We start from the raw sequence: 213004 nt of genomic DNA on the forward strand, positions 1-213004 counted from the left end.
CACACTTCTCCTCACCTTCCTCTCCCAGCTGGTCATAGATCACCCTCTTCTTGGAGTCACTGAGGACCTCGTAGGCTTCTGCAATCTCCTTGAACTTCTCCTCTGCATTGGGATCCTTGTTCTTGTCAGGGTGGAAGCGGAGCGCCATGCGTCTGTAGGCCTTCTTGATCTCCTCCTCATTGGAACCCTTGGGTATGCCCAGGGCCTTGTAGTAGTCCTTCCCCATCACTATGCAGGCACACACTCTCCGGACTGGGACGACTGGGAAAACTGGGACCCCCTGACTGACTCAGGGCACACTCACTGATGGGGAGACGATACTTGATTAGAGTCCTGACCTGTATTACTCGTAGATAGTTGATTAACAGTATCTACTCAGCTATACCAGTGGTTATCAAACATTTCCATGTCAAGGACCCCCAAATTAATTAATTTGGATTATGTCGCAGACATCCATCAGAAAACATTTTGTGCCAGAGACCCCCATACAAGATTTGTGTCTTTAATTTTTTCCCCCAAATACTAGCGTATAATTACTGAAAATAGCAGATCTATAAGCTCAAAATGCTTTGTGAACTTGTCATTTTTTTTTACAAGCCAATGTATATAAGGCTCAAGTTGCTTAACTGGTATTGATGCTATATTTTGCTGGGAACCCTCCGGGACCGTCACCCCACTTTGAGAACCACTGGGCTATACACGTTGCATTCTGATTGAGGCTATCACCATTTGGTATGAGAAATAGCTCTCCTCTTGGGACAAGCGAGCCCTGCAGTGGGTAGCGCACCGTGGGGATTTCACTTCCCTCCCTGCAGGACTTGCACTACTAGGAGCAAAGCTAAAAGGATTTGAAAGACCCCCTTCATCATCCTAGCAATGGACTGGTATGTGCCGTTATGTTCATGCAAACACCTGTGCTGTCATAAAGCCCCTACAGAGACACAGAGGTTTAGTAGCCTTTGGGGACTGACAGTATTCATAATAAGAGCCCATTTGGATACATTTTACACTCTTGGGGTTAAAATTAACATTGAGGATTTTACTGTGCACAGGCTAGGCACATGCACACAGCCCAGGGATTTTAACAATAAGCTGGACAGTGATGCACGTTATGTGGGAGACAAAGGCATATTAATTCAAGTGGGGACCACTTTAGAGGAATCTAGTCAGCCATTTCTTCTAGCTGTTGCTACAGTATAGGAATATTACGTTACTATGCTACTGTTATAGTAAAAAAAAAAGGAAAATGGTCAGTGATGGAATTCCCATCACCTGATTAGGCTAGCAAAAGGCTTCTACACATTCTGGTTTGTTCATTCATAGTAGGCACACACATGTTTAAACTCCTCGGTCCTCAATTCTAATTTTAAATGGACTAATTTTAGTAATGGTTAAGCAGAAGCCCTGCTGTTCAAACAAGCAATGTGCCGTACAGTTGAGACAGACAAGCTGAATGTTGAAAATGCCTGTAGGCTCTCCTATCGTCAGCCACAACACACCGCAATGCATGCTGTTGAAAATCGAACCCAGTTGGCAAACACTGAAACACAAAAGGCGACCGAAAAAATACAAGGATCCAACGTGTGTCACGTGTCAGATCGATAAAATTATGATAGCCTGAGCCTGACACAAATATATGTAACCAATTAGTAACCAGAGAGGGATATAATAACCTTCTCTTCTTCTCAATAGGCATGGATTATGGAACACAAACACAACCACAAAATACTGCTGATAGCAACCATACATACATGTTTTGACATGGACATTGCAGGCAGGCAAGGAAAACACTCAATCAGTCTATTGCGCTAATTGTCTACAGCTAGTTTACGGAATGTATATAGGCTACAGGAGATACAAATTAAACATGATGGAATAAATATCATCAATCGTACCAGAATGGTGATGTATAAACGAGGAGTGTCAGAGAGCAGCATGGTCCGTACTGTCACAACGGCATGGTCCGGGTCTCTGCCTCACACAACACCTGCACCGGAGCCTTATTAAATGACGTCACGAAGCCGGGCACATCACCGGCTCTGAAATAGCGGATGATCAAACACTGACGTTTTACTAACCCGGGAATAAACTCTAACACCTCAGACTGCGACAACGGTGACAGCCCTGGCCTGGCCTGCAGACACACATTTTACTTATAAGCAATAATTACATTTTGGTCCCCACAGCTGCACTACAGCTCAAATTCAACAGTTAGCCTATTTTTCCTCTGTTACCTGTCCGGCGGATAAACTGTCGTGTTTAGAATACGGTAGCCTACCGAGCTTTCTTGTCTCCAGATCGCACCGATGTTTGCTGGCCTGGTCCGACTGCAATGTAGTGAGAAAAATACCCACCCTCCCTCAGCCTGTCTCCACTCCACACCCAGCCAGGGCAACAACCAGCTCCACTCTCCAGTCTCCTCCTCAAGTTCCTCAACGCAAAAAGTTTGCAGAATGTTGGATGGATAAAGTAGCCCACTCGTTAAGTAAAGTCGTGGATTAATATTTTTGATCTATCTGACCGATCATCAACTCATTTCCTTCGCAGCTCCGACTGGACGTCTGGACTCATGGACTGGTTGTTGTTGTCAGTTATACGGACGGTTCGCTCTGAGAAAAACAGACATATTTGGAGAGAGGGACTGGGAGAGAGAACAAGAGGTGGGGGGAGCAAGAGAGAGAGGGAGAGAGAGCGTTCTAGCCAGGACTGAGTTTGATAGCCCTACTCCACAGAACAAATAGTAGTTACTGTGTGTGTGTGTGTGTGTGTGTGTGTGTGTGTGTGTGTGCGCGCGCTAGAGAGTGAGTGAGAGTGAGAGAAGTAGGTATACAGGCACTGGGCAGCATACCTGATTGAGGATGTGTCAGACTCCTCAATAGACACCCACTTTTCTTGCACCTCTTCACCATTACAGGGGAGAGGAATGACTCAAAATTAAGCATTTCTGTTTTTTCTCCATTCTCACTCACTCTCTCTCTCGCGAACACGCACGCACACGCACACACACACACACACACACACACACACACACACACACACACACACACACACACACACACACACACACACACACACACACACACACACACACACACACACACACACACACACACACAAATCACATTAATAAGCTACAGGTAAACTAAAGTAGCACACTCACACTGGTGTATTGTTGGCCGCCTTCACAACTCTATCAGATATCTCTGGACAATGTCGGAGAGTGGGGACATTCCCTTGTGTCCAGCTGAGTATGTCTTTTGGCAACGTTGGGATTTGTGGTAAGTGCAGCTGTCTCATAGGAACAGCTGCTATTCAAACAGGAACATCCCTCACTCAGGCCAAGCCGCTCTGACAGATACTGTAGTACTACTACTGTATGGGAACAAGTATAAAAACCTATAAAAACCCAAGAATCCCACAAACAGGTAAACTGGATAACGTGGCATGTATTGGCGTTAATCTCTATTCATTAATAATACTTGATCACTATACGTGCACCTGACTAATTAGACTCGTATTTGTTCAGAGAGCTGGACTATGTAGCATGCAATGACACGTCATGGGTATTTTGAGTGAGATGCATGTTAATGTCAACACACAGCCACAGGACACCATCTGGTTGTGGGAGCAGGGGGCTTTGTTTGTTGTTTGATTTGTCTTCATCCTAATTGCCAATGATGATCAGTGTGAGACAGTGGGAGTTGAGTTGCTTCACGTGCTGCACTGGAACGCTCCAGGAACCATTTCTGACCCACTGCTGGTTTCCATGACAACAGGAGAACCTGCCAGACAGCAAGTCTGCTGTGCCCTTTTATCTGCCGTGACGGCCAGGCAACCCCATCGCCAGCCCTGTGCATCTGGCTGGCAAGTGTGTATATCAGGGGATGTGTGAGGATATTGTCCGTTAGGCAAATGATCATAAGATAAGTGATAAAGTAATAACATCAGGTGTCATGTAGAAGCAGAAAGGATAATCTGAATATAGGCTACTGTATGTGCAGTGTCTGTCAACTGGCCTTCCACATTGGTTATATTAATACAGTGCAACAGCAAGTATAAATCAATGTACCATTAAAAAAAAAGCACAAACATAATCTGGTACAGTGTGTCTGTGTCAGCCAATGCCTGCACTGCAAAACGCAAGAACAGGAGGCAGAGTTCATCGTGGGGGACAAACAACAGACGGGCTTCACAGAGTCCACCTGCAGGGCATTTAAAAGAGTGAGGAGGAGGAGGAAGAGATGACAGCCTGCACTATCTGTGTCTCACACAGCTTCAGAAAAAACACTGCGTCCTCCATCGCCTCGCTCAGTGCTACACTTGCTGTAACCATAGTGACCATTGTTGCTGGCCGAGTCACTGCGCTCCCAGACAGACCGAGTGGCAGACGAGGACACATGCACACGCGCGCCAACGTGCACACACCTACAAATGCAGACCTGCACTCAAAGGATCCTCCTCACCTCGGTTGTCCTTCAAACTGTTTTCATTGTTGTCTGTAGTCCAAGTCCATCATTCTCTGACACCCCCCCCCCCCCCCCCCCCTTAACTTAACCAAGTAAACTTACTCTAACTTCAAAATCCATATCCCTAGAACTACCGTTAAACCCTAAAAAAACCTCATAATTTGTTAACATAACTCTAAGTGACCCTTTTCCTCACTTATTTCTCAAATTTTTACTACCCATGTGAGGGAATATCAAAGGTGAGCCAGAAAATAACAGACAGGAGAATGGGACTAGCAGGACACTGCCAAAGACATCAAGAACTGCCAGCCAGCAAATTGGTGCTGTGGGAACCAACACACGGGCATCGATCACGAGGACGTCCCACACTAACATATGTGGATGTACTCAAGAACGACGCAGGAGCGCAAAGTACCAACGAACTGGCCAGATGTATGGAGAACCGGGACGACTGGAAGCGACGATGGACGGCTCGTCTGAGGACGACCTAGAGAGATGTGGATAATTCTCTCTCCATTTCCTGTCAGTCTGATCAAATCAGACCCGTCTGAAGTGAGTGGTGCTGTACTGTACTGTACAAGCCCTCCTCCCTGGCCTGTGTGTGTCTGTGTCTGTGCAACAGTGACACTTGGTGGTGAACAAACGCTATAACTCTATGTTCATGCTTGGACAGACAGACCCAGGGACCCAGAGACACACATAGCTGTCTATAGGAGTGGTTGCACCACTCAAACAATCATGGTCCACTACATAACATATACAGTAAAAATGCCCGTTAATCGGTAGCGGTGTACACCTACCGTAACACCGCTACAAACCTTTACTGGCCGTGTGTTTCGGTTTAGAGTAAAAACAGCTGCAATACCGCTGGGTGACTGCTGCACCACTCAGTTCACACAGGTGTGTTTTTTGAGTGGTGTAAACCACTCCTACAACTGGCTTTTGTGTGCAGAAAAAATGAGCATGGTTGCTATGTTCAAAATAATTTCTGACGTAATTAAATCACACCCGGGTGAACTGGATGACCGTATCAACCGTGCTCATTTTCTCTGCACAAAAAAAGCCAGTTGTGAAATCACATCCGGGTGTGATTTCATTACGTCAGATCAGAGCTGATCAGGCTATATAATACCTTATTACGTCAGACCACAGCTGATCATGCTATATAAAACCTTACACCACTCAGTTCACACGGGTGTGATTTTTTCACACACCGGCTGTGGCTCAGGAGGTAGAGCAGGTCGTCCAATGATCCATGGGTCGGCGGTTCGAATCCCGGCTCCTCCTGTCTACATGTCGAAGTGTCCTTGGGCAAGACACTGAACCCCAAATTGCTCCCGATGTGCTGGTTGGTACCTTGCATGGCTTCCGCCGCAATCGGTGTATGAATGTGTGTGTGAATGGGTGAATGTAATGCACAATCTATGTAAAGCGCCTTGGATAAAGGCGCTATATAAAAATGCACCATTTACACGGGTGTGATTTTTTTTTCCTTATACCTGCGGTCCCCAAGGCTACTTTAACATTGGCATCCCAATTTTGGGCATGTCATTATAGGCACAAAAAAACAGAACTGAAAGTTTTTAGTAAATAGTTCATCAACAATCTCACAACACATTGCACCGTATGTTTGTAGGTTTGCTATCGAAGTAATTTAGCATTTGTATGTGGTCAAGTGGCCGCTAAGCAGTTAAATGGGGCACTGACCATATCCCATAATCACTCTCTAGATCTATTCATTATATGCGACTGTGTGTGTGTGTGTGTGCGCGCGCATTTTACATAGCGCCTTTATCCAAGGCGCTTTACATAGATTGTGCATTACATTCATACAATTACATTTCGGCAAGCGACCCCCATCATACAACAAAGTATGCATTAAGCGTTACAGATGTCGTGATTAACCACGACAGAAGACAGTGAGAGTGAGGAGGAGTGAAACTCGGGCCCCTCAGGGCCAAAGCAGAGCAGAGCACCGGCCTTGTTTGGGGTCGGTTGAAGAATCTTATCAGGAATCACAGTCTGTTTAGTGTTGTCTCTACCCTAGGTACATCAGATAAGAGTAGTGCATTAGTAAACCACTGATTAACGTTCTACATGTCTGCGCCTGTCACTCTACATGACTACATGTAGAGTATATGTTCTAATGTGCAATGTACGCACATGGTGTTTTTTTGATTTTTGTACACTGTGTGGATGTAAGTCTGAGAGTTAATACTTACATGAATACAAACACAACACCTTGTGGTGGCAATTACCTCACTGTCATGTACACATCCCAGTGTGAATGTAAATTAGCTTATGACTAAAGGTGCTTGCACACCGGCCGCATTTTTCGGAAATCCGATGGAGAAACGCCGCTTAAAAATCCGAATTCGCGCTCGGTGTGTGGGGACCTTTACTCTGGCCCATTTACATGGATGTGAAAACTAACTGATGTTGATTAATGAGCTTTGTCCCTGTCAAATAAATAAATAAACATTATGTACCAAGGCCACCTCATGCTCAATTTTTAGCTTGTTGTGACATTTTCACCAAAATGTACAAACTAAAACTATATATTTGTATTTTACTGTAGTTTAGTTTGTTTTTGTAAGTAGCCTAAGCCTACTTTTTAAACCTATGTGTTTTTTAGGTTTCTTTCAAACACACACACACACACACACACACACACACACACACACACACACACACACACACACACACACACACACACACACACACACACACACACACACACACACACACACACACACACACACACACACACACACACACACACACACACAGACTGTAGCTTTGTAGTTACCAGTGTGAACATAGCATTAGATGTTGAGTCACCTGCCTGGTGTTCAGGGAGTAATCTGTGACATCCCTTGAGCAGTGGCCCGGGAGGTGGAGCAGTGGTCTTTTTCTCTTTGTAGAAAAGTACAAAGTTTAGTACAGTAAAGTTTAGCACTTCAACTGAAGCGCTAAACTGGTCCTAGACTGGACTGTACCATAAAACTGACTTGATTCTTAGTCAGGTCAGTTTTCTCTGGCAGAATACGTGTGAAAATAAGTATTTTAGTAAGTATTAAGCACAATAGTCAAGAAGTCTGATCTGGTTCATAAATATCAGCAATGAGAGATATCCTTCCTTGGACTGAAATGAATAGTCTGTTCAGTCTGGCACTGTGGACTATCTTCTCAAAGCAGTCCCTGGAGAGACCCATTCCTGGTCACTGAGTCAGGGACAGAAATGCTTATGGCATTAACACAGTCACTCACAACATAGACTTCAGCTGTATGTGATTATCCTTAAGGTTGCACACTGAACAGATTGACAGAGATGGTGCATTTAACAAGAGACTGAGAATGTGACAGCCATCTTGAATAATATGACTTAATGATATGGATGGTTTTATTTTAAAATGTCTCACGCATAGCTTTTAGGGATCAACAAATGCATGGTGTGTTAAAAAGTATTCCAATTCCATTTACAGGCTCAAGTTCATCCCTACTGCTTTATTGATCCGATAGTTTGAGCAATGTTATTAAATTGCACACATTTAAGAGGAACAGCAATGCTGTGGTGCATAACAATACATGTACACAAAATGTACCAGTGCACTCCATGTACCAGTGTACTCTTTCATAATACAAGCTTTTACGCCATACAGAAAGTGACAAAAATCATGTTTTCCAGAAGATTGACATGGAAGACAAATGACATTGAATATCCCTTTGGCAAAAACAACTAAAAGCACTTTTGGCCATAGATACAATTTGTAACTGGCAAATTGCAACCAAACATAGATATTTAATACAGGCAGCATGATATGCAGCTATGCTTATACCAGGTAAATGGTAGAACCTGGCCATTACTACAGAATGTACTGTACGTTGCAACTAAACTAGAATTGGCAATGATTAAGTTCATTACTTCAGCTGTATTTAATTGGGTCAGATCTCCATGAAATTGCTCTTCCAGAATGTTTGTGGACCCCTTCAAGTTCTCCAACTGAATTCTGCATGAAGACTCCTATCCTCAAACCACAACATTTTTTCCAGAAATGAATTATATTATTCATATAGGATTCATATTCAAATAGGCAACAGAAAATAAGCAACAACTTAACAAGGCATAAAACAGAAGTGAGAAAGTGCAGGGAGACAGTCATAAAAACACATTAATAATATAAAACCTATTCTTTGATCTTGGCTACCTCACCGAAGAGCAAAATCTATGATTGAGTGAAAAAAGAAAAAGAAAACTGCATTGCCAATTCAAATCCAAACTCCACCTTCATATTGTGTCATTGGTTTTCAAAGCAGCAGGTGTAATTTGTTAGCCATTGTTCTCACTGTGCTAGCATGCACTGTGTCACTAGCATTTAGAAGTCCCCAGATGATTGGCGGTGATCTCTCAATATCTGGCAACACACAACTTAAGTTCTTGAAGATATAGCTGTCTGTTGGTGGCTAGATATTTACAAAATCCAGACGTAGTGCTGAAAACTGGAATAGTCTCGCTGCGGCATACAATCTTTTCATTGTCATTTTACCTAGCATACTAAACGGTCATTTATCCTTAGCACAACCCTTGTGATAAGTGTCACTTGACAATGACAAATGATATAGTTTCAATTGAAAAACAAGATGAGGTCTAATGACGTCACTGACTTTTTGGAAAATTTAAGTTAAATATTTAAAAATGTATAAAACGTGGGGGAAAAAAAGAAGCAGTGGTATTTCCGCAGCGTGCACAAGACATTTGGTGCTGATCTGTCAAGCAGTTTGCAAGATTATCTGTGGACACAGACAGGTCCCATTTGTAGACTGCTTGCCTCTTACAGAGCCACGCTGTAAAATCTTTTTAGTTGAAAATAAGTGACACATGCCATGACATCCACCCAGGGCCGAGCATTAATGTCAGGGTGTGATCAATCTGGGAATCAATCGGCAAAAAAAGGGGCAAAGAATGGCCCGAATGGCCCGTTCACTCTCCATCAACTCTCCTCTTGCGGTGGTGCCCCTTTGTTTACATACCTAATAACAACAGATCTACACGTCGTAACTGGAGTTGCTGACAGATTCGGCTGCAGAGCTCTGAATCTGTCTTGAGAGATTAAGGTCTGATGCGTCACCAGTGAATTGTGCTCACTCAGCGGATAATGTGGAGGTATTTGAGGTCAGGGTAAAGGAGGTTGGCTAGCAGGGCCAGGAGTCTGGGTCCATCTCTCAGACTGTGTCCTGGGTAGCGGATGAATTGAACAGCCTTGTTCACAGAGTCTTCCAGTTCAGCATACTGCTTACTGCTGGTCATGGCCTCCAATGCTCCCAACACCTCCACACACAAAGAGCATACAAGTTATTAGAACTTAATTACACAAGAAAACGATAAGGGTACAAAAAACACCATGTGATTAACATACTTGCTGTGCCTTAGCAGAGAGCTGCAGGTCACTGTTGGGTTGCAGACGAATCTCAGTCTCTGTTGGCACCTGGACCGAAAGGAACGCTGCCAGACAACGCACCACCACCCTGAACCTACATGTAAAGTATAAATGGGCATGGCATGTGAATAGACCCATATATGAATAGCCAGTTCCATATATGGCTTGTAGCCCTCCATAGTGTCTGTTACTTTACCTATTGGAAACAGGTGACTTCTTTCCAAGGCCTATGGCTCCCAGCAGCCCAGAATTAAGTCTCTCCTCTCCCAGCTGAGAGAGCCTGGTTTGCATTCGCAACAGACCCAACGCTACCCCTGCAACCTCCACCTGGCCTGCCTGGGGCTGTAGCTGCTCCACAGACAGGTTTAGGGCTTTGTGCCACCACAGGAACAGTTTGGCTTCATCACCTGGACCACTGGAGACAGAGCAAACGATTCGAGACAAAACCTTCTATGACAGCACACACAACAAATTTGTATCATAAACATTTCCAAATACAGCCATAGCAGGGAAAGAATGCCAAGGGGTCAGGGATGGTTGTATGAGAAAATACCTGGGAAAGGCCTGACTGGTCCATGAGTTGAGTTGAGCCAGTGTTCTCCTGTCATTGGCTGCTGTGTGTTCTGTGTTGAGACGCTGCAGGATGAAGGCATACAGTGTCAGGAAGCTTCCTCCTAACTGGCTCTCAGACAGGAAGTCATCTGCTGTCAACTCGGGCACCTGTAGGGACACCAGCACAGGACCCCAACCTGCAGACTCCTCCTCTGCTGCACATGTAGAAGAAAGAAAACAAAGACATTGTAGTCGTGTAAAACTAAAGATATCCTAAATTAAAGAACTTTACTTTTAAAATATTGATATTACAGTTGGCAGTAGTTAGTTACCGTGGTTGAAGTAAGCAGTGATGCACGCCTCCATGATGCGCGTCATGTGACGCACCGATGCCAAACAGCAGGAGCAGGCGGTGAGGAGCGGCAGGATGGGGAACCCCCTCCCTTTCCTGTCCAGCCACACGATCACATGTGCTGCGAGGGATTCTCCCGTGGACACGCCCACTCCATTCAGTAACGCCAGGACATCACTGAACAGGCCGCAGAATGCCATGTGCCTCTGCTCCAAACCCCTTTCTACAGGCAGAGAGAGAAGGGGTTGAAAACACCATGGATGGATGCCTGGCTGACAGACAGACAGCTGATGATACATTGATGACGATGAGGAATGTATCATCTCACCAGGTGGGTTGAATGTAATGACACTCTCCAGCAAAGCCTCCAGCTGGTTCTCCAGGTTGCCAATCGTGATGCTGCCTCCCTGCTCCAGAGTGATCAGGGACTGTACACACCAACGCACACATACTCCAGCCTTCAATGTCTCCTCCTGAGACACACACACACACACACACACACACACACACACACACACACACACACACACACACACACACACACACACACACACACACACACACACACACACACACACACACACACACACACACACACACACACACACACACACACACACACACACACACACACACACACACACACACACACACACACACACACACACACACACAGTTATTTAACAGGCACATCTGCCTGGAAGCAGAGTTTGCTTGTTATTATCATTTTAGCTTGCACGGTACACTCTCTCCTTTATGCATGTGCATTTAAAGATTCTTTTGTGTGGCATTTTGAACTTTGCCAAGGCCAACAAGCCAGGAGGCTGATTATGTTTTTGGACCCGTCCTGTGTGTCCCCGTGTGACTGTGTGACTGTGTACAGCTAATCCCGGACACAGCTGGACCGACTGGTGTAAAACCTTTAATGCAGACTCCCAGTAGGACAAGGAAGACACATCACCCCAAATGTTTCAAATTGGCCTCATTGTGGTGCGATAACAAACTGCTGTACCGTTTGGCCAATAACTGTTGAACCCATGTCAACCATTTTGCATTTACTTCAAAAGATTTGTCACGTTATGTACAATAGTAGTATTTAAAAGTACTACTATTGTACATAACGTGACAAAATATCCTGCATTCTTCTATGGAGACAAACAGTATCAATGACATCTACACCCTTGGACTGCTCTGAAATAAGCATCTGCTGGTCAGCTCCATGCAGGGATCCGCCACGGCGCCACCATGTTCGCGGTAGCTGGTATTGTTTTCATAAGCAACCTTTTCTTTGTTGTATTCTATTACTCTTTTCATAAATACAAACAAAACATTGCTGAGCAATTCTGAACATTTCAATGTCCCATGTGTAATGATTATGCATTTGTGGGATGAGCTGCACAGCTGATTATATGTGGGTGATCCCAAGTGAAATGTGCCATATTGTCCTGCCAAAGTCAAGCAATGTATTCTGTTGTGTTGGTATAGAATCAATTGGCACACGATTGGGAGCTTGCTTAGTCGTGCTGTATGTGTTAGAGTAGACTAATAAATGCAACCGTGTTGGCTGACCTGTGACGAATCCTGGTTGAGGAATGGAATGCCACCACACAGCCAACGTGTGACCAGGCTGGTGGCGAGCATGAGGAGTTGGTGTGTGGCTGTATATGGTACTTCCACCTGCTACTGAGGCTCCTGACTATTGTTTGTTTAACCAGAAAAACCTAGGGGCGAACATTCGGCTAAAAAAAAAGTTAAAACCGATCTACAAGCTCACAACGTGTTGCACTGCATTGAGACGCCTTGTGAGCTTGTAGATTTTTCTACAAGATTTTCAGCAAAGATATTTAGTATAGAGGGAAAACAGGAGGGGCCTAGCTTGCCTCCCTGTGGGGTGGCAGTTAACCAAGTATATAGTATTTAAGTGCTTAATAAATAAAATTGCGAATATACTGTTTATTGCTGCTTACCGATTGTTCTTCTGTTGAGCACAGAGGTCGGCAATTTTGGCACATTTGCAGTAATGTGCATTGTAAATGTAGGATCATTACAAATGGGACATCACTAGGTAAAAAGCTAAATGGACGGCTCGGGACAGCCTAGCGGTACGGGCACCTAGGCTGCTAATCTAGCCTGACAGTGTGTCACGGGTTCGACTCCCGATCCCGACGACCTTTGCTGCATGTCACTCCCCATCTCTCTCCCCCATTTTCTGTCTGCTTACTGTAAAGTGTAAACTATAAAATAAAGGCCGAAAAATTGCTTTAAAAAAAAAAACTTTACAATGATATAACAAGATATAGTGCAACAAATACACAAAAACAGAAATATCAAAACCTAAAGCTATACTGTGTAACGATGAATAAAACAAAAGTTTCATTTGATATAATTATTGACTGGCAAAAGTTTCACAACATCCACTCCATGAATTTCACCCCCGAAAGCCTTTTCTAAATAATATTAAATATGTTTTCAATTAAACTGTACATGGGTCACTTTTCCCGGCAAAATTAAGTCATCTGCCAGGGGCGGGGGGAACTCTCAGAAGCTCCACTTCTGCAGATCTGTGTCACTCCTCCCTCCCCTCTCTGACAACTACCAAAGTGATTGCTGTCTTTGATGCAGGATTGACACAACCGCTTTGAACTTCAAAAGGATCAATTAAGAGCTCCTGGGAGCAGTAGGAAGACCTGCAATGGTGGTAGTGACCAGCAGGGGCATTGCCCAGTAAGGCTTAAAGGGGACACTTCACCCTTTTTGCAAACAGAAATATGTTAAAGGAGCATTCAGTGATTTGGGTGATATGGTCCGCCCCGGTAACAAGATGTGCACATACACACACTACAGTGGGGGGACACGCGACAGGCCAACAGCACGCACACCAAGGCCCGCCCCCACTCGATCATGATTGGCGGAACGCCCCTCTCTATCCTGATTGGATGACGGCTGGGCCACCTAGCCAAAAAACGAAACCTACAGTTTTTTTTACCCCAGGGGTTAACTGGGGACAGGGAGGAACTCCTTATGGTCAGCACACTCACACGTAGGGAGGATTATCACAACAAAACAAAAAAAGTAAGTGATATTTGAATTAAGTGAAATCACTGAATATTCCTTTAAAGGTCATCAATGTCACTCTTTTTGACTGACCAATCAAAATCGAAGAAGTGGTGGGACTGAAAAAAATCAACAAACGTGGTAGAGGACACAGGAAACTGTGCACCCGCATACATGTACTACTCCTTCTCCTGACAGTGGGATCTTCATTGAGATCCACAAGGACTCGGATTCATGCATCTATGCTTCAATCTTTATCCATTATTTTGCTCCATGCTTACCATCTTTATCCATTATTTTGCTCAGGCTAATAGTGCACATGATGTGACGTTCAAACCTAACAACCGTTTGGCGCATTCTAAGTTCTCTGGGCACAATATCCACAGTGCTACACAATGAAACAATAAAATAACATAAAATAACATCCAAGATGATCCATTCTCTCTCACCTCATGTGGAGTGCCATGGGCTTGTGGGTGAAGTCCAGCTGCACTGTGCAGTGACTTGAGCAGCAGATGAGGAGCAGAGTCAGTGCTAAGCAGCAGGGAAGGAGGGTAGTGGGTGCCGACGTATCCCAGGATGCCCTGGTAAGAGGAGAGGTCCAGCTGGTACCAGGGCAGGGAGGAGGACTGGACCAACAGGCTGAGTAAAGGGGAATCCTGTTACACGAAAAGGGACAAAAAAAAAAGAAAAAAAAATATGAATAGAGGAATCAAATATTTGTGTTTTCCTTGACACTGAGATGAAAACTTAAGCAGTTTGGACGTACCGGCTGGCTGAGGAGTTTCTCCTCTTTAGTGAGGAAAACTAACATGTAGAGAAGATACACCAACATGGTGTGTGCATCTTTCTGAGTGCCCACACTGGCTAGAGTTGGATAGGCCTGCGTCATAGTGCTGGGCAGGACCTGGAAGCTGTCGTTCAGGACGCTGACCCAGTTGACCTCGCACAGGACCTCTCCAAGGAACAGGAAGCAGCTCTTGGGGCTCCCCCTCTCAACCTTAGGGGAACAGGTTCATGAAGAATGAATAAGAAACAGCAGCACAATGTAAAAACATAGCAAATTACTTCAATTAAATGAAGGAAATGTGACACAGAACAGATTGCTTCCTCTGTATCAGATTGGTTTTCCATTACAATACCATTAGACTATTATTGATAATATCCCTGTGGTCCTTGAGAGGCAAAGGCAAATTTAGAGACAGGTTGCAGAGACTATATTTATGCAGGTCAGGGTCATTATATCAGTTAGTGGCTAAAGGGCAGCGCCGAGGACCAAGGTCTGAAGTTAACAGCTGCATGGCTTGCATGTCTAGGTCCAGTGTTTACATGTTGGGGTCAGGGTTTTCAGGTCAGTGGTCAGAACCAGGGGGCGTGTTGTCATACTTTAAAGAGCTGTTCCATGAGCTGAGTGTCGGGGTGTAGGAATCTCCAGGGAAGGCTGCGGAGGTGAATGTGGTACAGATAGAGCAGGTACTCAGGGGTGCGAGGAGTGGTGCAGCTTTCGCAGTACTGCATCATACACAGCCACAGGGCTCCTCTCTGGCCTGGGAGCAAACGATCTGGTACACACACAAACACAACTGTAAATTCTGTACACGAGGGCAGACTAGAATAGACTCACTTTAGATAATGGAATGTGTGTGTGTGTGTGTGTCACCTCTGAATTTGTGATGTAGTGTGTCAATGAGTTGGGAATAGAGGCCAACCAGACAGCCTGCAGCACTGGCATCAGTTTCCAACCAAGGATAGCAAATTGGGTTACTAAGACATGGGAAGGAACAATCATGTGGTAAGTGAGAGAACTGTAACTGAATAGTGGTATCAAGAGAAAGCAGGAGAAAGCGAAAGAGGAGCCATGATTACCTGGCATCGTCGGTGTGCACTGGTAGGATCCACGGCTTAAATAACTTCACAATCTTACTGTGCAGGTCCTGCAGCACTGTCAGTGAGTTGAGTAGAAAATACATTAACCACTTAAGTCCTATATATATTAGCCATATTGGCTATTTCACCATTTTCTACAAAATGATCCAGTCATTCCCAGACTGGATCACCAGTTTACCTTTCAGAACTTTGCTGCTGCCCACTGGCTCCCTGGCACAGCTGCTGAGGTGCACATTGATTAGACAACCAATCAGATGTTCCCAGAAAGTAACAACCTCACTGATGTACGGGGTCCAGGCAGAGTACAGGCCAAAGGTCCGCAAGTCAGCTTTACTGAGGCGACTCCTTAGAAAGTAATCACTCAGCCAGTCAACGGTCTCCTCTACCTGTTAATGGCCAAAAAAAAGCATTGTCAAGATGCTTGACACCATTATGCTTGTATTATATAAGCCCCTCTAACCAACTGTCAAATATCATTCATATTCATTCTTATGTATACATGTACTTGCAAAAGAAAAAAAAGAAAGAAAAAAAATCAGAGGAAATTCTATTTTAATATACTGAAACTCTGATAAACTGCCAGAGGTAGTCTTAGTTTTAGACATCAGGGCTGGGGGTGGGGTTGGGGTGTTTAGTGTTACATGTGATTCCACATTGGGATTGATTGGATGTTACGTTCTTGTAAAAAATAAAATACCCACCTCCAAGGCTCACACACACTGTTTAAAACAATTACAGGCAAACATTATGGAATATCAAAACCATGTTTGACAGTCAATGTGGGGGGCGAAAACATAATAAACTATGATGTGTTATTTATTATTATGGACATCAATATTAAGCCAGTGACATTGCTTTTGGCTCTTCTTACCTGCTGTGGAGAAAGGCTGACAGGGGATCTGTAGGATGGTGGCCTTGGTGGGGGACTTATGGCAGTGCCTCGGCCGTCAGTAGTGCTGCTTCCTGGTTCAGTCTTGGCCTTCGTGCTCTGGGAGGTAGGTGAGCAGCTCAGAACTCGCAGGGTCACTTTCCAACACTCTGGACTCAGTAACTGGTCTGAGGAGCCTGACAAAGTTTTAAATACATTTGCAAAAAAGAGAACACGTCAAAATACTTAGCTCCAATAAGACACATGACAATCTTTTTTTTTTTGTCAAGTGACATTCCATGGAGAATTATGAGAGTTTAGCTAATTCAGCCCCAAGGACAGTGTCTCAGGGTTTCCTCGGGCAGGTAATAACGGGGACAATATAATATTTCCATGGGCTGTCACAACATTTTAGAGGATGCTTTTATCCAACTCAAATGCATATTTTTAGACTGCCTAAAATATATGGTGTTCTACGTAACTATCCAGGACCTTTACACTCCCCACGTTTTACCTAAAAAACTACTAAAAATACTAAAACACAATATAGATATTTTACCGTAAGCGCACACACACACACACACACACACACACACACTCACTGGTCATAAGCAGACGCAGACAATCACTGTAGTGGTCGGGGAAATGGTGTCGTAAAAGCATGGTCCAGTGTTTTGTGAAAAGGTGAAAGGGCGTGAGGAGGTCAGGCTCAGGGTCCCGGCCACAGACGCACAGTGCACCATGCACCAGCTCCAGCAGACGGGTTCTCTCAGAGAAGGCGGGATGTGCTTCAGTCAGCCAGTGGAACAAGTCAAACTAGAGAACAGAGACACAGCACGAGAGGAGCTGAGACCTTAAAGCTAAATAAAATCTCACAACTAAAAAATGGTGTCCTAATGTGCGATTTGGGAAACAGTGTGAAAGGAGCCCCTTCACACTGTTCTATATACTGCCAGCCAGGTGAAGAAATCACAGATTGCTGCTTTAACATTTGCTTTTATGAAATATCCCAGACCATTAGGATTTTATGGAAGATGCTTCTGCACATATTGATAGTTTGACCATTTCCAATGCTCCAATATTAAAATAATAACCAAAAGTGGCCAATCTACAAGCTCTCAATGCAGTGACGTAGAGTCTGTGGGGGCCGGGGGGCCAGGGCCCCCATGAGGAATTGGACCAGGGATCTCGGCCCCCATGAGGAATTGGACCTGAATATATATATTCTCCTCGGTTCGTCCCGTTTGTGCCGCATCAGGTCGCGCCCGTTTGCGAAATTCTCGTCTTGCATTGACTTTGTATGTAATCGCGCCGCTCTAACCATCCAAGTCTGGCACCTTAACACGTCGGTTTTCCTCACTGTCCGGGGCGGGGGGTGGTGGGGGGTGGACCGCGTTGCCTGTCCCTTGTACACATGCAGATCAGGCATTGAAATGCTAATCTGGGTGCTTAACCTGCCAGGTAGGTAAGGGTATATGCATGCATACAGTACTTACTCTGCTTCTTAGGCTACTTGTTCACAATGAAACCACCACCAGCAAGAACACCCTGGCTGCCAGCCTGCCGTTGAAACCTTCCGCCGTCCCAGCGACAAAACACAGAACCTACCGTGGCGGACAGGACTATAGCCCCTGCCTGGGGGGGCTGCGGGGGGCGGCACGGGCCCCCATGAGGATTATGAAAACTATTCGTCCCTGTCTCAATGCACCTGCGAGCTTGTAGATCGGCTACTTTCGCTGCACAATGTGCTTCCATAGAGCACATGCTGGCTTCTATATGGACTCCAAATGACTGAAATCAGTCGTAGCAACTGAGAACTTGAATCCATGAGACTCTATTATATGAGTATATTACTATTAAGTTATCTGTTAGAAAGGCCCTGGACTATCAGTCCAGAGGCAGATTTTGAAAAAGGCCTTCTAATCCAGAACCCGGAAAAGTACAGAATAAGACTACAAAATACAGGGAGACGTGCATTGCCGGCTTCAGAGATAAAGTAAAGGGGAAGTAACGTGGCTGTGGCAGCTGGTCTAAATGGGTTAAGGACATGTAATTATCACCATTGTGTGACAGAGACTGTAGCACGTGGCTAACATTAGTGAGCAGACTGTAGCATGTGGCTAACCTTAGTGAGCAGCATGAAAATGACATCAGATCTGTCAGAGTGTAGTGATGTCACCACATCCTGGTAGAGGAAGACGATCTGATCGGGCGCCGCGTTGGGAGTGAAAAAGGGGGAAAGGAGATGACACAGACGCCTGTGCTCCAGGATGGTCTTCAGCACACGGCCACACTCTGCGGACGTGCCTTGGATGAACACCTACGGAAGACACACAATTACAGTGACCAAAAAGGCATTCCTATTTTAGGAATGAATATATGTGAAAAGTTTTCACACTTTTCCCACCCCCAAACAATTTCAAAACACTTCAAAAATAGCCGATCTATAAGCTTACAACGCATCACATCGTCACGAGTTGCGAGCTTGGTGGTCAGCAATTTTCGCTCTTCATTGTACATGTCAATTAATTTTTAGTATGCTTTACTGTGGTTCCTTGTTAGTGTTTTTTGGGGCATTTTTAAGCCTTTATTTGATACTGCTCGAGGGGAAAGACAGGACATGTGGAGAGAGAGTAGGGGAATGACATACAGAAAATGGGCCGGGCCGGGAATCGAACTGGGGACTCAATGATGTGCCATAACCACATGGCTATTAGGCCACATTTTGTGTTTGCAAGTTTGTGCATGTGTGTTGTTGTTTACCTGTCCCAGTATCTCCACACAGGAGGTGAGGTACTGGCGTGTCGGTGGGTGTCTCAGTGTGTTGTTGTTTACCTGTCCCAGTATCTCCACACAGGAGGTGAGGTACTGGCGTGTCGGTGGGTGTCTCAGTGTGTCCTCACACACAAACGACACCACCTGGTAGAAGGCAGAGACCCCCACGTTCTGCACGGCAGGGTTCCTCTGTGCCTTGTACTTATTCACCAGAGCCCTGAGCACATGACAACATGCATTTGTACTTATTCACCAGAGCCCTGAGCACATGACAACATGCATTTGTACTGCCATTCCTAGTGAGACACTGTCAGATGAATACATTTAATTTACTTGTGGGGGGTCTCTATATATATATAAGTATTACTGACGTGATAAAGTTCTCTGTGTGCACCGCAGCTTTGGCCAGGCTTTGAGGAGGTGCAGCCATGGCATCTGCCTGAAGCTTCTTGATGTCACTACGCAGAGACAGTATCTGAGCCTGTACTGCTTCCTGTTTGTGGACACTTTCACACTACACACACACACACACACACACACACACACACACACACACACACACACACACACACACACACACACACACACACACACACACACACACACACACACACACACACACACACACACACACACACACACACACACACACACACACACACACAGTAGAATTTACACAAATTAATAATAATGAAGAATACAGAGATTCTGAAATGGTGGAGTGAGAATGTATGTGACCTTACCGTGACAGTGATGCTTGCAGTTCCCTGACAGGGCTGCCCACCCTTTCCTCTACACTCCAGCTTCATGGTGACTTGCTCAGGTTGGTTCTTATAGAGCAGAGGAAGGTTCTCCAGCAGCTCCTGTTCCATTGCCACCTGCTGGGCTTCCCGTGACACTGCAATCCTGACACAAAATAAAAGTCCACACCAATAGAGATTATCCCACACATCCGTGATGGCACATAAAACCTTGTATCAGCTGCTAAGACTCTTACTTGCACAAAAGACTGTGATATTGTGCCTCATTTTGAGTTCTTGTCTTCTTAAATTGATATAGTTTTAATGTTATCCGAGATTTCCCTTTGTTTCTTTCTCTATACTTATGACTATATTATCTGCAATCTTTGGGAGCTTTTATACACATGTGAAACATATGATGTAACAATAAATTTGAAGTTTATGTGTTATCGTGTGTGTGTGTTGTGTGTGTGTGTGTGTGTGTGTGTGTGTGTGTGTGTACCTGGCCCGGTCCTGCAGGGTGCTGAGGTCAGTCTTCAGCAGTTCAGAAGCAGCTTTAGTGTTGGTGAGGCATGTGGGGGGGATGGCAGCCACGGGGGCTTTCTGCGGATGCATGTCCGGAGCGGAGCGAGGCACTGGGTGCTTCAGAAGGTTGGACAGGATACGCTCCTTGGCTGCACACAACGACAGCGAAAATGTGACAGATAAACACATCCGTAGGATTATAGTGGTTAATACATGATGAACTGAGCAAAACTAAACTGTAAAAACTAAAGATTATGATTTAGAGCTATGCATGTCTATTCTGCATGTGCTTACAGAAACAGCTATTGTTCTCACACTAGAAGACAATGAGAACAATTAATACCAACTCCTGATTGGGTCTTCCAGTAGAACAGAAAATGTACAGAGAATTGCTGAGTATACACATTTGAAACAATATTCCCAAAGTAACCTGCTCTCCCATCTCTCTTATACTATACGTACATTTATGATATTGTGGCTGTCGGGCACAAACATTTTATCTCCATATTTTAAAATGTTATGTTTTTTCGTAGTAAGAGTGTCACACCAAAGTATTGAAAATAGCGGCTCTACAAGCGATTTTAAATAGTTTTAAATAAATAATAAAAAAGGAACAGTTTTTCCACCCGACAGCAACAACATGCTAAAAATGCTGAAATGGATGCAGTGACGGTCACCTGCTTTGTTTCATTACAACCATTTTGGCTGGTAAGTGGTAACTATTTAAACACTCACCACGATCACCTAATGGAATTCATTGTTTGCCTATCAATTGTTTTTATTTATCTATTGTTTTTAACCACTTAATCACAAAAAACTTGAACATATTGTAAGATGTAAGACTTTTTGGACACCTACCGGCATTGGGGCTGGTGTAGTCAGTGAATCCAGGGCTCTGGTTCTGGTGGAAGATGGGCTCACTCTGCACCTTCTCCCACAGAGCCAGGACCTCCTTCTCGTCATACTGCACACGCTCCTGGTCCACATACTCCAACCACAGCTCCTACAACATCATAAAACACACAACATGTTGAACATTATCCCCCACAATGTAATCTGACTGTGTCTTGTCTTCTACCATCACCATTCTCGTTGTTGATTATTCAGTGCACATGTATGCACACATACCCTGGTCAACACAAAGAAACAGACATGCACACATACCTGTTGACGCTGCATGACCTTGGCAAGTCTGTGAGGGTCGTACTGCTGAGGGAGAGAGGGAAGGTATACTTCCTGCTTCTGGAGTGTTTCATCGTCCAACCAAACGGCAAACACACTGAATAACCTGAAGGGAAGGAATCACATACCGTCAGCTGCTACAACTAACATCAATGGAGGTGTGGGATTGATAAATAAAGTTTGATAAGTAAAGGAGGTGGGGTGGGTTTAATAAATAAAGGTTTATAACAGTTATAACCAATAACATGATCATTTATTCATTGTAAACAAGGCAAAAGTTTGAAATCATTGTGATATTGTTTGAAGTAATTTCTCCCAGTCCAAGTTTGTATATACAAGTTGTGTGGCATGGCCTACCTGACCAGCTCTGTGTGTAGCTCAGGAGAGGTGAGGTACGACGGCTGGGGGCTCTCATCCCCTGGACTGTGGGGCTCGGAGGAGGGCGTATGCGGTGGTGGCACCCTGAGAGCCTGGCTGGCGGCATGGTGGAAGTCAGACACTTCCTGGAGTCTCTGCCTCAGGTCTCTGAGTAAAGACATCTGGGAGGAGGCCTGGAAGAACCTCCAGCCAATACAACCACCAGCAACCAGCCTGGTGGACAGTATGGATAAAACGATGGCTTACTACTCAGTCTTTGGTCTAGAGAATAAGAATATGTCTACAGGTATGTGTGTCATACCCATAATCAGGGCCTGGCTGTCGGAGGTAGAGCTGCAGGAATCTTTGCCAGACCAGTGGTAGGAGAGGGTGGTCAGGGGGCGTGGCTACAGCCTGACACGCCCAGCGGTACACCTGCAGCCGATGCAGAGACGGAACTACCGGCAACTTCAGCCGCTGCTGTGCCTTCTGGCTCGCAGGCAGACCATTAAGATTAATATTAATATTAACCACACAGTAAAGTGTTTATTTATATATATATATTATAATATAGTTTGCATAACAACATACACAATCAGGACACTGAGGATTTACTGTGCACAGACAATACAACGTAATACATGGTAGTTCAATCATTTTAGCTATTTTTCAAAACTTGTTATTACACCCTCATAAAACAATAAAAATAAACTAAACTAAACTAAACCTAAGCTGAAAACGAATGGAAAATAATGTCTATATACGTGTGTGTGTGTGTGTAATTTGATACCTTCAAGGCCTGGTCTGGAGAGAGGTTGGGCTCTGACAGGAGCTCTTGTTCAACACAGCGTCTGAGCTGAGAGTCGTCCTCAAACATGCCTTCCATGCTCAGCACCAGCCAGGCAAACCAAACCTAGCCAACAGAGACATGACAGGCCTGTTAGGACTGACAACTTCACCTGCTGCCTTAAAAAGTGCAAATGACACCAGCAGCGACATGAATAAACGATATGCGTTGGCGAATATTACATAATTACATATTACTATAATTATAGATTTGGTGATGATCCTTCATACAATTGGTGGATTTTATTCACAGTAAAAAATATATAATAATAATAAATAAATGTATCACTTTATCGCTGCCTAATATTCCCATTCAGTGTGGGTAAATTTATGAGAATTAATCAGACAAAATAAACACTCCCTGTAGGTATGGACCAAAATACTGTGGGTGCTTTGTGAACTCTCACCTCTCCACTCAGGGATTGGCCTTCTATGAAGGAGGGTGTGGCATTTCCAGCAATCCAGCCAACCAGAGATGAGAGCAGACCTCGGTCTCCATGGTAACCTAAAGCATTCTACATAGGGAGCATTGAGAGATACAATAAAATAAATGAATACAATACTTTAGGTACCACTATGTGACAATGTAAGGAAGAGGAGGAAATGGAGGTTCAATCGTGTGTGCCTGTTTGACTCCTAACACCCACCGTTTAACACGCTGCTTGCCATGCCTGCCTGTCAGTCAATCATATTGAATAAGATATTTCCTCAATAATGCTATTTTCTTAATTCCTAACATGCCTGCACCCAATAACCACACTTAAACCCAATATACTTCATTGATTGGTATCCCTCAGGGGTCCCCTACCCTCTTCGCTCCACACCAAATCTCTTTACCACAAATAGCCGATCTACAAGCTGACAACACGTTGAGTGCTGGTAGTTTGTCTATTTTTGGCAAATGTTTGCCAAATGTTTGCCAAATGTTTGATAATTTGTAACATTAGAGCTGATATTATGAATGGTGCTGCTGCTAGCTCAAGCCCTCTAACAGCAGCTAATGGTGCCAGGGTTGATCTCTCCAGGGGGAGCCTATTGTCTTTCTGTACAATTGATGAAGACGAACTCCGAAAAACCATATCTCAGATGACATCATCCTCCTGTTCATTGGACACAATTCCCACCACCTTTCTCAAAGAGGTTTTAGACAGTGTGATTGGAGATATCCTAAAAATTGTAAACAGCTCTCTACAATCAGGCGTCTTTCCAGACTCACTGAAGACGGCTGTAGTTAGGCCCTTACTCAAGAAACACAATCTTGATCCCTCTGTGATGGGTAACTACCGACCCATTTCTAATCTGCCCTTTCTGGGCAAGGTTTTAGAAAAATGCATCTTTCATCAATTGGATGTGTTTCTACAGAACAACAATGTGCATAACAAATTCCAATCTGGCTTTAGGAAAGGCCACAGCACAGAAACAGCACTTGTAAAAGTAATGAATGATCTTAGGGTGTCTGCTGACAAGAAACATGTTTCCGTTCTTTTACTTCTAGATCTAACGGCTGCATTTGACACGATTGACCATTCAATTTTAATACAGCGTCTGGAGCACTGGGTAGGCCTGTCTGGCACGGCCCTGTCCTGGTTTTCCTCCTACCTAACAAACAGAAGCTATTTTGTCAATCTAGCTGAGTTTGACTCAGACAAACACAACATCAGTTCTGGTATTCCACAGGGCTCAATTCTTGGTCCTCTGTTATTCTCCCTGTACATACTGCCATTGGGAGAACTCATTACCAATCACGGAGTCAATTTTCATTTCTATGCTGATGATACCCAACTTTATCTTTCTGTAGATCCAGATGATCTCTGTGCCTTAGACCCGCTGTTGACCTGTCTGTCTAGCATTAAATGCTGGATGAGTGAGAACTTTCTCAAGCTAAATGAGGATAAGACAGAAGTTCTCATAATCGGTTCTAGTGAGCAGAAAGAATCGATAAAAAGCAGACTTGGCAACCTGACTGTAGAAAGTAACAGTACAGTAAAGAACTTGGGGATCACTATTGATTCTGAACTGAATTTTAATTCACACATTAATCATGTTACCAAGATTGCCTTTTTTCATCTTAGAAATATTGCACGAATCAGAGCCTATTTGTCACTGGACGATGCAAAAACGCTAATCCACGCCTTTGTTTTTTCTCGGCTTGATTACTGCAATGCACTTTTTTCTGGATTGCCTAAGAAATCAACTGACAGATTACAACTTGTCCAAAATGCAGCAGCCAAAGTCTTAACTAGAACTAAGATGAGAGAACATATTACTCCAGTCTTGGCCTCATTGCACTGGCTTCCGGTTGTTTTTAGGATTGATTTTAAAATTCTTTTACTTGTTTATAAAGCTCTCAATGGTCTCGCACCTTCCTACCTACATGACTGCCTGCCGAAATATGTCCCAAACCGCCCCCTAAGGTCTTCCACTGCTGGCCTGCTCGCTTTGCCTAAAAAAATGGCAACTAAAAAATACGGGGAAGCAGCTTTTTGCTTCTACGGGCCGACGGCGTGGAACAAACTCCCACTGTACCTTCGACAGGCAGCCTCTGTAGACATTTTTAAAGCTCAGCTCAAGACCCACTTTTACACCCTTGCTTTTAATTGATTTATCTGTCTTTTTAAAAAAAATTATTCATGTCCTCACTGTATTGTTTATGCCCTGCTTTTCTTTTATTTTTTGTGTAAAGCACTTTGAGCTGCATTTCATGTCATGAAAGGTGCTATACAAATAAAGTTTTATTATTATTATTATTATTATTATTATGTCATGGCCAAGATAGGGATGCTATGGTTCATGTGTTTAAAAAAACAACGGGCCCACACGACTCCAGCAGTTATCTACGGTGTGTGTGTGTGTGTGTGTGTTTATGTACCTTATACTGTTGGTACAATAATTTCTGCACACACTCCTCCTGGTGGTGGAAGAAAGCTGCACGGCAGATTTGATCCATGAGGAACAGGACCGTTCTGTCCCGGTACCACAGGCTCTGCTGGGTCACAATCCCAACCCAGAACTCCAGAACTGCTGCAGCACCAACACGGCCAGGTCTGGAACTCTCCACCACGTGGCTCTGGAATTGGAGATTCAAAATACATTGGTCAGACCCACCTTTTTTTTAAAGCTTTAAAACTACAATTCTAGTTATAGACTTACTAAATAGTGTCAGATTCACGTTACCTGTTACATGCAAATACTTAAAACAAATATGTTAAATATAAAATCAGAACTCTGTTCACATAAGAGAAATTTAACTTGGTGCATTGCGGTCACATAGAAGAAATATTATAAAAAATACATACAGTAGATAAGAGAAAAACAAATATATATAATAGGCCTTTAGGGTATAACATTTTTCATATCAGTGTTTAAAGGAAGAAGTAAACGCCAACAGCTTTAGTTTATCTGGTGCATGTTTTTCCGTTTTGAAATTCGGTGCTCGGCACGGATTGTAACACAGTGAAGATTCCTTATTGATTATTCTATGACTTCTGTGTCGGTATCAGTGGAAGCAATGTACAGCTTTAACTGTACATAAAATGCATTAATTTTTATAAAGGGTCTTTGTGGTGCACCTGTATGACACTGTTGAGTAGTCTGACGTTGTCTCCATAGGTTGCCCCAGTGAGGAGTGGCGCCACACGGTGGGTGACCTGCTGCGTCACACCCTGAGGACACACACTGTCATACTGCAAGAACAACTGGACACAGCTCACAAACCTGTGAGGGAGGGACGATGGAAAATTGTTACTTGTGACTAAGCCAGCCATTTCTCTCACAGCCACAGGCCAACGATCAATAGGCTGTAATTAGTTAGGATATTTCTCACTGGGTGTTCTTGAGCAGGTAGAAGCTGTGAGCGTAGGTTGGAGGCAGGATGTTGTCCAGCAGGTGCACAGCAGCTCTCAGGTGGCGAGATTGAATCAGACTCTTCAGCAAACCAACTCCCTCTGTACAGAACTGTTCCAGACTACAACAACACACAATACAATCCACTTTATTTATATAGCACATTTTGCAAACGCAGGGTTACCAAGGGGGGAGAAAAAAATAAAATAAACATTAAACGCTGTAAAAAATAAAAACACAGTAGTCTGTGATACAGACTCCACCTTAATTAAAGTTCTGATGGAATTATTTGGGGCAATAATATAACATACAATCTTTATATAACTCGTGTGTGTGTGTGTGTGTGTGTGTGTGTGTGTGTGTGTGTGTGTGTGTGTGTGTGTGTGTGTACAAACCTGTGTCCCACTGTTGTCATCGCTATGGTCAGGTAGCATCCAATAGGGATGCCTGCTTTCACAGCGCGGAGAACAGGGTGCATGCTAGGAGCATGTGGGAGCTCTGGGGAAGGGCTAGGAGCCGTGCCTGGAGCGGACCAAGCTGCCTGAGGGCTCCGAGTATTGGCATGGAGCTTGAGCCTCAGCAACAGTTGCCATGCCCATTGGCTAAAAGATGCTTCAGGGGACACACCTAAACGGAGGACACTGGCAAGGTAGGACACCTGCGATAAGACATAGAAGGGAAAACTTACATTTTACAAATAGGTATAGTAAAAACAGTTTCTCTCTGTCCAGGACATTTACAGTCATACACAACTTCATATCATCTCGGTTGGTGCCGCATTGTAATTTTCAGGAGTAGAAAGCGTGCAGTTTCTATTAGCTTGGATTCCCCGTCACTGGTGGACAGGTTTCAGAATTGCCCACAGCCCTCCCATGAAACACAGACTGAGTAGAAAATAATTGTGCTATTTTATCATGATCATTAGTGAGGACCAATTATATGAAGATAGGTTGAAAAGCGGTAGTCCTCAATTGGTGCTCAAGTACATACCGGGTGACTATTCCCTACATTTGCACAAAGCTGAGCTGAAATGTCATTCTCCCCTATTCATTTATCTTCTTATGCAGTGATGTTAATCCTTGTATCGTCATACTCTCATATTCTGCCCATCTGTATCCTTTGGGATAAATATGGTTTTATCTGATCTTACCTGTTTGATGCCTTCTGATATGAGGCCACTGTAAGGTTGATCAGTGAGGAACTTCTGATAGGCCTCAGCCACGAGCAGAGCCACCTCACTGTGGAGGGATGAAGGCAAGGCTAGAGAGCCGTCCTACAGAGACAAATACAGGAGGAGAGGTTTTAATAATAACCATAAAACAATTCTTCACTGGAGCTCGTCAGGGAGATGAAAGAGGAAGGACAGTCTTTTGTGCTCCAAACACATTTCAAAAATCTTTATCTGTTGGAACTTTAATCAGTCACTTTTCATTTGAAATGGCTAAAATATCTTGTAAAATCCCAAAACGTGTACAAGCACATCCGTGTGACATTTTGAGATGGTCATACTACCAACCTGAGCATAGCCCCAATTCAGTCCCTCCAGTATGACACAAGCCAACCGGTTCTCCACAGCAGAGAGAGGGTGTTGTAGCAGCCAGGACCCGATTACACGCACCTCCTCTGGACTCGGCTTCCACATGCACAGTGGCAGCTCTTTACATAGGTATAATGCCACCTATTTTACACACACACACACACACACACACACACACACACAGACACAGACACAGACACAGACACAGACACAGACACACACACACACACACACACACACACACACACACACACACACACACACACACACACACACACACACACACACACACGAAACTTTACAATATCACTGTATACCGGAAATGCCACTGTGAACCTTAAAAATCACACCCGTGTGAACTGAGTGGTGTAAGGTCTTATATAGACTGATCAGCTGTGGTCTGACGTAATGTCTGACGTAATGAAATCACACCCGTGTGAACTGGGTGACCATAGCAACCGTGCTCATTTTTTGGTACGAACAGACAGACACGTAAACTAACAAAGCCAGTTGTAGGAGTGGTTTACACCACTCAAAAACAGATAGAATGGCGCTACCTACCATGCCCACTATCTGTATGGTTTCTCTCAGTCTTTCCAGCAGCACAGAGATGATGTATGGATGTGCTGTTGCTATGGCAGCAAGCAATTCACGCCCAACCTTAGAATAGATCTCTCTGGTAGAGACACTGACATAGGACACCTGGGAGAGGAATTGAGAGGTAGGTCCAAAGAAAGAGTTCAGAAGATGTATAGTTTAGGGTGATAATATGTAGGGACTTTTCATTACCGTTTGATTATTTACATCTTCTCCATGTACAATAATGTAATCCATCATCATTAGGATGCTGCCTAAATAAAATGATCACGGCCTATATTTTATTAAGTAATGAAATGTCACATGGGTCTCACATAGATTCCATTCTCCCTCCTGCCTTTCTCCTACCTGGTAGATGAGCAAGGCGATGGTGGTGATGAAGGCGGGGTCAGAGTGCTGAGTGGGAGTGGCCATGTGTGCCAGCGCCGTGAGGAGAGAGATGCCGTCAGAGCTGTTGACCTCACACAGCCAACGCTCAAATCTTTCCTGGTGCTCTGGAACTGAAACATGGAATAGTACAGAATATCAATCAGGTCTAGAACAAGATAATGTCCAATTGATATCAGAGATTAAATTACGGGCTTAACGCATTAAAACCAGGATGTTTGCTATTTAAAAATAGCAGATATACAAGCTCAGCACATCACTTTGTGCCGCTGCGAGCTTGTACAGGTGCTATTTTTGAAAAGATCTTGAAAGTGTGAGAACCACTGATTTAGAGGGCATTTGTAGAATTGGCCAGGTCATAATGGGTTAACAAAGGATTGGAAACTGCTTCAGAAATAGGTTGACTCTCAACCTGGAGGTGTATTCAGACTGGTGACCGGTTAAATGTGGCTTTGAGGTGGTCTGAAAATAGGCAGTTAATCACGTTATATTTTCAGTTACCTCTCAGAGCCTTCAGACAGGCATGCGTGCTATCTGCAGACACAGGTGTTTCTAGTCCGGCCGTCTCGGCACACTGCATGGCGTACAGGACCCTCCACAGCATGGAGCTAGACAGAGTCCCGTAAGGCATCTCAGACATAAACAACCAGATGCCCAACCTGGAAGGGATCACCGCAGAGAATAAATGTGTTGAAATACTTTGGCCCTTGAAAGCACATAGTGTAAATAAATAACTCCGTGGATAAGAACTCGCCTCTTGTTCCTGAGTACATGTAGAACAGCACGGAGAAACAGGTGGTCATATTCCAGCTGTAGCTTGTCCAGAGAAAGGGTGTGGGCGTGGGAGCTGGCTCCTCCAGAATCACTTACACTAACATACTGTGCCCAGTGGTCACTAACGTAACACACTGTCATCCTGAAGGATGATAACAGAGGGGACAATGTAACAATTAAATGATCGTTTATGTACTCTTTGTTGACTCTAGTTTTTAGAGGTATTGCAGTGTAATTAGTTTGTGTTCTAACAGCCTGTGATTTGGTTGTACTGACCGTATAGTGTGTCCTATTCGCTTAACTAGCTGCCGGTATCGAGCCCGGTTGTAGGTCTGAAGGCCAACGGCCAGAAGTTCAATGAGCGAGGAGGCAAAGGCAAACACACGAATCATCTTCTGGCTAGAGCAGGCTTGGGGCTCATAAACACCTGGAACAGGAGATTTGCTTGTTAGCTCGTATACAGAGGTTCAACCGAATGACAAAACAGGAAGACAAGACAGACTCCCTCACCCTGCTTGCTCATCCCCAACATGTGTGAATAAAGCTGCTGGAAGGGGAACTGGGACAGCAAGGATATGAGGTCCTCTTCACAAAGAAGCAACCAGCTGCTGTCTGGATCCTCGTCCTGTACAAAGAAGACACCATTACAGACAGAGGTTTGCAAACATACTGTACTGCATGAGTTAACCCACTTTTCATAGGCTAAAATGTTCAAACATTTACATGTGACAGATGTATACATAGTATCTCTATATAGGGCCTAAGTGGTTAAACCAACAATAAAGATTTTACTGTGTATCACAAACCCAGCGTAAACACCTTGTACCTGCTAGTTTTACTGTTCACAATCAATTAGGACACAAGATGCACTGTCATCTTTACTGTGTAAAACCAGGAAATGCCAACTTGGGAAAGCTGCACTGGGGTTGAAAACCTAATCATGTAAAAAATATATTTTTCATGTCTCTTAGTTACTCTCTCAGTCTAATTTATTTTTTCTTATTGGTGAAGATTATAAAGTTCACAATTTCCGTTGTGTTCGCTGTAGTTCAACTATAATCTTCTTCAAAAGAACAAAGTTGGTGAGAGATGACAAAAGGCAGATATTATCAACTATACACACTGCACTGACGTCTTGTCATTAACAAAATGTCACAGTTTGAAACAGTTTTGTTCATAGAGGTGAAACCATTTATTGTTCATAGAGCTGAAACCATTTACTGTAGCAGATCAACATGGGAGAATAGCTTACTTAAGTGGATACACTTAAGATCAGTGCCACGTGCACAAATGATGTGGCTGTGTGTTCAATGATTATATAAAACCTGTCAAACGACCAATCTGAATATTTGGGGACAGCTCTAAACAAGTTCAGAAAATCAACACTATTAAGCCAATACAAAATCAGCGGATATTACATTGTATTGCGAAGTGCAATACATTAGTTATGTGCTTTTCCTATTTTATTTGATTCCTTATTTGATTACTTACCTCCTCTCCCCCCTCATCCACTAGGGTCCAGTTGCCAGACTCAGGGCCAGAGGCTGTTGAGCTCTGGCCTTCACAAGGCTTCATATGACTCAGGAACTCTGTGCGGTGTCTGGGGGCAGCAGGCCAAAGGTTAGGGATTAAAAGATGATGGGAAAGGGCCTGGGTGAATTGCTACACTCATGAAAGCTTGAACCGATTGCTCACCGTGTATCACATTTTTCACATTCCAGGTGTAGCATTTATAGGGAGGATTAGGATGAAATGTTCATACTCAAAATGCCTATTATTACATTTTGTAAATTCTCTAATCACCTGGCTGGAGACATGAGGATGGCTAGAGCCTGCATGAAGTGCGATACTCCACAGCTGTTCCCCAACACCTTGATCTGAAGTAGAAACCGGAAAAGATTACCGTCTTCGATATTATTATTATTTTTATGTTGTTATTGCATGTATATTTTAATTATGTCTGTCTGTCTTGAATTGTGTGCTGCCATGCCCAGGTCTAACCTGTAGGAACGGTGCAGCCCACTTGCCCACTCCAGCAGGACAGCAGAGGAGGTGGCACAGCAGGTACAGATGCTCCCCTGACCCTCCAGCATGTAGTAGGACTGCCACCTGGGGATTGGCACACAGACATGTCTCAGGAAACACAAGTTACACAACATGATTATAACCATTGGAACGTGTGTGTGTGTGTGTGTGTGTGTGTGTGTGTGTGTGTGTGTGTGTGTGTGTGTGTGTGTGTGTGTGTGTGTGTGTGTACCAGATTTTCCAGCCAGTGATGGACGTCTGTCTGGAACTGTGCATCATCGAGCACTCTCCGTGTGAAGCTGAACAGAACACTGATAGCCTCTTTCAAGGGTTGAAGAGAGCAAGGTTGCGTTTGGCTACTCGAACAATCTGCGCACAACAGAAGCACAAATAACTGTTAGTTCATAAGCAGAGCACTGAAAAACCTTTGTATCTTTGTATGGTGTGGATCTGCAGGAGTCTAGACTTCTGGAAGAGTACGTATGTGTGTGTGCCGTGGTAATCTCACAAACCGCTGCATGGACCAATGTCAATTTATTTTATTCTCCATGTTTTCCAGTGTAAAGTTTCAGATTTATACATGGGTCATAACCAGTTTTGTCAGGCATGTATATAATAATAGTCTCACCATTTAACAGGTGATACAAGTAGGACTCCACCTGGAGGCGGGACAGCAGGGCAGTGTAAGCATGCAGCGCCACCTTCTGGTGAAGCAGTTCAGCGCGGGCATCAAATAGTCTCCGCAACTCGGCCAACACACTTGGACTAAAATCAGCCTGCTGGAATCGATGGTATCCACACACCTTTGACTGGTCTGCGCACACGCCCTGCAGGGGAAGAAATCATGCTGAAAGCAATGCACAAGCATAACACAACAACAGATGGGTATACTACTATACTTTGCTCCACACCTGCAGTGTAAGCTGTTCATCTCTAAAGCTCCAGAGACGGTTTTGGGTGCTCTTGCATTCAGAGGACTGTGTATGGAGCTGCGTGTGTGACTGTGTGAGCTGTCTGCGGCAGCGCCAGTAGTTCTGCAGCAGCTCGGTCAGTTCATGGTTCTCTTGCCGGGCCAGAGCACAGAACTGGACAGCGCACACCTCGGCACCCTCCAGCCACGCTCGAACACCCCCACCCGGCTCCCATACACTCAGCTGCTCCAGCGAGAATGCCTGAAAGGGAAATAAAGGTGGAACAGTTTTCCTTTGGATCATTTTTGCATTGGCAAATGGCAACCACGTAAATGCTTTTCTATAAACGGACAAAATGAAAGCCCCCAGAGTGGCGTCATGTCATAACTTTGATAATTCTGCATTTCCTGTAGGTTACCACGTGTGTTCCAATTTGTGGCATTGGAAACATTATATGGGAGCTGAGGAATATAAACTTAAGTGTGCTCAACACAATAAGCACTTCACATAATGCTGTGGGCATCGTCTACTCTACTCTATACTGCTGTGAGTGTGCCCAACCGAAGGTAATTAAAAAAGTAATCCAAACAATAATTCCCCATTTCACAAGACAGCAGCAGCCGGACACATCATGTGTAAATTACCTGAAGTTCTGGTTCAGTTTTGGGTAATTCTGGGTACAATCTGCTTCTGGAAAGTTCAGCTACTGACTCAAGGGGTTGTAGACTGGGAGGAGACGTCTCCTGCTCAGGAAGAGCCAACACTGCAGGTCCCTGTGTCCTACAGTTCCTCAGAGCTTCCTCTTGGAGTTGCATCAAACCCTCCTCCAGCACAGGGAGAGAGGGGTACAGAGCTGGGGCACTGGGGGCCAGTGGCTTCTCAAGCTGCAGGGTTGAAAGACAAGTCCATGTCTCGTCATCTCTCCCGACCTCAGAGCCCTGTGAAACCACTCTAAGCTCTGCACCCCCTTCAACCTTTTCCTCTGCCTCCTTCGGTTGGACTGCAGCCTGAGATGTTGACAAAGTAGAGGATGCATGTAAAGTCTGTGCCAACGGTGATGTGGATGATGTCTGTGATGCCGAGGAAGCTTGATGCTTCTCAGAGGACAGTGCTGTGGTCTCAGGGGTCTGGGCAGTTTCTGGCTGCTGCTCGTCTGTTCCCTCATATGGCAGACTGAGGGGGACATCGGTGAAACCAGAGCTGGTGAGACTCTCTTCAGACACAGCTGATGGGGTTGAAACTTCTTTGACTTCCTCTGCCTGTTTCTGCTTCCTGGCCTGCTGGAAGCACGCAACAGCATATCAAATTGATTTCCCTTAGGTTAAACAGTAACTCCAATGTTGCACTAGTTTTGAACATGTGAGGCTGAGCACATGAGACGAACAGTGAACAGAATTGGCTAAAAATCACCTGAGACCTCCCGCTACTCTTGGACTTGGTCTTCTTTGGTCTCACAGCCTCCATCTTTTAACGTCTGCTCACGTCACCGCCTCCCAGCTCTCAAGTCATATTCAGCAGGCCTGACACAGTATAACTAGATCAATGTAGAACAGTAGCTAAAGTAAGACACAAATATCATGTTCCTCTCTTTCACAACAGGCCTTTCAACTAAAATGTGCTCGAACAGCTACAAGTTAGGCAGTACCAGGCATGCAGAGTCACTGGTGTAGATAACCAGTTACTGACTGACTAACCAGTTAGTTGACTGTGTTGTCAAGATAAACCTTGCCAATGGCTAAGAGCTACACAAGCCTTGTTATGGGGCCTGCTTGAGGAACCTCGGTAGCAGAAGGGACCAAGGCATTCAGCAAACATGTCTATTATACCTTCTGGATATTCTGTTCCAGTGAAGAAGTCCATATGGAAACTCATTTTTCCTTTCGTTTTCGATTATTCTGACATGGCTACGCTAACACGCTATCGTCACTGTCACTTATGTTGCTGTGCTGTCTGTTTGTTTTTCTATTGCTATTGGATCCCCTACAGCTTGGGCTAACTCTAACTGCCTCACAACAGTTCCATAATATCATTACTCACATTGTCAGAAATATGTTGCAACACATCCAGGGAGCTGAAATTCGACATTGAGGCAGCAGTAAGGCAGCCCCCTAGATCAGCTGTCATTTGTTTTGTTATGTTTTGTTCCTAGAACTCTATCGCAATCTTTGGTCACGTGACTATAACTGTTGCCATGTCTGCATAACAAAATATGCGACTTTTGGCTTGTTTTTCTCAGAGCCATATCTAAGGCCGTGTTTTTTCTGTAAAGTCGCTTGTATTGTATTGTTTTTATATTAAATCAATGCTTCGCAAATATTTTCATATCATTGACCCCCAAATCATTTCATAATTATGTATTTCTCCCCCCTTTCCTAGACATGGTTGCTTATTTCTTACAAAGAATCTGGCAACACTGGTGACTACTCCCTCATTACGGAACGGCAGAAGGGTCATACGTGAGCGAAAGAAAGTCAAGACTTGTACATATAACATAACAGGGTTATTACCTATGGTTATTACTTATATAACTTATTATATGTAAGCGTATTTGATTTTTTTTTTTTTTAAGAAAAAGAGAAGTATCAAAGGACATATTGACATCCAACGCCATATTGGACAATTATTCAGTTAAATGCAGTATTTTGTTTGTGATTGATTGATTGATATATTTATTAACAGTTTGCAGAATTACAGTACATTTCAAGCACAACTCAATACAAAGACTGTTGTTAACTGTGAGTGGACGACCCAATAAAGCATTACACTTGTTTAGAAGAGGGTCCACCATGTTCAAATCATCAAAACATTTAGAGACGTACACAATTACAAATAGACACTTCTATATAGCCAAAGAACAGAACAGGAATTCATCATAAAGGAGGTAAAAAAGGGAAAAGAAACATATACAGTGAGGGGAAAAAGGGGTGGGGGGAGGGGATTCAGATTCTACGGGGGCCAGTTTCGAATTGCAGCGCCGTCCGTAGGTGCCCTTTGAGAGAGGTTTTGAAGGAGTCAAGGGATTCACATGTCTTAATGACTGTTGGTAGGGCGTTCCACATTTTGGTGGCATAGGAGCGGAAATAATTGAGTCCCTTGTTTGTGCCGAATCTGGGTTGCACATGGTTTGTTGCACTCCCTCTGGTGTTGTGGCTGTGGACTTCGTTAACATTAAGGAAGTATTTAGACAGGTACATGGGTATCTTGGTGGTGTAGCGAATCTTGTTGACCAGACCCATTGCAAGATGCTGTACTCTGTCATCGGCCCTAAGCCATTCCAGCCTGTCAAAGTGGGCAGGGGTGAGGTGGGTTTGGGGGGTGAGGCCAAGTAGGAGCCTGACCAGTTTGTTTTGGGAAGTCTGGAGCCACACACACACAAAGTGCAAAAACAGAAGCAGAACAGGGCAGTGCGGCAGGCTATTCTATTGATTTCACCACCAAATAAATCAAAAGCAAGTTTATGTATAACTTGATTATACAAATTCTGACCAATTAGCAATTTATTGGTTTACAATTTCTAACTCTGATCACATACGTACACAGACACGTTGTAGTAAGAAAACAAAACATTTATTTACAATGTAAAATACATTTTCCCTTTAAAACCTCCTTTAAACCCACAGCAGCCTATATGATAATTTATTGATGAGCATGTATCAACAATTTTTTGCCTTTCTTTTTTCTTTTACACTGTTAGGACTAGTATAAGGAGATATGTCAGATTGTTTTTTTCCCCCACTGTTTTACACCTGTAAACAAAACAAATGTGTGATGTGACAGTAAAGTTTATTCCGATTCTGTCACCATGGGTTTATTATTCGATGTTGTTCTTGAGTCATATAGTGAAACCTGGATTACGAACCAGCTATTAACAAAGCAGTCTATCCAGACGCTGGTACCTACAAATGATCACAGAATTGTGCGTAAAATGACATGTCACATTCCCAAGAGATCCTCACATGGTACCCACCAACCCCAAGTATCACATGACTATCCCTGACCAGAACTCTAAACCAGTTTGTGACACACACACACACACACACACACACACACACACACACACACACACACACACACACACACACACACACACACACACACACACACACACACACACACACACACACACACACACACACACACACACACACACACAGGTTGGTCAGTAATAGTTCTGGGTTGTAGGATAAGTTGTGTTCTGGTTGGTGTTCAATCCAAAACAAAACAAAAAACAACACTCCAGTGTCCAGTCCAGTAGCAGTTGGAGGCCTTTGGTCTGACCTTTCTAACACATCCTGTGTCACTCTATTCCGGGTTGATCAAAGGCACATGGGTTTGCTTTGGGCTGGGAGCAGGGCTGTAAGAAGGCAATAGTTTTGGCTTGCCAGAGGTTGGACGGACTGTATGCCTAGTGCTTTCATGGAGGGTTGGCGAGGGACTGCAGGGTGGGGTCACTGTACCCTGGCATGATAATTGCTGGAAAGGATGTTGCTCATAATGGTATATGGGACTCGGAGGTTGACTTAGGTGCGCGTGTGTCTGGTGTATGAATGCCTGGCTCAGAGCCAAGGTGAGGATCTCAGTTTTCTCCTTGTAGAAACGGAGCTCGGTGCCTCGACGGCGGGCCAACACCAGCTCCCTTTGTGCCACATGCAGCTCCTCCCCCAGTCGCCCAGGCCATCTCTGCTCCCGTCCCATCCAGTCCAGAGCCATGCTGCTACGCATGTACTCATCAAGGCCTCGTTGGCAGTAATAGGCAATCACACTCTGGGGAAGAGGAGAAATGGGCAATCACGTTGCAGGGAAAATAAAGTCAAATACTTTGTGAAGGAATATAGCAGTGGTTCTCAAACGTTTTCACTTCAAGGGACCCGTCTGAGAGTATACAAAAGGGTCCATTTGTACATTTTGTACACTCTCAGAGTTACAGACCCGTAAGGGTCAATTTTTGACCACCTTCAAGGCCCTGGGCCCCACTTTGAGAACCACTGGAAATACTGGAATACAGTATTATAATTTGCACTAAGTGGGAGATATTCAGTCTGATGAGCTAATAATATACATCATCATATGTCGGTGTTGTGCGACAAAAGCAATAATTTTTTATTTTTTCAAGACTCTAGAATAGGGATTCTCAAAGTGGGTGCCGTTTCCACATTTTAGTGGCATAGAGCGAAATTAATTGAACCCCTTGTTTGAGTCGAATCTGGGTTGCACGTGGTGAGTTGAACTCCCTCTGGTGTTGTGATTGTGGACTTGGTTAACATTAAGGAAGTATTTTGACAGGTACATGGGTATCTATGTAGCGAATCTTGTAGACCAGGCCCATTGCAAGTTACTGTACTCTGTCGTCAACCCTAATTCATTCCAGCCTATCAAAATGGGCAGGGGTGAGGTGGTGAAGTCCAGAGGTGCCTCAGAATATATATATATTTTTTAGTCTACAGTACATACACCAAGTCTCTTCACCAAAAATAGCCGATCTACAAGCTCACAACGCGTCCCGTTGTGACGAGTTGTGAGCTGGTATCGGCTATTTTTGGTGAATGTTCCCTCCAGAATAGGGATGCTAGGGTTTAAGTGGTTAAATGCCAAGTACAAAAGTCCAATACTTGTCCTAATGGAACCAGCTCAGTGGCCTTATGGTCAGAGTGTTCGCCCTGAGACTGGGAGGTCGGGGTTCAATCAGGATTTAGAAGACATTTTTAGAATCGGCCTCAGGTGTAAATATGTTAAGGGAGTGTTGAATATGGTAACAGTGGTACCTGTCGAGAGCATTGCCTCTCCCTCAGAGCTTTAAGTGTCCCGTTCCAATGCAACAACTGGAATGCGGTCATCATTTCCTACAGAGAAAAAAGGCAAGAGGCAGAGAAGTGGCAGAGAAGTGGGACAAAGATAAATTATATTGAATTTGATTGACAGTTTGACACCATGAGTAATTTGGATTATGAACTCAAACATCCAGGAATTGAGTAATCACTCATATTGTATTTCTTGAAGCCATAACCAGACTGATTACTGTTAGGCCAGACAGAACAGGTAGACCTTTATCTCTGACTTAGAATCCACTGTCTGTCTGACTGAACGAATGGTGTCTGTTGCAGATGATTTATTACAGAGTTGAACAGAGATTAACATAGATTAACCTAATCAGATACAGATGGAACATGTGACATGTTTATTGTCTGAGGTTGAAGTCCTCTGTGTACATCCTACCCAGAGATGGGTAGGATGTTACATTTCATTCCATCACACATTTCATTCCATCAGAGTCAGAGAGACTTCAGACAAAGAGGCTGACTGGTAGTATTTGCATTTGCCATGTCACATGACTCAGTTTCACCAATCAAATGTAGCTGGCTACATTTGATTCACTCCTCACAGAATATCTCCGTGCCAGCAGGTGACATGAGGTTACACACACAGAATGAGTGAACAGACTAAACAATAGGTACATTATGCACTGCTCTTTTTGTATCCATCTCTCTTCTGCCTTAATTTGTTATAATAAAGTTTTTTTTTTCTTTATCTTTATTTTGTAAAAATCTAAATGATTACTTTGCATTGTTTTTTTGTTTTTAAGTGATATGGTTTAGGGTTTAGGTGGGCCATATTAGATTTTTCACATTGGCTATTTGTTGTTGATTTCAATCAGACAAGCATTTATAATATTATATTTTAGGAATCTAAATTATTTTTATACTTTCTTACTCTCAAGTGATTATTTGGATGACTACTTTATTTCTATTTGAGCATAATTTTAAAGTAACAATACTTTCTATAGCACCTACAGTGCTTACTGTGTTCAGCCTGTACAGTAGTAGTAGGATCCTGCCTGTCTGACTCTTTGTTTACCAAACTGTCTGGCACCTACAGCAGTGAGGTTTTTATATTGTGGTGTCAGCAATTCTGTTCCACTGGTTACTCACAAAGCCTGTGTACCTGTCTACCATGAACAATATACAAGCACATGTGCAGGTGTGACCCATGTACTGTAACACACAGGTGCATATATAAGTGGGTCTGGGTACACACACTAGTCACTATAGCATAAATAGGTTACCACACTCGAAGGTATGTACGGATTGTACACGTGGCCATGTGTATGTATAGTGAGGTGCATGTGTCAAGAGAAAGCTAAGATCCACACCCTGTATTGGGCAGGTGCTGAGCGAAAAGTAGAAGACTAAACAAAATGTAAAAACGCTCACACACTGATAGGCTCCATCAAAAAAATGAAAGAATAAATGAAAAATAAATAAAAATATATATATTTATATATATTTATATATATATATATATATATATATATATATAACATTACACCTAAAAATTCTGTTACCATGTGTATATGTCCACACATGATAGTGTTTGTGTGTGTCTGTGCATGCGTGAGTGAGTGAGTGAGTGAGTGGTTGCGTGGGTGAGAGAGAGAGACAGAGAGAGAGAGAGAGAGAGAGAGAGAGAGAGAATTACTTGGAACCTTTTCATCTCGATGTCCTGCTTTCACAGGAATGATAATGATGCCATTTCCTCCAAGTAATAACCCTCCTGCTGCTGGCAAATTATTATTTACATGGAGGTATAAATATGAAAGGTTCATTATGAATGTGATAGAATTTGGCTACACTTAGCTTACTATCTTCTCATATAGTCATTAGTTACCTTAATGTATATACTATAATAATGAATACATTTTTGAAGGGTGCTAGCCCCTCCAACATCTGGCTTTTGAAATGACGTCATATGGCAGCCAAGTCTATGGACTTTTAATGTTTGTTTAGAGCACTTTAAACAAACTTTACCAGGTGCCCCTGACTTCACACAGGTGTGATGTTTGCCATACATCCTACTATAAATGTGAGGCCAGAATCTCTGTTTGTGTGTCCGTTTGTAGTTCACGTAGTTGTTGGTCGGATAGGTGGTTGTCCAGAATCGCAACCACCTACCCAGAACTGCCAATCTGACCACTATGCCCATATGGGCAAAGAAATGGGTATAATTTATTTCCCCTCTAACAAAGTATTTTTAAGTGCATTGAAAGTTCATAGTTAACACACAATTATGCATGATTTGAGAAAGTAGGAGCTGCCTGCAACATAACTCCCATTCTACCTGGAACTGAAGCATAGTCCGACCCATGTAGGAGCTTAGTAGCAGACTGTAGGTTCCTATGCTGGTGTTTGGGTCACACGCGTCTTCTATAGAAGCCTAGAAGCACAGTGAGAGGCAGGAGATATTTTTCATCAGGATCATACATGTCCGTGTTAGCTTTCATAATTACAGCAGGATAACATTCAGTTTAAAGAAATCAGAGCTGAAGCTACGTGTTTGCATTGGCTGACACTCACAGCACTGTCTGTGGAGGCCTGACACAGGCTCTGACTGATAAACTGAGGGGTGATACGTCGCGATGGTAGCTCGTTTACCAGGGAGTTCATCAAAGCCACGCGAGCAGCATCTCTACGGGCCTCTGCCTGAGTCTCACACACCTACACATGGGGAGATGGAGGAATATGAAGGAAGAGATGAAAAGATTGTTATCTCACTCACTTCACAAAACACTGTTTGTGTCTGTTGTTCAGCTTAAGCTCCTGGGTTAAGGTTTGAATCGCCAACTCTACAACAATGTGGGTGACTGCATAAGAGCTGATCATGATATCAGAAATCAATTTATCAATCAGATGAGAACATCAGAGCCAGTCAGGTATAAATTAAAAAACCTTGGAAGAGTGTGTCTCAGATATAGCATATATATATATATATGCATATATATATATATATATATATGAGATATAGCAGATCTACAAGGATCAAGTGAGCTTAATCTGAGTGTTGTTGTGTAAAGACATTTCTTTCAGGAAATTACAAAAGGACACACCTTGTAATTTCCAAAGCAGCTTCCTCCAGGTAGAGTAACATAGCAGACATGGGGCGGCCCAGGGGTAGGGGCAGATTCATACAGCAACAAGCTGTCTGAATGGCCGGCTGAATCCATCACAGAACACTGGGATTCACTGGATGACCCGTTCAGCTGGCCCACCTGTTTCTGCTCCCAGAAGTGATGGAGCATGGACACCACATTCACTGGATAGAAAACAAAGGTTATGGTTGTTTAGCCTAAGATATTGAATATATTGTTGCATGCCTTTAGCTCACCGTATTTTCAGGGAGCGACATGATCATACTATGAAGTATATGAATATCTGAAATTCAAGATGCTACCGTATTTAACTTGCTTACAATCAGTAATGCATTCATCACCACAACAGAAAATGAGGTCTGTTTTGAAAATATTTGAGCCAAACATATGCATACGAGTTCATCTGAGTTTCTTCATAATGGAATGAAGTGCACAGCGCAATTGCAATGACAATGTGTAGAGTATGTGATTAATTAATCTTAATCAGACACAGAGTGCATCAAGGGTATTGTTATGCTGGTGATAAAAGGAATTTGAAGCCTCTTCTCTGACACTATTAGAAGTTAACAGTTTTTTCTACAGAGAACTGCATCTGCTGGCATGTGTGCATGAATGTGTATAAATGTTTATCTATGAAAGTAAAACAATCATTTTTTAAACTATAAAATTAACATTCCCAGACATGGTTTATTTAAGTGGAATTAGGTACTGGTACCACCCCGTCACGAGGCTGCACAGATCAGCATTTCCAGAGTTTCTGACCCTCAAGAAAGATTTAGCAGCTTCCTGTGGCCCTCATAGAAAACTGACTGAAGGTTAGGCTACCCGATTGATGTATTGTAAGGCTCATCTATCGTACATGTTATGTAACAAATCATGTAAGCTATCAGTAGTTTCCCTTTGCTTGTACTGGATAATAATTAACACTTAAAATGAAGATTTTGTCCATTTTGCAGAATATACACTTACGCAAAATAAATTATATATTGGTCACTCAAATCTCGGATAAAATATTTGCAATAGTGCACCTCGTGTTTTTTTTTTTTTTTTTACTTACGGTCTTTGAGGTCAGTGTCAGTCTCCCTCTCTGACAGGTGTGACATCATGTTCTCCAGCATGTAGTCTCTACTCATTCTTCTTCATCCAATTTTCACCCCCAAGTTTCACCAAATACATTCACACCAGCTTTTTCACAGACTTCATCCAGTATAGCTCACACATGCTTTATCAAAGTAAGAGCAGTTGCAGCTTAAACACAACCTTAAAAAAGAGCAGCCTTCATCGTCCACACGGGCGGGAACACCACAAGGAACAAACCTGAAATCCTAATGCCTCTTCACTCTCCCTTTCTCCGCTCCAAAACTCCCTCTCTTTCTCCCCTCCTCCCTTGTGTGAACATCTCCCTAGATTTTCTCCTCTGAAGCAGACCACCTTTGTCACCCACACTGCCAATTAACTCAGAGGGCCCCTCACTCTTTCTACACACAAGTTTGCATGCATATATGCACAGACTCACTCTCTCACACACGCTCAGAGGTCTGGCACTGGAATGCTGTACCCCTCCCCTCAGGCGGTGCAGCTGGCTAATCCCTGAACAGTCAGTTAAAGACATACACAAACTTGCCCAGTTGAGCCACAGAACTTACCCTTTGACAATAACAAGAAAATGTGCACCAAAGCCAAAGTCTGGGTGAAACATTTTTCACACAGAATATCTTCAGCATCCAGACATCTGACCAATGAGATGAGATGATTTGGTGGGGGTGGAATGGAACCATGCTGTTGACTTGAAACGCCTAGTCTGAGGCCATCAGACCCAGGGCCTGAGTTCCATTCAGGCTCCTTGTATGAATGGCTATTGTTCTGGTTTGAATTCCCATTCCCTTACACATTAATGAACTAAACGCTGAGAAAGGAGTGGTCTCTTTGCTCCCCAAGTCCTTCACATTACATGCACTTCATGGTGTATATATCTCAGTGAGGCACGGTAAATTGGTGTGTCTATTTCCTGGCCAACTGGAGCAAACTGCACCTTATGCTGAACACATTGTTGTGTACCATGAGCATGTATGCTCCCACATGCGTTTGTGTCCGTGTGTGTGAGACTCTATTCAGTTCATTGGTTGCCTAGAGGGCGGATGTGGCTATCCATTCAGACACTTGTCTAAATGTTGGGTCACCTTTGAACCAGAGCCTAGTACCGCAGATGAACGCTCTCAAAGGAAGGAACTTGTATTCTTGTTCGAAAATCGTAACTCACATCAATCATCCTGTCAGGTTTAAAATGTATTTATACTTTGTTATCAATGGCTGAAAACAGATTTTCTAAAACGCTTTAGAGAACGATTAAAAGCTTAAAAATCACCTAACCATAAATAGTTTAAGCTTTAGAACGTTAACCATGAACTTGGGACATGCATGTCTTACATGCATTTCCATTTGATTTAGAAAGTAACTATTACAAATTAAACATGTCATATTTCAAAGGCTTTATTATCAATTATGCAACTTGATTAGTATGTCAAATTGTAATTTACAATTTCCACTGCTTTATATACTGAGCATTCATTGAAGGTCAACTGCATACCATACCGACTCTGAATAGTTGCAGAGATTTACACACACTTGACTTTGTCGTCTTCAGCTGTGTCCTTCATTTTGCCTGTTTGCCCAGACTTATAATAGCAGTCTTGTTGGTATATCCTCATTGCAATAGTCCATCATGTGTTGTTTACACCAGATGGGTAGTGAAGGAAAGCAGGCAAAAACACTATTGACAACATTCTTTTGCAGTCCTCTTTATCCCCAGAAGGAGTCGCTATCCAAACTGGACTTGATGTTATCCTGGTTATCTCTCGTAGCGCTGGTCACCAGATTAGCCTCCCCCTTCTGCAGGCGTCTCCTCTGTGCTGCCTTTTGTTGCTTGTTCAGCTGCCTCCGTATCTTCTCGCGCACCACTTCCTACAATATACAATCACAAAATAACTAATTCAAACAAAAATGTATATACTGCACTAGTATCGATGTATATCAGACCAGCAACGACCATAGACAACTGATGCAGTTTAAATGGGGGTTCTCCTGAAAAGTGAGAACGGTGCCAGAGATTAACAGAGGCCAAACAGGTGCCCACACAGGAGATTAAAAACATCTTGAAAGTGTTTCTAGGATAAACACCGGGAATATAGACTTAAAAAAAAGAGAGCACTCAAAGAAAAAAAAAGAAAAGAAAGATAGGAAGCAAAGTTTAAAACAAAGTTCAGTCTATAAAAGCCAACATGTTTCGACCTCTCAGGGTCTTCATCAGGGCAAGAACAGTGCCAGAGATTAGCTGTACACAGACAGACGGATGAACAGAGGGCAAAACCTTCAGCCGGATGGAGACAATTATGTATTAGAATGCCAAGATGCGATGCAACTTCGAGGAAAGAAATATTGGGGTGAATATTGCTCATAAAATAAGTGTTTAGTGCACTGTTTGTGCTTCGTATAACAGCACATTAACGGCGAGAGCAGTACAAGACTGCTGTGGAAACGGTAAAGAAATGGTATTATACACGTTTTCATTCTTATGTTCCCGGAGTTCCATGTACCCGCTTACCCACACAAAAAGGGTTGTAAGCAGGGAACATGCGAGTTTTGGACAAATCTGTAGGCCTCAGAGTGTAAAATGTACAAACCGGTGGTATGGTAGAGCAGCTTGCTACGCTGCCTGTTGTAGCCTCGCTGTCTGTTCTACTCCGTCTGTGTTCTGCAATGTGTAGAAGGCTGTCTGAGTCTCTGCAGGGGAAACACACCATAACAAACATATTGGGTTTATCATGGTACATTTTGTGACAAATAAAATCAATTAATTGTAATGAACTGGATTCTAATGCCACATTTACACCTTAAAATACTATCTGGATATCTTAAATGGAATGATCAAACTTGACCATGTCTTTACACCTGGTGGACTTGAAACTGCGAATGATGTGGACTATGGTCGCATTCACACCTAATACTTCGGTAGACTCGATGGAAGACTAGGGACCACTTTGTGGAAGCTAATGGGGATCCCAATAAAGAATAAAGAAAGAATAATAAAATGACCAGCCTTGAGTAGTGGTTTTGTGTACCTTGTACAGTACAGAGCACCATCAAATGGCCTTCCTCTATTTTTGAGGCGCTAGCCCCTCCTATAATTCAGCTATTAGTGTAGATATTCATCTTACAAACATTAAATTCCCATTGACAATGAAGAGAATTTACATCATGTGGATGAGCAAATTGGCTATTTTTGTCCTACACAAAGATATTAAATTCCCATTGACAATGAATGGAGAATTTACATCATACGTTTCTGAGCAAAGATAAGAGCACCCCTCACTTCACACAGGTGTGATTTTTTATATAGAACAGATCATTACATTACCTGAAGGGTTTGAACTCTTTATTGGAGGTGGACAGTTCTACAAGTTCCGGGCAAACATCATTCGTTTCATTCTCCTCTTTCTGCATCTCTCCCTCGCCATCACTTCCAGCCATTAATACAGTTCCAGTATCATTTTGTTCTTCCTCCCTGGTTTCACATTCTTCTGCCTCATCCGGTTGTTCAGACACGTTCTGAGAGTCTGCCTGAGGATCACTGACTTTCAGCCCTTCCAGCTCCAGCATTGCATGGTTATATTCCTCCATGTTCACATGTTCAATCTGTCCTTCCTCTTCTCCTGCCTCTCTTTCCTCTTCATCGTCATCCTCCTCTTCCTCGGGTCCTGCTGGGTCTAGCAAAGTGGCATCTCTCTCCAGATCTTTAGTGAATCCACTGGCTGAAATCTCCACATCTAGAGAGCAAGACCGCCTACAGGAATATACAATAAATAGTAATATCTGGAGTTATTGGATTGAATTCCACAACACATTTTTGAGTGGTGTAAACCACTCCTACAACTGGCTTTGTTAGTCTGTCTGTGCTCAAAAAATGAGCACGGTTGCTATGGTCACCCAGTTCACACGGGTGTGATTTCATTACGTCAGACCACAGCTGATCAGTCTATATAAGACCTTACACCACTCAGTTCACATGGGTGTGATTTTTTTTAAACAAACTGATAAGACAGAAGACAGTTGAATATAGATGTGAGATACCTGATGTCTTTGAAGGTTGGATAGAGCTCACTCTCATATTGGTATCGTCTCAGAAAGAAATCCCGGACACATTTTACATCTCTGTCAAAGTACCTATGGCAAAGAGATTCAAGAGATCAACGACCTGTTCACAGATACTGTGGGTATGTCTCTCTCAAAGTTATTATAGCAATAACACAGACAATAGTGTATGAGAAAGAGGACTGACCATTCAGCGTTGGTGTGTGAGGTGGACACCATTTGTGGGAAGTCAATCATGGTTGCATGGTCCTGGTCATCCACCATCAGGTTGAACTCATTAAAGTCGCCATGAATCAGCCCATGATTGGCCAGTTTGACTATCAGCTCCATGACTTCATTGTAGAGAGCAGGTGGGTCTTGCAGCTCACGAATCTGACATCTGATAGATATAGAACAGAAATGTCACAAAGATAAAGCAACATTAATAATCTTCATTTATATAGTACTTTTATAAAACAGGTGTTAAAGCACAAGTAACCTTTGGTAGAGGTCTGGGTTATGTACTTACTTTTCCATAAGGTAACTAGTTCAATTGGTGAGATATCTATGTTTTCCTTTCGGACATAAAAGAACACCCTGAATGCATGCTGTACTGGGTTTTATAAAGTTTTTATGTTTGTTTATCTACAGTATCGAAGTCTCTGTGTAATCCAGGTAACTCGAGAACCAGTCGCCCCACCACCGCAGGGGGTGCAGTGCCCGGTCCAGGCTCTGGACAGGGCCCCTGCCCAGGGTCCATATGGAGCTGGCCTGTTCTGACATCATTCTGATGTCTGCGTATACTCTATATTTGGGAATGCCTGACAAGGAACTCCCCAGGCTCAGGTCCCCTGCCCATAGACTCCATATTTGGGCATGCCTGACAAAGAACTCCATATATGGGCATAAAGGGGACATACGAAAAGCGATGAGTAGTATACAAGGAATAAAAGGGACATAGACATAATATCTGGGTGGGGCATGCATTTCCAACTTGCATCGTTCCAAGTAGGCCAGTGCCCAACGGGCACCGCTGTAGAGGCTCCAATGCATAATATCTGGGTGGGGCATGCATTTCCAACTTGCATCCTTTCAAGTAGGCCAGTGCCCAATGGGCACCGCTGTAGAGGCCCCACGGGCACTGCTCTAGTGTGTTCGTCTGCCCACCGAACACGAGAACCTACTTTTCTCTCGTTCCCCGCCAGAAACATGGAACACGTAGTTCTCGTGTTTGTATTGTTTAATCCATGTTTAAGGTCCGATCGTAATCCTAGCTGATGTTGCTACCGCAACAACACTCTGGGACACGTTATTATTTATCCCACCACAGTTCTAGGAAAGCCCTGCTGTGATTGGCCAGTAGTCGTTGTGATTGACAGTTCTCGTTTTTGCGACCAGTCATTAGTCCTACAACTACAACCTATCTCAAACCCTCACCCTAAACCTAACCCCCCATGGGGCAGCACACCTAAACCTAACCTTAACTCATGTCTAACCAATGACTAGTCTAAACTAAGTATGCACCCCCCTAAACCTAACCAGAACGGCCTAACCTCAGTAAAACGATGCCTTCCCGGGAGCCAATCAGACACATGGTGAGGCGGGTCTACCCTAGAACGTTGGTGGGATTCATAATCACGCCTCTGGGACACTCTGGCCGCGGCCATTTTGCATTGTCAGCCCTGTCTTCAGAGGCCTGTATCTCGGAAGGGACATTGAGGGGGCAGATTTGGCCCAGACAAGCATTCAACGGCCTGTAGCAGGCGCTGTGATACTCGCGGTCCACTTTCTCCACCGCCGAGCGAGACAACAACAACCAGTGATGACAACACACACAGATTTTTTTCATAGTAACATGCGATTACGGATATTTTGTTCTTCAAAGTAAGTGTTACGCGCGATAAAACCTTGGCAGTACGATATCGAGTGATTCATTAATGCTGGCGGGTAAAGTATTAAATGAGTGCAAGATATCTCGCCAATTGGACTAGTTACATTATGACAAGGTAAGTACACAACACAAACCACTACCAAAGTGTCCCTGTGCTCTAATAACTGCTTTACAAAGAAATAAGAAAACAAAGGATTCACAGAATATTCAGTAGTTACATTACAATAATACAATCTACTTTCTTATGAATAAGAAAGAAAAACACAAACAGTAATGATAAAGGAAAAATGATAGTGGACTGAAATGGCGTATTACACACAGTGGATATCCATTGATGAGTTCCATCACTACAGCATGTCTGTTATAGTCCACAGGCTTGGGTACTGGAAAGCCACGATCGTACAATGCCTGAGAGAAATATGATATCACAAAGATTACATCATTTTATAAACAAACATTAGGAAGGTATCTTGCACCAAAGTCAGCCAAATGTGTTGTATCATGAATCAATTCATGATATGACACATCTATGATCTATCATAGATACCTTCATGTAGGCATACTCCTTCGTGGCAGAGAGGCGAGAGAGGTAAAGCCAGGACATGTTCTTCCTGTGTTTGTGGTAATCTCTCTTGATCTTCAGATTCCTGAAGGAGGTTCGCCCCAATCTGTGAAGCTTGAGGGCATACTGGTCCCCTTCTGGGCTAGCCACGATATATATATCTACAGGGATGCAGATGTAATCAAATGTGTGTAAACATGTTTTAATATGCATTTTTGGGTGCTGTTATTCAATTTAGCTAATTGACCAAAAATATTTTCTTTTACAGCAATACAGTCTAAGATTGTAATTGTTTGCAAGGAGCAAACTAAATTACATTTATACCTGAATACCTAGCATAATTAACTCTTAGCGCTGTTGGAACATTTATTGGTCAAGTCTTTCACCTCATGACCACTTTATATAAATTCATGAATGTGGCAAATGTTTTGTTCACTTTCCCCAGCTCATTAGGGAACTTGAATCAGTGAATGTCGAATCACATGAAATGTTCTCTAATCAAGCTATAATCATCTAAATGTAATATCTGTGTTTGTGAATTTGTATTTGTACATTCTAGATTTGTTTATTTTGTTTTACCTGACTCTTTCCCCACGCCAATCTGATTGCCAACCGAGAGCAGCACCTCTCTTGAGCAGAAAGTCTTCAGGGCTAGGTAATCATACCCTCCATATACCAGCCTGTAGCCCTGCCCCACTGAAATGAATACAACCCCCATTAGAACTTTCGGCTACATGTACAATATCTACCTTGCTAGATGTGAGATATTTACTTACTTTTGTTTTTCTCATAAGCCACAAGTTTGTGCTTCACTAGCTCTCTGAGGATCTTGTTGCAGCCTCCATGTTTGAGGCTGGCGATAGAGGCCACGAGACTCACTGGGACGATCTCATGGTTCTTCATCCCCATCTCAACCTGCATGAGGAGGAATAGAATAGATCTTTGAACTGAATGCATGTATGTCAAACCTATGTCTTTAAATGTCTTGATGAATTGAACACACAGGACCACAATGGAAAACAAGCCCTTAGGGCTTTTTGTATTATCCTTTTAGCATCATTGTATAATACCACTGTACTAACTGTTAATAAAGTATTCAATCAAAAAACAGCCATCATTGTATAATACCACTGTACTAACTGTGAATAAAGTATTCAATAAATAAAAAAACAATTAACTGTACTACTACCCAAATACAAAAAAGGTATTCAGGTATTCTAGCTACATACACTACATAAAGTAACGTAGCTAGCTACAAAGATGTGCTACTCTGAGACACGAGATACACTGCAGCTCCGTAAATAATTAGCCTGACCAACTCGAGTAAACCTACTGTAATCACTTACCGCTGTGAGAACTCGGAAGTCGTCTCGTGTCAAGTACCTCAGGACTACAACATTTAATTTCCCCATATTTATGCTGGCCTGGTGCAAATCTATTAATCTAATAAACGTGAATGTGGATAATTTTAGGATTTTTCCTTCTTCGTTTTAGTAAACACATGTGCACGGCGGAAGTGAATGACTGAGAGCAAGTGACGAACGAGTTATAAACGGAGGTGACGACACGTCCGTTGATTTCCGTTGCGTGACGTAACATGACGACAGACCTCTAAGGACCACGCAGACCCACATTTGTCTGTACTGAAAAACAAGTCTCATGTAAATAAATAATTCATATATTTTAATCAGTTACTAAAAATGACAGCACACTCAAATGTTAACTTGTCATTTTCTCACAGATATGTTATTAATATTAATTATACACTCCCATTCCATACGATATATCAAGAGATCTTTCTCGTTATGTTGCGATCAAAATAGCATTTTGATCGCAATTTAATTCAATTCAAAGGGCTTTATTGGCATGACAAAATGCAATGCATAGTTGCATACAATGCAAAAGTGGAAAAATACAATCAAAACAAAACCAAATATGGAGAAAACTTACAAAACGATAAGAATTGTGCATTTTGCTGTCACAAATGGTTGGCATAGGTCTGCCTTTCTCAATAGTATATTTGATGATTTTTTTGTATTATTATTATTATTTTTTGCATAGATGTGTATATTTTTATGTCTTTAAATGTTTCGGTGAAAGTTTAATCAACCCTGATGTGACTGTACCTTCCTTGAATCCTTGGACTGTACCTATTCTACAATCTGTTATACTGTTATACATTTTTCAATGAATCAATCAATCAAGACTGTGCTGTGCTCTGTAGTCTGTACCTTTCTCCCTCCGTCTCCGTGCGGTGGCGCTCGTACAGCGGAAAAGGCTGCTAAAGATCCCGTATGTTATTGTAGCTAGCTCCTTTAGCAGGCTGGCTAGCTGCTGTGACGCTGCTACATTCTGCCGCTACCCTCTGCCGCATCGGGGAACTCCGATTAATTCGACCCCCTGTGTGAGAACCGTTCGTCGTAGACGTCTGTAACCGTCGTATATGTATTTATCATGATATAAAGTCACTGAACGGGCCGCTATTTGTAGGAATCGAAGTGAATTTCGGAACCGGTTTGGCGGGACAAGATCGGGCTAACAATACGACGAGCTAAAAGGCTAAAGCGGCTAACCCGCACCACAAAACAGAACCAAGTCGTTTTTACATCACATTAGTAAGGTAGCTATCGCAGCTAGCTTAGCAAGCTACCGCGGCTGTCATGGAAGACAAGACCTTTACTAAAGAACTAGACCAATGGATTGAACAGTTAAACGAGTGTAAGCAGCTAACGGAAAACCAAGTCAGAACACTCTGCGAAAAGGTATGTGGAGCCCGATGTGTAACCAACCATTTTGTTACCGAGATGGAAGGCTTTAATGTGGCCTACATTGTGAAAGGGGGGACGTCTAATTGCTGGAAGGAAGTTAACAGCTATTCCCCACCCCGTTCGAACCATTCGGGGGGTTGCTAATTAATAACGTCCACCAACTATAATCAAAACGTATTTGATGTATTTCACACTTTAAAGCTACACCAAATACACACAGCGTCAACTTTTATGATTTCGGTGCGAGAATTGAGTCTTTTCACCAATGTCCAGAGAGTGAACCGGTCCCATTTTCAGCCTGTCTAATAATAGGCCTGCATTTTGCATTTTCAAGTGTTTTTTTTAAACAACCAAAAAAAGATAAAATCCGAGAGTTAATGCAGTGCACGCCATCGTAACATGAACATACTGACAACCATTTGAATGTTATTTACTAGGTTGTTATGTTGCACCATAACAAACTTGTATGTAGCTTAATCCATCAACCTGAAATCGACACAATGTCGGAGACCATTGTAGCCCATTTCAGTGGTTTGGTTTGTTGGAATCTGTTCTACATGTCCTGCTGCTATTATTGTAGAGTGAGATCTTATTTCCAGCTAGAGCTGTAATTAAGTTATGTGACAGTGACACACAAATGCCATCAGTACACACAACTCGTGAGTTTGTGTTCTCAAAATGAATGTAACTTAAACATAATCGACCAATATCAAAGGTTATATTTTATGTATCAGTTGTGAAGAATTATGTAACATGCTAATGATGCTATTACAACGCCTGTGTCTGTCCCTCCAGGCCAAGGAGATTCTGACCAAGGAATCCAATGTTCAGGAGGTGAGCATTACCCAAGATGGTTTCCCTTCTGTTCTACTTGTGATACCATTATAATTTGTGTAAAATACTTGGATTAATATCTATATTTAGAATAAAATTACTGTTTAGTGATCTTTCATATCTCCTGGCAGATGGATAAACAGGAATGTTAAAGAACAGCTTTACTTATTTTCAGAATGACGTTGTTATAGCCAGCTCCAGGGTCATACATTTTTCTTTCTGCCTTCATCATTGTGCAGCAAAACATGAATCTTTGTACTTCAGGTGAGATGCCCTGTCACTGTGTGTGGGGATGTCCATGGTCAGTTCCATGACCTGATGGAGCTGTTTAAGATCGGAGGAAAGTCTCCTGACACCAACTACCTGTTCATGGGAGACTATGTGGACAGAGGCTACTATTCTGTGGAAACTGTCACACTGCTTGTCACATTAAAGGTACTGTATGCACATTTATTGGCATGGTTTTGAGTGTAGTTCATGAGATATCTGATTAGTAATTTGAACAAAGCAGGGTTTGCTATAGTGAAGTTTAAGGCAATAAAACACTTTTCACTAATATATATTCCATTACATGGAATAGTTTTCTATTTCTTCATGTTGCATGTAGTGTTCTGCATTCTGTTACTGCTGGGGCTAATTTCAGTAATGGATGCTTGTTGAGAAATGTTTCTGTGAAATGTTTGTTACATTGCGTGTCATTATGACTCTTATGACAGACACCACAAAGTCTAATCACCCTTTTTGTTTAGCATATTTGACACACTAAACATCACAGCAAATAAAAACGATATTCTGTGTCTAAAGATGCCCTGAACTGGCACAACACGATATGCTACCTGATTAATACCTTGACTGTATCACAAGGGAGGAGCTGCAGTGTTTTTAACTTGCATTATTTTACAGCTTTATTCTATTTTGAGTCTGTATATATCAATATTGGGTTCATGCGACATTGAATGTGTGTCCAACTATCCAAGATGTCATTGAATAACATGTAGCTACCACTTGCTCCTTAATTGTAAGTCACTCTAGATAAGACTCATTGTAAAAGGTTTATATTTATCTTCATTTTTTTGGCATGAAATGTAAATAGCCCACTCTTTAATTGTAAGCCACGCTGGATAAGACTGTAACATGTTTTGTCTTCATTATTTACAAAGATATGTAAAACAAAATGAGACATTTGCGAAGTGGTTCTGGAAGACTAGTCAGATAATTAAAATTGTGTCTGAATGTGTCACACAAGCAGCTTAATTTACTTGAACAGACTATTGCATCTTACTAAATAGCCTTTTTGCGATTTGGATGTCAGGATGTTGCAGAAGTTATTGTCATATTTGGTGCTACTTGGCACCCATTGTTGGTATCATTGAGCAATAGTGTGTTGCATAACAAACCTGTTTAGTAAATGGGGTAGAATCACACGGACTGCTTTCTGTCCTAACTTGACTTTGAAACATACCACTGCAACAGTTCTACAGCTTGTACAGTTGCTGTTTTGTGCCACGCCATCACACGACAATACTTTGTATGAAATGGGGCTTAAGTAGTTAATCAGACTAATTGATTTAGTCGACTGTAAAAAACTAACTAACTCATTCTTCTGCGTCGGTTTGCCTATATAAAAAATACAACAAATTATCCAAATAGTCGGGGAAAAAAATCTAAAATAATTGATATAATTATTGCTAACAAAGTTTTTGCGAAAGAAGTTGGAAAGGCTATATTATGTGTGCATGTGCACATTTGTATTGAGCACTGTAAATTGATTTGCATGGATGACATGCATTCCTTAACCACTACATACATGCCAAACCTTCATCCAACCCTTTTCTAAAATAGTCAATTGAAAAGCGACAACCAGCAAAATGTTGTCATTGGCAAGTATTTTCATCTTTCTATTCCAGGAGTCTGCCCAAGAATAGAAGTATAAGAATAGACACTCATACAGTGTACAGTCAGAGACGCTCCTCTTATAGGACTTAAAGATGTACTTAAAGATGTAGTTAAAGTGATAATGCCAATTACTGTGCTATATTTTGTAATCAGTTAATAACCTGGCTATTGATGATCCATGGCAAAAAAATTGTTTATAGAATTAAATCGGTAACAATTGTTTTTATTGTCATGCACCTGCAATACAGCGTTTGCAACATTGCAGGTAGTGTGAGGAGCAGAAAATCAAACCATAGAAGTCCTGTGCAATATGACCACACAATATTAAGACCCATGTAGCATGAGTCAACAACTAAAGTTGAAGTAGATCGGTAGGGGAACAGTGCTCGAGTTATGTGAGCTCATTTCATGCATTTATAGATGCGTGAAATGCATGATGCATACTGTTATCTAGTTTATCAAATTAGTGGTGTGCGATATAACTAATAGTACGATTAAAATGTTTCTACAATCAGCGTTTTCTGAGATTGTGATACCAGTGAGTGGATTGCACATTCTATTGGTTGGCTGCAGTTGTATAGCTTATTTTAAACAGCAGTACAATGTGCTACTTGCTAAATGGAACAGATTTACAAGCCTACATTCTTATGCTATATATCTCTTGCAGAGTCCTTTTTCCTCATACACGCATCCAAAGTTCCCTCCCCCTGTTTACGGTGTGGCTCTGCAAGAGTAGTGGCAGTGTAGCACAGCAAGACAACACAATCCAGTTGTTCTGTAAAATATAAATTGATGACGGTAAAATGGATTAACTGGTTTCGATTTTCTGGCTTGGATTTCCCAGAACAATAGTTATATAGCCTGATAATATATTTTGTCTAAGATTTCAGTTTCAACAATATAGATTTTTGGTGACATTACTTTTCCTTTAGCGCCACCCTTGAGCAGGACAACCTAAGGGCCGCAAGCAGAGCTTTAAGACGCTTATTCTTATTTTATTTATATTACAGCAGGGATCTAGTTTGTGTCCATAAGTTACGACCATCACATCTGTTTCTCATAACAATCTGTTTTTCTGCCTGCCAATCCAGGTGCGTTTCCAGGAACGAATCACTATCCTTCGTGGAAATCATGAGTCGCGGCAGATCACACAGGTGTATGGCTTCTATGACGAGTGTCTGAGGAAGTATGGAAATGCCAACGTCTGGAAATACTTCACAGACCTGTTTGACTACCTGCCACTCACGGCCCTAGTAGACGGACAGGTGAGGGATAGAAGAAAAGATATATGTACCTGTTTGTTTATCTGCTCCTTTCTGCCAAACTTCGATAGACTTTTGAGGGTTTGTGTGTCTTGGCATCTGTTTGTCATGTGATCCTGTGTATAACATGTCTCTCTCTTGGTAGATTTTCTGTCTCCATGGAGGCCTGTCTCCCTCCATAGACACTCTGGATCATATACGAGCACTGGACCGCCTGCAAGAGGTCCCACATGAGGTACAGTATTAGTATTTACTACAAATGGGTACAGGCTTTAGTTTAGACATACTATTGGTCCGACTGTCATTAGACCGACAACCTACCTCAAACCCTAACCTAACCCTATCCGCAAGCACGGAGCAGCACATGTTCGACCGCATGTCTGACTGTTGTTTCCACATGTCTTGGTGTGTCTAATCTGCGACTGTGTGTGCATCCCACTACCTACAAATACACAATACGCTAGGGCTGCAAGCAACTATTGATTATTTTCGTAGCCATTATTCCATTGATTACTTTTTTGAATTAATCAAATCATCTTTCAGTAATAATCGATCTACAAGCACACATCGCATTGCAATGTGGTTGGTTGTGAGCGTGTAGATGTGCTTCAAATTGATTAGAAGTGACTAAATTGATTAGTTCAATGAACTGTTACAACACTAGAACACATATTGCCCAAAAGACGTCCCACATGAGGTACAGAATTAGTACCCACCACATAAAGACACAGGCAGAATCCACATGCATGCATGGCATGCACACATTGCCTGCAACAGGTCCCAAATGAGGCAGGTATGTATGGTGAGTGACAGCACTTGAGGACATTTTTAGCTCTGCTGAACAGTGCAGATCCCTGCAATGACTAAAGTAATGTTATAATATAAGTGGACAATCCCCACACACACCATTTCTCATAGCCGGGGAGCCACGGGCCCAAAACCTGTGATGTCATGACATACATTTTATTTGCGTTATGGCCATTTTTGTATACCACATATAACAAATATAACAAATTTCATCATACTTCTAAGTAGCATGTGACATGTCAAACTAGGGGGTTTTCATGATTCTGAATCCATTCCAAGCATTAGTTTTGCACGAAAAACACTCATTGGCCCATTTGGGCAAGTGGATATGGCCGAATCTAGGCCAAAGAGTGTTTTTCGTGCGAAACTAATGCTTGGAATGGATTCAGAATCATGAAAATCCCCTAGTTTGACATGTCACATGCTACTTAAATTATGATAACATTTTGCCTTATATTGGTTGTCTATGGTGGGGGATACAAAAATGGCCATAACTTTTATTCGCGATATTTCCGGCAGAGAAGACCTCTCATTCTGTGGACCTTAATGACCAAATTAATAGAAAAAATACAAATAAAAAGTATGTCATAACGTCACAGGTCCTCTCAAATTTTGGATGGCTGGCTCCCCGGCTATCATGTTTATTTGAGAACGCTGATGCGTTTCGGCAAACAGAGCAGATTAAAGCTGGATGTCATGATTAAACACTGATCCCTTTGTTGATTGAACAAACGGATATGAAAGACTCTTTGACATTTACAGACATATTCTCCCTCCATAGATGCACACAAATTAACCCAATCGGTCGCAATCTGCGTGTGCATCCCGAGACAAACTGCAATCTTTGGGACCTCATAAAACCCTAATCTTTGAATCAAAGAAAGTTAATCCATGGCGCGTTGATACACAGCCTATAATGAGCACGTGGCTCAAATATGGAGGGCTATCACTTCCGGGTCGGGCGGAAGTGGTCTCTTCTGCATTTTCCGCGCATTACACTGGCACTGGCCTCACGATCCCGCCTATAGTAACTGGAGGGAATATGTTAATGTTAATGATACTGATAATCTAAATAAAATACGATAGTGGAGTAAGTGGACCATTGAACAACCTCCTGTTTGTTTTCTAACAATCACTAATCTCTCTCTCTCTCCGCAGGGTCCTATGTGTGACTTGTTGTGGTCAGATCCTGATGACCGTGGTGGTTGGGGCATTTCCCCCCGTGGTGCAGGCTACACCTTTGGCCAGGATATTTCTGAAACCTTCAACCATGCCAACGGCCTAACCCTGGTATCCCGTGCCCACCAGCTTGTCATGGAGGTATGACAGACATCTTTTGTTATTGTGTAGGCATAGGGCTTGATTCTTTCATATCATGAAGGTTGACTCGTCACTTTTCTGGTTCCCTGTTTCTCATGTATACTAATATAGTTTATACAAGAGACCTTGGGATATTGTCCCACTATTTAACTACTTCTACATGTATGAAACAAAGGTGGTTCAATTTACCAAAAACATTTTTGGTTTCCAGTGCTACACACCTATCTACCTATCCTACCTCATTAGGGGAACTGCTATTTTATCTTGTGAACATGGTGACGCCTACCAGTTTCATGTTTGTACAGCACTTGACTTTAATCACTTTGGCAAATTTTCATACTTATAGTAATACTTGAGCCTACTTGAAACTTGACAGAAAAAGACTCGCTCACTGTATAAATAATGAAGGAAAACTCCTTAGACCGAGACTTAAGAAAATAAGCTAAAAATAGCAAATCACTGAATTGATAAAAAGACACGTTTGTACCGTAATATCCCCTACTACTTGAACCCTATCATTACTAATATGGGCATTTCATAATAGATGCATATTCAGCAAAAAGCAGATCTACAAAGATTGCATCGCAACGAGTTGTGAGCTTGTAGATTGACCATTTTTGCCCAAGACATTTGTAGAGTGAAGAAAGGAGGGCACCCTAGGGAACCCGGGCTCAATAGAAGTATGTATGGTTTATGTAGTTAAGTGTTGTATTTTTCATTTTCTGTATTGTACATTTTCTACTAGGGTTATAACTGGGGCCATGATAAGAACGTGGTAACCATCTTCAGTGCTCCTAACTACTGCTATCGCTGTGGCAACCAAGCAGCCATCATGGAACTGGACGATACCCTCAAATACTCGTTGTAAGTAGTGGAGACATTCTAGTCTGTTATGGATGTGTACCTTAGCCATTGTTTATAAACCACTTACCTGAAAGCAGAGTTGAAGTGCTTCATAAAGGCATTGAAACCACAAAGGGGGAGAGATATGGGGAGTGACACATGGCAAAGGACGTCGGGCTCGGGAGTCAAAACTGCAGCACGCCGGCCGGCCGGCTCGGCAGCCCAGGTCCCCAGACGGTTGAGCTAACCGTCGGGGCCCCCATGAACTAATGTTAACTCGTTTATAGATGGTGTTGGTTCCTTTTGTAAAGCCATTTCTCAGTTGTACTTCTGTCCATTAAATAGGCACATTTTCATCACCTTAACCATGTGCTTTTCTTTTCCCACCCATAGCCTTCAGTTTGACCCTGCCCCGCGCCGTGGTGAGCCCCATGTGACCAGACGCACTCCTGACTACTTCCTGTGAATGTCCAAAGCCATCCCTTTCAATCATCCACAAAGCAACACCCACCCTCTCCCCTACTCCTACACTGGGGAAAACAACAATACTGTACCAGGGATAATATAAACCTAAACTGATTGGCCTGATGAACAGATTATTAAAATTAAAAGAAAAAAAGAGAAAGAAATTAAAAAACAAGAACAACAGCGCCCTCTCCAGTTGTGTTTAGAAATATGCTGTCATAATGCTGTGCTTGTGGAGATGAAAAAAAGAAAAACACAAAAAAAAAAACACAAACACACAACGAAATGTTAAAGATTTATTGTTTTAATTCTTTTTTGTTTTAATACATGTTCGAAAATGTTTGACAAATGATAAACTACCAACGTGGACCAAATGTGCCATATTATGATCCTTTACGACATGTACGACTCGCAAGGTTTTTTCCTTTCCTTTTTGTTTTCTTTTCTTTCTTTTTTTCTTAGAACAGCAATATAACTCAACCTACCTGACATCATCACATCACATCTCATTCATGACATATGTGCTTTTTCCGTTGCAAGTTATTACAAAAAGAGAGGATTGCTTAAAGTAGTACAGCTGTTATTTTTAGCTCTCTGGTCTGCAGCTGGCTGTCATCTCAGCAACTACATACTGTAATTTGAATAAGAGACAACGGACGTATGAATAAAATGTCCTATTGACAAACTACTGGGCTGTATTTGACTTTATTTGTATAACTTAGTTTATTGGTACAATGCTGGAACATTATGTACATTAACGTTAAAATTCTACAAACGAAACTTAAAACAGAAATATTAAATTACGGCTTTCATTTTGTCTTTTAAACAAGTTGGCCCTATTATGTGACTGCTCATCTCTCGGATAATAAATGTTTTCCTTTATATTTATCGTGACTCACGTTGTTTTAATTATTTTGGGGGAGGCAATTGGTGTTTTAATGTATGCCTGCCTGGTGTTTATATGGTCATTTCTATTTTAGGAATCCCATTCACAGGGCCCAGAACATGGCCCAGAAGGCTCTGATCCAGCTCTGATCCCATTAGCCGAGAAGATGCAATAGTTCAACACTACTATCGCGAGATTGTGAGCGACGAGACTTGAATTTAGGAATAGCTTCAGCCATCTACTCTGGTTTAGTCAAGCGCCATTTTTTCAAATGCATGTAAACCATGTAAGCAATCGATTCGACTGCTGTTTAAGCTATCCGATGATAGATTTCTAATGGATACACAACTGAGCCATCATTTGATGGTATGTACTTAATATGAACCCCCCAATTCAATGATCGTGACAGTGACGGAGCATATAAATATAGCAACAGTGACTACAAGTCTAGCAAACGTTAGCTAGTTTAGTTTCTATTACTAGCTCTGGTCCATACATAGCTATGGGCAATGGATCAGGGCTAAGCTATTAGGCTACTGCTATCAGTTACAGACAGTAACCAATAATATTTAAATGACTTATAGAGCTTGTAATAAGGAATATACGTGTTATCTTCATTAGGTGCACAAAACAAAGTCCACAGCATGAAGAGGAAATAATCACTGTTGATACTCTGAGCCTCTATGGAGGATGTGGTTCTGTATTACAAGTCTGCCGAAGCTGTTGCTGAGCCTGAGGTGAACAGCTTGTTGGCGAAGACAGAGGCAGCGCTGAAGTCTTTTCCCTGTCGGGTTCCTCCTGTGTTCAGCCCCTGGTTTCCCTCTGCTGGAGACCACTGGTTGCCCATCAGACCTTCCAAACCCGCTCCCATCCTCAGCCCAGGTCAGTGAGTGTTTTGATTAAAAGGTGTAATAAAGCTCGATTGTTTACCAATACCATGTAGCATCTATCTAAGTTTTTTTAGTAACAAAGCTACTATATAATATCATCTGTGTGGAAAGATATTGGGCTGAATCCTTTTAACGGTGTATTTTGAATTATGTATTTCCCCAGATAAGGTCCAGTCATTGGACCTCATTGAAAGACACCATGATTTGACTCCAGTTTTAAACCATGGAAGACAAAGACTATACAAAGACCCCAACACACAGACAAAGATTATACCACGAACACCAGAGAAACTACACAAAATCAAAGAGGTCCTCTTCATTAATGGAAATTCACAAAAGCCTAGCACGCAGACGCCTGTCTCTAGACTGTCATTGGCAAATGATGAACCACAAATTCTCAAAGATGGTGTCAACACCACCGAGGACTTTGGAAGACCAGACGCAAACACACTAACGGAATGTACCAGACCATTGCCTGGACAATTGCAACCAAAGGAACTTGAGGATAGACCCCTTAGCTCAGAGGGAGAGCTCATAAGGTCATGGAGCGTACCTGTATTTGTACAGAGTGGTGTTTTGCCCCAGAGTGCTCATAGTCTCTCCAATCAGTTCTGCAGGGTGGTGGGGTCCCATAGGCTCCACCTGCATCAAAGGGCCAAATTGGTGGTGTCTGAGCACAACTGTGGGGTGGCAGGAGACATAGAACAGGTCAGTTTATTCTAGTTTTCTTTTAATCATATTTATCCTATGGTTTTTTACATTTAGAGTGATGAACAAGACTATAGCGGCCTTCATATCGAACAGAGTTCCTCATAGACTGAGAAATTCTTCTTCCATGTTTGTGTTGCTATGAATGGAAATGTACAGTATATTATATATATATAAGTCATATGTCATTTACATTTATGCCATCAGAGTTGAATTAGCACTGATGATACCGTGTATACTATGTACTGTATGTCCATTTCCCTGGGATGTTCTGGTCAGTCAGGCACAGGCTTAGTCACAGAGTCATGTGTCTTGATGCTCTTGATGACCAGTAGTTTGGGCTATGAATGTGTCATCATATGACATGACAGCTCTCGCTTCACCTCATATTTCCTATTAGTTGCCATGGCATCTATTGTCTAATACAGCACAACTTCCTGAAAAAGAAACTTAGAAAAAGGGGAAGTGTTTGCTTAACTTCCTGACTGCCTACCTTTAATGATTTATATCTCGCTGATCCCCTTACAGTATATGGAGTGATTTACAACTACCAATAATATATTAGCTGTTTCTCGACATGTTTTAAAGTGAAAGAAACTAGCCAATTTATAAAATACATTCAATATCCCAGTGAAATAATGAATACATTAATCATCTATATATTAATACATCTGCTCCTTCTCCCGCTTACTTCTCCCTCTCTGTGTCCTTTCTTTTCTTTGTTTATACTTAGTGACCTGTTTGTGATCTTTTACAGGTATGGAGACAGTTAAGTCGGGCTGTCAGAAGCCGTAAGCTGCCAACATGTAATGCCAACATCCAGAGAGCACATGCTCAGATCTGGGTCTTCTGTGACATTCTCTACTGTGAACACGTAGGGAAATACATCAAAGAGGAATTCAGACTGACTGGGAAAATAACTCTTTCAGTACACAAACTGGGAGACATTTTCAGCTTCTGAGAGACGTACAACACAGCAGCTTGGTCGACTTGTAACATGGGAGGCTCTATTGGTCTTAAAACGCAATGCAAAACCATGCTATTTTATTTTTCTATTTTATTTAATGTACAATGTGAACAAATTTGTTATGGAATTTGTTAATAAATATATATTTTATTGCGTGTAATAAACCAGTGGTTCATAATAACATCTCAATGTTAATCATTATAATGCAAATCTAAGAAGAATGCATCTGAGTGGTGGGAATTATGTACAGAATAAGCAGTCTGGTCTGCAGTGGATCGGCCTATTTCCTGGCAGAGAACTGAAGACTCGGATGACAGTTGAAATTGATGAACATGGGTTCAGTTTGATTTCTTGCAGACTGTTCTTATGCTGAAGGTATGAATAGTTTAGTTCTAGTCAGCTGGTGTGTCCTAGTCCCAGGCCAGTTGTAATGGTTAGAGATGGTGTTCTGGGGTACCAGGTATTCCAGACTACAGATGCTGCAGTAACAAATAACAATGAATACATTATATGCAAATTCTTAGCAAATTGTGTTGCTTTTCATTACCCCATAGGCCTACAACATTTATTGGCTGGGTTGTGAAACTCTAATCTGGGTAAGCTTCATCCGTTGATTCTAGGTCAGCTCACAGGAGACGTCGCAGACAGTACCCGACAGCACCCAGACATGGGGAAGAGAGAAAGGAGGAGGATAGGGGTGGGGGATATTATACACGTGCATTATAGCAAAAAGGAGATGTAGCGGAATAAGAATGATTGGACTAAGGCAAGTTGCAGTGTAGCTATGATGAATTGAACATGGTGGACCCTATTGTAAACAAGTGTAATGCTTTATGGTGTCCACAGTTAAGTTTTGTATTGAGTTGTGCTTGAAATGTACTGTAATTCTCCAATCTGTTAATAAATACTTCAACCAATCAATCAGCTGAAAATAGATCGAGGAGAGTGGAATTAGGAAGGAACATGTTCTGTGATCTTTAAATGTATCCTTAAAATAGGGTGGATCGATTACTGAGTAAAGGGAATGTTATATAATGTGACCCTATTAAACGAATGTGTGATTATTATGTAGTAGGCTATAGCTTGTTCTTACTGCAGTGAGCCTGCAGCAATCACATGGTTTAGAGACTGTTTTAGACATATATATATATATAAACTATATCTATGGTTTTAGACAGTATAAATGTCACTTCATACACACATACACACAGTGTATGTATCCAGAATTCCCCAAGCCAACACTAGGAGTGTACATAATCATTTTTGAAAAGAGATTCTTGAATATGGAAGGACTAAATGGGCATGAATGGATACAGTATAATGCAGTGCCAGTCTTTTGTTGCTGTGCAGAGCGGCTCTCGTCTCTGTCTGTTCTATTCTTTTGACAGCTTTCTTTCTCTGCCTGGCGCATGAAAACTAGGTTACCGGATGTTACGTCACTGAGCGAGCCTGCCTTCTGCCCCGTTGTAATAATCTGTAAAGCAGACGGCCGAGCCACGAGCCCCCTTTTCGCTTTGGAAATAGTCGATCAAATAAAGCATTGTGTCGGACTGTAAAAGAAGAATTGGATATCGCAACTAATCATCGCTTCGTAATGGCATCCGTTGGTTATTGTGCTGAAGAGTTTGACGGTGAATAAATAAGGTGGGTTTTAAAGCTGCTGCTGCCAGCTAAAGCTCGGCATGCATTGTCGTCTGTACTTCCTGGGGCCATTTGGTGTCTGAGCTTGTGCACAGTTTTCGTAATGTCTGACTCAGACTGACACCCCTGGTGGAATTGTCTGCAAGGAGACGTTTTTCCACTAGATTTGACATATTTTTGCAATGTTAGCACAAGGATTCAATTTACGAACCCTTCCTCCACTATTTCAATATAAACTGCCGTTCACAAGCTCATGACTGGCCAGCTAGCGCCAGGGTTCAATGTAATCGCGGACGTGGTCCGCAGCGGAGCCTTACATAATCTAGTTAATAATCCAGTGTTTCTTTTACTGTTTTGGTGCAGGTGGCCCGACGCGCCTACAGATGTGGCCTTTACCGTTGATGCGACTTCTGTACATGAGTGTTCGGAATGTTTTGATTGATAGGCTGTCACCTGGTTTAGAGGGATGACAGGAGTCAGGACACACTGAGTGGAGATGGAGACAGGGGAGACAGACAGCCATGCTCAGTTAGTCTAGTAACTATTTGTTTCCCTATACATCAATCTCAGGCTAAATAATACACATATTTTTATTAACAAAAAAAACCCTGATTATTTTGTTCGTTTATTGTACAGCCATATATATTGATTATTGAATAATAGTATTTGACATATCAAGATGAGCTCAGAGGGTTTTCAGTACAGGGCACTTTATGATTATAAGAAGGAGAGAGAGGAGGACATAGACCTCCATGTAGGGGACGTTCTGCTGGTCAGTAAAGGGGCTCTGCTGGCCCTTGGCTGCACCAATGGAGCAGAGGAGAGGCCCTCGGAGATTGGCTGGCTGCCCGGCTTCAATGAAACCACACAGGTAAAAGATACTGTTTAATTTTTGTTCTATTGTATTTGATCATTGCTTTTAAGCAAAGAGTTAGTAAGAGAAGAGTGGACATCATCGTTTGTCTGATAAAATGCTAATACATCCATGAATAGTGACTAGTTTATACAATACAAGCAACCAGTTTTTGCTCACAAGCATCCTCGACTACTAACACCTGATTTACATGCTGTTGCTCATTGTGTCGCACACCAAAGATAGACAATCTGAATGTACAAGCTCACAACGCATCACAGCGTTTGTAGAGCTGCTATTTTCGGTGTACGACACCGGCGAGATTTACAAGTGTAAATCAAGCTTTACCTTCAGGCCACTGTCTCTGTCAAACAAGAAAGTATAACATGCACTACACAACTGAATACCAAACAACTGTAGATCCTAGCCTATTTTATAATATATCAATATTATTGATTGATGGTATGTATTGTCCTGTGCTGACCAACAGGAGAAGGGAGACTTTCCGGGGACATATGTGGAGTTTGTGGGCAGGAAGAGAATGTCTCCCCCCACTCCTAAGCCCCGTCCACCCAGACCACCATCAGCAGCTTCTGCCAGGGCTGACTCCGAGTCAGAGTATGAATGTGAGTAAACAGAGTATACAATGCAAGTATGCGCCAATACTAACCGAGAGCATACGTTTGCTAATGCTAAACTAGGTCTCTAAGCTAAGGCACCCATTTAGCCTGTCATTAACTTTAACATAATTTGTGTTATTGAGTCTATATACAGTATAAATGCATACAGTACCATACAAGAAGACTTTGAAAAGACTAAAGTCTATTACAGTCTCTCATCTACCTACTAAGACTTTTAAAATAATTTGTGAATACTTTTAGTCTGACACCCCCTCACATCTAAACAATGTGTCATAAGTCACAGAGTTTTTAATCACTGACACATTATAACATTTTGCATAGAGCAGATTTGGAAGCTCCGATGGGAGCAGGATTATGATTTTTTGGGGCCAATATCCATCACCAATCCTTTTCCCTCAGCATTCGCCAATACTAATACAGAGTTAAAAAGGACAAGAAAATGATTACTCTTTTCTTCTATATAGTATTTCTGCTGGCTGTCTCTTCTTAGAAAGGTCTTAGCCATATTATTGTACCCATATGCTGTCATCAAGTTTGGCCATTATGGATCCATTGTAGTTATTTGTCACATGTTCTTAATACTTTTATTGATTAAATATGTACAAAACCTACAGATGTAACCACTTTCACTTAAAAACAATCAGACAAAAAGATAAAAGAATGACTGCTGCATGGAACACCTAATTGGACATCTGCTCAGGGTCCCTTTGGGTTCACACAGATATTTGGCAGACGTTGAGCAGACATCCACCTAGAAGTTTCACACAACAGTCATATTTTGTTGTCCGAGCATACCAGTCCATGAGAAATGTCTATTAATGGGGTTGGTATGCACATAATATCACTGTGTAAATATTAGTCTGGAACTTCGGTGCAGAAGATTTATTTCCAAGGGGCGGCGCCGGTTGCAAACAGATTCCAACGTCACAGCAAAAAAAGCCTCACTTTGAATTGTGGGCTCTGATTGGTCACTCACAACTCTGGGGTGAGCAAAATGTAATTCAAACTGAGGAGTGCCAGACCAATCTCCCCAGAGATTATCTTTTTCCTGTGGCAGATTCGTCTGGTTTCCAGGCTAGAGTACAGAGAACCGGTACCATACAAGAAACGTTACCACCACATCCGATACCTATAGAACCGAATAGGTAACATATTGTATTGGTTCTGGCACCGTTTTAAAAGCACCGATTTGGGACAATAAAATATCTGATCTGATAATATTAAAGATTTTATCGGAATGTCAAGACGATAAAAAGACGACTCAAGACAGCTCAGACTGAGATTTCTGACCACTCACCACTGTGCACCAAACGATTCGATTGAGATGAGGGGAGCGCACCACAACCCCAGCAAAATCCTCATGATTTTGTTTTGACGTTGGAAATTTGTTTGTGACAGTGAAATTGTTGGGATTAGTGTAAAGCCGGCATTAGTTGTTATACAGTTACAGTACATTTGGCAGTACACATTCTTTGTGCAATGAAGTACAAGTTGTGCTTATAGGCATAAAGCCGAGGAGCAAATGCATCCAGGATGCTTTGAAGATCACACTCAAATCCCCTTAAGGTGGTCGGTCAGAAACGCATTTAACCAACCACAGTGCTGCCAAATGGTACATACAGCATCTGTTGCATCCATATATGCAACAGCTACGTGAACATAAATGAATGATTGTTCTCTAATCCACTTTGGAAGAGAGCACCAAAAGCAAGTTATACAGTATACTATAATTATAAGTATACACACAACTGGATTTAAATCTGCAACCTCTAATTGTATAGTAACTATGATTCAGACCCACCCTTGTACCCTTTCCTATTGCCTTTTAAAAGTCGTTGGTGATTCGACGAAATGAAACGCACGCACAAAAAAACACCTCACTCACTGTAAGTTGTGTTGGGTAACTAAACACCACAAATCTTCCATCTGCAGTACGTTAGGTGTTTATTTAACAACGTTCTTGAGCTTTTCATGTGATCTTATTGTTTGATAGTTTCCAGTTGCAGTAGATTGTTGGTTTGTGTTTGAGGGACAGAGTATTTGATGCCAATGCTAAAGAGGAACATTTTGCTTTCTCTCTTTGGCAGTTTTTCTCTTTCTCGTTGTGTCTTTATCTCATTGTCTTTCTTTTGGTCTTGTCTTTCTGCCACTAACTTACACTGTTCACTTGTATGCACGCACCTACCCTGTCATTTATTAACTTGTGTTGCACAAAGAAACAAATATGCAGACGTGTGCATAAACTGGGGCACACAGTTGTGCAAGACTACATACTGCAACTGATTGTTTCTTGACTTTCTGCTGTTTCACACACACACACACACACACACACACACACACACACACACACACACACACACACACACACACACACACACACACACACACACACACAGAAAGTTGTGCTGGTTTTAGTTGTCATCTGACTTCATCATCATTACCATAGAACACAGGAAGGAAATCAGACATATGTACAAATGTTTCCAAACACACAGGACTTATTGTATAGCATTATTACATGAATTGATGTTGATCTAGACTGTTGGTTCTCAAGCAGTTTGAATTTTGCATGATTTTAAACATTTGTGTTCTTTTAATATTCCTCTATAGAGCACCGAAGTCTGACGTCAATATCGGTAGAGGGCGCCAATCCACTGGTTCATGTACTTTTTATTTGCATTGTAATCCCCATAGGGGGATTTTTATTCTGCCTCATATAAGAACTCATATCATCATCCAGGCCGCTGCACTCATATGGATATGAAGAATCAACTGACTGAGAGAAAACACTAATGTCACTGCTACTGAATTAGTTACATTTTCGCTAGAAACAGACTATTATATATGAGTGACTAACGGTCGCAAACAATACAGAGACACCTCCCTGACAATAACGCAGAGACAGCTTGTTTATTTTTGGACCACAACGCTTATATGAAACGATTTTAAGATGACCACATGTTATTCTCCATAGAGAAATTACTTCCGTGAACCAGGGGAATCGAGGGGACGAGCGAGTGACGTCAGGACTTCGGCGCTCTATTGAAACTGTTTCATGTTTACGAAACCTGTCAGAACTTCCTTTTCTGGGGTATCAAGCCCCTGTTTGGAAACTGTTCTAGAGAAGTGTTTTCTGTCTTGTGGTCAACACCAGTGACCACCCCCTTTCCTCTCCTCAACTGAAAAGTTACATTTTCTCCAGAAAACCTTGAACATAGTTTGCAAGACAGTTGATGATAACTAAACAATGATGTACCATATGCACTCCTGTTTCACCAGCAAAATAAGAAATGCCTGCTTAAATTAAATAAAATACACTGTGGTGAGCACAACCCCACAGTATGCATCACATAAGCACACTAATGTGGCTATTGTCCCAGTCCCATTCATAGCGCAAGCACAACGGCTTGTAACATTTAACATTGTGTTGAAATCAAGGTGTTTGTGTGTTATCCAGGCTGTGTGTTACCAGACCTCCCAGAACAGTTTGGTCCTCCAGAGACTGCACCCCCTCTCCTCAACAGACTGATGGAAGCTATTGAGAGCAGAGGTAACAAAGACACATGCATCCTCTCTCTCTCTCTCTTTCGCTCTCTCTCTCACTCTCTTTCTCACTCACTCACTCACGCACACGCACACACACACATTGAGTCACGCTCTACTCTACTCTACCAGTGAGGAATCTTGTTCTCAAAAAAGTCAATCAAAGAACAAGATTCCTTTACAGGATCTCCTCACTGGTCTACAAAAACACCTTGAAGACCTTAACAGGAGCCCTCGTACAAGGTTTCTTCGACTATGCATGCACCTCTTGGTACCACAGCACCTCAAAGGCCCTTAAAACAAGGCTCCAGACCTCCCAAAACAAACTGGTCAGGCTCCTACTTGGCCTCACCCCCCGAACCCACCTCACCCCTGCCCACTTTGACAGGCTGGAATGGCTTAGGGTCGACGACAGAGTACAGCATCTTGCAATGGGTCTGGTCCACAAGATTCGATACACCACCAAGATACCCATGTACCTGTCTAAATACTTCCTTAATGTTAACGAAGTCCACACCCACAACACCAGAGGGAGTGCAACAACAAACCATGTACAACCCAGATTCGGCACAAACAAGGGACTAAATTATTTTCGCTCCTATGCCACCAAAATGTGGAACGCCCTACCAACAGTCATTAAGACATGTGAATCCCTTGACTCCTTCAAAACCGCTCTCAAAGGGCACCTACGGACGGCTGCAATTCGAAACTGGCCCCCGTAAAATCGAACCTCCTTTATGATGAATTCCTGTTCTGTTCTTTGGTGTCTATTTGTACGTCTCTAAATGTTTTGATGAATTGAACAAGGTGGACCCTCTTGTAAACAAGTGTAATGCTTTATTGGGTCATCACCCATAACAATCTATCTGTGCTGAATTCAGGAGTCGAGAGTCCCAGTTTGTACAAGAGCTTCAGTGGAGGAGGACTGGACACCAGACAGCTGGCTGATACAGGTGAGTTCACTATGTGTATGCGTTCAAAACTGTTCATAAATGTATGGGTCATAGTGCCCGGCCGATGCCAGATGTTTGGGTCCGATCCTGATGTTTTGACAGCTATTTTGTAAAGATTCTTTCATGACGACCTTTGCTGCGTGTCTCTCCCCCTCTCTCTCTCCCTCTTTCCTGTCGTTCGTCACTTGTATCTATCAATAAAGGCAGAAAAGACTAAAACAAATCTTAAAAAAATTAAAAATAAATAGACAAATACCTTTTTTTTTTTAAAGACAAAACGGTATGAAGTATGCACAAGCAAACAAGTAAATAAACCACAAACCTACGATAAACGATTATAAAACAAATACAAAAAATAAATTGTGGTATTGGATCGGGACATCCCTATTGAAAAGTATTGGTTCTGGCACTGGCACCGATTTAAAGACATTGATAATATTAAAGATGTATGATTTTATAAAGATTACATGATTTATGACCACTGTAAAGCACCACAACTCCAGCAAAACCCTCATGATAATATTTAGACCTTGGAAATTTGTTTGCGACAGTGAAATACTTTGAAAAGGGGATTAGTGGTAAGGCCGGCATTAGTTACAGTTACAGTACAGTTGGCCGTACCACATAGCGCATTCTTTGTGCAATGAAGTACAAGCTGTGCTCATAGGCATAAAGCCCAGGAGCAAATGCATCCAGGATGCTTTGAAGATCCCACAACTCAAATCCCCCTTCAGGTGGTCAGAAACAGAAACACATTTAACCAACCACAGTACTGCAAAATGTTAAATGCAGCATCTGTTGCATCCATATATGCAACGGCTATGTGAACATAAATGAATGATTGTTCTCAGATCCACCTTGGAAGAGCACCACAAGCAAGATAGATACTATAATTATAAGTGTACACAATGTCATGTTGTGAACTGCTATTTAAAATAAATTAAAGTTAAAATATTGGCAACGATGTAGTAAAAAGAAAGTCAAATTATGGCTAATATATTGGCCACACTGGTCTGGCTCCTAATCCACTTAGGACAACTTTAGTTTTTTCAACCAAGGTTCATGTTTTAGGTTATTAGAGAAAGTAAAAGATGAGTGTTAATTATTTTTCATTTGCTGCTTTCTTTTGTTTTAGGGATTTTAGCTGTTTTTGACAGGGGGGGCGGGGGCATTCGAACATGGGGCTAAATATGTATTTCTTTATAACATTTTATAGCGATTTATTTTTGTATTATTTACTATAGTCCTACTAGACCCCAAGAAATTATATTTGACCACAAAAGATCACGGGATCTACTGAATGTGTCAAACTGACATATTGAGCCTTTGACACACAGTGTGTCTTCCCCCCAGTAGGCTACCTTCACATTCAGTAGATCCTGGGATCTTTTGTGGCCAGATGTAATTTCTTGGGGTCTAGTAGGACTATAGTTGGTTAAATTAAATGGGAATAAAATCCCAGTTTCCCCCCAGCTATTTCAGGAAGCATGTGTCTTCTGCTAACGGACTGAGGTGTGCTTCTTTTCAGACCTGGAGCAGCTGGAATTGGTGTGTCTGTGTGACGGGGTAGTGAGGTTCCTCCAGGAGTTGCCTGGGCCGGTTCTACCCACTGTGCTACAGACAGACATGGTCCACGCCGTGCAAGGTCAGAGCCTCTCACAAGCAAATCAAACTAAACAGAGAAACGTTATAATAATAGTGTAAGAATAGGGCTGTCATTGTCATGATTGCGATCACGATTTAATTGTGTTTTTGGCTTCAAAATGACATTTCTGTTTGGCTTTTAGGCTTCATAAACAAAAAGTCCACAGGGAAGATGTGACAAATAACTTAAATATACAAAAGATAACTGACATATTTATTAACACACTCACTAAAATAGCATATGTACAACCTCACTACGCCTCACTACATGCTGAGAGCTTGTAGGCCTATGTAAGGACAATGTTGAAAAGGGACAATATAAAAAGCAATATACCTTTTCATGCAGAGGTGAGAGACCCAGAGGAGTGTGCCCAGGTGTTGCGGGGTGTAGCCAGCTCCCCAGCTTGCCCTGCCCAGTATGGCCTCACCTTCCTCAGCCTGGCTCGCCACCTGGCTAGGCTCTGTCTTCACAGCTCCAAGAACCAGCTGAGTCCCAAGGGCCTCGCTGAGTGCTTCAGTCCCCTGGTCTTCAAACAGCCTGCCAGGTTAGTGTACACACACACACACACACACAAGGACACAAGTATAACGCACTCTTCATGCAGATGTCTGGGTGAGTGGAAAGGGAGAGGGGGTTACATGTGTGCATGCCATACACACATGCACACACATCTACAGAAATTGTTAAGTGCCTATTAAGTGCTGGGACTAAGGGCCCTTTTTACACCTTGGAATGTTAGCAGTTAAAAAAACTGCTAACAGCATAGCATGATGCCATATTTGTACAAATTGAGCACATCATGAACATTGGACACAGCAACTGTATCATACTCTATAGCACAACGCTGTGAACGAAGCCAACCGCTTCCTTATCGACAGAGCATACAAGTTGAACCGTGTCTAAATAAAGTTAAACAGTCATCTTTCTTTCTGGAAATGTTTACCACTGTCTTGTGGTTTCCTGGAAGTCTCTTTTATCAGCCAAGGCTTCAGAACAAAGCTTTTTGTTTATCGTTTACCATATTTGATACATCACTTGTATAAGGCCCCAAAAGATAAAGTTATGGTCTTATATTTAAAAAAGCAGCATTTGTCTCATATTAGAAAGAAGCACTGGCAGTCGCTTTGAAAAACGGAACAAGCATCTAGAGGTAGCTCTCCACGAAACAGAATACGACTGCCAATACTACAGATTGGCAGTCGAATTAAGTCAGGAGATCAGTCGGCTAGAAGGTGTGGAAAAAAACTTGCTGAATGCATTAATGCAAGGCTTGATGTCTTTTTCAAAAACAACAAGCCTGCTGCTATTCGACGGTTGAAAGCCCGACGCGACAGTCTACCCACTGCCCATTCAACAACACATTTTCGGCAACATACAGACCCTTCCAACACTTACTGCCACCAAAGTCTGTGCGATGGAGAGCTACTTTAACATTGCAGTCTTGTATGAGTTACAATTATATACAATATCTTAATAACTAATATTATATATAGTGTATCTATGTTGGTTAATTGATCAAAATGGTTTGTGCATTTTCTAGACTTATATTACAAACGAATAATATCCAGAAGTAAATGTCTAGTGCTCAGTGCTACTTGCTTAATAATGGATTCTTAGTGGGTTGAAGATGGAGACACAGTTGAAATGGCTATATGGGAAATAGAGACATAAAGAGTTAGGATTTCACTTCTGTCCTAAACCATAGAGGGAGTGAACAGGATAGCAGAAGAAAAGCTTCTAATCTTAATATCTCTCACACAACTGCACAAACACAAATATCTCATACCCAGTTAATCAGTATGTGTGTCTTGTGTCCGTCGTCTTGTGTTGGGTTAACAGCTGTGAGTCAGGTCCGGACCACCTGGTTCAAATTCTGGAGGTTCTTATCACCAGCGAACTCAACATGAACCAGGCTGCACCAGGTAGTGTGTGTGTTTTGAGTGTACACTTTCTACATCCATAGTCTACATCCACCCTCTCACACATATGTCTGAACATAGCCAAATTTGTGCCATTTGACTAGCCTTCGCCTGTGTGTATATGTACTGTACTAAATGTGTACTTATGTCTCTAAACATGTGTCGCTCGCACAATTTTAATCTTTAACTCGGCTAGCTAGATCACCTAAAACCCAAGTGGACCTATTGTTTGTCCGTCCATGTGTTTTTAGTCTTGTATCTCTCGTCAGCAGTTTTGGAAAGTACTATAGGTTTATTAACAGATTTGCATATTATAAAATTGTTGTAGTGCGCCGAATTGTCTCTGACACCACGTATGTCCACATCTCTCTCTAGTACTGCCTCAGGTAGGTATTTTGACACTAGGAAGGAGAGGATTGAGGGAACAGTGACCATTTTAGCTAGATTGAGGAAAGGATTGAGAGAACGGGACAAAAAAAGACACTGCAAAATAGTTGGAACCACCAAGCCAACGGCCATCCACAGGACCAGTTAGTCAGCAAACAGGCCAGCAGCCAGCCAGCCAGCCAGTGAGTCAGTCAGCCAGCCAGTCAGTCAGTCAGACAGCTAGACCAGTGGTTTTCAACCTTTTTCATATCACGGCCCATTATTTATTCTGCATTTGGGCCCAAGACCACCATTTGATGAGATTTATCCTCTCAGACTCAAAACTAAAGAATATTTTTGTTGTCCTTGCATACATTGCACAATTCCATACTGAATTGATGTTGCCATATATGGTATATATGGCACATATGGTACCATAGGAGAGATAACAGGTAAACGTTGATCAAAATAACAATTATTCTACATTCTCTAATTGTGTAGACGTCTTGTAAATTAAGTAATACAGATGTTTAACAATAATGTAACTCTTGAGAGTGTAAAATGAAACCAGTTACAATCTCAAGAGTTAAAGATCATAAGGGTCCATTTGGTTACCAACTCTCCATCATTTAGCTGGGGACCACCTGGAACCTCTTACAGGACCACTGGTGGTCCCTGGACCGCTGGTTGAAAACCACTGAGCTAGGCAGCTTAGCATCTAGTGAGTCAGCCAGACAGCCTAGCATCTAGTGAGTCAGCCAGACAGCCTAGCATCTAGTGAGTCAGCCAGACAGCCTAGCATCCAGTCAGTCAGTTAGACAGCCTAACAGGCATCCAGTCAGACAAGCAGCAAGTGATGGCATATTGGCATATCATGCCAGCTGGTCAGTCTCTGACTGTCATTTTTAGCCTAGCAACCAGCTGGGCGGCCAAGACAATGACATCATCGTTCTGGAGGACATGAAAGATGCAGCAGTGGAGGGCCAGGGTGGGGGGTGTTGCCTTGGTGACATCACCGCTGTCGCAGGATTGGTTGGGTCAGGTAGTGATGTCACACATCTCCAAGCCGTTCCCCTGGGCTTTGAAATGAGGCTCAGTCTGCCTGCAGACAACACAGCAGCAGAGGGGAGACTGAGAGTCAAATGGATTATTAGGGAAGAGAAGAATCTGTGTCCTATTAAACCGTAACGAAGAAAACGCAGGGTGAAGGGAAGCAGTTGACCTATTGTTCTCTAGTATTTTTTTAATTTGTATTCTATCTCTATGACCTTTTCTTCTCTCTAGTATTTTTAAAAATGTATTCTATCACTAGAGATGAACCGTCAGAACGGAACAAAATGTTTTGTTAGCCTTTAGTTGCCTCCACAGGACAGCAGGACAGAGAGTAGCTTGCTTGATTCACAATGGGAGATTAGAAATGTCTCTTGATGTCTGAACTGTCCATTCTACGATCGAGATCGGTGTGACTGCAGCAGGTTAGATTTTGGGGAGAGAGTGAAATATGCATTGAGAGAGAGAGAGAGAGAGAGAGAGAGAGTGTGTGTGTGTGAGTGAGTGAGAGACGGAGAGCGCAGTGCAGAGGACAGGAAAGAAGAGTGTCTACAGCGTAAGCAAGTATACTGTAGGTAAGGTGGAACTGCTTCCTTCTCTGCCCCAGAGTGTGTTGCATCTGTCCAGTGTCCAGCTTAGTGTGTTTTTGGCCGCATGAGCAGAGATGGAAGAGGGCTGCGAGAGATGCGCAGAGAGAGTCGCAGCGATATAAGGGTGGAAAGAAGGACGAGAGCCTAGATTTATTTACCCTCCCCTCTCTGAAGACCTCAAACACACACACACACACACTTATAATGCTGTGGTGGTCGGTGAGGTAAGAGGAGGAGGAGAGATGGAGGGATTGAGGGCAGAGGGCGAGGCCATGCGAGGAACAGAGAGGATCCTATGCTACATACCCATGCAGAGCCCAGGTAGGACTACCTACAGCCAAATATGTTAACAATATTGACTCTTGCACGCAGCATTTACAGCGCAACGTGCATTTCCTAGAAGGCTTCCAGTACAAATTATTATGGTGCTGTGCAGAATCACAGACCTGCAAACTAAGTTACATGTCAGAGGGAATCTTTAATGTGTTTGAAACTGAGAATATTCAATGGGTTAGCAATCCAAAATTGATATCAGATATAATGTAGACACTGTAAGTTGCATGGTTATCTCCAGCAGGCAGATATATTGCATTCATCCATTATCTGTTTATCCGTCCGTGTGTCCACACACATCTCGCAAACTACTAGGCCAATCAGTGTCATAGTTCTTGTGCATGCTTCCGGGAGGCCAAGGAGCTAAATTCCCCATCATCTCCCAAATCGATCAACGGCGACTCTGCCACAAGCCAAGGCCTCATAATTACATTTTTTACATATTTTGCTATTAAGTTAATGAAATAATGCCACCCCAAATATGACGTGAGAGCAAAATGGCCGCTGTGTAAATATACTCGATATGTCATCTATGACATAATGAGTTTTCAGCACGATCACAGCCCCTATTGGCTTCCATTCTAACATTTTAAGTTAACTATTTGAAAAAGTATTAAATATATGCGTACTTAAGCAGCGTGCATACAAAGTTTGCACTTGGTCCAGCGGTTAACTTTATTAGCTCCACAGACAGACAGATGTAGACAGCTTGCCTTGTAGTGTACTGTCACTGTAAAAACAAATAGTTAAAGTTGCATTGTACTTGATAATCTATGGTCAGGTTCATGTTTTAGGTTGTTATTAGAGAAATTACAATATGAGTGTTAATTTGTTTTCATTCAGCGATTTTAGCTATTTTTGACAGGGGCGTGGGGGCATTCGAACATAGGGCTAAATATGTATTTTTTTTACACAATTTTATAGCAATTTATTTTTTTATTACTATAGTCCTACTAGACCTGATCTGGCCACAAAAGATCACAGGATCTACTGAATGTCACCCCTTCACATTCAGTAGATCCTGGGATCCTTTGTGGCCAGATGTAATGTCCTGGGGTCTAGTGTCTACAGATGCATGGTTTTCATATTGTAAATATGGTCGCTAACGTGGTGACTAGCACTTTGACAGCTCACCATCCATAACTTTCAGTTTCAAAAACTGTCATCGTAGCTTGTTTACAACTGAAACGGACTTCCTGTGCTCTGACTTCCTCATCAAAATAAGAGCCACTTGTAATGATTAGTCAACACTAGTTTTATTTCTATGTCTACTTACAGGACGTTAACATCTCATTTGAGTGCCTGTCAGGATTCTCTAAATTCCTGTCTCTCAGCTGTTGGTATGCAAACGTGCATGGCATGCCTTTGATCTACCGTGCAGCAAACATTTTGACAACGCATGTGCACTGGCACACCAGTAATAAGCACCGCTGTCTATTATACACCCAACCTATTGTCCTTGTGAAGTAGTTGTGTTCTTATTGGTTAATATTCTCAAGATTTCTGTCTGTTTAGAGTCTAACCTACTCTGCACTACCCACTGACTCACAAAGTGAATATCGGGCAGCAAAAACCTAACAAATTGCACGTGGATTAACGTCGTCGCTACAGAGGAATTCAGTAAATCGGATTCCAGAGAGGCTATGAATGAGATTAGTGTAGATCCAAAGGGAGGGAAAAATGCGAGGGAAGGGGGTGTTCCAGGACTACCAGGTGATAGACGGCTGATTTATATAGGGATACAATCTACTTGGTTGCCTGTTATCTATTAACTAAACAATCAGAGATGTACGTATATCCCCCCACAGTTTATTGAAGTAGGCTAATCAGTTCATGGGAAAGGAGAGAGGAGATCCGCACACCATTTTAAAAGCTCCCAAAATAATGTATTGACATTTATTGACAGGTATACCTCAGTATACCTAACGAAGGCCCGTGAGTCCGAAACGTTGTATTTTTTTGTCCGCTCTGTTGTCAATAAATTATTTTGGGGCGGCGGTGGCTCAGGGGTAGAGTTTCCGGATGGTAACCGCAAGGTCGCCAGTTCGAACCCGGGCTCCCCCAGAGTTAGTGTCAAAGTGTCCTTGAGCAAGACACTGAACCCCTAATTGCTCCTGATGTGCTAGTTGGTGCCTTGCATGGTTTCCGCTGCCATTGGTGTATGAATGTGTGTGTGTGAATGTGTGAATGTAATGCACAATCTATGTAAAGCGCCTTGGATAAAGGCGCTATATAAATGCACCATTTACCATTTTGGGAGCTTTTAAAACGGTGTGCAGATCTCCTTTCTTAGGTATTCTTTTGGATCCTGCACCCGTTGCAATTTGTGGATGACCATTGCTAATCAGTTCATCACATATTCACACAACATGCACACATTCAACTTTACACACAACATGACATTAGATTAACACCAGAATATAAATTATTAAATTGAATTCTTTGAAGTAGATTTGTTAAGTTACACAGCTTGAATTTACTTTCTAGTAATGTCATGCAGAATACGCCAAAAACACATAGTTCAAGTATCCCTATGATTCTGAATATCTCATATAAAGCATATAAAACCTTTCATTGACTGGCTATGTATGCTAATACAAATACAATTGACACAAGGGAATAAAGTGCAATACATGCTCCGTCCGAAAGTTTTTCGGAAATAGAGGTGAGATAACTTTTAGCTTTTTTTCAGACGTTGTCCGAACTAGTTCGGGTAGGTAGGTAAGCCTTTCCGAGCCAAGAGACCCATAGGGCATGAGCCTATCTCCTGTTTCTGTAGTGTGAGGCAGCCTGATGTACAAGTACACCCCCTGGACATGCCCCTAGAATGTTGCGTTGTCGTGGGGACTTTCCGCCAATCCAAGCCTGTCAAAAAAAAAATCTGAGCATGTATTGACCTTAACAATCCCACAAAACATCATTATACAGAGCTTTGGTTGTCATCTGCTCAGTATTACATGCAGGATACAGACATTGGAGGGTTGAGCATACTTTGCCCTCCTAGTGATGACAACATGCCAGTTGCCACACTACTTTTCCATGATTGCACCATAACGATGCAATGCCATTAATTGATTGAATACTTTTATTAGACAAAAATATACAGGTACAGACTGACTGTACCGTACTGTCAGACATGTAGATATGTAGGCTAAAATACCTGGGGACTTGTTTTCATTGTGCTCCTATGTATTCAATGCATCATCATAGCATAAAAATAACACCGAGGGGCGACTGTGGCTCAAGAGGTAGAGCAGGTCGTCCAATGATCCATGGGTCGGCGGTTCGAATCCCGGCTCCTCCTGTCTACATGTCGAAGTGTCCTTGAGCAAGACACTGAACCCCAAATTGCTCCCGATGTGCTGGTTGGTACCTTGCATGGCTTCCGCCGCAATCGGTGTATGAATGTGTGTGTGAATGGGTGAATGTAATGCATGCGGTGAATGTAATGCATCTATGTAAAGCGCCTTGGATAAAGGCGCTATATAAATGCACCATTTACCATTTTACCAACAATAACAACAAATCGCAATATTGCCAAAATAAAACCCTTCCTCTCACGCCCCGACTTAATCAAAGTCATCCACGCCTTCATCTATTCATGCCTAGACTATTGCAATTCCTGTCTTTCCAAAAAATCAATTCACCGACTACAATTGGTCCAAAATGCAGCAGCCCGCCTCCTAACAGGTGCAAGAAAGTTCGACCATATTACTCCCATCCTCGCCACCCTCCACTGGTTGCCTATCTCTTTTAGAATTCATTTTAACATTCTACCTTTTACTTTCAAGGCTAGGTCCGGCCTTGCTCTGTCCTACCTTTCAGACTTACTTGACCCCTCTGAGCCAGCCCGCGAGTTGAGATCCTCGGGGAAAAGCCCTTAAAACCATAAAAACAGGGTGCAAAAAGACTATTGGCGATCGGGCCTTTGCAATCCGCGCACCCACATTATGGAACGCCCTGCCACTGGAGATCAGGCTTGCCGACTCTGTTCCTCGTTTTAAATCACTCCTGAAGACCCATTTCTACAAAGCTGCTTTTAATCCTTTATCGTTGTGATTTCTTTGTATTTTTCATCTTTTTATATGTTTTTCACTGCCATTATTCTGTGTTTTTGTTGCCGCCTTTGGATGTATATGTTCTATGCTCTTGTTGTTCAGCACTTTGTGACCTTGTTCTTGAAAAGTGCTATATAAATAAAGCTTTATTGTTATTATTAGTAGTAAATAAAAGGAGAAAAATCACACCAGTGTGAGGTGTGGGGCGCTCTCATCATAGTACATCATTCTCCATCCATTGTCTACATATGACGTAAATTCTCCATTTATTGTCAAATAGCATTTAATATTTGTGTTAACAAAAATAGCCGATTTGCTCAGATACACATGACATAAATTCTCCATTCATTGTCAACGGCATTTAATGTTCATGTTAGGACAAGAATCTACACTATAGCTGAATATAGGAGGGGCTAGCGCCCCTCAAAAAGGAAATGTCGACAGTGAATGCCATCCTTTCTATGGGAACAATGAGATGACCTCCCCTTGTGGTCTCCTGAAACAAATTACTTTCCTTGACCAACTGGCACTGATCACCCCAGTAGTTTCTGAAATGACCCCCACACACGGAGAGACAGATATACAGACACACACAGGACGAAAACATAATCTCCCCCTTGCCTTTCTGGCGGACATAATTGGGCTGCTAATTATCACTGCTATATAATATATTTATAGCTCTTCCTTTGCTCAAATTGTTGTTCAATGTCTCCATCTCAGCTCTGCCTCCTAAACCAGCCAAGCCATCTACTCCAGTCCCGAGCATCTTCAACAACAGCATGACCCTGCCGGACTCCGAATGGTACTGGGGAGACATATCCAGGTGACTTTACACACACATACTACAATGAGTGTTAATTATGACAGAAGGCTTTGATTGATCTGAAATGTTTTAGTTTAATTTAGATTTTAGTCTGCTAAATTGACACTGCATTTTGTCTACAAAACGTATTTTGGCAGGCCTTGATGGCGTCGTATTGCCTGATTTTACTCTTGGTTGCGTGCTGAAAATAGCCGATCTGTATATCTACTAACTAGTGCAACCAAACTTGTCTTTTAGTTCTACTGGATCTCATCTCCACTAGTCCCTCACTGACGAAATTGTCAATATATTTAGTCTTAGGCCTGACTCACACGTGCACAACAGATTGTTGTATAGCTGATGCATGAGACTTGTTGTGCATGAGACACAACATTTTTGTTGTTTGAGGGGGGGGGGGGGGGGGGGGCAGTCGAAACACAGCCGAAAGCCCTAAAACACAAATGTTGTGTCAAACCATGTGACTTCCATTGGAAATGCATTGGGGCAAGATGTAAACAAACCCTTTGTTTACATCTAGCATCCAACAATGTTGTATGCTAGATGCGAAGGTGTGAGTGAAGCCGAAGTCATCATAGCTTAGCTTTTATTTAGTTTGTCAGTGAAAATATGGTAGTCGCCGGACATTTTTCGTCATAGTTTTTGTCAACGAAATTAGCACCGAGTCTACAACATACATACAGACACTACAGTAATTCACACAGTCATACAACCTTTTGTCATGGCCTTTGTGATTTGCAGAGAGGAGGTGAATGAAAAGCTGAGAGACACAGCTGACGGTACGTTTCTGGTCCGAGATGCCTCCACCAAGATGCACGGTGACTACACACTCACCCTGAGGTCAGTTCACTTCTTTAGTAACTTTGAATACATGCCATGCTAGAGCTCACTATTCTACAACTCTATTGTTACAACTCACTGTTGCAAGGCGCCATCAGCTCCATAGAGACCAGGATTTAAAATGCATCTTAAGGCCATGCTCCCTTTTGCAAAACTCAAATCAAAACTTTTCTATGAATTAAATTGTCATGTGTTCAATGTCAGTCCCATGTTTATTTGGTAGAACAGCACAGCCTCTAGAGTCAACTTAGTGTTGCGTATAATACGCTCTTAGTATTGGTATAATATGCAATTCACCCATTGAATCTTAACCGTCATTGATGTGCCAGGATACTGCATCAGTACCACGTCTGACCACTACACACAAAGCTGGCAGTGCTGTAACACCAATTTCTACCAGTGCCTGCTCACTGGTGTAGAGCTTTCTCAGGTCATTGTACTATAACCCTGTTATCAGCTTATACAAACTCGCTGTTATAGAACTATCAAGCTTGCCATTTTAGAAGCTTCTGCAAACTCTATATTCTAGAACTATCTATAAGCTCAATGGTGTTTCAGGGTTCAGTAACTGCCACTTCAATGTTCATCTTTTTTGGTACTGTTGTGTGATACAGCAAAACAATACCTTGAAGTTAAAAGGGACAGTTTGAGTTTTCAATGTATAATCGGTATCATTTAATTTTGCATCTTGAGTAGTCCGGATGGATCCAGGGCCATCAGTGTATTATTGTGCATATCTTTGGTGATCAGTGATCACCTGTGTATTTTGAGACCAGATTAATGCATTTGACTTTTAAACTCATCTTCTGTTCTCTACAGGAAAGGAGGCAACAACAAACTGATAAAGATTTTCCACCGGGAGGGGAAATATGGGTTCTCTGACCCTCTGACGTTCAGTTCAGTGGTGGAGCTCATCAACCACTATCGGCATGAGTCTCTGGCCCAGTATAATCCCAAACTGGACGTCAAGCTACTCTACCCTGTGTCCAAGCACCAGCAGGTTGGTGTGGTAGTTTAATTTACATAGCTGATATACGTAGATAGGAATGAAGCCTGTTGAGATATCTTGTGGTCATTGTGTTTGTTAATACATGATGATGAAACTGTGTTTAGGACCAGGTAGTGAAGGAGGACAGTATTGAAGCTGTTGGGAAGAAACTCCATGAGTACCATCTGCAGTACCAGGAGAAGAACCGAGAGTACGACAGACTGTACGAAGAATATACCAGGACCTCACAGGTACATGCAACATTACAACGTTCTAAACTCTCTTTATGTCCCGCCACTGCTGGCCTGCTCGCTTTGCCTAAAAAAATGGCAACTAAAAAATACAGGGAAGCAGCTTTTTGCTTCTACGGGCCGACGGCGTGGAACAAACTCCCACTGTACCTTCGACAGGCAGCCTCTGTAGACATTTTTAAAGCACAGCTCAAGACCCACTTCTACACCCTTGCTTTTAATTGATTTGTTTTTTTAATTTCTTTTGTTATTCATGTCCTCACTGTATTGCATTACTGCTCTTGTTTTTTAATGTTTATCCCTTGCTTTTCTTTTCTTTTTTTCTCTCTTCATTGCTCTGTAAAGCACTTTGAGCTGCATTTCATGTCATGAAAGGTGCTATACAAATAAAGTTTTATTATTATTATTATTATTAAATGGAGAAACGATACAAAAAGGAGAGCTCATTGCAATGGCATGGAAAACACACACGAGCACATACAGCTCAAGCTTTCACAAATAAGAAAATCTATTTGCAACAAGAAATAATATACATGAATATATTCTGTTCTGGAAAAATAACAAATAAGGTGGTACAGTAAGTGAACAATGTGTCTGAATTAATATAAAATATCTAACTTCTGAATCAAACAACTGTCCGGCGTGCTCCTAAAAGCCTGAGTAGACGATAAAATGGCGATAAAATGACCCAAAAGTGAGAAAGTGAGAGCATGCAGCATGTTTATTCCTGTACAAGTAGACTTTCATTGTACAATGTTTATTGCCTCACAGCGCAAACTACAATTACCCATATTACAGGTATAGCTAGCTGTTTGGTAAACATGAACATCACAATGTTTCTATGCAAAGGCTGCTAATTCCTCTGAATTCCTCCCTCTGTTGTGCCTCTGCTCTGCACATTTACCGATCTCTTAATCACCCCCTCCCTCCTTCATCTCTGTCCAACAGGAGATCCAGATGAAGCGAACAGCCATTGAAGCATTTAACGAGACCATAAAGATATTTGAGGAGCAGTGTCAGACACAGGAGCGCTTCAGTAAAGAGTACATTGAGAAGTTCCGCCGGGAGGGCAACGACAAGGAGATCCAGAGGTAGACATTTTAAGCACTAACTCATGACAGGATGTGGTAAAGACTTAACTCTTCAGACTTTAAATGTCTAAATTGTAATTATATTTCGTGAGTTGTGTCTATATCACAGTTAAGAGTTGTTGTTCAGCCTGCTTGACGTGAAGTCGATTATGTCAACTTTTAAACTTAAAACTAAATCTTCCTTACCCTGTCCTCTTTTTCAAAGAATCATGGGTAATTATGACAAGCTGAAGTCACGGATCAGTGAGATTGTGGACAGTAAGCGCCACCTAGAGGTGGACTTAAAGAAGCAGGCATCGGACTACAGAGAGATTGACAAGAAGATGAACAGCATCAAACCTGACCTCATCCAGCTCCGCAAGACCAGAGACCAATACCTGATGTATGACACACACACACACACACACACACACACACACACACACACACACACACACACACACGATAAGGGACTACTACTTGATGTAAGAACACACATGCTGTAAAACAGTAACTGGGGCATGTAATGGGTACGTAATATTCTGAACACAACCACTAGAGGGAGACATCTTCTGTCTGTATGTTAAATACAGACTGGTTTCAATGCATGTCATTGTCTATTCACAGCTGCCTTCAGCCATACATAGCACATGAGCTTAGATCTTTTTTCAGTTAATGTCTTAATATATATTTTTAAATGTTAAGATTTTGTCCAAAGTCATTACAGCATTACCATACTTACATCATCAGTGCACGGTTAATAAGTCATGATGACCCGGCAGTATCTTGCCTTAACTCCCTCTTCATGTACTTTGACTCTACTCAAAGGATGCTTTTATGGTTGCAGAAACAACCAGACCGCTTAACAACATTGAGTTCTATGTTATAAACTGTGTGTGTGTTTGCGTGTCAGGTGGCTGACCCAGAAGGGAGTGAGGCAGAGAAAACTGAACGAATGGCTGGGACTGAAGAACGAGACCACAGAGGAGTGAGTATACTTATACAACAGTCTTCCCTTCAAATGAACCTCGGAAGTTCAGTTGGGAAACTCTACTTGGCATAAGCTGGACCACTCGATAGCGTGCAAACAATCATATCAAACATTTAGCATGGCATCAGACTGCTCTCTGCCGCTGCTTTGTGTTTACTGTCTTGTCTGTCCACAATGCCATTTGAACATCCAATTACCTTCACTCTTAATAAAACTTCTGCTGTATTCTGGAAATGGGTGCAAAGCAGCATGCGCATCTCGACCAATACAAAACATTTGGGGGTGGTACACGGCTGTGAAACCTCATCAATAAAATAGAGACATAGCAAGCAATATTTGATGGTTGGACTGAATGCGTCTGTATGCATATCTGTCTGTTACTGTACCTGTGCCCATGTCGACCAAGCTCTAACAGAGATTTCCCTGTCTTGTCTCCAGTGAGTACAGCATGGTTGAGGATGAAGAGGACCTCCCCCATCATGACGAGCGGTTATGGCGTCTGGGGAACATTAACCGTATCCAGGCTGAGTCTCTGCTCCGAGGAAAGAGAGATGGAACCTTCTTGGTCCGAGACAGCAGCAAGCCTGGCTGCTACGCCTGCTCCGTAGTGTAAGGATCATTGGCTGGTGTCTGTCTGACTCTGTCTGTTGTAATGTTAGAATTGTTTATATACCCATCTGTCTGTCCAGAGTGGTAGAGAGATACTCCCTCTCTCTTAGTAACTGGTATATATATATACACACACATACAAATGGCAGACACGGCAATACTAATTTTGTTCTCTTTCCTCTGCTCTCCAGTGTGGAAGGAGAGGTAAAGCACTGTGTCATCAACAAGACCCACACCGGCTTCGGTTTTGCCGAACCCTACAACCTTTATGGCTCCCTGAAGGAGCTGGTCCTTCACTACCAACACACCTCTCTGGTTCAGCACAACGACTCCCTCAACGTCACTCTGGCCTTCCCTGTCTACGGCCAGCAGAGACGCTGAAGCTTTCTCAAACTTTGTTAACTTTACAGCTGGCGTCCCAATCACATACCACGGAGGTGCCGAGTGTAGTATTATCATTTGTTTTTGTTCTTCATTTCAAGTACTACACCATGTGATTTCCATCTTTCCGATCAAAGGTGTGTGTTTGGTCGGATTAGAAAATGGAAATGCATTCAGCACCTGAGGATATATGACTGGGTGACACCACTCTATAGAGATGAAGGGGAAGGTTATGTTTATTGTCTTCATAGGCCCAAGGCCAGACTATGGTGTTCAAAGACTGAGCTCTCAGCTGATATGGAGATAAAACTGGGTCCTGCTAAACTCTCAGTGGATTTAATTACTTTTCTTTTAAAAGGACATGTTTACCCCCACACCGGTGGTTACACAAAGGCACTTCCTTCCAACAACATCCAGAAACCACAGACTGAAACATCGATAAACTTCCACAGCTGAATTCAGGTATCAGGAATATCATTGGTTACCCGGTCTAGCCCCTTTTACATCCAACAGAGAGAGCTATCCAGGGCCATCCCGCTTTACCACAAGACCACCTCTACATGTCCGTCTGTATGGATCCTGTTGATGCTGAACCTAAAAGCAAATTATGTACGAAGAAGACAATGATGTTAAAGATGAAATGAGGGACAATCGAGTGAAGGAAAAGAGGGACTTTTCTTGACATGCTAAACACTGTGAGTGAAAATGAAATGGGGCGAACTTTAAAAGAGGGTAAAGAAATTGACTGCCACGTATCGTTCACATACAAATAACCCCACTTCACAATTCAGACTCTTTGAAACCACCATCAACACGGCTTGTTTTTAAGTTTTTCCATTTTCATGTTTCATGTTTCCTTGAGTCAATTTCATGCTTTTAAAGCCGTGGTTGTTTATAGTCGGTGAGTTAGCATCCGTGTGTCCGAGTGAGGCAAAAGTTTTGTTTGAAAATTATGTTTGCCAAGCTGGGAAACGTTGTGGAAAATGACATGTAGCTCAACAAACTTTGCGAATGTCTTTTTTTTTTCTCAACTAGATAGTTTGGTAGATCTTTGTCTTTTTGAAGCAGTAAAATCCAATCATCTCATGATTCCCAAATGAGGGGCCCCTTTCCTTCAATTATATTGTCTTATTGACAATGAAAACCCACTCTTATCTTAACCACTTAAGACCTATATACTTCCATCATACAGCAAATGGCGGAAATAGGCCATCTACAATCTCACATGTGAGCTTGTAGATCTGTTATTTTCGCTTGTAGAGCTTAGGAGATCTTAGAAGAAATTCAAAAATCTTCCCATAATCGGGATGCTGCGGTTAAAGTGGATAAATGTTGTTAATGTTATTGTAAAACGTACCACAAACGGACTGATCCCCAAATCGTTCCTTGTAACCTCCTGATGGCTAGCCAAAGTAACAGCACTTGAGCAGACATGCAGCAGAAAGTTGGACTTAACTATGTAACCTAGCCAATGAAAGACATGGAGCATTAAAACTATTCAAGCTATTAAAGGAACGCTGAACATGGGTTCATCAGAAACTGCATCTGATTAACAATCCATGATGATGAGCATTTGGTATGGATTTAAATGCGACTGATGCTGTCATTATTGTTTTAAATGGACATTGATCTTCTGTGCTGTTTTGAATCTTTTTTTTTTTACTCGGGTAATCTTAACCTTCATTGCTTGTCAACCATCATGTTTGCCATTAGCAAAATATGGAAAAAAAGAAGTCACATGGTTTTTAATTCACCATTGTAGCAGTGTACATTGTTAACCATGGTTCATTCATCTTCATTGTGTTTAAAGTCATTCATGTTGATCAGTTAGAGTACTACATTTCTTGCTTATTATAAGCTTTGTTGTATTTGATTTCATTCTGAGGTATTGCGGACATGAATATAGTATGTGAAGATTGTCATTCCACAATGAGATATCTCTTAGGGGATTTACAATAGATCTGGAGGCAAATAATCACTATACTTTCAATAGATGCACACATTGGCTCTTTTTAAGAGCAGTTATGGGTGCTTTTGAAACATTGAGTAATTTCAGGTGGTGCAATTTTTCCAAAATGGACATATAGCATGTTGGAATGAAACGGCTTTAGATATTATGGCCTACACATTCAGGTGCAGTTTCTCAGGCTTAATATTTCTCACCCAAGAATCGTACACCGATATTAGAACCCCAATGAGGGCTAGCCTGAATAGGAGTATTGATTGATTTGGTCCAAATTCATATCCCGGGTGCTGTCCCTTTTTTTACTTTGGATTATTTCTAGTGCAAATGTTTTTGTGATTTACTTTTCTTCTTACAATGCTATGAGAAGGATGCACACACGAACCAAACCCATTTCTCCACAGACACAGTGGAATATGTTGGAGAGCCTGAGCCAGTAGAGTGAATGCGTGTGTGTTCAGCATGGTTTGTGTTTTGACTGTTTGATCTCTGTTTTCATTCCATAGACACTGTATTTTCTGTATCAGAAATCCAGATAGTAGTTCTTTTCTTTTTCTTCTCTGCTTCTAATTGACCCTGTAATGCCAGTATCAACGATGTGATGTCACAAAGGACAATAAAGCACCAAGATCTTGAATATTTCTGCGTTATGGATTTTTTTTTTACATTTGTCTTGGTGTCTGAACATGTAGATGCTTTGGTTTGGAGCTATACCAATTTTCTTAATTTTATTTATATACTATGCATACACATACTGTATGTGGATAATGCACACACTCATGCACAGTAAAATGATGTAGATGTCGATGGTTCAAAAACACAGCTGGTACCTTCTAGTTATTTTCACCCTCTTCTCATCTTCATCTTGCTGCTCTCCACCTATTAGTCTTCTCTTCTCGTATTCGTATAATATACAGTACTAATTGTTTCAGATTTTTCCATTTTTATGTCACTGTTTTTATTCTAATCTCAAGGTGGTGCTTTGACCTTGTTGTAACTATAACCTAAACATATTTACACAACAGGGTGGCAGTCAGTGTTCAGTGTGTAGTTTATAGAATCTATTTTGATCTAAACAAAAGACAATATTCCTGTATGAAGTTTGATATTAGTTTATTTATAAGTACACTTAGGTTGAAGGTCATTGCTTTATATTGCAAATTCCTGTCGATTTTTCTTCAAGGTGGACATAATATTACAAGATAGAACCTGAGTTTCAACATTGGGCCTTGCATAATACGAATGGTTATGACTAGCTTCGAACAAGCATGCAGATAGCAGAGCTTGGTAGTTCCAGTGAGTAGGCCTAATGCTAATGCTGTTTTTTAATCAGAAACCTTCCCCCTCAAAATGTGATACATTCTTGTTGAAAGAAAACAGACAAACATAATGTTACTATTATTACACTTAGTGTTTCTATTACTCGATTCTCCTAAATATTAAGATCTTTCAAACACTAATTCCTGCAGTATAGTCAATTAGCAGTGGCTACCGCACAAAAAGGGACACTCATAAAACAAAGTTTTGTAGTCTGCCAAACTCCCTCTCTTTCAGCATGTGTACTATCCCTATCAATAAAGAAAAAATCACACCCGTGTGAACTGAGTGGTGTAAGGTCTTATATAGACTGATCAGCTGTGGTCTGACGTAATGAAATCACACCCGTGTGAACTGGGTGACCATAGCAACCATGCTCATGTTTTGGTACGAACAGACAGACAGACAGACAGACACGTAAACTAACAAAGCCAGTTGTAGGAGTGGTTTACACCACTCAAAAATACAAAGCAGATTAGACTGTGTACTCTCCTTAAAAAAAAATATATATATATATATATATATGTAGGTGTAGGTCTGAAACAGGAGCCATACCTCGAGACCTAGAACATCAAACACTTGCACCTAACCTCTCCACCACCAAACAATTGCTTACCCTACCCAACACTATTGCTAAGTACGCTTACAACCACTGGGATTCATGTAAATGTGATAAGATACTCTGGGTATGCTTGTATATCAGAGAAAACAACAAACATTGTTGGCGTGGCTACATTGTCGGTGACACTGTCAAAAAGGTCTGCAGTGTTCCCAGTGCTTCTTTGAGGAGGTATGATCATGCCAGCTGCTCCTTGTGCGAAGTCTCCAACCAGAACCCTGGCTAGGTACATGCGACGCTTCCCACTCTTGTCAGGCTTGGCATAGCTACCTGCTGAGTACTTGGGGTCCACAGCGAAGTAAGAGCCATTGCCATACACTGCGGCTGAAGAAATAACAAGAAAGTACCATACATTTATGTTAAATTATTTATATTTTGTATTATTATAACTATACAAATCACACCTGTGTGAAGTGAGGGGCACTGTAATCATCGTACATCATCATCAAGAATGGTGGTCCCTTATTGGCCAAGTGTTCCCACCGACATACCGATTTGCTCAGACAGGCAGAATGCTGCGTCGGCCAGATTCCCGGAAAACTTGCCCCAGCGGCATTCTGCCGCGTGGGTGGAGCTTCATTTCCATCCACCAGCTGTCTAAAAACCCGGAAGAGACGCCGACAGACAGCTTCTTTTGGCCGCGCATGGAAGCTTAGGTGTGCCCAGAGTGAGAGACGGGTGTAAGCACACTTGGACTTCCATGCGCGGCAAAAAGCGCTTGTGGCAGGCGTCTCTTCCTGGTTTTTAGACAGCTGGTGGATGGAAATGAAGCTCCACCCACACGGCAGAATCTGGAGGGTGGAGCTTCATTTCCATCCACCAGCTGTCTAAAAACCAGAAAGAGACGCCTGCCACGAGCGGCTTTTGGCATCTTCGTGACGCACCAGTGTGCCTGCACTGACTGTAAGCACATATGGCCGTCAAGGCGCGGCAAAAGGCCGCTCGTGGCAGGAGTCTTCCTGGTTTTTAGACAGCTGGTGGATAGAAATGAAGCTCCACCCACGCGGCAAAATTCCACGTTGGCCAGAACACGGGAAACGCTCGCCCCCGCGTCAAGTGGAAGCCACGCACAAGCTTCATTTTCCATCCACCAGCTGTCTAAAAACCAGGAAGAGACGCCTGCCGCTTCGTGACGCTACAGTGTGCGTGCACTGACACAAGAAGCCCTATACATTCCCGCCGAAACAGGTGAATAGTGTCCGTGTGCTATAAAAATGTCTACCATTAACTAACAATTATGAGAAATTGAACCTAAATTTGTATCATTGGTGTAGTTGTATGATATTATTTTCAATGTGGCTACTTTCAAAGTAGCCTTGTCTGCAGCCCAGAAGCCTAATGTTATATGTCTCCTTTAATCCAGATGTTGGACCAACAACTGTCTCTGTGAAGGAAAAAGCAGAAAAGTACATCAGTATTGTTTACCATGTGCCCCTGCATAGCTGCGGTTGAAGCCCTGAGAGTTGATGAGATCAATGGACTTGGAGGCTGTTCCATGGAAGAGCAGCATCTCATTGTTCGTATGTTGGTTCTTCTCCTCCAGGCGCTTCTTCATCAGGTGGTAGCTCTGCCACAGTGTCTTGTTTTGGACACGTTCAATCTGTTAACACAATGGCTTTGTCTATATTAGTGTTTCTTAATGGGGGTGGTGCGTGCGTGCGTGCGTGCGTGCGTGCAGTGGGCATTCAGAGAACATAAAGGATTGCTGGGAAGTAATCATTTTGTGCTGAGGTGCTCTGAAGGTGCCAGATTAAATTTCTTTCAGAGTGCATTTCTTTTTTTATTTAGCTGTTGTTTAACAGTCAATAATAATAATAATAATAATAATAATAACTAGAACTGCACTCTGTCGAGTGCCTACTTGCGCACTAGTAGGCCATAAATGGCCTGCTAGTGCGCAAGCAGAGCGTGCAAGTACTGGTATAACTGGCTCTCATGGTGACGTAATAAAGATATGTTTCAGTGTCGGGTGGATTAAAGGAAATGCCTCTATGTACTGTATATATGTATATGTAATTTGTAAGTTGATTAGCGGTATACTGTATACTGACTTGGTCGTAAACTGGGTCGTTTGATGCGTATGTCCCGTAGCAGCATATGACGTGATATACGTGAGATATGTACCAATGCCAGGGTATAACTGGCTCCCAATGGTGACGTAATTAAGATATGTTTCAGTGTCGGTATGTATATGTAATTTGTAAGTTGATTAGCGGTATACTGTGGTTACTTGGGTCGTTTGATGCGTATGTCCCGTAGCAGCATATGACGTGATGAAGATATGTACCAATGCCAGGGTATAACTGGTTTAACTGGCTCCCAATGGTGACGTAATAAAGATATGTTTCAGTGTTGGTATATATATGTAATTTGTAAGTTAATTAGCGGTATACTGTGGTTACTTGGGTCGTTTGATGCGTATGTCCCGTAGCAGCATATGAGGTGATGAAGATATGACGTGATTAAAGGACATGACTCTATGTATATATGTATATGTAATTTGTGAGTTGATTAGTGGTATACTGTGGTTACTCGGGTCGTTTGATGCGTATGTCCCGTGGCAGCGTATGACGTAATGATTACTTGTGCTTGATATGGCAGTGGTGTCAGATTACATACATGTATACATAGGGGCATTACCTTTAATCCACCCGACACTGAAACATATCATCATTACGTCACCATCGACAACCAATTATACCCTGGCATTGGTACATATCTTCATCACGTCATATGCTGGTACGGGACATGCTGCTACGGGACATACGCATCGTAGCACCTGACGAAAAACATTACTTGCACGCTCTGCGTGCACAAGTAATTGCGAACGCAGTGATTGCGAACGCAGTGATTGCGAACGCAGTGAGCATTTACTATGAGACCCAGCAGATCACGTCTGTGTGTCTGTCTGTGTGTCACGCTGTAACACCACCCGCCCACCACCAGAGGGCGCAGCTGTATCACACACAAAAACACACACACACACACACACATGCACGCACGCACACACACACACGCACGCACGCACACACACACACACACAAAAAACTTAACTTAAAAAAAAACTTAACTTAAAAAAAAACTTAACTTAAAAAAAAAACTTAAAAAGGAAAAACGCACACACAAAAAACTTAACTTAAAAAAAAAACTTAACTTAAAAAAAAACTTAACTTAAAAAAAAAACTTAAAAACGAAAAACGCACACACACAAAAAACTTAACTTAAAAAAAAACTTAACTTAAAAAAAAACTTAACTTAAAAAAAAAACTTAAAAAGGAAAAACGCACACACAAAAAACTTAACTTAAAAAAAACTTAACTTAAAAAAAAACTTAACTTAAAAAAAAAACTTAAAAAGGAAAAACGCACACACACACAAAAAACTTAACTTAAAAAAAAACTTAACTTAAAAAAAACCTTAAAAAGTACGTAATTTATTCTAATTGTTGTTATTGCAATTTACGAGCTGCGTTCGCTTCCCGCGTTTGCGCGTCTTACTTGTAATAATACAATGACATCCCTGTCCTATTTTATGGATATAAAATTCTGCATGTAGGTTGGACTAACGGGATGTCGGACTTATGACATCCTGTTAGTCCGACCTACATGGCCGGTTAAGACTGATATGAGGTTAGGGGACTTACATGTCCAGTTAAGACTGAGGCATGACCTGAGGTTAGGGTTAGGATTTGAGATAGTGTTAGTAATGGGTCGGACTAACGGGAGGTCAAAACTCAGAACAATGACATGTTACCGCCTACCTACTTACTTGCCTACCTACTTGCCTGTTGCTCTGCTCTGCCTGCTTACCACCTTTCCCTCCTCATTCCAAATTTGTTTGAATAAACACCCTTGAACTTTAGAACTTTGTATGTCTGCAATTTCTGCATATGGGTCCGCCAGTTCTTGGTACCGTGACACATATTTTGCAAACGTGTTGAATTTGTGTGAGTATTGCAATAACACAGTTTGATGTTTTAATCATTAGTAACATATGATGTGAACATACGCTGCTGATGTTTATGCTGAGTCCAGTCTTTGTGCATTCTCTCTCCACGTCACTGTATTCCTTGGACCCCTGTTTTACAGGAACCATAAGTGGTGAGCCTTTCATGTCTTCCCAATTTGCAGGCGTCTCATCTGCAAAAATGTGTTCAATAGTTTAGTTTAAGTATTGGAATCTGAATGTACCAGTACATGTTTAACAAGAATTGGAATATTATTCATGAAGTCCTGGGCAGCTCATTCTACATAAGTACTGTGCTATTGGATACAAAAATGTGTGTATAAATGGAGAAAGAAACGTGCCCAGAATGGCATCCTGTCATGAGTCAATAACATGGTCATTCTGTGTGTTTTTGTTTTTCTGCCCCAATGCAACCACAACTCTAAGCCCAGGGTGTGAAAACAAGCGTGTTGTTAAGCATTACACAATTTAAACTATTACAATATTATATTTACTTACCTTTCTGCTCTTTACGGATTAATTCAATGTGTCCCTGCCCTTGGATTTTAGTAGCTTTCATTTGCTGCACATCAGCAGTATAGCCTTGGTGGTTAATTTTTATTTTCACGCTTTGCTTGCGAGCTCGTGCGTCCTCAAGGTCATAGTTGGTCAATATGTCGAAGGCTGTTGGCCCAGTGAGCTGGTCTTGGTATTGCCACTTAACCAGTTCACTTGCCATGATGGCTTTCTGTCTGCGGTTTTCTGTCCTCTCTGCATTCCGGATCAGGTCCCTGACAAAATGGCCAACATACTCAATTTAAAGAATATTTAACAAGAAAATACACATTTTCTTTTACAAAATTTAAATTCTAGAAACGTTCTGAGAAAAAGCTGAATTCCAGAGTGATTTGGAGATTGTATAAGAGTACAATTTGTATGTAAATGTAAATAATATTATACAGATCAACATCAGAAAGCAGTTTTTACACTTTCTAAATATCTTCTATTGCTTTGGATGTCAAATGGTCCAAATGTCCAAATGGTCCATTCTTGGTAATGAGTTTGAAACCCTGAAGAAGGCCTGCGTGCCGAAACGTGTTCGTTTCTCTAGGTGGACTGCTGCTGCATGTGATTTCATGAAATAAAGAACCTCAAACTTTATTAAGAGAGTGTGGATATTCTCTTTTTCCATTCTTGGTAATAACATGTTGATATGGGGGAAAATAAAAGGAAATACAGTAGGTGCGGTTCCATTAAGCCTTTGCGAAAAAAGGAAGCGTATGTTCATTAAGTCGAAAAAAGAAAAGCGAATTGTCTGTGTTTCCAGTAAACTGATAAAATGCGCATATGAAATAAGTTCATGAAATATGCAGTAGGTGGCATTGTTTTGCCAGTAAAGTGAGGCTCATGTAAAGTAGTCCTAACCCATGTTCACACCATTGATTTTATGCGCTTTGTGCGTGCTCTCAGTTTAACGGACGGGACCCCATATACTGCGCTGTAATCGCTGTCGGTCAGCTGGTCAGCGGCTGACCGACCGTCAGCCAGTCTACAGCAGCTCGCCAGCGGGCATCTGCTGCTTTCACAGTATTGACGACACCTACAGTCAAAGAACGTACAAAGAACGATTTGTTGTGTAATGCTTGTCTTAATATATTCGGAGCACATGTAGCCTATATGTCACGGGATTCGATTTGGAGCATACTGGTCGTTTAAACTGTAAATTGATTGATTGCAGCTGCAAACAGTTGTGAATAACTTGTTTCATCGGCTATAGCCTAGCCTACACGTTTAGGTTGCTTATCGGAGCGCCCCGATCAACTCGGGAGGATTCAGACTTCATATGGGATCTTTGAACACACTACACAGTTATTAATCGGACAGGTCGGGTAGTAGTATCACTCCCTCTTCCCTCTCTAGCCAGTGGCCACCCTCCCATGCACCGTTCACTCCACTGCCTCCCCATCGTTTTTTTAATTTATTTTCCAACTGTTCAAAAGCGATATAATGCGAGTTCAATGCTTTCTAATTAAAAACCTTTTCCACAAGTGTTTCCATACACTATTTGCCTTTTTTCAAAAATCCGCCATCTTCAAGCGAAAAAGTGTTTTTGCGAAAAATAGACTTATTCGCATTTTGAGGTGTTTCCATCCAGGAGATTTTGCGAAAGAGCCTTAGGGCCCTATTATGCGTGTCTTAAGTACCAGGTCATATTACTTAACTTAAGACCTGGAGGCGTGATCAACGCCATTTGGCTATTCTGAGTGGCCAAACAGCATTGACCACGCCTCCAGGTCTTAAGTTAAGTAATATGACCTGGTACTTAAGACACGCATAATAGGGCCCTTAATGCGCAAAAAAACGGCTTTATGGAAACACACCTAGTGACTGCTTAATGTATTTCCTTTTTTCCCCCCTTGTTTCTTTTCACGCACAGACACACAGACACACAGACACACACACACACACACACACACACACGGTTGGGTGAGGAAGGGGGCACATTCAGACCTAACAAAGTATTTCTAAAAAGGCAAAAATAAATCATGTTCTTTCAAAAACCTTAAAAAAAACACGATTTGTCATGGCTTTTCAAAAAGATAATAATAATAGCAGATCTTGTAGATATGTTGAACAGACAAAGTAGAGCTAAATGGGTTAAATAGGTAAGTGTTGTTCTGACCTTATAGCTGACTCTGCTGAGTGGACGTCCCTGGTAAGCCCCTCCAGCTGAATGCAGGCATCCTCGTCCTTGCTCTGCGCCCTCTCCAGATGGATACTGACGGTCAACTTCCTCTGCATGGCACTGAGCTGGTCCATATCCGCTTTTGATAGATGACTTATGAAGGAGTCAGTGATGGTTCTCTTGTCCTGCTCAGCAACTATCAGCTCCTCAATCTTCTTCTTAGCCAGGCCCAGAGCCTACAGGTGGGGGTTAGGATATACTTATGAAATCACAGGAAGTCAACTGAGATCCTCCTTCACCTTCACACTCACAAGCAGGAGCTGCCCGGTACGATCAGTTGCTAAATGGTCTGCATTTCTATGCAGGCTGCAGTGTTTTTTACCTGGGAGCTTTCAGCACACAGGTGAAATACTGCAGGCTCAAACTCCTCTCGTTCCAACGTCAAGCTGTTGCTGGTGGCACTCTCCTCATTGGGTCCCAGAAAGAACGAAGTAACTTTATCTGACATAAGAGAAAGAACAACATAAGAACTGACATAAGAACAACACATTGTTGTGTTGGCGATCAGTCCAGTGGTTTGCAAGATTAGCTCTGCAAACACAGGCACACAGATCTTTCTAACGCCTTTCTCATATGAACACTGGAAATTTTCCATGTAGATTGATCTCTATAAATTGAGACGTTTGTGTTTTGTTTCGCATATGAGCCATTGATCATGGAAGTTTGTTCAGTGAATATTTACATCTCAAACGCTAATAAAAAGCAGAATGAATAAACTGGTACAGCGGTTTCAGCCAAATTGGACATTGCCAGCATAAAGTCTGTTGCAATCGTACTGAGCCTACATACAGCCCATCCGTTTAAAGTCTGGTAAACGTCCATAATACCGTGACCGTGTGAAAGTGATTTAGGATGCATGTCCACACGTCCTCTCAAATAAAACCGTGGGGTGCCTCAGACGTGTGGACAAGTCTTTAGGTCTTTTTTAATTATATAAAACGGGATCGCTGATCGCTAGCCTTTATTCGGAAAAATTGCCTGGCAAAAAAAAAGTGTTAACCTCAGCTAACCTCCTAGGCTCCAGAGCCTTGCCGTAATAATAACAGATCTTGTGTGACATACCCACGATCTTCGTCAAGATGTTCTTCTCCTCTACATCCTGACCTTCTCTCCTCCTCATGCTGTTGTGGAATTCCTTCGTCATGGCTGGCTGGAACACCAGGATCTTCACACTGTGGACATAACGCTGGTGCTTCTTCCTCACAAACTCCACCACAGCCTCTATCATGGCCTCTGCCACAGCCGTGGGATTGGCACCTCCCTGACCTAATAAAGACACACAGATGGACAAACTAACAAATATGGATGACTGATGAACAGGCAGATCTGACACACTGAACACATTTTGAACAATGAGAGAATCAGGATCCTTGCTAGAGAATTGGTGAATCTAGGCATGCATGTTGAGAAGCCCCAACATTTCAAGTTTGGCTGTGGCCAACTTGACTCTCACAATTATGGATTTCATTTGGACCAAACTGTCACCTGAGCAAAGTTGGATACAGTGATTAACTGCTACATATGAGGTCACAAACTGTCACTAAACAAGGTGTGGAGAGCAGTAATGAATGGAGCAGCAATGCTCACATATTCAACCTCATTCATGAACATTTCATGGTATATTATATTGTATTATAAAATGTGTTTGTTTGTTTTACATCACCATTACATCACCTAATCAACATGAGTTAGACTTTAATATATTAGTGCCCCTCACTTCACACAGGTGTGATTTTTAACTAAAAACAAACATTAAATCTGTATATAGGCGCCCCTCAATAATGTAATTGGAATGCATAATGTGGTAATTATGTCACTCACATCAACGTAACAGTGTTGAGCAATACACAGACCTGTTCCAAGGGCAGGGAAGGCGACGGAGATGAATTTCTGTTCTTCACAGGACTTCAGCACACGGAAGACCACATCTTTGATCTTGCTAGGGTCACTCTGCCCTATGATATGAAGAATGTGTCGACTAGGGAGAAGTCCTGCTGATGTCAGTATCTGGTTATCAGGAGAATTAACTGCAGAAAGGCCGAAAGTTAATGGAAAACACAATGATAAACAGAAGCTATTTTCAGAAAGATATTACATAATTGATAAACACATCTATATACTGTGTCTATATGGATTTACTGTAGATATATTGTATCATTTTACAATGGCATTTCCAGTGTCTGAAACATATGGGTGTACGAGAGCACTGATAAACTACAGTACTTGTATGGTTCACATAATAAACCTGTGTGTGAAGTGAGGGTTGCTCTTATCATCATACATGATATACATCACATTCCGTGCTCAGCCAAATCAAATCATCACAATGTCAATCCAGCCAATTTGCTCCTTCACTTTTGTCTTCAATGTTTGTGTTTACAGAAACACGGAAAGCTCCCTCAAAAATAAAACATCCTCAAATTAAAACATACCAAATGCTGAGCATTCCAACTCCACTTGCAATCCAGCGCCGTCTAAAATGGCCTTGGAAACACCTAGATCAAAATGACAAAATATTGACCTTTTGAAACAAGCAACTAATATTGTGCGACAGAAACTCACCTTCCTCTATTCCTTGATACAAGCCATACATCAAGACAACAACAGTATATTGACTAGAGTAGAATACTGTCTGTATAGTGAGAGAGAGTTAGGGGGAACTCTCTCTCACCATGAGTTTAATGGTTAAAGGTCATAGTCACCTGTTTTGAGGTTGAAATCCTTATTGGAGGAGTTGATGATAACATCACTGGTGTCCTTGGTGATGTCTCCAGACGAGATCTCTAAGTTTAGCTGACCCATCTTCATCTGGTACACGCCGAGAGAGGGGGATGACACCTGGCTGAAGGATGCTGGGACACACACACACACACACACACACACACACACACACACACACACACACACACACACACACACACACACACACACACACACACACACACACACACACACACACACACACACACACACACACACACACACACACACACACACACACACACACACACACACACACACACAGGAGAAGAGAGTCAGGCTTAAGGGTACAGGTTCAATTAGCTGAGAAGAAACCGATTGAGGAGTAGCAATTATTTACCATCAACTAGTGTCAAAGAGCATTTGTGTAAGGCAGTATAACTACAATTGTTCCAATAAATAAATTCATACATGCAAAGAAAACCTTCCAGTGATGAATAGAGGTCAAATGTAGATAGTATTAGCTGAGTGGTTAGACCTCCACCTCTAGGCACAGACCTGTCATGTGTAGGTCCAAAATGTGCTAAACCCTTCAACAAATCCTCATCAACAAAGAAAGAAAAGATATACAAAGTGATATGAAAATAATTGTTTTCAGGTGGAAAATCATACCAGTGGTCTGCTGGGATTGGACAGCAGAGTGAGAGGGTGATGGCCGGTCAAAGGAATGTGCTCCCTGATGATTTCCCTGCTTCTGACCTTTGAACTCCCTGGTAAAACTCTGATAAACAAGAACAGGACAATAATAAAAACTGACACGTTCTGGAAAGGTGGCAATGCTAGAATGGTCATTTCTTTTAAATGACCAGCATACACTGTATATAAAGACAAAACAAGTGTGGGTCCGTCTCATTGTATGATACGTAATGTCTCCATTAGTGTTGATTTCGTCGACTAAAACTAAGACGAAAAATGTTCGTCGACTACCTTTTTTCACTGACAAAGACAGTGAAAACTAAATGAAAACTAAAACTAAGACTAAATATACTGACAATTTCGTCAACAAATAAAAACTAGACTAAAATCTTAGGAAGGGACTAGTCGACAAGAGATCCAGTATAAGTCATTTTACACTTGGTTGCATGCTGAAAATAGCCGATCTACAAGCTCACAACGCGTCACAGTGCGACACGTTGTGAGCTTGTAGATCGGCTATTTTCAGCAAGTGTAAAATCAGTCATTACGACGGCATCAAGGCCCGCCAAAGCACATTTTAGTCGACAAAATCAACTGTACATTTAGTCGACTAAAACTAGACTAACACTAAGAAATTCCAGGTGACTAAAATGTGACTAAAACTAAATTAAAACTATTCAAGAGACTATGACTAAAACTAAAATCAAAACTTGCTGCCAAAAACAACACTGGTCTCCATAGCTCTTGTATACACACATGCATGTTTTTAGTCCACTGTATACTTGTGCAATATGGCAATATGACAATATGCACAGTCAAATTATTAGAATGAATTTGTATTCAATCGATGATTGAATGAAACTGATGTTAAATCAATTTCGATGAATGGCAGTGTTTCATTTTGTTTCCTTTGTTAAATTTGGGCCAATGAAGCCGTTTAAAAAAGAATAATATAAAACTACTTGAACCAAACTTTCTTTGACTTGAGTTGAACTAAAGGCCAAACCCATTAAAACCGGGAAAGCATCTGTGTCATGTTAGATTTTACCGTTGGCTATTCAGAAATAGCAGATATACAAGCTCACAGCGAGCATATACATCTGCTATTTTTGAAAAATCTTAGAACTACTGATTTAGAAGGCCTTTGTAGACTCGGCCTCGGGTCTTAATGGGTTACGTCACGTGTATTGACAAAGCATAAATTAGGCCTATGATGAACTAACTGAATTGAAATGGAACTCACTTCCACAGTCTGTGTGTCACTAGGGTGCAGCACCACAGCCACCTCTCTCAGATACTGGGGGTTTCTGCTCTGGCTGAAGATGTGAATCTCCTCCAGCAGGGTTCTAGACACCAGAGACTTAGGGAAACGCATGTTACCGGTGCCAATCGCTGGGAAAGACACCGACGCCATTCTGAGCCTCTCTGCCTCTTCAAGGCAACATCTGATGATGGATTTCAATTTCTGGAACAAAACGACAGCATAAATATTATTGAATGCAGTTGTAGAATGACAATTTTTGCATACACAGGTTTATGAAAACATATCATAATATTATGATGTTATTTATCATTAAGATTCATATGTAATCTAATCAAAGGAGAAAAGTGGGGAAAATGGTTGATGTAAGCAACTGTAGGAAAGCAAGGTCAGTTATTATTATTATTACCCTTATTCATTTCAAAAGTATTTCAAGTTTACTGAACTGTACAGGAATGAATGGGTAGAATATTGGCATTGTAACTAAATATTTCTTTTGAGGTCACAGGTTATACTGTGTGTATCTTGTGTTCCTTTAATACAGATTTTCTCCTTTTTTTCTTTTCTTTTTTGTGCTTTGGGCATTACTCCAACAATTTATCATTAGGTACAAATAAAGTTTGACTTCATCTGGGATTCTATCCATTAGGTTAACCAATGAATTGGACCCCTAACCCTGAGTGCAAGTTCCCCAGACCTTCTTCCTATAACTACACCATTCACCTCCTCTGCCTGTCCGGCCCCGTTGTCCCAGCCGGGGCAGATGGTATGGAAGACCTTTTGACACTTCAGGCTAAATCCAGCTGTTACAATGACATCAAGAACAGGGGCTGTCATGGCTTCTTGATTGACTGCAGACTGGAGCCTCGGGCCGGCTGTCTCCAAAATCGCTTTGGAAACGGCTCCTAAGTCCAGGTTTAGGTTTTCAGAGATGGTGTTGACAATGACATCAGTCTGGGAACCAAGTGTGATAGAAAATGTTCATCAATAATAAAACGGTGCCGCCATAGTCCCCTCGCCCCCTCCAAACTAACCTCAAGTCACCAGGCTTTCCACCTCCAGTATCACAGCTATTTTATATTTGCACATAATGTCTATAAATCTCTTCTCCGAAAATAGCCGATCTGCAGCCTGTGAGTTTGTAGATGAGCTATTTTCGGAGAACAGATATAAATTCATCCGGATGTCTTACCAATCTGGAAAGACATCCGGATGATCTACATTATTGTTACTATAATGGTGTAGTGTAGAATAGATTAGTATATAGGCTAAATATCTAAGATCGGCAGCACGCAGTCACCGCTGTCTGTCCGTCCCTCTCACAGGCAGGTCTCTCCTGCGCAGTGCACAGCACGCATGGACCTCGTCAAAGTGCTTCGTCTTCTTGGGTGGAAATTAAACATTCTGAAGGTGCTATCCATGCTTCAACTTGCTCTCTAAATTATATTCTTTGCAAGCAAGCAGCCAAAATGTAACGGCAAAGCCTTTGTGTAACTTCAAAACGGCTTTGCATTGAGAGACCCCAGGTAGGATAAACACATCATTTACTGTCCATATTCCTCTATAAACAGCCTGTTCTAATTCCTCTTTTTATACTTTTGTATAGTAGCCTATGTGCAATTTCTCTTGTTAACTAGCTGCAGATTAGGCAAAATGTTTAGCGCTGTCTTTTCATGCACAAGGCAGCAGGTGGAATCAATGAGCAATTATCTGACGTTCAGCGGTGTTGCGCACCAAATATATTCAATCTCCAAAGTCACAATGCATCGTGCCGCGTTGCGAGCTTTAAGATCTGCAAACTACCGGTATATGAATCTCATGATTACAGTATGTATACTTTGTAGCCTACTTCTGGCAGAATAGGGTACTTATGAGAATATTAGTAGGCCTATGTAAAATCATTCAAATTGTATTTGAATGATTTGTAATGAAAAGAAAGAAAAACATCAGCTACAGTTGATTATGCCCAGTAGCCTAAGCCGACTGAATGATTATTAGGCCACAATGCCACATATGCATTTTACAGGCCATGCATAATATAGCCTACACTACTACAGCTTTCTCTGGGTGTCCGGAGCGCCCCGCCGCTCTCGTCTGGACGACATGTGTAATTAACATAACCGCAATGTGGATGCTCGAAACTTTGATGCCGGCTACAAACTTATGCGAGTAACAGCCCAAGCCGTTCTCGTGTGGAAAGGGTCTTATTTGACTACGCCTCACTTATAGAATTTCCACATTCCAGTTTTAGGGTTAGGTAGGTACAAAGTCAGTTGTCAAAAAGGTCCAGTGCACAGGATATATTCTATAATTAAATATGCACACTTACAGCCTGATCCTGGATGTTTCCCTTTCTGAGACAAATCTTCAGTCCTTCTTGTGTGTGTTTGGTTTCAAGGTCTCTTTCATGGTCTAGTCTCCTATACCTGTTACAAATCACAAAAGAACAATGAACCCTAGGGAACCTATTCTGGGCACGTCATTATAGGCGAAACATTTGACAAACATAGGGGCAGATTCGCCATAAATAGCAAATCTACAGTACTGACTACCAAGTCACAACATATAGTGACGTGTTGTGAGCTTGTATGTTGGCTAATTTCAAAGCCCAGAATTGATGTAGAGAGAGAATGCTGCCAGGAAACGAGAATAGTACTTAGTAGTTACTACTACTGTATTTATTACCACGCATATTACTCATAGCAGTAGTGCAATTATAACACTAACGAGAAGTATAGGACAAAGCAGACAAGCCTTTTCTTTACCCTCTGTCTTCCCCACCAAACCGAAGGTGTCCTCTGGGGGTAGGAGCTCCTCTGGGTCCATGCTGGCCCTCTTTCCCTCCAGATGCTCCTTGTTCTCTCCCCCTGCCCCGGTGTCCACTACCTGTCAGATTCCTGGACCCTGATTGTCCTCTGGCTCCCCACTGTCCTTGTCCATGATGCGCACTGGGAGAAGAAATGTGAACAAAAGTAAAAATGTGCTGCAGAACTGTAGTAGCATAGTAGTTATTTTTTCTACCATACATATAGTATTATTTTGAGGATACATTGTTCAGCCTTTTCAAAAAATGTTGCAGCCTCTAAACTTTGTTCAAGACCAAAGCAAAGAAACAAACACATTTTTATTATAATAACATCCTGTTTAATTGCCATTACAACGACAACCAGGCAGTGTGCATGTCCTCCAGAAGATTGTAAATTCATTCACTTTATTTATACCTTGAATATCCAGCTTGTCTGGTGCTTCCCTGTCGCGGTAGAGTCATCTTTGGCTGGAGGTCTATGAACTTATTGTTAACAGCCTTGGCTAGAGCCCTCACAGTCTGGTCATTGTTGTCCGTCAGGTGGATCTCAGTCAGCAAACCGGGATCTTTCTCAGTATTGCAGTATTCCCATACAGCCTGAGCGATAGTTTCAGCACAAAGCTCAAGAGGAAAGCCAAACACCCCAGAACTCACTGCCGGCAAGGCAATAGTAGAGCAGTTAATCAGCACCGCCTGCCTCAAGCTCTCCTGAATGGCCAGGTTTAGCCGTGACACTGCCGTCTTCCTGTCTGAATCAGAGAACCGAGGGCCGACAGCATGAACTACATACTTGCATGGCAGGTTGCATGAATCTGTCACAATGGCATCCCCAGGTCGCAGACGTCCATTCCTGGCAATGTAGTCATCGCAGAGTTTCTGGAGTTGTGGCCCAGCGACCTTGAGCAGCGCCAGAGCTACACCTCCGATGTGCTTCAAGTCCTCGTTGGCAGCATTGACTACAGCATCCACCTTGAAGCTACAGATATCAGTCCGTGAGACTGAGACCAGGAGTCCCGAGGCAGTCTGAACTTCACAGTAGATCGATCCTCCAACCCCGCCTTCATCCTCATAGTTGTCTTCATCTTCATCATCCTCTTCCTTGTCCTGCTGAAGCACCACCACACAGTCAGCGTCTCTGATTAACGTAAGGAACTTGCTCTCTTGAGACAGGAAGTACTTCTTAGCCCCAGGCTTGTCCACTGTGTGTGCATCGGTGAAGAGAGCCGCCACCAAACTTTGTAGGGAGGTCTTGTATTTCTGGACATGGAGACGTGCACCAGAAATGTTGATTCTTGGCCGGCTGGGATCAAAATGGACCCTTACTTCATTTGCCAAAGCAAAACTGGTCCATTCTTGTTTTTTTCTCTCCTGGATGAACAGGACCACAGCATTGGACTTGACGCGGATGGTTTCTTCAACTTGTGAGTAATTTACAATAAATTCCTCTAGGATGCGGGCGACCTCTTTGACTGGGTTGAGGAAGCCGGACACTGTTATTGTGCCTCTTCCTTCTGGGTGGAGATTTATAAGCACCGCTTTCGTCTTTGAGGTGTTGTAGGTTTCCACCAGCTTTAAGTTCAACTCATTCCACTCAGGCATTCTTAGTACCTTCTCATCCTGCACATGCAGAGACTGCATTGAAAACGCAGTCCTCATCTTCCGCTCTGCATCGATCAGAGCATTCTCAGAACTTCCTGTGAGAAGAACCCTGCTTCCGTCCGTGCTGTAAATGGCACAGGTTCCCTGAGATGTGAATAAGTTCTGTGACATTTCCATGGCATCAACTGACTTGAAGAAGTCTAGGAGACATGGGTCCACATCATCCAGGGGTTTCTTACACATTCTGACCTCTCTCTCCAAGATCCAACACTTCACTTTAGAGACCTCTGCTTCAAGGCCCGAAATGGTCAGTTTCTTGGTGGGATCTTGATAGGATAGGTGCAACTCCTGAGAGATATCTGACACCGCTTTTAGCAACCCTTCCTGCTGTAGGATATAGTATTTGGGCGGGCACATGTCCATTGCCTCTGATACGCTGTGTTGCTGCCTCTCTATCTGCCGCACAGCATTGAGGATGATATCCTCTACAGGACCTCGGATCCGGTTCACATCTTCTGCCTGCCCTGCCACAGTCAGCATCCCTTTTGGTGCATCCAACACCAGCACTGCGTCTTCTCTCACTACTGAACGGATATCTTTCTCCATCATCTTCCAAGCAGGGATATTCACTACACAGTCAAAAGCAGTGTATTGACTCAAGAGCTTTCTGAAGGCCTCTGAAGCATTGTTCTTCCACTCATCCACCTGTCTTTCCGTCAGACCCTTTTGCTTCAATAGACTTGGCAGAGGACTGAGCTTTGCCTCAGGGCTTTCTAATTCCACATTGCAGAAGTAAGGGCACATTTGTTGGTTGATGTCTTTTAGCTGTTTCTTCATGAGGAGGAATTTCCAGACAGGGGGGTGGACACTCTCTGTGAAAGGTTCAGGCATCTTCCATGTTGGTCTGTCTTTGCCATACAGGGCAGTGCCCAGAGACTCATAGAAGGGGTACACCTTGACAGGGACCTTGCATATAATATGGTCTTCTATCTTGGAGATTGTCTCTGCAGCTGGAAAGGTAGTAATTGGAAAAGTATCAGGATAATTGAGTATAGGAAAGTGACAGTAGGTGTAGTGTATATTGAATCTGTTAATTTAATAGTTTATAGTTATAATACAATTACCAAATCATTAACATTTTAATTTTAATTTGGTGTAAATCAAATACATTATGTGCATACTTAATTGTGTACTGATAGCTTGTTATATATTTAGTATAATGGCTTGGTAACCATTAACCTTTTTCACCTTTAGGATCATTGAAGGTGACAACAGCTGCTTTTTCCTCAGTGATCATGCTGATGCTGACTGGTTGAGTCCAGTTCTTCTCAAAGTAGAGTTCCAAAATGTCTGCAAAATGAATTGAAAATTCAGGTTCATTTTACACCATTGATTGATTGATTGATTGAAGTATTTATTAACAGTTTGCAGAATTACATTACATTTCAAGCACAACTCCATACAAAACTGTGGACGACACCATAAAGCATTACACTTTTTTACAATAGGGTCCACCATTTTCAATTCATCAGAACATTTAGAGATACACTTCTATATAGCCAAAAACAGGAAATCGTCATAAGAGGTAAAAAGGGAAAAAATATATACAGTGAGGGAGGGATTCAGATTTTACGGGGGCCAGTTTTGAATTGCAGCCGTCCGTAGGTGCCCTTTGAGAGCGGTTTTGAAGGAGTCAAGGGATTCGCAATGTCTTAATGATTGTTGGTAGGGCATTCCACATTTTGGTGGCATAGGAGCAAACTTAATTTAGTCCCTTGTTTGTGCCGAATCTGGGTTGCACTCCCTCTGGTGTTGTGGGTGTTGACTTCGTTGATATTAAGGAAGTATTTAGACAGGTACATGTCTAAATATTAGTATACTAGTATTTAGACAGACCCATTGCAAGATGCTGTACTTTGTCGTCAACCCTAAGCCATTCCAGCCTGTCAAAGTGGGCTGGGGTGAGGTGGGTTCGGGGAGTGAGGCCAAGTAGTAGCCTGACCAGTTTGTTTTGGGAAGTCTGGAGCCTTGTTTTTGTGGCCTTTGAGGTGCTGTGGTACATAGAGGTGCATTATCAGTACAGGACACATTCATATCATTAACCACTGTGTAATAGTCAAGTCTCACAACTCTTGTTTTCACGTCACATGCTGGCTGAGTAACACAAACAAATCAATAAATACAACTCTTAAGAATATAGAGGCAAGATAGTAAGTCATTCAACCACTGTGTGCTGCCAGGCATTGACATTAGGTTTACACTAGCTCTGGTCCATAGCCTTACTGCTTCTGATTCTGCCCTGCAGTAAGGCTCTGCTACTTTCGCTTTTAAATCTCACATGGAACTCAGACCAGCCTCTCCTCTTTAGCGTAAATTAAAAGAACGTTTTTGCTACTCACCAAAACAAAGGCGGGTTGTGTCATTAGAAAGCCTACTTTCCTTAGTGGGAGCACTCTGAGCCCCCCACCACACGTATAAACGGTACTTTTTGGCCAAAAAGGGATTTTGTTTCGACCGGGGAAAAAAATACTTTTAGTTACTCCAATGCGCCCTCTACCGATATTGCCCAGAGAATTGCCTCATAGAGAATATTTTTCCTCTGGTGAAAAAAAATCCCTTTCTGGCCAAAAAGTACCGTTTATACGTGTGGTGGGGGGCTCAGAGTGCTTCCACTAAAGAAAGTAGGCTTTCTAATGACACAACCCGTCTTTGTATTGGTGAGTAGGTCAAACGTTCTTGAGATTTCCACTAAAGAAGAGAGGCTGGTCTGAGTTCCATGTGAGATTTAAAAGCGAAAGTAGCAGAGCCTTACTGCAGGGCAGAATCAGAAGCAGTAAGGCTATGGACCAGAGCTAGGTTTACACCAGGTAAATGTCTACAAATCAATAAAACATTTGAAGTATAGAGATGTGTACCTTTAATAACACCCGGTGTGAGGTTCTCCACTCGGACAGCCTGTGTTCTTTCCAGTTGCCTTGCAGCCAGCCCATACCTCTTGAACTTCTCATTTCCCATACTAGCTTGCATAAGTCTGTCCACAGCTAAAGAAAACGTCACTGTATCAGTATCATTCGACATCATACTGTCATGTTTCCTGCAGAATCTTTCACTAAATCCATTCATGCTATTACCTTTTCTTCCTCATACTATGCATACCATGGATTAGATATCATGACCTTTCAGAGAGAACAAATTCAACCCTAGTAATTCCATGACAAATGAGTAGCCACAAGGTGGCTTATATCATTCAAGTAAAGAAACAGGTGTAGTGTAGACTAAGGGCTAGATTTTCGTCCCTGCCGTTACCCGCAAGTCAGCTGCTGCCCGAAAACTACGAGTATAGGAGCTTGCTCTGTCCCTAAATGGTATTTTGGTCCAGCGTCACCCGCTATCTATTATGCCGACACCGGTATTTGCGCCTAGAGGTGTGGTCATGGGCAAATACCGGTTGGCACGCTTTCCCCTAAATTGCTATTTTGGTCACACACATTTGGAAAGGTGCATAGTGGAGTTATAAAGCACCCGTAAGCCGTATGCCAAATTAGTTTGGTATAGAGCAGCGTGCACCACGCACCTGCAGCACAAGTGAGACTTCAAGGCAGCAACGCATCACTCTTCCATGGGCTATGAGCATAGACCGTAAGGCTATGAAGCAATATAGCACTGGGCATAACGGGCAACGGATAAGGGATCCCTTAAAGGCAATGGCCTGTTGCACGGTGATTGGTTTCATTATTGTAATGCCCAAACCACACCTATGCATAATGTAAAGGGTAGCGGAGATGTTTTAGGGATTTAGACAGGTGACCAAAATAGCCACTTTAGTGCGGGAACGCCCCTTCTCCACTGCTAAATCCCAAAATAGTGCCTTTAGAATGCTCGAACGAAAATAGAGCCCTAAGTTTGTTCCTACCAGTGGGATTGTTGAGGGTCACCACAGCTTTCTTTGTCTCCCAGATGATCTCCAAACTAAAGCTCCCTTCATCAAGCCCAGAGACGGTTTCCACCAACATGGACAGCATGTCTATGTTCATGTCCTCAGGTATGTTTTCCAGAACCATGGCAGCACCATGTGCAGACTCTAACTCTGAGGTAAAGGGGAAAAAACATTATCAATTATTTTGCTTGGGGGCACGGTGGCACAGTCGGTAGTGCTGTCGCCTCACAGCTAGAAGATCCTGGGTTTGATTCCCGCTGGGGACGCTGTGGGTGCTGGCGGCGTGCTCTCTCCTCCGCGTCATCAGTGCCCATACCCAAGGCGGGGTTGGCGAAAGGGCCTTTCTGTGTGGAGTTTGCATGTTCTCCCCGTGTCCCCTAGGGCATGGGTTCCCAAACTGGGGTTTTCCAGACCTAGCTCAATTAGAGATAGTTAGGAACCAAATGGACCCATGCCCTAGGAGACCTAGCTCAATTAGAGATAGTTAGGAACCAAATGGACCCTTATGGGTCTGTAACTCAGAGTTAAATTAACAGTGGATTTACAATATAAATTGGGGTACCAGAGATAGAAATGCCATTAAATCGGGGGTCCGTAGCATAATGCGTGTGAAACTGGGTGTCCATGAAATTAATATGTTTTGGAATCACTGCGAGAGCCGTAAAAATCATCCCTTATCGGGGTCACTGGCATATGTTTTCAAATGGGGGGTCCGTGGCCTAATAAATGTTGATTTGGGGGTCCTTGACACGAAAAAGTTTGGGAACCACTGCCCTAGGGTAGATACCCTCACAAAAAACATGCAGTAATCCTCTAAACTGCCTCCCCCTGGCCAGCCGGGGCGCCTGATGGAAAGGGGAAAGTTTGGAATAACGTGTTCCTTCCACGCGCTACGTCCAACCAGGGAAACTCCCCCATCAGGTGTAAAGGAGCGACTTGGACACTCATGCATGAAGGAAGCATGAGTTCAAGTCCGTTGCTCTCCCCAGGTTGGCGGAGGGTGTGTAGAGCCCAGGATAACATTAGATAATTGACACAGGGGTGAAAATGGGTTACAAAATCGTGGGATAAAAACAAAATCCTCACCTCTAGAGCCTCTGAGTCCAGATCCGTCATCAGCATCAGCTGGATTGTTCACCAAATCTAACAGATATATTCATTCACCTCAGTTTAGTTCATTCAGATCTTGTATAAAGGGTGTCCAGCCATTATTCCGACCTCTCAATATTCCAAACTAAACAGACGTGATAATATGTTTATGGCCCTTTCATACTTTATTTATACACAAAAGCAATGATAGGGATGACATACAATAGATCCAAGGCACAAGCTGTGTTGTCACATACATGTACAGTACAATACATCTGGTGGCAACGTTGCAGGCATTAACACCCCGAACGCCTGGGGTTATTTAATCCATTAACATCCAAAACACTCTCGATGCGATCGACAACAACGGGAGGAATGATTCAGTCTAACGTGACTAGAGACGGGACCGCGATGGGCCGTCTAACACATAATCTTTTCTTAGAATTGGACGGAATGATTTAGATCAAGAGTTATTCACATTTAAGATTTTCGATCTCGTCGGCTAAAATCTATATATGTCTTGAGTGTACAGGTTTGATGAGGGCCCAGGGAGGACTGGGCTTAATTTTAGGGCCTGTTGAGAACTCTAGTTTTCGCCAGCTGCCGGGCGTGGCTGCACTAATAACTTTGGGGCGGGCCCGTCTAGAGTTTGAATAGACAGGTATAAGTCAAAAGGGAGACATCGAAGAGGAAATACGGGTAGGATCAACATATGGAATGTCAGCACAGGTCAGCTCCATATATGCAGATCTAGGTGATGATCCAGTCTTCTCCATGTATGGCTATCCAGGGTTTGATGAGGTCAGTATAGTGATCTTCATATATGGAGGCGTGACGTGTCACGAGGAAATTTTAGCTTATTCTAATGTAGAACTTTTTTAAAGCTATTTTGGGGGCTTTTCTGCCTTAGTTAATATTGATAGAATTGTATGTGCCTTAAACACTCATCCATCAGTGTCCCTACTGCAGTACTTAAAATGTTCAGATGTGAAACGCAAATATTTTTAAATGATCTTACCTGCAACATTGTCAACTTTTGGAGGGGTCTGGAGAGAAAAGGAGGACATTGTCATACACAATGACATCACTGTTTAAACACATATTGTATAATAGGCTAATAATAACAAATAAAATAACATATCTTAAACTCATTCAACACAAAAATACATAATATAATAATATTAATATTCAACAAAAATGTAAAAACATGTAGCAAGTTAAACAGTCCAATAGCCAGAAGGATATGGACAGCTGAAGCACAAACAACAATCTTTATAAGACACTGATGGCATTCAGTGTAGTGTAACAAAGGTCAGGGGTATAGTTTAGATAAATACGACTGGTGACTGGAATTCAAATAACCAAAAATCTTTTATAAACAACTAGCCTATCTAAATGAACTACATATTTGTGAAGGTCGAACCATGAACAAATACAGTTCAAAATATTTATTATGGGTGAAATTGAAATATCAAAAAGGGTCAGAAAATGAACATATTCATAAGATATTATTCAGAACAACAGGTTTCTGATATGTAGTTTGTTGTACAGTGTGGTTATATGATTCATTGAAACCATGGGCTATTATAAATGTGCTGTAAATGTCAGAAGACCTTTAGTCTCACACACAGTTACAAGTAACATAAGTGGATCACAATACATGTACCTGTCCCCCTGTGTTTTACGTGACAAATTTAAAGTAGACAACAACCGCAGCGCGCGCGCGCACGCACACGCACACACACACAGAGAGAGAGAGAGAGAACTATAGTTTATATACTCACTTGTTCTGAAAGCTTTTCAGTGTCATCCTTGGTCGCAGGTGACAGGTGCAACTTTACGCTTGCCTTCTCAATGTTAATTTCGTGATCATTCCTGGCAAGGACTCTCTTTTTTACTATAAAATAAATTGTATTAAACTCAAATACCCACGGTATATGTTACAGTTTAATAATAGTTATCTCGGAATAAAACCAGGCAATCTAGTGGTAGGCTAATAGAACATTTAAAAAACATTTTTAATTGAGCACAGTCAAGGCCCTTTCGAGGCCCTTGGTTAACTTTTCTGTATTGTTACCAACGTCCCAAATACAGAAAAGGTCCATGGGTCCCGAGAGTCAAAGCTCATGCACACACAGACAAGATATAAAGGTAGGCGTGTGATATGTCAGTGGACGGTATAAAAATAAAACATTTAAAACATAATAGTCACCCTCGTCGCATTTAAAGAACACCGTCGCTCTAGCGGAGTCATCACCGGCTGTCTCGACCCTACAGTCCCCTCCGTCCGACTTCTTTTTACTCTGAAAATAGATCTGAAGTTTGTTCTTGATCGCCTTGGCCTGAACAGATGCCCATTCGCCTTCCACCAACACTGCGTAAGGGTACTCGTCCATTGTTAAACTCTTTCATTCGACAGTAAAGCGAGTTTAAGTAAAGACGCAGAAGAGACTTTGAGCCAGAGCCCAGAAGTGGAGTGTTGGGTTTAACTTTCGTTTCTCCTCTTGAAGAGGAAAGGTTTCGTTCCCGCACCTATACTATTTAGACCGGGATCCATTCGCTTTGCAGGTTGCTGATCCGGCCCAGAGCCATATGGCTCTGATCCGGCCTAGCCTGATTGTTAGACTCTCCTCCAGCTGCGCTCAGTCGAGTGGGCGGGGTCTATGGGCTGGAAACCAGGCTACATCCGGCCTGGTTTTAGAGCGGATGTAGTCTCGCGTTACCAGGCAACTATTATATTATATAATAGATGTATGATGTATGATGTATGATGAAGCGTTTGGAAATCGCGGAGGCAACAGTATGGTAACGCGAGACTAGAGAGGGCTTGCACCTAGGCTACGCTTGCACCTTTGCACGCATCACGCCCATAGAGTATATAAAGGAGATCACGCCGCATCGCCAGAGGAGTGGGCGGGCTCTAGACTAGACCGGATCTTAGCAGCACGGTGCAGTAAATAGAAACCATGCTCCTGTGCCTCCTTCCATACTTTCATTGTGAAGCCTATTAAATGTAATGCCATGTGATGTATTTTGATATTATTATTATTATTATTATTATTATTATTATTATTATTATTATTATTATTATTATTATTTTAGCTCGCCTCTGGTCCATATTAATGTTTTGTGACATGACCTTCTTGCAGCGAAGCCTTTTTTTAAGTATTTTATTCATCCTTGAGTTAATCATTCTTTTAACCTGGAAGCACGTCTCTGCTTCTCTTTATCTCAACCCTATGGTATGGGTATTCAAAGTGTACTGTGCAACATTATATTATATTCTCTGGGTGAATAAGTTCCATGGTCACAATTAAGTCACAACTCACAACAATAGCACAAACCGTCAGTCTTGAGTGGTTCACACATTATTTGGCAGACCTATCATGCCAGCAAAGTCACTAAGAGGATGATGAACCTTTTCTTGAATTTATTTTGACGAAATAGATGGTTCTGTAATGTCTGTTCTGAAACATTTTGTCATTAACAAATTACTTATCATTGTACTCCCATTTGTTATGATTTTGTCAGCTACTTAAGTTATCTATATAAAAATCACACCTGTGTGAAGTGAGGGGCGCTCTTACTAGCTCTTACCCACATTACTAGGCGCTAAATCCTTTAAAACCATTATTGACCTCATACCGACCTTGAAACATACCTTAGTTACGTCACCAATAATAGCTGCCAAGGGTTTGCATTTGTGCTCAGGCACATATGACGTAAATTCTCCATTCATTGTCAATGGCATTTAATGTTTGTGTTCAGACAGAAACTACAGCTGTTTATAGGAGGGGCTAGTGCCCCTCAAAAATTACAGACAACACAGACCAAGGCAATGGTGATCACATTTCTACTTTATTACAGTGGCCTACTGCAATAGCCTATGTAAGTAGACAGAGGTAGAAAAAAAGGGGGCAACAACCAAATTGGCATTTGACCAAAAATGCTGTATGCTGTATATTTATTATGCATACAATCTATTGTTATACAAAACTGTAAGCTCTAATGCATTTGGTTTAAGAGTATGAACGACCATGTCTTCAACTCTTCATGCCCCGAAAGAAAATAAAAAACAGCTTAAAGTAGGCTATTGCTGAATGATAACTTACAGGCAACAAATTTACAACATGCTTAGGCGACTTGGTGATTTGGGCTTAACAAAAATCTAAAAGCATTACATGGGTGAAATTATATGTGAAATATGCAATTTTACAGGAATTAAATGTCCCTTTTTAGAACCCACATATTGAGCGGAGTACATCATTCAGCCTGATCTGTCTATGGTAACGAACAATAAAGTTATGAATCTTGAATCCTGAAAGTCACACTCCCGTGTGTTCAGCGTCTCCTAAAAAAGAAGAAATAAAGAAGTATTAGGCCTATGTTATATTATTATTTTGAAATGAACTGTGACCTATACCTGATTTCGATACTAAATATTGTCTCACTTGTTTAGAGAAATTACTAGGGGCTGAATCTGCATTGTCAATACCCTTATTCTTCAGTGTGTGTGTGTGTGTGTGTGTGTGTGTGTGTGTGTGTGTGCGTGCGTGCGTGCGTGCGTGTGGGTGGGTGTCTTACATTCAGTCTCAGGTTTCTCTTCGGGTTTGGCACACTCATAGTTGATCTCCAGGTATCTGGTGGCCTCCTTACAAGGGTACTCCCCAAAAACCATCTCTGTCACAGGGACCTTACATGACCTCTTGTTGGTACACCTGAATGTACAGACAGACAGACAGACAGACAGACAGACAGACAGACAGACAGACAGACAGACAGACAGACAGACAGACAGACAGACAGACAAATATAGGCTACATATTACTTATGTCCAAAGCGGTTACTTTTCAGGAAATGGGAAAAATAGATCCAATGTAGCTTATTTAATTAGTCACAAGTTCTTGATGAAATGTTTTCTTTCATAATCATTTTCAAAATGTTTTAAAAAATAGCTAAATTAAAGCTTGTTGATTGGCTATTTTATACTAATTTTGCGCAACGATCTTGAACGCATTAGGGCGTTTAGGCATTAATTAAATAAATAAAAAACATTACAAATATAAGTCTTGACATTCAAAGGTTCCTGCCCGGCAGCAACGACATTATGTAGTCTTACTCATCACTCATCAACTTTTGACTTTGCATCTATTAGATTCATTTTTAAAACTTGCCTGTACAGGCAACTATTCCTTAATACTCCATCACCTTATTGTATAATTGTCCAAAAATATGAGGTGAGGGGAAGCCAATACGCTACACAACCCAAACCTCTACCAAAATGTTATTGTATTTTATATTCAAATTTGTTCTTAATTTTGTGCAATGCACATACATACAGTACATGACTTTTGTTGTATGACTGTTTTCATCGCTAAATCGCAACCTTTCATTGACTGGCTATGTATGCTAATACAAATACAATTGACACAAGGGAATAAAGTGCAATACATGCTCCGTCCGAACGTTTCAGACGTTGTCCGAACTAGTTCGGGTAGGTAGGTAAGCCTTTCCGAGCCAAGAGACCCATAGGGCATGAGCCTATCTCCTGTTTCTGTAGTGTGAGGCAGCCTGATGTACAAGTACACCCCCTGGACATGACCCTAGAATGTCGCGTTGTCGTGGGGACTTTCCGCCAATCCAACCCTGATGCTGAGTGCCAAGCTGGGAGGTATTGGGCCATTTTTAGAGTCTCTGGTATGACCCGGCTGGGGAAAGCCTGTCAAAAAAAATCTGAGCATGTATTGACCTTAACAATCCCACAAAACATCATTATACAGAGCTTTGGTTGTCATCTGCTCAGTATTACATTGGAGGGTTGAGCATACTTTGCCCTCCTAGTGATGACAACATGCCAGTTGCCACACTACTTTTCCATGATTGCACCGTAACGATGTAATGACATTAATTGATTGAATACTTTTATTAGACAAAAATATACAGGTACAGACTGACTGTACCGTACTGTCAGACATGTAGATATGTAGGCTAAAATACCTGGGGACTTGTTTTCATTGTGCTCCTATGTATTCAATGCATCATCATAGCATAAAAATAACACCAACAATAACAACAAATCGCAATATTGCCAAAATAAAACCCTTCCTCTCACGCCCCGACTTAACCAAAGTCATCCACGCCTTCATCTATTCACGGCTAGACTATTGCAATTCCCTTTGTATTTTCTGATGTATTTTTCACCTTTTTATATGTTTTTCACTGCCATTATTCTGTGTTTTTGTTGTTGCCTTTGGATGCATGATATGTTCTATGCTCTTGTTGTTCAGCACTTTGTGACCTTGTTCTTGAAAAGTGCTATATAAATAAAGCTTTATTATTATTATTAGTAGTAAATAAAAGGACAAAAATCACACCAGTGTGAGGTGAGGGGCGCTCTTATCATAGTACATCATCATTCTCCATCCATTGTCTACATATGACGTAAATTCTCCATTTATTGTCAAATAGCATTTAATATTTGTGTTAGGACAAGAATCTACACTATAGCTGAATATAGGAGGGGCTAGCGCCCCTCAAAAAGGAAATGTCGACAGTGAATGCCATCCTTTCTATGGGAACAATGAGATGACCTCCCCTTGTGGTCTCCTGAAACAAATTACTTTCCTTGACCAACTGGCACTGATCACCCCAGTAGTTTCTGAAATGACCCCCACACACGGAGAGACAGATATACAGACACACACAGGACGAAAACATAATCTCCCCCTTGCCTTTCTGGCGGACATAATTGGGCTGCTAATTATCACTGCTATATAATATATTTATAGCTCTTCCTTTGCTCAAATTGTTGTTCAATGTCTCCATCTCAGCTCTGCCTCCTAAACCAGCCAAGCCATCTACTCCAGTCCCGAGCATCTTCAACAACAGCATGGCCCTGCAGGACTCCGAATGGTACTGGGGAGACATATCCAGGTGACTTTACACACACATACTACAATGAGTGTTAATTATGACAGAAGGCTTTGATTGATCTGAAATGTTTTAGTTTAATTTAGATTTTAGTCTGCTAAATTGACACTGCATTTTGTCTACAAAACGTATTTTGGCAGGCCTTGATGGCGTCGTATTGCCTGATTTTACTCTTGGTTGCGTGCTGAAAATAGCCGATCTGTATATCTACTAATTAGTGCAACCAAACTTGTCTTTTAGTTCTACTGGATCTCATCTCCACTAGTCCCTCACTGACAAAATTGTCAATATATTTAGTCTTAGGCCTGACTCACACGTGCACAACAGATTGTTGTATAGCTGATGCATGAGACTTGTTTACTGATGCAAGCTCGCAATGCATTTCCAATGGGAGTCACATGGTTTGACACAACATTTTTGTTGTATGAGGGGGAGGGGGGCAGTCGAAACACAGCCGAAAGCCCTAAAACACAAATGTTGTGTCAAACCATGTGACTTCCATTGGAAATGCATTGGGGCAAGATGTAAACAAACCCTTTGTTTACATCTAGCATCCAACAATGTTGTATGCTAGATGCGAAGGTGAGTGAAGCCGAAGTCATCATAACTTAGCTTTTATTTAGTTTGTCAGTGAAAATATGGTAGTCGCCGGACATTTTTCGTCATAGTTTTTGTCAACGAAATTAGCACCGAGTCTACAACATACATACAGACACTACAGTAATTCACACAGTCATACAACCTTTTGTCATGGCCTTTGTGATTTGCAGAGAGGAGGTGAATGAAAAGCTGAGAGACACAGCTGACGGTACGTTTCTGGTCCGAGATGCCTCCACCAAGATGCACGGTGACTACACACTCACCCTGAGGTCAGTTCACTTCTTTAGTAACTTTGAATACATGCCATGCTAGAACTCACTATTCTACAACTCTATTGTTACAACTCACTGTTGCAAGGCGCCATCAGCTCCATAGAGACCAGGATTTAAAATGCATCTTAAGGCAATGCTCCCTTTTGCAAAACTCAAATCAAAACTTTTCTATGAATTAAATTGTCATGTGTTCAATGTCAGTCCCATGTTTATTTGGTAGAACAGCACAGCCTCTAGTCAACTTAGTGTTGCGTATAATACGCTCTTAGTATTGGTATAATATGCAATTCACCCATTGAATCTTAACCGTCATTGATGTGCCAGGATACTGCATCAGTACCACGTCTGACCACTACACACAAAGCTGGCAGTGCTGTAACACCAATTTCTACCAGTGCCTGCTCACTGGTGTAGAGCTTTCTCAGGTCATTGTACTATAACCCTGTTATCAGCTTATACAAACTCGCTGTTATAGAACTATCAAGCTTGCCATTTTAGAAGCTTCTGCAAACTCTATATTCTAGAACTATCTATAAGCTCAATGGTGTTTCAGGGTTCAGTAACTGCCACTTCACTGTTCATCTTTTTTGGTACTGTTGTGTGATACAGCAAAACAATACCTTGAAGTTAAAAGGGACAGTTTGAGTTTTCAATGTATAATCGGTATAATTTCATTTTGCATCTTGAGTAGTCCGGATGGATCCGGGGCCATCAGTGTATTATTGTGCATATCTTTGGTGATCAGTGATCAGTGATCACCTGTGTATTTTGAGACCAGATTAATGCATTTGACTTTTAAACTCATCTTCTGTTCTCTACAGGAAAGGAGGCAACAACAAACTGATAAAGATTTTCCACCGGGAGGGGAAATATGGGTTCTCTGACCCTCTGACGTTCAGTTCAGTGGTGGAGCTCATCAACCACTATCGGCATGAGTCTCTGGCCCAGTATAATCCCAAACTGGACGTCAAGCTACTCTACCCTGTGTCCAAGCACCAGCAGGTTGGTGTGGTAGTTTAATTTACATAGCTGATATACGTAGATAGGAATGAAGCCTGTTGAGATATCTTGTGGTCATTGTGTTTGTTAATACATGATGATGAAACTGTGTTTAGGACCAGGTAGTGAAGGAGGACAGTATTGAAGCTGTTGGGAAGAAACTCCATGAGTACCATCTGCAGTACCAGGAGAAGAACCGAGAGTACGACAGACTGTACGAAGAATATACCAGGACCTCACAGGTACATGCAACATTACAACGTTCTAAACTCTCTTTAAATGGAGAAACAATACAAAAAGGAGAGTTCATTGTAATGGCATGGAAAACACACACGAGCACATACTTTCACAAATAAGAAAATCTATTTGCAACAAGAAATAATATACATGAATATATGGTCACTGTTCTGGAAAAATAACAAATAAGGTGGTACAGTAAGTGAACAATGTGTCTGATAAAATTAATATCAAATATCTAACTTCTGAATCAAGCAACTGTCCGGCGTGCTCCCAAAAGCCTGAGTAGACGATAAAATGACCCAAAAGTGAAATTATCCCTTGAATGAAAACAAGCGAGAAAGTGAGAGCATGCAGCATGTTTATTCCTGTACAAGTAGACTTTCATTGTACAATGTTTATTGCCTCACAGCGCAAACTACAATTACCCATATTACAGGTATAGCTAGCTGTTTGGTAAACATGAACATCACAATGTTTCTATGCAAAGGCTGCTAATTCCTCTGAATTCCTCCCTCTGTTGTGCCTCTGCTCTGCACATTTACCGATCTCTTAATCATCCCCTCCCTCCTTCATCTCTGTCCAACAGGAGATCCAGATGAAGCGAACAGCCATTGAAGCATTTAACGAGACCATAAAGATATTTGAGGAGCAGTGTCAGACACAGGAGCGCTTCAGTAAAGAGTACATTGAGAAGTTCCGCCGGGAGGGCAACGACAAGGAGATCCAGAGGTAGACATTTTAAGCACTAACTCATGACAGGATGTGGTAAAGACTTAACTCTTCAGACTTTAAATGTCTAAATTGTAATTATATTTCGTGAGTTGTGTCTATATCACAGTTAAGAGTTGTTGTTCAGCCTGCCTGACGTGAAGTCGATTATGTCAACTTTTAAACTTAAAAATAAATCTTCCTTACCCTGTCCTCTTTTTCAAAGAATCATGGTTAATTATGACGAATACCGGACATCTCACCCCGGTGAGTTGTCTTCACTTTTTGACATGTCGGGGTGAGTTGTATGAATAGCTGAAGTCACGGATCAGTGAGATTGTGGACAGTAAGCGCCACCTAGAGGTGGATTTAAAGAAGCAGGCATCGGACTACAGAGAGATTGACAAGAAGATGAACAGCATCAAACCTGACCTCATCCAGCTCCGCAAGACCAGAGACCAATACCTGATGTATGACACACACACACACACACACACACACACACACACACACACACACACACACACACACACACACACACACACACACACACACACACACACACACACACACACACACACACACACACACACACACACACACACACACACACACACACACACACACACACACACACACACACACACACACACACACACACACACACACACACGTGGCAGCGGTGGCCGAACGGATAGCGGCGCGGTCTAGATACCGGAAGGTTCCCAGTTCGAACCAGCCGTCCGACACGTTAAAATTACCACCGCTGAAATGCCCTTGAACAAGGCATCAACCACTACGATGAAATGTGTTCTATGAGCAGGGCCTGGCTGGAAACAAGTTCTTGAGCTTAGCCCAGATACCCTGGGTAAATATAGATTTCATTTCATTTCATTTCACACACACGATAAGGGACTACTACTTGATGTAAGAACACACATGCTGTAAAACAGTAACTGAGGCATGTAATGGGTACGTAATATTCTGAACACAACCACTAGAGGGAGACATCTTCTGTCTGTATGTTAAATACAGACTGGTTTCAATGCATGTCATTGTCTATTCACAGCTGCCTTCAGCCATACATAGCACATGAGCTTAGATCTTTTTTTCAGTTAATGTCTTAATATATATTTTTAGATGTTAAGATTTTGTCCAAAGTCATTACAGCATTACCATACTTACATCATCAGTGCACGGTTAATAAGTCATGATAACCCGGCAGTATCTTGCCTTAACTCCCTCTTCATGTACTTTGACTCTACTCAAAGGATGCTTTGATGGTTGCAGAAACAACCAGACCGCTTAACAACATTGAGTTCTATGTTATAAACTGTGTGTGTGTGTGTGTGTTTGTGTGTCAGGTGGCTGACCCAGAAGGGAGTGAGGCAGAGAAAACTGAACGAATGGCTGGGACTGAAGAACGAGACCACAGAGGAGTGAGTATACTTATACAACAGTCTTCCCTTCAAATGAACCTCGGAAGTTCAGTTGGGAAACTCTACTTGGCATAAGCTGGACCACTCGATAGCGTGCAAACCAATCATATCAAACATTTAGCATGGCATCAGACTGCTCTCTGCCGCTGCTTTGTGTTTACGGTCTTGTCTGTCCACAATGCCATTTGAACATCCAATTACCTTCACTCTTAATAAAACTTCTGCTGTATTCTGGAAATGGGTGCAAAGCAGCATGCGCATCTCGACCAATACAAAACATTTGGGGGTGGTACACGGCTGTGAAACCTCATCAATAAAATAGAGACAATAGCAAGCAATATTTGATGGTTGGACTGAATGCGTCTGTATGCATATCTGTCTGTTACTGTACCTGTGCCCATGTCTACCAAGCTCTAACAGAGATTTCCCTGTCTTGTCTCCAGTGAGTACAGCATGGTTGAGGATGAAGAGGACCTCCCCCATCATGACGAGCGGTTATGGCGTCTGGGGAACATTAACCGTAACCGAGTCTCTGCTCCGAGGAAAGAGAGATGGAACCTTCTTGGTCCGAGACAGCAGCAAGCCTGGCTGCTACGCCTGCTCCGTAGTGTAAGGATCATTGGCTGGTGTCTGACTGTCTGTCTGACACAGCAATACTAATTTTGTTCTCTTTCCTCTGCTCTCCAGTGTGGAAGGAGAGGTAAAGCACTGTGTCATCAACAAGACCCACACCGGCTTCGGTTTTGCCGAACCCTACAACCTTTATGGCTCCCTGAAGGAGCTGGTCCTTCACTACCAACACACCTCTCTGGTTCAGCACAACGACTCCCTCAACGTCACTCTGGCCTTCCCTGTCTACGGCCAGCAGAGACGCTGAAGCTTTCTCAAACTTTGTTAACTTTACAGCTGGCGTCCCAATCACATACCACGGAGGTGCCGAGTGTAGTATTATCATTTGTTTTTGTTCTTCATTTCAAGTACTACACCATGTGATTTCCATCTTTCCGATCAAAGGTGTGTGTTTGGTCGGATTAGAAAATGGAAATGCATTCAGCACCTGAGGATATATGACTGGGTGACACCACTCTATAGAGATGAAGGGGAAGGTTATGTGTATTGTCTTCATAGGCCCATGCCCAGACTATGGTGTTCAAAGACTGAGCTCTCAGCTGATATGGAGATAAAACTGGGTCCTGCTAAACTCTCAGTGGATTTAATTACTTTTCTTTTAAAAGGACATGTTTACCCCCACACCGGTGGTTATACAAAGGCACTTCCTTCCAACAACATCCAGAAACCACAGACTGAAACATCGATAAACTTCCACAGCTGAATTCAGGTATCAGGAATATCATTGGTTACCCGGTCTAGCCCCTTTTACATCCAACAGAGAGAGCTATCCAGGGCCATCCCGCTTTACCACAAGACCACCTCTACATGTCCGTCTGTATGGATCCTGTTGATGCTGAACCTAAAAGCAAATTATGTACGAAGAAGACAATGATGTTAAAGATGAAATGAGGGACAATCGAGTGAAGGAAAAGAGGGACTTTTCTTGACATGCTAAACACTGTGAGTGAAAATGAAATGGGGCGAACTTTAAAAGAGGGTAAAGAAATTGACTGCCACGTATCGTTCACATACAAATAACCCCACTTCACAATTCAGACTCTTTGAAACCACCATCAACACGGCTTGTTTTTAAGTTTTTCCATTTTCATGTTTCATGTTTCCTTGAGTCAATTTCATGCTTTTAAAGCCGTGGTTGTTTATAGTCGGTGAGTTAGCATCCGTGTGTCCGAGTGAGGCAAAAGTTTTGTTTGAAAATTATGTTTGCCAAGCTGGGAAACGTTGTGGAAAATGACATGTAGCTCAACAAACTTTGCGAATGTCTTTATTTTTTTCTCAACTAGATAGTTTGGTAGATCTTTGTCTTTTTGAAGCAGTAAAATCCAATAATCTCATGATTCCCAAATGAGGGCCCCCTTTCCTTCAATTATATTGTCTTGTTGACAATGAAAACCCACTCTTATCTTAACCACTTAAGACCTATATACTTCCATCATACAGCAAATGGCGGAAATAGGCCATCTACAATCTCACATGTGAGCTTGTAGATCTGTTATTTTCGCTTGTAGAGCTTAGGAGATCTTAGAAGAAATTCAAAAAATCTTCCCATAATCGGGATGCTGCGGTTAAAGTGGATAAATGTTGTTAATGTTATTGTAAAACGTACCACAAACGGACTGATCCCCAAATCGTTCCATGTAACCTCTGATGGCAAAACTAGCCAAAGTAACAGCACTTGAGCAGACATGCAGCAGAAAGTTGGACTTAACTATGTAACCTAGCCAATGAAAGACATGGAGCATTAAAACTATTCAAGCTATTAAAGGAACGCTGAACATGGGTTCATCTGAAACGGGAGGCATACTATGGTCCGACGGAGCATTGGTTCGACATGCGTCCGCACCTCGGACTAGCGCCTGCTCCCGTGCTTGCGGTTATGGTTAGGTTAGGGGTTAGGGGTATCGGATCAATGAATCGTCGGACCAAACACATGTAACCATCAGAAACGGCATCTGATTAACAATCCATGTTGATGTGCATTTGGTATGGATTTAAATGCGACTGATGCTGTCATTATTGTTTTAAATAGACATTGATCTTCTGTGCTGTTTTGAATCTTTTTTTTCTTACTCGGGTAATCTTAACCTTCATTGCTTGTCAACCATCATGTTTGCCATTAGCAAAATATGGAAAAAAAGAAGTCACATGGTTTTTAATTCACCATTGTAGCAGTGTACATTGTTAACCATGGTTCATTCATCTTCATTGTGTTTAAAGTCATTCATGTTGATCAGTTAGAGTACTACATTTCTTGCTTATTATAAGCTTTGTTGTATTTGATTTCATTCTGAGGTATTGCGGACATGAATATAGTATGTGAAGATTGTCATTCCACAATGAGATATCTCTTAGGGGATTTACAATAGATCTGGAGGCAAATAATCACTATACTTTCAATAGATGCACACATTGGATTATGGGTGCTTTTGAAACATTGAGTAATTTCAGGTGGTGCAATTTTTCCAAAATGGACATATAGCATGTTGGAATGAAACGGCTTTAGATATTATGGCCTACACATTCAGGTGCAGTTTCTCAGGATTAATATTTCTCACCCAAGAATCGTACACTGATATTAGAACCCCAATGAGGGCTAGCCTGAATAGGAGTATTGATTGATTTGGTCCAAATTCATATCCCGGGTGCTGTCCCTTTTTTTACTTTGGATTATTTCTAGTGCAAATGTTTTTGTGATTTACTTTTCTTCTTACAATGCTATGAGAAGGATGCACACACGAACCAAACCCATTTCTCCACAGACACAGTGGAATATGTTGGAGAGCCTGAGCCAGTAGAGTGAATGCGTGTGTGTTCAGCATGGTTTGTGTTTTGACTGTTTGATCTCTGTTTTCATTCCATAGACACTGTATTTTCTGTATCAGAAATCCAGATAGTAGTTCTTTTCTTTTTCTTCTCTGCTTCTAATTGACCCTGTAATGCCAGTATCAACGATGTGATGTCACAAAGGACAATAAAGCACCAAGATCTTGAAAATATAAATATTTCTGCGTTATGGAATCTTTTTTTTTACATTTGTCTTGGTGTCTGAACATGTGCTGTAGATGCTTTGGTTTGGAGCTATACCAATTTTCTTAATTTTATTTATATACTATGCATACACATACTGTATGTGGATAATGCACACACGCGCACAGTAAAATGTATAGATGTCGATGGTTCAAAAACACAGCTGGTACCTTCTAGTTCTTTTCACCCTCTTCTCATCTTCATCTTCTGCTCTCCACCTATTAGTCTTCTCTTCTCGTATTCGTATAATATACAGTACTAATTGTTTCAGATTTTTCCATTTTTATGACAGTTTTTATTCTAATCTAAAGGTGGTGGTTATAGTGGTAACTATAACCTAAACATATTTACACAACAGGGTGGCAGTCAGTGTTCAGTGTATAGAATTTATTTTGATCTAAACAAAAGACAATATTCCTGTATGAAGTTTGATATTAGTTTATTTATAAGTACACTTAGGTTGAAGGTGATTGCTTTATATTGCAAATTCCTGTCGATTTTTCTTCAAGGTGGACATAATATTACAAGATAGAACCTGAGTTTCAACATTGGGCCTTGCATAATACGAATGGTTATGACTAGCTCCGAACAAGCATGCAGATAGCAGAGCTTGGTAGTTCCAGTGAGTAGGCCTAATGCTAATGCTGTTTTTTAATCAGAAACCTTCCCCCTCAAAATGTGATACATTCTTGTTGAAAGAAAACAGACAAACATAATGTTACTATTATTACACTTAGTGTTTCTATTACTCGATTCTCCTTAATATTAAGATCTTTCAAACACTAATTCCTGCAGTATAGTCAATTAGCAGTGGCTACCGCACAAAAAGGGACACTCATAAAACAAGTCAAGTTTTGTAGTCTGCCAAACTCCCTCTCTTTCAGCATGTGTACGTACTATCCCTATCAATAAAGAAAAAATACAAAGCAGATTAGACTGTACTCTCCTTAAAAAAAAAATATTATATATAAGTGTAGGTCTGAAACAGGAGCCAGACCTTGAGACCTAGAACATCAAACACTTGCACCTAACCTCGCCACCACCAAACAATTGCTTACCCTACCCAACACTATTGCTAAGTACGCTTACAACCACTGGGATTCATGGAAATGTGATAAGATACTCTGGGTATGCTTGTATATCAGAGAAAACAACAAACATTGTTGGCGTGGCTACATTGTCGGTGACACTGTCAAAAAGGTCTGCAGTGTTCCCAGTGCCCCTTTGAGGAGGTACGATCATGCGAGCTGCTCCTTGTGCGAAGTCTCCAACCAGAACCCTGGCTAGGTACATGCAACGCTTCCCACTCTTGTCAGAGATGGCATAGCGACCTGCTGAGTACTTGGGGTCCACAGCGAAGTAAGAGCCATTGCCATACATTGCACCTGAAGAAATAACAAGAAAGTACCATACATTTATGTTAAATTATTTATATTTTGTATTATTATAACTATAAAAATCACACCTGTGTGAAGTGAGGGGCACTGTAATCATTGTACATCATCATCAAGAATGGTGGTCCCTTATTGGCCAAGTGTTCCCACCGACATACCGATTTGCTCAGACAGGCAGAATGCTGCGTCGGCCAGATTCCCGGAAAAGCTTGCCCCAGCGCTATTCTGCCGCGTGGGTGGAGCTTCATTTCCATCCACCAGCTGTCTAAAAAAAGAGACGCCGGCAGACAGCTTCTTTTGGCCGCGCATGGAAGCTTAGGTGTGCCCAGAGTGAGAGACGGGTGTAAGCACACTTGGACTTCCATGCGCGGCAAAAAGCGCTTGTGGCAGGCGTCTCTTCCTGGTTTTTAGACAGCTGGTGGATGGAAATGAAGCTCCACCCACACGGCAGAATGCCGCGTTTCCGGGAATCTGGAGGGTGGAGCTTCATTTCCATCCACCAGTTGTCTAAAAACCAGAAAGAGACGCCTGCTACGAGCGGCTTTTGGCATCTTCGTGACGCACCAGTGTGCCTGCACTGACTATAAGCACATATGGCCGTCAAGGCGCGGCAAAAAGCCGCTCGTGGTTTTTAGACAGCTGGTGGACAGAAATGAAGCTCCACCCACGCGGCAAAATTCCACGTTGGCCAGAAAACGGGAAACGCTCGCCCCTGCGTCAAGTGGAAGCCACGCACAAGCTTCATTTTCCATCCACCAGCTGTCTAAAAACCAGGAACACAAGAAGCCCTATACATTCCCGCCGAAACAGGTGAATAGTGTCCGTGTGCTATAAAAATGTCTACCATTAACTAACAATTATGAGAAATTGAACCTAAATTTGTATCATTGGTGTAGTTGTATGATATTGTCTGCAGCCCAGAAGCCTAATGTTATATGTCTCCTTTAATCCAGATGTTGGACCAACAACTGTCTCTGTGAAGGAAAAAGCAGAAAAGTACATCAGTATTGTTTACCATGTGCCCCTGCATAGCTGCGGTTGAAGCCCTGAGAGTTGATGAGATCAATGGACTTGGAGGCTGTTCCATGGAAGAGCAGCATCTCATTGTTCGTATGTTGGTTCTTCTCCTCCAGGCGCTTCTTCATCAGGTGGTAGCTCTGCCACAGTGTCTTGTTTTGGACACGTTCAATCTGTTAACACAATGGCTTTGTCTATATTAGTGTTTCTCAATGGGGGTGGTGCGTGCGTGCGTGCGTGCGTGCAGTGGGCATTCAGAGAACATATAGGATTGCTGGGAAGTAATCATTTTGTGCTGAGGTGCTCTGAAGGTGCCAGATTAAATTTCTTTCAGAGTGCATTTCTTTTTTTATTTAGCTGTTGTTTAACAGTCAATAATAATAATAATAATAATAATAATAATAATAACTAGAACTGCACTCTGTCGAGTGCCTACTTGTTGTTGCACCCAAGTAGGCCATAAATGGCCTACTAGTGCGCAAGCAGAGCGTGCAAGTACTGGTATAACTGGCTCTCATGGTGACGTAATAAAGATATGTTTCAGTGTCGGGTGGATTAAAGGAAATGCCTCTATGTATATATGTAATTTGTAAGTTGATTAGCGGTATACTGTATACTGACTTGGTCGTAAACTGGGTCGTTTGATGCGTATGTCCCGTAGCAGCATATGACGTGATGAAGATATGTACCAATGCCAGGGTATAACTGGTATAACTGGCTCCCAATGGTGACGTAATAAAGATTAAATGAAATTAAATGATTACTATATTTACCCAGGGTATCTGGGCTAAGCTCAAGAACTTGTTTCCAGCCAGGCCCTGCTCATAGAACACATTTCATCGTAGTGGTTCAATGCCTTGTTCAAGGGCACTTCAGCGGTGGTAATTTTAACGTGTCGGACAGCTGATTCGAACTGGCGACCTTCCGGTATCAAGACCGCTCCACTATCCGTTCGGCCACCGCTGCTGTTTCAGTGTTGGTATGTATATGTAATTTGTAAGTTAATTAGCGGTATACTGTGGTTACTTGGGTCGTTTGATGCGTATGTCCCGTAGCAGCATATGACGTGATGAAGATATGACGTGATTAAAGGACATGACTCTATGTATATATGTATATGTAATTTGTGAGTTGATTAGTGGTATACTGTGGTTACTCGGGTCGTTTGATGCGTATGTCCCGTGGCAGCGTATGACGTAATAATGACAGTATTACCTTTAATCCACCCGACACTGAAACATATCATCATTACGTCACCATCAAAAACCAATTATACCTTGGCATTGGTACATATCTTCATCACGTCATGCTGGTACGGGACATACGCATCAGCACCTGACGAAAAACACTACTTGCACGGTCTGCTTGCGTATGTCCCGAGGCAGCGTATGACGTAATGATTACTTGTGCTTGATATGGCAGTGGTGTCAGATTACATACATGTATACATAGGGGCATTACCTTTAATCCACCCGACACAGAAACATATCATCATTACGTCACCATCGACAACCAATTATACCCTGGCATTGGTACATATCTTCATCACGTCATATGCTGGTACGGGACATGCTGCTACGGGACATACGCATCGTAGCACCTGACGAAAAACATTACTTGCACGCTCTGCTTGCGCAAGTAATAATAATACAATGACATCCCTGTCCTATTTTATGGATATAAAATTCTGCATGTAGGTTGGACTAACGGGACTTACACGACCTACATGGCCGGTTAAGACTGATATGAGGTTAGGGGACTTACATGTCCAGTTAAGACTGAGGCATGACCGGTTAAGACTGAGGTTAGGGTTAGGATTTGAGATAGTGTTAGTAATGGGTCGGACTAACGGGAGGTCAGAACTCAGAACAATGACATGTTACCGCCTACCTACCTACTTGCCTGTTGCTCTCCAAATTTGTTTGAATAAACACCCTTGAACTTTAGAACTTTGTATGTCTGCATACAGTATGGGTCCGCCAGTTCTTGGTACCGTGACACATATTTTGCAAACGTGTTGAATTTGTGTGAGTATTGCAATAACACAGTTTGATGTTTTAATCATTAGTAACATATGATGTGAACATACGCTGATGATGTTTATGCTGAGTCCAGTCTTTGTGCATTCTCTCTCCACGTCACTGTATTCCTTGGACCCCTGTTTTACAGGAACCATAAGTGGTGAGCCTTTCATGTCTTCCCAATTTGCAGGCGTCTCATCTGCAAAAATGTGTTCAATAGTTTAGTTTAAGTATTGGAATCTGAATGTACCAGTACATGTTTAACAAGAATTGGAATATTATTCATGAAGTCCTGGGCAGCTCATTCTACATAGGTACTGTGCTATTGGATACAAAAATGTGTGTATAAATGGAGAAAGAAACGTGCCCAGAATGGCATCCTGTCATGAGTCAATAACATGGTCATTCTGTGTGTTTTTGTTTTTCTGCCCCAATGCAACCACAACTCTAAGCCCAGGGTGTGAAAACAAGCGTGTTGTTAAGCATTACACAATTTAAACTATTTCAATATTATATTTACTTACCTTTCTGCTCTTTACGGATTAATTCAACGTGTCCCTGCCCTTGGATTTTAGTTGCTTTCATTTGCTGCACATCAGCAGTATAGTCTTGGTGGTTAATTTTTATTTTCACGCTTTGCTTGCGAGCTTGTGCGTCCTCAAGGTCATAGTTGGTCAATATGTCGAAGGCTGTTGGCCCAGTGAGCTGGTCTTGGTATTGCCACTTAACCAGTTTACTTGCCATGAAGGCTTTCTGTCTGCGGTTTTCTGTCCTCTCTGCATTCCGGATCAGGTCCCTGACAAAATGGCCAACATACTCAATTTAAAGAATATTTAACAAGAAAATACACATTTTCTTTTACAAAATTTAAATTCTAGAAACATTCTGAGAAAAAGCTGAATCCCAGAGTGATTTGGAGATTGTATAAGAGTACAATTTGTATGTAAATGTAAATAATGTCATACAGATCAACATCAGAAAGCAGTTTTTACACTTTCTAAATATCTTCTATTGCTTTGGATGTCAAATGGTCCAAATGGTCCATTCTTGGTAATGAGTTTGAAACCCTAAAGAAGGCCTGCGTGCCGAAATGTGTTTGTTTCTCTAGGTGGACTGCTGCTGCATGTGATTTCATGAAATAAAGAACCTCAAACTTTATTAAGAGAGTGTGGATATTCCCTTTTTCCATTCTTGGTAATAACATGTTGATTAGGGGGAAAATAAAAGGAAATACAGTAGGTGCGGTTCCATTAAGCCTTTGCGAAAAAAGGAAGCGTATGTTCATTAAGTCGAAAAAATAAAAGCGAATTGTCGGTGTTTGATAAAATGCGCATATGAAATAAGTTCATGAAATATGCAGTAGGTGGCATTGTTTTGCCAGTAAAGTGAGGCTCATGTAAAGTAGTCATAACCCATGTTCACACCATTGATTTGATGCGCTTTGTGCGTGCTCTCAGTTTAACGGACGGGACCCCATATACTGCGCTGTAATCTGATCCCTGGTCAGCGGCTGACCGACCGTCAGCCAGTCTACAGCAGCTCGCCAGCGGGCATCTGCTGCTTTCACAGTATTGACGACACCTACAGTCAAAGAACGTACAAAGAACGATTTGTTGTGTAATGCTTGTCTTAATATATTCGGAGCACATGTAGCCTATATGTCACGGGATTCGATTTGGAGCATACTGGTCGTTTATACTGTAAATTGATTGATTGCAGCTGCAAACAGTTGTGAATAACTTGTTTCATCGGCTATAGCCTAGCCTACACGTTTAGGTTGCTTATCGTGTGTGTGTGTGTGTGTGTGTGTGTGTGTGTGTGTGTGTGTGTGTGTGTGTGTGTGTGTTGCATCCATACAGTAGTGATCCAGATATCAAAATGATCGGAGCGCCCCGATCAACTCGGGAGGATTCAGACTTCATATGGGATCTTTGAACACACTACACAGTTATTAATCGGACGGGTCGGGTAGTAGTATGAGTATCACTCCCTCTCCCTCTCTAGCCAGTGGCCACCCTCCCATGCACCGTTCACTCCACTGCCTCCCCATCGTTTTTTTAATTTATTTCCCAACTGTTCAAAAGCGATATAATGCGAGTTCAATGCATTCTAATTAAAAACCTTTTCCGCAAGTGTTTCCATACACTATTTTCGCATTTCCCTTTTTTCAAAAATCCGCCATCTTCAAGCGAAAAAGTGTTTTTGCGAAAAATAGAGACTTATTCGCATTTTGAGGTGTTTCCATCCAGGAGATTTTGCGAAAGAGCCTTAATGCGCAAAAAAACGGCTTTATGGAAACACACCTAGTGACTGCTTAATGTATTTCCTTTTTTTCCCCCTTGTTTCTTTTCACGCGCGCACGCACGCACAGACACACAGACAGACAGACAGACACACACACACACACACACACACACACACACACACACACACACACACACACGGTTGGGTGAGGAAGGGGGCACATTCAGACCTAACAAAGTATTTCTAAAAAGGCAAAAATAAATCATGTTCTTTCAAAAACCTTAAAAAAAACACGATTTGTCATGGCTTTTCAAAAAGATAATAATAATAGCAGATCTTGTAGATATGTTGAACAGACAAAGTAGAGCTAAATGGGTTAAATGGGTAAGTGTTGTTCTGACCTTATAGCTGACTCTGCTGAGTGGACGTCCCTGGTAAGCCCCTCCAGCTGAATGCAGGCATCCTCGTCCTTGCTCTGCGCCCTCTCCAGATGGATACTGACGGTCAACTTCCTCTGCATGGCACTGAGCTGGTCCATATCCGCTTTTGATAGATGACTTATGAAGGAGTCAGTGATGGTTATCTTGTCCTGCTCAGCAACTATCAGCTCCTCAATCTTCTTCTTAGCCAGGCCCAGAGCCTACAGGTGGGGGTTAGGATATACTTATGAAATCACAGGAAGTCAACTGAGATCCTCCTTCACCTTCACACTCACAAGCAGGAGCTGCCCGGTACGATCAGTTGGATCAGGAGCTGCCCGGTACGATCAGTTGCTAAATGGTCTGCATTTCTATGCAGGCTGCAGTGTTTTTTACCTGGGAGCTTTCAGCACACAGGTGAAATACTGCAGGCTCAAACTCCTCTCGTTCCAACGTCAAGCTGTTGCTGGTGGCACGCTCCTCATTGGGTCCCAGAAAGAGCGAAGTCCCTTTATCTGACATAAGAGAAAGAACAACATAAGAACTGACATAAGAACAACACATTGTTGTGTTGGCGATCAGTCCAGTGGTTTGCAAGATTAGCTCTGCAAACACAGGCACACAGATCTTTCTAAAGCCTTTCTCATATGAACACTGGACATTTTCCATGTAGCTTGATCTCTATAAATTGAGACGTTTGTGTTTTGTTTCGCTTATGAGCCATTGATCATGGAAGTTTGTTCGGTGAATATTTACATCTCAAACGCTAATAAAAAGCAGAATGAATAAACTGGTACAGCGGTTTCAGCCAAATTGGACATTGCCAGCATAAAGTCTGTTGCAATCGTACTGAGCCTACATACAGCCCATCCGTTTAAAGTCTGGTAAACGTCCATAATACCGTGCATGTGTGAAAGTGATTTAGGATGCTTAAGACATGTCCACACGTCCTCTCAAATAAAACCGTGGGGTGCCTCAGACGTGTGGACATGTCTTTAGGTCCTTTTTAATGATATAAAACGGGATCGCTGTATGCTAGCCTTTATTCGGAAAAATTGCCTGGGAAAAAAAAAGTGTTAACCTCAGCTAACCTCCTAGGCTCCAGAGCCTTGCCGTAATAATAACAGATCTTGTGTGACATACCCACGATCTTCGTCAAGATGTTCTTCTCCTCTACATCCTGACCTTCTCTCCTCCTCATGCTGTTGTGGAATTCCTTCATCATGGCTGGCTGGAACACCAGGATCTTCACACTGTGGACATAACGCTGGTGCTTCTTCCTCACAAACTCCACCACAGCCTCTATCATGGCCTCTGCCACAGCCGTGGGATTGGCACCTCCCTGACCTAATAAAGACACACAGATGGACAAACTAACAAATATGGATGACTGATGAACAGGCAGATCTGACACACTGAACACATTTTGAACAATGAGAGAATCAGGATCCTTGGTAGAGAATTGGTGAATCTAGGCATGCATGTTGAGAAACCCCAACATTTCAAGTTTGGCTGTGGCCAACTTGACTCTCACAATTATGGATTTAATTTGGACCAAACTGTCACCTGAGCAAAGTTGGATACAGTGATTAACTGCTACATATGAGGTCACAAACTGTCACTAAACAAGGTGTGGAGAGCAGTAATGAATGGAGCAGCAATGCTCACATATTCAACCTCATTCATGAACATTTCATGGTATATTATATTGTATTATAAAATGTGTTTGTTTGTTTTACATCACCATTACATCACCTAATCAACATGAATTAGACTTTATATTAGCGCCCCTCACTTCACACGGGTGTGATTTTTAACTAAAAACAAACATTAAATCTGTATATAGGAGGGGCCCTCAATAATGTAATCGGAATGCATAATGTGGTAATTATGTCACTCACATCAACGTAACAGTGTTGAGCAATACACAGACCTGTTCCAAGGGCAGGGAAGGCGACGGAGGTGAATTTCTGTTCTTCACAGGACTTCAGCACACGGAAGACCACATCTTTGATCTTGCTAGGGTCACTCTGCCCTATGATATGAAGAATGTGTCGACTAGGGAGAAGTCCTGCTGATGTCAGTATCTGGTTATCAGGAGAATTAACTGCAGAAAGGCCGAAAGTTAATGGAAAACACAATGATAAACAGAAGCTATTTTCAGAAAGATATTACATAATTGATAAACACATCTATATACTGTGTCTATATGGATTTACTGTAGATAGATATATTGTATAATTTTACAATGGCATTTCCAGTGTCTGAAACATATGGGTGTACGAGAGCACTGATAAACTACAGTACTTGTATGGTTCACATAATAAACCTGTGTGTGAAGTGAGGGTTGCTCTTATCATCATACATGATATACATCACATTCCGTGCTCAGCCAATCAAATCATCACAATGTCAATCCGGCCAATCACAATTTGCTCCTTCACTTTTGTCTTCAATGTTTGTGTTTACAGAAACACGGAAAGCTCCCTCAAAAATAAAACATCCTCAAATTAAAACATACCCATTGCTGAGCATTCCAACTCCACTTGCAATCCAGCGCCGTCTAAAATGGCCTTGGAAACACCTAGATCAAAATGACAAAATATTGACCTTTTGAAACAAGCAACAGAAGCTCACCTTCCTCTATTCCTTGATACAAGCCATACATCAAGACAACAACAGTATATTGACTAGAGTAGAATACTGTCTGTATAGTGACCCCCTAACTCTCTCTCACCATGAGTTTAATGGTTAAAGGTCATAGTCACCTGTTTTGAGGTTGAAATCCTTATTGGAGGAGTTGATGATAACATCACTGGTGTCCTTGGTGATGTCTCCAGACGAGATCTCTAAGTTTAGCTGACCCATCTTCATCTGGTACACGCCGAGAGAGGGGGATGACACCTGGCTGAAGGATGCTGGGACACACAAACAAACACACACACACACACACACGCACACACACACACACACACACACACACACACACACACACACACACAACACACACACACACACACACACACACACACACACACACACACACACACACACACACACACACACACACACACACACACACACACACACACACACACACACGTGTGTTACAGGGCAGGAGAAGAGAGTCAGGCTTAAGGGTACAGGTTCAATTAGCTGAGAAGAAACCGATTGAGGAGTAGCAATTATTTACCATCAACACCTCCGATGTGCTTCAAGTCCTCGTTGGCAGCATTGACTACAGCATCCACCTTGAAGCTACAGATATCAGTCCGTGAGACTGAGACCAGGAGTCCCGAGGCAGTCTGAACTTCACAGTAGATCGATCCTCCAACCCCGCCTTCATCCTCATAGTTGTCTTCATCTTCATCATCCTCTTCCTTGTCCTGCTGAAGCACCACCACACAGTCAGCGTCTCTGTTTAACGTAAGGAACTTGCTCTCTTGAGACAGGAAGTACTTCTTAGCCCCAGGCTTGTCCACTGTGTGTGCATCGGTGAAGAGAGCCGCCACCAAACTTTGTAGGGAGGTCTTGTATTTCTGGACATGGAGACGTGCACCAGAAATGTTGATTCTTGGCCGGCTGGGATCAAAATGGACCCTTACTTCATTTGCCAAAGCAAAACTGGTCCATTCTTGTTTTTTTCTCTCCTGGATGAACAGGACCACAGCATTGGACTTGACGCGGATGGTTTCTTCAACTTGTGAGTAATTTACAATAAATTCCTCTAGGATGCGGGCGACCTCTTTGACTGGGTTGAGGAAGCCGGACACTGTTATTGTGCCTCTTCCTTCTGGGTGGAGATTTATAAGCACCGCTTTCGTCTTTGAGGTGTTGTAGGTTTCCACCAGCTTTAAGTTCAACTCATTCCACTCAGGCATTCTTAGTACCTTCTCATCCTGCACATGCAGAGACTGCGTTGAAAACGCAGTCCTCATCTTCCGCTCTGCATCGATCAGAGCATTCTCAGAACTTCCTGTGAGAAGAACCCTGCTTCCGTCCGTGCTGTAAATGGCACAGGTTCCCTGAGATGTGAATAAGTTCTGTGACATTTCCATGGCATCAACTGACTTGAAGAAGTCTAGGAGACATGGGTCCACATCATCCAGGGGTTTCTTACACATTCTGACCTCTCTCTCCAAGATCCAACACTTCACTTTAGAGACCTCTGCTTCAAGGCCCGAAATGGTCAGTTTCTTGGTGGGATCTTGATAGGATAGGTGCAACTCCTGAGAGATATCTGACACCGCTTTTAGCAACCCTTCCCGCTGTAGGATATAGTATTTGGGCGGGCACATGTCCATTTCCTCTGATACGCTGTGTTGCTGCCTCTCTATCTGCCGCACAGCATTGAGGATGATATCCTCTACAGGACCTCGGATCCGGTTCACATCTTCTGCCTGCCCTGCCACAGTCAGCATCCCTTTTGGTGCATCCAACACCAGCACTGCGTCTTCTCTCACTACTGAACGGATATCTTTCTCCATCATCTTCCAAGCAGGGATATTCACTACACAGTCAAAAGCAGTGTATTGACTCAAGAGCTTTCTGAAGGCCTCTGAAGCATTGTTTTTCCACTCATCCACCTGTCTTTCAGTCAGACCCTTTTGCTTCAATAGACTTGGCAGAGGACTGAGCTTTGCCTCAGGGCTTTCTAATTCCACATTGCAGAAGTAAGGGCACATTTGTTGGTTGATGTCTTTTAGCTGTTTCTTCACGAGGGGGAATTTCCAGACAGGGGGGTGGACACTCTCTGTGAAAGGTTCAGGCATCTTCCATGTTGGTCTGTCTTTGCCATACAGGGCAGTGCCCAGAGACTCATAGAAGGGGTACACCTTGACAGGGACCTTGCATATAATATGGTCTTCTATCTTGGAGATTGTCTCTGCAACTGGAAAGGTAGTAATTGGAAAAGTATCAGGATAATTGAGTATAGGAAAGTGACAGTAGGTGTAGTGTATATTGAATCTGTTAATTTAATAGTTTATAGTTATAATACAATTACCAAATCATTAACATTTTAATTTTAATTTGGTGTAAATCAAATACATAATGTGCATACTTAATTGTGTACTGATAGCTTGTTATATATTTAGTATAATGGCTTGGTAACCATTAACCTTTTTCACCTTTAGGATCATTGAAGGTGACAACAGCTGCTTTTTCCTCAGTGATCATGCTGATGCTGACTGGTTGAGTCCAGTTCTTCTCAAAGTAGAGTTCCAATATGTCTGCAAAATGAATTGAAAATTCAGGTTCATTTTACACCATTGATTGATTGATTGATTGATTGATTGATTGATTGATTGATTGATTGAAGTATTTATTAACAGTTTGCAGAATTACATTACATTTCAAGCACAACTCCATACAAAACTGTGGACGACACCATAAAGCATTACACTTTTTTACAATAGGGTCCACCATTTTCAATTCATCAGAACATTTAGAGATACACTTCTATATAGCCAAAAACAGGAAATCGTCATAAGAGGTAAAAAGGGAAATAATATATACAGTGAGGGAGGGATTCAGATTTTACGGGGGCCAGTTTTGAATTGCAGCCGTCCGTAGGTGCCCTTTGAGAGCGGTTTTGAAGGAGTCAAGGGATTCGCAATGTCTTAATGATTGTTGGTAGGGCATTCCACATTTTGGTGGCATAGGAGCAAACTTAATTTAGTCCCTTGTTTGTGCCGAATCTGGGTTGCACTCCCTCTGGTGTTGTGGGTGTTGACTTCGTTGATATTAAGGAAGTATTTAGACAGGTACATGTCTAAATATTAGTATACTAGTATTTAGACAGACCCATTGCAGACCCATTGCAAGATGCTGTACTTTGTCGTCAACCCTAAGCCATTCCAGCCTGTCAAAGTGGGCTGGGGTGAGGTGGGTTCGGGGAGTGAGGCCAAGTAGTAGCCTGACGAGTTTGTTTTGGGAAGTCTGGAGCCTTGTTTTTATGGCCTTTGAGGTGCTGTGGTACAAATCAATAAATACAACTCTTAAGTCATTCAACCACTGTGTGCTGCCAAGCATTGACATTAGGTTTACACTAGCTCTGGTCCATAGCCTTACTGCTTCTGATTCTGCCCTGCAGTAAGGCTCTGCTACTTTCGCTTTTAAATCTCACATGGAACCAGCCTCTCCTCTTTAGCGTAAATTAAAAGAACGTTTTTGCTACTCACCAAAACAAAGGCGGGTTGTGTCATTAGAAAGCCTACTTTCCTTAGTGGGAGCACTCTGAGCCCCCCACCACACGTATAAACGGTACTTTTTGGCCAAAAAGGGATTTTGTTTCGACCGGGAAAAAAAATACTTTTAGTTACTCCAATGCGCCCTCTACCGATATTGCCCAGAGAATTGCCTCATAGAGAATATTTTTCCTCTGGTGAAAAAAAATCCCTTTCTGGCCAAAAAGTACCGTTTATACGTGTGGTGGGGGGCTCAGAGTGCTTCCACTAAAGAAAGTAGGCTTTTTAATGACACAACCCGTCTTTGTATTGGTGAGTAGGTCAAACGTTCTTGAGATTTCCACTAAAGAAGAGAGGCTGGTCTGAGTTCCATGTGAGATTTAAAAGCGAAAGTAGCAGAGCCTTACTGCAGGGCAGAATCAGAAGCAGTAAGGCTATGGACCAGAGCTAGGTTTACACCAGGTAAATGTCTACAAATCAATAAAACATTTGAAGTATAGAGATGTGTACCTTTAATAACACCCGGTGTGAGGTTCTCCACTCGGACAGCCTGTGTTCTTTCCAGCTGCCTTGCAGCCAGCCCATACCTCTTGAACTTCTCATTTCCCATACTAGCTTGCATAAGTCTGTCCACAGCTAAAGAAAACGTCACTGTATCAGTATCATTCGACATCATACTGTCATGTTTCCTGCAGAATCTTTCACTAAATCCATTCATGCTATTACCTTTTCTTCCTCATACTATGCATACCATGGATTAGATATCATGACCTTTCAGAGAGAACAAATTCAACCCTAGTAATTCCATGACAAATGAGTAGCCACAAGGTGGCTTATATCATTCAAGTAAAGAAACAGGTGTAGTGTAGACTAAGGGATAGATTTTCGTCCCTGCCGTTACCCGCAAGTCAGCTGCTGCCCGAAAATTACGAGTATAGGAGCTTGCTCTGTCCCTAAATGGTATTTTGGTCCAGCGTCACGCGCTATCTATTAATGCCGACACCGGTATTTGCGCCTAGAGGTGTGGTCATGGGCAAATACCGGTTGGCACGCTTTCCCCTAAATTGCTATTTTGGTCACACACATTTGGAAAGGTGCATAGTGGAGTTATAAAGCACCCGTAAGCCGTATGCCAAATTAGTTTGGTATAGAGCAGCGTGCACCACGCACCTGCAGCACAAGTGAGACTTCAAGGCAGCAACGCATCACTCTTCCATGGGCTATGAGCATAGACTGTAAGGCTATGAAGCAATATAGCACTGGGCATAACGGGCAACGGATAAGGGATAAGGTAATGCCCAAACCACACCTATGCATAATGTAAAGGGTAGCGGAGATGTTTTAGGGATTTAGACAGGTGACCAAAATAGCCACTTTAGTGCCCCTTCTCCAATGCTAAATCCCCAAATAGTGCCTTTAGAATGCTCGAACGAAAATAGAGCCCTAAGTTTGTTCCTACCAGTGGGATTGTTGAGGGTCACCACAGCTTTCTTTGTCTCCCAGATGATCTCCAAACTAAAGCTCCCTTCATCAAGCCCAGAGAAGGTTTCCACCAACATGGACAGCATGTCTATGTTCATGTGCTCAGGGATGTTTTCCAGAACCATGGCAGCACCATGTGCAGACTCTAACTCTGAGGTAAAGGGGAAAAAACATTATCATTAATTTTGCTTGGGGGCACGGTGGCGGTAGTGCTGTCGCCTCACAGCTAGAAGATCCTGGGTTCGATTCCCGCTGGGGACGCTGTGGGTGCTGGCGGCGTGCTCTCTCCTCCGCGTCATCAGTGCCCATACCCAAGGCGGGGTTGGCGAAAGGGCCTTTCTGTGTGGAGTTTGCATGTTCTACCCGTGTCTCCTAGGGCATGGGTTCCCAAACTGGGGTTCGGGGACCCCTAGGGGTACTTGAGGGAGTTCCCCCCCTGGAACTCCCTCAAGTACCCCTAGGAGTCCCCGAACCCCAGTTTGGGAACCCATGCCCTAGGAGACCTAGCTCAATTATAGATAGTTAGGAACCAAATGGACCCATGCCCTAGGAGACCTAGCTCAATTAGAGATAGTTAGGAACCAAATGGACCCTTATGGGTCTGTAACTCAGAGTTAAATTAACAATGGATTTACAATATAAATTGGGGTACCAGAGATAGAAATGCCATTAAATCGGGGGTCCGTAGCATAATGCGTGTGAAACTGGGGGTCCATGAAATTAATATGTTTTGGAATCACTGCGAGAGCCGTAAAAATCCTCCCTTATCGGGGTCACTGGCATATGTTTTCAAATGGGGGGGCCTAATAAATGTTGATTTGGGGGTCCTTTACACGAAAAAGTTTGGGAACCACTGCCCTAGGGTAGGTACCCTCACAAAAAACATGCAGTAATCCTGGTCTCTAAACTGCCTCCCCCTGGCCAGCCGGGGCACCTGATGGAGGGGAAAGGAACTGGTTGGAATAACGTGTTCCTTCCACACGCTACGTCCAACCAGGGAAACTCCCCCATCAGGTGTAAAGGAGCGACTTGGACACTCATGCATGAAGGAAGCATGAGTTCAAGTCCGTTGCTCTCCCCAGGTTGGCGGAGGGTGTGTAGAGCCCAGGATAACATTAGATAATTTACACAGATGTGAAAAATGGGTTACAAAATCGTGGGATAAAAAATAAATCCTCACCTCTAGAGCCTCCGAGTCCAGATCCGTCATCAGCATCAGCTGGATTGTTCACCAAATCTAACAGATATATTCATTCACCTCAGTTTAGTTCATTCAGATCTTGTATAAAAGGTTATTTATACACAAAAGCAATGATATGACATACAATAGATCCAAGGCACAAGCTGTGTTGTCACATACATGTACAGTACAATACATCTGGTGGCAACGTTGCAGGCATTAACACCCCGAACGCCCGGGGTTATTTAATCCATTAAATCATAGCACCCAGCGATTTATAGCAGCGGAGCACATTTAGCGACGGACCGGATGCTATCCCGGATGTGGCTGAAGTAGCTTGATGTAGCCAAAACACTCTTGATGCGATCGACAACAACGGGAGGAATGATTAATTCTAACGCGACGGAACCGCGATGGGCCGTCTAACACATAATCTGTTCTTAGAATTGGACAGAATGATTTAGATCAAGAGTTATTCACATTTAAGATTTTCGATCTCGTCTGCTAAAATCTATATATGTCTTGAGTGTACAGGTTTGATGAGGGCCCAGGTAGGACTGGGGCTTAATTTTATGGCCTGTTGAGAACTCTAGTTTTCGCCGGCTGCCGGGCGTGGCTGCACTAATAACTTTGGGGCGGGCCCGTATAGAGTTTGAATAGACAGGTATAAGTCAAAAGGGAGACATCGAAGAGGAAAGACAGGTAGGATCAACATATGGAATGTCAGCACAGGTCAGCTCCATATATGGAGATCTAAGGGTTTCTTTTAAAGCTATTTTGGGGGCTTTTCTGCCTTAGTTAATATTGATAGAATTGTATGTGCTTTAAACACTCATCCATCAGTGTCCCTACTGCAGTACTTAAAATGTTCAGATGTGAAACACAAATATTTTTAAATGATCTTACCTGCAACATTGTCAACTTTTGGAGGGGTCTGGAGAGAAAAGGAGGACATTGTCATACACAATGACATCACTGTTTAAACACATATTGTATAATAGGCTAATAATAACATATTAAAAACTTTACATGTGGAGTTAGCAAGTATCAAGGTTCATTAAACTCATTCAACACACAAAGACATAATATAATAATATAAATATTCAACAAAAATTTAAAAACATGTAGCAAGTTAAACAGTCCAATAGCCAGAAGGATATGGACAGCTGAATCACAAACAACAATCTTTATAAGACACTGATGGCATTCAGTGTAGTGTAACAAAGGTCAGGGGTATAGTTTAGATAAATACGACTGGTGACTGGAATTCAAATAACCAAAAATAATTTATAAACAACTAGCCTATCTAAATGAACTACATATTTGTGAAAGTCGAACCATGAACAAATACAGTTCAAAATATTTATTATGGGTGAAATTGAAATATCAAAAAGTATAAGAAAGTATAAGACTTTCGGTTTTAAATCTCAAATCGAAATCAGACCAGCCTCTCCTCTTTAGCGTATTTTAAAAGAACGTTTTTGCTACTCACCAAAACAAAGGCGGGTTGTGTCATTAGAAAGCTTCTTTCCTTAGTGGACGCACTCTGAGCCCCCCACCACACGTATAAACGGTACTTTTTGGCCAGAAAGGGATTTTTTTTGGAAACAAAATCCCTTTTTGCGTCCACTAAGGAAAGTAGGCTTTCTATTGACACAACCCGTCTTTGTATTGGTGAGTAGGTCAAACGTGAGATTTCCACTAAAGAGGAGAGGCTGGTCTGATTTCGATTTGAGATAAAACCGAAAGTCCCATAGCCTTATACTGCAGGGCAGAATCCAATTCAATAGCCTTTATTGTCTCCGAGGAGAAATTTGTATTGGAAGAAGCAGTAGAAGGCTATGGACCAGAGCTACCCATAGTCATGTGTGGATACTGTATTATATAGGCTACATACATTGTATTGTCTACCTGTGGTTATATGATTCATTGAAACCATGGGCTATTATAAATGTGCTGTAAATGTCAGAAGACCTTTTTTTATCTGCACATGACATGATTTCCACCTGACTGCATGGGCATGTGCATGGCAGCAAAACAGCAACATACACTCCAAAAAGCTGGTGCTGTCCCCTTGTTGACATGGTGGGTCAAAAGGTTAGTCTCACACACAGTTACAACATAAGTGGATCACAATACATGTACCTGTCCCCCTGTGTTACATTTGACAAAATTAAAGTAGACAACAACCGCGCGCGCGCACGCCAGCACAATGCCAGACCACACACACACACACACACACACACACACACACACACACACACAGAGAGAGAGAGAGAGCGAGAACTATAGTTTATATACTCACTTGTTCTGAAAGCTTTTCAGTGTCATCCTTGGTCGCAGGTGACAGGTGCAACTTTACGCTTGCCTTCTCAATGTTAATTTCGTGATCATCCCTGGCAAGGACTCTCTTTTTTACTATAAAATAAATTGTATTAAACTCAAATACCCACGGTATATGTTACAGTTTAATAATAGTTATCTCGGAATAAAACCAGGCAATCTAGTGGTAGGCTAATAGAACATTTAAAAAACATTTTTAATTGAGCAGTCAAGGCCCTTTCGAGGCCCTTGGTTAACTTTTCTGTATTTTGTTACCAACGTCCCAAATACAGAAAAGGTCCATGGGTCCCGAGAGTCAAAGCTCACACACAGACAAGATATAAAGGTAGGCGTGTGATGTCAGTGGACGGTATAAAAATAAAACATTTAAAACAGAATAGTCACCCTCGTCGCATTTAAAGAACACCGTCGCTCTAGCGGAGTCATCACCGGCTGTCTCGACCCTACAGTCCCCTCCGCCCGACTTCTTTTTACTCTGAAAATAGATCTGAAGTTTGTTCTTGATCGCCTTGGCCTGAACAGATGCCCATTCGCCTTCCACTAACACTGCGTAAGGGTACTCGTCCATTGTTAAACTCTTTCATTCGACAGCAAAGCGAGTTTAAGTAAAGACGCAGAAGAGACTTTGAGCCAGAGCCCAGAAGTGGAGTGTTGGGTTTCACTTTCGTTTCTCCATGAAGAGGAAAGGTTTCCCGCACCTATACTATTTAGACCGGGATCCATTCGCTTTGCAGGTTGCTGATCCGGCCCAGAGCTCTGATCAGTGTTGCCAACTCCCCAGAAACGGAAATAGCTAGTGGCTCCTCGAAAAGTAGCTAAAAGTAGCTAGGGGTGGGATATGCGCGCGCGCCGCCCCTAGCGACTTTTTAGCGTCCCTAGCGACTTTTAGGCGCCCCTAGCAACGAAAATATGTAGCCAGCCAGCCCTACTCTATGAGCCAGCCAGAGGAAATGAAACAGGAAAACGGAAACGGAAACAGATAAACGGAAACAGAAAAGGGGCGTTCCCTTTTTCCCTTCAGTCCGCCGTCCCGGACGCGCTCCCGCCTCTGATCCGGCCTAGCCTGATTGTTAGACTCTCCTCCAGCTGCGCTCAGTCGAGTGGGCGGGGTCTATGGGCTGGAAACCAGGCTACATCCGGTCTGGTTTTAGAGCGGATGTAGTCTCGCGTTACCAGGCAACTATTATATTATATAATAGATGTATGATGTATGATGTATGATCAAAGATGGTTTATGTATGAAGATGGGCCAACTTCATTGGAGCCACTAGAGGCGAAATGGTACACAAAGCCTACAAATGGTCTCCTAAATATAGTAGGCGTGGTTTGCTTCTCCCCAACCTCCACCCTCCCCCCCTGACAACAACACTGTTTCCACACTCAGTCTAGTAGGTGGCGGTAATGCACCATTTAGGTTTGCCAACCGCCATGAAACCCGATAGAAGAAGAAGACAACAACACTGACAAGTCATTTAACAAAGTACATTGAAAACAACTGACAAGGTGTACTTTTGAAATAGTCGTTTTAGTTTCTCGAAGACCTCCAACCATATAAATTCATGATTTGGATCTATCTCATTAAAAAGTCTCTCCCTAATAGAGTTGTAGAATGGACAATAAAAAACGAAATGCTTTTCATTTTCAATTTCCTTTAGATCACACAGACTACATAATCTATCCTCCTCTGCCTACATATCTGCCTGTCTCAATATGCAGACCAAGTATGCCAGCTCTAATTTGGGCACATAAGGATCATTTCTAATCGTTTTAAATATGTCCATTCATTTTACATTATAATATTCACATATTATCATCTTAAATATGGGGTCAGAGCCCCTATGTGTTGTCCGTGAAATTGCAGATGGACAGACACCGTCTCCACACCTGAGCGCAAAACTTTCTTAAGCTGCGCACTTCTTAAGCTGCGCGCAGCTTAAAGCTTGAGTTTTTAGACAGCTGGTGGATGGAAAAGAAGCTCCACCTCCGCCGAAGACTTGCGCGACGGCCAGATTCCCGGAAACGCTCTCCTCCGCTCAAGTCTTCGGCGGAGGTGGAGCTTAATTTCCATCCACCAGCTGTCTAGAAACTCAAGCTTTAAGCTACGCGCAGCCGAGAACGTGCGCAGCTCTTTTGACCGTCTGGCAGCACCTAGAGAGAGGCTTCCGGACTCATCTCAAATCTCGCGAGAGTTTGTTGATGGGATAAAGAAATGTCATTAACAAAGTAGATTTTCTCCTGATTTGTCTCGCTAAAAGAAGCCATTTTACTATGAATATCTTGTAAATATTGTGTGCCTTGTGATGATTTGGTCCAGTATTTAGTTCAGTGCCCATGGAGTTAAGGAATGGTTCAGAAGCTGTGTTCACGTTCACTCTCCCATTGGAAATGAATAGACTCCAACATTCTTCCTGTCTCCTAATAATGTTACCGCCCACCTCACGCAGATACAGGAAGTAAAGCAAAGTTGGCCTCTCTTGCTAATTCTCCTCTTGGGTATGATGAAGCGTTTGGAAATCGCGGAGGCAACAGTCTGGTAACGCGAGACTAGAGAGGGCTTGCACCTAGGCTACGCTTGCACCTTTGCACGCATCACGCCCATAGAGTATATAAAGGAGATCACGCCGCATCGCCAGAGGAGTGGGCGGGCTCTAGACTAGACCGGATCTTAGCAGCACGGTGCAGTAAATAGAAACCATGCTCCTGTGCCTCCTTCCATACTTTCATTGTGAAGCCTATTAAATGTAATGCCATGTGATGTATTTTGATATTATTATTATTATTATTATTATTATTATTATTATTATTATTATTATTATTATTATTATTATTATTATTATTATTATTATTATTATTATTATTATTATTATTATTATTGTTATTATTATTATTATTTTAGCTCTGGTCCATAGTAATGTTTTGTGACATGACCTTGCAGTGAAGCCTTTATTAAGTATTTTATTCTTCCTTGAGTTAATCATTCTTTTAACCTGGAAACACGTCTCTGCTTCTCTTTATCTCAACCCTATGGTATGGGTATTCAAAGTGTACTGTGCAACATTATATTATATTCTCTGGGTGAATAAGTTCCATGGTCACAATTAAGTCACAACTCACAACAATAGCACAAACCGTCAGTCTTGAGTGGTTCACACATTATTTGGCAGCGGTGGCCGAACGGATAGCGGCGCGGTCTTGATACCGGAAGGTTCCTAGTTCGAATCAGCCGTCCGACACGTTAAAATTACCACCGCTGAAGTGCCCTTGAACAAGGCATTGAACCACTACGATGAAATGTGTTCTATGAGCAGGGCCTGGCTGGAAACAAGTTCTTGAGCTTAGCCCAGATACCCTGGGTAAATATAGATTTCATTTCATTTCATTTCATTGGCAGACCTATCATGCCAGCAAAGTCACTAAGAGGATGATGAACCTTTTCTTGAATTTAACCGTTTGACGAAATAGATGGTTCTGTAATGTCTGTTCTGAAACATTTTGTCATTAACAAATTACTTATCATTGTACTCCCATTTGTTATGATTTTGTCAGCTACTTAAGTTATCTATATAAAAATCACACCTGTGTGAAGTGAGGGGCGCTCTTACTAGCTCTTACCCACATTACTAGGCGCTAAATCCTTTAAAACCATTATTGACCTCATACCGACCTTGAAACATACCTTAGTTACGTCACCAATAATAGCTGCCAAGGGTTTGCATTTGTGCTCAGGCACATATGACGTAAATTCTCCATTCATTGTCAATGGCATTTAATGTTTGTGTTCAGACAGAAACTACAGCTGTTTATAGGAGGGGCTAGTGCCCCTCAAAAATTGCAGACAACACAGACCAAGGCAATGGTGATCACATTTCTACTTTATTACAGTAGCCTACTGCAATAGCCTATGTAAGTAGACAGAGGTAGAAAAAAAGGGGGCAATGGCATTTGACCAAAAATGCTGTATGCTGTATATTTATTATGCATACAATATATTGTTATACAAAACTGTAAGCTCTAATGCATTTGGTTTAAGAGTATGAACGACCATGTCTTCAACTCTTCATGCCCCGAAAGAAAAAAGAAAACAAAAGTTGAAAATAAAAAACACAGCTTAAAGTAGGCTATTGCTGAATGATAACTTACAGGCAACAAATTTACAACATGCTTAGGCGACTTGGTGATTTGGGCTTAACAAAAATCTAAAAGCATTACATGGGTGAAATTATATGTGAAATATGCAATTTTACAGGAATTAAATGTCCCTTTTTAGAACCCACATATTGAGCGGAGTACATCATTTAGCCTGATCTGTCTATGGTAACGAACAATAAAGTTATGAATCTTGAATCCTGAAAGTCACACTCCCGTGTGTTCAGCGTCTCCTAAAAAAGAAGAAATAAAGAAGTATTAGGCCTATGTTATATTATTATTTTGAAATGAACTGTGACCTATACATGATTTCGATACTAAATATTGTCTCACTTGTTTAGAGAAATTACTAGGGGCTGAATCTGCATTGTCAATACCGTTATTCTTCAGTGTGCGTGTGTGTGTGTGTGTGTGTGTGTGTGTGTGTGTGTGTGTGTGTGTGTGTGTGTGTGTGTGTGTGTGTGTGTGTGTGTGTGTGCGTGCGTGCGTGCGTGCGTGTGGGTGTCTTACATTCAGTCTCAGGTTTCTCTTCGGGTTTGGCACACTCATAGTTGATCTCCAGGTATCTGGTGGTCTCCTTACAAGGGTACTCCCCAAAAACCATCTCTGTCACAGGGACCTTACATGACCTCTTGTTGGTACACCTGAATGGACAGACAGACAGACAGACAGACAGACAGACAGACAGACAGACAGACAGACAGACAGACAGACAGACAGACAGACAGACAGACAGACAGACAGACAGACAGACAGACAGACAGACAGACAGACAGACAGACAAATAAATATAGGCTACATATTACTTATGTCCAAAGCGGTTACTTTTCAGGAAATGGGAAAAATAGATCCAATGTAGCTTATTTAATTAGTCACAAGTTCTTGATGAAATGTTTTCTTTCATAATCATTTTCAAAATGTTTTAAAAAATAGCTAAATTAAAGCTTGTAGATTGGCTATTTTATACTAATTTTGCGCAACGATCTTGAACGCATTAGGGCGTTTAGGCATTAATTAAATAAATAAAAAACATTACAAATATAAGTCTTGACATTCAAAGGTTCCTGCCCGGCAGCAACGACATTATGTAGTCTTACTCATGAGTGATGAGTCATCACTCATCAACTTTTGACTTTGCATCTATTAGATTCATTTTTAAAACTTGCCTGTACAGGCAACTATTCCTTAATACTCCATCACCATCAATTGTATAATTGTCCAAAAATATGAGGTCATTTTAAAGTAATAACAAGCTATAAAATGTCACATCTTACAGGTCCTCTACCACCATCTCTGCCCAAGGGAAGGAGCAGTAGTTGTCTGGTCCGTCCTCTGGGTGGCGCTTTCCCTCTCCGCAACGCGTCCCAACCCCTACCTTGTACAGGATGTGATTTAACTTGATCTTACTGCCAACATCTACCAAATATGAGGACAGGAGAGGAGAGGAGACATGGTCAGCGTGAAGAAGAGATCATGTTCTCTACAATATTGTGTGTGTGTGTGTGTGTGTGTGTGTGTGTGTGTGTGTGTGTGTGTGTGTGTGTGTGTGTGTGTGTGTGTGTGTGTGTGTGTGTGTGTGTGTGTGTGTGTGTGTGTGTGTGTGTGTGTGTGTGTGTGTGTGTGTGTGTGTGTGTGTGTGTGTGCCTGCCTGTGTTCTTACCACAATTAATTTCGGCAGTATCATTATGACAGGCATAGATCACAACTCCCTCTGTTAAACAAACACAGTGGTCAGACCGTCAGATGACTCAGATCACAACTCTAGCCTACTGATGGTGAAACAGGCTATTGTAATGATTAATGAAAATCTGTATTAGCTATCACATGGAACCATGGTTTATCCTACCAGTATTAGTTCTTTGTAAGTATGATAAGCATGGTTGTATACCTGAAATAATTATAAAGACAAATCTTGTCCAATTTGCAGGAGTGTCACCACTTTTAAGGTTAATCAGGGTTTCAAGTATTTAGCGAGTTTCATTTTCATTTCATTTACTTCAGGGCCGCCCATAATATAATCAAAACCATAAGAAAGTATTACTAACCATAACTTAAAAAGGCAAAGTTAATTCTCCCAGTGTTTGTTCTGATAAAAGAAGCCCCTTTAGGTAAATTATTGGTGTCTCCTAACCACTATTACTTCTTCAGTTAAAAACTCAGCCAGTTAGTGCACTGACCATTGTACTCATTGTGAGAGCGAGGACCTGGGTTAAAATCTGAACTTTTGCATGTCCTCTCCCTCCTCTCCCTCTGCCCTTGGCTTTCTATCTTTCTACACTGACCTATGAATAAAGCATTAAAATGGCTAAAATAAATACCATAGTTCAAATAAAAAATAAAAACTTACCAGCAGTGGTGAAATACCAGGCTGCGGCTAGCACTGAAAAGGAACGCAAATAGTGTGGTTAGTTAGACTACTAATTATTTCTTTGCTCTGCCAAATGTTCATCCTAAATAGATCAATTTACACCTCGTGTCTTGCTATTGGTAAAACACAGCAGAGAGGTAACAGATTTGTCCTGGAGATGCGTGCAGTTTGGTGTGTGTGCGCACAGAAAATATGAACTGAACTAAACACCATGACTTGATCCTTATTGATATGTGCATACTCACAGGTGAAGGTGGCTAGTCTCATCGTATACATGTTGATCAGCAAATCAGGACCAAAGTCTGTTCAGTGTGTTGTGACTGGCCTGTTGTGTGTTAGAGCTCCTACATTTATAGTGTCCCTGTGAGACCAGACATGTAGACGCCCGTCCAATAGCCAGGAGGGTTCTGCTAGGAATTCTGGGCCTCCTGACCCAGATGTGACACTTAAAAACCATAAGGCCTTATAAAACTGTAGGAAACCTCTATAAATCTGGATGTTTTGGGGGCCTACTTGCAAGTTAGGGCCCCCTGAGTGCTATAAAGCCCAGCTGAACTTAATTTACTGATGTTTTCAGGTAAGAAGAATGTATTTATCTGTATCCATTGCGAGGAACATATTTTTTTAATTGACAGAGATTTTAAAATAGAATGGGATCCTAAGTGAACTTCTTAACATTGGTTAACCAGCAAACTGGACATTTAGATTAGAAAAGGACCTTTAAATAATGGTTAGTTATCTGCTAAAGCAGCTTGTATGTTACCATCACATAATGATTTACCCCATAATGGCTAGAACTTGAAAGGCACTTCATTTACCAGGACAGACAAGAGAGGTGAGAAAGACCAGGTGAGGTTCAACTGGTGCCTCAGGTCTGGACTGACCCTAGAGGACTGCAGTTGCAAGGTAATTATCTAAGCTTGAGAAGAAAGGGAAAGTGTGTGTATAATGAATGTGGTGCATGACTCAGACTAGCTCAAAACAAATGTATCAGCATTGTTTGTGTCAGTGCCTGCATGGACAAATAGAAAACGTACACACAACTGCGATTGTATCTACAATATTGTGTCTCCCTTCTCCCAGTTCCCTCTTCTTCCCTTGAACTTGCTTCTCCACTCAGTAAAGATTTTATAGGATTTTACCGTGTGCATGTTTATATCTGCCCAATACAATAAAGGGGGGGATAGACCATTATTCTTTGAAAGTAAATTATTTTTCTGAGTGCTTAGTAGTAAGACCCTCCAAGAGACCATCCTAGAAAATGTCCAAATGCCCAAACATCATAAATGAAGTCCAGGTGCACGCCCCAGGCTTGTTCATAAATTCCACAGCTCAATACTGGCAGGCATAACACATCTACCAGGCACTGTTCAATCAGCATGGGGGGCAAATAATAAGAATAATCATAATTATCAAGATCCCCTCTGCCATCAGGCTGAAGGTTTTGTAGCATCAAAACCAGCCTTGCAAGGTTCTGTAACACCCATGCACCACTCCTACTGCCCACTCCCCTCCTCAATTCATGACTTCATTGACTCTATGACTACCCTGCACTGATGTTTTCATGATTATCATCAATGTTATGCCTCCTATTTATACTAGATTATACTATAGGCTTACTACTGTATACATTTAGTTACCATTATTTGAGGTATGTCGTATTTATTGATTTTATACTTTATATTCTTAAAGTTTTTACAGGCATCATCATGGCATTATTTAAATATGGCAATGGCATCATATAGGCCTACAATTTTTAGGGACTGGTATGATGACTGAAGACTTGAAAGACCGGGGGACTATTTCCTGTGCAAGGGAGCTGTTAAAGATGTCTGTGTACACCCCCGCCAGCTGCCTGGCACATGCAGGCCTTCAGGACTAATAAAGTATTAATCAATCAATCAACCAATCAATTTGGGGGTGCACAATATACAGTACTTTAAACGCCAGTAGTCATACCATGCCCATGACCCTTCCCTTTTCTTTCTTTGTAATTGTATTTCCTGTGTGGTATGATGTTTTGCAACTCTGTTGAATTTCGGTGTTACTTTACTTACTTGTGTCTGGCACCTTGGTGTGAGAGCGAAAAAGGGGGAAAAAAAGGAAAAAGAATAAACATTTCAGTCTGCCCTACCACAGGTAGTCTAACACATCTCACAAGAGTTCAATTTCCCTAGGGGAATCTGTGACAGCTGCTGAAAGTTGGGTTACCTTATGCGGGTAAAAAATACAACATTTAATTCTGCTTTCGCATGTGAGGGGTCAAACAATTTTTCTGAATTCATTGCAAGCATTTCTTTTGCACCAAAACCACTTCTTGGCAGAATATTGTCCAAGCCCACCTTTCCAGCTCATTGCATGCCATAGGCTATGGAATTCAGTTTTCAACTTCACTCAGAAGCTGAGACTGTGTGAAGGAAATTCAGTTTTCAGCTTCTCTCAGATAATGGCTGCTAAGATGAGAGCTCAGGAAGGAACAGTTAAGGGTTAAATGTCTTGCTCATAGACATCTCTACACATAGCCGGGAATGGGAATTGAACCCAAGACCTTTGGTTTCCCAGGCGGCCTCCCTACCCAATACCCATGTCCGAAAATAGTATTATTAAGTATAGTATAATGTGTTGTCCAAAGCCGTTTTAAAGTGTACATCAACAACTTAAAAGTAATCCTCTGACATGACGTGTTCTCAGTTTATATTCATCCATGCTGTGACTGCTTGCGGCAACACACTTTTTGCGAAACCACTTCACGTTGTGTTCCCCCGCAACCCCCCACCTCACCGTTCCTTTTTCTCAATAACAAGCGACACAACTCCCCGCTTGGGAAACAGAGGGATGCAGCAGGTTCGATTCCCGACACCGGCAATATGAAACGTAATTTTCCATTTCTCTTAGTTTCCCCTTGTGCCAAGGAAATTGCAGCAACCTGCGGTGCATTGAATTTCAGTCTTTGTGAAATATGCTACTGACACCCATTCACCCAACACCCAACACATTGGTGAAGACATTTCTTGGTAAGGAATTTATTCCCAGATTTTTTTATATCCCCTGTCTAAGGTCACGGGCAAGAACAGAAAGAGAAGGATTAGGCTGGCTCGGCACTGTGTCAGGCACAGGCCACTGATACTGTGGGAGACAACTTAAGGCACAACTAGGATGGGAAGGGGACGCACCACTTATGTGGACACACTGAGGCATGGCAGCGGTCCGGATCCTGATGCTGGATATGAGGAAGATATTAGGATATTAGGAAAAAGTGGAGGGCAGCAGTCCAGGAGTCCCGAGTTGGTGTTGGCTATATGCATTATGCACACTCGCATCACAGAGAGGTTCTTTTTTATTACTAACATGCACACAGTGTCAGTAAATGACCACATTTTGGGGATGTGCTGTGCAAAAAACAAACTTCTAATGAAAAGAAACATATGGGTGGGTTTCCTGTAACTGACTAAAAGCGTCATCCTTCAACCACAGTGCTTCTATGCTCAGTAAGTGCCACCTCTTATAAGCATGCAACGCAATAGGATTTTGCTTACTTAGTGGACTTGTATCCAACAAACCGAGACCTAGCTGGATGTAACAATGCACCTCTTCCATTTCAATGGAAATTGGCTCATCAAACTGCTACCTCCAGTACTAATCATTGAGTTTATTCTGGGTGTTGTCGGTAATGGCCTGGCTCTCTGGATCTTCTGTTTCCACCTGAAGCCCTGGAAGAGTAGTACTGTCCTCCTATTCAACCTGGCACTGGCTGACTTCTTGCTCATGGCAGCTCTTCCATTCCGTGCAATCTACTACTTCTTTGAGATGAACTGGATGTTTGGTGATACTTTCTGCAACATTAATCTCTTCATGTTTGCAATGAACCGCACTTTTTGCGAAACCACTTCACGTTGTGTTTCCCCGCAACCCCCCACCTCACCGTTCCTTTTTCTCAATAACAAGCGACACAACTCCCCGCTTGGGAAACAGAGGGATGCAGCAGGTTCGATTCCCGACACCGGCAATGTGAAACGTAATTTTCCATTTCTCTTAGTTTCCCCTTGTGCCAAGGAAATTGCAGCAACCTGCGGTGCAGCTCACATGCTACTTAAAGCAGATTATTTCCCCCATAAGGTAAGTTAAGGGTACCCCAAATTTCAGCAGCTGTCACAGATTCCCCTAGGCCTAGGGAAATTTAATTTCAGTCTTTGTGAAATATGCTACTGACACCCATTCAAACACATTGGTGAAGACATTTCTTGGTAAGGAATTTATTCCCAGATTTTTTTATATCCCCTGTCTAAGGTCACGGGCAAGAACAGAAAGAGAAGGATTAGGCTGGCTCGGCACTGTGTCAGGCACAGGCCACTGATACTGTGGGAGACAACTTAAGGCACAATTAGGATGGGAAGGGGACGCACCACTTATGTGGACACACTGAGGCATGGCAGCGGTCCGGATCCTGATGCTGGATATGAGGAAGATATTAGGATATTAGGAAAAAGTGGAGGGCAGCAGTCCAGGAGTCCCGAGTTGGTGTTGGCTATATGCATTATGCACACTTGCATCAATTTACAATTTACAATTTAGGCATTTAGCAGACGCTCTTAATCCAGAGCGATTTACATTAAGCAAGAACAGAGAGGTTCTTTTTTTATTACTAACATGCACACAGTGTCAGTAAATGACCACATTTTGGGGATGTGCTGTGCAAAAAACAAACTTCTAATGAAAAGAAACATAATTGGGTGCTTCCTGTAACTGACTAAAAGCGTCATCCTTCAACCACAGTGCTTCTATGCTCAGTAAGTGCCACCTCTTATAAGCATGCAACGCAATAGGATTTTGCTTATTTAGTGGACTTGTATCCAACAAACCGAGACCTAATAGATGTAAAAATGCACCTCTTCCATTTCAATGGAAATTGGCTCATCAAACTGCTACCTCCAGTACTAATCATTGAGTTTATTCTGGGTGTTGTCGGTAATGGCCTGGCTCTCTGGATCTTCTGTTTCCACCTGAAGCCCTGGAAGAGTAGTACTGTCCTCCTATTCAACCTGGCGCTGGCTGACTTCTTGCTCATGGCAGCTCTTCCATTCCGTGCAATCTACTACTTCTTTGAGATGAACTGGAAGTTTGGTGATACTTTCTGCAACATTAATCTCTTCATGTTTGCAATGAACCGCACTGGAAGTATTATGTTCTTATTGGCTGTTGCTGTGGACAGGTATGTGCGTGTGGTGCATCCCCACCATCCCATCAATTCTTTAAGTATCTACAAAGCAGTATGCTGTGCAGTTGGACTGTGGGTGGTCACTATCTCAATGACTGCTCATCTCCTGGCTATAACAAGAAACAATACAATCCACTGCGAGAGCTTTACGGTTCAGTTGGTAGAGGATCAGTCCAATTTTAAGTGGTTTAATCTGACGTGGCATAGATCTGTGTTTGTACTCTCCTTCTGGCTGCCACTGGTTGTAATACTCTACTGCACTTTCCAAATCATTGCTCATCTGAGAAGGGGACAACTGGCTCAAAATGCCAAGATCAAAAAGGCTCTGTGGCTCATTACTACTGTGGTAGTCGTCTTCATTGTCTGCTTCCTCCCAAGTAACATTACACAGGTACTGACCTGGATCAAGAGCCATTCTGCAGCTGAACATCATAACTATCATGACCATCATGACCATCATGACCATCATGACGATCATCATGACGACTTGGAAATACTGGACGAACCATTTTACTTCACCCTTACCCTGACCTATCTCAACAGCATGTTGAATCCTGTTATCTACTACCTCTCCATCCCTACGTTCCAAAAAATCACCAAAAGAGCTATTCGACTACTACGAGGAGGGGACACTGCGGCAGCAGGGGACACTGCGGCAGCAGGTGACACTGCGGCAGCAGGGGACACTGCAGAAGCAGGGGACACTGCAGAAGCAGGGGACACTGCAGAAGCAGGGGACAATGCAGAAGCAGGGGACACTGCAGAAGCAGGGGACACTGCAGAAGCAGGGGACAATGCAGAAGCAGGGGACACTGCAGAAGCAGGGGACACTCGAGACACAGGCTCCAAGACCATCAGCCAAATGTGACTTGTGTTACTCAAATACAGGCATTATCTTCCAAGGCTCTTTCAAAGCAGATGTGTGTGTGTGTGTGTGTGTGTGTGTGTGTGTGTGTGTGTGTGTGTGTGTGTGTGTGTGTGTGTGTGTGTGTGTGTGTGTGTGTGTGTGTGTGTGCGCGCTGCATGCTGCATTTGTGTTGGAGTTGGAGTGGGTTCCTTCTTTTGATGGTTAATTTTTTTGTCATACCAAAGACTGAAAAATGGAAACTGAGCAGTACCTCGCTAACTGCTTGGCTCTCCTTTTGGAAAGGCCGGCCATTTGTAAGCCCCTCACAACCAACTCATGCACATGCCCTAGGCTGCCAAAGATAAAAACTAAAAGTTTACATCTGTAGCCTAGCTGTGAGATGGTCTGCACTAGCTGCTGATACTTCAGCACTTTGGTTAGAAAGGCTTCTTCCAGGCTGTAGTCAAAGGTACAGCCGACCTCGAGAATTAATCTATGGTTTTCATTTACAATATATTAGTATCACAGCGCGAGGCTAATGACATCAGGGGTGTTAGCTGAAATGTTAGAGAACACAGAATCATCATTACACAGGTTAAACATCCTCGGCTTCACAGTAGAATGCTTATAAAGCATGATGGAGGACCTGAAAATAGAAGAGATGTCTTTTGATATCAAATCCACTATTCTGTCATGCCTACTTATGTCAGCCATTATAGGAAGCCGCTCAATTTGGAGGAGGCATTGTTTCCTTTATCCATGATTTATGTCTACTGTCCTGTGTCTGACATGTCAGCTGTACTGTATGTAACCATGCTTTGCCGTCAATGCACGTTGTAACTGGCTGTTCTCCTATTGTCAAACTGCACTGGCAGTGTTTATGTCCTTTGTACAATGTATTCCTGTACTTCTCATTATGTGGACATAAATAAACATTGCAACATTGCAGTGTGTGTGTGTGTGTGTGTGTGTGTGTGTGTGTGTCTACTATAATGTTCAGCCACAGTACTTAAGTTAATTAAACAATAGGCCATGTTCTCTTACTTTTAGTGTTATTAAAACATGGGCTACACATTGACAACTTAAGAGTTTTTCTAGCTTTTTTACCTTATTAAGAGTGATGTATCCTGTAAACACATGGTGCTATATGTATTTTCTTGTACAATTTCAATTGAGTTCTTCTGAACATAAAGGATCACTTATTAACCCGTTTTCAACCTATCCATCATCCATGGCTATATAATATTACATTTGGCTAATGGGCATTTATGAAGACCTCTAGTCTTCATAATTGGTCCTCAGTTAAATGCTCATTATAAGATGGCACCATTTCTGTCTGTCTCAGTGGAGGGCTGTGAAACCTGCCTTCATCATCGGTATATAGACTATACAGGGTATGCGCATGCATAAAGTCAGTGACAAATTGAGTGGCAAAGGGACTTTAACATTGTTTAAAGTTGTTTAATGCAATCAGATCACATTTCTGTTTGGATGTATAGGCTGTCAAGGTCAGAAAGTAGTTTTTTGCCTGCAGTAAGCGTTCCCGCATAATTCCGGGTATGATGATGATGTCACACGCCATGTCAAACAAGATTATAACATTTTTATTGCGACCATAGGTCGCAACCTGAAAAACCTGTCCTGTCAGTCACACCTCGTGACATCATGCCTCGTACACACTCCATATATGGCACTCTCCATATATGTTTGATCAAACATTTGTGTTTGATTGCTGATTGCTCCCCCCTCATCAAACAAAAATGTTTGGTCAAACCATGTGACTCCCATTGAAAATTAATTGAAGCAGCAATCAAACAGCAATCAGACATCGCACACGGACCGAACATTTGTTGTGTAGGTGTGTACGAAGCCTCAGGATCAAACTATGTGTCTCCCATTGGAAAAGCATTGTGTGGTGGCCCAAAAAAACGACCAAACATTGCTTGATTGGTGTTTGGTACTGTGAATGAGGCCTGCGGACCATGGAATTAGGTTGAAATACCGTTGAATGGAAACCTGACTGTCATATCGTGTGATCCATGATGGCTAATGGCTATAGTTCAATTCAAAAAGTGGAATAAATAGTTAATTTGTAATATTCCAAACCACACTAAAATGTATTTAATGATTTATCAGTAACATTTTTAGTTGGATACGTTTTAAATTAGTTCATTAGTTTTCAAATGCCTGTTGAGAGTAATAATCAACACCGTCAACTCTCTCCAGCTGTGCGGGTTGGAGCGAGAAAGTTACGCACAATATGCAGCCATGCACAGCCGCGCACATTTTGCCTTGATTAGCATACCGGCACATGCTTAGTTTCCTTGTTTTATTCAACTATTCAAATGCCGACTCACTGCCACAAGAGAGAAGGAAAAAGAAAGGCAGGAGTAGTTCGAACAAAGTAGATTCACTAGCCATGGTTCAGGGAGCATAAGGACAAACTTTACGCTCGATGCTGCATGGTTATGTCATGTGGAGCGATACAAGAAAACAAACGGGACTGACCAAAAAGGTAAGGTGCTTAATTAATGTAGGCCTGGCTACCCTAGCTTAAAACTGCTGAGTGCTGACCTCCAGTGACCAGTTTGAAGGAAGGAGTATAGGCTACACACCCTCTTGTCAGCTAAAAGGACCGCTACAGAAGTATTTCAGTCTCAGCTACACCTTAGTGGCTGATGTTGAAACTTTAGAGGGTGTAGTATATTGTATTTGTGGTCGGATGTGGTTGGCAATTTGGTATGAGGATGCTCAGTCAGGATGAGAGCCAAGAGCGAAATTAACAAAAACCCATCTTCAAATTGAAACTACTGTAAATTAGCCTACTTGTAAATTGTAGAGGGATCTTAATTTCAGATTCCAGACTGAACCGAAACACTAAGGGCAGAAAATGCATTGACGCAGGCAGGTGTAGACATAGTACTCCTAGGTCAGATGTAAAAGAAATGTGTTTACAGACATGCAAGGAAATAATTAACCCCATACAAGGTCATAAACAACTTTATAGAACAGGATGCAGCCCCAGGGATTATGGTTGTGGCTTCTTTAATAACTTCACACATATCAAGAGGGAGTTGTTTGTAGGGGTTCAGTATCTTGCTCACGTCTATGTTGATGGACACATATTAGCTGTTGTATGGGGTGAATGTGTTATTGCTATGGGGAAACTATGACTTTATGGTATGGGTCCTGTGTTATGGTCCTCTAATCACTAGGGCTAGTAGGCCAACCTTCTGCTAGAGTTAGCAGTGCACATGTGTCTAGTTGTCTGCCATGTCCTGAATAAAAATAGACAAAATTAATAAATCTCACTTAATATCTTTGACAGTTAGGCCTTAAATGTTCAAAATAACTTGAAGCATTATGTGGGCCTCTTTTCCTTCTATGCTTAGGCTACTTAAAAAACAAATGTCATCTACTCAGGCTTTTGTGAACACCCAAGACAGTTGGGGTGAAATATCCCTTTACTTTGCTTAACACACCAATGCAATTAGTCGCAAATCCTTGCAACAAAACTGTTTTGATAGATGATGATTATGGTTCATAACTGGCTGCCTGAAGCCCACCCCTGTGTCTTACCTGCCAGGCCTAGTCGGCCTCTGACGAGAGACCGCTACCCTCGCACTTGGAAACCCCAAGAACATATGACTGGCATAATATCCTGAACGAAACAACTAACTGAACTAAGGCAGCACCCCCAAGCAGACTCGGGTCCCGCCACCCCTACAACAAGAGATGCTTGGTTCCATCCCAGAAGACCTGTCTACAAGTGCATGGCTGGCAACTTCCAAGGTTAATTAAATAAGGTTAGGAAGTGAAGACCGTACGGTGGACTCCATGTTGCTCCCTGGAAGGAAATGGGCTGTATGCAGCCAACACTTCTGCGTTCAGCTTCCTTGGTCTCAATTGCGCATGTTTCTTTCCTTCCAGGAAGCAACATGGAGTCCACTGTATGGTCTTCGCTTCCTAACCTTATTTAATTAACCGTGGCAACTTCCTGGAAGCAGGAATGGGAGTCGGCTGAGCCCACACGTCTGCACCACTACATCCAAGACCCGGGAGATGGAGTCGAAGTAGAACCTGCTGAACCGCCTCCGTACTGGGTTGGTCGCTTCAAATCCTCCATGATGGAGTGGGGCCTGGCAGACAGCGCAGTATGTGAGTGTGGCGAGCCTGAGCTGACCACATAATGACCACCTGTCCTCTGTACAGACGTCCTTCAGAGGCTGGCCTCTTCCAAGTGACCAGAGACAAGAGCGTGGCTTTGCGACACTGAGCTGGGCATATGACGACGATACACGAAAGAAGAAAACGGTTTTAAGGCCAGTCCAAAACCTTGCAAGGAGTTGCATTGGTGCGATCTGGCCTTTAGTGTAGCGTCTTAGCAATGTTAATATGCAAAAAGGGAGAGCTACATTATGTCCAACATTGTTAGTGCTTCTTTGCATTTCACCTCAGGCACCATGTGTCCTTGTTGAAGGGAACTGACTGAATAATGTAAGAAGGAAGCTAGTAGGTAGTGCAGTGCCGTTATGGTGTCTCAACAAGGTTTATCATCGTTTTCTTCTGGGTATAAATTACACTGAGTGTAATAGGAGAATTGGAATGATGTACAGTTGTCAATTTTACATTCCTGAATGAACCCAAACTGAGTGGAAAATGTATAAGGCACACAGAGATAACAGTCTGTACTGAGATGTTGTTCCTGCTAAAATTATAGTTCACATGCAAATATAGGCTACAGAGGACAGTGGTAACAGTTAGAATTTACTGACCAGTTGTTTTGCTTATCATTTGTAAACTGTATGATGCAAATGTATGCGCTGTTTGGTAAGAATGAACAGTAGTACAATGATACTTATTCATTCCTGGACATTGTCCTCACCTGGTACTTTTCACATATATTATATGTGACATATTCTGCCAATGCTTTTCAATGGGAACGGAGTTTTTTTGCAGACATCCTCGAATGGCAACAAACCACTCCGTTCCCATTGAAAAGCACAGGCAGAATCTGCGGCATGGGCAGAATTAAAGTTTGTTGGGACCGCACGCTAAGAACACTATCAGGGTTTGTTAGATTCTGACAGGGGCAACTCTTAAAGGACCACTTCACCACTTTTCAATTTATCTTCCTATAATTGGTCCTAACTAATGTTCATGATAAAATACCACCATTTTTTCCTACTCAGTCTGTGTCTCATAGGAAGGCTGTGGGCAGTTCAGAAACCCGTCCACCAGTGACATCATCGATGGTGAATCCAAGCTAATAGAAACGGCAGGCTTTCTTTTCCTGAAAAGTTGCAATGCAAAAGTTGAAGCCATCGTTCTCACGATAATAAAAATCTAAATATATTTTAAAACAAATCTTGTTTAAAAAGAAATCTGCCTAATGATGATGTCACTGGTGGACGGGTGTCTGAACTGCCCAAAGCCCTCCTATGAGACACAGACTGAGTAGGAAAAAATTGTGGTGTTTTATCATGAACATTAGTGAGGACCAATTATATGAAGAGATGTTGAAAAGTGGTGAAGTGGTCCTTTAACTAAAGTGGAATACACAATTTATTTTATCATGTTAATTTGAAGTCTTATGTTTCATGTTTTCTCTTCAGATTTGGAACCCCACTGCATCTCCAAGGTCTGTGTTCTTCATTTCTGTGCCTCCTGAAGACTGAAGTGATAGGAAAACCTCCATCCTTTCAATCCATTCATGCAGCTGCTGCCCCTGCTGACAGCTGAAGGCACAGCATCCCTTCTCCATCACACCTCCATATTTTATTTAGGATTATTCTGTCTTCATCCTACTTCTAGTCATCTACATTATCTTCGATTCCTGTATGACTTCTCCACTTCCTCCGACGCCCTCCTCCTCTCTTGACATGAATCCGTACAGAAATCCAATCATGAACTCCAGTCCCTCACCACACAATGCTGCTGCTTCTGTCTCTCCGGTCTCCTTAACCGGCCCTCCACTGTACCTCTCCCCACTTGTTAATATTAACACAAATTACCCTTACCACACCGTATCACCAACTTCAACCCCAACCTCTAATGCAGTTGTCGATACCAGACATACTTTCTATACACATCCCCACCAAAAAACACCTTATCAAGACTCATTTTTAGTTCAAAACCCAACCCGAGCCGCCAACTCAAACCTCTACTCTTCTCCAGCTCAAGATGCAGTCCTAAATATCAACCGATCACCAGTCCCTGGTACAGCTCAAGATGCAGTCCTAAATATCAACCGATCACCAGTCCCTGGTCCAGCTCAAACTCAAGACCCAGGCCTGAACCAAGCCCCTATACCAAACAGTTACATGTCCTTACTACCTGTTTCAACCACAGACCCCTCCCAGATGTCGGTAGTTGTCAACCAATCCCCCTCTCTCTCCCTCTCTCCAACCCTGTTTCTGCCTTCACCACAGCACTTTGAGGATCCCTGCCCTGACCTGGAGTGTGCCATCTGTTTCAGCGAGTTTAATAATGTCTTCCGCTGTCCCAAGATGCTCCAGTGTAAACACACATTCTGCCTGGAGTGTTTAGCACGTATTAACGTCAAGTCGGCACAGCCCAACAGGATCCAGTGCCCACTGTGCCGCAGTCTCACCCCCCTGCCAGTCTTGGGGTTGCCTAAGCTGACCACAGACTCTGACGTGTTGTCCTACCTACCTGCCGCCATGCACAGGGTCTACAGCATCCGTTTCAACAGGAGAAAGGGAAAGCTGAAGATCAAAAGGTCTGATTGTTAATTGTTAATTTGATTGAGTATAGTATCTAAATGAAACTGCACAAGAACTATTGCCGAGAGGGTCTAACCGGAAGTACAGGGGTAAAAGAAGTACGTGGGCGGTACCTGTCGGCAGGGAGTGTTGGGTGGGAGAAGTGGGATGAAGGCATACAACAGCAGTAACAACACAGAAATGTGTGGGGAGTAATCAATTGGCATTGACCTTCAATTACATGTAATTTGCTTTGCCATATAATTCTCATTTGGGGAGGAATGTTCTCAGTTTCCCAAAAAATGCAATGCATTTTTATTTTTATTAAGCGTGCTGTTCATGGTGTTATATCCTTTTCCATCAACATTCTCTTTCTCTTCAAAAAGGGCACCTGCAGGTCACCGACCACAGGGACAAAGGTCACTGGCCTCTCTCAGGTCTGTCAGCCAGGATGTTGGGCTCCCCAGCCCTCCCCTCCCTGCTCGTGCTGGGAGGAGAGGTGAGGAGAGGGGTGTAGGAGGAGCACTGCTAAGACTAACAGCCAGGCCAGCATGCCGAGCCTTCCTCTTGACATCAGTGGTGTTTATGATGGTGATTCTGACTGGCATTGTCATCTTCCTCATTGCCTTCAAACAAAGCTGAGTGCGTATAGAGAGAATTGCATTACTTGATTTGAGGTTTCATGAATGTGACAGTGAAGCTTTTTGCTCTCTGGATATTATGAGTTTGTTTTAGTTTGTCATGATGGCTTAATGCACAAAAATATTAATGTTTGAATACTATGTTTATTGTATATTTATACGTTTATTGTATATTTAACTGTCTTCACTCTTTTTAAATTTGGAGAAACTAATGTGTACCCACATCTCCTTATATCTTTTATTCTCCATCTTTTTAACTCACCCTCTTCTGTAGCCTTTTCTACACCACCACCTAGTGGTATAGAGAGTCGGGTGACCTTTGATTCAGTTCCCCCCCTCTCCCCCCCCCCCCCCCTCCCCATGCAAATGAAGACTTTCTGATGCAGTAAAAATGAACTGAGGTGTGTAATAATGCAGCCAGGACTAGCTTCATTTCAATCTGCTCATTAGTGGATTGTTTATTCAGTTCAAATATTGTCTAACAATACACTCCCTACAAAGGCTGTATGGACTTATTTTAATCACACTTTATTTTAATCTGTATGGTAGAGTATCTTTATTCAGAAAACTAGCACATGAACAATGTTTGGAGGTACAGTAGTGTACCTACACTTCCACTGATACATTTCAACCCTGTTGTCGGGTAGGACACCTAAGGTTTAATAATGGAGCACTGAATTGGGCACAAGAAACGAGATGTGCCGTCATCTTCTTCTCGTCATCTATTCTAACTCTGGTGATAATTATTGTAATTCTCTATTGGGAGAGGTATTCAAAGGACATACAGCTTTGAGCTTTAAGGGGGAAAAAAGCTTATTGTTGGTTGAGGAATTACATTTTCTATAAACATGATGAACATTTAATTTGATCCACCTACGATGCAGTTGAAAAATTAAGGCAGTCTATATATATAACTGCAACAGTGGAATTCACACCACCTTTGTCAACATGGTAAAAAAAACCCGACTAACTCTTTTCACTCTGCCAGTTCTTCACTAGTGACTATAGATTTTAGATTTTGTTTTCAATGGTTTGTGTGTTCGTGTACATGTGTAATTGCAATTTTCTCTCAAACTGTCATTGTTTTATAATCACCTGTTTTACCATGCATTAGAAAATAAACTTAATTTGTGTATTTATGATTGTAAGCGGATTTATCGAAAGTTGCACAATCAATGAATTTCTCCTAAAAGCCTTAATTAAATTCCTCTATGAACTCCCCTAGTAGGCTATCTGCTCTTGAAAGAGAGAAACTAGCAAAAAGCAAAATAATTACTGTATGTACAGTACGTAGTATGATATGACTTTCTAAATATACAGTAGGCCTATGGCTATACGTTTCTCTGTAAAGATGACTGTGTATTAATCTTGTTTATTGATCATCTGCTGCATTGTCCTGAGGGAAGATATGGTAGCTGAACAGTCAGTGCAAGATTACAATATCACGTCTCGTCCTTTTAGCATCCCCCCCCCAGCCATGCAGGGCAAGTAAATTACTGCTTATGTGATGATCATTCTGGAAAACCTGCAAAAGAAAATAAGTCTGCACACCGTTTTGAAAGCTCCCCAAAAACCTTATTTACCAAGGCGGGGTAAAAAAACAACGTTTCGGCCTCTGTGGCCTTTGTCCGGTATATTGGATAGCAGCAGTACAGGGGTGTGTGTGTGTGTGTGTGTGTGTATAATGTATGTGGGCAGACACAAATCAATGACAAGCACTCACACCTGTGGACAATCCCTATTTGGGCTTGAACTTGGCTATGACACTCAGGACTTAGAATGAAGCCATTAGGCCATCCCTGTGGGCTGTGGCCACCAGGGGAAGAAATTATACCCACATATACAAACATATCAAAACCTGATCTAAGTGTAGACAAAGCTCACTGAGCTATACAGAGAGTCGCCTACACCATGCACTGTCATTTGTATCTATGTAATGTAATTTAAAGACAAGACCAACAACATCTGAATTGCCTAAAAACTTAAGAGCGTTCCCAATATCATCCACCAAGTGGCGCTCTAACATTAATTTATGTAGCCACTCCGTGACTAGCCAAAAAGTGTCTGTGCATGGAAAAGTACAGGCCTGTGGTATAACTGAGTGAGACCCCATCTACAGGGAGAATAGCCACATCAACAATGATGGAATAGATGGAAAGTTTATTTTGCTTTCAATATATCTAATACAATCCAATGGTATGACAGTCATAGCCTGGCCTGACAGGACTGGTCATTAATGTATGAGTGGTCCTGGGGAAATACAGAAGGGGTCAAAGTTAGTAATGGGAAGGATGTTTAGGAAGTGAGCATGACATTTTGCTGACGTAAAACCAGCCAGGGTGTCAGTTTTTTTTTTTTTTTTTTTTTTAAGAGACAGGAAGTTAGAATCGGAGGAATATTCCATATCACTCATGCACAGACAGGCATGCCTCAAGAGTCAAGACCAAGGTTTGCCAAAAACCTTGAGGTTAGAAAGTTAGGATTTATCACACTGCCAGATTTGTATGTTCCATTGTAAGTTAATGCCACAATTTAGACAAAAATCCGGAGTTCTGTTCAATGAAGTGAGTATGAAGGACCCCAATGGAGGGTTTAAATCCTCTTAGCAGACCCTGCATTGAACTGTACTTTCCTAGTACTCAATCAATCAAGTATTCAATCAATCAAGCCAACATTTAACAGACTTGGCGCAAGTCATTTTTCAATCATTACAGTTCACCAGTTAACCATGTCAATTCAATTCACATCTTTGAAGCCTCAACTTTTCTACATAGGAAACGTTTTTGGAGAAAATGTATTTTCTACATAGCCCTGTAACACCCAACGTTGCAATAATACAACATATTTAAATTATTTTTTTCACCTAAACGTCATCATTGATGTTCATTGCAATGCCATTGGTCATGATATTTGCATATAAATACCCCCCACAGAGGCTGAAATTCACACAAATTATTATTACACAATTCATTTTTAACAATTTTTAACCTATGACCTTTGACCTTTAACCCTGATAAAAGTAAGTAAAATAATGTGATCATTAGAATGTCTAGAACATGTTTTATTTATTATTGTAAAAGATATCCCCCTAATGTAAATTATTAATGTATTATTATTTTAATAATTATTATAAATGTGCATAAAATTAGCAAAAAAAACTTTTGAAAATGGTTGAAATCTCTTTTTTGCAAGTAGAAATTAATCCGGGTGTTACAGGGATAGGACACTTTGGAGAAAACGTTTGTTGCTAAAGCCCCCCTAAAAAAATACTTTTTATTAATCTTAAAAAGTTGATGACTTGTTTTGACTTGCATGCATCTATATTGAAGGCTAGTATTATACAATTTAGTTTCAAATTTAATATGAAATTCTGATCTCTTATATTTTGCCTACATAGTCAAATTCACAGCCACCGCTGGTCCTCCACCCAAATGTCAAAGTAGAATTTGAGAGCTGTGGTGGCACTGATGTAACTTGCCTATCTAAGTTGGGAATGCTGAATGCTAATCATCAATGGTAAGTCATACCAGTGGCAGTGGCTGAAGGGAAAACAATCGCCCACGCCCACCACTTCCGAGGCCCAGGCATAGTCTTGGGCCCGGGTCCCCTCCAGTCCACGGTGCCTCTTTTTTCTGTCTATCAATGACAGCAAATACACACTTAACTTCACCTTTATAAAACAAGAAAAATAACAATAGAAACTATACCACAAGGACGTTGTCACACAAAGATTGTATAGCTACAATATTGGTTAATAGAAAACTAAGAAAAGTAATGGGAAATTGGGAATGCTAAATACTGTCAATATATTGTGAGAAGACTGATAATGCGGTCATGGAAATAACAATTTGTTGCAGTAGATGAAACTCAGAAAGTTGTACAGTATTCTTCAACTCAATGTTGGCCTAAATGATAGCTTTGCCATGGCAACATATCCAACTAATTCCTTTTTTCCATTTTACTTGTTTAAACAGTAATCAATGGCAGCCTCCATGAATTTACCGTGACCATTAGCTCTGGTCCATAGCTCTAATGCAACAAGAGCAGTTCAGTCAGACAACTTTTAGAGTGAATTTAGAATATATATTTATTGAGCATAATTGAGCATAGATATATGAAGCATCTATTGGCGTCAGGGCTCTGTCCCTATTCATTCCCTGTAACATTAACATTTTAGTTAAATTATAAGCCAAGTAGAATTACAGGGAATGAATAAGACCCCCATGCAGGGGAATCTAGAAACAGAGCCTGTATCAGAGGCGTATCTACAATAAGGCGAGGGCAGGCGTCCGCCTGTCCAAATCCATTTCTGGCCTGGCCAAAATCCATACAATGAGATAAAAGAGGACAAAAACAAGTCCTGAGAACTATTAAAATGGACAGCTGATTGGCCGTTGCGGTAGAGCGCGACCCTCAATCACCCATTGGAATGTAAATGCATGCCTTTCAGCCTTTACTCGTCTGGCAGGTATATCCCTTTGAAAACCTTTAGTGCTAAAATTAACATACATCCTAAGAACTAGACTAGACAATTTCTACCAAATTTGGAACAACTGGATAGTACACATTGCCCCTCTGAGAGCTGACTTTGTGTGATCTCACTGGTCCTAATAGCCTGCTTTATGATCTTTGTAGAAAATGTTTAAGACACCCTTCCTCTTCTCATGGTCGAAATCCAAAGCTGTTTTGTTTTTGTCCCCCTCAGCAATATTGTAAATACTTTCGTTTCTTGGTTGTTGTTGTTTTTTTGTCTTTGTCTTTTTCTTTTGTCTGCCCACTCTTTCTTCTTTTTCTCCTTCTGAAATGTACACTCTGAAGCAATATTGCCCTTTGCCCCTGTTAAGTGTTGACCTGATGCCATATGTAGTCCTGAAGAAAGCAAGGATGTTACGGAGACACTGGAGATGGAGTCACTTGGAGGGGGGAGGGAGGGAAGAGGGGTGAAAAAAAAATCCTGGGAACTGCACTTGTGTCCTATGTATGCATAGAAATGCTGTTATTCTACTGCTTTTTCCAAATAAAATAAATATTATAAAAAAAAGAAAACCTTTAGTGCTACGAATGTATGCGGGGAGACGACAATTAACATATCTTGCCTGGCCAAAACGTAATTCCTGGATACGCCACTGGCCTGGTGGATGCTGGGGAGGCGGTGGGATTTGCAAAAACTTCATGAGAAGCAGGTTAGCAGAGAGTGAGGCAGGGAGACAGCAGCAACGGCGCATGACCGGGAAGCCAGGAAAGAGCATGTAGGCAGATAGGTTTAAATAGCCGCTCTGATCATGTAAAGAGTGCATGAGACTAGTCACCTGATCAGGTAGGCGCGCTCACGAGTTCAGCGCTCACATTAATAAGGCTATGGACCAGAGCTACGTGACCATAACAAAATGTTGATTTGTTTTAGAAATGTTCATTCTATCAGCCTACGTGCCCACGCAGACAATGTCAATGTTCTTCTCTCGCCTCAAGACTTGATGGCGTGTGTGTGTGTGTGTGTGTGTGTGTGTGTGTGTGTGTGTGTGTGTGTGTGTGCGCAACTGTGCACTACAAAATCAGGAGTGTTCATTAACTCTGAGACTGTAAAAATGTACATTTGGAGAGCTGCTATCTATTATACAATTGAAAAGGTGTGCCCAAAAAGCTGTGCGCAACCCAGGAACAAAAGGCACCAGCTACTACGTCACTGACACACTGCAACACACACTGCAACAACCCACTAAACACACTAACACGTCACACACTTACCCTCCGCGTCGATCCATGGCTATCTCCTCATGTCGCGCAGCACGCCCACACTCAACACCACCCGCGTAAAAATTGTCATTGCACTGCCACTAAAGCCGCCTCCCGTCCAGACTCACAAACAATATCAAGATCAATAATAAACACAAACACGCCACAAGCACCGACACCCCCGCCTAATTTGTTGCCAGGTCTATGAAAACAAGCCCAGAAAAAATGCCATTCAACACGCTACTTACAACTCGCTTACAATTCGCGGACCTGGCAACACTGCATCCTGTTTTCCCATTGGCTACGGTTGCTACAACATGCATTTGCACTGCATGTTGGGAGCAACACAGCTTAATGTAGGGGTCACCGATTGCTGTGCTACATCCCCCTCATGTTCTCACCACCCCGTTCGGCTACACCACACACACTAACCTACACAATTCTCCACATGCAACACAGGGCCCTTATTGGCTAGCCCCCTCACATGGCGATCCCCACGCAGCAAAACACAGGCCAGCCAGCCACACACACACACCCACACACACACAACGGCCACGTTCGGAAATATCGCACTGAGCGCACTGTGCAAATGCAATGCAAACTAATAGGCGAGTGTGCTTCGGTGCGGTATTTCCGAACGCGCCCATCTCATCGCCACAACGCGCGCAGTCGGATGCCAAGCTCTTCCGCGCATTATTCCTTTCCCAGTCTCACCACACCACGGACTCATTGTAACCTCGCATCAGTGTCACTGCAGACACGTAATCACACTGTGGAGGATTTGTGACTGAGTCACTGTGTGTGTGTGTGTGTGTGTGTGTGTGTGTGTGTAGTTTGATTTCAGCATGTTTTACACTGCACAGTTGCGCAGTGCACACCATGGGACAAATCGGCTTTTCACCCCCTGCCACTGTGCCCACAAACGCATGTACAAGAGGAAAACAATCTAAACATTATATACTAACGTCAGCATCGGGCAGATTAACACACACAAGCGTTATTAGTTGAGTTTTCTTATTGAAGTGCCTCTGAATTGTAACTGTGCGTTTATGTCAGTCAGCGATGCGATCCGTTGTTATTCACCCACCAGCAGCACCATACGCACGGACTGGAGAGAGGCGACGTGTTTCTCTCCCTTCGGCTCATGTAGCCCTCATTGTAACTACAAATATTGTTCCCGAAGAAACAATGTGGGGTCACTGCAATCCAAAAGATTGTAGGCCTACTATAATGCAGTCAAGGTCCCCACAAAAATATACTACAGTATGTTCTGCTCCATTCTCAACATCTTTTGGTTTCCGAAAACAGTAACTTATTGTAAGTAAACAAAAACAGTAAAAAGCAGTTTCATGTGTGCTTATTTTAATTTAATTTAATTTGCTTTGATGTGAAAATAAAATACAACAAATAATAATAATACCCATCCGTTACTACATGTGAAGGGCACAATACTGGGTTTAAAAACACAGCTGAAACATGAAGTGGAGTCTGTCAAATCTCGCAATTTCCTTCTTCCCATTGCGCTGCAACGGAACTAGGATGAGCCGCCCGAAGGGCGGCGAAATTCTAGTAACAAAACAAAATAATGTTGAATGAGGTCACTGAAGAGACCCTTTCCTCTTCGCCTCCTTTTCAGTAATTTTGTCTCTCATTTGCTCTTTCACAAACACAGCTATGCCTCAAAGATGTTACACAGATGACAAGTTCTCTGTAATAGTTCAACATTGAAAGTCACTAATTTGCCACAACTAAAAACCATAAGCAAGCATTTAAACCCATTTTCGTTGCCTTTGGGTCCCCCAGTGTTCTATACTTGGTCCCCTCCTTTTTTCATTGCAACTTGTGAGCTTGTCTATCGGCTTTTGTTCCGCAGAATTGAGTTAGGTTTCATGTGATTCAACCTAAATTAAACATCTGGGTTTTTGGGTATGTTCATCATGTTCATGGATTTATGTTTTGAGGTTAATCTGATGTTGGCATATGTGCAGGTAAACTTGCATGTCAGACATTGGCTAGTTCCGGTAAGCCAAAGGGACATTAGTGTTGTATTTGGCCTGGTGGGATGCGTATTCCATTACATAGCTTGGAGGGTTGATTGCTCTGTGATTATAAAACAAACAAACAAACAAACAAACAAAAAGAAGCAAAATGTTAACAAATATGGAAAATAAGTTATAACATAATTGAGGTCCTTGGTCAGCTGTTAACATGCACAGGAAATATGATGTGGATCGGCTAATCGAGTGAATTCATGATTTGTCATTATTGATTTGTAGTTTTTCAAGATGATTTCTAAGGTTTATATGAGACATGAAGAGATCAAGAGATGGAGGATAACGTCTCACACAGCCCGTTCAAATACAGACTCAATAAAGCCACAAGGTCGCAAAATAAACAAACCTGTTTGAATGCTACTTCCGTTGTTAAGGAGTGTCTGCATGCCCACACAGTCAATAATTAGCCTACTACAATATACACCACAGACCCACGCACACACTCATGCACTCACACCGGATAACATTAGCATTCTACACACATTACATCACTGGATATAGGCTATTGCTACCTTTGCTTTTGCAAATACATAAAAAGTCATCAAGATTGTTTGGTGCCATAACACACTGACTGAGTAATTCTTATCACCACTGCTGAGTGGAAACAGTGTCAAGAGATTAGCAAAACACTGCAAATGAGATGTTAATGACTGATTTATTGTGCTACAATACATTACATTGAATCGTTGCTGTCTATACATCAACACTGTGCATTTTTGCATTATTATCCCTCATACAGTACAATGAATCTTAATTAAATTATCAAGGATGACACATTGAAATCACAAATGTTTATTGTCCATATTAGTGTCCATGTGAACCAGTCCTACCAAACACCAGTCTAAGAGTATATAGGGAGACACCAGTCTCCCCAACCAGTCCAGAGAGAACTAGTTCTTGGATATTACCATACTCTACCAAACAGATTTTTTTTTAAAAATATCACTTAATTTGCTTTATTTAAATAACTTCTGGATTGCGGCAAGTAAAAGTGGTAAACCTAGCGGGCTTGTCATTGAGTGATATCCAATCTTATTAAAAACAAAGATAACATTTTGATTCTATATGTTCTCTGGAAAATACATGTACTCAGAAGTATCTCATAAATTATTTTACACACAGGGAAAGGAACTCCGTTGGTGGAGGAGGAGGTATTTAATACTTTTATTCTTTTTATTGTTTAGCATTTTGGATATCGCCCTCTCAGTACCTATATAGTATTACACCCCTGTCTGGCTTGGGCCATTGGGGCTTCCCTCTATTGTGATCCTTCCTGGTGCTACTTCCTTTTCTTTTCCAGTCAAAGGTTGTTTTTTGGGGGGGAGTTTTCTCCTTGTTCGATTTACGGTTAAGGACATAGGGTGTTGTTTTTTTCCTTTGGTAAATGAGTGCCAGTAAAAGTTGAGACAATAATAGTGTAAGTGCTATATGCAATTAAGTGGTTAAACCTGACTTGACTTTAATTGACTGAACCACCAATCATTAGCCTCGGAAACCCAGACGTTTTTATTTCCAGGGATGTTTACCTTTTCAAATAAAAAATGTGTATGTATGCCCGAAGGTTTCCAGTTTTACTGCATAATTACTGATAGGATAAAGAGGGAAAGAGAAAAGAAGTCTCTTCAGACTTGCATATGGAGATATTACTACTGACAGAAACACTAATAGCGGCAATAGCGCTGGACAATTTCTATTCAGTATTGTGTGAATTTATGGTCTGACTGCAATTCAAAAGGGTCTGCATTTCTATGTGCCTTGGCCCTTTATCCAAATTATATTTATCCATTCACACACACTCACACCAAAAACAGAGGCAATGCAAGGCACCAACATGCTCATGGGGAACAGTTAGGGGTTCAATGTCTTACTCAAGGACACCCTGACGCGAAGCCATGAGAAGCCAGGGATTGAACCAGGGAACTTTCCACTTCCCAAATCGCCACAATACCTTATGAGTCACTGCAACCCATGTGTGAGTGGCAAGATGGAGATGGAGTTTCTATCACCTGGAAATCAAGTCAAGATTTAGAGCTGAAAGAATGATATAAAAGAAAGCAAACATGCCATGCACTGTTGCACACACAGATGCACCTCTATATACGTGGCAGACAGAGTTTTAGACTCCGGCAGGTCGAGACCGGTTGTGTGGTTGAGAACAGAAAGGACAACTCCTAGCCTAGAGTAGACCTAGCTAGAAGATATGTCTATATCAGAAGGAGGATCTACACCATTGTAGTACACTCACTCTACTAAGCATTGCTTTTGCAGATTTTGCAGTATGCACACCTAAAATGACCTGCATGCACACGCACACACGCACGTATGCCTGCACATGTATGGACTGTGTTGTCTCACTCCATCTTTTCCTTCTTTCCTCTCCCCCTAAACAAATAGAAATTGAGCCATTTTCTGTCCCACATCCTTATAGGGAAAACTTTAGTGCTCTCACACAGAGTAATAGGACAGAGTTTGCACACTGCATGAGTTTATTATGTTGCTTACTCACTGTCTAACACACGCAAAACCTAGTAGGGTGCTTGTGTTTGGTCCGACGTACTAACAGTCTGCACAGACCTTATTAGTCCGACACCCTACCCAAAACCCAAACCCTAAATGTAACCTCACAGGAAGCCACAGGTTCATTTTAACCTGCCACAGATGACGGGACCCACGGGTTAGTTTTAACCTGCCACGGGTTAGTTTTAACCTGCCACAGGTTAGTTTTAACCTGCCACAGATGACGGGACCCACAGGTTAGTTTTAACCTGCCACGGGTTAGTTTTAACCTGCCACAGGTTAGTTTTAACCTGCCACAGATGCCGGGACCCACGGGTTAGTTTTAACCTGCCACAGATGACGGGACCCACAGGTTAGTTTGAACCTGCCACGGGTTCGTTTTAAGGTTGCCACACATGTCGGGAGCCACGGGTGAGTTGTAACAGGCCACAGGTTAGTTGTAACCAGCCACGCATGTCGGGATGCCTGTCGGACTGTTAGTATATCTAACCAATGTATGCACCCCGTTCCCTGTACACTTACCTGTTTCCTCCTTTAATAAGGCCCAGGATGGTATGATTTTAATCATCTGGGTGGAAACACAATCATGCGTGCACAGGGAGTAGAGTTTACTCTATACGAGGTTTGCTAGTTTCACAGTTAGCTTCATAGGCCGTATTGTATTGAAAGCTGTACGTACATACAGTATGTCAATTTGTCCAGGTGTTCCAGTGTAGAATGAAGTTCCAGTGCCACCGCAGCATCCACTGTAGGTGCCGCAGGAATAGCAAAGTCCATGGACTGTAAAACCAGCTTTTCCAAGCTCTTCATTACCACTGAAGTCAGTGCCACTGTTTCTAAAATCATTCATTGTGCTTGTATTGGCTTTTTTAGGGACTGGTATTATGAGAAGACCAGGGGGACTATTTCCGGTGCAAGGGAGCTGTTAAAGATGTCTGTGTACACCCCCGCCAGCTGCCCAGCACAGGCCTTCAGGACTAATAAAGTATTCAATCAATCAATCAATCAATCAATCAATCAATCAATCAATCAATCAATCAATTCGGGGGTGCACAATACAGTAGCCTACTTTAAACACCAGTAGTCATAGTCATACCATGCCCATGACCCTTCCCTTTTTTTCTTTGTAATTGTATTTGTGTGGTAACATGGTATGATGCTTTTCTTGTAAATAACACAGAATTGTTGAGTTGCAAAACATCGTAGGCTACTGCAAGTATGATATTTTGCAACTCTGTTGAATTTCTGTGTTACTTTACAGAGAGAAAAAAAAAAAACATTTTAGTCAGCACTACCACAGTGAGGGTATATTATCAGAGAAAATCCCAATCTCAGAATAAATTCCTTACCAAGTAACACATCTCACAAAGACTGCCGTTAAATTGACGGCTGCTGAAAGTTGGGGTAACCATAACCTTATGCGGGTAAGAATTACAACATTTAATTCTCCTTAGGTAGCATGTGAGGGGTCAAACTATTTTTTTCTGAATCCATTGCAAGCCATTGTATTGCACCAAAACTAGGTTTGTCCCGATCGGATCGCGTGATCGGAAATCGGGCGAGATCACGTCATTTTCAAATGATCGGAATCGGATCGGGAGCCAAAAAACGTGATCGGGACATCCCTAGAATCAATATTATATCCTTATCATGATATTAGACTGGATATTGTCTGTGATTTGAGATATTGTACTATTGCAATATGGCATAAACGTGTTAAAAATGCCATGTATAAATATAAATATCGGATCAGGAAAAATCTGAATCGGCAGATGCTCAAATCAAATGATCGGAATCGGATCGGGAGAAAAATAACGTGATCGGGACATCCCTAACCAAAACCACTTTTTGGCAGAAAATCGTCCAAGCCCATCTTTCCAGCTCATTGCATAGGCTATGAAATTCTGTTTTCAGCTTCACTCAGAAGCTGAGTGAAGGAAATTCATTTTTCAGCTTCTCTCAGATACTGGCTGCTCAGATGAGAGCAACAGTTTTGGGTTGAATGTCTTGCTCATAGACACCTCTACACATAGCCGGGGATGGGAATTGAACCCAAGACCTTTGGTTTCCCAGGCCGAAGGACACGGTCTCCTCTTACAAGTTTCAAGCTCATGGAAAATAGTATTACGGTAAGTAAGTATAGTATAGTAGTATAATGTCCAAAGCCGTTATAAAGTGTAAACAACTTAAAATAAATCCTCTCTGACATGTTCTCAGTTTATATTCATCCATGCTGTGACTGCTTGCGGCGACACGCTTTTTGCAAAACCACTTCATGTTACATTCCCCTGCCTCCCCCTGCCTCACCGTTCGTTCCTCTTTCTCAAAAACAAGTGACACAACAAAATTAATAGTTTTTGGAAACAGAGGGTTGCAGCAGGTTCGATTCCCGACACCGGCAATGTGAAATGTAATTTTCCCTGCAAACGTAATTTCTCCATTCGGTCTCTTAGTTTCCCCTTGTGCCAACGCAAGTTGCAATTGCAGTGGAAATTGCAGCAACCTGCGGTGCAGCTGCATGAAAAATGGGGTTACAGTAGGTGTATGTGGAAGCTGGAAAGGCATTACATGCAAGAATGGTATCAGACCATGACTGTTGAGACATTTGAGACTGTGGAAATTGAAATAAACAAATAAAGCTGTTGTTTAATTTACATGCATGCAGCAATATTTCTTTTTAAACAAAAAATGGTTTGTGATGATCTGGAAAAGTGTTTTTTGTGCAACACAAATGCTTGCAATGGATTTGGAATCATGAAAAACCACTAGTTTGACCCCTCACATGCTACTTTTCTTTTTTTTGTCACTTAAAATTGTATTCATTTTTGAACAAAAGCAAAAGAAAGAAAAACACATAGGCCTACAGTACAAACAAACATGAAAAAATAAAAATAAAATAAAATCGACATTGCGTTTCAAACCTTGCATGTTACATCACATTCCTAGGCATTTACTGTTGCTCCTCATTCCCCCATACCCTTATTCTTTCTGTTCCGTGTTAAATGTTGTCCATTTGGACCATTTGTCCTCCATTTGTTCTTCCTGCAGTCTCAGACGGTGTGTCAGTTTCTCCATGAGATGTATCTCCTGAATCAACTCCTCCCATTGTCCCTGTGTTGGAGGTTCTATCTGTCCCCATTTTCTTGTGATAGCTTTCTTTCCTGCCGCCAATAAAATGTTTACCAGATATCTCTCCTCTCCTTGTATCTTTCCCCCCATCAAGTTTCCTAAATACAAAACCACATATGCCACATATCCCCTCCATACCCTCCATATCCGTGAATTGGTAGATCACATGCTACTTTTCAACTACAACTTTATAATGATTTCACAATGTGCAAAATGGCACCATTCGTTCTTTCTAAATTCTGATAGCTGAAGACAAAACATAATCCAACCTATATGGTGGTTGCATCAGTAAGAGTATAAGGACAGTTAGGACAGAGGGCTTATTGGTAAGGACAGTATAATAAGGACAGTATAAGGACAGTTAGGACAGAGGGCTTATTGGTAAGGACAGTATAAGGACAGTTAGGACAGAGGGCTTATTGGTAAGGACAGTATAATAAGGACAGTATAAGGACAGTTAGGACAGAGTATAAGGACAGTTAGGACAGTTAGGACAGAGGGCTTATTGGTAAGGACAGTATAATAAGGACAGTATAAGGACAGTTAGGACAGAGGACAGTAAGGACAGAGGGCTTATTGGTAACAGAGTATAAGGACAGTTAGGACAGAGGGCTTATTGGTAAGGACAGTATAATAAGGACAGTATAAGGACAGTTAGGACAGAGGACAGTAAGGACAGAGGGCTTATTGGTAACAGAGTATAAGGACAGTTAGGACAGAGGGCTTATTGGTAACAGAGTATAAGGACAGTTAGGACAGAGGGCTTATTGGTAAGGACAGTATAATAAGGACAGTATAAGGACAGTTAGGACAGAGGACAGTTAGGACAGAGGGCTTATTGGTAAGGACAGTATAATAAGGACAGTATAAGGACAGTTAGGACAGAGGGCTTATTGGTAAGGACAGTATAAGGACAGTATAAGGACAGTATAAGGACAGTTAGGACAGAGGGACAGTTAGGACAGTATAAGGACAGTTAGGACAGAGGGCTTATTGGTAACAAAATGGTCAGATAATAGGAATGCACTGATATCGGCCCATCATTTCCACATCTGTGCATCGCTATAATGTTATACTCATTTTACCCAGAATCTTATTTACTATCAGTAATTCTTCAGCTGTGCATCTCACTTGTTTGCAAATATCACAAACATAATGATACATACCATAACGCTAACATATACACCCACGTAAGTATAACACACAAACAAACACACTATCCTACTCATGCAACCTATACTGTAGGTCTATGAACACCTAATTGTTACAGTACAGTCAGACAGGGGGGAGGTATTACCCCTATGGCCGCCCTGCCAAACCAAACACTATCTTAGATAGATATAGATGACTGTCAGATTTGAGCTGTTTAACTGACTGGGGTAAAACACAGTAATTAGCTCATTAGGGAGCTCTAGTCACGCCATGCTGCCTGGAAAACGTCCATGCACGCGCACACGCACACACACACACACACACACACACATGCACGCACAAGTGCACACGCAGTCGCGCACACACACACACACACACACACACACACACACACACACACACACACACACACACACACACACACACACACACACACACACACACACACACACACACACCCTTCCCATTGAGCAGTGAAAGGCCGTGAGATTAATACCACACCCTTAATGAATCACAGAAAGAATCAGTGAAAGGAGTCAGATGAATAGTGTGAGGAACTGTGTGAACTGAACTGTGAGTGTAAAAGAGACAGAGACAGAGACAGGAGGGGGGGGGGGGGGGGCTGCCTGTACTGAAGTTCACAGTCGCAAACCCGTTTTTGTTTGTTAATATTTAGCTTAAGAAAAGCTTTTTGCTTACTGTACAGACTCACTGAAATAAGCATGTTCAGCATGTATCATCTATTCCAACTGCTTGATGTATTCAAACATTGGAAGCCAGCTGCTCTTGTTTTTTCCTATTTCAGTGAAACAGCTTTTGTTGTTGTTGTCTTGTACATCCAGGCAACTGATGGGCCCAACAATCCTAAATTGGTCAGAGAGGTTGCTTTTCATGAATTTCAAGCAAGACTTGGCTGGACCTAAAAGCATGCGCCCTGCTATATCAGCAGTGTGCTGACAGGAGACGGGTCATAAGATAATTGTACTAACCACAAAACTGGGATCGGAAGGAAGGGACATTGTCTCTCAAATCAACATTCTCATATGATCACATGCTTGTGCATGGATGCATTTGCAATGAGTTCACTATGACATTAATTCAATAGAGAACTCCAGTCTAGTCCATTAGTTTTTTGTCTGTATATATTCTGTGAGTATCCAGAATATCTGTGTCTGGGGAAGGTGATCTGAATCAATCAATCAATCAATCAATCAATCAATCAATCAATCAATCAATCAATCAATCAATCAATCAATCAATCAATCAATCAATCAATTTCTTTGGCCCTGGCCTTCTCCCTTTCTTCTGCTTCATTGTCTCCGCCAGGCTGAAGGAGTGCCACGCCGAAGGCTTGGCCTAGACTATGTCTTGCACCCTGTAAGTCTGTCCGTCCTTGTGTCTCTGGTCACTTCCGTAATGCAGGTAATCAGTGTGTTGCCAGATTTTGCAAGAGAAACAAGCGACCAGGTCTATGAAAACAAGTTTAAAAAAAAAGTAACGCTTGACATTGGCTAATTGAAAATAGTGTCAACACTGTGTGAAGAGGGATTTGTCCATCACAGTCTATTTCTTTTAGTAGGTGTTCTGCATATTCTGGTAAACAATGTGTGGAAAGCATTTACATTTGTACACTCTCAGAGTTAAATGAACACTGAAGGTTTTGCTGTGTATAGTTGTGTTGTAAGCAGAATAAAAACATGTATAGAAGCAGTCAAAACAAACACAAACACAAACACTGTAAGGTTAAATAAAAATAAAGTGCAAATACAACTATAAAGTTGAGTCTGAAGGCAAGAGTTCAGGACAGGACAGCAGTGATATAATCCTCACACTTTCTCAACAAATAACAAGTCATGAAACATTTGCAAAATGCTATTAAAAGCCATCATGAAACCAAATGGTGCTCCAAACGTGAGAGCAAAAGTTCAAATGAGTACACTGAGACCCAGAGGGTTATTATATTGCGTGCTGTGCCTTGGGTTGCGTGTTGGGTGGTGAGTTCAGCGTCTGACAGAGGAGCCTGTTGTCTCTGTTTCTTTGCTGCCTAGGTTCTTTACCGTCTGCACTTTGTGTGTTCACTTACAGTATGTTGCATGCAGTGTGTGTGTTGCGTGCTGTAAGCGAGGGCAAACAGAGGATCAAAGGGATTCTGAGACATTCCAGAAGTTTCTCTGTATTTTTTTTGTGGTCGCAGCCCGAGGAGACAGCTCTGGGCTGGGACACAGAATGCAACGCTCCACACTACACGCAAAGACACAAGACAAAGGAGATAATTTTAGCAACAAATGCAACTAATAATATTGTAATAATTTGTTTTTACATAGACATGAGTGCAAACACACTGCCATGTGTATCCATATACAGAGGGTTTGTGTGGAAAAAAGAGAAGTGGAGAAGAATGGGGATGAGAGGAGAGGAGATGAAAAGAACTATGGGGTCACACAGAGGGAAAGGGAGAGAGAGAGGTTCATGACCTTTTAATTTCATAATCAAACCAGGGTTAGACAGGCCGCCGTAGGCCTGAGGCGACTTGATTCAACACAATGTGCTTTTTCTGTCAACAAACATCACAGTTTTAGTTAAAGAGGTGACAGTGCTGCTCTTTCTGTTGACAGGTGTTACCGGGTCGAATACAGATTTATTCAATCACCTTGCAGCACTTTCACCTTCAGATCCATACAGGTGCATTCATTCCTCTGGGAACTGTGTAGGACAATCAGTCTTCCATTTTTGATCATTGGAGCAATTATGGGTTAACTGCTACAGTAAACACTTCATTAAAAAGTAATATAAAGTTTTTTGAGTGTGTAAGTATGTGTGTTTGAGCACGGAATGTGTTTGTAGCACGGCATGTGATCATTTGATTGGCTAATCAATGAAGTATGATGATAAGAGCGCCCCCTTACTTCACATGAGTGGAGTGTGATTTCTTTTTTATCAGAGCCATAATATTGATCTTTAACTGACATCTTTATCTAACCTGACTGGTCAATTGTTTGTGAAGGAAATGTGGGATGAACAATACACATACAGACATATAGTGATGTTTAATCTCTTAAAAGAATAATACATTAAAAATCAGATTCCATGCTCAGCCAATGAAATCATCACATTCCGTGCTACAAACACACAAACACTGCATAGGAGGGCTAGCGCTCCTCAAAAACAATGGGTGTAAAACTTCTGAGAATCATTCAGTGGAGACATTGATTGATTGATTGATTGATTGATTGATTGATTGATTGATTGATTGATTGATTGATTGATGCAAACTCCGGCATGTATGTAATCCTATCATGTAATCCTATCACAATTTGTTTGGGGTTGATTGGAGGTTATTTGCTTGCTGGCGGAACACAATTCTACATTTCAACAAAGACCCTAAAATCTATAAATCTCTGATCACAGCCTCTGATGGAACTGTACCAAGGAGCTCACTAGAGGAATGCAGAGTGGAGACAGTAGAGAAAGGGAGAAAGGGGAAGGAGTAGAGAGGGTGAGGAGGAGCACCCCCTGAAATGGGTTTAAAAGGGCTGTTTGCGTGTGTCTAAAAATAATTTTACCCAGAACCACAACAACAATTCCATGATGGGTGGAGATTACCTGGCCACAGGCAAGCTGTCCACACCTTCTTTGGAACTATTTAAAGAGCCTTTCCCTGGAAGAAGACATGGAATAGAGAGGACCAGGAATAGAATCAGATACTATGCAATGTAGAGATTCTGTTGGCGATAGAGCAAGCTAGAGAGGTACTGTATCAGTGCACACGTACTGTAGGGGGAGTGATAGCATCGTGGAGAAGTTGGAACCTGAAGACTGACAGGCTATAAGCAGGAAAAAGTTACTACCAGCAGAAAAACAAGTGGATCTGCATTTGTGAGATCAGGAAGATAACGACGTTGACAGACCAACCGAGTGCGCTTGATCAGATAGCTCTACCTGGAAATTCAAGAAGGTAACTGTCAACCATCAACAGATCGGTGCAGTTTCCGGCAAGAAGGCCAACAGCTGGCTATGAGAGGAAGAATACTGTGATACAGGAGGAAGAGACAGACTGACTGCTGGACACAAAGAATCCTGTCTCCAATAAAAACTAAGATCAATAGGCTAATTATGGCAAGACGGGAAATTCCTGGCTCCATGAATGCCTCCTCCTCTGCCGCGTCCGCCTCCTATTTGAGAGCGCTCCCTGTCGCTGTGGGGCCCATGGACGGGAATGGTGCTCCCCTTCCCAACACCTCTTCCCCCCTCAATGCCGAACCCCTCCGTCCTGTCCCACCCCTCCGGCCTCGTGGACGGAGGCCCCTTAGGGTGCTGTATCCCCCCTCCCTGAGCAGGCGGCCCCCGCCACAGAGGGAGGCCCCAGACCCAGCAAGGCGCTGGCTGCGACTCCTCTTGGTACTCCTCTTCCTCCAGATTTACACTGAGGAGACCTGCCCAGGTCTGTATGTGTTATTCTTCATCATCTCTATCCTTGTCAAATCACAATTCACAATCATTGTGTCTATCCTATAACAATATTATTTTTCCAGGCTTTTAATAACATTTGTGCAGCAATACCTATTTGAAACTAGAAACACATCAAACATGCGTTTTAAACAAAAATAAGTTTCCAGATTCTGCACTATAGCTCCAATTTCACCAAAGCATATGCTCTTTATCAGAATAAAAGCTTCTGAAGCATCTGAAATTCTCATCGAAAACTTACACACATTCTCTTCTCTTCTCCAGTATCCCAGGAGCTCCAAATCTACAGTCCAGATGCAGCAGCGCCTCAACCCCAGGAGGGGCGGGGTGGGATCCCAGTTGCAGCAGCAAGGAGCAAGGTTGGGGCAACTGTGGAGGAACAGTGGAGGGTGCAGACGGTGTCAGGGGCATCAGGGTGCCAGATGGAGTGTGTTGTGGCCTAATTCAAGTCCATCTCAATGACAATGGGCTGTTCATGCCATCCATGCCATCAATCCATCCATGCCAGGTCTCTCCATCTGAACTGACCTATGTATAAGAATCAAATATGAAATAGTGGCCATAAAGACGGTGACAATGACAGATACTGTATGTATGACACAACGCAAAAGGGGATGCCATCTTGTTATTCATATTGTCTTGAATGCTGAGGTTTAGCATCTTGAGGTTTATTTGGATGTGTACGACAATGCACTGTGACATGGTGGACAACTTGCATGAATAGTGCAGATATTGCCGGTCCACTTTGACACTTACCACTGGATGATGATGCTTAGAGATGCTTATAGATGACTTCAGTTTGTACTGTATGTGTTGGAACAACTCATGGATATAATGGATTGGTATTCAAACATTTGAATCTGACATGCAAGAAACATTTTACTATTGTCAGTATTGGAACGAGAAGTGACAACTGGCATGTGGGGCCAGCACCACTTTTTACTACCTGCGGTTTCATATCTTTACTTTTGTATATTTGTACAGTTTGGGTGTAACAGATATCTTTGTTAAATCGATGTCAGCATTTTTATTCTTGATGTTCCTTTGAGGTTTAAAAAGCCATTCAATAAAGCACCAATTTACAGTATGTGTGTGTCTTACAGTGCTTCCCAAAACATTTTCAAATTGCAAAAGAAAAGCCAGCATGAAACCAAATTAAATGACCTGGCTCTCCCACTGTCACTCTCTCTTCCTGGCCCCCTTTCTATTTTTTCCTCTCTTCCCGTCCCTCTTTCTCATTCGTCTCTCTCACTGTAGTCAGACCGAGGATCCAGCTGTTTTGGATTTGGCCGACTGCCACCTCTGAAACCCGAAACCCCTGCTGTCGTCATCAGCCAAAATGCACAGACATTTCCTCCACCAGTCTGGGAAATAGCGTTATGCATGAGTCTTAGTGTGTGTGTGTGTGTGTGTGTTTATAGTGTAAGGTGGGGTAAAAGTTGCTGTGCTGACTCAGACATAGACAGACTGGATGAAAGGAAAGGTAGTCCCTCATTCAGCCCACACTGAAAGAGAAAACATTAGATGACCACCACTACCGTGTGTGAGCACATGTCTGGCACTTCAACTCTAGTGAAAGTGTGGGTGTGCATACGTGTGTGCCTACGTTTCTCCACTGTGAATGGAGCGGTGCCTAACCGCTCCATTACGCAGCATGTGTAAATGTATGTATGTCTGAGCACGGACAGCTGCAACACCTAAAGTGGCCAGTAGAGTACAGCGCAGAGTAAAGTGGCATAGAGTACACTACAGTACGAGCCCTGGGCCGTTCCTGGGGCTCTGGATGTTCCGGGGACCCCCAGGGACCCCCACACGGACACCCCGGGGACCCCCACATGGTAACTCTGTTATTCCTTGACCGTTTCGGACGCGGGGCGGCTCGCCGGAACCGGGCAAGTACCCTTTGCTCTTTTCTGACGGTCTGGATGTATAGTTGCACCACTCAGTTCACACAGGTGTGATTTTTCTAGTTGTAGCACTGCCCTTTTAAGGGTACGGTAGTGCATAAAAGGGGTAGGTTTGAGGCCTCATGTTTGGCCATAAGCCAGATTTGAGTGTTTGTTGGGGACCTGGAGGCAAGAGGTGTACAACCAAGACAAACGCAAACAAAGTTTGATGCTTTGATAATTCATTTTATTATATGGGGATATCTTTTTGTGACATTTTATATTCTGTTTAGAGTTCGGCGGGTGGTGTGGTGATGTGATGTTTTATAAGGGGAGAGCTGGGACACTGCAGGAGTCAGTAAAGGTAGTAGGGGAATGGGTTTTAAGAGTGTTTTTGACAGGGGGACAATGTTAGTCAACTGTTAACCTAATTTATCCTCTGTACTTCCAGACTGGTGTTGAAGACCTGACCTGTGTGGGCCATTAATTAATAGTGCATGGTTTGGAGTTTGTTTGCTGTGAATACTAGTTTTGAGTATTTGTATTGTTTTGATTGGTTTATTTGCTGTGTATGTTTAGTTCAGAGGACCCAGGCCCTGAAGCCTTCACCCTATATCACCTTCCCTTGGGCTCAGTCCCACTTTTAGGATCATGATTTCCCAGTTATAATAACCCCTCTTTCCTTCTGTATTTATTTTTAACGTGAATACACTTTTCTACATTTACACTTTTTTTTACACGAGCCTCTGGTTCTGTTCATTCTGAACCGCGTACTAAATTGGGGAACCATACCTTGTTCAGTTACATTGTTCAACTTCAGCATATGAGTTAAATTAACACTGAGCATAGTACTGATACCGACCCGAATAGGAAACAAGTGCTATCCTTTTAGACCAGTGTTTGACTGTACTCTGTTGCTGTTTACATTTCGGTCTAATAAAGTATTAAATTACATTAAACTTAATTTTTTCATTAAAACACACATGGGTGTGCCAATTACCCTGCAGGTGTCAGCAAGGCTGACAGGAATGCTGCTGTATCAGTGCCTCTGTTAAAGACTATGGGAACCACAGAGAACACACTCAACATTCCGTCACTGTAGTGTACACTGTGTAGCAGGTGAGGTGTTTATGGATTTTTCATCCTTTTCCTTTCCGCATTGTGGACAGTGTCATTGTAATGTGTCTCACATCGGGACCTGTACACATTAAAAGCACCCACATTTAGTTAAAGGACCACTTCACCACTTTTCAACTTATCTTCCTATAATTGGTCCTAACTAATGTTCATAATAAAATACCACCATTTTTCAGAAACCCGTCCACCAGTGACATCATCGATGGTGAATCCAAGCTAATAGAAACGGCAGGCTTTCTTGTCCTGAAAAGTTGCAATGCAAAAGTTGAAGCCATCGTTCTCACGATAATACAAATCTAAATTATATTAGACAAACACACACGCGTACACATGCACACTACATCATCTGTGGTCACATCATTTATACACACCTATGAGTCAAAACCAACTGTCAGACTTCCTGTTAAATTCACAATGTAAAGAGTCATAAATTTGTCATCTTCCTTTCTCCTTTCTTATCTATCCACCACACTGACGACATTCAGTCACACACGTGACTCTCAATCATAATGACAAGATCAGTTGTACTTTAATTCCTCCTTCCTTCCTTTACTTCCTCCTTCCATCCTTGCATGGTTATTGGTTATGCAAATGTTGTGTTTCAGTATGCTTTTGATGTCCTTACAGTTACAGAAGAGATTTTCTTTTATCAAATGTGTGCCGCTTTCACTTTCAGATAGATGGTCATGCTGAGATCAGTGATTTTTGCTGTACATTTGTATGTTTTCAACATTGTGTCCAAAGTCACACACAAATGTACACATAATCTGAAGGCAGAACTGTTTTTGTTTGAAAAACACTCGATCACTCGATCATCATGCTCTGGTATGTATGTGTTGATGTGTTTCTGTACCTGTTACCATATAAGACCAGTCAGACCACCAGACACCCTGCATGATCTCACTATAGAGAGACATGCACATCCTTATACAGTATCAGTTCTACAGAGAGAGATGGCACAGGGAGAGAGATGGCACAGGGAGAGAGATGGCACAGGGAGAGAGATGGGGGAGGTAATGAGGCAGGTGAGTCTAAAACATGACATCACGTTAACCCATTAAAGCCCAAACCGCACCCATGATTCGCCACGCAACTATACTTGCAACCATTATCCCCAATGGCAGTTGCAAGGAGTTGCATTGGTGTGGTTGACCTTAAAACTGTTTTGTTGCAACTGGTGTGGTTTGGACCTAAGACCGATTATACAAATGTTCTGTTTTCTGAAAAACATGTTTCTATGTCAGTGGTTCTCAAACCTTTTCATGTCAAATTTGGCGACGGACCCCCATCTCAAAATATTTAGTTCCAGGGAGAAGCAAAGATTTGAGTTGAAAATGAAAATGTTCACTTTAAAAAAGAATATATATTCAAAGGTTGTTCAAGATTTAAAAAAAATAGCAGCTCATACAATACAAGCTCCATAACGCGGCACGAAGTGCTTTCTCGGTTTTAATGGCTTAAAAGCTTACAAAACAAAATTACTATGTTGCAAAATGATGTCATCCATCCCTGGCTGCAGGTGCAGACTATTACTGGGCTTCTGTTGACTTGTCTGTTGCTCCGTCAATACATCTGTGCATGAACACAAAAAAGAAAGTGTCAATGAGAGAAGTAATAGGTGTCTTGAAATCAGCACATGGAGACTCAATTAGCCTATACCTGTTGCATAAATGAGCTATGTGAGCCTCTCATACTTCAAACAGTTGCATTGTTTTGCTGTAATGCACCAGCTTCCTCGAGACAATTCTTCCTTGATTGTGCAAACATCAGTGGCGTGCACAGCCACAGACATTTAGAGGGGCAGGTGCTCAAGTGAAAAAGGGCACCTTGTGCAGCGCGTGGAACCAGCCAGTTGCCTTAATAGTGTGAGATTTATAGATTTTGGTGCATAAATAATATATTAGAAGCTTTTTTTTAATCAAGAATTGATCAATGTCACCATGGTCCACATACTGTACACTGTTTTTTTTTTTTTTTTTAAAGGGGTACATTGCTGTCCAGAGGGCAAGGGCAGGTAGTGCTCTAGCACCCCCTAGTGTCTATCTGTGCATGCCACTGGCAAACATATCTGGCGATACAAACTATTTAGATCTAATTCTGTGTTTTAAAGTTTAAATCACAAAGCTGCAGTCATTGGTCATATAGGGTGGTGTGTTTTACCTGCTTAAGTGAGTAAGACACTTGTTGAAGAAACATCAGTTTGACTAATCCTCCCAGGCTAGTACTAAACACAGAGTTGGAAGTCACAGCAGTCAATCAACAGGTTAAGGTTGAATGCTCTCTTTGATGCTCTTGTGTGTAACTCCCTTTCCTTTTGGAAACATTCCAGTTTAAATGGTCCAATGACATGTCTCAACCCAGTTCATTATAGGTTATAGACAGAATACATGAACAGGCATGTTGTCAGCTTTAAGGTTTGTCCTTTAACAATGAGTCTTTTGCATCCTATTTGACGCCAATAACTCTTACAAGTTTCAATTTTTTCGTCAGTATACCATTATTTCTTTGTGTGACCTTTCATGAAATGTGTGAAAGAAATGTATTGACTCAACCAGTGGCGCAGCCAGAAATGCGATTCTAGATGGGCCTCGCGCGGACGCGTGGTGGCCACGCAAAGAAAACGGTTATTTATTTATTTATTTGCCGTATTTCGGTTATATTGCCCCCAGAGTGACAGCCAGGCAGTTCTTATTTTTACCTTTAGTTAACAAGACAGACAGACCCACTGGAACGCTTCAAATACTGTCTCACACACACACACACACACACACACACACACACACACACACACACACACACACACACACACACACACACACACACATACACACACACACACACACACAAACACACACACACACACACACACACACACACACACACACACACACACACACACACACACAGACACACACAGAACACACACACAGTCACACACAGTCACACACTAACGTATGTCTTCATTCAAAAGCTGCAGAAATAAATAGCCTTTGTTTGAAACTAAGTGGAAATCACAAAACAAGCATTCCAAATACCTTGTTGCTGAGGAGTCGGAACTTCGGAAGATTTAGAAAAGCATAATCCACAGTATTGTCATCACGACCTCCTCCTCAAGAGTCTATTTTTAGTTTATCTGATTTTTCGGCGTGCTATGGCCCGGGACGAGAAAGATGAATGAAACAAAACGTAAACATCTCCACATGGCTCTGTAGCAGCAGTCTCATGGACTTAGGCAGGAAGTGGATGTAACAACAACAACTCGTATCCTATAGTCTAGGACTCTAGGCCGAAAACCTGGGTCTTAAAAAGGCTAGTCTAGGCACATTAGTGAAAAAGAACCGACAGCCTGTTTATTCATATTAAGCAAGACGATCATGTAAAAAACACAACAAAAACATATTTTACTGAAATAAAGAAAGACATTATGAAACGTATTATGTATTTATTAAAAAAAAAGAAAAAACAATCGATGGGTGGCTCACCCGGGCCCACCCGTAGCTGCGCGCCTGGACTCACCGGTGGTTTCCGTCCAATTGTAAGGTATTTGACTGCACATGCCTGGAATCCAGACTGATTGTTACGTTTGACTTTTGGAAGTGGAAAGAATCCAAAAGATAAAAGGAGCAATATTATGTCTGGATTCCAGGCTAAGAGAGGCTTCCAAATGGTTTAAACTGTGTTAGTTCAGTTCTAATTACAGAGCCAATAACTGGCAAAGTGGCATAGTCGGGTTCTGAAAGGCCAAGGTTTGATTGATCGATTGAGTTTGGTCAAGAGGTGGACAGAGACACGACCAGCACCTCAGCACATCAAGGTGAACCTGTTCACATCAAGGTGCACCTGTTCACATACCTCCGAACCGAAGTGTGCTTGAAGTGAGCCTAAGGGCTTCCCTTCAAACTCTTAAAGCAGCACTATGTAACTTTCCTCTTCTAGTGCTGACAGTTTTACAATTGAGCTAATAGAGCTGGCCTGCTTGCTCAGGGGATAAATTGAATCTTGACCATCAGGTGAAAGATGAGACGAAGGGCAGGGAGACAAAATACTGTACAACCACCCCAATTGTATACGTTATATTGTATTAACATACAGATTGGACAAAATTGGAAATGAGAACAGAAAATGTGCTTCTTTGTTCTTCAAGTTGTAGCATCCAGTTGTTGTGTCTGCTACTGTAACATATAGGTGCTGCACAATTCGTCAAGTAGGCTGGTAGCCGACGGGCACGTACAGGTCTAGTAAGTGTTAAATAGCTCTATATTCCCATAGTAATCATTGCTAGAGTTTGTTCAGCTAGTAACAGCTAGGGGTGTACAAATTCAGAGCATATTCTGCATAACTGACTAGTTGCATAGTATCCATTTGACACAGTAGGTGAGCATTAGTGCTCTTCATGATGATGATCATCATCCTCCTCTACTCCTCACCACCAGCACCATCATCAGGCCAGTTCAAAGACAACTGGACTTCCTCTATTACCCCTGCAGGGATTCTTGTAAAAGAAGAGAAAACAAAACATGCTCTGCTGAACAGTAGTAGGCTACCAGGCAGCGTACGGTTGTTCCAGTATGACAGCCAAGTTACTCATGCCAAAAGCTTGAGTTTACTTTTGGTCTGGATCGGGCTAGTTGTGAAAAGCAGCATGTCTATGGCCAGCTCACAGGATGAACCCATGCACCCTCTCCCCAACTCTGCCATAACCGGGATTGGGTGAGATTACCCTCCCCTTAGAAACATTGCAGCAATCACAGTTCCAAAGGAAAGTGATGAAAGCGATGATGAAATAGGACAGAGGAAACTTTTCTCTCCGCCCGTGCCCCACTCTCAACATTTAACACTTTATTAAACAGGGGATAAGTTTCATCCATCATAGAAGTTTCTGATTTTATTTGCTCACCACTGTTGCTGCAGTGTTAGCAAAGTCTCGAATGTAGGATATGCAAGACTTCTGAAATGCAATGCTGCTATTGCTGCTGAATGACATCCAGTATGGCTACATTTAATGAAGGATATATTACTGTAATGTTGCTGCTAAAGTACAGTACATATACACAGTAAATCAGAGTACATGAGACACACACAAAGGAGGGGGCAGAGAAGTGGCATGAAAACGTACAACTCAACACTTACAACTGGTTGAGCCATGTCTGCAGGGCAGGATTCTAATGAAAATGTTCCCATTACCTACAGTATACCCCACAGGACGTTTCCTGTGGGGTATACTGTAGGTAAAGGAAGAGTGAGGTACAGGCACCGTTACTGACCCCTGAGCCCATGTGTACTATCTGAGACGTGCTGTTCTGGTTCTGCACGTAGGCTGGTTCGCATGGCGACAAGCCAGCTTAACCAACCAAAGGGCACATTGATGAGAATTATCTCACAACAATGAACATATTATCACATCATCGCCGAAATGACCCGGCTGCCTGGCAGCCATGTGATTATTTCAACCAATGGCAAGTGCCAGTACTGTTCGTTGGTATTGGCTAGAGTACGGGTGTGAGCTCGGGTCACTCTGACAGACATGCCTTTGTGTGTGAGTGTATGTGTGTGTGTGTGTGTGTGTGTGTGTGTGTGTGTGTGTGTGTGTGTGTGTGTGTGCGTGTGTGTGCGTGTGCGTGCGTGTGTGTTCGTGCGTGCGTGTGTGTGTGTGTCCACTTCATCCTGGAAACTTCAAACAACTAATCAAAGCAACGGCTGGCAGCCCGGACAGCTTTTACAGACGACTATGTGGTTCAGGGTTTAGACAAGAATTACAAGAATTATTGTGTAAAAGAAAAAGCACACACACACACACACACACACACACACACACACACACACACACACACACACACACACACACACACACACACACACACACACACACACACACACACACACACACACACACACACACACACACACACACACACACACACACACACACACATTTGAGAACACATACTGTAATACTGGGGGTGAACTGGGCTGGCTGAGAGGAAACAAGCTTCCCGCTCCCTTTCCATATGACTGAAACAACACTGACCGTCAAATGAAAAACTTCACACCCAACAGACTGCAGGAGGTTAGGTCAGTTACTGTCAGCCAATGGTCAGACATGGAATAATATTATGTTTGAGTCATTGCAATAGGATACGTATAATGAGATGGAAAGGCTAATTCCAGACAAAAGGCACATGTGAAAAGAAATTACTGAAGGTAAATCAAACTAATTGTAATAATATGGGGCTATATACACACAAATCTATTATGTCAAATGGACATTATAATGATAATGATTATCAATAATACACTAGAGCACTGGATCCAGATATAGCATTCTAGAATAACACTTGGCTAATTTATAGAAAGTCAGAAGGGGGTACGCTAGAATATTAAACTAATTTCAGTTCACTCAGGTTGGGTTCAGAGAGCGGCCAATGCCAAAGATTCCCATATATGGCAGTTCTACAGTAGACCGCCTGCATTGCTCTGATGAATGTTGTGTCAAGATTCTCTCACTGCTCTTCACAGTACTACCAACCGCCAACCACCCAGACACACTGTCAAGGTTCCCAGTGCTGGGTGTTGGTTTGTGTGTTAAGTATGAATGTGGGCGGTTTAGTGTCTGTGTCTTTACAGTATAATCTTAGAGATGTGACACATACCCAGGGCATCCTTGGCGTGGGCTTGAGCAAATATCTCATACCTTTAAGCCGGAAGGGAAACCAGCTCCAGGTTTCAGACTAACATGCCAATAACATTCCTGCTGCCACCAAACACTGTGTGAAATGAAAAGGAACATCCACACTCCCGACAAATATGTGCTGCAGTTATTTTCGTATATGCGGGAGAGGTAAATTACATAATTACAAAAGAGTTGTGAGGCGTTGAGAAAAGGTTGAGAACCACTGATCTAGAAGAGTTAACAGTATTATCTCTGTATCTGTACCCCCACAAAGGCAGACCAATCAAAGTGCAGCTCATGCTGCCACGTGCATATAGTGTACTACACACGGCTCAGCTCACGCTGCTATAGCACCAATCACTGTGAGCGTATGCCCTTATTGGGGGTATTACAACCCCTGCATTAGCCCTGGAAATTCTTGGCTGGAGCTCTTGTGCACTGAGTTGATTGATTTGGCCATAAAAGTGTCACACTCATTATTATTATTTTTTACACTTATTATTCCCGTGGATAAAATGTAATATTGGGCAAAGATATCATGGTCTCAATTCAGTGCTTGTTCACTTGTTACGGTTTCCAACTTGTGTAAATGATATATTCTCAACTTGTAAACTTGGGAATCATAGACCTTGTGCAGGGCAAAGATAAACGTGCATAGCACTTTTCATCACAAGAATAGGATTTGATGTGCATTTGTCCAGCCATGATATACAGTAGATTTAGGTTGCAATGAGTATTAGGCCTACTGTAATATGGATCTGATTGTAGAGGTAAAGGCAAAAAGGGGTTCAATATTAATATGTAAGTAACAATGAAAAGTAAATGGTGTTAATTTCATAGGTGTAAGGGTGACGATAGTGCTGGTGCTTCAGTGGGAGTAGCATTTATACACAGTACTGAAGCACTAACTCAAGCAAGGTATAGGCCAGTAGAGATAATGTACCAACATGTTTTATATAGGAACCAGATAAACAATTGGGTGAGTGTGAAACTCTTGGCGTGAATTAGACTTATGTTTAGATTTTAGCCTTTGATAAAGGTTACAGAAGAATACTAAACCATTCATAACACTTAGTGTAAACACTCTACAGTAAGCTAGCAATAGCATCTTGCATTGGTTGAAGGTTTTTATCCTCACCTTTAGAAGAATATTTAGCTAACAGCTATCGCTGAAAGGTTTTCTTGGCTATTGGCAGGTTAAGACTTGTTAAGACTTCCTCAGAAATCAAATTAATGAAATGTTAAACCCTGTCCTTCCTGAGGTTAATCATTGTTCCAAAAAAAGTGAATTGTGTCAAGGAGCTGGCTAAACAGGTTGTATTGTACATCACCTTTTCCAGGAAGGTTGCAGGCATATAGCAGAAGTAATATAATATACAAGTAACGTACTGTAACTAAACTACTATATTTTGGATACCAAGTACTTTATAAAGCAGGTATAAATAAAGAGTATACTTCCTGATTCACTGAACACTATAGGTACAAAAAAAAGTTCAAGCCTGCTCTCACTTTCTGCCTCTGCCTGTCCCTCTGGCTGCGTCTGGCACGCTCTTCCTTATCGTTTCTGTTTTATGCACCTGTCAGTCTTTTACACACACACACACACACACACACACACACACACACACACACACACACACACACACACACACACACACACACACACACACACACCACACACACGCACGTCACACGCACGCACACAACATGGTTGCATTATCTTTCATCTCACTTTTTGTTAGTTGTAAAGTATATCATCGATCATATTTAAGTATAATTTCCTTATCATCTTTAGGAAGTATTATTACATGTATGCATGCATAAGCCTAATTCATGTGGAAAGCTGGGTAAATTTACATTTAATGACATTTAATATTGGAATTTGAATTATCCAATAAAGCTGCTATAACCTAACCACAAACTGTAGGCCTACTGTGCAGGATAATTTATGTTAATGTCTAACCACTAGCTCATATAATTTAATTTAATTTAACATATATATGATATGAATCAGATCTGTTCCCAAATCAAATTCAGGGTTACCCTGCATTATATTAGTCATGTATTATCACTATCCTAAAATCACAACACATTCCGATTATGTTTAATGAATATTGATTGTCAATCCATAAAAAATGTATGGAATAATCTAATAATACTTTTTAATAGTCTATTGTAGGCTTATTTAATTCGCATAATGTTGCTGACTCGATATGTCATGGGAAATACTAGACTATCTTCATCCTGTCTAGCAGGCCTCGAGGATGAAGTCATGTCTTTAGAAATAATGCAAAATGTAATGTACTTTTCATCGTTGAGCAATGTTGCGTTGCAGCGTTGGCTCACTGTCAGGGAGTGGCTAACCAAGCATAGGGGCGTACCTACAAACTTTAAACTAGATATAAACCTTGGTCTCGCACCGGTACATTCAGAAACAACACGGCTACAGGGAAAAAGACGAAAGAAACTCGAACAAAACTGCTAAAAATGTACTCGAGATCAAACAGCATGACTCTGTCTATTCAGACAAACCAGCCAGAACACTTCGCTGTAGCCAGAATGATGGCTACGCGGAGTAGAGAGCCAGAAATCTTCACCTTCGAGCGGATACCAGCTCAGGCGACCGCCGTGCGCTCCTACACTCCTATCAAGCCGAAGAAGCGCTGTGGCCGGGTACAGTACCCACCTAAAGTCCGCATGCACCTTCCACCTGTCGAGAAGAGCCTAGTCAATCGCTGGCTGATCATCCTGTGTATCGTGGTGGCCTTGCAGATCTACAACACGGATCCCTGCTTCGACACGCCGGTGGATAGTGGCGACAGCCCGGCAAGCGACTGCCAGGTTCTCCCCTTCCAGTCTGCAGAGGAACACACGCGGCATCTAACTGATGCTGCTGGCGCTTCCGAGGGTCTTCCACTCCCATCACCGAACTGTGATCATCTGTCCAGTCTCCGCTCGTCATCATGGGATCAGATTCTGCTCAACACCACCTGCCCCAATCCCGGCCTGGAGACGGAGATGAGCCGCATGTATCAGCAGAGCACCAGAAACGGCTACGTGGTGGCCCTCCTGGTCTATCACAAACTGGGTAGCGAGAGTAACTAAAAGGACTGGAAAATTCGCAATTGCCACGGAAGAACCGAGCTGAGTTTTTGGAATGGACTGTCCTAAGGACAGTGTCCTCCTCCGGACTATTACGGAGTGGAGCTGCGCTCCGTGCCCACTGCCCGGCGTCCCATGGGAAACGAGCTGCATGTCAAGAGTCTCAAGACGTGTTTACTAGCTCACCTTGGTTGTGGAAAGAACACTTGAAGGACTGAACTGAACTGAACCGAATGCATATTTACTGCTAGCCTAATACTTGAAAAGAAGAAACTGTAAACACTTGAATTTTATGTTTGTGTGCTCACAAATAGAAGTAGAAATTTGTCCTCAGGCAAATAGCAATGCAAACTACTTTTTAGAACTCACAAAGCATAGTCGAACTTGAAACTGACACAATTGTTTGTTGAATCATGAAGAATATTTTATTTATTTATTCAATTATTTGTTATTTATTTTATTGTACTAATTTAATGAGAAATAAAAATATCTCTAAAATGCAATTCATGTTTTCTGCCTTTTCATATATAATGCAATTCATGTTTTCTGCCTTTTCATATAACTACAATGAATTAGTGTCGCCTGACGCCTATACAATATTTAGTATATAATAATAATAGGTATAGACCCAGTTACCTAATGCAAGATGCCCACACATCTTGAATCTGTTCATAATCTCAATTAGGCCTATATGACTAATATAGGCCTAACAATAATATATAATGACAATTACGTGTATAACATTTTATAAATACAACTGCTCCCTCAAATTGATGACGAGTCTAAAGCTAGAATAATAATAATAATACATCATTTTAAGGATAACGGTAAGATGACAATACTTTTACAGACTTAAAATCCTCTACACATTTTATAAATGCTAATAGATGGTTAGTGGTAAACTGATTCTGTTTGAGTCATTATCAGCAGCTGCAGATGAGTTGTAGAGTACATCTTGCAACTGGACAACTCTTTAAAGCTACCCCTGGGGGATTTGTGACTCCTTTTGTTATTTGAATGATTAATATTCATCATGTTCAGACATGATCCTTGTTCATACACACACATTATCTCATGGTTTATCAATGCATTACCTCAACCTAAACATTGCACATCAATGAATGTGAGAGGGGCATGTAGAAAAAAACATGCATATGCCCTCTGTTAGAGAGATGAAAGCACTATTGACAACAGACAAAAAGTCTAATAAACATAATTTGTTAGAAAGTGCTGTTTGGTTCAATAAAGGGTTCAATAAATACAAAAACAAACATATGCCAAGGCAGTGAAGGCACTCTTCTCAATATAAAAAGATATGTATTAAATATTGATTTATTATAGCTAGGAATGTCCCGATCATTTGATTTTGAGCATCTGCCGATACCGATATTTATATTTTTATAGAACACTTATGCCATATCACAATAGTACAATATCCTAAATCACAGACAATTTCCAGTCCAATATCATGATATGGATATAATATTGATACTATGGATGTCCCGATCACGTTTTTTTGGCTCCCGATCCGATTCCGATCATTTGAAAATTATGTGATCGGTCCCAATTTCCGATCACCCGATCCGATTGGGACAATCCTAATTTTAGCTATAGATTGATTATTAATCTTCAGGGCAATGAAGCCATGTTCTTTTAGCCTTAATGTCTTACTGTACCATGTGCATGCATGTTTTCATTTCTGACTGATTCAATCAATCAACAATACAAAAGGTTTGGCCGAAATATGTGTGTTGACTGTGTTCAAAGATGAACTAGCCTTTTTTATAAAGCTTTTTTTACAATGGGAAGAGTAACTTGGAATATCTTTCCCCATCACATGACCTCAGGGCTTTTGGGGATGCCGTTTGAGGCGGATGTTTATGTTTGGGTTACCATGACATCATTTATGAGCCTCTTCATCACTACATGAACATGGTGACTCCGGAAAAGATGACAACAAGGGAGATCCTGTGTGATGCGGACGCTGTAACATTTCAGGTTTCGGAAGGTTGCTAGTAGCGGGTATGATGAATGATGAAGAATAGATAGGATTTATGATCATGGGTCTGTGTATGTTTGTGTGTGGGGGGTTGTGGGGCTGCTGGTGAGTGTGTGGGTGTATGTTTGCATGAAGGAATGCAAGCACATACGAGGATTTGAGAGGCATTATTCAAGGATCCAATCTAGATATTACATAAGAGATTAAGGCATTGTCACAGACATGTAGCCTACGTATCGGTATGGGTGATATCATAGCTAACATACCACAGCTACTGCTACTCATATGTTACTTGAGTTCAGGGTTGCTAGCTACAGTATACATATCAACCTAATTCTAATTAATGTAAGTAAACGTTATTGAACGTCATTTGGACTTAACAATACAATTACAGTAAGTACAATACACTACGCACGCACACACGTGCACACGTGTCAGCTACGTAAGTGGATAAAATCTCAATGTAATTTAATTCTTGCACCACTATCAGGCTGGACTAACAATAACATCTCAATATGGCTGGATTGCTATAAAATATGGTGTGCTGATGCTCCCAAGAGGAACACACTGATTCATTTTGGTGGCCCCATTGCCTTTCCTTTATTCTCTCCATCAGGCCAAACATTCCAATGATAATTTCTAGGCCTTGCATTGTTGTTGTTGTTGTTGTTGTTGTGGTGGTGGTGAGGTTTTCCTCAAAGATAGTGGACTGCAGCTGTGATTGTCCACATCCACATTCCTGTATGACTGTTGTTTTATATTGCTGTATATCCAGTGGTTACGGTACTGTGTGGTTAAGATACTTGTACCTACCATGGGCTATACTGTATAGTATACCATATCTGTTTGTGAAACTATCAGAAGTAGATGAATAATGAATTCATACAATAAACAATTCAGTACAGTATATACTTCACAATGTATCGATATAATGCACATTTATTTCCAAAATAAATTCTTGTAATTTTTTGTTTTGACATTGTAGACATTGTAGGCCTACTGTACAACCTATGTTTTCACGTTTTCTCTGACGCGTTTCAGCCAGGTGGGCCTTCCTCAGCACTGTTTGTCCTTGAAACAGGAAGCTGTGACTTTACACATACCCGCCCGCCCGCCCGCACGCACGCACGCACGCACGCACGCACGCACACACGCACGCACACACACACACACACACTGAATCTGAATCTTGCCATGTAATTACTGTAGTCAGGTTCCTCCTGGTGTGCTAGAGCCATTATTTAGTATTTTCAAGCATTTACGTATTTGAAACTCTATCCACATAATCTTCTCAGTAGTAAACACACAGTCACATAGATACACTTACACCCACACTAAACACTCACGTGCAAAGACACAAAATTGTTTTAAGTAAGTCATCGTGCGTCAGGAGCTCTCACGCTCTTATCCAGGGTGACCTTCAAGAAGCGTAAACACAGAATAAGTTTCTATTCCTGCCCTAACCCATTAAAAGCATTCAGCAGTACAGAGAATGATTAGGCTGTTTAAGGGAGAGCCTTCAGCATGGAATCTCATGTTTGAGACAATGAACTGAACATAAAATGAACTACTTTTTATTTTATATATTTTTTGTAATTATGGAATCATAAATTCCTCTAAGAGTATCAGCTGAATTAAAGTGATTGTAGTTATACCATCTGTCACCCACGTTTTGCATGGGAATAGGCACATGTTCCTTAGAAATACTGTTCACCAAAGCAGTCTTAATGTACTTGTATTTCGTTGATTGGGGTCCCCCAGGGATCTGAGGCTGACATTTATTTCTCCTGTGGGCCTAAAGTAATCTGTTAAAAATACACGTTTGTCGTTGCCTATTTTCACTGAACTAGACCTGTGAACGTCGGCCACCTGCCTACTTGGGAACGATGCAAGTTGGGAACCTAGTATGGAATACCCGTTGTCATAGCACCCGTTTTAACTGTCTGTCTGTGTCCCTTTTTGCCCATATAATGGAGATCTCTGTAGCCTATCTGTCTGTCTGCCTGTGTCTGAAGAGTGCAAACTGACTCTGAAAGTGGACTGGTTAAGTAATCAACTGGCAGGTGTGGGGTTACCATTGTAATCAATTGGCTGAGGCTGAGAAGTCTACAGGTGAGGGGACTTAAAGGACCACTTCACCACTTTTAGTGGTGAAGTGGGACACTGTGTCTCATAGGGCTGTGGGCAGTTCAGAAACCGATAGGGAATCCAAGCTAATAGAAACTGCAGGCTTTCTAGTCCTGAAAAGTTGCAATGCAAAAACAGAAGCCACCGTTCTCACGATAATATAAATCTAAACATTTTTGTAAAAAAAGACTGAGTAGAAAAAAATTGTGCCATTTTATCAGCCTAATTATTAGTGAGGACCTATTATATGAAGATTGGTTGAAAAGTGGTGAAGTTGTCCTTTAAGGCCTATTCATAGTACAGTTTTCGGTAAAGAGGTGACCACCGAAAACTACAACATGATGTCACGCTGCGGTGGTCACATCTCTCTGTTTTTACTAACAGTGGTCACCTCTTCACCGAAAACTGGACTATGAATATAGGCCTGAAAGCTCATTAGGTCCACTGGCAGAGCCTGACCAGAGTCTTTTGTGGTGGTTCTGGACAACCGTGGATCCAACCAACTCAAGGCCGGGCGCTGCACTCCCTGTGGTGGTGTGGAACGTGTGTGTGAAATTGGAAGTCTGTGGGGGCGAACAATTCTTGAGTTACGCACGTGGCCTTACAGAGACGTGGTGCATTTATTGTAAGATGGTCACCTATTATGACATGCCCAGAGCAGAGACACAATGTTTTATGTGGTTAAAAAGCCATTCCAGAACTTCTCAAACGCTCTCTATCAACTCTAATACACACAGTATATCACTTCTGCATGTTCAAACATCCTCATGAGATGGAACAACTGTTCAAAAGGGAAGCAACGGACATGTGAAAGTGAGATATCTTTATATGTGAATAATTGCTTTGAGAATACTATGTTGTAAAGAAAAATCGATAAACATATGTTTTAAAAAAGAAGAAGAAGTGAGATATCTTGTTAGTTGGCTGTCCATAACACACTGTAAAGTGTTTTCTTCCAATGTGCCCCCCTTTGCGATGCCTCCACCGCTCTCCTCTGCTCTCCTCTGCTCTCCTCTCCACACCCTCTCCTCTCTTCTCCAGCCCTTTCTCTGTCCCTCTGTTTCAGAAAGCATTCCAACAGTCTGAGTCACTGTTGGCCGGAAGCATGGACCAGTTCATATACAGAAAGGAAGAGAAAGAACGAGAGAGAGAGTGACAGGAGTGGAAAAGGCTAGATAGGAAGTGAAAGGGTGTAAAAGGAGGGAGGAAATTCTGCAAGAGAGAAAACAATATTGTTTGATCTCACATCAAGACAGGAGGGTGTGTTAATTTATGAATGGAGTTAATAGTTAAATGTGATATAATATGTGTAAAAGGAGTAATAGTAAATGTGAGAGTCACATTTCTCAAAAAACTTCAACAGTGAACAATAGATTATTATCAATGATAATCTCGTTCTCACACATCTGGGCACACCACAGTCATAACTTTGGTTACGTGATTATGTGTGATCTAAGATACAGCAAGGCATGACGTGCAGTAGTTGTAAAAGCTACAGTAAATGACTAGCGAAAACCCACATTACAGAAAATCAACTACGTGTACATCCTGTCATGATTTCCTTTGAGAATGACCCATGCATCCAGGTGGTGCATGGGTACATTAATGCCACCGCCATGGCAATCTGGGAACCCATTGGCAATTGTTTTTATGTAGAGTTCTGAATCTGTCTTGAGATATTACCACCATGGAGCTTTTTATGCCTTTATTGATAGTGAAGTGAGGTGTGTTAGACAGCTAGGAAACGGGAGTGACACGCAGCAAAGGCCGTCGGGAACGTGCCGGACCGCTAGTGTAGCTGCATGGGGTTTGATTCCTCTACCACTTATTTCTGGTGGTACACTGGCAAGCCTTACAGGTTGGTCGGGGCACCTGTTCAACGGGGAGTGGAACTGGGAGGGGTATCGTGGTCCTCCACATGTTGTGGCAGTGACTGCAATTTCTGTATACACATAGGGGAATTGGAAATAACAACAAATGCATAAATACACATGTCTTCAAGCTATTTATTTATTTATAGCCTACTCTTATCTGTTATTATCTGTTATTGTATGTTTGAACCTAGGTATGTACAATATATCTGTGGTTTATTTCTGTTTGCTTCTCTCACTTATCCAGGGTGACCTTCAAGAAGCGTAAACACAGAATAAGTTTCTATTCTTGCATTAGCATTAAAAGCATTCAGCAGTACAGAGAATGATTAGGCTTTTTGAGGGAGAGATAAGAAAAGGAGTTAGTTGTTTTGGCCTTCAGCATGGCATCTCATGTTTGAGACAATGAACTGAACATAAAATTAACTGCTTTTTATTTTATATATTTTTTGTACATTTGTAGGAATAAATTCCTCTTTTTTTTAATTATTAATCAACATGTCAGTTTTCACATCCATGTAAATGGGCCAGAGTTAGCCATAAGCTAATTTACCTCAAAGAGTAGCTGAATTAAAGTGATTGTATTATACCATCTGTCACCCACGCTGTGCATGGGAATAGGTGCATGTTGCTTAGAAATACTGTTCACCAAAGCAGTCTTAATGTACTTGTATTTTGTTGATTGGGGTCCCCCAGGGATCTGAGGCTGACATTTCTTTCCCCTGTAGGCCTAAAGTAATCTGTAATCTGCCAAAAATACATGTTCGTCGTGAGATGTAGATCAGCAATTTTTTTTGTTATTGTTGTTATTGTATGTTTGAACCTAGGTATGTATGTCTGTCGTTTATTTCTGTTAGCTTCTGTCTTTGTATCCATCCATTCATCCATCTTCAACCGCTTATCCATAGTCGGGTCGCGGGGGCAACAGCTCCACCAGAGTGTTCCAGACTTCCTCCTGGGGGATCCCGAGACGTTCCAAGGCCAGTGCGTCGATGTGTTTCCTCCAACTGCGCCTTCGGTCTTCCCCGGGGTCTCCTCCCAGTGCAGGGACGTGCCTCGAGGACCTCCCTAGGGAGACGACCGAGAGGCATCCTAAGACCAGATGCCCGAACCACGTAAGCTGGCTCCTTTCCAGGCGAAGAAGCAGCGACTATACTCTAAGTCTCTCTCTACAGGTGAGGACTGAACTTGTCACCCTATCTCTAACGGGAGATGCCTGCCACCCGTCGAAGAAAACTCATTCCAGCCGCTAGTATTCGCAACCTTATTGTTTCGGTCATGACCCACACTTCATGACTATAGGTCATGTCTTTGTATGTATAGGTGTTAAAAATTCTAATACAAATTTTGAATTATAAATCAAGGTTGCACAATCGTCTTCAGAGAGGACACAGATTTTCACACATCCCAGTCCAATAAGTTATGATATCTGCATGCGACTACACCTTTTTGTTAAGTGAAGGTTGCATAATCCTCCACAGAGAGAGAAGACAGACTTTCACACAATCACAGTTATGACATCTGGAAACTGCACCTACCTTTGTCATCCCTGAAACACGTCCGGTACGTGTTCCATGCTACTGTGGTATGCAGTCCTACCTGTGGTACATCAGCTGTAGGCTACTACAGGTATGTACTGTGTGTGACCTGTGAAGGAACATGTATTTTTTGATCTGTTTCATTAATCTTGATTGATCCATTTTACAGTTTTAATAAAAATGTGAGTAGACAACACGTCCGAAATGGTACGTACAAAGCTAGTTATTAATGTTACTGATTGATATCCAGTATCAGAGAATATAGGGGGGGAAAGCTTCCATACCCCCCCCCCCGAGCCCCTCCTTTCTAATATCTGCATAGATTACACATATAGTTTTTACAGTCAATATTTCTGAAATGTTGTTGAAAATGTGTTGAATGCACTTTGGAAATGAATGTGATACTTGAACCCAGCTTTACTGTGTTGCAGAAACAGCAGCTCAGGTGACCAGAAGGTCATTATGTTAGATCTCCAGGCTGGTTGGGGGAAATGTGGTTGGCAAGCATTCATTTTCTAAATTGAAAACTAGGTTCCCTTCATGAAAGTTAATCCCACATTACTTGTTCAGCTGCTGCCTCAGTAGCCATGCAGAGGCCTGTGGTTTTCTAGGAAACTCTTTGGGGCTAACATAGAAGACTGTGTTGCCTGATGTAGTCTTGTATACGCCATTGTATGATGGCGTTCTGCAAGCTCATAAACTCACTTGTAGATCTTTGGCGTGCAACCCGTCATGTTAGGCCAGGGTATAATAAGCACATGGCAGCAAAGCAATGGGCTGCTCCCACTTGTGGAACTGTGCAAATGTGATGGAGCCAGCAGGGTGCTGTTGAAATCAGTAGTACAGGTATGTTGGCTCAAATGTGATTTCAAGGGGGAGTGGTTAACCAGCCTATGTTGGCTCAGCAAACATAACCATCCCTGAATAAATAGAATGGTTTGAGAAAGAAAAAAAATGTGTGGAATGTTAATGATATTTTACTAGCATGATTCACTGCGTCTGAATGTCCCCCACCCAGGATTATTAAGTATAGGTATAGCCCAATACTGTAGGAGTGTGACTTGTCCATCAATTGAGTGATTGAAAGCTTTGTTCAATCCCCATTATGGTTTCTTTGAAGGGGTGACTAAAAGGCATGGTCCAAAGAAGGCTTGTAGGGTTTGTGTCAATATCGAGGAACAGTTTTCACATGCTGAGACAGGTTTCTAGATTTAAGCAGAGCTTAGAGACAACATCCAGTGAGCAGTGCACCCACATACACTAAATCAGTTTTTCACTTGTAGAAACAGATTTCTGCTGCAGATTTTGCTGTGTAGTCTACTGACACACAGAAAGCAGCATATGAGAGACATGTGGCCACACCCACGCATGCACACACACACACACACGCACGCACGCACGCACGCACGCACGCACGCACGCACGCACGCACGCACACACACACACACACACACACACACACACACACACACACACACACACACACACACACACACACACACACACACACACACACACACACAACGTTAGTGCAATCTGATGTGATGTCATTGACAGCATGAAATAAGAGATCTCTTCCTTACTGACTTGTGAATGAATTATGAAAGCGTGGAATGTATGCTATGCACAGACGGAAGTCCTATATTTAGCTTATTATTATGCAAAGTCGGACAGGTGCTTTACAAAGTTTTTGTTGGCTAGTCCAATTTTCTAAAGAAATTATCTTGTGATCCAAAATGTGTGATTGGCTCATATGATAAAGCAAAAGTGTGCGCCATTTATAAAGTAGATGTAAAATGTTCTCCTTGCATTTGCTATTGTATCATGTTTTGCACCACAGGGACTTGGTAATTTGAAGAATATAATACAACATATAAAACAGTAAATAAACTGTTAATAAACTAAAACTGCATAAATCATATCTTTCCAAAATTATGGTATGAAAAAAGCTAAACGCACTAGAAAAGAATGACAAAAGAAGACGTGATTTTTAGTCATTTCCTTATCAAATACTTAGGAATATACATTGTGTGTTACGAATGCATGGGTAGTGCCCTAGTTAGTGAGTCAGGTAGGCCCTGGTATCTGTACAACATGTATGTGCACGTACATATCATGTTTCAAGATCAATTGTTGTTCATGAACTGGGTTGCCGGTTATAACTTGTCTCCAATGTGGGTGAGCTACTGTAAGAGAATGAAAACCAGAGGGAACAGAAACCACAAGGAATATTTAGAATACATTATGCATACTGTAGAAGTAAAAGCTAAAGAGTGAAGCTTTGGGGGATGTTGAATGAGTCATTGCATCTTATTAATTTTAAAGTTTATTTCAGTGAATCAACAAATCAACAAATCTATGTATGTGTGTGTGTGTGTGTGTGTGTGTGTGTGTGTGTGTGTGTGTGTGTGTGTGTGTGTGGGTGTGTGTGTGTGTGTGTGTGTGTGTGTGTGTGTGTGTGTGTGTGTGTGTGTGTGTGTGTGTGTGTGTGTGTGTGTGTGTGTGTGTTAATTGGTTTCACTGATTGGTTGAAACGCATGGCGTTTACGCTACGTGTGAGCACAAGTGAGGCAGCAACGGGCTGAGGCTATGAAGCAATATAGCACTAACGGGTAACGCATAAGGGATCTCTTAAAGGCATTGGGACGTGGACTGGTGATTGGTCTAATTGTGTAACGCCCAAACCACACCTATGCATAATATAACGGGTAACGGAGGTGTTTAAGGGATTTAGACAGGTAACCAAAATACCAACTTTAGTGGGGGAACACCCTTTCCCCACTCCTAAATCCCCAAATAGTGGCTTTAGAAAGATGAGACAAAAATGGAGCCCTAGTCTGTTAAACCAGTTTGACAGCGGGTTCGACTCCCGATCCCGACGACCTTTGCTGCGTGTCACCCCCCATCTCTCTCGGTAGAAGGCAGAACAAGCACAGAACAAGCACAAAAAAAAGATTTATACCTAGCATTGGTATTCACAGATAATGAAGAAGACAAGAAATGAGTGACATTGGTTTTGAAACATGCTATTTCCCAAGAGGATGTGGTCACACATTATTCACAATTTGTCATATTACCTTACAGTTACACTCACACGCTATTTTACACTGTACAGAGTAGCAACCAATGCAAGTAACCTACAGAGTGAATTAGGGCCACGTAGGGCCACGTCCCCCCCCCCCCCCCCCCCCCCCCCCCCCCACACACACACACACACACACTAACTGACTTCAAAGGCCTGGCCCACAGAGAATAGGTTGCTCTTACTGTAAGCCCGCAATTAAAAGATGACACAGTTTTGACAGGTCACCTGTTTGTCCCAGAAAGTGGGACCATATGACAAAATGCATGCACCTTCATTCACGTGATTGGTTTAGAGGCAGTGAGCAGGTCAGAGATGTATTCAAGATCTAAATTAAGTAGCACTTTGAAACCAATTCTGTATCAAGAGACAATGAAGCAGGGACGGATTAACCCCCACGAGGGCCCCTGGGCCGGTACGTTTTGCAGGGTCCCCATAGCACGCGTGCACGCAACATTTTCGTGATTTTCTGTGTTTTTATCAACTTTTTGACCTAAATTTAACTAAATCAATGGCCAATGAAGGGCCCCAGGAGCCCTTTTTAGGGCGTAAAATCCATTACCGCGCAGTCCAGTTTCTCTGAAGGACCCCTGAGAGCCAAGGGCCCCTGGGCCACGGCCCCACTGGCTAATTTGTCCCTGCAATGAAGTGATCTCAGTATAAGAGTAATCCTTTTTTTAAAGCATTACTTTGTTGACCGGAGTTCTCTAGGGCTCTATTGTACTAACAAATATCTTTGAACATAGCTGATCTATAAACTCACAGCCTCAGTCACAATACAACGTGTTGTGAGCTTGCAGAACTGCTATTTTTGCTGAATGTTTGCCCCAGAATAGGAACAGGGTTATGTTATAATAATAATAATAAATAATAATAATAATAATAAAACTTTATTTGTATAGCACCTTTCATGACATGAAATGCAGCTCAAAGTGCTTTACAGAGAAATGGAGAAAGAAAGAAAAGAAAAGCAAGGCATAAACATTAAAAAAACAAGAGCAGTAATGCAATATATGTGGTTAATTACTTGAAAAATACAAGTGTGGCAAAAAATATCAACATAGTGTGGAATTTCCCTTCTCAACTCATGATCTTCTTCAACAGTGTGCCGCAACTATGGTCACGCCTGACCTTGGCTGTAACACCATCAACCACACCATTTCTGCAATAGCTGATAAATACAGAAGCAATGAGTAACACAGGGACTTTATTGTGAAGTCCATGAAATCTTACAGGTTTACATTTTTGGGATCACTTGATGTTAATTACAGTGTAATTGTAGTGAAATGTCTTTAGTTTATAACTTCCAATTTGTCCTATTTGATTAGGATTATGCAGCTATATCATACACACATATCAAACACATTTTCTGTGTTCTGTCTGTGTTTAATGGCCGCCACAATGCAATTCCAATTGGACTCACATGAACCAAACATTTGTGTTTGATGGCTGTGCTGTGTTCCGCCCATCAAACACAGATTGGTAGAACACAGATTGGCAGAACACAGCCATCAAACAAATGTTTGGTCAAACCATGTGACTTCCATTGAAAATTGATTGATTGATTGATTGATTGATTGATTGATTGATTGATTGATTGATTGATAAATATGTATTAACAGTTTGCAGAATTACAGTACATTTCAAGCACAACTCAATACAAAGACTGTGAGTGGACGACCCAATAAAACATTACACTTGTTTACAAGAGGGTCCACCTTGTTCAATTCATCAAAATATTTAGAGACATATACAAATAGACATTTCTATTGAGGCTAAAAGGATTGAGGCAGACAGACACAGGCCTCATTCACATATATCAAACGAACATGCTCTGTTTCGTCCGTGTTTCAATGCTTTTTATACAATGGAAGTCACGTGGTTTTGAAAGTGTCATTAGAAAGTGTCATTAGATGTTATTAGAAAGTGTTATTAGAAAGTGTTATTAGAAAGTTATTAGAAAGTGTTAATAGAAAGTGTTATTAGAAAGTGTTATTAGAAAGTGTTATTAGAAAGTTATTAGAAAGTGTTATTAGAAAGTGTTATTAGAAAGTGTTATTAGAAAGTTATTAGAAAGTTATTAGAAAGTGTTATTAGAAAGTTATTAGAAAGTTATTAGAAAGTGTTATTAGAAAGTGTTATTAGAAAGTTATTAGAAAGTGTTATTAGAAAGTTATTAGAAGGTTATTAGAAAGTGTTATTAGAAAGTGTTATTAGAAAGTTATTAGAAAGTGTTATTAGAAAGTTATTAGAAAGTGTTATTAGAAAGTGTTATTAGAAAGTTATTAGAAAGTTATTAGAAAGTGTTATTAGAAAGTTATTAGAAAGTGTTATTAGAAAGTTATTAGAAAGTGTTATTAGAAAGTTATTAGAAAGTGTTATTAGAAAGTGTTATTAGAAAGTTATTAGAAAGTGTTATTAGAAAGTTATTAGAAATTCCAGGCATAGTTTAATATATTAAATTGCATTATAAGGATATGATATGAAAATGAATAACAAATGAGAATTTTGGTTATTTCTCATAAAAAAGTGGTGGTAACAGGTAGAAAGCTACCAAGTTGGTAGTGCTACCAGGGCTTAAATGATACCATGGGCATGTGGGAACATAAAAATCATCATTAGAATTTGCCACCAGAATCTATACCTATCAACCCCAGTGGCCCATGGACTATTTCGGAGAATGTATACGTTCCAAAGCACGTGTGTGCCAAATTTTTGTGCTTGTATCACCAAGTCAAAGATTCTTATGGAATACTGACTTAATTTGCCCCAGTGCCCCACACTAGATCAAACTCAGTCAAACTACATCTCTATACTCTGTTAGTGTCCTAAAAAAACCATTCCACTTTTTTGATTGATTGATTGAAATATTTATTAACAGTTTGCAGAATTACAGTACATTTCAAGCACAAACTCAATACAAAGACTGTTAACTGTGAGTGGACGACCCAATTAAGCATTACACTTGTTTACAAGAGGGTCCACCATGTTCAATTCATCAAAACATTTAGAGACGTACAAATAGACAAACAAGATGTTTGGTATTGTAGCCTATGTATTTCATCATGTGATTTGGAGAAGTGTGTGCATTGTGTGTGCCTGTATTGTGTAAGGGCCAGGACTATCTATATGATCCATGCGTGACAGCTTTGTTTAATAGTACACGTCTCGGTCTCACCATAGAGACTTGTGATTGGTTACGTTACGTAATGGACACACATGACTCACTGGGGTAGGGGTGGGGAGTTCTGCCAAATCCGGGGGGTGGGGGGGGGGGGGGTTCGGCCAATGCGGATGACCCAGAAAGATTAAAGCATGAAAGGAGAGATTGAGAATGTGTGAGAAACAAAATAATAAAAGCTGTGTTAATTGTTATTGTGAAGAACCATGTCTCTGGAGCCCCGCATGCACTCTGGCCTTTACTGTGTGCGAGCATACTGTGTAGGTCAACTCAGATAGAGCTCTCTCTCCCCACTGCCCCTGACCTTTAAAAACAAGACAAGTCTACAGTAAAATCCCCAAACTGGCTGGACTGACCTGCAATGCCATAGGCTATAGCACTCAAGCACTGTAGCATAGTTTTGACATATATTGTGTCAATTTGTGTAACATTTATGGCCTAAGGGTGGCGCTAGAGGAAAGGCCAGGCGTCACCAATCACAGAAAATGCCATGGCAATCGTGCCATTAATTTGTATTACTGTATGTTGATTGGGACAGACGGATGGACCGAGCCTTGTCACTGGCAGGGCAAAAAATGTGGAGGTGAGGTGGTGGGATGTTTTTGATTGATTGATTACTTTATTGAAAAATACATTTCAAAAGGATCGAGTCACAAGAAAGCCGTTAGGCTTGTTTCCGTTGTGGTCCTCTTGGGGAAAGGGGAAGGGGAGCAACAATACAATACAGACAAAAACAAACATAAAACAAAAACTGAACAATAAAACTGGATTTCTTTTCTTTTACCCTTTTTTTATTTTATTTGTGCTATCTATTCTACACTAAAACAGTCAGTATACTTAAAATTAAAAATTAGGACATGTTATCAGCCAACCATCTTTTTAATGTGGATTTAAAGTTTTCAAAGGAACTGATCACCTTGAGGCTAGGCAAGCCATTCCACTGAACTGCTGCAGAGTATAGGTATGATGTTTTTCCCATATTGCTGTGAAAATGACAGGGTTTGAAATCAGTAGGGCTCCCTCTGGTGTAATGCCTGTGAGTATCACTAACCTTTGAAAAATAGTCACTAAAATATTTGGGTGCTACATTATTTCTAATCCTGTGAACTAGACACATTTTAAATTGGGATACTCTCTCCTCCACTTTAAGCCACCCCAGACTGGTGAAGTGGGCAGGGAGAAGATGAGTTCTAGGATGCAACTTAAGGATTACTCTAACTAATTTATTTTGGGAGGTTTGGAGTTTCTTCTTGAGGGTCATAGAAATGCCATTATACCAAGATGTACAGGCATAGTCAAATTGACATTGTACAAGAACCCCAGCGGCGACTGTGGCTCAAGAGGTAGAGCAGGTCGTCCAATGATCCATGGGTCGGCGGTTCGAATCCCGGCTCCTCCTGTCTACATGTCGAAGTGTCCTTGGGCAAGACACTGAACCCCAAATTGCTCCCGATGTGCTGGTTGGTACCTTGCATGGCTTCCGCTGCAATCGGTGTATGAATGTGTGCGTGAATGGGTGAATGTAATGCACAATCTATGTAAAGCGCCTTGGATAAAGGCGCTATATAAATGCACCATTTACCATTTACCAGCCAGGATCCAATTTTCTCATACTAAAGTTTTTAAATAATTGTAGTGGAGTAAAAGTACAATATTTGCCTCTGAGGTGTACTGGAGTAGAAGTAAAACAATTGATGTTTTGAAATACTTCAGTAAAGTCAAAGTACCTCAAAATTGTACTTAAGTACAGTACTTGTGTATATGTATTATACCTACCTATAGTTACTTTACAGTTTACACCACCAAAAGTGTAAGGAAAAACAACAACCTCTGTGAGTTGACTCTAGTGCTGAACCCTGGCCTGGATATCAACTGGGTTACTGTTAGCCTCTATTGCTCTCTGCTGGTACACATAGGCACTCACATAATGCAAGCTGTGGCACACATCACCAAAGGGACTGCCTTTTTCGCAGAGCTTTCACCCAGGTTATGCCTAAACCCTAACTAACGCTAACCTTAACCTAAAGAAAAACAAAAACTATGACAAAATATTAACCTTAACCTATCTATCCCTAACCTCACAGAATAATAACCTCAAAACCACGGACACCTGGGTGAATGCTCTGCAAAAAAGATCTCCCGTAACAAAACCATATATTTTTTGTAGGCTACATGACAGACACCAAGGCATGCAATTTTCAATTCAATTCAAAGGGCTTTATTGGCATGAGAAAACATACGTTTACATTGCCAAAGCATGCACTACCGTACAGACATAGCAAACCATGCACTACAGACAATGTATCATATGTATGATGGATTCAGAAGGCCCAGTCTTATTCACATACCAACCAACTGTGTAAATAAACTATATTTTTAGGAAATTGAACACTACAGAGATTGCATTGATTGAGTTATTGAATAATTAACAGTATGGCAAGGAAGGACCTCATGTTCTCAACAGGAGGTCAGGGACCCTTAAGGGGTCCCCACTCCCCAATGGTTACTAGAATGGGGCTGCCAAATCTTTGTGATTAACGTTGTTGTTGTGGTTTGTCTTTACAATGTAAATGTCTGAAAATAGTAAAAATACACAATAGGCCTAACATCAATCCAACACATTTGCAAAGATAATGTGCTTAGCAAACAAACGTTTAATTTAAACATCTTGACACAACATTTATGAAGCCATCAAAGCTGCAGCAGCACTTGCAGCCATCCCATGTTAAAGCATCTCCGTTTGTAACCTCACATTATAGCTCCGAGAAGAGCTCATCTCGGAGCTAAAGCGTAAACAGCGTA

At 42.0% G+C, this 213004-nt stretch overlaps 15 protein-coding genes across 25 annotated transcripts in view; 8 read left to right on the forward strand and 7 right to left on the reverse strand.

Moving 5' to 3' along the window:
* The window catches only part of dnajb5 (DnaJ heat shock protein family (Hsp40) member B5), a 12388-nt gene extending 9491 nt beyond the window's left edge, over positions 1-2897 (reverse strand). Inside the window, exons 1-2 of one of the 4 annotated variants that reach the window (XM_079515242.1) lie at positions 2849-2897; positions 16-303 (exon numbers count right to left, since the gene is read on the reverse strand). In XM_079515242.1, the coding sequence (XP_079371368.1) occupies positions 16-226 (211 nt within the window). In that variant the 5' untranslated portion in view covers positions 227-303; positions 2849-2897. Of the gene's footprint in view, positions 1-15; positions 304-1895; positions 2005-2278; positions 2734-2848 lie in introns of those variants that run through there. The other 3 variants (XM_079515241.1, XM_079515240.1, XM_079515239.1) reach the window with 3 other exon arrangements.
* A 5061-nt stretch (positions 2898-7958) lies between these two features.
* Positions 7959-35290, reverse strand: epg5 (ectopic P-granules autophagy protein 5 homolog (C. elegans)). Of its 5 annotated transcripts, none has more exons than XM_079516408.1 (46): positions 35154-35290; positions 34527-34650; positions 33761-34393; positions 33117-33377; positions 32834-33032; positions 32438-32574; positions 32182-32289; positions 31984-32057; positions 31672-31780; positions 30691-30805; positions 30457-30607; positions 30161-30322; positions 29908-30065; positions 29368-29519; positions 28984-29124; positions 28402-28563; positions 28036-28158; positions 27281-27543; positions 26866-27006; positions 26612-26756; positions 25912-26109; positions 23450-23557; positions 22987-23109; positions 22519-22685; positions 22197-22430; positions 21822-21945; positions 21516-21660; positions 20635-20806; positions 20136-20298; positions 19764-19906; positions 19453-19609; positions 18743-18937; positions 17220-17433; positions 16621-16814; positions 15928-16135; positions 15729-15804; positions 15523-15626; positions 15249-15424; positions 14632-14862; positions 14312-14521; positions 11137-11281; positions 10789-11031; positions 10458-10671; positions 10101-10319; positions 9884-9998; positions 7959-9795 (listed from the first exon to the last, which is right to left on the reverse strand). In XM_079516408.1, the coding sequence occupies exons 2-46, from the start codon at positions 34578-34580 to the stop codon at positions 9613-9615; spliced, it is 7749 nt and encodes a 2582-aa protein (XP_079372534.1). In that variant the 5' UTR covers positions 34581-34650; positions 35154-35290; the 3' UTR covers positions 7959-9612. The 5 variants fall into 5 exon arrangements, with proteins under 5 accessions (XP_079372534.1, XP_079372531.1, XP_079372535.1 ...); XM_079516405.1 differs by having other exon boundaries at positions 33761-34396; XM_079516409.1 differs by having other exon boundaries at positions 34527-34636; positions 35154-35234.
* Positions 35291-37255: 1965 nt separating this feature from the next.
* Positions 37256-43369, reverse strand: LOC306933411 (protein limb expression 1 homolog). Its single transcript, XM_079515626.1, has 6 exons — positions 43094-43369; positions 41995-42200; positions 41465-41605; positions 41229-41324; positions 38879-38956; positions 37256-37880 (listed from the first exon to the last, which is right to left on the reverse strand). Exons 1-6 carry the CDS (start codon positions 43167-43169, stop codon positions 37419-37421), a joined length of 1059 nt encoding a protein of 352 aa, XP_079371752.1. The 5' UTR covers positions 43170-43369; the 3' UTR covers positions 37256-37418.
* A 1141-nt stretch (positions 43370-44510) lies between these two features.
* On the reverse strand, positions 44511-51137 carry riok2 (RIO kinase 2 (yeast)). Its single transcript, XM_079515374.1, has 10 exons — positions 50963-51137; positions 50393-50531; positions 50196-50312; positions 49602-49777; positions 49374-49462; positions 47372-47563; positions 47164-47256; positions 46451-46876; positions 45717-45816; positions 44511-44997 (listed from the first exon to the last, which is right to left on the reverse strand). The coding sequence occupies exons 1-10, from the start codon at positions 51026-51028 to the stop codon at positions 44836-44838; spliced, it is 1560 nt and encodes a 519-aa protein (XP_079371500.1). The 5' UTR covers positions 51029-51137; the 3' UTR covers positions 44511-44835.
* Positions 51138-51877: 740 nt separating this feature from the next.
* On the forward strand, positions 51878-60699 carry LOC306934079 (serine/threonine-protein phosphatase 2A catalytic subunit beta isoform). Its single transcript, XM_079516541.1, has 8 exons — positions 51878-52378; positions 53180-53218; positions 53483-53653; positions 56206-56379; positions 56522-56611; positions 58342-58503; positions 59249-59367; positions 59740-60699. Exons 1-8 carry the CDS (start codon positions 52277-52279, stop codon positions 59810-59812), a joined length of 930 nt encoding a protein of 309 aa, XP_079372667.1. The 5' UTR covers positions 51878-52276; the 3' UTR covers positions 59813-60699.
* Positions 60700-60906: 207 nt separating this feature from the next.
* Positions 60907-63517, forward strand: shld3 (shieldin complex subunit 3). Of its 2 annotated transcripts, XM_079516184.1 has the most exons (4): positions 60907-61063; positions 61319-61579; positions 61751-62295; positions 63053-63517. In XM_079516184.1, the coding sequence occupies exons 2-4, from the start codon at positions 61381-61383 to the stop codon at positions 63254-63256; spliced, it is 948 nt and encodes a 315-aa protein (XP_079372310.1). In that variant the 5' UTR covers positions 60907-61063; positions 61319-61380; the 3' UTR covers positions 63257-63517. The 2 variants fall into 2 exon arrangements, with proteins under 2 accessions (XP_079372310.1, XP_079372311.1); XM_079516185.1 differs by having other exon boundaries at positions 60910-61579.
* A 1146-nt stretch (positions 63518-64663) lies between these two features.
* LOC306933992 (phosphatidylinositol 3-kinase regulatory subunit alpha-like) lies at positions 64664-89400 on the forward strand. 2 transcript variants are annotated; one of them, XR_013791275.1, is made up of 18 exons: positions 64664-64906; positions 65267-65774; positions 66247-66382; positions 69855-69947; positions 70822-70893; positions 72422-72538; positions 72884-73082; positions 74378-74460; positions 81575-81677; positions 82416-82514; positions 83334-83514; positions 83628-83753; positions 84702-84844; positions 85050-85226; positions 85737-85811; positions 86253-86423; positions 86615-87284; positions 87354-89400. XR_013791275.1 is itself a non-coding variant. In XM_079516382.1 (17 exons), exons 2-17 carry the CDS (start codon positions 65583-65585, stop codon positions 86802-86804), a joined length of 2157 nt encoding a protein of 718 aa, XP_079372508.1. In that variant the 5' UTR covers positions 64664-64906; positions 65267-65582; the 3' UTR covers positions 86805-89400. The 2 variants fall into 2 exon arrangements, 1 of the variants encoding a protein (XP_079372508.1); XM_079516382.1 differs by having other exon boundaries at positions 86615-89400.
* Positions 89401-90354: 954 nt separating this feature from the next.
* LOC306933990 (protein mono-ADP-ribosyltransferase PARP14-like) lies at positions 90355-113971 on the reverse strand. 2 transcript variants are annotated; one of them, XM_079516379.1, is made up of 23 exons: positions 113695-113971; positions 113267-113379; positions 112501-112528; positions 111480-111536; positions 110370-110543; positions 109372-109497; positions 107705-107806; positions 105273-107466; positions 104817-104999; positions 104381-104477; positions 102775-103005; positions 102034-102255; positions 100767-100875; positions 100097-100246; positions 99827-99889; positions 99248-99421; positions 98457-98660; positions 97717-97835; positions 97332-97570; positions 95168-95439; positions 94712-94842; positions 92129-92303; positions 90355-91027 (listed from the first exon to the last, which is right to left on the reverse strand). In XM_079516379.1, exons 1-23 carry the CDS (start codon positions 113876-113878, stop codon positions 90744-90746), a joined length of 5631 nt encoding a protein of 1876 aa, XP_079372505.1. In that variant the 5' UTR covers positions 113879-113971; the 3' UTR covers positions 90355-90743. The 2 variants fall into 2 exon arrangements, with proteins under 2 accessions (XP_079372505.1, XP_079372506.1); XM_079516380.1 differs by having other exon boundaries at positions 113267-113369; positions 113684-113871.
* A 4344-nt stretch (positions 113972-118315) lies between these two features.
* On the forward strand, positions 118316-123687 carry LOC306933993 (phosphatidylinositol 3-kinase regulatory subunit alpha-like). The gene is given in 11 exon segments (XM_079516383.1): positions 118316-118415; positions 119183-119281; positions 120106-120286; positions 120400-120525; positions 121110-121252; positions 121504-121543; positions 121547-121701; positions 122596-122670; positions 123114-123194; positions 123196-123279; positions 123358-123687. Coding segments are annotated over 11 exon segments (1218 nt in total). The 5' UTR covers positions 118316-118371; the 3' UTR covers positions 123548-123687.
* Positions 123688-126755: 3068 nt separating this feature from the next.
* LOC306933991 (protein mono-ADP-ribosyltransferase PARP14-like) lies at positions 126756-145492 on the reverse strand. The gene is made up of 18 exons (XM_079516381.1): positions 145000-145492; positions 144578-144690; positions 143179-143206; positions 142273-142329; positions 141070-141243; positions 140121-140246; positions 138552-138653; positions 136616-138313; positions 136191-136340; positions 135944-136006; positions 135356-135529; positions 134566-134769; positions 133819-133937; positions 133405-133643; positions 131284-131555; positions 130828-130958; positions 128737-128911; positions 126756-127712 (listed from the first exon to the last, which is right to left on the reverse strand). The coding sequence occupies exons 1-18, from the start codon at positions 145181-145183 to the stop codon at positions 127429-127431; spliced, it is 4293 nt and encodes a 1430-aa protein (XP_079372507.1). The 5' UTR covers positions 145184-145492; the 3' UTR covers positions 126756-127428.
* Positions 145493-148913: 3421 nt separating this feature from the next.
* LOC306933816 (L-rhamnose-binding lectin ELEL-1-like) lies at positions 148914-151410 on the reverse strand. Its single transcript, XM_079516141.1, has 6 exons — positions 151375-151410; positions 151109-151141; positions 150422-150472; positions 150036-150177; positions 149272-149405; positions 148914-148994 (listed from the first exon to the last, which is right to left on the reverse strand). Coding segments are annotated over exons 1-6 (393 nt in total). The 5' UTR covers positions 151406-151410; the 3' UTR covers positions 148914-148992.
* A 4599-nt stretch (positions 151411-156009) lies between these two features.
* Positions 156010-157212, forward strand: LOC306934390 (hydroxycarboxylic acid receptor 2-like; the record flags this gene model as incomplete). Its single annotated transcript, XM_079516959.1, has 1 exon — positions 156010-157212. One exon carries the CDS (start codon positions 156010-156012, stop codon positions 157210-157212), a length of 1203 nt encoding a protein of 400 aa, XP_079373085.1.
* Positions 157213-159415: 2203 nt separating this feature from the next.
* LOC306933482 (uncharacterized protein) lies at positions 159416-165694 on the forward strand. The gene is made up of 3 exons (XM_079515728.1): positions 159416-159706; positions 162807-163933; positions 164303-165694. The coding sequence occupies exons 2-3, from the start codon at positions 163032-163034 to the stop codon at positions 164556-164558; spliced, it is 1158 nt and encodes a 385-aa protein (XP_079371854.1). The 5' UTR covers positions 159416-159706; positions 162807-163031; the 3' UTR covers positions 164559-165694.
* A 17075-nt stretch (positions 165695-182769) lies between these two features.
* LOC306933532 (uncharacterized protein) lies at positions 182770-184186 on the forward strand. The gene is made up of 2 exons (XM_079515782.1): positions 182770-183583; positions 183874-184186. Exons 1-2 carry the CDS (start codon positions 183256-183258, stop codon positions 184050-184052), a joined length of 507 nt encoding a protein of 168 aa, XP_079371908.1. The 5' UTR covers positions 182770-183255; the 3' UTR covers positions 184053-184186.
* An 11555-nt stretch (positions 184187-195741) lies between these two features.
* Positions 195742-196907, forward strand: LOC306933529 (uncharacterized protein). Its single transcript, XM_079515779.1, has one exon. The coding sequence runs from the start codon at positions 195790-195792 to the stop codon at positions 196405-196407; it is 618 nt and encodes a 205-aa protein (XP_079371905.1). The 5' UTR covers positions 195742-195789; the 3' UTR covers positions 196408-196907.
* The last annotated feature ends 16097 nt before the right edge of the window (positions 196908-213004 follow it).

Source organism: Electrona antarctica (assembly GCF_951216825.1).
Source record: "Electrona antarctica genome assembly, chromosome: 12".
Lineage (NCBI taxonomy): Eukaryota > Metazoa > Chordata > Actinopteri > Myctophiformes > Myctophidae > Electrona > Electrona antarctica.

What these genes read in the sequence shown, in the direction of transcription:
- epg5 (XM_079516405.1), bottom strand. Translation starts at nt 34,580, where the DNA reads ATGGAGGCTGTGAGACCAAAGAAGACCAAGTCCAAGAGTAGCGGGAGG. An exon ending in AGAGTAGCGGGAGGTCTCAG is followed by an intron (nt 34,397 to 34,526) that starts GTGATTTTTAGC and finishes GCGTGCTTCCAG; the next exon opens with CAGGCCAGGAAGCAGAAACA. An exon ending in AAGTCACCTGTTTCCAATAG is followed by an intron (nt 9,999 to 10,100) that starts GTAAAGTAACAG and finishes CTTTACATGTAG; the next exon opens with GTTCAGGGTGGTGGTGCGTT.
- LOC306933411 (XM_079515626.1), bottom strand. Translation starts at nt 43,169, where the DNA reads ATGAGTAGAGACTACATGCTGGAGAACATGATGTCACACCTGTCAGAG. An exon ending in TGACACTGACCTCAAAGACC is followed by an intron (nt 42,201 to 43,093) that starts GTAAGTAAAAAA and finishes TTTTCTATCCAG; the next exon opens with TGAATGTGGTGTCCATGCTC. An exon ending in AGAGGCAATGCTCTCGACAG is followed by an intron (nt 37,881 to 38,878) that starts GTACCACTGTTA and finishes CCTCTTCCCCAG; the next exon opens with AGTGTGATTGCCTATTACTG.
- riok2 (XM_079515374.1), bottom strand. Translation starts at nt 51,028, where the DNA reads ATGGGGAAATTAAATGTTGTAGTCCTGAGGTACTTGACACGAGACGAC. An exon ending in ACTTCCGAGTTCTCACAGCG is followed by an intron (nt 50,532 to 50,962) that starts GTAAGTGATTAC and finishes CTCCTCATGCAG; the next exon opens with GTTGAGATGGGGATGAAGAA. An exon ending in CCAACCTTCAAAGACATCAG is followed by an intron (nt 46,877 to 47,163) that starts GTATCTCACATC and finishes ATATTCCTGTAG; the next exon opens with GCGGTCTTGCTCTCTAGATG.
- LOC306934079 (XM_079516541.1), top strand. Translation starts at nt 52,277, where the DNA reads ATGGAAGACAAGACCTTTACTAAAGAACTAGACCAATGGATTGAACAG. An exon ending in TCAGAACACTCTGCGAAAAG is followed by an intron (nt 52,379 to 53,179) that starts GTATGTGGAGCC and finishes CTGTCCCTCCAG; the next exon opens with GCCAAGGAGATTCTGACCAA. An exon ending in GATACCCTCAAATACTCGTT is followed by an intron (nt 59,368 to 59,739) that starts GTAAGTAGTGGA and finishes TCCCACCCATAG; the next exon opens with CCTTCAGTTTGACCCTGCCC.
- shld3 (XM_079516184.1), top strand. Translation starts at nt 61,381, where the DNA reads ATGGAGGATGTGGTTCTGTATTACAAGTCTGCCGAAGCTGTTGCTGAG. An exon ending in CGCTCCCATCCTCAGCCCAG is followed by an intron (nt 61,580 to 61,750) that starts GTCAGTGAGTGT and finishes GTATTTCCCCAG; the next exon opens with ATAAGGTCCAGTCATTGGAC. An exon ending in TGGCAGGAGACATAGAACAG is followed by an intron (nt 62,296 to 63,052) that starts GTCAGTTTATTC and finishes GATCTTTTACAG; the next exon opens with GTATGGAGACAGTTAAGTCG.
- LOC306933992 (XM_079516382.1), top strand. Translation starts at nt 65,583, where the DNA reads ATGAGCTCAGAGGGTTTTCAGTACAGGGCACTTTATGATTATAAGAAG. An exon ending in CTCCGAGTCAGAGTATGAAT is followed by an intron (nt 66,383 to 69,854) that starts GTGAGTAAACAG and finishes TGTGTTATCCAG; the next exon opens with GCTGTGTGTTACCAGACCTC. An exon ending in AATATACCAGGACCTCACAG is followed by an intron (nt 83,754 to 84,701) that starts GTACATGCAACA and finishes TCTGTCCAACAG; the next exon opens with GAGATCCAGATGAAGCGAAC.
- LOC306933990 (XM_079516379.1), bottom strand. Translation starts at nt 113,878, where the DNA reads ATGGACGAGTACCCTTACGCAGTGTTGGTGGAAGGCGAATGGGCATCT. An exon ending in AAAAGTTGACAATGTTGCAG is followed by an intron (nt 111,537 to 112,500) that starts GTAAGATCATTT and finishes TATATCTGTTAG; the next exon opens with ATTTGGTGAACAATCCAGCT. An exon ending in GTGACACACAGACTGTGGAA is followed by an intron (nt 100,876 to 102,033) that starts GTGAGTTCCATT and finishes CTTGTTTATCAG; the next exon opens with AGTTTTACCAGGGAGTTCAA.
- LOC306933991 (XM_079516381.1), bottom strand. Translation starts at nt 145,183, where the DNA reads ATGGACGAGTACCCTTACGCAGTGTTAGTGGAAGGCGAATGGGCATCT. An exon ending in GGATTTCAACCTCAAAACAG is followed by an intron (nt 136,007 to 136,190) that starts GTGACTATGACC and finishes ATTTTGATCTAG; the next exon opens with GTGTTTCCAAGGCCATTTTA. An exon ending in CATCTTGACGAAGATCGTGG is followed by an intron (nt 133,938 to 134,565) that starts GTATGTCACACA and finishes CTCTTATGTCAG; the next exon opens with ATAAAGGGACTTCGCTCTTT.
- LOC306933816 (XM_079516141.1), bottom strand. Translation starts at nt 151,405, where the DNA reads ATGTATACGATGAGACTAGCCACCTTCACCT. An exon ending in CTGGTATTTCACCACTGCTG is followed by an intron (nt 150,473 to 151,108) that starts GTAAGTTTTTAT and finishes TTTGTTTAACAG; the next exon opens with AGGGAGTTGTGATCTATGCC. An exon ending in GAGATGGTGGTAGAGGACCT is followed by an intron (nt 149,406 to 150,035) that starts GTAAGATGTGAC and finishes CTGTCCATTCAG; the next exon opens with GTGTACCAACAAGAGGTCAT.
- LOC306933482 (XM_079515728.1), top strand. Translation starts at nt 163,032, where the DNA reads ATGACTTCTCCACTTCCTCCGACGCCCTCCTCCTCTCTTGACATGAAT. An exon ending in GGAAAGCTGAAGATCAAAAG is followed by an intron (nt 163,934 to 164,302) that starts GTCTGATTGTTA and finishes CTCTTCAAAAAG; the next exon opens with GGCACCTGCAGGTCACCGAC.
- LOC306933532 (XM_079515782.1), top strand. Translation starts at nt 183,256, where the DNA reads ATGGCAAGACGGGAAATTCCTGGCTCCATGAATGCCTCCTCCTCTGCC. An exon ending in CACTGAGGAGACCTGCCCAG is followed by an intron (nt 183,584 to 183,873) that starts GTCTGTATGTGT and finishes TCTCTTCTCCAG; the next exon opens with TATCCCAGGAGCTCCAAATC.
- LOC306933529 (XM_079515779.1), top strand. Translation starts at nt 195,790, where the DNA reads ATGTACTCGAGATCAAACAGCATGACTCTGTCTATTCAGACAAACCAG.